At 39.7% G+C, this 243,793-nt stretch overlaps 12 protein-coding genes across 17 annotated transcripts; 5 read left to right on the top strand and 7 right to left on the bottom strand.

Annotated features, from left to right (window-relative positions):
• Window positions 1–31,070: 31,070 nt before the first annotated feature.
• Window positions 31,071–45,780, bottom strand: LOC307257225 (dual specificity protein phosphatase 19-like). The gene is made up of 5 exons (XM_080036393.1): window positions 45,625–45,780; window positions 44,924–45,181; window positions 40,801–40,847; window positions 39,056–39,208; window positions 31,071–34,334 (listed from the first exon to the last, which is right to left on the bottom strand). The coding sequence occupies exons 2-5, from the start codon at window positions 45,150–45,152 to the stop codon at window positions 34,152–34,154; spliced, it is 612 nt and encodes a 203-aa protein (XP_079892519.1). The 5' UTR covers window positions 45,153–45,181; window positions 45,625–45,780; the 3' UTR covers window positions 31,071–34,151.
• A 1,154-nt stretch (window positions 45,781–46,934) lies between these two features.
• Window positions 46,935–80,470, top strand: nckap1 (NCK-associated protein 1). Of its 4 annotated transcripts, none has more exons than XM_080037039.1 (32): window positions 46,935–47,213; window positions 53,540–53,557; window positions 57,910–58,020; window positions 60,564–60,650; window positions 60,743–60,799; window positions 61,527–61,669; window positions 62,045–62,135; window positions 62,699–62,836; window positions 62,962–63,010; window positions 63,152–63,308; window positions 63,488–63,544; window positions 63,969–64,065; window positions 64,659–64,765; window positions 64,881–65,013; window positions 65,673–65,754; window positions 65,866–65,924; window positions 66,146–66,291; window positions 66,409–66,544; window positions 66,887–67,006; window positions 67,645–67,784; window positions 68,218–68,349; window positions 69,163–69,381; window positions 71,097–71,227; window positions 71,846–71,943; window positions 72,264–72,357; window positions 72,472–72,554; window positions 72,991–73,071; window positions 73,978–74,071; window positions 74,584–74,700; window positions 75,853–75,962; window positions 76,088–76,177; window positions 78,076–80,470. In XM_080037039.1, exons 1-32 carry the CDS (start codon window positions 47,106–47,108, stop codon window positions 78,190–78,192), a joined length of 3,402 nt encoding a protein of 1,133 aa, XP_079893165.1. In that variant the 5' UTR covers window positions 46,935–47,105; the 3' UTR covers window positions 78,193–80,470. The 4 variants fall into 4 exon arrangements, with proteins under 4 accessions (XP_079893165.1, XP_079893166.1, XP_079893167.1 ...); XM_080037040.1 differs by having other exon boundaries at window positions 66,412–66,544; XM_080037041.1 differs by lacking the exon at window positions 53,540–53,557.
• A 1,569-nt stretch (window positions 80,471–82,039) lies between these two features.
• ppp1r1c (protein phosphatase 1, regulatory (inhibitor) subunit 1C) lies at window positions 82,040–97,102 on the bottom strand (the record flags this gene model as incomplete). Its single annotated transcript, XM_080036882.1, has 6 exons — window positions 96,955–97,102; window positions 93,855–93,912; window positions 91,870–91,907; window positions 90,458–90,512; window positions 87,083–87,309; window positions 82,040–82,198 (listed from the first exon to the last, which is right to left on the bottom strand). Exons 1-6 carry the CDS (start codon window positions 97,033–97,035, stop codon window positions 82,040–82,042), a joined length of 618 nt encoding a protein of 205 aa, XP_079893008.1. The 5' UTR covers window positions 97,036–97,102.
• A 2,878-nt stretch (window positions 97,103–99,980) lies between these two features.
• Window positions 99,981–101,932, bottom strand: LOC307257625 (uncharacterized protein; the record flags this gene model as incomplete). Its single annotated transcript, XM_080036884.1, has 2 exons — window positions 101,809–101,932; window positions 99,981–100,766 (listed from the first exon to the last, which is right to left on the bottom strand). The coding sequence occupies exons 1-2, from the start codon at window positions 101,902–101,904 to the stop codon at window positions 99,981–99,983; spliced, it is 882 nt and encodes a 293-aa protein (XP_079893010.1). The 5' UTR covers window positions 101,905–101,932.
• Window positions 101,933–102,856: 924 nt separating this feature from the next.
• plekha3 (pleckstrin homology domain containing, family A (phosphoinositide binding specific) member 3) lies at window positions 102,857–114,865 on the bottom strand. 2 transcript variants are annotated; one of them, XM_080036900.1, is made up of 9 exons: window positions 114,635–114,865; window positions 113,309–113,425; window positions 113,063–113,212; window positions 112,588–112,709; window positions 111,594–111,698; window positions 110,652–110,695; window positions 109,712–109,806; window positions 109,553–109,617; window positions 102,857–106,167 (listed from the first exon to the last, which is right to left on the bottom strand). In XM_080036900.1, exons 1-9 carry the CDS (start codon window positions 114,672–114,674, stop codon window positions 105,991–105,993), a joined length of 915 nt encoding a protein of 304 aa, XP_079893026.1. In that variant the 5' UTR covers window positions 114,675–114,865; the 3' UTR covers window positions 102,857–105,990. The 2 variants fall into 2 exon arrangements, with proteins under 2 accessions (XP_079893026.1, XP_079893027.1); XM_080036901.1 differs by lacking the exon at window positions 109,553–109,617.
• A 2,662-nt stretch (window positions 114,866–117,527) lies between these two features.
• LOC307257626 (kelch-like protein 10) lies at window positions 117,528–120,842 on the top strand (the record flags this gene model as incomplete). Its single annotated transcript, XM_080036885.1, has 5 exons — window positions 117,528–117,664; window positions 117,999–118,488; window positions 118,973–119,566; window positions 120,186–120,335; window positions 120,549–120,842. The coding sequence occupies 5 exons, from the start codon at window positions 117,528–117,530 to the stop codon at window positions 120,840–120,842; spliced, it is 1,665 nt and encodes a 554-aa protein (XP_079893011.1).
• Window positions 120,843–126,209: 5,367 nt separating this feature from the next.
• Window positions 126,210–150,201, bottom strand: pdxkb (pyridoxal (pyridoxine, vitamin B6) kinase b; the record flags this gene model as incomplete). The annotated part of the gene is made up of 11 exons (XM_080036635.1): window positions 126,210–126,325; window positions 126,512–126,578; window positions 128,072–128,208; window positions 128,316–128,427; window positions 128,531–128,576; window positions 129,507–129,592; window positions 130,217–130,251; window positions 134,186–134,269; window positions 134,749–134,853; window positions 140,923–140,977; window positions 150,121–150,201. 11 exons carry the CDS (start codon window positions 150,199–150,201, stop codon window positions 126,210–126,212), a joined length of 924 nt encoding a protein of 307 aa, XP_079892761.1.
• Window positions 150,202–157,186: 6,985 nt separating this feature from the next.
• Window positions 157,187–210,565, bottom strand: itsn1 (intersectin 1 (SH3 domain protein); the record flags this gene model as incomplete). The annotated part of the gene is made up of 47 exons (XM_080037195.1): window positions 210,420–210,565; window positions 203,895–203,953; window positions 202,324–202,416; window positions 201,722–201,785; window positions 201,443–201,603; window positions 200,093–200,251; window positions 197,640–197,718; window positions 196,821–196,921; window positions 196,663–196,726; window positions 196,420–196,557; window positions 194,547–194,635; window positions 193,937–194,076; window positions 193,555–193,677; window positions 192,664–192,813; window positions 192,119–192,259; window positions 191,430–191,517; window positions 190,882–191,021; window positions 188,664–188,747; window positions 183,288–183,427; window positions 182,725–182,990; window positions 179,849–180,198; window positions 179,154–179,168; window positions 178,054–178,298; window positions 177,378–177,552; window positions 177,199–177,285; window positions 176,797–176,945; window positions 176,399–176,478; window positions 176,138–176,310; window positions 176,001–176,046; window positions 174,774–174,895; window positions 173,253–173,376; window positions 172,581–172,775; window positions 164,191–164,312; window positions 163,918–164,024; window positions 163,394–163,495; window positions 163,180–163,261; window positions 162,416–162,514; window positions 162,186–162,269; window positions 162,026–162,109; window positions 161,606–161,737; window positions 160,832–160,912; window positions 159,993–160,114; window positions 158,863–158,945; window positions 158,670–158,753; window positions 158,089–158,153; window positions 157,459–157,567; window positions 157,187–157,335 (listed from the first exon to the last, which is right to left on the bottom strand). The coding sequence occupies exons 2-47, from the start codon at window positions 203,920–203,922 to the stop codon at window positions 157,187–157,189; spliced, it is 5,514 nt and encodes a 1,837-aa protein (XP_079893321.1). The 5' UTR covers window positions 203,923–203,953; window positions 210,420–210,565.
• A 1,025-nt stretch (window positions 210,566–211,590) lies between these two features.
• cryzl1 (crystallin, zeta (quinone reductase)-like 1) lies at window positions 211,591–216,686 on the top strand. Its single transcript, XM_080036202.1, has 12 exons — window positions 211,591–211,751; window positions 212,210–212,287; window positions 212,627–212,699; window positions 212,797–212,841; window positions 213,164–213,232; window positions 213,563–213,696; window positions 213,790–213,901; window positions 214,565–214,663; window positions 214,783–214,898; window positions 215,102–215,207; window positions 215,295–215,340; window positions 215,675–216,686. Exons 1-12 carry the CDS (start codon window positions 211,686–211,688, stop codon window positions 215,769–215,771), a joined length of 1,041 nt encoding a protein of 346 aa, XP_079892328.1. The 5' UTR covers window positions 211,591–211,685; the 3' UTR covers window positions 215,772–216,686.
• A 22-nt stretch (window positions 216,687–216,708) lies between these two features.
• On the bottom strand, window positions 216,709–224,337 carry setd4 (SET domain containing 4; the record flags this gene model as incomplete). Its single annotated transcript, XM_080036201.1, has 13 exons — window positions 224,235–224,337; window positions 223,034–223,127; window positions 222,839–222,934; window positions 222,373–222,410; window positions 220,299–220,387; window positions 219,374–219,610; window positions 218,861–218,920; window positions 218,323–218,452; window positions 217,998–218,172; window positions 217,535–217,613; window positions 217,278–217,358; window positions 216,992–217,115; window positions 216,709–216,888 (listed from the first exon to the last, which is right to left on the bottom strand). The coding sequence occupies exons 2-13, from the start codon at window positions 223,107–223,109 to the stop codon at window positions 216,709–216,711; spliced, it is 1,365 nt and encodes a 454-aa protein (XP_079892327.1). The 5' UTR covers window positions 223,110–223,127; window positions 224,235–224,337.
• A 20-nt stretch (window positions 224,338–224,357) lies between these two features.
• On the top strand, window positions 224,358–228,998 carry cbr1 (carbonyl reductase 1). Its single transcript, XM_080036206.1, has 7 exons — window positions 224,358–224,461; window positions 225,243–225,357; window positions 225,739–225,908; window positions 226,476–226,583; window positions 227,341–227,549; window positions 227,779–227,832; window positions 228,229–228,998. The coding sequence occupies exons 2-7, from the start codon at window positions 225,245–225,247 to the stop codon at window positions 228,400–228,402; spliced, it is 828 nt and encodes a 275-aa protein (XP_079892332.1). The 5' UTR covers window positions 224,358–224,461; window positions 225,243–225,244; the 3' UTR covers window positions 228,403–228,998.
• A 2,285-nt stretch (window positions 228,999–231,283) lies between these two features.
• Window positions 231,284–238,427, top strand: LOC307257078 (carbonyl reductase [NADPH] 1-like). Of its 2 annotated transcripts, none has more exons than XM_080036203.1 (7): window positions 231,284–231,374; window positions 232,491–232,605; window positions 233,467–233,636; window positions 234,385–234,492; window positions 235,200–235,408; window positions 235,636–235,689; window positions 236,165–238,427. In XM_080036203.1, exons 2-7 carry the CDS (start codon window positions 232,493–232,495, stop codon window positions 236,336–236,338), a joined length of 828 nt encoding a protein of 275 aa, XP_079892329.1. In that variant the 5' UTR covers window positions 231,284–231,374; window positions 232,491–232,492; the 3' UTR covers window positions 236,339–238,427. The 2 variants fall into 2 exon arrangements, with proteins under 2 accessions (XP_079892329.1, XP_079892330.1); XM_080036204.1 differs by having other exon boundaries at window positions 231,314–231,374; window positions 232,460–232,605.
• Window positions 238,428–243,793: the final 5,366 nt, after the last annotated feature.

A 243,793-nucleotide genomic window follows, 5' to 3' on the forward strand; every position in this document is an offset into this window, starting at 1 on the left:
CTGATTCTTGCATGTTGAATAGAACATAGAGGAAATTCACATTAGCGTATATTGCAGAATCTGTGCTGTTTAATTCAAGCTGATCTGACAATCCACACACTTTAGACAAGACTAAAGTGACCGTTTCTTTCGCAATTAAAAGCTGTGTTTCAAGATTTATTTTTTCAAAATACTCTGATGCACTCATCATCCCTAATGCGTAGTGAACTTTTCATGAATCTGGCCCTGAAGTCCCGGCAAATCTGCGGCAATGACATGAAAACGAGACGGGCATATTGACATTAATATTGCATCACTTTCAAGAGTGTTTGCCAAGCTTGTTTCATGAGCACAACCCACATATTCTGGCCAAACAGTCTAATCCTATGAATAAACATTGGTCAAATTAGACAAGAGACACACATGCACACACTCACAAATCACACTCACGCACCCCACATTCACACACCCATGCAAAGGAAACACACACACACACACACACACACACACTTGAGTGTTTACACGAGAACCCACATCACTAAGGCTTCAATGCAGGACTTATCTCTCACAAATATGTCAGTTATTTCATGTTGGAATGAGATTGTATTGCTCAAGCTGGATGAAAGGAAATACTTTTTTAGGCGAGAGGGTGAGAATCAGCTTTCCATCTGTAAATAAATGAGTGGTAAGGCTGCTCTAAAATCAGCCGGTGGGCCTGCTGTCCTATTACCCTCCACCTCCACTTTACAGTTAATATTATAAAACAGGAAATCAAAGAGAACTACATTGATTGAAGATGAAGATATAATGTATTTTAGTGGCTGCTTTGAGAAAAATGTTGTGATTATTCTCACCCCCCCCCCCCAAAAAAAACATATCAAGTGTGGTGGGTGAGGACCTTGGCACACTGTGGGAACTGCAGAGCCAAGTGGATGTACCACATGCACGCTTGTGTGTGTGTGTGTGTGTGTGTGTGTGTGTGTGTGTGTGTGTGTGTGTGTGTGTGTGTGTACGTGGCGTGTGTGCGAGCAATGTAGCAGGGAAGTATCTGCAGCCAGAGGGCCAGATGGAGACAAATGGATGATCTTTCAAGACAACAGCCCTCCAATTAACACAGAGACACACTCACAAATCACACTCACACACCCCACATTCACACACCCATGCAAAGGAAACAGACACACACATGCTCTCACACATTCCATACACACACACACACACACTTGCAGTCCAGCACAATCAGTATATACATATACACATAACTGTGTATGACGTTGGCCAGATCCTGTCAGAATAATCTTGCCTAATTTTCTCTTGCAGACATCGTCCTTATATGCAGAAACTACTGGTAAACAATTATTCTCCCTTAAAAGCCTTACACATCTCATAATAGGCAGAAACATGTAATCTTTGAAAAGTGAAATATATAGCCTATCTTGGGATAAAATGTAAGTGTTTAATAGTCTAGTTAAATAATCAAAACATTGTATTTGACTTTTTGGTAGGTCAAACCTTGTTCCAAAGAAAAGACGTGGTTCAATGTGTTGGATGGTTCGGACTTTGGGACCAATTACAGGAGGTTCTGGCTGGATATGGCCAGTTGCATAGAAAATGAGCCGCAGTAGCATATGGGGAGAAGAAGAGACTATTATTTGTTGAAATATAAAAAGAAAACTGGAAAGAAATCCTAAAAATACTGACACTTTCCAGGTTCAGACTTTTAGGTGTGAAAATCTGAGGCTGGAAGTCTATTTTAGTCACCACATGTAGGTATTCTAGAAAATAGTAGCGGACATAAAGTTAAGAATGAAGACAGTCCTGCAGACATGCCTTCAGTAAACACCTTAATGCACCACCATATGGCAGGCATAAGGCATCTCTCATACTGTATCTCTGTCTCTCTAATGTGAGGAATGAGCTGCTGATGAACTAGCCGTGGTGTCAGCATTGGGGCCGTGGTTTGTATGGATTTTTCTTGGAACTTGCTGGCGTGACCGGGAATAACGATTTTGGATGGCGGGCTTCAAGCGCAGGATCTAGACAGGTTAGTGCTGCATGTAGTTACACGGACCTGTCTTTAACCTCCAACCCCAATCCACCAGGACCTGCATAGCCCCATGCCTCCTCTTCGCACCTGCCTCCTCCTCCTCCTCACCCGAGCGGGCCTGAGTCCACGTCTGAAGTGAAGACAGCGTGACCTGCTAGAGGCTTAGTTTCATTTACTACCCCCTGCCCTTTACCGCCACATTTAATAAAGTGACTTTTTCTTGAACCTGAACTCTCCCTCATTGCATTCAGCCAGTCCATGTTCACCCCCAGCTGAGGTTGTAACACAAAATACACACTTCTATAGATGTGTACACATAAAGTACACACATAAAGTACACACACACACACACACACACACACACACACACACACAAACTCACATTCTAGGGGCAGATACACCAATCAGCCTATGACTCTGTATCAGAGTCAGACACACATCCACAGGCTTAGTTAGGATTAGACCACACAGCCACACACACACTCTGCAGATATCTGTACACACACAAACAGATGCTCTTTTTATACTCTCATCCTCTTTCAAACTGCCTCACACACACACACACACACACACACACACACACACACACACACACGCACACACACACGCACACACACACACACACACATAAAGGCAGAGGCACAGTGTTTCTCATTATCATGCATAGTGGTAGTGGTTGCATTGATTTCCACTCTGTCTTAAATTTAGCCCACACAACGTTTGTTTGTGTGTGTGCGTGTGTGTGTGTGTGTGTGTGTGTGTGTGTGTGTGTGTGTGTGTGTGTGTGTGTGTGTGTGTGTGTGTGTGTGTGGTCAGCTTGGCAGAGTTTCTCCAGGCTGAGTGAAGATTATGGCTCAGAGATTTTTCACTTCTCCTCTTTTTTCTCCTTCCCTGCTCTTTCACTCTTTCCCTCTACAACCCCCCCCCCCCCTCCAACCCTCCACTCTCACTCCTTCTCCAACTGTCTCTTTATTGCTGTTCACTCCATCAATCTTTGTCGTTCATCCTTGAAAAAAAAAGAAAAGTGCCGTAAAGGAATTTCTAAGAGGCAACTATGGGAGGAAGAGATGGAAATAAAAGTGATAGAAGGAGATGGAAGTGAACAGATAGAGAGAGGCCGATGAAGAAAACAGACAGGAGGAGGGATGGAGGGAGACAGGGGGAGGAAAAGAAAGGTGGGTAAATAATGAACAGACCAAGGAAAGAAAGGATAGAGAGGGGGGTGGAGGGGGGGGTCTCAGCTAAGATTGAAAATAATTTTGCAAAATCGGGAAGTGGGTGTCAGAGGAATCCTGTGGAAAGGATTGACGAGTGAAGCCGTGGAAAGCGCATTGTGGCTCCGCCTCGCTACGGCGCTTATAATATCTGACGTCCAGAGAAATGCAGCTGGAGGACTGAGCCTGTCCTCCTCCAGTCAGGAGAGAGGCTTGTTCAGCCGGCCCGAGATCTCTCAGGCATTACAGCTACATTATGGGATGTCTTAACCGCTGGCATTGCTCCATTCTAATTAACTACCTCGCAGCGTATATCTGGCTCCTCAGACATTTAGTTAATGGTTTGCAGCAAGGCATGAGCAATCCAATACTGCAATTAGAAAGGTTTACTAACTTCCTTCAGAAGGTACCTGCAACATAATTACTTAAAGCCTAAACCCATATTGGCATTTCTTTTTTTTATCACAGATTTAAGTAATGAATTTCTGAGTAGAATAAATGTAGTTAATCCAATAAATCACTTTCAGCTGAGCTGGCTCTGGGTTGTAAAACTCAAGGTACATAGTCAAGCATTTGCATGGTGAGAAAGTAATTAAATACAGGCCATGATGTGAAAACATTTTACATTTACACTTAGATCTAGAGAGTAATGTTTCCTACAAAAGGATCAAGATGATAGGTTATGCACATGTATGTTGTCTAAATCAGGGAGAAATGCAACAGATTCATATTTTCGTAAAAAAATTAAATCAGTTGACTATGTATTGTGCCTATCAGAGCCCGAAAAGTATACTGAGATACAAAGTTATAAGAAGTCCAGAGACCGAGCTATTTGAGAGAATTACTTTTTTGGTCAATTAACACATTCAAGTCAAGTCAACTTTATTGTCCATTTCTGCAATATGCCAGACAAACAGAGAAATTGAAAATGTGTTTCTCTCCGACCTCAGGTGCAAGAGGTACAAAGGATTAATTAGAAAATAATAATATATACAATAAATAAATTGAGTGGAAAAAGGGATAGTTCAACATTTGGGGGAAACTCTTTCTTTTCTAGGGTTAAATGAGAGGATCAATACCTCTCTTATGTCTGTGCATTAAGCATGAAGCCGTTACAGGGAGGTGATTAGCTGTTTAACTTAGCATCCCCCCAAATAACATCTTGTTCTTTTAGAGTTGTCTTTGTGACAGGACAAAACAAACAAGACCATATTAATTAGAGAGCTCTAAGTGTGTTGATAGAGGCATGTTTAACTTTAGAGGGAGCCAGAAAACAATGCTATAGCTAGACTATCAACTCTTTAGCTCCTTGCAGCACACACTCCACTAAGAATGGATTGAGTAGCTAATAGCTCCATGATTAGCATAGTACCCACACAGTAGCCTATCCACAAAGTATGCAGGTGCTAATACGCCCACATTCCGTTCTTTTGCATGAGTGAGCAGACCTCTCCCCAGACGGGACTGTTTTCAGGCAGCACGGCACACTTTTACACTTTTACACACGGGGCCACGGATGAGTCATGAAGACGATCGGCCAGGATTTGATGGGGATGAATGTTCTATAACCTGCTTCGCATCCACACAGGTCGGCTGTTACACACAGATCACTGGTTGGCTGACATGGTTTTTAATAAAGCAGCACTTATTGAATAAACCTTAGCCTTTTCTTTTTTCAATTACTTTTCTTTTTGGAAATCCTTTAGTACTCAACCCACTTCCCCCTGCCTGTAGATTTCACCCATAATGTAACTCAATATCAATTGTATGACTTTTAAAGCTCACAAGCTCTGAAAAGAGAGAGGGACAGAGGCTGAGAGGATTTCAGAGCGGTTTGTGTGCATTTCCCCCTTCGCGTGTACTCTGTGGATTGGACTGTATTTTTTTTTATTTGCACCGGTTTAGCGGATACAAAAGCGGTGGAATCCTTTAGTGGATCTGGCCCCAGGAGTGGAACATAAATTTCTCATCTAAGAATATCAATCTTCTGATAACAATCAGCCATGTCAGTTTAATTTTTTATCATGTTTGATATTGGTAAGTGACAATGGCGACCAATGGCATAACTTGTGTGTTGCACAAGGTAGGTATAGCAGTGAATGATCAAAACAAGTAGAAGAATGGAGATTTGTCCTAATCACACAACTCTGTTCTTTTTCATCCTTTCTTGGCCTTTTGAGCACAAGCTGCACTGCAAATACTGCAGAAGTCAAGCTCCCTGTTTGTTTTGGTTCAAGAACACACTATAATTGGCGTTCTTTCGGGGATTTTGAGGGGTTGTCTACCACCAGAACTCCTCTTGTTGTTCAGTATGGTGTCAGCTGTATTTACTCAATGGTCAGACACAAAGACGGACACATCTGCCAAAATTGGTGGAAACAATCTTCATGTGTGTAGTTTGAAGTTTTGAAGTTGGATACATGATTGGCTTGTGAACTTTGGGCCACAGATAAGGTAGGAAGTCAGAAAGTATTGATAAACACACTAACACATAGGCTGTTTTGGTCCTTTAAAATACAAAATAATGGCAGTGCTATGTTTCAACGTAGCAGTGGGTCTGTCAAAGATGTCTTCGGGCAAGAACCCGGCATCCGATGTTCAGGTAATCACTGTATGTGTTAGCTGCCATCAGTGTTTGAGTGACTCTGTGTGTCTGTTTGTGTGTGTGTGTGTGTGTGTGTGTGTGTGTGTGTGTGTGTGTGTGTGTGTGTGTGTGTGTGTGTGTGTGTGTGTGTGTGTGTGTGTGTGTGTGTGTGTGTGTGTGTGTGTGTGTGTGTGTGTGTGTGTGTGTGTGTGTGTGTGTGTGTGTGTGTGTGTGTGTGAATGGGAGAATGACAGGCAAAATTGTAAAGTGCTTTGGGAATAAAAGCGCCATATAAATGCAGTCCATTTACCAATACTGCTTTAACTGCTTTTTGTGCTGCAGGTTTGAGGGCAGTTTTATCACTGTCACACTATCGGTCCATTTATTTATTAAAGGCCTATACATCCAATCTCCTGTGGCTGTTTACTTGTATTATAATATGTTGTACTCTGCATGTAATTGCATTCCGCACCAGGAAAATTACACATTATACAGCACAGAACAGTTGAAATTGACAAATGCAAAGTACAACCTTGCCGTGCCCTATACTCAATCCCTCCCGTCTGCATTGGACATAACTAATTTTTCTCCCCTCACCTAATCCCCTATACATCTCTTTTTTATATTCTCTCGCCCTCTATTACTCATTTCCATTCCGCTACATCTTCCCTCTGTCGTGTCACTTTCCTGCTTGTGTTTCTCTCTCTCTCACTCTCTCTCTCTCTCTCTCTGGCTCTCCCTCCTTCTCATCCATCTCCCGCCTCTCCACCTCCCTCTTTACTCCCATCTCTCTGCCATCTTCATATCTATCTCTCTCTCTCTGTCAGGGGTAGAAGGCAGGCAGCGTATCATTTAGAGGAGATAGCTTTCGCAAGACATGCCGATGCACAGAAAATACACACACACACACACACACACACACCGTAAGTAAGCCCGGGCTATCCATTGTCTCCCTGTGTGACTCGTTTTTTTGTTGGTGGGCAAGCTGCTAAACTAGATGTTATGAAGTGCAACTGGTGCTCCGTTTGGGAGAGAGTAATGGAAAGAGTTGGAGATAGAGAAATAGAGGGGGAGAGAGGCTGAAGGAAAGTGGATAGAGAGAGTACGAGGCGGGGGAGATGGGAACAGGAATGAAACAGGCAAAAAAAAGCCAGGCGGGGGGGAAAAGCAATCCTGTTGGCGCTGATAGATTTCTGGGAGAACAATGTTATCTCTGTCTCTCTCAATACATGCACACACACATACACACTCAAATACACACAAACACACTCAGATTGAAGCACACCTTGTAATAGAGAGAGCTAACAAATCTTTGTGGAGAAGTACATGTATCCGCAACCCTTTATTTTACAACCCCCGAAAAAAATGCTCCAAAGGCGCTGTGGTAGACTTACAACAAAGACTTCGAAACCGTCCAGAAATAGAAACACACAGTCGAATTCTTTGCTGCATACAAATAGTGTGTGTGTGTGTGTGTGTGTGTGTGTGTGTGTGTGTGTGTGTGTGTGTGTGTGTGTGTGTGTGTGTGTGTGTGTGTGTGTGTGTGTGTGTAGTAGTGGCAGCAGCGGCATCTCAGCGTTGCTTTGTTTACCCTGCATGGGGGCATGCGGTGTGGAATAAGGTAAACCGAGGGAAGTCGGAAAATAACAGCGACAGATAATCTGAGACGGCTGATGTTAAAGCTGCGGTGACAGAGTGAAAGAATATTTATTTCTTATTTCTTATTTATTTGTTTATAATAAGTGTGCGACTGCTGGAGTTGACCACAAGGATTACTCCACTAGGCTACTCTGAACCTGTAAATCTTTTGGAATATCAAACACCCTGTTGGAAAGAAAAGCGGCTGTAATAAATGTTTGTAGATTGCTCCCTCATGGAGAACAGCAGCTGGGATTCGGTTACAATGGATGGATAGCTACAACGGATGAATAGCGGCCAAACCAAGAGGCAAACAATGCAACAGAATGTCAGAAGAAACGCCTCAAATACCTCATGCAGCATAATCAACTCCTCCACGGTTGATGTGTATATCATGTATACAATGGTTGATACAATGAATAACCAATTGTACATACTTCTTGTGGAAGCACATTTGAAGAAAGGGAGACACAGATGTAGGAAACCATGAGAAAACTACTACAGTAAGTTCACAATCGAACCCGAACACTTTTGTGCAACATAGCAGTTGGTGTTTGAAGTAATAACTATAAAGCACTCTCGCTAAAATGTAAAAGAAAATCTGGTCTAAACGGTTATTTTTATACTTTTAGGTGACTTACAAATGTTTTTTTCAGAGGAATTTCAATGATTTCAATGTGATCCTCCTGCCAACACATTCAATTATAGTCACTCAAAATGCTAATGTGCCGTTATATGTCTAAAGATACTGTATATGTCCCTCATCTCTTCTCACTTTGTAGCAAATTGAGCTCCGTTTTAACCTTCATGTCTAGACATTTTTGGCCCTGCAAATCACTAAAGCACATATGTTGGGTTAACCTGAGACTTCCAGTGACATGACAGCAGTCAGCAGGCTGCACTGAAGGAGCAACAAAGGCAGTGGAAATTTGGAGGTTTAAGACGGCATCTGATCTGTAGAGCAGACCACCAGACAGCAGGAAATGGAGATGCTTTTACACAATGCAACACAACCAATGGTTTGGCATTTTACACACAGCACAGACTGTCACAAAGTGTGTGAAACATTCAAGCGGTTCAGCCTGTGAGCCTGTGCACACTAACCAACATGGCGATTTGTGTTTTTCTTTTCTTTTTTTATAAATGTGGCCTTTTGTCAGTGTGAACCTGTCAAAATTTGATTAATTTTCCACAGCAAGCATGGCCTTTACACATTTACACAGACAGCTGGGCGCACGCACACACACACACACACACACACACACACACACACACACACAAACACACACACACACACACACACACACACTCAAGGATAGGCTCAGGCTTCCAATGTGTGACGCCAATTCATTTTGCCACAAGTGGTCCCAGATTGGATCTGGTCAGAGTCCCATTACTTATCACCTTGGCTGACCTTAAGCTGCCCCAACCCACCCCCAACACACACACACACACAAACACGCGTGTACGTGTACAAACAGACTGCAAAAACAGTGCACTCTATGTTAAGGCACAAGCACACACACACACACACACACACACACACACACACACACACACACACACACACACACACGCATACACATACACACAGGTAGTCTCACCAAGACACAGGTCAGGTCATCAGTAACAAGTGCAGACAGACAAACACACACACACGCACACACACACTGAGAGACAGACAAACACACACACAAAGCATTATTGATTGTGTGTAACGTTATCTAGATGGGATCATTCCTATTGATTTAGAAAAGAGGGGTCACTCTGATCAATGCTATCTGCTCGTCTGCTGTGTCATTAGAGCAGAGCCTGAGTGCCAAAATATCTGCCTATCTTTCTTTCCTCCTAGAGAGGCCACCGAGCAGGAGAAGGAATTACTTGTTTGATCCCTGGTATCAACAGCACCCGACACTGCCAACCCTCCCCCCCCCCACCTCCCTTCCCTAGAGCAAGGGCATCTTTATGTCATCTGTGTTTACGCTGTGCGCTCCGCTCCGAGGATTTGTACACACTGTTAGCTAACAACCGCTAAACAGAGATAACAGACAGTAGATCACATTTATTACCAAAGGAAGGGTCAGGTATATAGCCAGAGTGAGTGTCACTGAGCTGACAAGATGAGAAAACATTGACAAAGAGATGGTCTCAATGTTGGTAAAGTGCATTGTTTAAATAGAAAATGACAAAATGATTTGACTTTTTGTCTACCTGCCCACTGGCTGCAGATGAATATACAGTATATGCTAGAAGCGAAATCTTGTTAAAAAAAACATCTCTTATTGTTACTATCGTACCTTTACAAATAGTAATAGTTTACAAAAAAGTTCATTCTTTTTTTGGCATGTGAAATGCCGTTTTTTTATGCCTGAAATGACGTCTCATCTTTTCCATTGTATTTTGTGCTGCATCGCCGTGAAACTGATTTGAGACTTAATTATATTGCAGGCAGACCTCGGATTAAATTTTTTTTAAAGGCATCCACATACAGATGTTGAGATCTACAGATCAATCTTTTTAATTCCCTTTTACTGCAACGGTGTACAGAAAGTTAGATCTCAGTTTTTATCCCAAACCTTTGCCCAAGCCATTCTATTTTCTTCAACCTTTCTGAATATGTGAGCAGATTTTTTTTCTTCATTATTTGATAAGGACGATGTTAAAGTTTCCTTAAGATACATATATATTATTTACTGTCTGTCTGCATGCGTGTGTGTGTGTGTGTGTGTGTGTGTGTGTGTGTGTGTGTGTGTGTGTGTGTGTGTGTGTGTGTGCGCGCGCATGTGTGTGTGTGTGTGTGTGTGTGTCCCTCAGGCAGTCATGACCAGATGTGTCCCTTTTGCCCATCATGATGTTTTTGCATCACTGCTTTTTAAACTTCATGAAGTGCACACAGACACACACACACACACACACACACACACACACACACACACACACAAAGTCGACGATTAATACTCGGTGCCAGCCAGAGACTTCTTATGACTCAAACACTATATAAAAAAATGTAAATTAAATAAAAAGTCAACAAAATGTTATGACAAGTCTGGCGATTAAATGTAATTTAATTCATTCATACAATTAGTCAGAGTTTTCAGGGTCCAATCAGACATGACTGTAGTCATTTCAGCTGGATCACTGGTTCCTACTGCTGGTATTTACTGTGACGGGAAGGGGATGCCGCTCCTTGACCTCCAGGTGTCTTTAGTCTAATCTTCCTTTAAGTATCAACAACACAAATATGATTTATCTCATTTTCCTGTGGCTGTGAGGACACCAGGTTCACACAATGACAGGAATGAATGCGTTCACTGTTCACGCTTTATCTCTCTCTATCTATCTATCTATCTATCTATCCCTCTCCTACACACACACTTTGCACACAGACACTGCAGTCGCCTCCAGTCAAGCGTGTCTTATTAGCCTTCTGTTTGACTTCCTATTCGGCTTAGTGTGTGTGTGTGTGTGTGTGTGTGTGTGTGTGTGTGTGTGTGTGTGTGTGTGTGTGTGTGTGTGTGAGCGTGCGTGAGCGTGCGTGCGTGTGTGCATGTGTTTGCATGTGTGCCTCAGTGAGAGGGTGTGAGAGATCCAGATGGAGATGGGTTTATAATCAGGGGACAGTTGTTGTCTTTATTATTATTTCATCGTTGTTTTTACTGCTGAGTGAGAGTGGAGAGGAGGAAGGAAGGATAAGAGGAGAGGAGACAAGGGAACAAGAAAGGAGGATGAGAGGGAAGTCATAAGTAAAAAGGGGGGAGGAGAAGGAGAGCGAAGCAGAGAAGGGGTGGGGGGGAAGACAAATAGAAAGTATAGGGTTGCAAAGGTCTTGTTGAAACAAAGAGAGGAGAGAGAATAAACAGGGGAGAAAGGACTGAACAAATGATGAGGAGTGACAAATAAGGAAGAAAAGTGGGGAGAAGAGGAGAGGAGGGAGGTGATGGAGAGATGGAATGAAAGGTTGCAAATGAAGAGGAGGAGAGGGGGATGAAAGAGGATTGACAGAAAAGAAGACTCAAAGCAAGGCGCGGCAACAGGGCTTTAAAACAGGGAGATGAGATAAAGGAGTCAAAAGGAGCGGAGGAGAGAAAACAGGCTGAAGGAAGAGAGAAAGAGAAGATAAGAGCAGCAACAGAACGGAGAGCGGAGGATTGATGGAGGGAATAAAAGAGGAGGCGAAAGCAAGGTTTACACCCAAAATCTTCCATGCTTCATGTACTGTATGTGATGATTTATTCGCAAAGTTTGTTACAATTTCCCTCTGTTGCACTTGGCTTTTATTGACACACCGACTTTGCCACCTGAGCAAAGAGCAAAGTGTATAAACCTTTGGTGATATTTTGAGATGCCCATTTTTTGAGTTTTTTCAACGTGAAAATATGCTAAATGCACACAAAAACAGAAACAAAAACAGGTGGATGGAAATACATGTAATAAAAAGAAGAGGAGATATATAAGAGAAGGAGGAAAAGATGAACACAGCTCAAAATAAAATGTATTGTTAAGATAAGAGGAAAGGAAGAGGAAAAGAGAGCAGCGAAGAGAGGAAAAACAGCGACACCTGCAAACTTCTCAATGCGACAAACTTTCTGATTTTTTCAGCGTTTCTTTCTTACCATTTTCCATCTGTTTCCATGTCCTCTGTCACTTTCTATCTCCCTGACTCTGTATCTCTTTATCTCCCTGACTCTGTATCTCTTTATCTCTCTCTCTCTCTCTCTCTCCTCCGTCCCTCCCACCACATTTGCAGGGTTCATCTAAGTCGCGTTGACGCCCACATACCTCCAACAGGCTACCTCAGTTTCCATGGTAATCAAGTAGCGACCGTGCTACATAAATATATACTTAAAACATTCAGCACTCCACAACTCATTAAAAACATCTTAGGATTGAAGAAAAAAATCATCTCTCAGGGTGTTGTTTTTTCTTAAAGGGGCCAGCAACATTGTTGAATTTAAAAATGGGATCTAAGGTTTGTTAACACAGACAGGCACCGAGCGCGTGTGAACCTGTGAGGTCGTAAGGATGAAAAAAAAAGTGTGGAGCTGCTCCGTGGAGCGCAGCATATACACGATGGTGAAAATGTGACCCAGGGGGATTTTATGAGTACAAAAGAGCATTTTCTACTTTACGACTCATGAGAGAGCCTGAACAAAGCTCAAACAAAATCACTCTTCCACTCCAACTGTCTGTGAAGCGGTATGACATTAACCCTTTTCAAAAAACGTTTGTCATGCAGGGCTCCCAAAGTCCAAAGGAATAGTTCAGTATTTTTGAAGTTGTAGGGGTTGTATGAAGCATAGTAAGTTTGTTACCTTATGGACATTGTGATCAGCGAAGTCACGTAAATTAAGGAAAGATGTCAGTGTAGTGGAAGTCAGCACGGTAGGCTAGGCCTACTGAAAAAGTGTTTCTCACCAAATTAATATCTGTTCAATTGTACAGTAAATGTAAGATTCCTCACAGCTTAAGTTTGCTGACAGACAGCTCTATTCTTGCGACCGTAGATCGGCCATGTATTACTACGCCAACTTGCTCCGGTGCAGTGCAGTGTAGTCCAATGACTCCCGCCAATCAGTTCGACTGAGATCTGTAGCGGCTTTTTGAAGAGACACGAGAAAACCAAAATGAGTGATGATGAAAGAGACAAAATGCCATTCACTGTGGACAAAAGAGAACACCTTTATGAACCAGAGTATACAGAAGAAGAACGGTCTCTTGAATAAGCTGCGGTAGCTCTGAGTCAGCTGATTAGCAGACTGATACGCTGCAGTGCACCGGCGCGAGTTGTTACAGCTTATTATGTGTGTGTATGTTCCTGGAGTTATCTGTTTGTACTCATGGCTAAATTAATACATATCTACTGCTGTATTGGGAAGTAAAATGACTGTGTAGAGTTTCATGTAAGCTTAAGATTACTCTGTGAGCATTTAACCACAACAAACTCAACTTATCCGTTGGCTCGCTGTCAAAGCTGAATGGGAATTTTGACATATGCAGATTCTCTGGTTTCAGACACAGCTGGAGGATTTTAAGGAGCTGACATTAAATCCATGAAGATTTCTTGGAGCAGAAGCTTGTTGATTTTTTTTGCAATAACATGTTTTCCAAAAGTTGAACTACCATCACACAGCTCATTAAGTCTGGTTTTGGTTGATTTGCAAACGCTCAAAGATGTCTTGAATTTTTAAATATTACAGCTTTGCCTTATCTGATTTATTTGTTAATATAAACTCTACATGACATTTAACCCATCGAACATATGTTTGTTGTCAAGGTTATTCCTTCACACAACCACCACCAACACAGGCAGATCATCCTTCATTTGAATGAAGTGGAAAGAGTTGTATTTCATTCGGGTCAATGGGAGTTGTTGTTTTTTTACCTTGTTTGTGCCTCAATACTATACAAATGTATAAACTCTGTACACTGTATATATTTACCTTGCAACTGAAAAGCTGTTTGATAAATCTTGTGTTGATGGACATACAGGTGTTCGCCTCATATTGGATGCACATATCAAGACTGAATCTTAAATAAATTCCTTAAAGCTGTTGATTAGATGATGGTATAAGCATGAAAGAGAAGCGTGGATGTGCAGACATAAACGGTGTTTTAGGGACTTGAAACTTATATCCCACATGAACAAAAAACAACTTGTTGGTTCAGCCAATAGTCAGACTCCAGTCAGAAATCCACACAGACACACACAGACACAAACACACACACACACGTACTCTATCTCTCTCTTTGGAGCAGATGGCTCCACAGTCATAGCTGATGTTTCACACATCAATGAAGCACACCATGTACTACTGAACACACACACACACACACACACACGCAGATTGATAAACACACACATGCTAAGTAAGTAGCAACCACTGAACACACACAGAGAAGAAGCTTGCACGTGTTACTCACAACACACACATACACATGCAATATTGCACACACACACACACACACACACACACACACACACACACACACACACACACACACACATAAACATACACACTCTCTCTCTCTTGTTTTCTTTCTCTGACACACCAACACACACACACACACACACACACACACATAAACATACACACACTCTCTCTTCTTTTCTTTCTGACACACAAACACACACACACACACACACACACACACACACACATACAGGTTTCACAGCTGCAGTAGGTTACAGTGTAGTATTGTCTTGGGTGTTGTTAGGCCGAGCGAGTGAGAATATTGCACCATAACCCTGCGGCTCAAGGACATTATTGCTTTTACAAGACATTCAGCAGCACCTGTGGTTTTAATTGAAAACACTGAACACTAAACACAGACCTCTGATGAACGACAAATAAACCAAACCACAGTTAACTAGTCCCTTTCAAACAAAGCGCTATAGCTTCCACATCCGGCACAGGTTGCCTCAGAAACAAAAGAATAGCATTGAAAATATAACTGCAGAGAGAAAATCATAATGCTCCGAAGGAATTTCATGTCAAGGGTTTGTGCCAAGAAGGGCGTAGAAAATCAGAGTTATTTAACTCACTGGAAATCAATGTTTCTATAGCAACACAACTCTGGCCTCGCTGATATTGGGAAAGGTATGAAAAATTTCTTGACAGCTGGTGGTGGGCTATCATGAATTAATGTCACCGCGGAGTCACTGTGAACTACCTGAACATATTTTTTATTTTCTTTAATTAAACGCACATAAAAACACGTACAAACACAATGGAGAGCAGAGGAGGCACACACACTTCTTGAATGTTTTTATATGTGTTCTATATGACTTCGGACCACCCACTGCAGACTTGGCATGAGCTGTGTTGACACCATGAATAGTAACACAGGAAGAGAGACACCGGCAACGTGCCTGAATATATTTAGCACATTTAAGCAATTAAAGTATAGAAGAAAAAAAATATCTTGATTTGAGGTGTTAGAGGGTGATTTCAGCATGCAGCGTGAGCTCTGTTTGCTCTCTGTAGCGGCTAAATGCTCACCTGTCAAGCGACTAGAGATCTAATAGGCGTGTTCCTCTAATTAAAGATGTAGGCAATTAAAACTTTTTCCTAAAGGGTCAGTTCACTCAAATCAGAGAAAATGTCACAGGAAGATTAATAGGAAAGAAACTGTATCAGTCCCTTCAGTGAGTAAAAGAAAACTCGTCATTTCAGGCTCTGTGTTATTCTTGTAATATTATATTAACCCTCATCCTATTGACATATTTAACATACATGATGGACGCAAAGAATAAACTAGTGGACGAAACAATCATATAAAAATTAATTATTCTAAAGGTGTCAATGCATTAATTTGCATACTATATGAGATGATATATCTACTTTTCAGTTATACAAAATGCAGCTTTTACCCCAAATACGATCTGAATTAGCGTGTAAAGCCTATTTACCATCATTTGACTGTGACATCATTTAGTTTTCCGTCATTTAAGTAAAAAAGTATGTGTGATATTTATTTGGTGGAACCATTTTGTTTTTTTGCCTTCAAAATTACTTTTAATTAGGTCCCATGGCAAACATGAAGTCAATAAGTAGTCCCATCTATTCAAACTGTATCCCTTCCGCACACACATTTACCACTGTGTTAATTTTGTGAGGTGATGCTCTTCATATTAATGTCCAGCGTTTTAAACAGGCTTGTCAATGTGATTTAGAAAGTGTCAAGGATATGGTTATTGATTTTAATACCGTTATGAAAATAATGGTAAAATAATTGCTGCCTTGAACTGTTGGAAAAATACATTCAAACATTTATTTTTAAACTCTTGCATTAATATGATTTGTAGCTATGGGAGCTTTAGTTATCTAGTAGATGTCCTTTAAGTATATTAAGGGCAAGTGTTTGGTCAGGTTTTAGAAAACTTTATTCTGGTGATGAATTATTTTGTTCTTGCGCAAACATCTCCCCTTCATTTTCCATGCACAAAACATGTTATTGGAATTTTAAAGACTTGTAAGTTTCCTGCAATTTCATCATACATGCCTCCGCTAAAGAACTTGGGAGATAAAATTAGCCTCGGATGTATGAGAATCCAAGGTGACTGGTGATAGTCGTGTGTGGTTGTTGGCCAATTAAATCTCTTGATAACTTTCTATTCCTGGATGAGGTGACGAACACAGTCTAATGTGCGCCTTTGAAATCCCTCCGTTTTTCTTGCGTGGGTAATTAAAGAAGCAGTTATTTATGGTATTGTGTTTGCAGTGGAGACTTTGCCTTATGTTTTTTTTTGTTTGACACCTCTTTAACGAGTTTAAAACTCTAACTCGTTAAATGTGCTGAAACTGTTTCATTTTTTTGTCATCTATTCCGTGAAGCATAATAATTAATATGTTACAAGAGTGATTGGAAATCTATTTTTATTATTTTTTTTGCCACTCTTTAATGAGAAAATTGGGTTGAACTTTGAAGTATGTTTTAAAGTTGGAAAGAAACACTCGGTGGAAAATATCTCAACAAAAAAGAAGATATTTGAAACTGCATCAGTTGTGTCAGACTATGCCAAAATAAATGTTAATGTTGTAAATAAATTTGGGTTAGATATACAACCCTGTATATTTATGTTAAAAATGTGTGAAGTAAAAGTTAAATGATTGGATAGAGGAGAAGTGAGAAAGGGGTAGGGCTACATACAGTTAGTCTTTACTTACACCATCTCCTTTTTGGACACTGTTTGGATCTGTTTTTTTATCTGGATTTTTTAAGTTCAAAATACATCAATTAAATCATTCATTCATTGTCCAGAAGCCAAACGGTAAAAACCCAGCAAACAAGCAGATCCTGAAAATGTTGGAGTATAGCTAATGTTATTTAAAATTTAAGGTGAGATGCTGTAGGTGAATTGGGTAAAAAGTTTAACTTATAGATATCCTCATGAAACTTTGCCAGTTGATTACTTAGGCCTTATGTTTAAAAAAATAATTATACAATTATTTTCAGAAATGTTTGAAGAAAAATGCTAATTTTGCAATATCTAACTAACTAAGCATACATTTGCATCTCATTAAAAAAACTAGTTGTCGGTCTTAAAAATGCATTTTCGACATGGTTAAGTTAACACCTAAATGAACATTTCGGACCTTTTATTTATACCAGCATTAAATGAACATGGTATGAAGGTAAACTAGCCAAAAGTCTCAAAACCAGTACTTGTCTGACCTGTTTACCCTTCAATTGCTTTTAATCACAGTACCAGTTACAGTCGACAACGTTTGGCCTCTTTTAGCTGTTTCAATATCAAGTCAAGTCAATTTGATCTATGTCGCCCAAAATCACAAATTTTCCTCAATTGGCTTAACAACAACAGCCCAACACAACATCACAGTATGAATGAGTTAAGATGACACATATATGTAAACTGTGAAACATATGTGAAGAATATGGATCAAGGAGGACGCTGAGCTGGACCTCAGCCACACGACTTCCATTCCACTGAGAGCTGGAAGGATGACAGGTCACGACACACCAGGATCACTCCCTCATTTAAACTAAATGGCTTTAAATGGCTTTCATTGGGACAATGTCAATAAAAGTCCTCTATCTTTTAAGAAGCAGTCATTTGACCCAAACCATGATCTTTTCCAAACCATGGCCGTGCGTGTCATGAGGGGGGGCAAAAAACTAAATGCTTTTGTTGCATAAATTCCTTTGTGGTTCTCCTCTAGAGTGCCACCCTTTTCTCACAACTTTGTTTTCTACAGGGAATATGATGTGAGTGTGAGCAAAGCAGAAACATTTTCACGTATCATTGTGCTGTAGGTTAAATTTGAGTTAAAATTGTATGAGAATACACTCTACACGTGTTTGTGGAAGTGACCGCACACCAAGGATCTTTTATCAACCCTGACAGCAGGAGCTGACATGCTCCAGGCTTCATTATTTTTTCCTGACTACATGCTCATCTCCATTTATTCAAAACGAGATTACAAAATGCGATTTGGCAACATATTCCCAGTACTGCGGTAATCCCGGATTTAGGATTTGTCCCATTAATCATTTTAGTGTTATGCCATAGATATATTATGCATTTGTGTGATAGTGAAAAGGTGCAACATCTGCAAGCAAACACCCTCAGATTTGTTTTGCTGCGCACAGTTAAACAACACAAAAACCCATTTACAGTGGCAGAACTTCAGAGCTGCTGCCGCCCTATATTGTGTGCCTTCTACTTAATTATAGGCTAAGTCAGGTGCATTGTCGATTTACTGCAGCTCCAGTCACTCGCACAGACGTATAGTCCCGTCATTTCACCCAGATATGTCATCATAATTGATGATTTATGGCGGCCATTAAAAGTATTGATATAAGTTAAGGTGAAATATGATCCGGCAGTGATATCGCAAGAGGCAGAACACAGACAAGTGCAAACTGTGTTAAACTGATCACTCTATAACACCAATATATTTTATTTATATCAGCCCATGACTCAAAATCAAAGGAGGTTCAATTTCTTATATAATTTGGTTTATTTGAAATACTATGTAAATGCATTTCTTCTAAAAAAGGAGCAGCCTAGGTGTTTTCTGTGTAATGAGCCCATACTGTTAGCACTGCCCTTACACCATCTCCTGACGTCTCATCTGATGAGTCTCTTTGAAGCCCTGTAGGTGTTTTTTTGGTGTGTCTCTACAAGGACTCGCTGTAATTAAGTTGGCCCTGTAACGTTCGCTTAGAGTGAAAGGGGAACAAGGCACAAGGTTTGGTCAGATTTTAGATTATAAAAAAAGAAAGAAAAAAATAAGAAAAAAAGTAAAGTAAAGTAGCTTCTCTGACTCATCCGGTCTGCTCAGTATCTTCCCACACAGCTTCCGCACGGCACAGCACACAGGTTATTTCCTTTATTTCATTCACACTTTAATAAAAAAGCACTTAGGTATTCAATTTGTCTCCAACTTTTATTTCATCATATTAATTGGAATAGCGTTGTAAAGGGCAACATAAGCAGTTTTTCTTTCTGTTTCTAACAGCTCATTAAAATATATTGACGAATAGGAAGATCAGGTTTGAATCTTCCGCAAACAAATGTGCATATAACTGTGTGACATGTGTGTCTTTCTGGACATGTTTCAGAGAACCCTGCTGTTAAAGAGCATCATTAAGTGGCATGTCAAACTAAGGATATATGCTTAAGAGCCTCAACCATCGAACGCTTACAAGGCAGAAAAACAAAATGCCCAATGGGTTTAAGTGTGTACACAGAGGTAAAGGAGGTCTGATTGAAAGATGAGGAAAGCACGTCTCCAGCATCCCCCCACCATCTGCATCTTGCTGCCTCCCATACCAAGTCAATTAACCTAATGGAAGTGGCAATTAATTTACTCGGCAAACGCAATGATTAAGCACCTGCCAATCAAGCCAGTGGGAGTGGTTTAAACTAATGCTGATTTAAATGTTAATGGCTTCTCTTGGATGATGCAGAAAATAGAAAAAGGCATGCACGTCTGGATTAAGGGGGATTTATGTCGCTTAAACGGTCTGTTCATTTAAAGCTGCAGAATAAAATATACAGTCAGACTCGTGGGGAAAACTTTTCGGACTAAAAACACCTCATTTGTTGCTCGTCTGTATTAAAGTTCAGAAAGGAAGTAAACAAGACTTTACCTTGTTTCTTTGGCCGGTGGTTCCTATTGGTCCTCTGAACACCCCTTTGATGTTCCTCAGCTGTCCGTCACGCAGGTGGGTGGAACTGATCACAATGTAGTAGCACGCCATTGGACTTGAATTAGTTTCTTATACTGGCAACAAACAAAAAAAAGTCTTGAAAACCTGCTTTCTCTCCTTCTTCTTCCTCAACTCTCTACCGCTCTTCTCATTTCTCCACTCCTTTTCCTCCGGTTTATAAAGTAGAGGAGGGTTCCCCACCAACCCACCCACTCACACTCAACCCCTGCTGCTCGGATGAATTCTCTCTCTTCTCGAAGTTTTTCGCAGGTGACTCTTTTACTCTCTGCCTATCCTCTGCTCATCTCCCCTTCAGCTTTTGTCTCTGTTTAAATATTTCACTCTCTCTGCTCTCCCCCATCTCTCTCTCTCTATCTCTATCTCTTTCTCTTCCCGCTGTTATATTCCGTCTAAATGTTTTTTTTATTCTTCTCGTTGTCTTTTGAAAATCCCACTTGATCCCTTTCTCTCTCCTCTTTAAATATTTAAAGTCTTTTTGCTCTCCAGATGTTTTGATCCCGTCTTTCATTCATTAATCTTTCCTTGTCATTGACTCCCTCTCTCCCTCTCTCGTTCCCTCTCTCTCACTCTCCATCTCTTTCTTTGCTGAGTCGAACATTTCTTCCCGCCCCCCACCCCCCAGAAATCTCAGCAGCCGCTCATTGATCAGCCTTTGCAGTTCACTCTAACTATCTCCCGTCCGCTCTGCGCCTCTCTCAGCCTGTCTCCACTTCACAATCTCTTCCAACCCCGCTTTTGTTTTGCCTTCCCTCTTTGTCTCTCTCGCTCTCTCTCTAAGTGGAAGGGAGGGATACTCTCACTCTCTCTCCTTCTCCCGTTCTCTTTGGATTCTCTCTTTGTCTCTCTCTCCCTCTCTGCCTCCTTGTTAGTGAAAAGAAGAAAAAGAAGAAGTACTGAGTCTTCTCCTCCCTCTGTCAGAGCCGGTGTACAGGATTCCTCTCCTCTCTCTGCTGCGCTGCATGTGTTTCGCTCTCCTCTCCTCCTCTCTCTCTCTCTCTCTCTCTCTCTCTCTCTGCTGATCTCTTGCTCTGTGGCCAGCAGAGTGGTTTGCTCCTCAGTTACCCGCGGTTACCATCTGCCCTTTTTAACGCATGGAGTGCTGACGCTTGCTCTCTCTCTCTATCCCTCCCTCCCTCCCTCCCCCTCCCTCTCTCTTTCTCTATGCCTCTCTCCTCTTGCCGTCTTTCTTCTCGCTTTAATCATCTCCTTCTCTCCCTCCTTCTCTCTTTCTCTCGAGCCAAAGGAGACAAGCTCCACCTACTGGTTAGCAGAGGAAAGAGAGAGCGAGAGGGGCTGAAACAGCAGGAGGTAGCCTTTTATCCATCTTTACAGTGGAAACACACACCATTAGATAGGAACATAAGCATGGAGCCTGAGCGGTATTATTCCTGACAGTTATGTTAGTTTACCAATGCAACAGAATTGTCTGCACTCTGCATAAGCAAGATTCTATGTTTTGAAGTCAGTTTATCATTCTAACATAATTGTCTTCTGAGACCATCCTCACATGCTAAAATAAAATAACTGTTTGAGAATGTTTAAAGGTTATGTTGGCCCTCAGTCCGCATACACATCTGGTTTCAATCTAAGATTACCAAAGTGTATTGCACCGGAATCCATCTGTGAGGATGTGTGTGTGGGGGGGGGGGGGCATTCTGATCTTGGATGTCTATAATCGCTCGTCTTTAGTGTACGTATGATCTGTATTGAAATAAAGCATTTCTAACCGAGTCAAACGTCTGAAGAGTCTTTAACTTTAAGTAAAATCATCACCACAAGCCGGTAGTGATTTAGCGTCTTGCTCAAGGGCTGTGTGTCAGTTTGGAACCCTGGTTCTGGTTGTTTAGGGGTCTTTGACTGCAGGTAAACTAGGGCTGTACGGTATGGTCAAAAATGTATATCACGGTATAATTTGAAGCATAGACGGTAACGGTATTATATTACGGTAGGGGAAGGTGGGGTGATTTGTGCATTTTGGAAGTTGCAAAACCCCTTGTTTCTAGAAAACCGTGGAAGAAATTGGAAATGTGACCACATATTTAAGAAGAGCCATCCATTTGACTCATCCTGTAAAGAAGGGAGACACAAGGAATAAGATATAAGCACATTTAAGCTCAAAAAACTGTGTTTTGCCTTTCAAAGTAAAATTTCCATGATCAAGGTTTTTTGATTATTGTGTCTGAACAATTATAGACACGTTTGAAAACATTTGACACATGTTTTAGTGCTTTGGTATGCTACACTTTGAGTCTATATAGTTAGCACAATGTCAACCCTAAATTGCTGCATCATGCCTATTATCCAAAATTCTGGGGATGGGGTGATTTGTGCGCAAGGGCCTGGGTGAGTTATAAGTAAGTAAGTAAGTAAAATGTATTTATAAAAGCACATTTATGACAGTTTGCACTGTCCAAAGTGCTGTACATAGTGCATTCAGTAGGTAAACAATGAAGGTAAAATAACAATAACCAAAATAAAAGACGTAAAGCCCATACATCCACATAAACACAGATAGTAGTGCAGAGGTAAGTAAGTAGTGCAGAGGTTAATGGGGAGGAAACACCAGGGTGTACATATGGGTTTTGAGCCTTGATTTAAAGGCAGTAATGTAGGGGGAATCACATTTGTCAGGTGGCAGTTGGTTCCACAAGCACGGAGCAACTAGTGCAAAGTACATTTCTGAGAGTTGTGCCAGTGGCATGGCTGTATACGCTGGTCACCAAAAGAAAGTGATTGTCTACAGTAGCTCAGAAGAGAGTGACATCTCAATTCCACTTAACGACACCACTGATGAGAGTTCAGATGGCCAGAAAGATGATGATGGTGACTTTGTCATTGTGACACAATGACGCACAAATCACCCCACGTAGTGGGGTGATTTGTGCGTCAAGACAACTTTTTTTCCGAAAGTTATATTTCTTAAACAGTTTATTCCAGATCCAAAGTTTTTATTGCCAGGGATGCACAACATCCTGAAATATATGTACATATTTGAGTTGGAGACTTAACTGTCAAGGCCTCACTTTAAAATCACTTTGAGTAAAAAGTTGCACAAATCACCCCACCTTCCCCTATATTAATTTTTCTTTAAATTAATGCTTGTGAAGGGGTAAAAGCCTGTGCTCTTGTATTAATATGACATCTTACATTCCTTGTAAACTAAATACAATTTATGTTAACAAGTAGAGCACAGTAACACAACACAAAATAAATTATCCAAATTGTTCAAGATGTTTATGACCAATAGAAACCAAAAAGTGTTACACTTGCCCCCGGACTCCCCTACAGAGGGATTTAAACAACATTTGTTGTGCAATCTGCAATGTTTTGCTCTGTTTGTGAAGGGGAGGGGCTTTGTTTTTTATATGTAAAGCACTCTATGCTGACTTTTTTGTGTATGAAAATCACTCTAGTAAGTTTGATTTGACTATGACTGACTGGGAATGCTGATGATGCTCTGGTGGCTGCCTTTACTTTTACAATCGGGTTTCTCGTTCGATCATCTCTTTACCTTTCTTTTCAGTTTAAGCTCCCAGTGTGGTGTTTTTTTATAAAAGTAAAAGTTTTATATAAGTTTTCCAAAAACTTGCGGACATGAAAACCACAGCTTCCGCAAGTGGACAAGCTTCATTGCGAGTGCGCATTTCCTACCGGGCTATGAGTAACGAGCCTGGCCCTCTAGGTGCGCCCATGTGACACTCGCTTATGTTCGCAGTATGGCAAACTAATCGCTCTTTATGTCAAACCCTTTTTGAACGGCAATGCAATGCATTTCTTTTTGTGAATGACACAGGATCTAGCAGCATTGTCATGGATGCATTGGGCACGTGCAGACTGACGATGACATAGCGGCTGCCTGCATTCATTGTGTGGTAGCACATCATCACTACTTTATAACTGCTCTACCGGTTACACAGTAGCCCAAAATCCATAATGGTAGCGCAACTTCATACCGATGTACTTCCTATCCCGTTTATACCATACACCCCAAAGGTAAACACAATAGCACACAGGCTAAACTGCAGGATAAAACATTGGTGCACCTTTACTCACATTTTGACTTCTGAAACCACTCATATCTTTTTAATATACATACAGTAGTTGAACTTCCTATAGGGCCTATTATATTCATTGTATGAATGGAGAAATACTATACCTCCTTTGTTTGGATTGTGAAAGATAAATAAAAATAAATAGTTTAAAACACTATAGATGACATAATTACATTAATGATCTTGAAGATTTGATATGGACTTTGAGCTATCATCAGCCAACCACTAAATACACCAGACTGATTCCTGACTCCTCATCACAGTTGACTCCTCATCAATGCTTTATTTTGAACTGTCCCACATGTATACCTGTAAGCTATTGTCTTCAATGAATCCCCTATGACAACCCTCGGCTGTTGCATTTGGGCCCATCCTCACCAGACAAAGACATTCTACAATTTAAATCAAATGAATAAGTGATCTAACTTACTAATACATGGGCTGTATAAAAATATAGTCCACACAAAAGCTGTCACCTCTTCTTGGAGCTAGCAGGCTAACAGAAGCATTCAGTCTGATTGATTAAACAAGGAAAGGTAAACGCATGACTAGCATAGAAATGGATGGGGTTTAATATCTGTGTGTGCTGCATTCAAAGTCATTCAAACACATAACTTGTTTGTTCTCATATGTTGTAAAAAGCAACAGCCTTATTCTACACATTAAATAATTGTTTGTGTTTATATAGGCCTATTAAAGATTCTGTCCAATTTAAAGGTGCTGTAAGCGGAATGGTTCTTTTAGCTAACTTCCTGTCAGTTACTGCAGTTAGCAGTCCCCTCGCTCGTCCCTACTTCACCACATTAATGCACTGCGGTCTTCAAGCAGCAAGTTCTCTAGCATCATCTCATATCCATAAGTGTGATAAAACATGATAAAAACCATCAAAACAAACATTGGGAAGGATTTGTACCTGCTCCGCCATTGTAGGCGCATACACATTCACCCATCTGTTGCTCTGGCGTGCACCGTGAGACCATGGAGTGTATTTACTATATATGAGTGAGACGCGTGTTGGTTTGTAGAGTTCTCTCTTCTGATTGGATAAAAATTTTGGGATACTACAATAAGTTTATTTGCCGATTACATGCAAAGCAGCTGACTGAGAGATCGGCTTTATGAAACGCGCACATTATGTAAGTGATCACTGTATGAATAAAGAGCGATTTTACACTTATATTAACATAAATAAACCGCTTACTTCACCTTTAATATTTTCGATCTGCAGACAATGTGGCATCACTTCACAGTTACTAGAGGAGTTCAGTACATCTAGAAATTAGTCTTCTCACTTCAATAAACTTCACTTAATCTCTATTGTCTATATTGTCTATATTGTCTACTGACATGATCAGAAGCTTCTAGCAGAGGAGCTCCTCTCACTGGTGACTGAAAGCGCTGTCAGCTGTGACTGCACATCACTGTCTTGTAAAAAGCTCAATAAACGTCCACCAACGCCACAGAAACCAAGTCACGATGTGATAACTCTAAAGTACCACTCACCTGAAGACAGTCTTAAAGTAAATCATATTGCCATTGTGTAGCTCCTTGTAACTCTGTTCTTTAACGCCACTATTATAGAAATAAAGTGTATTGTTATTGAAGGTGCTCCGAGGAACTTTCAGCTTTTGTTCATTCTTGCACCCCCTTTGGACAAAAGCGGTAGTGTTTTACTATGCCAGCTATAGTTTCAGGCTGTGATCAAATTCACTGAATTGAACTGAACTGAATAAAAAAACAATATGCAGTGTTGCATAAAAAAAAATTTCAAACCAGAAAATTGATTTATAATTTCCACATTGACAAGGAACGCAAGGTAATGCTCACAACCTTCTAATGGACATCATCACATTACGATTCGCCACAGTGAGTCACAGAGAAAAACTTGGTACTTTGGATATAAGAGAGACTGCAAGTGAAATGGTGGCAAAGGCGGTCAGAGACATGAGGCAACATGTAGCGCTATATAAAAACAAATAACAGAACCTTTCAATCAGCTCTCTATGGGAGGTGGGTGAAGGGGAAGACTCTGCCTCTCAGCTGGGTGAGACAGAGCTGAGTTCACACAGAGAATCACACAACAATCAAGATGGTAAGACATAAAGGCATGTAAAACACTCTCCAGATCCCTAAACGAGAGAAGGCATCAAGTATTTCAGACTATAGTCTACTTTTCAGCTCCAAAAGCCAAAATGGATCACTCTTTATAAACCACAGGAAATGACAGTTTAGTCGAAGTGGAAGGTTTTCCACAAGGCCTTTGAGATGGAGCTCTATTAGCCTGTTATACAGATTAATACTTTGCTTTATGTATTTATTTCATTTCTCTCGAGTTGATCCTTTCAAAATTATAGTATATGTTTTCTTTTGGTATATTTTTTATTTGAGTATTCTTTTGGTCCCCCATTACTTTCATTAGTGGTGCCAATTTGTCTATGAAAAGTTCTCTCTGTAATCACAGGGTATATGTTATTTTCTCCAAACTCATTTTTAGGCCATCTCATTGTAATTGCTTTCTTTCCAGCTGTTAGTTATATCTGTTATAAATACATATTTTTCCTATTGTAAAACTGCAACTGGTTTCATCCCTATACTTGCTATCAGTGGATCTTTTTTTGTACTTTAAGGAGGGGAAAAACACAATTAAAAGATATAAATCTCTCCTGAAATCCAGCAAAGAGTTATCAACCCTTTTTTTCTCTTATTCTTCTATCAATCCTGCCTCAGTATATTTCTTTGTTGGAAGTGTTGATCCTTAGCCCTCCTCTTAACCAGAACAATCAATCGTGTATGTGTGGATGGCACTAGTGGCTAATTGGGATCCAAACGCATAAATGAAAAATAAATACAGTTCAGTTGTCTAGTATTTAAAAGGACCTACAGTGGAGCTTAACGATGCGTTTGCATTGGGGACATTTATTTATTCCCCGAATTGCCCACTTCGCTCACTTAAACTTTTCCCGTGAGTGACTCACAAAAAGTATGGATATTATTGTTTACCCCGCTCAAGTCTAAGCCGGCTGAGAAAAACATACTCATGAAAAACAAAGCAGATGAATTATGGATTTATGCCTTGTATAGACTTAATTAAATCACCCCAGGTGCTCGTGTCAGGTTAATAAAAATGTAAGCTCCATCTTATCGACTACCCAGAATTCAGAGTAACTGAGGCTAAAATCGGGCAAAGAAAAAACATGTTGTTGGGCAGAAACGTTGACCTTTACTCTGTAAATGGAAAAACAAGAAATAGTTTTCACAGCAAAAATACTTTTTTGTCATCGCTTTCAAATGGTTTGCTATGATGAAGGTCTTTTAGGCAAACTCATACAAAGGGGGAAGTGTGATAAGCGTTACAGACTGTGCATTTCGTTGTTTCATTTGGAGAAGTTCTTATTTTTGTTATGTGTGTTTTTTCTTGTGCGTTTTATTTTCCCTCAAGCACATCACTCTATGAATATGTTCTTCATTCGTCAATATGCCCAGCACTTCAAGCTTTCAAGTCACCACAAATTCATATGATCCAGATCCAGAAATACTACAGTTTCAAACTACAATAAAGAGAACCAATTTCAAATGAAAGCAATTCATTCATTTAAGTGTCTCACCTCACTGACATAGGCATGACGTGTGTAATACACATCATTATAAATACTCAATGAATAATATCAATATCTTGCTTTCGTTTTCAAGACAAAGTCTGGAAACTAATACATTTATTATCACCTGTGGCATATTACAGGATTTATATTTGTGTGTGCATTCATTTAACGCTGTTCTTTTAATTAGACATTAATGTGATATTCTCATGGATATAGTGTGATCACACCTAGTGATTGAATTATTTGGCATATTGTCCTCATGTATATAAATTACCAGATTCACAGATAATGTCTGACGTGCCATAACAACTCATCTGCTACAGAATTCTACTGGAAGAACACCATTTGTGTTTGAAAACAAGAAAGCAGTGAGTGTGTGTGTGTGTGTGTAGTGTGGAGTGCAGATTGTCATCCAACACCTGTAAAAAAAGAAAACGTGCATGTGCCTTCTGATGATGCACATTCCAGCTATCCAGCTAAACCTCATTAGGGGAAAGTGCACCTAATGACCTTTTGCCAGGAGACAACACTCAACGCCTCACTGCACAATCTACTGCAGCTCCAAACTCATTTGCAATTTGTACACAAGCATTAACTATAGGTTTATTTTACCAGAGAACATTGAGTTTTTTACTATTATATACTGCATTGTCCAGTAATGTCAGATAATCACAAAAGGTGCCTTTGGTGTCCCAGCAGAAACTACACACATTTTACTTTGATCCTGTGCCCAGTGAGCAGAATACTGCTCCACTACTTTTAAATTCTCATGCCAGACTTTTACTGCATGTAGAGAACTTAAGCCAAGTGCTGAGATTGCTTATTTTCCGGTGTGCCACTCAGCTCTCATTCTGTTATAAAACTAAACAAAATCCTTCCTTGGGTTTCTCACTGAATGACTCTGAATTACTACATTTGCATCCGTGTTGGCTTGTTAAAAGGATTTTCCTCAACAGGAAATTGTCAAAGCCCATCCCCCGGAGTCCCTCTCTGGTTTAGTGACCCAATACTGTTGTTGAGCTTTGAGCAAAATAAAGCACACAGTAAGAGGCTTATCTGATAAATTTCCCTCTACTTTGAGTCCCATGATCCAATACAGCAATAAGCTTAAACATCAGCTCCAATAGATTCATTTGAACAAATACAAATCTAAAATGTTGCTCCCTTTCCAATGCTCCTAGTGTACACTGTTTGTATGTATCACCCTGCTTTTATTTGTATAAATGTGTGCATTAATATTTTCCCTCGCATCCCATTATGTGCATCTATTATACATATTTTGTGTTTGTTTTTCTAATGCAGCAGCGGCGAGGTAATGGGGGTTGCCGGTGGATTATAAATCCTGTTTGGGAGGTTGGGGAGATAAGCAGGAAATCACTAAAATATGTAATAATATTGTGTTAAATTAATGCCTGGTTTATATAATAATATATTGCATACAGCCATTGGAACCAAATAACTGAAATAATGCTAATGTTGTCCGATTTATTATTATATATATATATTATTTATTTGCATATTCATGTGGAAGAAGACATACAGAATAAAATAAACATTGTAGATATTTGATTGCAGTTTCTAGGTGAGCAGATGATGAAGAGTGGATGGATTTTAGGTTTTAGAATGTGCGGACACTAGTGACAAATTAAAGGAATTGCGTCATAAAATGAAATTACATTACTTTAGATGGTAGGTACCATACATATGCCACATATAGATACTCATTACAAACATGTGCAGCAGTTACAGTTTTAATGCAAGAATATGTGCAAGTTGAAAATCTCCCATAGGTGTTCATTTGTGTTGAGATCTGCTGAGTGTGAAGGCCATAGCATAACTTCTCATAATGTTTCATTCTCATCAAAGCATTCAGCTAGTTCTCACGCCCAGAACATATAAGCATCTGTATGTAATTATTTCCCTTGAATTTGTCCCCCATCGGTATTAATCATATACTATTCTATATTTGCCAAGAGGAAAGGAGTTGATCCAATGTCAAATTTATTCTGGCAGCTTCACAATTCTGTGGATTTATGGACGGATAGTGGATAGATCAATAGATAGAAAGACAGATAGACAGATAGATCGATAGATAGACAGATAGTTTGATAGATAGATAGATATATAGATTCATAGATAGAGATAGATACATACAGTGGCTTGCAAAAGTATTCATACCCCTTGAAATGTACCACATTTTGTCACGTTACAACCACATACGTACAATTATTTTATTGGGATTTTATGTGATACACCAACACAAAGTGGCGCAACATTGTGAAGTGGAATGAAAATGAAACGTGGTTTTAATTTTTTTTTATAAATAAAAAACTGAAAAGTGTGGCGTGCAAAAGTATTCAACTTTCTTTTTTTTCACTGTGTCACGTTTGGTCTCATCTGACTATGCATGGCTTTTGGCAAGGGTTGGAGGAAGGTGCTCTGTTCAGATGAGATCAAAATTGAAGTTTTTGGCCTTAATGCAAAATGCAATGTGTGGTGGAAAACTAACACTGCACATCACCCTATACACACCATCCCCACCATGAAACATGGTGGTGGCAGCATCATGCTATGGGGATGCTTTTGTTCAGCAGGTAAAGGGAAGCTGGTTAGAGTTGATGGGAAGATGGATGGAGCCAAATACAGGGCATAAAACCTGTTTGAGTCTGCAAAAGATTTGAGACTGGATGTAGGTTCACTTTCCAGAAGGACAACTACCCTAAACATACAGCCAGATTTACAATGAAATTGTTTAAATCAAAGCATACGCATGTGTTAGAATGGCCCAGTCAAAGTCCAGACCTAAAAACAATTGAGAATATTGAGAAAGACTCGAACATTGCTGTTGACAGACACTCTCCATCCAATCTGATGCTGAATCTGTAGATCGAGCTATTTTGCAAAGAAGAATGTGCAATAAATATCAGTCTTTAGATGTGCAAAGCTGGTAGAGAAATACTCCAATAGATTTCCAGCTGTAATGGCAGCGATAGGTGGTTCTACAAAGCATTGACTCAGGGGGCTGAATACTTTTGCACGCCACACTTTTCAGTTTTTTATTTATAAAAAAAATTCAAAACCACGTTTAATTTTCATTCCACTTCACAATGATGCGTCACTTTGTGTTGGTGTATCACATGAAATCCCAATAAAATAAATGTACGTATGTGGTTGTAACGTGACAAAATTTAGAAAATTTCAAGGGGTATGAATACTTTTGCAAGCCACTGTAAATGGATACATACAGTAGATAGATAAGAGACTGTGAAGTGAACACTTCACATAATCAAATACATGTATATACAGTACAACACAACACTAACATTTACATATGTCTTACATGTGATAATTCATGTGATAATATGCCCTTTTCTAAATGCAGATGGCAAACATGAAGTCCAGGCAGACATTTTCAGATGAGGCACTTTATTCGTGTCGGTATTTAAAATGTTCTGAACTGTTATGTGTGTTTTTCTGAACAAAAAACAAAAGCCAATAGACCAGGAATCTCCACTTTGTACTGAGATGGTGGTTGGACCCCGACTCTGCAGATGGGACAGCTTGTGCCATACTGTGGGCCGTCACATCCAGACGGTAAAATGTCACAAAAATATCAGGGGAGACCCGGTTGGCCTCATAGCAGATACTCTTCAGTGGTACACCATGGAACAATACCAAAGAAAAGGCCAAACGCCCCTGCACTCAAGTGCTGACACACACACACACACACTGCATATTGTTGCATATTGGCAACTGGGTCAATATTTGATTTGCCTGTGTGCAAAGTTGTGTATTTATTGGACATTTGCGCACACATATTGGGAAAAACAAGCCATAGGCCCCAAATATTTCCGTTATTAACAGTGACAGAGTGCCCTGCTCTTTGCAATCAGTGCACGGCTTTAAAGGCCCGTTGAATAATCTATGACCTTCATAGGACCACGAGGAATTGAAAGCAATTTGGCAGAACTTATCTCCTCCTCCAAGTCGCTGGCACTTGACCAACCCTCCAAAAAAAAAACCTGCTTCTCTCCCGAGCGACAGCAGCCGGTAACTAACACAAACTAAAAAGCTGAATTTTTCAAGAACAGGGGGAAAAATATCTTTAATGAGTGCAAATATACAGCTCACACGTCTCTTTGGAAGAGGTTACTGATGTTTGAACTCTTCAAAAGACACATTAAATGCAAACTATTGGATCATTGTTAATGCTAAATGCTACTATTGTAAACAGTATACAGACTAATTATAAAGAGTATTTACTGCAGACTATAAACATCAGACCTGTATCGTATTTGGAGAAACATATGGAAGTGGATCAAATCAGAATTGGAAAAGATCAGTTTCCATGAGACTTGTTCTGTTCACACTGTCATGAAAAGCAACACCCACATCTGAGTCACACATGAGCAACAGATTTGAAATTGGTGCCACTTTTTCCTACTGTCTGAACTTAGCCAGAGTGTAGAGTAGATAGAATGTGAGTTATTCAGGGATAACTCGCAAGGGATGGAAAGATACACAAGATACTTTCATATTTGAATGTTTCAGTTCAGAACAAAGGGGCTGGCCTGACTGAACAATTGACACTATACCCCAAAACCAAATGCACCTAAAAGCTCCGACGGATTAATTAAAAAAATTGAGCCTCATAACTGACTTTTTAAAACCAGACAAATCCGAGCAGCAATATAAGTTATCACACTGTCCCTATTCTTTTTCATAACCAGAGTTAAACTATTGCCATCTTATGCTTCGGAGAAACTTTTTATGTCATTGTAATTTTGCAGATTACAGTATGTAACCCGGAGCATGTTTTATCTTTGATTTCCTCAGGTATAATTCACAAACTTGGACTAATTAAGTCCAGATAAGTGTTCAGAACATCTCCTTCTGCACAGACTGTATAATTAAGTCCATCACTGTGGACATCAATCAGTAACAATAATCATCACGTAAATGTTCTCAGCTGGGTGATCTATAAACACACATCCTTGGACATTTTTTACATTTTACCAGTTTACATTAGGAAGTGAATTATTTGTGTGCTATGAGTTTTTGCATCTCAGGTGCTCGTCCCATGGTGATTGCTGATTAGCATGTGAGCCAACTGGATTCTTCCTCATTATCTAACGAGCTAATTACAAGCTAATTATTTCAAGGGAGCAAGGTTAGCGCATCAACTTTGCAAAGTTGGTAAATTGATATAGACAATGCAGCAGTGAGAGTAATCATTTAATTGGAGTATCTGTTTGTGTATTGATAGAAGAAAGAAATCTCTGTGTGTCTTTAATAAGAAAACAATTAGCTGCAAAAAAGGGGCCAAAATGAACGGATCTGATTGGAATTCTGTTTCTCAACAAAGCTTTCACTACTGTGAAATGAAAGGCAGATGCACATACTGTACTACTAGCTGTATTCTTAGACACAGAGGGGTTAAGATGACAAACTCAACACATGTTAGTATACTGGGAAGGCGCAGGAACATATGGCACACATGAAACCAGACGGTATTTGTCACATGTATAAAAAATACCATACTGGATAGATGCTACAACAATCAACAACTTGACTATATGCATGAAAACTGATCAGCTCTCTCCACTTAGGAGGCTGTCTGGGATGGATGAAAGGTTTGATCTTGAAAGTATTCTGAAATAAACACATTATCAAACTCTTTATGTGTAGTATTTTTGCAACAAAGAAAAACAATGTTATTAGCGCATTTCATAAAATGCTGATCATACATTGACATTTTCATAATTTTGATAAACACATTATAAAAAAATGTAAAAATAGCAGGGGCGCCGTAAGTGGGTGAAAAGTTAGGAAGATTCTAAGGGCCCGTGACTGACAAGGGCCTTAAAAAATATTAATATAGTAACAACCTACGTCCTGGGTGGGGTCCAATGTTATACAGTATATTTTCATGGGGCTCAAAATAAAAACAAATGGCAGCGCCCCTGAAATAGTAATAGTTAATAGAGTTCTAAGTTTAAAAACTGTCTTGTTTTGGTTCAGTCCTACAGCTCTCATCAGTGCGATAACAAGCAGCATTCAACAGTTGTCGTCTAAAAACCAACTGTGCACTACATGCTTAACACCAAAGATCACTTAGTTAGCATTGAGCTGGTGAACATAGTGGATCATTTAGCAGCCAGAGAGCCAGATATTTCCCTTGGGAGTTAGCGGAGGTCAACGGGAGTGAATATTGAACTCAGTGTAACTGTTTACTAACACGTTCACCATATTGACTTAGGAGGTGATAATATGCCAGTGTTGTTTTTGTTTCCGTTGGGGGGGTGGGGGGGGGGGGGGGGAAATCAATCAATGCAGCTTTTAGGGTTTGTAGCTCTGTAGCTGTTTGTAGAAGCCAGGGTTTGGGCGGATGGAGGGCCTAGCCACCTTCACCTGGCTGTACGCATCATCAAATGTCAGCCACTCCCTCAACATAAGGTAGCCAATGACAATGGAGGAAGAGCGTGATACACCTGCGTTACAGTGGACCAGCACCACACCGTCCTATGGAAAGAGACACAGGAGAACAGTTTGGATCAACAGTTATATTTTTCTACTAATACCCAGGTTCTATCTGCAGAGCTCTTGAGAGGTGCTGCAACCCAAAAAACAGTTGATATTAATGAAAATACAAAGAAGAATGGAGACTCCGGCACTGTTTATCTAGCAAGAATACTTTATTTGGCACATTTCGGTGCTAGAAATATCCAGAAATATTTCAGTAGTTCCTCGTAGCACCTTTAAAGAAATTGTATTGTGCTCAAAATATAACATATAACAACTATCACCTATGTAATATTGGGGTTATTACACAAGCTACTGATATCTTAAAACATCAGCACACAAAACTGATATTGGCCGCGTTTCCCAGATTCGATCGTTCTTTGGGACCAAAGGGTCGAAAGAAGGGTTCGCCTAAGAAGGAGCGCTAAAATACGGGTGTTTCCCAGATGCCATCTTAAGTGCCTTCTTTGGAGAACGCGTAAGATGAAGCAAAAGGTTCTTAGTGGGAGCTGTCCACCGCGATGGTGCTGAAACTGAATAAATCGATGCCAGGCGAATCGATCACCCACCTCTTTATCAGCGCATAAGTCACACACAGTGCCCCGTGGTCTACCCCACACAGGTGGAATTAGGCTACGCATGTATTGTGTATGTGGGGGGGTGTGTGAGTGCGGGCGTGTGTGTGTGGCAACAAGTGTATCCAAGTAGTAATCAAGCCCATTAGCGCATACAACGTGGATATAGGCACACACATGTGAGAGTGGAAGAAAGCGGCAGCAAAAGAAACAAGCGGGCACCGTCGTTTACCGCGGAGGAGATGAGCGTCTTAGTGGACAAGGTCTGGCAGCACCGGGGAGTTTTATTCGGGGGAACTCGGGGCAAAAAGAACATCACGGTGAAGAACCGTGTTAGGCAGGCCATAGCCGAAAATATGTCCCCCTCTGCGTGACTGGCGTGCTGTGAGGAAGAAGTGGCAGGAGTTCCAGAACCAAACAAAAAGGAAGAGTGCGAAGGTTTCACTAATCAATCTCCCTTCGTTGCAGGTGATGCAGACGCCCAGTAAAGACAGCGCGGAGTAACCCCTCCCCCTTATGGTTTCAATAAACTATTTTGGTTTCTTTTCAACCATGTATTGTGTGGATAATTTTGCATTGAAATGAGGGTGTCAAATCTAGCAACAAAAAGTCCCAGACAATTTGTAATTTATCTAAGCGTAGGTTAATGACGTGTGCGTATTGTGCGCCCTTTCATCAGCATTCCAGTGCCAGACTTTCAGGTAAACCACCCAGACACTGCAGCAATAATCATAGTGTGCAGGACGTTACATGTAGCCTACATCTGCTGGTTCTGTTTATTTATTTCAGCCTTCAGGTCTGAGAGTTGATATGGATGGTGTGGTGGTTGTGGGTTTATGGTTTAGAGATCAGTGCTTGGTGACTGGTGGTAAAGGGGTAGGGGCTGGGGGTTGTTGGACCTCAGAAGAGGTTGATATGTTCCTAAAAACGCAGCGCAGCCAGGAGCTGCATCTCTGGGCTGAAGGGAAAATTGCAGCGGGTTGCTCTGGATGTGTGGAGACACCAGAGTGATCAGCCGTTGGATCTCCGCACGGGGCAGTACTTTGCCTGGACGGCCTGGTCTGATTGCACGCCCAGTGGGAAGAAGTGCCGACGCACGTATGCATTTATGTAAACCGTCTGGCTTCGCACACGGCGAGGCTGTTGGTTCGCAGCGAGAAGGTGTTGTATTGCAGCCATGGTTTCTCAAACGCGCGGACTTTGGCAACGCCTTTAGCAGGTGGAGCCGCTCTGGATGAGGTTCAGCTGAGTTCAATTAAATCTGTTTCCTTGATATCTGTGAAATGCCACAGGGTTGTTGATGTTTTTTTTGTATGTGTAGTAGTACTATAAACTCACATGTGTGTGGAAAACATAAACGTCTAATTCATTAAAAAAAAAATGTCTCTACTATTAGTCTATGTTTCTTGCACCAGTGGTCCGCATTGAGAATTGTTTTATTATTTCGAAAATTGGAGGAAATACATTTCCCTTACGTGGCATGATCACTGACGATTTGGTCGCTAAGAGGGTTGTAAGAGTGGGTCAGCTCCATCTTACACTTCCGTCTTAGTGAAAGAACTTCTTTCGCTAAGAACCTGAAGAATCTGGGAAACGCATTCTTCTTTCACAGCGTTCTTATGAGCGCTCCAAAGAAGTACTTAGCTCCAAAGAGGCTCTTAACGAATCTGGGAAACGCGGCCATTATCAATGTTGCCAGATATGCTGCCACTTATGTTAAGTGAGTACATGGATTAAACATGTTCTAATAAACAATTAACCTCAAGAAAGAAATCACAGCGTTAAGAGTCATTTCATTGAAATGTTTCTAGTGAATATCTGTAAGTTCTGACTTTCCAACATCTCTGAGGACAGCATTAGATAAAGCCTGTGGAGCAAGTTGAGACGGAATAAATCTGCATCTTAGGTTTGTGCGTGTGTGTGTGTGCGTGTGTCAAAATGTGTGATATAATTAATATTAATGTTGATGAAATTATTTTACTGCCTAGAGTGCCGGGCTGGAAAAGAATATTTTGAATTCCAGCCACATCTTTAGTTTAGACAATGCGTGCAGGCCCACGGCTCAGTTCTGAAGCTCGGCATATTGACACATTTGTCTCTTTTTTATTCAACACGGAGCCTTCGTTACACAACACAGTCTCTTCTCTGGCTGAAATGGAGGGGAGAGGGGACTATTCACATTTTACATTTTAGATGTAAATGTTAATCAGGACTCATTGAGGAACAAGAGATTAAAATTGAAAACACACATGCACAGTGCTGTAGTCTGCTGTAATTGACATGTCATCACAATTATCACTGCATTCATTTCAAACTATAACCCAATCAGACGCTTCCTCTGGGACCAGTGAAGCACATACAGAGCATACTTATGCTATTCCAATGATATCAGTCTTTTATAAGTGTCATTCAAAAGGGTTTCTCTGCTCTTTCATACAGTATTATTTGTGCTGGTGTCTGCAGTCACTATAGTTACAATCAGGTCTTGTCTACCTATTGGGAGGGGGGGGAAAAATACTTCTACAGAGTGAAAATCGCCTGAGCTGGATAATCCATCACAGCGAACATGGCGACTTAATTTGGTTTTGTCAGAGTTTCTTGTTTTGCTGTTATTTCATTGTGCTCCAGTTGAGTGTTTTCATATCAGTTCTCACATCACATTGTGTTCGGCTTACGGTCAATCTAATGAAACACACACACACACACACACACACACACACACACACACACACACACACACACACACACACACACACACACACACACACACACACACACACACACAAGCAGGAAGATTCAAGACTCTGCCAGGAAATAATCCCTTAAAAAGAACAACATGCAGCACGTAAATATGAATGAGGGGAAGGGAGCATAAGCAGCGAAACTTTGAACTTGGACAGGCTTTTAATAGGTGTTTTGACCGCCCTCCTCGCCTTTGTGTTGACTTACAGATAACTGACTGCTGCAGGTGTGTGTAAATGCATCACAGTCAGGTAGCAGAACAGCTGCGTGTGCACACTGACATGTTCAATTAGCCAGCAGATATAGAACATGGCATTTTTAGGCTACACAAGCCTCCTGCAAGAAACTAGATACCGGAATGGAAATTGATTCAGTGCATTCCTCGATGCACTGAATCAATTCAGTGCATCGAGTACTGAATTGATTCAGTACAACCATGAAACTGTGTGTGTTTGTCTGCATCTGTAGGTGGGGGATGATAACAAATATAAGTACAAATGTTAAAGTAAAATGTTAAGGTAATTGTTATTTACTCTAATGTTATGCTACTTTAATTAAAGGTTACTTTATAAAAGTACTCCTCTAAATTTCAGACGGAGATATTGATTGCTGTATTTATTAGATACTTACTGTAAAGTGGGCATGCAGTATTCAATATTATGCATTGTTGAACAATTAATTAAATTACCAAACAGTATAAGCAGTTGCTACAAATATTTTGATCTCAACAAACTGTACCATAAAAATGCTTTAAAAAAAAAGCAATAATCAATAATAACCTTTATAAACACTTCATAATGAAATAATTCAGACATTTTGGAAAAAAGATTGACCCCATTAAGATATTACCAACAGCTGGCTTACCTAGCTTAGCATAACATCTGGAAACAGCTGGCCAGGTCAGAAAGTCCACCTGCCAGCACCTTTAAATCTAACAGCATACAACCTCATCTCACTTGTTTAGTTTGGGTGAGGGGGTTATGTGCTGAACTATTACTTGTTCAGGACCAGTTTTCAACATCCAGAGGTTCTGCAGTTAAAATTAAGAAAAGAAAGTCAGCTGGCTTCATGCTCAATGCACAGCTAGCTTTACCTCTTGGCCAAAAAGCTAAATAATCCAACATTTCCCAAAATGTCAGACTTTTCTTTTTGAAGTAAAATCTAACAGATCTCGGGCGAGTAAAGGTGTATTTTATATTGAAGTGTTGCTACTTTATTCAAGTTTAAATGCTTCCTCTATTTCCCCTTGTGTGTGTGTGTGTGTGTGTGTGTGTGTGTGTGTGTGTGTGTGTGTGTGTGTGTGTGTGTGTGTGCATGTGTGTGTGTGTGTGTGTGTGTGTGTGTGTGTGTGTGTGTGTGTGTGTGTGTGTGTGAGAGAGAGAGTGCAAGCGTACAAGTGTATACCTTTTCTCGAACCTGATCTATGAAGGAGCTGCATTCCCCAAGATATGAAGTGATATCAGTGTCTGGGAGGTCCAGGATCTGGAGCGTCTTATAAACCAACTGATCTGGGAACAGGTTAGTGACTCCGTAGGCCACATTTAACACATGAGACACCTGACAGGGACGAAAGAGACATTAAAGTCCTCCAGTGAATGAACCATGAGCATTGACTTGTTTTAAAGGGCTGTTTTCCATTTGGCAGGAGAACATATTCTGTCAGCCATATTGATGACATGACGCTGCCTGAATGGGACTGACAGAGAGAGCCAGAGGGACAGAGAGAGAGAGAAAGGGAGAGAGGGAGAGACAGGGGTTGACAAAGAGGGGGAATACAAATGAACAGTGTGAGAGAGAGAGAGAGAGAGAGAGAGAGAGAGAGAGAGAGAGAGAGACAAAGGGCTATAGAGAAGAAGACAGATGGGTCCAATTCATTTTGAAGTAACTGTCTACTCTTACTTAAATTTAGTGTACCTCAGAGGGTTTAGCTCCTCCTCTTGTACTGTACGGATATGAACCCACTTGAACACTGCTTCTAACATCTTTAATATTCTGTTCATTTCTGGTGAAAAGACCAAAACCAGCGGAAAGAATTGATCCTAATTACAAGTATCGTCTGTGTATCCAAAGCCCCTATCACTTTCACACAGCCTTTATTTGATTACATTAGTACATTACTACATCACACACTGTACATTCTAGCCTGTCAAGCATTCTTAATTCAATTAAACATTTCTAATATCACACTTTCTTGCACAAGAGTCATGTAGCTATTGGTCAGTGAACCAAAAAAATCAGGATGTATTAAGTAACTTGGGTCCACCTTCTAAAATTAAAGTGAATGTCTGACTAACACAGTTGATACAGTTATGTGTGGCTCTTTGCTAAATATTTGATATAAATGATAAATCCAGCAGAGTGGCACATGCAGCAACGATTAAATGAAACTGCTGAGGTAACATTCTACCCAAAAAAAAGAGACAGATTTACTAGATTCGAAGGCGTCAAAAACATATCGGCACCAACACAGAACATCAGGAATCTAAATAATATACAAATAAATTAAACGTGTTCCAGTTTCTTACAAACAAGACGACACTCAAACTGAATTTAACAGTGCAAGTAGTTAACTCACTGTGCGTTGTGTATCTTAAAACAGAGGTTTGATTTCTCCACAAACTCAATGTTATGGACTTTTTTTTTATTGAGATTCTAGTTAATGATTATTAAATGCTGTGCTGTGTAAAAACACCTCCTTTTATATAAACTGTCCTCGGAGCAAACTGTCAAGTCTCCCGAGCTTTAATAGCTATCTTGGGAAAACCCTGGGCTGGTATGGTTATTAAGCAGTCAGGGTTTCAATCGCAGTAACTGGAAGTGAAGGTACTTGTAATCTCTTCAATATATCATCCGGAGACTGCACAGGCAGCAATATGCTCACTGCAATTGGGAGCAGCCACTGCAGAGAAAGAGAGAGTAGTCACATTTCTCTGGTGTGTAGAGACTTTACTGTAATCATTTACTCCCTCTGCTGAGCCAAAGTGCCACTGCACAAGCCGCGAAGCTACACCTCTGGCTATTGGCTGGTTTATGCAGAGCCCGCTGGAGAGCACAGCTGCATGGCCGCCTCTAATCTCATGTCACTTCACATGTGCTCACGACAAGGCAAGGGCACGCCCGCTCCTCTATCGATCCCCCTCTGTACTGACCTTATATCTCAGCAGGGTGTCAATGTCGTGGGCTGCATCCTGAGAGGCTGAAAAGGCAGAAACAACTTGATGAAGAGAAAGACAGTAGGGGCATGTCTCTGCTTATATAAAAAAACATTTATATTGTGCAAAAAGGCTTCCTGCAGGGTGACAACATTTAGTTGTGAAATGATAAAATGGGCTGCAGGTTCATATGTTATCCATATAATGATGATACATAATATATGTACAGTATACTGTATGTGTGTTTTTATATAATTCTGTGTGAATATATTTGAGTTTTAGACTGTTGGTTGAACAAAACAAGTTCTCTTTTCTTACATTTTATAGACGATAAATCCCTTAAAAACTAAAAACTAAAATAATCAAGTGATTAATAATGAAAATAGTCTTTACTCCTGTTAAACTATTCAAGGAACGACCTGTGACTTGGACAAGGAGAGCAAACTAGAGCAAATAAATACAGAGTCGTTAAAGAATACTGTAAATTCTGTTTGCTGTAAAACGTCAGCAGCAGAGAGCAAATGCTGCAGGATATCAGCGGCCGTATCACTTACTAGGAAAAAACATTCAGAGAGAAAACGCTTTGGGAGCAGCTGCAACCCTAAAGAGGGAAGATATAAAATGGCTTAAAGATACAGTAAAAAGTAAAAAAAGGCCAAGGAATCAGATGATTTGGACAGTAGGCTTAAAAACTGCTGAAATAAACGTTTTATTTTATCTACAGCTGCAGGGAAGAAAAAGTTTATGATTTTTAATGAAAAGTGCAAACAAAGGAATTCTCATGACAACAGTTTAAATGACTGACGCAGCAGAAGAAGAAGCAGGCCAAAGACCATTGGAGGAAATTAGACCATGCAGCAAAGCAAACCTGAAATAAACAACAGTCTCCTTCAAATCGTCAAACAGCAGGAGCTGGATAATTATGTGAAGGAGACATATGGGGCAGGAAACAGAATGTGGTGGCAGGGACTCCTCCGGATTTCCCGGAGTGGATGCTCTGCAGAAGCTCCCTGCATTCAAAGTAGGAGATATTTGCAGCAGCCAAAAGCCACTTTCCTGTAATGCCAAATTCATGGTGTTGAGAAGTAAATCTAAATCTAAAGGATGGGGTGTCTTTGGAAATAAGCCAGCTCCGACCCGTTCGCCTCATCAGTGTAAGAAGGAAAAGATTCAAAGTGACACATCTGTGAAAAGATGCATGAATGAATGCATGACCATGGGACCAAGCTTAATTCGATAAACAACAGAGGACAGATCTTATTCATCTTTGTTCTGTTGATGTAAAAGGTCTTCAAATTATACATTTAGAAAAAATAAAACTGTAGTTTACGGTATGTTGCTTGGTCATTTATACCTATAGCTTCTTCCTTTTCTTTTTTGACAGATGACATATTAAAGGTGCACCATGTAGTAGTTAACTTAGTTTACATAACATATTTACTCTACATGTATTTCTTAGTATTGAATAATTTTCATCATCATTATCAAGCATGTATTTGTAAACACAACTGTGGGCCCTGATGCTGTAGACAAGTACAGTGAAACAGTAACTTTTCAGGTAGTTTTTTAACTTCAAACTGCGTTCCAGGGATCCAATTTTCCTGTGAAGAAAGTGAGTTTATCCAGTTAGGAGAATATACCTAAGAAAATGTTCACTTCTCTGACCCCCAAAGTCAATAGTGCACCCTCAAAATAATTTTTGGGGTTTTCAGATAACTTTTTGATTTCACCTACTTAGCAGAAATAATAACTGTAAAAGTATTGTTATGAAGCTAAAAAATAAAGGTAAGCTTAACACAAGGGAAACAGCTAGCCTGGCTCTTGACAAAAATAATTCAGCATATATAACATTTTGTGTGTGTTTCAAAATGTGGTAATGAATCAATGTTCAACATTGTAATACATCTCTGTGTTAGCATAATTTTCATTGCATATACAATGATTACAGTAAAGTGTTACTAGATAATTAAAATAAATGTTGATGTTTTATGTTACCAGCAAATAGTGTAAAATGGTACTAGTAATCAATATTAATTAAAGAATACATAAACTGTAGTGTGGAAAGCATATACAGTATGCATACAAAAACAGTCCAGGGTTCTCTGGTTAATATAATGATGTCAGCACCTTTTACAAAGAAAATATAACATGGTAATTAGTATGTATGTTTCCCAATGTTTCCAGTCTTTCTGCTAAGATAAGCTAACATTTTCTTGGTAATAGCTTGATATCTCACAGAGAGATATGACAGGCGTATCAAAAAGTTCTTATAGTGTTGATGAGCTGATCCTTTAAAACAAGGCTATTTATTTCATATTTCATAAAATAAAAGGTTAACATGTAGGGGACGTAAACATGAGGGCCTGTCAATCGGTTTTATTTGGATTTGTGGTATCTGTACTGTAAGACTGCTCATATGAAAACTTTATAATCATGGGGATTTACCAAAGGATGGCAGTAGATTTATTATAAATTACTGAAATTACAGACACTGAAATCAATGTGGTAAGGAAAACTGAGGTTGCAGAAAGTATACAGAGAGGAACGTGATAGCACAGTTGTGACAAAAGCATGGCACACTGAAGGCTGCTTGCCAAGTTAGTGGTATAATGGCCTGAAACGCGCGTGTGTGTGTGTGTGTGTGTGTGTGTGTGTGTGTGTGTGTGTGTGTGTGTGTGTGTGTGTGTGTGTGTGTGTGTGTGTGTGTGTGTGTGTGTGTGTGTGTGTGTGTGTGAATCATAGGTGTGGACAAAGGAAAAGAAAAACAAAGACATCCTAAAGCGAACCTGATCCTGTTAGACGTCATATCGAGGAGGAGAACAGTTTGAATGCTATTAACAATGAACAATAGGGTCACCTCTATTGAGCCCCTAACAGATGTAATATTTTATCGATCCCGGCTGAGACATTCTCTCTTTGATTTGCTCTTGCAGTCGGGTCAAAGCACCGCGTCAGCTACAGAATGGAACGGCACCCCAGAGCTGTGAGGAGGGGACTCAATGTCAGGCCCAAGGACACTTCAGCAGCAGGGCCAATACATGCTGACATGTGAGGGTGTCAACCTGCATCCTCCAGGCTGACGGCTAGAGCACCATGTAGTCCCCGAGACACATTCAAAATTAATGACAATTGATTTATTCCTTATTAGGGATTTTATTTATTTATTATAGAGGAACAAAACCCTGACCTAATGCCTTTGTTGACTGGAATGCTGAAGTGACAGAGACACTGCTGTGACACTAAAACTGTTGGACAATTAAAAACCTCACAAGCTCCTGTGATAACCATTGAAACACTATAGTAGGATGTAATGTTATTCTAGAGCTGGAAGTAATGGAAGTATTCGCAGCAACTGTCGCAGAGGTTGGAATAGCAGCTGTTGTAGTAATAGGTTTTAATAAAAGCAGTAGCAGCCAGGAGTATAAAGCAACTATACTGTATGCTGTATTTGACCAGAGCAAATTCCATTTCCAGAAGCAAGCTTTTGAAAAAAAAGAAGCTCCACAAAGCTGATAAGTGAAACCTTGAGTTTAGAATATGTTATCATCCAATTATTGGAATTGTGTACTTTTTTTATACACCTGCATGTTAGACTTTCGGTCTTGCTTATCAGTGTCAGCAGTATTGGATTTAAGTTTAATCTTTTTTGTTTACTTGCAGTGTTTGGTATTTGCACTCCTACCTCAACAGATTTTCCGTGTTGTATTGCTTTACACCTACTCTTGAAAAAGTGAATAGAGAATAGCCCACAGTTATGCAATAATTGATTTTTTTGGCAGTGAAAGTGTGAGGGAATTTTATTTAAATCGTCATGACTAATGTTAATGTTACCAAAAACTTGGGAAAGGTACATTTAGATATGCATTTCCACTTAAAACGTATCTAAATCATAAGCTGATTATTCAAGTACTCTAGGAATACTATTTGTAGCACCAGGAAGCAGGACGTTAGTGCAATAGTTAGCAGGAGCAAATAGTTGCCTGAAAATAACAGTAACAAAAATAGCATGTGTTCATTTTAAGAGAACCTGTACTACTAATACATACAAAAGGTAAACAGTAATAAATAGTAACATACTGGTAGTAGTAGAAGTAGGGCTACATAAATGGGAGGCTATTACCGAGCAGCAGGAAGGGTCTAACGACACCAACTTGAAGGTCCAGGCTTTTATCTTCTACGTATCCACATCCACTTCCCTTCTCCAGCTCTTCCACCCGCTCCTCTCCTTCTCCTCCATCACTGGTCCTGGTCTCCAGCAACTTCCTGCCTGTCACCGTGGTCACACGTGTGCACTGTTTCTTCAGACCGCTTTTGGAGAAGCCCTGGATCTCCTGAGCCAGTGAATGCATCACAACAACAGGGTTTCACAAAAACTCAGCTGGGAAAAAACAAAGACAAAAACAAAGATATAATCAACTGTTTGCACCCTGTGGCGTCGAGGCAAATACACCACACCGTTTGTCACAGATGAGAGAAACTATCAACAAAGCCTACCAAATCAATCTTTTTCAGTAGAAAAGTTATTTCTAAGACTGATGTCCTTTCCCCACAGAGGGTACTTTGTCAGTAGATATTTACAGTGTGGTACACGGTTAAGACAGTCTGAAAGGCAAAACTAAAGTGTGGAAAACTTTACTTTTTGATGTAGCCTAGCCTAGGCCTATTTACTCTCAACAGCAAACCAATCATATATTAACCCATTCATCTTGAACTCAAAAGAGGGCATTAAGCCAGTATACATAGATGGCCTAATGACCGATAGGCTACAGAACAAAATCACGGAGCTAAGAGCTTTATCATTTCACTGCTTCATGCACCCACCTCCGTGGTCTAATCTAAATGTAGGCATATCCATTCTAGCTAAATTCGGCAACTATTTAGATAATCACTGATTTAATATGCCTAGATGTGACATTATTACAGCTAGAGAGTTGAATAGAGAAGAGAAATGTGTGAGTAACACAAATATAATGTCGCGGTAGAAGCAAAGGGTTTGGGTTGGACACTGAGCTGACAGCTGAAGTCGGAAGCTGCGTCAACAATGTGACGCGTTCAGGTGCTCACAGTGAAGTAATAAAAACGGGGATCACTGGAAACTCCGCTCAGGGTGTGGCTGACAATGCTGTAAACTTTAGTTGATTTATCAGTAAGTCCATCTATTTATCTGTCTATGGATAATTTAGACTTTAATACAGACAAACATTACTTTTAAACATATAGCCTATGTACTGACTTTAAATGCCAAGAAGCTAGTGGACGCTGGACATATTTTGGGCTATTATAGGCTACATTTCATTCATTCATCACAAAAAAAACAATAATAATAAAAAATAAACATAAGATTCAGTGATAAATTAGTCTGGCTTGACCACTTCAGCCAGCGTCTATTAAGCGCTGGCGTCGGCAAACAACGCTACGCCTCCATTGGCTGCTTCCCGGGGTTAGCCCCGCCGTAGATGATTGTGATTGGTTTAAAGAAATAAAAACAGGCCAGCCCAGTTTCCCCCCGAATAGACGGCTCTAAACGGAGTGCTTCCAGACCATACTACTTGCTGTAGTTTGGTCTGGCTTTGCGAGACTAGTGATAAATTAAAGCATGTTGAAAACAATGACATTTAGATAGATAGATAGATAGATAGATAGATAGATAGATAGATAGATAGATAGATAGATAGATAGATAGATAGATAGATAGATAGATAGATAGATAGATAGATAGATAGATAGATAGATAGATGGCTGCTGCAATTTTAAAACAATTAAAACAATATGCTCAAACATTTTGCTGTCTTTACTGAAATAATGTTTTCTCACTGTGCTCCTGCAACTTGGCATAACCTGAAGAGCAATTTGAAGCTGACATATGTGTAACCTTGGCTTAGGGTAATTAATATTTTAATTGTATCCTATTTCACTGCCAATTGTTCTTGTTTTAATTGCTTTTATTTTTAACTTCGAAAGTATTGCCATTGTATATTACACTCGGATTATTGAATCGTGTTAAATTGGAAGCTACTATTAACCAGGGTGACCTGAACGCAGCAGGAGCCAGCCTAGTTGTGAAAACCAGGACAGCTCCTCCTCCTTCATCCCTGTGACCGAAAAAAAAAAAAAAAAAAAACACAGGGAGACGGTGGGGTGGAGTACAGGAAGCTGCTGTCCACGAATATCTGAACATGGGCGAAATCTAAATAACGCCAGAAAAAATCACAGCTTCATTTTTAACGGACCGGAGTCTGTCGGCTGCGGAGATTTGTGATATATTTTTTTTTGTGGATTGAATTGGAGATTGAACACCGAAGATGTCTCGGGGAGTGATCCAGCCCAGCCAGCAGAAACTGGCAGAGAAACTCACCATCCTCAATGACAGAGGCATCGGGATGTTGACCCGTGTTTACAATATCAAAAAGGTTCGAACACACATGCAGATATATCCTCAAGAACACGTAGGGATGTGAACAAATGCATTTATAGGGATATTATCTGCACCCTGCGACCAAAACGGCTGTCAATATTAACATTAGGGACGGTATTCATGTTATACGTCAATGTTAGCTAGATTAAGTCACCCCTGCTATTATTTATAGTATCCACTGTTAATAGTGTGTTTAACACTGGTCAAAATGCGTTAATAGACACGTACGTTATCCCTAAATGCATCCATGGGAGCAGGCTATGGGCTAGCCACAAGCTATCGCGTTAGCTTGCGGTAAAGATGTTTTACGATGTAAGATGATTTCCGTCGGATTGAAGACATGTACGCAAATAATGGGAATAGACTAGAAAATGTATATTAACGACCCATCTACTACGAAGTGAAACGGTTCAATTAAGCTCCCGAGATGATATCGGCAAACCTTCTTTAGGCCTGCCCTTTATAGCTAGGGCTGGGTAATGGCGGCGGTTGCTAAGCTAAGCTAACCCGTCGGGCGTACAGTCTGGTCGGGCGTCGTCTCTGCTCCATTCACACGAAGCTTACCGTATCACCCACCAAGTCACTTACAACAACACCGCACCATGAAACTCACTATCATACTCAGCTCACAGTAATACAATGTTCAACACAACACTACATCCATAACTGAATGCCATAAAGCTCACCATAACACCCTACCACAACACACCTTACCACAGCACGAAGCCCACCACACAACATCTCCATAATCTCCATCACACCATACCATGAGCAGCCTCACCATAACACCTAACCAAAACACAAGTCACCACAGCATCACAACACAAGACTCTATATAACACGAGGCTCACCTTAAAGACACACATCAAAGCACACCAAAACACCACATCAAACTGACCAAAACGCCACACCACGAAGTAGACCTACAGGTAACACCACACCATACAGTTCAGCCTATCACCATACCATGAAGCTAATCGTATTAATACACTACTATGACCACAACACCACAGTAGAGATAGATGCATCAGTCGAATGATTAATCGGTCGGATAAATTGCATCTTGAGATAATTGGCATCGATCATATCTGCGAAAAAAATATAAACAAATAATGTCTGCAGACACTGCTAGAAGAAACGTCAAGTGTTTTTATGTTTTATTGTACAGTTAAAAAGACAGATGGGAAACTGCTAAAGAGTGTCAGGGCATGCAGCAAAGGGTCAAAGCTGGAGTCAAACAGGGCCGCTACTACAAATATTTACCTTGTATTTTTTTCAATTTTAATAATTAGGCTACAGACGGCTTGACATAAATCCATTAGTCCCTTATGGCAATATTTTACAGGGCAAACACCAGGGATGGCCAACTGCAATAGACAATGGACTACTTTTTTTTTTTTTCCAAATATTTTTCTGTGTCATTTTGTTTATAATTATTTATTATTATTAAATTGTTATCAAGTGCAAAAAAACAACAACATGATATAGGCGATTTGGCATTAGATATCGGCTATCAGCCGACCTGCACCCTAAATATCAGTATTGGCCATTGAAAAACCATTCCTGTCGACCACTACACTGCTCCACAGACACAGCTGCAGACTGGTGTTAAAAGTTCAAACTAATCAGTTGCACGTTTTACATAATTTAGTGTTTTTATTTTACATTTCACCTCCTGAACAATTATAAGAAATTAATTCCATTATTGTTTATTTGTTCTGTATCGATGATCAGGGAATAACTTCCTACAGACCTTTAAGAAGTCTTGAAAGGCATTCAATAGGGGAATCAAAAAAAGAGCCTTAATTGATATCAAATGTCTCAAATCATTAAATTAGGATTACAATTTTGTTAAACATTTTGTCTCACACTTCAATTTAACATGTCAGATTTATTAGTAGAATCTTTTTTATGATTTACTAATGCACTGCATGGTCTAATATGGCCACTTTGAGACGTAATTATTATTTTGGCATTGACGTGGTCTTACATCAAACTTTTCTTTAGTTGAATAAGACTTGATGATTGGTTTATCAGTTATTCTGCTAATCAGTTAATTAATAAATTAATTGATGGTTAACTAATGGTTTCTGCGCAGATTGATAACATTGGACATCTAATCCCCTCCCAGTAATATTGACCTTACATTTGCCCCTGCTCAGTTTTCTGCTCACACAGTGCAGCAGACACAGAAATGTAAAATGTAACACATGTATTAATGTCACTGACTCTTTAACTGTGTTGCTAAAGTATTTCACCAGTGGTTTGTGTGTGGGAGGAAAAGAGCAGTGGGTCTGTTTGTGTTAGGGATGCGTCTTTGTGCCTGTATGTGTGATGATGAATAAAAAAAGAGAGAGGGAGAGAAAGAGGTCAGTCATACACTAGTAAAGTTTTATAGTCCGTGCAGAATAGAGTAGATGCTAAACTGTCTGAAAGCCCATACTGTTTCCTATGTGTTGCCGTGTGTGCTGTTCCAAAGTAGTAGCAATTTGTTAGTGGTTTGAGTCTATTAATCAGCTGACAATTTGACTCTCAACTAAAATGTCTTAAAGTCGTAATCAGCAGAGAAAAAAACATAATAAAATAAAACTTTTTACTTAAAGGCCTACTTCACCGGTGGGAATATGAAGGTGTATTGAATTCTGAGATCCTATGTAGTATAAATGTGCAAAAAAAAATTTAATTGGTTCATCCTAGCCTGAGAAAAGGCAGAAAGAGTGTCTTATGGTCTCACTGTCTAACCCTACATTTTCTCTTACTGTGAGTCACAGTAAGAGAAATGTAGGGTTCATCCTAGCCTTTTCTCAGGCTAGGATGAACCAATTTCATTTTTTTTTGCACATTTATACTACATAGGATCTCAGAATTCAATACACCTTCATATTCCCACCGGTGAAGTAGGCCTTTAACATGTAAGCTCATCATCTGCATTTTTCTTCTTAGTAGAAGTTAGAAGACAGTAGCAGTCAGACAAGAATCACTTAGATTTTACTGCTGATTACCTCTCTTAGCACGCCCTTCCTTTCCTCCCTCCTTCCTTCCTTTTTAGTTCAGTCTGTCCCATCATCATCTTCATATCTATCCTGATCTGCCTCATCACCATAAGGCTTCAGAACATATCCACCCTCAAATGCTGTTCCAATTTTTTTTTGTTCCTTTATGTTCAATTTTTCTCTCTTTTTCTCTTTTTTTTCTTCTTTTTTTACATTGTGATGTTAGAAAACGTTCTACCATCCGGTAACTTCATCCCAAAGTTAGAAATGAAAGAAACAACACAGTAATCTGTGACACAGTCAGTGTGTGGTCCTTCTGGACTGATTCTGGGACTCTCAATAATAATTTAGACACCAATTTAATCTTTCTATTTGTGAAATGTCCACAGAGATTCCCTGCTGAAGTGCTCACAAATTCTTTATTATGTTTCTTAATAAAAACACAGGCCACAGACTTGGTTCTCTTGTTTCTACTTTTGGGAGGAGGATGTTTAATTCATGCTCACTAACTGTAATATTTTCATCTAAGATCGCTGCAAAGCTTTTTTTCCATTTTAAGCATATTATTCACTCATTACATTACACATACCGGCATCGACTAGCTGCATCTGAAAATCTATTCCTTAAACTTTCTGCATCAGTCACCTTAATTTATCTTGGCTGAATGGCATTTCAGTGTTTTGTTTGCTGTGCTTATCTTTCAGCAAATGGCCCTCCTAACATCACATTTTGTCTTGCTCACAGCGCTTACAGGGTATTGTCCTTAACATTGCTTTCACTTAGGTTACATCTGTTCTGAGTCCTAAGCCCGTTCACAATTCCGGTCCAAATATAGGTGGTAATTGATCAGTCAAAAAGCGGCATAATCCCTGTGAAATGTTTCTGAAATACCAGTAGTACTATTTACTGTAGCGTTGACTGTTTCCTCAGGATGGACACAACAACGTGAATACTGTACATTTTTTCAGCTCAGTGCAACAGAAAATTGTATAGCCTTATAAAAACTGTGTGACAGGAACGTTAATTGATGTTAAACCATGTTTATTTCAAAACTGAAGATTATTCTGCTTTCTTATGTCAGTTTTAAATGGTCTCAAAAGTAACATTAAGTGCAATATACAGAGTGTTTAGGGGCATTTCAGAACTTAAAATGCCTTTCCAACCAGTTTAATCTCCACTAATCGCTCGTATAGTTTTTTGGTTTAGTTTTCAACTGATGCAATGCTTTGTGTTAGATCAGGATTTTTCTTCCTCTACTGGCTATGTTGTGCCAACATTTCCTGCTGCTTCATGCTGACGAATTACTGTTGCTGTTTTCTGATCAACAAAATCGGCCCTCTCTCTGTTTCCAAGAATGCACTGGAAAGTGTAGCCTGATGTGCTTAGCTACCTGTGGTAGCTCAGAGGGGGCAGAAGCTGCAGTCCAATGTGAATAATTTACCTATTTTAAAAACAAATTAGGGGCACCCTGATTAATCCAGGCAGTTTTAACCACTCATTTTCTAATTTCTATGGCCTTCCATGAGCTTTTAATGGCGAATAGCCCAAGACCCCCATACATTCCTAATGGTCTGAATGCCATATGTGCCTGTGGCGGAAAATGTATTACACCTGAATTTTATAAGACTGTTGGCACATTTAATATTAGTATATATTCTATTTGGTCTGAAGAGTCAAAAGACTCAACTCTGTTCGAGTGACCTGTGTATCAAATGTGCAGTCGTGTCGTTGAGGGCAACCCCCTCCACGGCAAGACTACACATCTGTGGTTTAGATTGCAGCAGACTTCTACATGTGTGCTGCGGAATGAACTTTTCCTATCATCATCAGTGTAACGCATAAAATGCATACACATAAATACAAAATAATTTATATACGGTATGTAATACATGCTGCAACATTTAGTATGTATATTTAAAATGCACTTAGATATGTTGCAGAAACGGAGTAAATTAGTGTAATTTATTTTCCAAATTTGTATTTGAATGCGTTCATAAAAGAATAGGTGGGTAAACAATAATGACTGATTTGTTTCTGTTTTCCTTAACCGTACTTGTTTTTCCTTTTTCTTCTACTCAACAGATAAGAAAACCAACCAATTGAAAATATTCAGTTGTAGTATTTCTCTCAGTTCCCCAGAACCACAGCACTCAGGCTTTTTTCTTTACCCAACCTGCACTGACTTTAAGCCACATGTTCTCACAAGTCCTGCTTCCTCTAGTGCCATGCCATCACAGTTGTAATGGAACAGTTGTTTTCCCTCTTAAAGGAGCTCTATGCAGTTTCATGGAAGGGGGAATTTGTTTACTTTTTCAAAGCCTGCAGTTAGTTTATAAAACGTATTTTCTCTACATGAAATTCTTAGTATTGAATAATTCTATCATACATCAAAACAAAACTATCCTGAGGAACCTGGAACCAAAGGTAAATATGTTTGCTAGAATATGTTTGTAATCAAAACAGCGGTCCCTGCTGCTGTCTACAACAACAGTGAAACAGTAACTTTTCAGGAAGCTTTCTAACTTAAAACAGTGTTCCAGGGATCCAATTTTTCTGTAAGTAAAGTTTGTTGATTTAGATTTGAGAATACATCTTAGAAATATTTCACTTCTCTGACACACCCAAAGTTACATAGTGCACCTTTAAGCTAAAAGCCCTAGCCACAGCTGTAAGACAACTGGGTCTGGAAATAAGCGAGTCATGTTTCTACATGTCCCTATACGTCTGAAATGATACATTCAAACATGTATTGGAGCATCACCAGCAGTGAAGCCTCCAAGTGCCTCTGCAATCAGGGAAAACTGCACGGCCGGTTACTAAGCAACAGCCATGGAGCAGAAATATGGAGCTGATATTTCAGCCAGTGAAAAAAAAACTGCAGGGCCGAACTTTGTCTTCACTCACTTGTTCTGTAATAGACGGCAGCGCTGCTGACAGCCGGAGTGTCAGCCATATTACTTCTGCCCTTCCACACTCTTAAAATGGATGTGTCATTTTCAATGTGTCTGAGTGCGTAGTTAGGGATACTATACACCCTGTGTTACTCTGAAGACAGTGTGCGTTAAAAAAAAAGTGTTACTATGATAAAGTTGGCGCAGCATGTGTTGTTTTTTTGTGTGATGTCAGAATGGCTATCCCTAACTGAACTCTTGAGTTATGCAGAACACACCTGTATGAAAGCAGCTGTTTAAAACGTGTGTGTGTGTTTGTTTGCGAATGTGTGAGTGTTTAGACCATGGTGATCCAGCCGTTTGTCTGGGTGGGCTCTTTGTTTTGATTTTATTCTCTTCTTCTCTCCGTTCCAATGCTTCCCCCCTCTCCTATGCAGCAAGGACAAGTTTGGAAGGTTTGCAAAGTTTATCACCTTCCACTGATGAAACCCCACCTTCCTCCCCCTTCACCCTTCCTCAGATCCCTCCTCCTCTTCCTCCTTCCTCTTCCCACCTCCTCCTGGCTACCTGTACTGATCTGTTGGTCCTCTCCTTTGTGCCTCACTCCTCTTCCTGTTTTGAATCTGTAATGCTGAGTGTGTAAAGCTGAGCTCCCATCCACTGTGAGTTTAACCAACACACAATGGAAAACGCAGCATAATGTCACACATAGTATTTCCGTGCTTTGTTTTCTCTTACTAGTCTTCAAAGCAAAAATCCAAAAGTACATATTATCCATGTTAACAATTAACAGGCGGATAAGTCTTCACCTGATGAATAGTATTTCAATAAACCAATTGGCAGATGTAGTGATCCACAGAGTACTTGACACAGTGAGAGTGCAGCTGCAGTGTCAATCAAAGCCAATGCTAACGCGGACACTGTCCACTTTTATGTTCAGAAAATATGAAGAAACAATTTTCAAGAACCATAGGAAATACATTACATTATGTACATTAAAGCCAACAAATGTAAAAAGGTTGAGTGAAGATTAGCAGCAGACAGTGGGCCAGCTCTTAGAAGGTTGTAGTCCTCCTCTGTTTCTCTTTTCTAACCGCATGAAACGATTCATTCTTCAGAGCTCCTATTTTTTCTTTCTGCAGTAGTTAATCCCTTTCTTGTGTAAAAAAAACAAAAAACGAGATGGCTCACACACTTTGATGAATGATGGACAAACACTTATTCGTCTCAGCCATGATGACAAGTATGTATTTTGCGGTGGTTTACAGGGACTCACTTAAACGGTGCCATGGGGTGTTGGAATATTTCATTCAGTAATTAGCAGCTGTAATTAGTTTCCAGATGTAGCTTTTACCCTGGCCCCGGGCGATCTATTACATGCTCCCATGCCGTATGTTGTAGGAGACTTTTGAGGAGCTCAGCTGTTCATTTCTAACTGGGAGTGGAGGAATGATGGTGGAGGAGAGACTAAGGTCTATGCTGGTATCCAGGCAACAGCTCCCTTTACTTGTCCCCTGACCACGACTGATTTCTCAGCTTCTGCCCATGCCCGGTCCCTTCATTCACCATATCCATCCGTTCATCCATTTTACCATCAACCAACCCCCACCCAAACCCAGCCAGCCAGCTTATTTCACTAGCCACCACAATGGGCAATATCACGCCATGTAAATGACAAGAAACTATTAATGAATATGGAAGATTTTGTTCTGTGATGCTAATAAAACACAGTAGCCATTTATGTGCCTTACCTCTAAATGTAAAGCAGTGAATAATAGCTTAGTAAGTCGTTTTAGCTAAATCAATTGTTGAGACGCTGCAATGGTGTGGCTTTATCTGCACATATTAAGCTTGGTCTCTAGCATATACTATAATAGATTTTTAAGGAGATTTTTTGAGGTTTCGCATGTTTTAGCCCAGCAACTAATGTCTCACTTTCTGAACACTACTGCCAACCATTATCCAAAGTATAGGTGTTTTACATTGGATTTTAATCAATGTGTTGGTAACTGCTTTCATTTCTAAATCAAATTCATAAAACCGATGATGCAACGATAGCTTTTTGTTGCTTTCAAGTGCTTGTGGGAATTTCTGATATGCAAGGGCCACATCCACAAACTATATTTTCAGAAAATTGAAAGCAGAAAGAAATTTAGAATAAAGTAGTTTGTTAGTTTCTTTATTATATTATAAAAGGTTGCTGAATGATGTTGTGACCCACAAAGTCACAACACTTATAATCATTTGAATGCACCAACAAGTAAGTCAATAAATCAGTCAAGTTTATTTAAAGAGTATCTTTTTAGAGCAAGCATTGCAAAACACTTCCTAGAATAATAAATAATAGTTTACACATTCCAATTTAAAAGCTTCACAATGTTTACCAGCGAGAGCTGTTGTAGACACACAGCAGCAAAACAAAAAAACAAATTTTAGTTTGGAGTTTGGGCTAAAACATGAAAACCACCTGTTCAGTCCTTTCAGTCAGCATACCAATGTTATGGAGTAACCTGACAGTGTTTTTCACTCTGCAGTTGCCGGGCGTGAGTCAAAGGGTAAATACCTTGTAGTGGCCAATGTAGAGACTAGTCTGCTGTGTAGAGTGAGGTTAGTGGTGTGTTGTCTTTCAGAAGAGCACTGCGGTAGCAAAACAACAAGGCTAGTGCTTTTGCAATGGCATGGATTTCACAGTCACGTCTTGATTCCTTGTTTCTCATTTAAAAATGTTCAAGTTTTAAACTCAGTCTGCTTCTCACACACCTACACAGATTTTCTTTTGGCCATTAGCTGTTTAGCAAACTTCCAATGAGCATTGATGTCGGTTGGAAGTTGTTAATCTGGTAAGGTGTGAGAGAAGTGGACGCAAGGAAACAAGCTGAGACTCAAGGTCCAGTCAGTGTCTTTCATGGGAAATGAAATCATGTTGGTGTTGTGTGTATTTTCTATGTTGAATCCCCTCCCCAAGTGTCCTAGTATCTTGTGTTCAAGACCCTGCAGTAGGTGTGCTTCAGACCCGGCTCTAAAAGAGCTCAGTATGCCTGTTTCTGCTGTTTTTATTGAGTGAACTAGCTTCAGCTAACAGATTAAACAGACAAACTGAACTGGGTTTTGACTAGGTAGCTAGCATGATACATATTGCTGAGGCTTGCGGGATGGAATGTACTTTCTTTATTCCTGTCACTTGCACCAGTTTGCATCCCATGTTTAATGGGACCACACCACAACGTGTGACAACTCTGCAATTTTTGGTTAGTTTATGAAAGTGTTAAAGCAAATTAAAGGGCAGCAAAAGCAGAATCTCCACTTTTTAATACTCAGGTTGTCAGTTCCCTGCTGTGCCTATGTGAACTAGCATGTGTTGCTGTTTTTCTGTAGTTTCATTTTGTAATGGCGAATGCTGGAAACATTTCTGCGCCATGCAAACTGAAATCCAGGTTTATGGTTGTGGGGCTGTTTTAAGCCTGTTGGTTCAGTAGCTGTGACGTGTTAGTGCTGGTAGAAACATTCCATTGTATAGCATATTTATGTCTTGTATATTTCATTTAGGTAACTTTGTATTCCTTTTTAATGGCTTTTCTAAAATGTCTACTTTCTCAACTTAAAATTTAACCACGAGGGTCTGAATCCTGAGAACGATCAAAGACACCGACCTCTTCTAGGATTCTTCTTAAGTTTTGTTTGGCAGCCTACACTTTTTGACATTCACTGTATTTATGGCACATGCTTGCACCATATCTTCTTCACCATTCACTGGTTCACATAATGCATGCACACTGTTGCTTCCTGCCAGAGTCAGGGTATTAAATATACATTGTAGATGGGAATATTGATTAGAAATAATTAAAATATTGTAGCTCTGCCGAACATTTCACTCGCATAGGCGACAGGGAACATTATGAGGAAGGCCTTTCACTCTGCCACTTTCTCTCCGTCTCCTGCCTTCATTTTTTCTCTCCTGAGTCTTTCTCTCTTCTCTGTTTCATTCAGCCCCTTCTTCATTCTACCCGTCCATCACTCTTACTGTTATGCAGTGGTACTAACCAGTGATGTCTCAGCGACACCATTTGAAACTGAAACCCTCGCATTACCGTGGACTCTCTCAGTGGTTCTCATCATGTCTGTGTTGTGGATAACTTTTTGCAAAAGCATATTCCTGTCAGATCAAAATGAGACACTCTAAATCATAAGATGCTTAAGAACTGTCTTCAAAAAGATGGCATGTAAAAAGTTTTTGTATTTGAAATGTAATGGTCATTATCTAAGCTGAGTTGTCTGGTGTCCCCAGCATAGCACTTGAGAACCACTGATGAGTTCACGCTCAGTGTAAACAGTTGAACCTGGTTTATCCGAAACATGAAAATCACTGACTTCCAAACTCAAATCAGCAAAGTGGAAATATCCCCTTGCCCTGCTGATTTTTAAATATTTTGAAATCTCTGTGCATCTTTTTTAATGACAAATGAGACTGCACAAGTCACCTGCATCAAGTTTTATGGTTTCTGTAAACTTCATCACACATACAGTGGTGTCAGTAATTAATTCACCCCTTTTCATCAACACCCTCCCCACCCCCCCGGCCAGGATAAACCAGTTTGCACTGCAAGCACTTAATGTTTCCATGGTGATGAAGATGACCACTCATAACATGACTGACCACGAGGAAATACAATGTTAGAATCGTAGAAAAAAAATCAGTCAGAAATGGCAAAGACTAAAGAGCCTAGGTGTTTCAGTAGCAGCAGTGTACATGGCATATTTGTTTGATGTTTTCCTCCCCCTTACCTCTTATTCTCTTCTCCTGTTCCAGGCATGTGGCGATCCCAAGGCTAAGCCCTCCTACCTTGTCGATAAGAACTTGGAGTCTGCGGTTAAATTTATTGTCAGAAAGTTTCCCGCTGTGGAGACGCGGAATAATAACGTAAGTACGCCTGTATGTGATGCCCGCTTTGTGTTCTTATCATATCGCAAGGAAGAGAATAGGGATTTTGTTTTCATCATATTTACATGCAATGTCTTCACATTTTGAACGTGGATTGGAGAAAAAGTAATGGCAGCTACCAATGCTTATTATAATAATGTGTATAACTTATCCCAAGCCCCCATCATGTTTACAAAGTGACACATTAACATTCCTTTACTTACTCTGACTGAAGGAAATACTGAATTTATGGAAAACAAAGCAACACTTATCCACAAGTGTTGAATAATTTAATTTCATAAATAACTATGAATTCATTGATTTATAAAAATTTAAATCTTTACTTTTGTTGTAAATCAACAAAATGTTTATAATGTATATTTAAATCAACTAAATGTTTATTTACCGGTCAAATCATCACTAGTAGACAATGTAAAATTTGCCGGTAGTAGCGGAATTCTTAATCTAAGTTCAATTCGGTACAATAGTCTGTGTGCGTTTAGGCGTGTTTGTGTGTGCGCGGTTGTGTGTGAGAACTAAACTGAGTCATTGCTCATCAAATGTCTTTCAGTTTATCTGTTAGCTCATTTAGCAAATGTGTGTGTGTGTGTGTGAGAGAGAGCAAGAGAGAGAGAGAGAGAGAGAGAGTGTCTGTTTGTTTTCGTGTGTCTAGCTAACTGCTTTACTATGTATAACTGTGCAAAGACTGTCTTACGTTGTTTTCTGCTTTGTTTCCGTGTTTGTTTGTGATTTGCATGCTAATCTTGGCTTATTCCGGACTTGTGCTTTTTGGTAAGTTTTTGTATCTAAGTTTCTTTATTTTTGGTTCACGTATTTTAAGTTTTGTAATGTATTTTTTTTGTACCCGTTTTTAAAGCTGTTTTGGTGTGTGTTTTTGGTTTGCTCTGCTTTCTCTCCTCTGATTTTTTACTTTCCATCCATCAATCCACTGAGTGACTGTGTGGCTGGTTAACTACCTGGTTTGCCGGCTCTCTGACTGCTGATTGGTTAAATGGCTTGATGACCAACTGCCGGCTGACTGCCTGTACTAAGGAGTGTTAGTGACTGAATAGTCATTTGGTTGTGTCTGTCAGTTTACTGTAGTAATAGTCTCGACCATTTTCTCAGGTCCTCATGCCTGATGAAAGGCGTAATAAGGAAATTGGCTATTCCAAATGAGGCAGACGGGGCTGAAATCCCAGTAATGTCCTCTCCAAATTCTTTAAATATTTTTAAATAATGCTTCCAAATTGTCTATTTCTTGACTTTGGGTCGAGTAACAAAGGCTTCAGCCCCTTGGTGCAGCATCAGTGTCACACACTCTTCACACACTTGTCCTTTCTTACGATTTTCCGACTTTATCCCATACAGTCGCTCTGGTTTAAAACACATATAACTTAGAGGTGTGGGTAAATGTACATACAGTATGCTGTCATGTAAATAGAAGCTGCTTTTAACTATCTAAAGATAGAGCTTTCACATTCTTTTATACACCTATCACACCTTTAACAAGCTTAACTTGTTTCCAAATTTTGCTTTTTAAGACACATTGCATCCACAGCTTTAACTTTTTTCTAGCCACCAACAGGTACAGAAAATAAAAGGTTTGGGCGTTGTACACTGATTTGAATTTTCTCTCTTCTAACTAGAAACTCTTTCTAGAAAATTCAATCAAGATGCTAAATTAAGCGCTTTGATAGTCAGTCTTTACTTTGGTCAAACATTTTATTCTCTTTTATTTTGATAGTGTTTCCAAACATTAATAATACAACATAACTGAATAGTGTCACTGCATTATCCTACACATATACAGTATTAATGAGGGAGCTGCTGAATAGCAGGTGTCCAAACACATACTCAAGTGTAATAAATGTTCTACCAAAGTAAAAGGACTTCATAGACATTTAAGCGTGGTCGTCTTTTTCACATGTTTGCAACTGTGTTTCTCTCTGACAGAAAGGTTAGTTTTACTCTGTTCATTGATCATTTGATCCAGATATATTACAATATATTGATCCCCAAATTGTATCCCCATATTGATCCCCAAATTAATTTGATGGGTTAGAAAAACAGGTATGCAGATGATGTGCAGATTTATGTTTGTCATATATAGGGAACACCTTTCCCCCTATTGGTCTGACTCTGAACCCAGCCAAAGTTTATTTCTGACCCAGTGGTGTTTATTTATAATTCGTCCCATTATCTGTTGAGAGAAAAAGCTTTGTTTTGTAAGATCAGGTGCTATTATACCACTCATATGGTTTAATATTAAGCCTATAAATATAACCTCTACATCGACCTTTGTTTTGGACCACACTTTGTCTTTGTATTAAGAGTGATTTATCAGCAGTTGAAAACACATTTTAATGTCCATAGATTATAGACAAAAGGAAACACAGACTAAGTCACGACAAATTGTCTTTAGCGCTATAGTCAGAGTAAACAAGCTTTGCTGATATATGAAAGTCATATATTCTATTGAATACGAATGATTTCATAACCTTTTGGTAACTGTGTGCCCTATGTCGTGTTTACAGCAACAGCTGGCTCAGCTGCAAAAGGAAAAGTCTGAGATCCTGAAGAACCTGGCTCTCTACTATTTCACCTTTGTAGATGTCATGGAATTCAAGGTAGGAAAACACACACACATACTGACGGCTCACTGAACGATTTTAATGGGGCTGATTCTAATGGGTATTTTTCTGAACTCCTTTATTAACAGGACCATGTGTGTGAGCTGCTGAACACCATCGACGCCTGCCAGGTCTTCTTTGATATTGTAAGTGCCATAAACGAAACAAGACATTGACAAACACACTTTATTCGGTCTCTGTGAGATCAAAGGCTCAGCTCGGCTATAAATACCTCTTCATAAAGATAATTATGTTCAGTTTTGAATGACACTATCAGATACATGTACAAGGTTAACTATATGTTTGCAGCGGTGTTGAACTGGACTGACCTAAATTGAGAAATGAGTGCAGTGCAAAGCAACACTTCCACTCATTACAGCCCCAATAATAAACATTTGAGTTGAATTAACACCCGGTCATCTGTCATATAAAATGAAGAGGTTTGTAAAAAGCTGTATGTTTGTAGTAGTATTGACAATTGTTAAAAATGCATAGGACAACATAATGAATGTACATATGCAAGTGAAGTCATGAAGAAATTGTTATTGTAGAGTTGGTATGAAGTTTCTTATGTTGTTACTATAAGTAACACTTCTTTATTTTCCCTGCTTCCATACTGCTCTACCCGCCCTGACATGCTGCTGTCTGAATAATCCTACTGACCTTTTCTTTCAGCTCTTCTCTCTACACTCATTACATTCTCTTATACGTGATTGTTATAGAGCAATGTAAACAATAAACAACTGCTTGATATTGGCTCCATGTAACCCTTACTTAATGCTTATTGAATACTCATTCTAAGAGATATTTAATTGAATCATTAAAAAATATACCGTTTTATATCTTTGTTTGTTTTTTTCCGTTTCCGGTCAGACGGTGAATTTTGACCTGACCAAGAACTACCTGGACCTGGTGGTGACCTACACTACTCTGATGACTATACTGTCTCGCATAGAGGAGAGGAAAGCCATCATCGGGCTTTACAATTATGCCCACGAGATGACACATGGAGCCAGGTGGGTGAAACACACAAGTCATGGTTTCCATCTAAATAAAGTGAAATAGTGAGGAAAAAGAAAAATGCAGATGCCAGCTTCCTTCCACCTATTGTTATGAAATAGCACAGGTTGGTTTTTTTCAAGGTAAAGATTTGATTTATCCAGTTGGGTGCCATTCATATCATTGCAGAACAAAAAGGGTCCAATACATTTATGTCCTTTTGAACATCAAACTATGTAGAAAACATGACTGAAGTATGGCATTTCTTTAGTTTGTTTCACGTGTTGATTAGAGGAACACTACAGTCTCCTGATCCATCCATGTGCTAACAGTTCAGAAATCAGCGACGTCCATGCTCTCCGTTAATACAGTGGTTCTGTGTGTGTCAATAGTGACCGGGAGTACCCCAGGTTGGGCCAGATGATCGTGGATTACGAGAACCCTTTGAAGAAGATGATGGAGGAGTTTGTTCCACATGGAAAGGTAGAACATGTATTTATACTCAGTTGTTTTCTTCTTTGTGCAGTTTAAAATGAGTGCTCTTTTTCCTTATAAACCCTGACTCTCTCATTTAAATGGCAACGAGTGAACTTCTAAGGAATTACAATATGATTTTAAAATATGTGCAAAGTTATTTTTTTTTAATCGTCTTCTTTACCGAGGAACAGTTGCCCATAGCACCTATAATGTCGCTTCTAGATCAGTCGGATAGAGTCGATCAATTTCCTGTTCTGTAACCGTGAGCTGAAATATTAACTAAAGATAAAAATGTGTCAAAAAAAAATCTAGTCAACTCCACTGCAGCTGTGGATGTAGCTGCTAATAGTTTGCACATATTCTTGTTATAAGTGATGATCAGTTAATATTCAGTAAAGCTCCCTGTACGCTGATCGTTCCAATTAGTTGGCTTATGTCATTTTCACAACCTTGCATAAGACTTAAAAAAAAAAAAATCTTATACGTAATGATGTTCCTTTTATTACTTTTTTATTCTCTCCTTTTTTCTCTTCTCTTCTCTCCCTCCTGTCTCTCTCTCTCTCCTCCAGTCTCTGTCAGATGCTTTGATCAGTCTTCAGATGGTTTATCCCAGGAGGAATCTGTCCGCTGACCAGTGGAGGAACGCCCAGCTGCTCTCCCTCATCTCTGCCCCCTCCACCATGCTCAACCCTGCACAGTCCGACACTGTTAGTATGACCACGGCCGCATAGATAGATAGATGGATGGATGGATGGATGGATGGATAGATAGAAAGAAGTCATGTGTGAAGTCATGTCCTGATCACCTGATTGTATCTGTCCCTTTTTTATAGATGCCATGTGAATACCTGTCTCTGGACGCAATGGAGAAGTGGATAGTTTGTAAGTTCTGTAGTAAACAGATGCTCTTCTTTGACGCCCTTTTCATTTTAAAATGGTCGGCCATTCATCCCGATCACAGATGTTTCTTTTGGCTTGTGGTTTTGTACCTGCTTGATAAGTTCCCCTCTGTTCTGTCTCCAGTCGGTTTCATCCTGTGTCATGCGGTGCTGAACAGCGACGCGGCGGCATTGTCTTTGTGGAAGCTGGCTCTGCAGAGCTCCACCTGCCTCTGTCTGTTCAGGGACGAAGTCTTCCACATCCACAAGGCAGCAGAGGATCTGTTTGTTAACATCAGAGGGTAAGAGAGCATCAACATGTGAGGACACTGATGGCCACACAAACCCTCGCATTTGATCGTATAAGCCCATTTGCTTTACCAACAATGTCCAAATTATTATTATCTCAGACAACAGAAAGCCATATTACAGAATTGCTTTTTTTAACACATCCCTTCTTTCTGCTTTGTCTGTTTCCCAGGTACAACAAACGCATCAATGACATCAGAGAGTGCAAGGAACAGGCCATGTCTCACGCGTACGAACAGAATCTTTTTTTTACTAAATCCCTTCATCGGGAATCCCAACTGGAATTTTCAATCCAATCTTTTTTGCTTTTTTGTTGTTCAAACACTAAAAATATTTAACTTTTTATCATTTAGTTCCCCAGCCATATTTTCTGTTTTATTCATTTTCTGCTTCTTTTTCTTTTTTCTCTCTCTCTCCCTCTCCCTCGGGGAGTCTCTCACAGAAACATCCCCCTCCTTTCTACTCTTTATCCCTCATGCTTATCCCGTCTTCCCCTTTAATCTTCATTCTCATTCTTCCCCCCGTCACTGTCATCTACTTACTTTTGTCCTCTTTAAGGATTGTCCTGGAAATGTCAAAATACCATTAGATCAAGGTGTGTGTTTGTGTGCGCTGCGCTCTGACTTCCCTTCTGCCTATGTGTCTCTCTGCAGCGGCTCGATGCACAGAGAGAGACGCAAGTTCCTCCGATCGGCTCTGAAGGAGTTGGCTACTGTTTTAGCCGACCAGCCTGGACTGCTGGGTCCGAAGGTAATACAAAATACTATCTTAAACTGTAAAATGACACCTTAAATAAACCTAGGTCTGATTTTAGAAGGATTGGATTAACAGGACTCAGCCTGGATTAGTAAAAGCTAAGGTTGTGTCATAACAAATAAAAAATAGATTGTTAAATACCATCCTCGTAAAATACAGGGGGGGAAAGGTTATTAACATTATATATTCAAACTTGAAATATGCCTTTATTATGACTCGGCTCTCTTCTGTGGGAATGCGATCCTGTGCCGACTATTGGAATGGAATGGGGAAAATACAGTACCGTCTTAAAACACTACAATACCACCTTAAATAGTTCTTCGTAATTTCCTGAGCTTATTAGGACAGACAGATTTTTACCACCTATCAAAATGCCTAGTGTGTTTTTCTGTCCCGATGAAGATGTGATAAATGACAGAATTAAATTAACTAAGCCTGACTGACTGTAAGCAAATGTAGCTCAGAGACTGTGAGAATGTGTTTGGTGGTTACTGCTCTTGGTCATTTATCTTGGAGTAATTTATCTTTGGGAGTTTTTGACACTACCCTCTTTTCTCCATTAAATCCTCTCTCTCTCTGTGCCGTAGGCGTTATTTGTGTTCATGGCGTTGTCGTTTGCTCGCGACGAGATCATCTGGCTGCTTAGACACGCCGACAACATCCAGAAGAAAAGCACAGACGACTTCATAGACAAGTAAGCACACACACACACACACATGTCGGGACACACACACTTACACGGGTTTCTAGACATAGAAACAAGTGCATTTTTAACACAATCATGGTCTGTGTGTGTCTTTGTTTTGCAGACACATAGCAGAGTTGATCTTCTACATGGAGGAGCTCAGAGCTCACGTCAGGAAGTACGGCCCCGTCATGCAGCGGTACTACGTCCAGTACCTGTCTGGGTTTGATGCTGTGGTGCTGAATGAGTTGGTGCAGGTATGAACACATCAACACACTTAACATAGGGATGGGTGATAAAATAATAGCAAGAAGTATCTCTATATATAATTTTCTTGAACAGAAATGTTCTTAAAGTTCGATAAAATTAAACCACCCTTAGCCTACACCGTTGAGGGCGCTTATGCAGCTTTACCGCTAGTCGCCACCTGCCATTTAACACAAGAGTACACACATCCAATCATCAGGCAGAAAAAGAGTGGCGACTGGCTGATTGTGGCACAACACAAATCAATCCAGAAATAAATAATGATTTGACATTCATCCTAATAATTATCCTTATTGACTGATATAAGAATGTTTTTATTGTGATAACATTTTAATCCATATGGCCCAGGGTTACACTACAGTACACACACACACACACACACACACACACACACACACACACACACACACACACACACACACACACACACACACACACACACACACACACACTCAAACAAAACACAGGAGAGGGGGTACTGTGGTACTATTTTTCATTAGTGGTTCAAAGTCTACACACATGAACCTATATTCTGGGCTGCTGTGGAAAGCTGAATTTTAAAACTTGCTTTGAAAAAATGCATTTATTTATTATCTCACCCTGCATTTGTCTCTCTGACCAGTTTTCTATCTCGTCCTTCTCTTTATAGAACCTGTCTGTGTGTCCAGAGGATGAGTCTATAATCATGTCTTCATTTGTCAACACAATGACCTCTCTCAGTGTCAAACAAGGTATAGCATCACTTCCTAAGTAAATGGCCATATGTTGGTTGCCAGACGCTTGTGTGGTTTTCATTCAGGAAGCAGAGTTGTAATGATAATGACTTGTGTTTTGTGCTGCAGTTGAGGATGGAGAGGTGTTTGACTTCAGAGGCATGAGACTGGACTGGTTCAGGCTGCAGGTGTGTGCACACATCTAGTGCTCTATCTCTTTACACACATTTATGTAATGCTGGTTTCGATATGACTGAACACATGTTTCCTGTCTGTGATGTACACCTAATATTGTATATACTTGAATGGCACTACTGATTAATACGAAAATATCTCCTCTTTTCTAAGTTGAATGTGTATAGAACGATCTCATCCTTGTACTTTCTCCGACTTGCTTTTCTTCCTGTAGGCCTACACTAGTGTCTCTAAAGCCAGCCTTGGCATAGCCGATCACAAGGAGCTGGGTAAAATGATGAACACCATCATCTTCCACACAAAGATGGTGGACTCTCTGGTGGAGATGCTGGTGGAGACATCAGACCTTTCCATTTTCTGGTGAGACACAGACAATAACTTTATGTATTGTAATAATATGTAGGATAAAATGGAGAAAGTAAAACTGCTTCTTCTTCTAGCATTATAATACGTCCGCTCCTCCCTGTGTGTTTTAAGTAGCTTCTACAGCCGTGCATTTGAAAAGATGTTCCAGCAGTGTCTGGAGCTGCCATCCCAGAGCCGACACTCGGTCTGCTTCCCTCTGCTCTGCACACACTTCATGTCCTGCACACACGAGCTCTGCCCCGAGGAGGTAAATATATGTACAACAACACACACGTAGGCTGTCTTATATTCAAATATACACAGATACAAAAAAAAACAATATTTATGCACTAGAACATTTTGTATTGCTGTTAATCAGAACCTGTTCTATTGCCAGGTACGTTCTCACCTACAAGGAAGTTAATGTGGTGCACACAAGCAAACATGGACCTAACATACATTTAGCGAATATAATATAAGATATAAAAAGGCATCTTAAAGAATATAAATAGAATGTTTACAATTTACAAAATAATCTGAGATCTGTGCTATTTTCAATTTAAAGAAGAGGAGCTGTACAATTATGCAATTGTTTCACATTGTTTCACAGCGTCACCACATAGGGGATCGAAGCCTGTCGTTGTGTAACATGTTTTTGGATGAGATGGCCAAGCAGGCCAGAAACCTGATCACTGACATCTGCACTGAACAATGTACACTCAGCGACCAGGTACCAACTACACGGAAAACACACACACACGCACGCACGCGCATGCAGCCAATTTACAGGAATAGTTTGACATTTTGAGAAAATTCACTAATTCCTTTTCTTGCGGAGAGTTAGATGAGTGCAGACACTTCAGCTTGTTACCGGTCCCAACTGAGAAATATTCAGAGGCGGGCATTGATCAGATGTGAGAGTGGTATCGATCTCTCCCCTCATAACCCTACGCCAAAGAGCCAATGAGTGTGTTTTCCAAAATGTCAAAACTATTCCTACAAGAAACAAGAAACTTCAAAGTGTGCAAAGCTTTGACTTCTTATTCTATCAAACTTTCTGATGTCATAAGCCAGAAACATGTGGCCATTTATTGTTTATCCTTTACAAAGTATTACATACTGTCACATCAATGTTGCGAGTCCTTTGTTGATGCATGGTATTAAAAGCTTCTTAAATGTATCTTGCCAGTCCGATGGGTTCACTTCTTACTCAAAAAAAAAAGAAGAGAAAAGCTACTGTTTTGAGAAACATCAGCCCGGCGGCCATGCATAATCAATCTTTCTCCATCTCTCTTTCTCTCTGGGTTATCCTCCGCCTGTCTCTCTGTTTCTTTCTCTCTCTCCTTCTGCTTTTCTGTCTGACTCTAGCTGCTTCCTAAACACTGTGCCAAAACCATCAGCCAGGCCGTCAACAAGAAGAGCAAGAAGGCCACAGGGAAGAAGGGAGAGCCGGAGAGAGAGAAACCAGGAGTGGAGAGCATGAGGAAGAACAGACTACTGGTCACCAAGTGAGTTTTAAGAAGCTAGCAGAATTAACTTTTGATAGCATAAAATCCCTCTAGGCTGGGTTAGTAGTAAGTGATAACTATCCGCTCCTATATAAGTATATAGAAAAAAGACAAGATAATAACCTCGTTTTCATTTTTGGTTTGAATTCCCATATTTAATTTTTTTTCTTCAGCTGTTTATCTTCTTATAAATACGTTTTTGGTTTGTGTTTTCATTTTGTACAATGTCAGTGTCCCTATTATTTCCCTTATGTGTCAATGGTGAGGCATATCTATAAATATATATATTTTGTGTTGCTATATTTGTTTGCTCTACTGTATTTTGTTGCTGTACAGACCCAGTCTCCTTTCAGTTTATTAAAAGTTTCATTCTATCTTATTGGGTCCTTTTTAACCTTGTTGTTTTTCTGTTTTTGTTTTTTCTTCTCCTCAGTCTGGATAAACTCCACACAGCGTTATCTGAACTCTGCTTCTCCATCAACTATGTTCCCAACCTGGCGGTGTGGGAGCACACGTTCACACCCAGAGAATACCTTACCTCGCACCTGGAGATTCGATTCACCAAGTAAACACAAACACGCACTTGATAAAAACACAAAGGCTTACTGTTCAATCTTATTTTCTTTGTGTCCAAATTCAGAAACAAAACACAGATTTGCAGGCTTGTTTACTTTGTTTCGGTTTACATTTTAAAGGTGTTCCGAGGAACTTTTAGTTTGTTCATTCTTGCACACCCTTTGGACAAAAGCGGAAGTGTTCTTACTATGCCAGTTGTAGTTCCTGGATGAGCGTACCCATGACAAAGGCATCAAGAAAAATTATATAAAAATAGCATTCTTTGCACTGATGGTCTCCTTTGCTGGAACATGACAATTTTGATCATCAGAGGAAAAATTTGACTGTTTCAAAAATATTTAAAAGTTCCTCGTAGTACCTTTTTTATTTTAATTAATTACTCAACATCAAGCTTACAATTAATGGCAAAAACATAGATTTCTAAGTTCATCATTATTCCGGGCAGTGGCCAAGTCAGCAAAGGTCAGAGACAGTGCTTTAAACATCTTTTTAAGAGCAGAGGAAATGAGCACAAAAAGTGATTGGTAAGGGAATAAGAGCCCTACCAGAGGGGAAAAAAGAGAGGCTGTTAAATCTGCTCCTGTTAATGTCAAGAGAGTGTGAAAGAAGCGAGATGTATTTGAGTTGTTCACAATAATTAGAAATTCAGACTTGGTGCATTTTAATAAGATTTCATTCACATTTTGATGAGTCAGGTTTAAAATGTGCCTTTCCTGCATTTTTCCTCCATCTTTTTGTGCATGTTTTTTCTTCTTCTTTTTTTAATTGTAATCTCTGACTGTCTGTCTGCCGCTGTCTCTAGGTCTATAGTTGGTATGACCATGTACAACCAGGCTACCCAGGAGATAGCCAAGCCCAGTGAGCTGCTGACCAGCGTGCGGGCCTACATGACGGTGCTGCAGTCCATAGAGAACTACGTCACCATCGACATCACCCGGGTCTTCAACAACGTTCTCCTGCAGCAGACGCAGCACCTGGACAGCCACGGGGAGCCCACCATCACCAGTCTTTACACTAACTGGTACGTTTGTGATCCAGTCCTGTCAGTTTCAAAGTGCACTTGGCTGTTTCAGAGGAGGGGGGATTTGTTTACATTTGCAGGGCCTGCAGTAAGTTTACAAAAACATGCTTACTCTACATGTATTATTAGTAGGGCTGTCAAACGATTAAAATTGTTAACCAGATTAATCACACATCAATTCTGTGGATTAATCACGATTAATTTTACCATTCGAAATATGCCCGAAAAATTCGAATTTTCTCAGTATATTGTTGTATGAACGGAAAGATAAATGGCAGGAAGTGGATATCTACATTTAAAATTAGTATGTTTATTAATTGAAAATCCAAATGATGGTTTTAATACTGAAAATAAATTTAAATCAAACTAAAATATATAGGCCTACCTACCAAACCATAATTCAATTGGTCTGTCTCTTTACTATGTCTTTGGGCAAATAAAGGATTGGCTATAGAATGGCATTTATTTGGTGAATCTATAGGTTGTGCATTATTGAATACAACTTGATTACAGTCCGCGGTGTGTGCGCGTGCGTGAGTGCGTTTGTACGCGCGACCACGTCCTAGGGGACTGTTCATGTGTGCCAGGAAGCCGACTGCCGTTATGTTGATGTCTGATCACACACACCTCTGAAGACTGCAGACGTTTGTGTCCTCGCGGGCTCTGAACAGAGCAGACAATGTTTCTCCTCCTGTTGCTTCGACATTAACTGCCACCCGCGGCAGTTGATTTTATATATATATATATATATGCCCCCGACACAGACGTGACCGTTAGCAGTTTAAAACTTTAAAACACGGCACGAGCTAACATGCTGCTATGTTTGGCTGCGCGCAGCTACTGATCCTGGGTCAGTAGTGACTATAGTACAGAGCCGGTGGGATGTACGGGGCGGATCATTCTGCACATGCGTTAAATGCGTTAAAAAAATGAACGCCGATAATTCCAGAAATTAATCACCCTGCGTTAACGCGTTACTTTTGACAGCCCTAATTATTAGTATATTATATTCTATCATCATAAATCAAAACTAAATGATTTTGAGGCACTTGGAACCAAACTTAAGACAAAAATATGTTTTTAAACCAAACTGTGGGCCCTGCTGCTGTAAACAACTTCAGTGAAACAGTTACTTTTTTTGGAAGCTTTCTAACTTCAAACAGTGTTCCAGAGATCCAGTTTTCCTGCAAGGAAAGTTTGTTATTTAGTTCTTAGTAAATTGTCTCTTCTCTGGTCTCTGGTCAAGGTCACAGAGTGCACCTTTAACTTTAGTGTACAACTAAATATCAGACTTTATTTGGGCACGGAAACTGGAAGAATGTTCTTCATTACTGTAACTTTGTATTGTTTTTCTCTCTTTTTTGATTTGGGGGGCATAGTGTCAGGAGAGTAAGTTAGGACGCCCTGTTACTTACTCTCCTACTTCTCAGCAATCCAATGCCATTTAAAAAAAAAAAAGAAAAATACCTAATTATTTTAAGCAATCATTCACTGAGCTTAATGTTCTGATGAAGGGATTTGTTGTTAGCAGAGAAACCCCCTGCAGATGGATTAAAATCCCATTTAACAACATAATTACATATTTATCCCTGGAATCCACATGCGGTTTAAAAAAAATGCAATGTTCCTAATGTGGACTCAGCAGCATTGAAAGGGAGGATTAAAAGGTGTAGCAGATACTGATGAAGTCTCTTTGTGTGTGTGCGTGTGTGCAGGTACCTGGAGACGTTGCTGCGTCAGGTCAGTAACGGACACATCGCCTACTTCCCCGCCATGAAGGCCTTTGTCAACCTGCCCACAGAGAACGAACTGACTTTCAACGCAGAGGAATACTCCGACATCTCTGGTAGGAACACACACACACCCATCTGTCTCATGTGTAGGCGTGGTGGAAAAAATGTATGAATGTAAAAATCCCGATTCGTATCTCCTGCAATTTTAAATTGATTCATAATCTGCCAAAACCGTTTTTTTCTAAAGAAAATAACATTTTTAACACTTTTTTTTTCAGTTGTTATTATATGTACTTTGCTGCCACCGGTAATATTGACTTGCCTTAAAATCACATGCGTTGCAAGCTTCACATAAAAATAGACTTAAATGAAGATAATTAAGATATTGATTTTAATTTGCTTTCATGACATAATTTGCCATAACACCTCTTAACGCACAGTCAACTGGAGTAAATCCTGAAATCCTCTTTTAAACTGAATCCAGAAATCGGGAATCATTTTGAATCGAAAATCGCTTTTGAATTGAATCGTGACCCCAGGAATCAGAATCGAATCAAATCGAATTGTGGGACTCCAGAAGATTCTCAGCGCTACTCATGTGTATGCTTAAATATTGCTGATATCGGGACAAACATTTCTTGTGACTACTTTGTGTTATTGACAGATTCTCTTTTTTTTGCTAAAGAATGTGTTGAATTGTATTTCTTTATTGCTTTTTGTGTGTGTTTCAGAGATGCGTTCTCTGTCTGAGCTCTTGGGGCCGTACGGCATGAAGTTCCTCAGTGAGAGTCTGATGTGGCACATCTCGTCACAGGTTGCCGAGCTGAAGGTACATTCATACAAGTCATAGAGATGTACTGATAAATAATAATAAAAATAAATCCAACCTACTTTACCGCAGTGATAGAGTAAGTATTCAAATCCTGGTTTGAAATCTCTTAAATAGTTTATCAATATCAGCTATAATGTTTTTTTGTATTTGCATTGTAATCAATGCAAATACACAAAACATTATAACAAATATATGATAAATGAGACCTATACAAATCTTTGAAGGGTAATAGAAAAATAAAAGGATAATCCAACGGCTGCTTAATCATGAAATCAGAATCTTCTTAGACTAACTCATAACTGTTAACGGTGTCTCAGAAACTGGTGGTAGAAAACATGGAGGTGTTGACCCAGATGAGGACGAGCTTCGACAAACCAGAGCACATGGCTGCCCTCTTCAAGAAGCTCACCTGTAATTATACACACACACACAAATACACACTCACAAATACACATGGTTAGTACCAGTGTTGTCAGATTTAACAATTGAAGCTTCACTGACACATTTGATTTTCTGATTTTGTAGCTGTGGACAGTGTGTTGAAGAGAATGACCATCATTGGTGTCATCCTGTCCTTCCGCTCCCTGGCACAGGAGGCTCTGAGAGACGTAAGACAAACACACACACACACACACACACACACACACACACACACACACACACACACACACACACACACACACACAAACTTCTAAGATGTAATATTCACTTTCTCTGTTGTTGTTTGAATCATTATTAGACTGCAATTGATCACATGTGAGTACCAGGTAGACAAATTATGAAAAATAACTGTCTGACAGAAGATGTGGAATGGCTTTGTTGTGTACTTTTTAACAAACCCAATGAGCTGCCAAAACAGACAATACTTTTGATTGTCAAATTATTAACATTAACATTTGTTTATACAGATGGATTTCACAAGATTACTTTATGGACAGTTCGCGATCATTCATTGGATTTAATCATAGTTATCTATTAAAATGATGCTAAAATCTTGTATTTACTATCAAAATGAACTGGTCCTCTGTGTTGCTCGCTCTCCAGGTGTTATCCTGTCACATTCCATTCCTGGTCAGTTCAGTGGAGGATTTCAAGGACCACATTCCCAGAGAGACGGACATGAAGGTAAAAAAAAAAAAATACTTAAAAAGGCAAACAGAAATGAATTAACCTCGTAACCCATTAAGACCTGATGCAACGTATGCGTCTTTCTACCTTTAAAACCTGATGAGACGTCCGCAAGTTTTTACCTTTCAGACCTGACGAGTCCCATTAATCAGATGAAATCATTTTAAGAAACATGACCGATGAAATGTAACGTGATTCGCTAAAATACAAGTGTGGAATTGGGAGGAAAAAACACAGAAGGATTCACTGCTAATAAAGTTGACAGACGACCATAACAGGGGGAGCAACAAATAGGCTGAATACAGAATTATTGCCAATGGAACCGACGGGGCAAACAAATAAATTCAGTGATGCACAGTTTCAAATAAAAAAAAGTTTTTTTCATTTCATGTCTTTATCTGCTACAGAGGCGAAGACATTGTATAACTTGTCATGTATTTTTTATGATGTTTATTGATTTATTTCAAATCTACACGAAACTGGACATATTCTCCTATTGACTTGATTAGATACGTAAGAGCGTATGAATGTTATGACCCCCTGTAAAGGATATTGTTTCTAAGTGTAATTGCTGTAAAAGGAGATTTGAAGAATATTCAAAATAAAAAATAAGTATTTAAAAAAACACGAATTATAAGGCAAAGATAGTGATTTACAGGTTTTTTACAATGCCAAGGGTTTAAGCTTTTAAATGTTTTTCATTTCATGTCATCCATCTGCTACAGAGGCTGAGAGAAATATCATTAAGTAAACGTTGTTTTTCAGAAAAACCTCAGGGTTTGCGAGGTTGTTTTGAAACAATGCTCAGAGGGTGTTTTTTTTAGGCGGCCTTAGGCCTTAATGGGTGAACTGATTTCAGTGTTAATTTATCCTATTGTTTATGTTTTCTGTATGTTTTTCCAGGTGGCCATGAACGTCTACGAGCTGTCATCGGCAGCCGGTTTACCCTGTGAGATCGACCCAGCACTGGTAGTGGCTCTGTCCTCGCAGAAAAGTGGTGAGACAGACAGACAGACAGACATCTCCTAATGACATTGATCCCTTTACATTTATCTAGTGGAAATGTAACATCTCATGTCAAAATAAGCTCCTGGGTAATTTTCACCTTAAAGTCATATTAGGTCTAAATCTTACAAGGACCAATTGGCATTTCCATATCCACTGGGGTCCTCACTGTCACTTCAAATCAGCATATCTACAGAACAGATCAAGAAAACAAATGTATGAGTTTTGAAAATAAGAAAGTAATTGATGGGGACATTAAATCTTAAATAAAACTATTCACATCAAATGAAAGTTAACAAGATACTTTGTTGGCAATGTTATACCCGCACAATGTTTGAGGAATGCTTGTGTCAGTGGGTAAGGGTGTTTCCCTGTGGACTCAGGCCCCGCAGCAGACCCAGGTTCTCTGCATGTCTTCCCCTTTCTGCCCCATTTCACCTCTGTCTCTACACACTGTCAATAAAAAAAATATATGAAAAGATGAATTCTTGTGTCTGTGTGCAGAGAACATCAGCCCAGAAGAGGAGTATAAGATCGCCTGTCTGCTGATGGTGTTTGTGGCCGTTTCCTTGCCAACGCTGGCCAGCAACGTGATGTCACAGTACAGCCCCGCCATAGAAGGTAGGACACCATGCATCTGTATTATTTTATTTTTATTATGATGATATGTGCTCAATATTTTGTCACTTTAAACAAATCTGTGTTATTTGTAGAATTGGAGGAGAAAATGCTAAAAGAGTAGTTACAAAACAACAATGATAAAACCCAGTCAAACAGCAGTATGTCAATGCTGGAAAATGTATTATAACACATTGTAAAGATTTTATTTCTTCCCCCGTTTGCCCCCTAATGTGAATCTGTAATACCTTTTTTATTATGTAAATAATGGATGATATTAAGCCCTATGTTGTGGCAGAGTAGAGTTCAGAGGCTGCAAGCAGAAGCGGGATGAAATACTCTTTACTACATTGGGTGAAACATAATTTACTGCATCGAAGGCATGAGACTGTTGTGCATGTAAATGAGAAGGACCTTTGTGCCCTCAGATTGATTCGTTTGTGTGCACAGGAGCCATATCATCAACCGCGCTACGTACACTTTCGAAATGATTACCTTTTTAATACACTTTTATAGGTCAGCGTACCCAGTAGGAAATGTTAAACCTATTTGTTGCCTGCATTTCATTGAAAATATTTATTCAGTAATAAATAATAAATACACCTGATATCCAATGCAATGGAAGACACTGTCCTAGTTAAATGAGGCTTTTGAAAAAAAGTTAGCAAAGAGATTTCGTCACTCAAGGATGAATTATCAAGACATTGCCTCTTAACAACCATGAAATGAAAGGTGCCATTGTTAATAAGGCCCATTTGAAAGGGATAATGAGTTGTAATGGGCTCCGCCATTGTTAGTATGCAGACAGCATATTGGTTAGCGATTGGTTTTCCGACAGCACATCTGAGTAGATGGTGCCAGTGCAGCCACTTTGACTATTTTGTGAACTCAGAATTACATGCACACGTTTTGTATTTGCATACTTTTTATGCATCTCATATTCACACATAATGGCGGCCTGAAATACAGAAATGTAATTGCATTTTTCCCCTGCTGCTCTAGCTAGTTCTGAGTTCCATACGCTGGAGTCTGCTGTGAAAATCATACAAAGCCGCACTTGTCAGCAATTAAACTGAGTTAATTGATTTTTTTATCCTATACAGATGATGTCTTCATGTCATTTTACTAACAGTGTGTGTTTGCTGCCCCCTATAGGCCACTGCAACAATATCCACTGCCTCGCAAAGGCCATCAACCAGATCGCTGCTGCTCTCTTCACCATCCACAAGGGGAGCATAGAGGACCGCCTCAAAGAGTTCCTGGCTGTAAGATGAAACATTTTCCCATTTTACTGGCTTAAAATGAACTCAACATTTATATGGCAAAAAATATGTTCTGCATGAAGTCTATCTCTCTGACATGTTTTTGGTGTGTTTGTGCGTGTGTGCAGTTGGCTTCGTCCAGCCTGTTAAAGATCGGCCAGGAGACGGACAAGATGACGACGCGTAACAGAGAATCTGTCTACCTGCTGCTGGACATGGTGAGAGGAAAACACTAAGGGGACTTACTGTAGTTTGGTTCATTAGGCGCTCACATAGGCCCTCATTTATCAATTTTGCGTAGACCAGAAAAATGGGTGTACGTACATTTCCACGCAAATCTCGGCATTTATCAATATGGACGTGAGCGTAGGATACGCTCAAATCCCACGCCAGCTCTCAGCTCGTGTACGCAATTTTGTAAACAGCATGGACTCGCAGTGCAGGCTGTGCCGGGTAGCCGATGACTTTGTTGGACAATTATAAGAAGATAATACAAATGCAGTGTTTGCTCAGACCGAAATAAAGATATTAATCACTTAAAATTGTGCAGCTTATGGTGCGCAACTGAGTAGGAGCACTGATTCAATAGTGCACACACCGGCCACTTAGGAGCGCTGCATGGGACTGCGGCAGTTATCTCCGTCTGGAGCAGCTGGGGGGACACTGAGGCACGGGGGCTGCATTCATTCAAAATATTAGCCTAAGTATTAAATATGTAGTAGGCCTACACTGCTCTTTATGATACAAAAAAATACACGGCACAACATTCAGCTTAACATTTTATTTATTTGACGCACTTTGTAGATGTTAGTTCCTCTTTTAATGTGTCATTGATGCTAAAGCGAGCGATTAATTTCCACCGTTAACCGGCACGTTGTTCCTATCTGCTGGTGGAGCAGGACCGTGGGCGCTCTCACAGCTGATCGCTGCCGGGTCGGCTTGTGCAGCTGACGGCCGGGCTGACCACTCGTGCCAAGCGCATGCTGTCATACAAACGCAAAATGTGTTATTTTTAGTTTTTAAAACCCTTTTGAATAGTGCTATCTAAAAGGGCCAATACATTCTAATCATTCAAATCTCTGCAGACGTGTATTTATTTTATGGGGACCATTATCGGACAGTTGGTGCGTCTTTTTCTCCTCCACCACTTATATTATGCCCGCGGCCCCGCACCCCCAGTTGGTTGCATTTCAGAACAGCAACACGCTTTTTTTAGTGGCGATTTTGAGTCAACACCAACGCTGTTGACCGCAGCAGTTATTTCCTTCCTAACTGCTGCCTTCTGTCGTTCTTTGATGCTGCTTGTAGGCTAATGCTCCGAAATGAAACTCTTTTTTTTCTACTTTCGCTGTTATTCTGTCAATTTCTACTTCAGGGAAGTGCCGTATTGCGCATATCCATGTCGTAAAACCTCTGGGCGAGGCCTCTAAACTGAGAAAATATAGGGGCATGATACACTCGCCGCATTTATCAATATATGGCCTGGCGTACGCTGAGATTGGCGAGATACGCCTGTTTGATAAATCCCACGCGATACCTGGCGTAGGGAGGTATTTGCGCCAGAATCTGCACCAGTTTCCACGCAAAATTGATAAATGAGGGCCATAGAGCTCACAGAGAAATGACTGAAATATAAGCTATTATTACTATAATCCAGCAAATCAACCACAAGTCATGAAAAATGTCTTGTACAACAAGACCCATCTACAAAGGTGGTCTGGCTGGGGTATGTTTTAACCGAACCAAACAGGTTAGGTGTGAAAGCACCCTAAAGAGACTTCATGTTGAAATGTTACTTAACAGGGAATACTCCTCCACCACATTGAGCACTAGAGACCTTGCCTACTACGTAACGGAGGTCACTGCTGCACTTTTATTGGCTTCTGATTGGCCAACATGGCATAAGTGTCAGGGTTATACCGCCACCTGCTGGTTTGGCATGCTTTGGGCGTAGTCTCAATTGGGTTTTTGCCTTCTCGTGTAGACAGAAAGAAGAAATCCATGCTTGTGTGGACATGAATGTTCTTGCAAATGAAATATGGAAGAAAAAAAAGCCAGTTAAGATGATATACTTTCATTGTCTAACAGTCCATCTGTGTTGTGTTTTGTTTTTCAGATTGTGCAGGAGTCCCCCTTCCTGACCATGGACCTGCTGGAGTCCTGTTTCCCCTACGTCCTGCTGCGAAACGCCTACCACGCCGTATACAAACAGAGCATCAGTGCTAACGCATAGACTCACACTAAAGACAGCATACTGTCAGAACATACAATTAAACACTAAGCACATACACTGAATACAAACTAAACACACTAAACTAGGCCTACAATGCCTCCTTGTGACTTGTTGACACACTAAACGCGTGGTATTTAAGGCCCACACTAAAAACTGAACAAAATACTAAACGCCAAAAGAACTCACACAAAACGAAACACTCAACATTTCAGTGCACTAAAAAAATTGGACGAACATGAACAGACACAGAAACGCACACACACACATTCTCTAGCTGGATGAAGTTGGGGGATCAGTGTCTTTACTTTAATCATTGTACTTTTTCATGATGTTGCCAGGGACCGTTACCATAGCAACACATAATATACCATATCTTTGGTTGGTATAAAAGAACAAAAATATAAATATATAGTATATATATAGTTGACACTAAAATATTTTCTTTTCTTCTTTTCTTTTTTTCTTCCTGATGAAAGATTTGAGTTTTTTAGTGGCCAGCTGATGACTTCTACGTGGATTTGGATGCTTACTTTGGGAATGCTAATGATTCAGAAGTGATGTGTATTTTTTTCTTTTACCGTGGAGGGTGGGGTGAGGATTTTCTGTTTTGATAATGAAAGACATGTTGCTTGTTAATGTGAGTTTACACTTACACACACACTCACACACATACTGACGGACATCCTGCGCAGATATAAAACTACATACACACTCATCTAATAGTGACACACATTTGTATAACATGGTGATGTTTTCTTTCTTTTTCCAAGCTAGTGGTAACATGCAACTTTTTTGTGGGTAAAGATATAATATCTGTATTCTACTTTGATGTGAACTGAACTCGTCTGTTTTTTAATGTTTATGTTTTGTTATTTTTATGATGATGATGACGACAATGTTGATAACGATTTTGCCAAATGTGTTGACACTAAACATTGTGTATCAGGGCTTGGAAGTGGTGGAGTGTTTGGATATTAATTGGTGAAATTCCATTTTAAGTGTTTTGGACGATAGACGTTCCGGAAAACAAATCCTCCTGACTCTGAGGCAGCTCGGTTAAAAACGAAAGGGGTCAGAGAAGAAGTTTTACAGTGGGAACAAACTGCAAAATAAATAGATACAAAATATTGCTGCAGTAATACTACGGTAAAGGCATGGAGCAGCGGGGGAAAAAAACCTGCAAATATTTTTCACAGCTGCTGTTATTCAGTTCTCCTGATTCAGTAAAGGTCCAGTAGGTGCTACTCCTATTCGCCAGTAGAAATAAAGTCAGTGCAAAATGTAATTAATATTTTCTCTTGCAAAACTTTTCTCATAATATCCATCTTTATCAAGGGGGGAAATTCCGTTTTTCTGTGTCTTCATTTTTTATTTGCAGTCTTGAAGTGCTGGCAAAAAATGGCCCCTACTGAAGCAGCTGTGCTGGGATAGTGCCTTGCTCAAAAGGCATCTTAACAGCAGCTGACTAGTTTCCAACCATTAACAGATAAGTGTTTGAATAGGAGCAATTCAAGTCAATTTAACCAATTCCTCCATGGAGAACCAAGTCAATCTTAATTAATCTCAGACCTGTTAAGTCTATAAAAAGCTGGAGCGGCAATAAGACAAAAAAAACAATGTACATATATACTCTTGGTGATGTTTTCACTGCATTTGTAAGTTGCGGTCAATGGCACATCCGCCAGTGAACTTTCCATATGAGCTGTTACATTTTCACCATGGTTGAACGGGACCTCCAATCAGACTGATGGACGACTTTTACAAAGTGCTGTCTGAGTTTTTTTTTTTTTTTTTTTTTTTTTTCTTCTCTCAACTTAAGGCATAGCAAGGGCTACATATTGAGACACATACACAAACCATGCTCCCTTTATGCCAGCCCCTCTGCACATGTTTTACTAACACCAGGGATTTGTCTGAAGGCTAATGCTGCATACTATCGAGACTACATTTCACCCAGGACTGTTTTACAAAGTTTAAATCCAGAAGCAGTTGCAAATCGAAGACGCATTTTCCAGTATGTAGCAAGAACACACCACTTAAAAATCTAGTAAATGCCATGTCTGCACTTTACAGTAGATTACATGGTCTCTTTCTACTGTGTCTTTTAGTCAGTAGTATGCATTATAAGCATGAAAGAACAGATCCGTGGACCCATTCTGCCATTTGACGTGGACTGATTGCTGTTTTCTTTCTAACCTCTTTCTTTGTGTCTCTGATTCCACCGTGTAACTTAAAAATGACATGAATAAAATAAACTTTAGGGCTGTGTCAGACCTGAGCTGTTGGTGAGTGTGAAGCTGTTTTTTGCTCATGGACTCCACTGAGATGAGGTGAAGTCAGAAGAACCCGGGTAGTTGAATCCGGTTTCCAACCATAAGACTGCATTACAGTATTACATTTACTCACATTTCATCACTTAAAAGTCAACTGAACTATTCCAAAAGTAGCCTAATAGTAGGCCTAATTGTTGTGTTTTGTTGGTTTTCACATGGAATTAATCCTCAACACACTTTTAATTGATGGAAGCCCATTTTAAATAGTGCAATGTCTTTTGATAGCTTATACTAACTGAAATAAAAATAATATATTGATTTCTATAGAGTTTTCGTCCTACTGAATATGCTAAAGTTTGATTTTCCAAAAAAGAAAACACTGTAGGCTACCGCGTCAACTATTTATTTCACGTGTTGGTTTCCAAACAATCCCCAGTTCATGGCATCTGTAACAACATTTGTCCCATTATGTCTGAGGAAATTACAAAAACACAGCAGCCACCAGGGGGCACCCCAAGAAAACTAATACCATATTGTAAAAAGACAATCTTATATGCATACACAATCAATGTGGACACTTCTTGCCGTTATTGATATAGTAAGACAACGATAGAACTACAAATAGGCTTACAGAAAATCTAATTTATCCCCCCATCTGTTTTATTTAGAGTCAAAGCATGTGCTGGTAAATTGATGTCTTTGTCATATTGCTTAGAGAAAAAGATTACTTATTGTTAGGCGATAGGCCTATTCAAAATGGCTCCGAACTATCACCTCACATGAAATATTGTTGTCCTGAATCATGATGACTATGCTAAACCTGACTTATTTCTATAGGTGAGTTACATTATGAAAATGTACTAATTGAATGTAGAAGTTAAGTCAGTAAGCCTTTGTATTCATTGCCATTCATTTTGTTTGAGTTGGACTATAGTTCATCAACGGCAAATAGCTGTTTCAGCTAACTGCGCACCTAGCAAGCAGACATAATCTAAAATTATACTATTCAGATGTTTTTATACATTTTTAGTAAACTGCTATTTTAGGCAATTAACTAGCTTAAACTGTTCAAGCTAACTAGTTATCAGGTCTAGTAAACCTTTGCAAGTTAGCTCTTCTCAGCGTCTTTTCGATTTAGGCAACATTTCTTTACACTATCAGTAGGCCTAAGCACTGCTACTTGACCAAAACTAGACCACTACTTTAGACCAAATATAAACATTTTACTTATCAAGATTATTTTATTTTTTATTTTTTTACAGCTCTTAAAACAAGTTACTCTAATAAGAGACTTTCCCACCAACAGGTGTTAAAATGTTGTTGGCTGTTTGAAGTTCAACTGTTGTGAAGGCAATGAACTGTTACCAAGTTGCTACTTTTTTTATAAAGAGGGAAAAAACACTTCCCACCTTATTTATGAACAACACATGGGAAATGTAGCTAAATTCAAACTTTGGTGAACATGATACTCAGGGTTTAGACTACAGCAACACTTTTCTTTGCTGCCTCTCATTAAAACGTGAACTTCTGTGTCTCCATACACATACAGACAGTATCCTCTAATCGATATCTTGTCATGTGAAGGTCCTATACTCCAGATGGATGCCAGAGTGTGTGGGTTTGTCCCATGGTTTGTCCAGAACATCAAAGATGGCCGCCCCTTCTCCTGGTTCAGTCGTCCTGGGGGTTGGTTTCCTCCTCATCCTCCTCAGGTACAAAACCTTCCAGTTTACCTACACACAAACGTGACAGTATGTATGGTGGCTTTTTATCAAATTATCATAGACCTACAGGTGTAGCCTCAACAATTACATTACCTGCAGAGTCTAGATAAAGCAGATACACTGGTGGAAAGTAAATAAGAACATTTACTTCACCCCTTAAATTGCAACAAACTGTCAGGATGACTTACTCCTTATGCATGAAAGAAAGATAAACTATTTTTTTTTAAACACATTTCTGAATGGGTTTTTCAACTGAATTAATACGTTTAACAAACCAATGAATAGAATGATCAATTATGTAACAACTATATTATAAAATCCACTGTGATGGCTGATATGCAACTATACCATAAAAAAAGGTAAAAGAAAACACATAGTGATTGCTATGCATGAAAGGTTACAACTTGACATAGGCGTAGATTTAGGAGGGGACACGGGGGCGTGTGATCTCCCACAAGGAAAGTCTGACTCCCCTGAAACTTACTCCACGTATTAACATCAGTCATGCAAATATATACACCAATGGATTTGATTCTCGGATGAAGAGAAATCAATTTTGAGAGGGGGGGGTTTTAATAGCAAGCCAGTCCCTTTTGGGCCAATTTACATTGAATTCCAATTATTTTCTGTAGGGTTAGGGTTGGGCTAGGATTGCTACCTCCCACAAGGAAAGTCTGACGCTCATGAAACTTACTCCACTTATTAACATCAGTCATGCAAATATACCCACCAAAGGATTTGATTCTCTGACTAAGAGAAATAAATTTTGAGAGGGGAGGCTTTTCACAGCAAGCCAGTCCATTTTGGGGCAATTTACATTGAATTCCATTCATTTTCCGTAGGGTTAGGGTTGGGCTAGGGTTGCTATCTCCCACATGGAAAGTCCCCCAATTATAATGTCCCCCCCCCCCCCAATGTTAAAGCGAAACCTACGCCCTTGCAACTTGGGCTTTAATAATTTTGATTACTATATGTTTAGATACTGTTGTTTTTATCGTCTGATTATAATTATATTATAATAACGTCATTGTAAATGAGGGTCACCCCTCAATTGGTCTCTCGAGGATAAATAAAAGTTAAATGAAAATAATGTAGCTTAATATGTGACTATCAGCTGGAACACAAGTTATATTAATAATATAATAATATATAATATTAATAATAACTTGGTAGGCGACACGATCCATTTTGGCTAGCAAACTTTCCTTCATAAATGTTTGCTTGAATTGTGTGTGGTTCAGTGCGAAAATTAATGAAAACACCTTAAAATGTAAATTTATGAAAAATTAATAAAAACACCTTAAAACGTCATTACGCACAGGTTTTAATTTGCTTTGAAGCCTTCGAATGGAAACATTCTTTATTTTTTTGAAAGAATATTTTTTGGCTTTTTCAAGCTTTATTAGAAAGTACAGAGTTGAAATGGAGAGACAGAGAGAGAGGCGGGATGACCTGCAGTAAAGGTCTACGGGTCGGATTTGAACCTGCGACCACTGCAACAAATACGCACTCTATCCACTACAGTTATTTACTGAAGTGGAGCAGGACTTTAAAAAAAAAAAAAAAAACTAAGGAGCGGTTGCCAGTAAATTGTTAACAAAGTGTCTCTAAATCTTCCTTTTTACAACTGCACGTTTAACGCGGAAGATCAGTTCCTGCAGGACATCTCATCTGTTGACATGTAGCCTCTCAGGGTCAACATAACACACTCATTCATAAACACACATATCCATATCAGCTGATATGCAGTCAAGAGAAGATCCCCAAACAATGGGGTCATACATACGTATGTGAATAAAGCAGACATACAATGTCTTTATTACTGCACACAAAAAAAACACCATGCACCCTTTTACTTCTGTAATAATTAAAACCTCTGTAATGTTTTAATCTCTTAAAAGCTGTCCCAATGCTCCTTTCAATCTCTGCTGTGCTTACATGTTACACTTCTTCTTCAAAGCTAATTACTGCATTTACTTATATATACCACTTGCTTCTTTAAAATGTGTTCAAAAAACAGTGTTTAAGCATGAAAATACAGAAGCTTAAAAACATTCACTAAAGGATAAAGAACTCCCATACATACAGGGCAGTAAATGTTTTAATATAATACATCTTTATTCACAAGCAACACCTCACCAACATCACTACAGTAATGTAAATTTGGACTGATATACGTAACTTAAAGCTGTGTGTGTGGTGTGTGTGTGGTAACTTAATTGTGTGTGTGTGTGTGTGTGTGTGGTAACTTAATTGTATGTGTGTGTGTGTGTGTGTGTGTGTGTGTGTGTGTGTGTGTGTGTGTGTGTGTGTGTGTGTGTGTGTGAGTGTGTGTGTGTGTGCGTGTGTCAAGCACAGATAGCGCAAATCAACACATAGTATTTAAGTAGCAGTGTGTCAATGGAATCAGATGAACAGCAGTAAGTGAGGCAGAATAAGTTGGTTATGGAGAGGGGAAGAGATGAAAGTGAGCAAAGGCAGCTATCGGGAGATGGAGTCAGGACTGGACACTTCCTTTTTGTGGTCACATGACAGGTCTGAGAAATAGGGGGAGGGATGAGGGTCATGCAAAGACAAAAGAGGGAGAGACAGGTGAGTTAGTGTTGTTAGTAAAGAGATTAACACAACATAGAGTTATATATGGAAATGGAAATGTGGAGGGAATTATAAGTATCAGACTTTGTGTTTGTATCAGTGTAATTGTTGTGTTCAATTACTGTAAATAGTAAGTACAAAGGCTACATTTGCATAACCAGCCTTTTAAAGCTGCATTTTTTTCCTAATTTAATTATTATTTTATTATTTTGCCACCAGAGGCTCTACGGAGCCCCGGATTAGCCACAAAGAGAAAGAAAAGTATATTGAGGTCACGTTTTACTACATTATTTACTACTTAAGGCCTTTGCACACCGGGCGTGTTTTATTTGTGCGATTAATCCGTTAATTAACGAACGTATACAGAGTCAATACAAGCTTCCACCCCAGCGCCGTCATTTCGCATCGCAAATTTGCGTTTTTAATTTTTTCGAACTGAGTTCGATTTCTCTGGGACGTCGCTTCTTAAAGTGAGACCCGACAAAATTCACATTTCAAAACATTCGCTTTTACGTTGCGTTTATTCGCGTCGCGCCCGGTGTGCAAAGGCCTTTATTCTGCAAAATGCTTTTGCATGCGCACGAAATACAGTTTGTTCACACGTTTTTATACATTTTCGGCCAGGAGATACAAATTGTTAGGTTAATTTGTGTGCTCAAGATAAATGTAGGCTAGTAAAAGAGAACCAGCACAACAGACCGCCTTTCCACCTGAAACATTCAGCACCTACAGTACTTCAAATATGCTAGTTAAGATTATTATGAGCTTGCAAGTCTGTTTCTAAGGACATTGTCCGTTTTTTAAAACACACTTTTACTGAAGGAACATTTTCAGTGCAGGACTTTTTCTTGAGGCAGAGTATTCTACAGTGTGGTATTGGTACTTAATCTGAATACACTGGTTGGTTAGTTTATCAGGGTTTGGTGTGCAGGAAAAAATATGCTTGCAGAGGTAGATAAGAGCAGCTCAGGCATAAACATGAGCTCAGAGACCAGAGCTCCTGAAAGCTGAAAATTGTTCTATTTAACCAGGTTTATTTTTTAGAATTGATTCAATGTTAATAGAAAAAACTTTGGTTAGTGCAGTTTTGATTTGCTTATATGCTTATTTACTCATTCACTGTTTTTATTACGTTTTGACTAGATGTAAATCAATACTACTGTGTGTGTGTGTGTGTGTGTGTGTGTGTGTGTGTGTAAGGCCAACAGTATTATCCAAGTTACTTGATGTTTTTGCATTATTCTTGAATTTCTATGTGTTTTTATTCTTTTGTATCACATGGTTGAATGCTCTTATTGTACGTGGCTCTGGATTTGTGTATTTTTCTATGTATTTTTGTCTTCCATGTAATCACTCTACTTTAATTTCCCTACATCTGATCTCTAGTTTAAGCGTGAGTTTGTCAAAAATCTGAGAGCATAAAATTAGATGTAGGCCATGTCCACATGTATGTACACACATATATTTTTTTCTTTTTAAACGCATTATTCCCTCCTCAGTTTGAAGTAAAATTCCCAGTTAGGGCTGATTGATTCTTGCTTAAATGTGAGTCAGAATTTAATATATATCACGATTCTCTCACAATTCTTAGTAAGCAACAGCTTTAGAATACATAATAAAAATAAATAAAACTCAGCATCCAGCCTGTTTGGACAACCAACCGCTGTATTTAAATGCTTCTTGGTTAAATACATACATAAGCCCACAGTATCATGAATGATACATTAATAGCTTGTTTTACTTTACATTATTTAGCTAATTGTCATGGGATTGTTCCCAAGCAAAGAAGCGAACATTCAGGGAACTTCAGTGCATAATATGAGCAAGAGAAACGTCATCATTTAGAGATGAGATCGCATGGATATTTGAATCAAATCCCAATGTTCATACAATTAATTGTACAGCCCTAATTCCCATACATAAGGTGTTGAATATCCCTCAGTACACACGACAACACAAAAAACTATTTAAAAAATAGGCATAATAATGCCAGACCAGTAGGTGGTGATAATGTGTCTCCATAGAAGAACAGCGTCTTCTTGAACGAGGGTGGTGCATGCTCAGTAGATGTAGACAATAATTAGCATGTGCAAATTGTGGTCATGGTGCTCAAGAGTGACTCACAAGTTCTGGTTTCCCTGTCCCCACGAATACTTTGGCGGGTAAAACGCTACTGTTTTAATGTTCGGTTGGGATGTTTGCGAGGCAAAACTGCACAGAAAAAGATACTGTTACGAAAATACCCATATACGTGTGGACATGGCCTTATTTTGGAGTACTGCTGGCCAAAGTGTGTACGTTTTTCTTTCTAGAAAACAGTTTACCCCCTGAACTGTTGCTTTCTGCCAATCCTCTCTGCTGATTGGCTAACAGCAGACCCGCCTCATTCCCATTGGCTTCCTCAGGCCCATTGTGATTGGCCCACAGGGAAGTGGCATAGAGCTGCGCTGTGATTGGGCTCAGCTTGCCGTCTGTCTCACAGAGCCCCGCCTCCAGTAGGTGGTGCTCCACCCCCAGCTGAAGCTCTGAGGAAAGAAAAGCGCTAGTGGACAGATGCTTCAACTACAAATAAATATATGCAATCAATCTCAAATTAATTTTTCATTTAAAAAAATTTAACAGAACTTGAAAAATAGAAGACAAAAAAAATCAAACTAAAGATTAAGACAAATCTGTTTATATATTTTTATGTTTATAATATACAGTATCTTTTTTAGGGAATAAGGTTGCTGATTTTTACAACAGCTACTGCTATCAAACCGTTGTGATGTTGGGAGGAAAGGAAGACTATATGTTCCCAGCTATCACCAGAAAAATAGATGTAAACAAAAATGAGCCATAGATATGTTAACAATGTAATATTTTAAGGTATTATGTTGTTTTTTGTAGTGGTACTGAGTCTATACTCCACCCAGTTCCTCTTGGACCAGTTCCAAATTATGTTTGATTTGAAGATGCCTATCAAAATAGTGTGTCATGAGCTAGAAGAGACTAAATATTGACATAAATGTGAATTATGCTTCAAAAAATATAATTAAAAAGACTTTCAAGTTTAAACATAAGCATATTTTCATCTTCATCATTAAAAATCGTTATAAATTATTGAAGAATAAAAACAGCATAAACCCTAATCATATTAGCACATAGACATATTTTCCTGTCAATGCAAGCATTTGGTGCAGAGGCAGTTACTCATGAAGCTGTTAGCTAACTGGCCTACAAACAGACGCACACGCACGCACACACACACACACACACACACACACACACACACACACACACACACACACACACACACATGCATACACACTCAGACGGGATCAATAAATGAAAAGCTTTTACTGTCTCCACTTCCCGGAATGACTCAGTGCTGCACTCACTGTTAGAGAGACAGTGTATTTTTCCCTTATTTTCTTTTCCCCCTTAACTTCCACCTTTTCTTTTACAGACTCATTAAACCAGATTTCGCTGTCTTGTGTATGTATATTTCAACTCAAATATAAACTACAGAGACATATGAACATGGATTTGCAAAGTCAACCTCTCTATACTCTTGTTCCTAGAGACTGTAGCAGCACTGGGCCTTATAGCTCTCTGTAACAGTTTGATAAATTATTCAATGCAGGCGATGATAAGAAAAATGACAACAACAGAGAGGAAAGCTGCATCAGACAGGTGCTAATTGGACGTATGTGGATGAATGCTGCACTGTGGCAACACTTTATAATACAGCATGCCATTTACAATGTAATTTAGTTGAAAATAAATGAATAATAAATTACTTGTTGGATCCTACTGGTACGTGAATGTAAGAACATTGGAAGAAAATCAGACCATGAGGAACAATGAGTAACATTTTATAGGAAAGGAGAAATAAAAGATATTATTTTCTATGTAGGTGGATCATAAAGGTGAAGATGAGGAAGCCAGTAAATATTGTTTTATGTCTTATCATAAACCCCTGTAAGAGTACAGCAGGTATGCAAATACTATTATATTTTATATCAAATGTAGACTGCTCTACCTTTTCATTCCTTTTTCCAACCCAACATTTTCATACCCAGTGCTCTACAGAGTATTTTAACAATGATTTAGGGTATCATTTATAAATAATTTCCTTTTAAGTGACCCTATTCTTACTTCCTTATTCCCAGAAAGTCTTGTTTTCTTCCTCTGCACTTAGATTTGAGCAACAGTAGGAACCGGTAAATATGTTATCAGTACCTGATCCATACAAGGAACATACACCGTAAATCGTGTGCTGTATTGTAAATTATAATCATGTACTGTATAAAATATCCTCTTTAACTTCAAGTGAAGTAGCTATTGCTCCTCAAAATATTACTAATGAAATCACTAATGTAGAGACTATACATGTACAACTTGAATCCAACTTAAAAAACATGCATTGCGTGCATAATCAAAAAAGTAAACAAACACAGACTACTTATACTATACATGCATATACATAGATAAAGAGAGATTGACTTAATGTTGAAATAATTTACACAACAACTTTTTGTCTCACTGAAAATATAAACCCATTTACTTCTGATTAAAACCCTTACTGTTGTAAACATAATTAGTAAACAATAGCAAATTAAGGTAGTATTTCCACGGAAAACTGTACACAATTGCATTGATTATTACTAACGACTTCTACTGTCGAGAGAGAATCCTTGATTCTCAGAAACCTGAGAAATCTTCTTTATGTTAGGGGTAATCAAAGTGTTTGTAAAATATGAAAAATGAAGCCCTTGAAGCACCTTAAGCCCCAATCCATACACCAAACCATGAAACATAGCCCCCGCCCCTATCCCCGTCCCAGCTGAAACCACTAATCGGACATGAGCCTTGAGGACTAGCAAAAACAGATGTGGGAGTAAAACCAGAAATAGCTACAGAGAAAGGCAAACAATGTGTTAGAAAGCAAAACAAACAGAACTTCCATAGAAAGAAAAAAACAAACAAACGTATAGATGCCATGAAACCGAGGAGAGGCAAATGGAGAGTGGTGTGTGTATGCAGCTGCAACACAATCCCTAAAGACCAGGATAACGTCTTACTCAAGTGTGCTGTTCATTTATAGCTAAAACATACATCCTAACTGAATGAAAAGGGGTCTGTAAATAATTAAAGGACTGGTGATGTTGTTCAAAAACTCCCTTGTTCAAGTCTTTATGCTTAACAAAAAACATTTGTTTCATATGCAGCTTATGAAATAACGTGATCCAACAGTGTTCTGATTTTTGGCCAGGTCACACTTTAAATCAACTTTAAGGACAAATAAATCTTTTAGGGACAAATCCTGTCTGTTACTAATCAACCAGAATTAAGAAAGCGGTAGCATGAGAGAGTTGGAAAATATTATTTCCATATTTTATGCAAACATATCTTTGCTTTTATTTACAACCATTTAAATGATGAATAATAGCTATTGTTGAAACATTAGATTGCTGTGGGATTTGAGATGCACAAAATACTCTTCATTATCCTCTCCTTAAGGGAACAATTGATTTATTCGCTTCTTGCACTCAGCATCTTTTATACATATAATGCAATGTAAAAACTAAGCTACTGTCTGCACTAGATTTTCTAGTTTTGATGCCAACAAAACTAAAAACCTTTAAAGGAAACTGCTCTTTTTTAAGCCTGAAAATTGTCCTGTTTTACCTTTCATGGTGGGCGGGGTGTAGGTGCTCTGCTTTCTCTGAGAGGCATCAGACGCCTAAAGCACAAGAAGAAAAAGCAAACAGTCACGGAACAAGAACAGTAAGCCACAAGTTGTTGACTCATATGAAGACAATTTACTACTTACCAATGTTGCCACACACGACATGTGACATCATTATGTGCAGGTTTGTATTGGCCGTTGAATGGACACATACATTCTACGGCTTATTCGCATGAAAGCTTTTAGTGAACTTCAGATAATTTGATTGACAGTTGGATGGAAAAAAGTGATATCTCTGATTTAACTGTTTATATTTATGGGTTTGAGTAAAATTGACATTTTTGTTTTATATGTGTCCCAATGCCAATTCCAGACACATTTAGAGTGGTCTCTTGATTTTCTTCAGGAGTTGTAAATGCAATGGGTGTAAAGTATAATCCTGTTGCATTACAAATAAAAATAGAAGACAGGATCAACTTTGTTATCCTTTTTAATTGCATTATGGTGAAACAACATCAACTTTCCAGACAAGCCATAAAGCCTGAAATAATCAAATAATAGACAAAAATTTCAACAAAAACTAAAATTATTCTATTAGATTTGATACAAAACATCTATCTTTTTTGAAACATCAGGCATTTACGCTTAACAATCTTCTTTTTTGCTTTGTGAAAAATTTTGATTAGAAAAATGGTTTTGTCTATTTATCAATGTCCTCCTTAAATATCTATTATAAATTAGTTTATTTTCAAATATAATACTGTTACCTTCTGTATCATATTTGATACACACATTTCAAGCATGATTTCACTATTAAATAAGATACAACATTTTGTATAATAAGAAGTTGCTTCGATAAATACATATTGATATTAAAATATTAGTAACAATATATTCTTTTCTGTGACACTTTAATCATTAGTCAAAAGTCAAAACCTCCCCGCCAAAATCCTTATGTACAAATACACTGCCAGGCCCAAAAAATGTCACCACCTAGATTCAACTAAGCAAATAGGTACTGTAAGAGCCCTCTATTAGATAAACACTGCAGGGATTAATATGTTTCAGTTGGCAACAAGTTACTTAACCCTAACTGATGCAGTGAAAAACTACTTTTGTCTCAAACAAGACATATACTATGGCCGTGTGAAACTCTGTTTCAGTTATCTGCATCAAGCAAAGAAACTAAAGAGATTTCTGAAACTACTAAAATCTGATTAAAAACTGTCCAACGCTTGAACAATCATGGTGGGGGGGATCACTTAAACGTTTGGTGAAATCAAATAGTAAAAAATCTAAACTACAACACACGGCTATGTCTAATAGTGAAAGTACGAGCATTTATCAAAAATATTCTTCTATTCTCCACTTCTCCATGCATCTGTATAAACACCATTTACAGTATACAAACCTGTGACTCTCCGCTTGCGTTGTGTTGATCTCCAACATCTGCAGGATAGAGGCAACATTCAGTTATTTCTGTTTTTACTTCTATATCACTAGCTCACTTTTAAAACAGACATTTTTGCGGGTGTTGTGGGTGTTGGGCCTTGTGGTACTCTATATAATGTATGCATATGAAGTTTATCAGTAGCCAGTGTAGGAATGCATAGTAATTACAGTAACCAGTATTGTGCATAGCCTTCTTTACACCTGCAGATTGTTATGGACTCTCTGTTGTTCAGTGACTCAGTGACTACCAGCCAAGCTGCTGAGATTTCAGTCTTCAAGAAAACATTTAGTTTGGGAACAAATGTTTATTATATCTCTAGAGAACTACGACGACCAAAAGAGGTGACGGTGCAGTACAGTACAGATCTATAGATCACTCTCCTCTGTTACAGCCATAACGTTTTGGAACTCAGTACCAAGCAAGATAAGAGAGTGGCACAACTTTACTGGTTTTAAACTAAATGAAACAAAAACATCCTAATTGAGTTGAACATTTTGAATTAAGTTTCTCTTTTTGGGAACATGGGACTCTCCTCAAGCTCAATTGTTCCTACTGAAGACGTTAATTGGAGCAATAAAATCGACACATATAAACAAACACAAACATAGTTTAATTTCTAGACAACTATAATTAATTTCTCTGAACAGCTGGAAACAGCAGTTTAGGCAGATACAGTATTTATCAAACTTAAGGCAGTAATGCATTGGTTTGGGATTATTTTCTGCCTCAGATGAATCCTTATTTGGCGCTTTTTGTGAGTATTTGGATGCAGCAGGATGTTGGCCAAAGTCACAATAAACACAGCATACTGTGTGTGTTGATGGTAATTTAGAGACATGTCGTTCAGTGCAAACTGCCCTCCAGCTCCATGTGATTGTTTTGAATCTCAGCTGGGTAGAGTTTAAAAACACCAACTTTGAGCAGATGTTTGGGGCGAAATTGGTGGATGTATGCATGCATGCCTGGACGAATGTTGCAGTGAAGATGCTTTAGCAATACAGACTCTCTGTCTGTACTTCTCATAACTTCTTGGTCACAATGGCGGATCAGAACACACATTGGGAAGGTAAGAAATGCCAATCCACTGACTTCACAGTCAAACATTTTCAGTTTTGAAAGAAACTCTGGTCCAGAAGCTCCCACAATTACATTTACTGCTGCTAGAAACAACAAGGAATAACAACTGAATTCGGCCTACCACACAACTTTAAGAAAAAATCAGCAACTGCTAAAGAAACAATGCCAACCGTTATCTTTGAAAAATACTGAAATTAATTCCAGCTCCAACTCAAGACATAACTGATCTTGTTGTCACAATCTGATCTCTGTTCCAAGGCCATGAGTTTGTGGCCACTTCTTGTTTGTACAGCTGCCAGCTGCTTCACACTCTTAATAAGGACTCACTGTCATTGAAAGTAAATCAAGTATGAAAATGTCTGGAATTTGGTGCACAGATCAGCCAAGGAACACTTTTGATTTCTTACCTAAAATTGGGAATAAAGCCTGATCCATTTCAATGTTTCCACTCGTTCTTGCTGTGTTTCAAACCCACATTCTTAATTTCTGATTTATTTGATAAATTAAAGGCAAGAAAAAAACAGACTGAGCTGAACTGGGCTCACAGAATGGAATCTGGCCAATTATTCAATCAGTCAGTTCCTGTGTAGAGGGATTCATAAGAGCTGGCACACACACACACACACACACACACACACACACACACACACACACACACACACTTTAGGCATCCATCAGTGCAGTCTGAACACTGAGATCACTTACCGAGAGCTGGAGCGTAAATCTAATAAAGTTTCCATTATAGCTTCTGCTTTTCAGCTCTCCCCATCTCCCCCGTCCCCCCTCATTGTCTGCCTCTCTACTTCCCCCCTCTTCTCACTCTCTCTCTCTTTCTCTCTCTCTCTCGCTCTCTGTCTCTCTCTCACCTGTGCCAGGTTGTCTGTAGATCTGCAGAGTGGCAGGAGTTGGTCTTCTGCGACGGATCTGAGGTAAACACATACCAACATTTACTAAAACTTTCTCTCTGATCCATACAAGTTTGACAATTGTTGTCATTTTGACTATTTATAAACAGATCCTTCTCTGGAAACCTCTGATGCCAGACTCACCCATGTACTTTATCCAACATAATTTACTGTAGCTATTAGGCTGGTCCAACACCTGTGGTTGTTTTCATCCTCTTTCTGCAGTCTATTTATTTAATTGCCTTTTTCAGAGATTTTTTCTTCTTCTCTCTCTTAATAATCTATCAGTTGTACTATTTGTTTCTTCTGCTCACATATGTGACAATGCACTTTGAACACATTTTGAGTTGAATAGTGTAATTGGCCTTTAAAAACACAAAATCCAGCTCACCGTTCCAAATAACACCTAATTATCCAAATTTTTGGAATGTTAAAAATTAAGTTGAACACACTGCGTTTTCGTGTACAAGCATTTCATTGGCTGCCTGAGTAGTTCAGGGTTTGTTTTTGTAATTCCAAATGTCTCTTAAAATATATAAATATCCACTTATCTAGTATCTAAAAAGCACATCTACTCTAGCAAGTTGCATTAATCGCATGGCACATATTTACTATCGTCCTAACACCTCATTTCAACCACTCATACATTTTTTATTATTCTACCTCATTATTTTCAAATCTAGGCTGTAAAAAAGCACTTTGAATAGATTTCTTGTCCAACATTTACATGATTTAAAGACCCCATTTTTACCGAAGTACTTCCAAAGGTCGCTAGTCTAGCAAAAAAAGGACTACAATAATCAGTAAGTCGATGTGAAACATAGCTCTCTGACACTCAATGTAAATGTTTGCGATGGTGGATTGGAGACTTGGTTTACAAGATGGTATCTCATAAAAACAACACAGGGGCTCCCCAAACAGCAACGACGGGGCCCCTCATCTGTCACTGTTCATTACGAGCTCCCTTAGAAAATGAACAGCTTCCGGTTTTCCCATCGACTAAACATTTCAATAAAGATGTCAGCGAGGCAGAGACCAGCATCCAACACACAGAGCTGCTCTAACTCCCGGAATGAATGTGTGAAAGATCAGCCCCTGTTTCCTTTTACGGTCCGTGCAATTTGGTATCAGTTTAAGGAAAATGACGTCAGATACTCTTAATTCATCTGTAGTGTTTATATTAGACAGGTAGTCCTTTTTTCCCATTAAGCCTTTTAAGCACCCCCCAAGAGAGCAGGGGCCTGTTTCAGGTAGCTGGTTTTACATACTCTGGGTTTAACCCTGCGCTCTGAGTTGGTAAACTCAGAGCGCAGGGTTGATAAGCAACTCTGGGTTTTCGGTTTCAGAACAGTGGATCAGCGTTGGGTTAATCAACTCTGAGCGTGTTCACTCTGGGTGGAGCGTGTGCATAAAAGCCATCGTCAATGGATCGCTGATAACATGATTCACCATGGAAACAGAAGAAACAAATGATTGATCCTCCCACTTCTCCACTTCTCAAAAAAGAAAAAAAGAAATCTCCGCTCCTCCCACTAGAGTTAGAAATATTAACGAATGAGTTTATGGTAGCCTATGGAGAAGAATTAACGGGATATTGTCTCATAACTCTGATCTAATCTCCTCGGCAATTCAGAAAAAAACAGAGCAAACATTTTTTGTCAAGATAATCATTTCGCTTCCGTATGAGAAGCCATAGTCTATCTTAAAAAGTTACGCATATCAGCTGTAAAGTAATAAAGCTGGCGCGGCACAGCATTACTGACAGTGCCTAAAGCCTACTGTGCAGTAAACAGAACAGACTGTCGCTTCTTTTAAATGGGGAGTGAAATACATTAACGTCAAGACACATTAGGTGACAGTTTCCATTGAAGAGCCTGATTGATTTATTACCAGATCCATTTTCCTCAAGTGATCACAGTTTAAATTATTATATAATTTTTATATTCATATTAGGCTATTTAACGAGGCTTGTCTGTGACTTTAGGATCGCACAAGTGAACTACAACGATCGCGTGCAGCCGCAGCGTTACATGAATCCATCTGTTCAGTGGCACAGACGTTAAAAAACATACAATAGGCTACAAATAGGTTTATTAATCTGAATGTAGAGCATGTCACGATGTGTAAGGTGGCCGCCTATATGAACGGACCGAGGGCTGAGAACAAGGCTACTGATCAGATAAATGATTGGTCAAACGTAAAATCATCAGGAAATGATAAAAACATCCCGATGGAGATTTCTATAGAGTGATTTTGCTTCAAACTGTACAGGGACGCGTGTGACAGTGACACTCTTTCTTCAGTCGGAGCTGCAGCGTAAAGTGAAAACAAACTCAGGGTAGGTCTAACCACCTATCCAGCAGGTTAGACCCACGGCGTATGTTGCCGCAGTAACTGACTCTCGGTTGCACTGAACCTGCTACCTGAAACGGAAAACCCAGAGTTTCCACCAACTCAGAGCGAACAAACTCTGGGTTGCCTCAAAACCAGCTACCTGAAACAGGCCCCAGATGTGAACTTGCAATCCCCTGCAGATCGTCCATGACAGGAGTGAATTTAAAACCATTTATGTCACTCGACATCAATAATGACAAACTTGTAAACTTAACAAGGAAAAGTACCTTACTGAAAATATTTCAGGAAAGCATCATTAATCCTCACTGTATATGTTTTAAAGTATTAAAAAGTTTTATAGAGCATTTTAGTGCGGGTTTGTCCTTTAACATCTCCCAACAAGTTAAAATAATCCCTTTAAACTCTTCGCAAAGATAAATGAAAGCAAATCAGCTCGCAAAACGCACAACAAAAACTTAAATGTGTCACATGCATGGCCGCTCAAACATGACAAACCCATTGAATACACATGCTGTCACCCAGATACACAAACGGCAGTTTCATTGTACTGTCTTACGCACATATGCTGCTCTGCACCCACACACATAAAATTCCAGACAAGACTTAGACTCAAGACAAAGACTAAGATTTAGAGAAAGAAGCCCCATTCAGCCTCCACACACATTAGCCCAGGCTGTCCAACCCCCTCTTGCTCACATACACTCACATGTTCGGCGGCCTGTGGGTCCAGCTGTCCCTGCAGCGGAGGCACAGCAAACTGGATCTTCTTCGGACTACTGGGCTCCATTATTACTGACTGAGAGATAGAAAGAAAGACAGACAGACAGAGGGAGAGAGAGACAGAGAGAGAGAGAGAGAGAGTGTGTGTGTGTGTGTGTGTGTGTGTGTGTGTGTGTGTGTGTGTGTGTGTGTGTGTGTGTGTGTGTGTGTGTGTGTGTGTGTGTGTATGTTAAGGAGGGAGGGAGTAGAGAGGGAGGGACTGGTCTTCTCTCAGTCGATGGGATACATTATCCCTAATTGACAGACTTAAAGAGAGAAAGAATTGCAGCCTAGTCATTGGCATTGCAGTTTTCTTTTTTTATTATCATTATTTATTTATTTTTACAAAAAATATGTTCTGAAGTGCTATGAATCTTTTGCAGTAATGTTATACATGCGTTGTTTTCTTGTCTTTTTAAATATTGTGCTGATATTCTGCATTATAATAACCATAAAATGACATACGACGATGGTAATTCACAGCTTACACGTTCAGCTTTTACTATAGGTATGTGTTTGAGTACAACTAATGCTTTGTTTTATTCTATAAACTACTGACAACATTTATCCTCCATAACCAATATAGATATTGCCATTTAGAGCATTTCCATTAATTATGATTATGAAAATCACCCCTGGCTTTAATATTCCTCTGCAAAATATCTGTCCTGGACAGTAGCACATACAAATAGTTACACTTATATGTACAGTAGCACTTTGTACTTTGGCTTATTTAAAGCTAATGTACTTAAATGATACTGTTTTTTTGCTGAGTTTGAACCCTTATTGTGGAAGTTATTTGAAAGAACGCGTCAGCTTAATGAAATGTAATGTACATTATGCGCCAACCGATTGCAAGAGGAAAACTCAAAGGATCTTATACTGTATATGTCATGCCAATCAATGCAATAGTTGCCATGAAATGTCACCAAATACTCAGCTTGTAATGGATCACAGATAAAAGACTGAGTTGCAAAGCATGAAATCATTGTGTTGACAACTTCAATGTTTACTCCAAATACTGATCATTTTAACAACCTTATCCTCATTTAATCCATATACTTACAGTGGTGTTTTTCTATGTCGTCCGACTCGTCCCAACAACACAGCCCAACCTTTCTAAGAACAAGTTGAGCAAGAATCAAAGGGATTAAATTGGTCATATTTGATATATATTGCCTAGGTAACTGTTTCCTAAGTTAATATAGTATTTCCCAACATGAAGGTCTAAATGCTGTTTCAAAGACTTTATTGCTGTATTTATATTGCCTAAAAGCAGTCCAATGAGTGCAGTCAGCCTGCAAATGGAAGTGAGTTCATAAAGTCCCCTCCACATGGGCATTTTTTGACAAATGTAAACTTCCCTGGGGTTATTAAAAAGCTAAGTTTCCATATAAATGTCTTAGGAGATGACGCCAGTGTTAATAGTGGTTGCAAGTGCCCGGGGCTTGTTTAAATGTAACTTTATTTACAATCCAAATTTACCGTAATACACGCCTCTCAGGTCTCAAGTCTTACAATAAAGAAAACCCTAATTTACATGCTGACGTAGAAATGGACATGCACATGGAGTAATATTTCAAGATCAATGATAAACTATGTTTGCTTTCAATGACCATCATGTGATGGATGATGAAACACTCAATATCATCATTCTGACTGTAAGAATAAAAGACAGGCATGGGTTCGAACATTTCAAAGAAAACATAATTTGTTTTTTATTTCAATCTATGGGTTCATACTCAGATTTGTGAATGTGTATGAGTCTGCAAATGTTTATTTGTGTAACTAGAAAACATGTCTTTTCACATACAGTATTTGCAATTACTACGGTTGCAACAACACCCCCATACTACGTAATCAAATATCAGAAGTTGGAAAATAAATTAACGCAAAAAGTGTTTTTTTAAATAGTCCCAGCTTGACTCCCACACCAATACCATAACATCACTTTGACTTAAAATAAAGCAAACCAGTTCTTCCCTCATGGGTTTTTCATTCCAAATTTGTAATCTCTGCAAGTTTATGTTCAGAGGGAGGAAGAAAAGGTTGTGATGAGTTTCCGAAATATCATCCATTTCTTCAGCAAGTTTTGTTAAAGAGACCTGGGTTATTTAAAATGAATGAGGTGAATACAAGATTTTCAAGCTGTTCCTCTCTTTCTCTCAGTGTATCTGTCATGACCATTTGCATTTTCTACCCCTGCATCGTTTGCCACCAATTACATCAGTGTGCATGTATGTGTGTGTGAGAGTGTGTTGGCAGTCGTAATGGAAACGCTTCATCTGGAGAGACTTAGTGACTACTGTAGGTGGAACAAACCACACGCACATCATACAAAGAGCCTTTTGTTTCTCTCTATGAGGTTGGAGACTGTTGGTCCACCACTCATGAAGGTGACACTGCACTCTGTCGAATGTGACAGACAAGCACCAGCATTTTGGTTTAGGACTTGACGTTGGGTACAGGTGTTCGAGCTGCATTAAGAAATGTTTTTGTTGATATTGATTAATTATTAATGATTATGTGTGATGTGATCATTTAATACTTAACTCACTCTAAATCAATCAGAACAAGTTTGCAGCATAAAGGTGATTGTTTTTTAAATTTCGGATAGAGGATATGTTGGACAAACTGCTGCAGGGGAGCATATTTACAACAGGTATATACAAACTAACATTTGGACCTGTATTTACAGGCTTTGCTGATGCTTTACGGATTGTTCTCCAGCACTGGAGGCATCATAAAAACCTGTTGGATAAAGTAAAAGCACTGCAAATGTGTATGAATCTTTTTTAATAGTCCTCCTGTCAAAATGTAAAACTTATAAAACAATAGCTGCAGTGTCAGTTTTCACTTAGCATCTGTTAGTAGTACATCCAGGCTTCAGGGTCTTACATGGTTCTCAGTGGTGAAGTGAATGCTAACCCCCTGTTTCTGGTAAACACTGTGAAACACTGCAGGGCTGTTTACTCATCTGGGAAACTGTCCTCCACTGTAATGATGACTCTGGTAGGCCTGAGGAAAGGGCGCTTGGTAACAGCACCAGCACGTCTGTGGAGTGAGTGCATGCAGATGGGTCTGAGGTGCGTGTGGGAGCCTCTGGGACTGTAGGCCTAGCACAGGAAGTGTGTGCAGCGCTGGCAGTAACCTTTGACCTTGAGCAAATGGAGGAGCAAAGAGTTGAGACTGCTGCTGTTGCTGGTGTTGATGCGACCGCTGATGTGGCTGGTGTTGTTGCCGTCGGTACTTGTGTGACAGCTGGTGACGTTGCTGTAATGTGGTTGGAGTTTTGGTTGACCGCTGTTGCCACGTTACTGCTGTCTCCTGCCATGGAAACGGTTGCAGAGGTGACGCGTTGTGGATTCCTCCAGCAGTTTTCTCCTGGTCCCTCTCAGTGTGCTGCTGTTTGACGATGCAGAAAGCTTGGGCGCAGTCATCGTTGATTTGGGTTAACACCTGCAGGTTGAGGGTGGAGACGACTTTATGAGGGGTGAGAGAGGTCTCCGACGTCTCCTCTAGTCCGTCGCCATCTTTTCCTTCTGTTTCATGGATCTCCGAAGAAGCCTTACCAACGCTGCTTGAGCTGCTGCTGCTGCTGCTGGATTCTTCTTCTTCAGAGCCCCAGTCTTCCTCCTTTTCAGAGTTGCCTTCTTCTGAAGAACTGGACTCTCGGCCGTCCCCTCGCTTAGAGCACCTCTTCTGGCTGTAGCATGCGGCGCAGCGAGACAGACCCAGATACTCAGAGCCCGATCTGGACTGGACAGACATGGAGATGAAGACAGTTAGGCAGAGAGTTGATGCGTTTTCTTTCTACCGATTTGTAGTACCACTATTGCTTAGACACGCTGAATGAAACTGGGATCCATGTGATTTCCATCCATCGCCTTCTTAACATAGCACGGTTCTTTTTCTTGCAAATGTGTTAACATGGTTTCATTGATTTCGTTCATTTTCCAGACTCTTTTTTAACAACAGTTAACACAGATCCCATTGACTGGGTATTCATTTACTGTTAGTAAATGCTTAGTTAATGATGAATAAGCATCAGCGAAGCATTTATTACTGCTTAGTTAATGCTTAATAAGCCTTTACTAACCGTTATGCTTATTTAATAACTATGCATTAACTAATTATAAATAGCATTAACTAACAGTTAATTAATGTACCCTTATTGTGTGTTACATATTGTTGTGAGTGTTACCAAGGAGAACAGGTAGCATGCTCAATGTGTGTATGATTAAGACAAAGTCTGTTTCTATTCGACTTTGTGTCATTTTGCGTTTATCCATGCACCAACTTCTCCAACTCAGTTGTGTCGAGGCAATTGTAATTCCCTTGAGAGATGAACGAACACAACTTTTATTTATATACTGTATACTACACAGATGGCTGAGGAGTCTGACCAAGAAAATCTCTCCAGTCACAATCTGTCAGTTTACAGGATGTTTTGACCAGCACGAGGGCTCTTGGTTTTGTCGTTACCCCTTACAAAGTTCATCCTTAATCAATTACAACTAGCAACTGTCCTATTACCGCAATAAACAGTTCCTTATTACTCCTCTTAAACCACACCTAACAAACAGCTATTTATTGCTCCTGTTAACAACACCTCCAGTTACGGATACATTTAGAACTGAATATTTGATGAATATCTGCATGCAAATAGTTTCATAATAAATTACCATCACAAGTGGATCATAAAAACTTTTATTAATGCACCTTTCTGAGCTGCTCTGAAGCAATATTGTTACAGAATATATTTTTCTTTACTAAAACAGACGTGCTTTGAGAAAAATACCTTTAGTTTGTGATGTTGACTGTGTGTAAACAGGTTTTCAGTGGAGCCTCCAGAGTGTGACTGAAGTCCTCTAGACTGGACACTTCCTTCTCTCATTGTTTCCAATTCTTCACTACATTCGGTCCCTTCCACTGCAAAAACCATATCAGCAAGAACAAGTTAAACAGTCTTTTGAAGAAACTCATAAAAAGAAAAAAAGAGACTGCAATTAATGATTCTTTCCATTCTGGATTCATTTGCAGATTCTTTTCTCCATCAATCGGTCGATTCTTTGCTTTGAGCCCAAAGTGACACCTTCACAATGCTTGTTGTGTCCAAAGCTCAATATTATTACAAACATATTAAACTTCTTCATATCAATTAAGGGAAAAGTTGCAAATATTCACATTGAAAGCCGCAACCAGGATAGGCTTTCACAGGTAAAATGACAAAATCAAACAGTTGCCAGCAAATGTTCTATCAGTTACCTAAATGAGTTAACTCGTTGTTTCCAAAGTATAGTCTGTACTGTTGGTTAGTTTGATTAATGAAAAATCATTGTTTGTCATGGTTTGTGTGTAAACAATCGTATTGGTAACATAACTAAAGCTGTCAGTTTATTGTAATAGAGTTCAAATGAAAAGTAAAAGTGTTCAGTAGAAAACAAGTACTTACTCATTCTTCCAATTTCTCCTCCAGGATGCAGCATGACTCTCTGGTTGTAAATGTAAATGAGTGTTTTACACACCCAGCTGAGCAACTTGAACTTGTGAGAGTACACAGTGGGTCCCAATGAATTCAGGACAGTCAACACACCCTCTGTAAACACACAGAGGGGGACCGTCCTTCGAGGAACTGAGCAAAAAAAAAACTCTGGGATTGAGCAATTGATTTTTTTCTGTAAATGATTCGACACGTGTGCCTATAACCTCCCCTACACACACTATGACTCAATTAAATTCACTTCAGTTTAAAATGTTTTCTTTTATTTAGACAATGAAAAGTCTGATACAACCACACACATTACTTTGCGCAGAGACACTTAAGGCATGAAAATCTCTCCGCTGGTTTGTCCAAAAACTGAACAGAAAAAATAAATAAAGATATAATAAAGAAACTATGATTCAGTCATATATCAGCAGTTTAATTCAGGTATTTTTTTCTAATTTAAACAAGTAGCAGAATCATTAGCCTAGATCTCTCCAAAGGTAACACAATCCACCACCTTGAAATAAATCAACACTTTATGTCCCGTTTGCTAAATCTGAAACTAAATGTTTTTGGATTGATTCCCAAACAAATACGAGAGTGGTGTCATACTTCAACTATCTGCGAGAAAGCGAATAAAAGTTTTTCCCAAAATGTAGAACTATTCCTTTAAAGAGGAGAGTTTGTCCAAGATCAAAATTATAATGAGGTTAAATTATTTTAATGATACAATTTACAGAAAATGCTCACCTTAAATAGCTGATAATATGATTAACTATTTTCCCTGTTAAGTCTGTTGATTCTTTTTTTCACTGATTAATTTAGAACAGTTTTTACCGACCAAATCCATCTTCTAAATTAAATAATATTATAGGCAACACAGGAATATAAACAATCATTTAAAGATAAAATATAGACCACCATGCTGTTATAAATAATAATAAAAAGGGAATCACAGGTTATTTGACAAGAGCTAAAAACTGTGACAGTTTGATTACAGTCTGAACTCTTGTTCTTTTACAAACGAATAATGGCATTTGCACAAAAAAGTCTCCATGGCATTTAGAGAAAGTGAAGTGAAAATTCTGACAGTTTCAGCGTGTTCTTGGCAAATAACTGAACATACATTTTGGTAAAAGTGGACAAACTGTTACTGTTACACATGAAGCTGTTGCTTTTAAACATTAATATCAGCTTCACAATCATCATCACTGTTTTCCACCAAAGCACCTTTGTCACTGAAAGCCTCAGTACTAGCATAAAAAACATAAGAAACATACATCGTTTTGATCTCTAAAGTGCAAAACAGCCACACGTGCACACTGTAATATGTCTAGTGTATGCTCTATAAATAAGATAATTGAGTTAATTAATTTTTCAACTGACTCTTTTAATATATTTTTAAACTGTTTGGATTTTATTTCCCTTTTTTGAATTGGCAAGTTTTAAAAAAGTGTCTTAAAGGCAAATACAAATGTTTTATAGCATCAACTGTGTTTTATGGGAAAGGCTGATATTTGTGAGGTAAAGGTTCAGTCTTAAGGCCTTTGCACACCGGGCGTGTTTTTTTCGTGCGATTAATTTGCCTGTCAATAATAATTTCCGAACGTGTATAGAGTCAATATAAGCTTCCATATCAGCGACGGCTTTTATTTTTTCGAACAGAGTTAGATTTTTCGAAGACGTCGCTTCTGATAGGCAGACGCGTCAAAATTCCAAATAATTTGCTTTTTCGTTCCGTTTATTCGCGTTGTGCCTGGTGTGCAAAGGCCTTTACACTACAAAACCGCGCCTGCATTTGGATGAAAGTTCACATCCAGATTATTGACTATGTGTTTAGATGACGTCTTTTTGCTCGTGTTCAAACAGCAAGCGCGTCACAAGACAAATCATTTGTAAACTAGGGGAATTAGATTCACAAATTTCAGCTTAGTTTGCTGACAATTGCTTATATTTTTACCTTAAGATTGATTTCTCTTTTGGCAGGAGATTTTTCCTAAAAGACTAATATATTATATATTCCGAGCTGCCATGAGTGCAACTGTAGAGGCCATTTGAGAAACATCAAGCTGTTTACTTTGGCAGCTTGTCGGACAGCATTTAACACAGACCAAACACTTGAACTTCCATCCTCATCCAAGTTCATTCATTGAAGCACTTACTGACGGTGGCCCTGAGGGCTCAACACATACTGCAACAGAGAGCAAATGCAACGGCCGGAACAACATCAAATAAAAGGAAAAACATGCTCCACAGGTTGACAACACAACTATGTTTTACAAGACAAGAACAATTAATGAATGTGTTTCTTCATTTTTGTTTGGCTTTCCCAGTGCTTTTGAGCATTCAGGGCCACCGTACTTCTTTCTTCTCTGGGTCAAGTTTGGCTTGAATTCATCACTCAAGAAAAAGGAAACATTTAAAAGGCAGTACCTTGCACACATTCACACCTATCTGTAATTTAGAGACTCCATTTACCTGATCTGACAGCAACAAGAAGCAGGTGCAAACTCCTCAAGCAAAGAGCTGCAGATCAGAGTGGAGAATCTTTCTGTCTTTGTCATCCAGTTTAAAACACCAACTGCGCTGTTTAGACTAAGAACAGGTGGGGAAGAAGAATGATAATGGCACATTTAATGTAGATCATTACAGTGGTGCACACTTTGGCATCTGAAGCTCCTTCGGCTTATACTGTCAACCGAGGGAAGTGGCTTCAGGAAACTGCACAGACGCCTTTCATCAGTCTGGTTTCATCCTAGAACACAATAAGCCAACAGGAAGAGGGACGGAGATGCCTTCATGATTTCAGCAAAAAAGGTTCTTGGCTACTGTGAAGAACTGAAAATACTATACGATAGGATACTTTTCTTTTTCACAGTTGCAAGACTTCAACGTCTCTTCACAAACTCCATGTCCAGGTCAATATACAGCAGAGAACAATCGACGCCGGCGTCCAAACAGCTCATAAAAAGGAGACTTCACTGTTTATCCATATTGAAACTGGTCCAGGGAGCTGCCTGCAACAATCGCAGTTTAACTTTTCACTCACTTCGTTCACAGCTTCGGGTCACAAACCTCTTGAGCTCCAAGGCTACACATCATCACCAAAAGTGTGTGTAAATGTGGTGACCTACTGAAATATAGAAGGAAGAGACACGGCAGCATCCTCTCATGTCAGTGGGTTTAACATGTCCTATTCATCATGCTCACAATGTCTCAACTCTCGCAGTCCAGCTGTAAGACCTCCCTCATCATGCTGTGTTTTTTCCATCCCTCCAGTCCGTATGTACTGTGTGACTGAAACACTTATAAAGGGGACAATGAAGCAAGTGTCCAAAGTGCATGTGTTTGGCAATCAGTTCACGATCCCAGTAGAGGTCAAACAATGGTCCACTCGTCCTCAGTTTAACTGAAACGTCGACGTCAATAATCCTGACCGAATGTAGTCCCTGTCACTGGTATGGGTCCTGTCTGGTTCTGGAGCTCTCCTAGAGTTTAAGGAAGATTTTTGGACAGAGGTGTGGGTGTGTGTATGCGTGTGTGTGTGTGTGTGTGGTCTTCAGATGGACAGGTCAGTGTCTGTGTCAGTGGGCGTGGTCTTTGGGCTAGGACCTTGGCCTCCTCTCTCCTCAGGGATGGAGCACGAGTCCCCGTTGAGACCGGGTAGCGTGCCTGAAACACACACACACACACACACACACCAGACAGGGAGGAAATACACATATTAAAGCTGGAGTCAAAGATTCTGGTGAACGTTTGTTGTCAAAATTACTGTTTGTCAAAATCAGTAAATATATCCTCACCATCCATTACCTGTCCGTACTGTGTGCGCACTGAAAAGAAACCTGGTGTTAATACGCATCCTAGGCTCTGTAAACTGGTATGTAAATGTTACGCGCTCCCACCTTTTTGCTCCTCCCTCCTCTTCCCTCCTACACTCTCTCACTCTCAGGTGTTCTGGAGCTTGATTGGCAGCAGGTGCGCCTAATTAGGTGGGGCTTAAAGGCTTGGCCTGCGCCGGTCTCTCTCTCTCTCTCTCTCTCTCTCTCTCTCTGCCTGCCTGTCGGACCTGCTGCCGCTGACCTGCTGCGGCTGCTGATAGCCGCCTTAGTTTGTAGGTTTACTTATGGGGGGCTGCTAGACGGTGTTCTTTTTGTTTTCGTAGTTTTAGAGGGGCCGGGGTTATAGTTTAGCTGGAGGAAGACCTGGGCAATATAGCAGTCAACTGTGCTGCCCCAGGTTTTCCTCCCGTTTTCCTTTTTGTTTGCAGCCTCCTATGTTGAGTTGTGTTGTGGGATTATTTTGTAATAAATCACCTTATTACTTGGATTCATGGTTTCCTTTGGTTTATTTTCATGTTTACTGGCCGGCTAAACGAGCCTGGGGTGGCCGGCCGTAACATATGGGGGCTCGTCCGGGATCCGGAATCATCCGAATTTTGTTTAGAGCACGGGCAGTTGTTGTTTTAATGCTCTGCGCCGTGGATTTATTTTTGGTGGGCGGGAGTGCTGGGGTTGCTCCTGCGTTGCTGGCGTTGTAGTGTGTTTGCTGTTTGTTCTGTTTCGCTTCGTAAGTAAGACGGAAAAGAAGCTGATTAAGGATCAGCTGTGTGTTTTGCTATGGTTCAGCAGGGAGTGTTGGTGGAGCGGGGCGCGGCTGCCTCTCCTATGTCTAAAGGGGCGGGCTTTAACGAGCAGGTAAGATTGAGTGAGATAGCGCTAGAAATGCGTAGGTTAGAAGTCGAGTTAGAGATAAGGAAGTTAGAGGGGGAGAATATGCTGCGACTAAAGGAGATGGAGTTAAGAGTGGCTGTGCCGGAAAACACAGCAGTTATACAGCCAGCTGAGCTAGATGTTACCAAACACATTGATCATATTACCGAACACCTTGATCTTATTCCGGTTTTCTCCGAGGAGGAGGTAGACAAGTTCTTTGTTCTCTTTGAGCATGTCGCAAGTACTGTAAAGTGGCCTCGTAATTGGTGGGCGCTGGTGCTGCCGAGTGTACTCACTGGTCGGGCACAGGATGTTTGTGCGATGTTGTCCATTGACGATAGTCTTGATTTTGACAAAATTAAAGCTGCCGTGTTGAGAGCATACGGATACAAGTCTGTGTTTGAGAGAACGGTGTCACAAGAATGTCATGTTGAGAGCAATCATGGTGTCTTTGTCCAGTCGTGTAAAACCAGCACTGCTAGTGGGGCGGAGGGGAAGCACACCCGGGAGGGACCGGGCACGCGGGAACGTCCAGTGTGTTTCTATTGTAATAAACCGGGGCACATAGTCGCCAATTGTTATGCTTTACGGGGAGAAAAGAAACCTGCTGTGAAGTCAGTGGTTTGTGTGAACACTTCGAAACCTGTGGCGAAGGTGGCTCCTGAGAGTCTGGAGTCAGAGCTAGACAGTGATGCACCATTCTTGATGGGGGTCGCTGTGCCTTTAGAGCAAGTGGGGGAAGAAGTGCCGTTAATCATTCCGAGGGATACAGCTGAGAATCAGTCATTTATTTTAAGTGATGTCTTGCCTATATCTAGTGAGTCTGATGTGGAGTCCGGTGTCATTTTCCGGGGGTCTGAGACACAGTGCAGGGGCGCGCCAGGGAACCTTGAGTCAGATTTGGTCTCCGGTCCGGTGGCCGTTTGTCCCTATTTTCCGAGTGAAGGTGTGTCTCGTTGTTTGGGAAGTGAGTTAGCTGGTGGTAAGGGGTTGGTCAAGCCTGAAGTGACGGCCGTTCCTATGGTTGCAGGGTGTAACGCTAGGTTGGCTCGGGAAAATCCTGGGGGGGGTTTTGCAGGTGCGGTGACCAAACAGCAAGTAGTGAGCGTAGCTGCTACACCGTCCTCTGGCAAGGTGTCCATTGGGGAGGGTGGAGGAGTGAGTTGCGCTGTTTCGGCGGAGACGGGTCCTGGTCCGGTCGGTGTTAGGCCCGGTGAATTCTCCGAGGAGGGGTGTAAAGTGGTTGGTAAACCTGGCTGTGCCCGTGATGTGGCGCTGTCCAGTGCTGATACTGAGTTACCTGTTGGGGCGCTGTCTGGTGCTGGGGGTGCTGGCGGCGTGGTTGTGGTGGAGACTGGTAGTTCTCCAATTGAACGGCATGTCTGGAGTGTGAGCCTTAACAAGCGGGATCGTCTTGGGAGGGAGGTGGAGTATGGGCTAGAGCATGGGGTTGCTGGGCCTGGTTTGAGCTCGTGGAGCTCTCCCTGTCTTGTGGCTGACAGGGCTGATGGAACGGATTGTGGCTTCAGCGTTTTGCTGACTTTGGTCGGGCTACAAAGGACTGTTTTGGGAGGCTGGTGGGCCGAGGTGGGGTGCGGGACTGCTGTTGTCGCGCTTGTGTGTCAGGGCCTGCGATTGTTGTGTTTTTTTTGTCTGGGTTTTGTTTATGACAGGGGAAAAGTAAAATCCAGTTAAAAAAAAAACACTAACTTAGGTTGGGGGTGTTACGCGCTCCCACCTTTTTGCTCCTCCCTCCTCTTCCCTCCTACACTCTCTCACTCTCAGGTGTTCTGGAGCTTGATTGGCAGCAGGTGCGCCTAATTAGGTGGGGCTTAAAGGCTTGGCCTGCGCCGGTCTCTCTCTCTCTCTCTCTCTCTCTCTCTCTGCCTGCCTGTCGGACCTGCTGCCGCTGACCTGCTGCGGCTGCTGATAGCCGCCTTAGTTTGTAGGTTTACTTATGGGGGGCTGCTAGACGGTGTTCTTTTTGTTTTCGTAGTTTTAGAGGGGCCGGGGTTATAGTTTAGCTGGAGGAAGACCTGGGCAATATAGCAGTCAACTGTGCTGCCCCAGGTTTTCCTCCCGTTTTCCTTTTTGTTTGCAGCCTCCTATGTTGAGTTGTGTTGTGGGATTATTTTGTAATAAATCACCTTATTACTTGGATTCATGGTTTCCTTTGGTTTATTTTCATGTTTACTGGCCGGCTAAACGAGCCTGGGGTGGCCGGCCGTAACAGTAAACAAAAGCTAGTAACACGCTAGTAACAGAGCCTAGGCTGTGTATTAACACTGAGGTTTTTTCAGAGCAGAGCACACACAGTACGGACAGGACTCCTTTAAGCTTACCAGGTGGTTTGTTTTTTGTAAAGATGCATCACACAGACAGGACAGGAAGTCAAGGTTTGATATGCCTATCGAAAGAGCTCTAAGTTAACCTAATAAAGGAATATTTTTAAACTTTTCATTTAAGTTAAGCTTCTATGGACTGTTTTATGTCTTTCTTACGCTCAGTGTCATAAACGGAGCTGTCGGAGCACGTCCGGTTTCTACGCTGATTTGACCTCTGACCTCCACTCAGGTACTCCTTGAGCACACCTGACCTGAGGAACAAAAAAAAGAGAAGATGTTAGCTTAAATTTTAAAAAACGTTCTCGCCTCAGTCGATATTAGTGTGTAGAAAAGTTGACTTTTTAACATTTATAAAATACAGAGGACAATAAGTAATAGAAAACACAAAGACAGAGACATTACCAATGTGCATAATTCCAATTATATAATGATCTGGTCTTTAAAATCTGGTTTTGTAATATGCTACTTGTCGTTAGTATTTTTTAAGTTTGTGTGTGTGTGTGTGTTTTCTTATTGAAAAATGTTGCCCTACGAGCTTGTTTTGATGGATGTATGTAGAGATCAGGTGGTGTGAGTTTTGGAACTGAGATGAACATGGTACTGGTGGATATAGTTTTTTTTGTGTGTGTGTGTGTTTAGAGTTTTGAACATGTGGCTTCAAAACAACAATGCTGCCTCCTGGAGGCCATAGTTAATAAGAATTCTGATGTGTATGATTGTGGCAGCAGTAAACAGGTTGTGTTCTCTTGCAGGAGGCTGGGTCGAGAGAACAGCAGGACCGAGCGAGTGCTAAAGAGAGCGCAGACGGACTGTTTTCTATCATCCCAGCTCACTGGAGGATCTGTTGTGTGAGCTCAGAGACCATAACCCCAGACATTTTCATTCAACTTCTCCCCTCCTTCCATAATTTCCTCCCTGGCATCCTCACAATACTGTTCAGTAAATAAATTATTGAATTGTATTTTCTGAAGCACCTTATAACTAATTAAGTGTGTGTGTGTGTGTGTGTGTGTGTGTGTGTGTGTGTGTGTGTGTGTGTGTGTGTGTGTGTGTGTGTGTGTGTGTGTGTGTGTGTGTGTGTGTGTGTTTAACTCACCTGTCTAAGCTGTATGTTCCAGGGTGACTAATTGATCTCTTCATCTGGGCAGAAAGAAGAGAAGATTTCTTTAAGAACAACATTATTATTCATGTAGGACAGTCCACAGTCCTGCAGATGTATTGTTAGTTATTGTTGTTCATTGAAGACTGCAATTAAAAAAATATCTGCAGGCAGAAAATGCTCACTGATATAAAATGTGCTGAGCCACCTACAGTTCCACAATATTAAGTGTTTTCTGCCACAGAGCACAGAGAATACAATTATATTTACACTCAAAGCCAATTGACTAACGCCTCATTAACTTCCTCTTATAGTTCCTCTTATAGTTACACATCTGTTTTATTTGATTTCTTTTGGGACAGTAATGGGATTGTTTTCTCACATGTACCTCCACTTAGGCCTGCAGGCGTCAGGTGATTAATAGTAAGCAGAGCGTAACATAATGTATTGTGAGAAAAAAAATACAAAGAAATAACAAAAGAACAGAGACAATGTTTGCTGTGTGTGAAGAGTCTGGGAAATTTCCAGGTGTAAAATGTTTTTGCTCCAGGGTTGATTTAGTTATGAAAAAAAATATTTGGTCAACAACCTTTTTTTCATGACTAAAACGAGACGTTGATGAGGTAACAATAGATCTTTGATAAGGCAAGGCAAGGCAAGTTTATTTATATAGCACAATTCAAACACAAGGCCACTCAAAGTGCTTTACAGGGGCAAGATTAAAATACATAAAACACATTAGAAGACATTTAAAAGCGAATGAAAATAAGTAAAAAAACTATGATACTAAAAGTATTCTATCCCTGTTTTTATGTTCATTCCAATTTTATTAATGTTAACATCCATGACATTTCTATATAATAAAATAATTTCTTGTCATAATTTCTTGATTTATTATTATTTTATTACTTGAATTAGGCAGAGCCAGCGTGTAATTACCCTTTCAGGGGGTCTGAGGTCCGGAGTCAGACTCTGGTTGGCCAGGGTCATACACTCCTCCAGAGTCCTGATGAAAGTAGCACAAGTTGCACTGAGGAGAGACGCCTAGAGAGAAAGAGGGAGGGAAGTTACATTCTTTAGCTGCAACTGCCTTACTTGCACTTACATATATTCATATTAGAGATGCACTACCTTTCTTTGCCGATCTGTTTCCGATACCTGCCTTTGGATATCTGCTGAAACCTGTATCATGGATCAGATCTATCCCGTATCTTATTCATACCATACTTCTAGCTGTTTATTATACATTATACGTATATTACATTATTTATTTATTTATTATTCTTCCGGACAATTACACACAATACACAATTTTCTCTTTGCATATTCACACATATTACTTTGTGTTATCGTCCGAAGGGTGGCAGGAGAAGCCAAAGGCTTATCAGGTCCCGCCCCCACTGCCATAAGATTCAGATACACAGCTACTGATACAGTTAAAACATTTTTTTTTTTTTTTTTTAATAAGAAGATGCATTCCAATACACAGACAATTTTAGGTCTCCTTATTCATTGACAGTGTACACCATATATGCTTTCCATTTTCCTCTCTGCCTGTGACAATGCAGATAGTGATATGGCCTTGTCCATTTCTTCTCTAGTAGTCTAAACACATCTGCAAAAGTATTCAAAACAGTCAGTCTGTCTGCTGACCTCGGCTGCAGGCCCATAACATGCAGTGTATTTGCAAATTCTTCAGTCAGTGAATGAGTTTTTATTTTATTTTTTTAAGTAAATCAATGTTTGTATCCCCACAGATAAACATCTTCTTTTGTATCTATCTGTACATTACCACCAGAACCTTGACATTCATGCAAACTCTGTACTTCTGGTTAGATGCTAAACAGCATTTCACTATCTCAGTACTTGTACTTTTCAATGACAATAAAGCTAAATGTCAATGTCAGTTTTTGGTGAACAGCAGACGTTTTACCTCGGAGGTGGGCGGGGTCTCTGTGTCGTCGGCGTGCTGTGATTGGATGGTTTGGACCTGCTGGACGAGGAGGTCACAGTACAGACGAAGTTCAGACATCTTCGTCTTCAGACATTCAGGACCTGGCCACAGAAATGGACACACACACACACACAGAGTTGAAATAAGTTTTGTTTCTTTAAAACATGAAGTAAATCTACACTCTGTACAACTGTGTCTTATGTGATGTACTGTATAAGTAAATACTCAGCACAAGCTTCAATCAAACTGTTGTTTACGGTGCGCCCTTAGCTCAGTTGGTAGGGCGTCCCCCCCCCCGGGCCGGGCCCAGCAGCAGACCAGGGTTCGATTCCCGCCCGCGGTCATTCTCTGCATGTCGCTCCCCTCTCTGCCCCATTTCACCTCTGTCTCTCTCCACTGTCAATGAAGCATAAAAATGCCCCCCAAAAAAAAAAAAAAAGAAAATGTTGTTTACCTTTGTGTTTGTGGCTGTCCAGTGTTCCCGCTTTGGAAGAGCCCAGAGCCACCAGCCACATCTGTCTCTCTGCAGCGTTCACAGCTCGCACGTAGAAATGCTGCTCGCCGGGGATTATCAAATCCAGACGTGTTGGATCCGTCGGATGAACTGAAATATAAAATAGTAGCAGTGTTTGATGGAGATATTAAGATTTATGTGAAAAAATAAATGATCAGCCAGGTATAGGTTTAACAGCGGACTAACCTTTAATGTCACACACGGACATCTTGATGGATCCTTTGCTTCCTTTGCCCACGTCGTCCTCACTGTCATAGTAAGAGATGACTCCGTTCTCCAAGACGAACCATCGCGGCTGCCAGCCTGAAGATAGACAACAAATTCAAAACCTTAAGAACAAACCTGTTGTGTGGAAGTTTCACTGTTCAAACAATAAAAGTGCACATTTTCAACATGATTTAAAAATATATATTTTAATCTTAATTGCACAGTTTGATAGCTAAGAGGCAGACTGGAAACATGGAGCTTTAACCACTCGGCCAACAAGGAGCTACCATTAATTATTATTCACCGTTGTAGTACTGCATAGTATTTTGTTTGCATTAAATTGGGAATCACTGATTTTGACAAAATATGATTTTGAAAACAAGCGTTCTCAAGAATCACTGACAACTTTAATTGAAAATGTTGTGCAGATTATTTGGAGCAGACTGTTCACACAAATGTCACTCACAGTGGACAGACAGAGGGTTACCACACAGTTTATATTTTGTCCTCTCCAACTATTTATTTATAGCATGCTCTGCTGCCACTCTGGGTCATGTTTTATTTCTATAATAGGGTTTTACAGCTTAAGGAAATTTAGATTTAGAATGTTTTAAAGCCACTCAGAATTAAAAATAATAATAAAACTGCAGAGAAAAAACACAAATTAATTTGGGTTAGGGACATGCTTCTATTAAATAACATAGATCCAGTGAAAAGGTAAGATGATCTACATCAAATGTTGAAAAATATGTTTTTTATTTTGGTATGTCATTATTTTATTCAGGGTGAGGTCATTCAAACTTCAAAAGCAAAAGTAATGTTATTGTGCCATGCCTATTAACATGTACATTATTTTAAAAATAGATACCAATTATGGCCTTACTCACTAATTCAGGAATTGTTAAGGATCTGCAGGATTCCTGTATTAGGAGATACAGTAGCTTCATAGTATTTTGATACTATCAATACAATTTAAAATAGGCTATGGCCTACCATACAATTAACAATAATAATAATTGAAGGTTAAATATATGTTAAATTAATTAATACAGTGAAGTGACACTGAGCTCGTATAATGATAAACAGCAGCTCCTGTTAGCTCTAAAAGCAGAGAATATTTTCCGATTGAATATTATATTCTATAGGCCTATTTCAATTACCATTTAATTTAGCTTGTTAGCTCCAGTGTTCAGCACTGTTTACTAACATATACGACCAAAAGTAATGATTCAGGATCAGTTTCTAATGCTGGTTTAGAGAGACAGATCGATACAACATCTGTGCAAAGTCACAAAGACCCCTCACCTGTCATGTAATTCGTCCACTTGTACAGAATCCCCTCCATTTCTTCACGTTAGCTTCTCCCTATAGCTCGCGGGGCTAACTGAAGCTATCGCTCTGTGCCTCTCTTCTGCGCGTGACAGCGGGTTATAAAATAACCCTCATCACGAGCTTTTTTTAATTTTTAATGTTTGGACTGTTGAAGGTGTGTGAGAGCTGGACTGCAGTGGTGGCATGTTCATGTCATGATGAGGGTTTGTTTGGGACCTGCTAACGTGTAGGTAGCAGTCAGCTGATAGGACGAGAGAATGTCAACAAAACAGCAGCTTCTTTTACGGTAGGCTGCTGGGGCCATTTCAAAAAGCGATTACAAATATGATAACGTTCATACTAATTACAATGTATGCACTTTCAATTTGTTTAACAGTCTATGGTTCAAAACCGAACTATGATCTTAGCACCACCTTGGCTTAATATTCACAGCAATACAACTTGATGACGTTGTTTAAGGTCCACACAATGTCATGTTTGGGTGTAATGTAGGAATATCTTATAGCAACTTCTCATATTTCCTGCCTGTATTCTGGAAAAGTTATGTCCATTATAATGAACGGGTTACAGTAAGTAGGATGAGAACAATGGGAGATGAAGTATATGGACTCATTTTAGAGCATCAAGTGAGTTCATATTTTCTAGAAAAATAAAAATCTGTAGGCAGGGCCGGCGCTAGAATATAGGGGGACCTAAGCAGTATTTGGTGTGGGGGCCCATCTCTTTATAACGTAGAAATTAGCATACACAGATTTTTCAATCCATTAGTGCTATTATTTCTTCAGAGGAATTTGTAAATCTAATACTTTGTAGTGACAGTTAATTTACAAACTGGTTGAAACATCCACCATGCATCAGTAAAATACATGCAGTATGAAAACAATTAGAGCACTTTCTCAAAGCCACCTCCACCTTCATTGATTTCACTGTCAATGCTGCAAACTGTCAAATAATAACGTGTGAAGATACTTCTCCAAGTTTTACTTAAAGGAGCAGTAAGTGATATGGTCCTTTTAGCTAACTTCCTGTCAGTGACAGCAGTTAGCAGTCCTCTCCCTCATCCCTACGTCACCACCACATGAACGTTTAGCCGTCTTCTTCAGATAGTAGCCTCGTTTGAGATGTCGCCGTCTTGCTAAGACCTGCGGAATTATGACGCTCGTCTTGCTGAGCGCACAGCATTATGCTTAGACTTTTTGTCCGACTTGCACCTGCGGCTGGCTGCATGAAACTTTGAAGTCCCGCGGGATCAAGACGGACACAGGCACTGGAGCAAGTCGCTGCAGGTTCTCCCCACGGGCTGCGGGAGCGAAATGTTTGATGGGAAACGTCTTGCTGACAGGCGGTGCTGAGCGCTAATTGGGAGTTTAAACCCCGTGCCTTTGATGCGTTTCCCCAATTGGTTAGGCAAAAGTCTGACATCACCGCTCAAAATTAAATTACGACCCATTCTTTTTTATTTTTATTTATGTTTAATCATTAGGCCGACACAGTATGTGCATTTAAGCAGAAATATACTTAATCAGAGTTAAACCTCCACTGATCTGATGTTACACATCATAATAAAGTTCATCATATCCATCTCTACAATAATAATAAGGGATCTTTTATTAGACATTATTTAACTTTATTTAGGCCGATCATATTCGTTATGTAAAGGGAGAAATACTAAACCTCCTTTATTTGGATTTGTAAATGATTTTTTATCACTTAAAAGTAGGTTTTCTAGTAAAGTAACAAGAAAGATAAAGAGTGTGGGGAATGGGGATACATCTCGTTTCTTGTTTTGAAAAAGCCCCTCGCTTTTAAAGTGTTTACTCGTCTTTGTGTTGTGTTCTGCTTCTAATCGGTTGTAGCATGTGTTTCTAGTAGGCCTTCAAAATAAAACTAGAAAACAAACTGCATCCGCAACAAAAACGCTACTTCCTACGGCACATGCAAGTCGAGCCAACTCGGAGCTGTCCGGCTGCAGTCAGGCTTTTTCGTCACTCCCCCGACTGCACTCGGCTACTCTCGTCTACTTTCCAGACGAGCCGAAACTGGGGTCGAACGAGCCTAGTATCTTGATCGGGAGCAGCGAGTCATCGTTCACGGGCACAGAGACCCGCCTCTTTATAGTGCTCTGTCTCCTGATTGGATAAAACGAGCGGGATACTCAAACTTTTAACTGGCAATTACTGCAAAGCTGAATGACTGGGAGACCTGTGTTATGAACTGTGCATACTGTTGAAGTGATTGCTGTATGAATATGAATATAGAGTGATTTAACACATATTTTAACAAAAAAATATCACTTACTTCCCCTTTAACTTTCCTTCTTGTCTTGATCCTTCATTAAGTTCAACTTTTTTGTTTTTTTCAACACAGAATCCTGGGAGGGTTTGCATAGGAGACCGTCCTCCTAAACTGTCCAATTCACGTCTCTCATATTACTGTTTTCTCACTATTTGTTGGTGAAAATGGCACCAATGTCAATTTTTGTTTAGGGGGTTACATTTTTATTTAATTATTTTCCTTTTTCGTTCAACAAAAATATTTCGAGGGGGCCTTTAGCAACTACTTGTATCGCAAAATGGGCAGGGCTGGCTATTAAAACGTATCAACACAATGTTAAAAAGCCAAAAACAACAAAGCATTTTTTGAACAAGGTAACAAATAAAAGTACATTTTTGTTGAATGCATGATGTAAAGAACAGAATGTGACCATGAGAATTTGAAATTCATAATTTTCAAATAAAAACAATCTGGTAAAATCTGTCCAGCAGGTTAAAATACTTATGTTAATTACTAACTCAAAAAGTTAATATTGTCCTGTTTTTAAAGAGAAGGACCACATCAGAAAGAAAGCTTGAGTATCATTATAACGATGAGTGCCATGTTATGTAACTCGGTCTTTAAGGAGCTCCTTCTGGAGGGACATCTGTGCGACATCGCGATCAGAGTCCATGACGCAGAGTTTAAAGCCCACAGTATCGTCCTCTGTGGCTGCAGCTCATACTTCAGGTGAGCTGATCAACGTTGTTATGGTGGACTCAGTATTTAATTAATTTAATGATTTATGCACAATAATGCAGACCATTTAGGAGGTTTTAAAAGGACGCGGTATACTTTTTACATTACGGGTAATGTAGGCAGGTTTTGACAAGGAAAAATAATGGAATATAAAAGACAATATCTCTGCAGTCTGCAGTGTTGATTTTGCTAAAAAATAAGAAAAAAGATCAATCAGGCTATGTTCAACAAGGTGCAGGTTTGAGCAGAAATTGTAGAAGTACGAGTAAGGCAGAAACATGTTCCACTAGTTCCTTTGATTTTGTAATGTCTTCCGGCCCCACAGAGATCTCTTCTGCATGAAACGGTCCTCATCAGAGCCGCAGTTCTACAGTTTCCCCGAGGTAACACCCACTATAATGAGCCTGATTTTGGAATACGCCTACACTGGCTCTGTCGTGGTGACGGAGGGGAACGTGCTGGATCTGTTGGCAGGAGCAGATTCCTTCACGGTCAAGGGCATCATGCAGGTCTGCTGGAACTTCTTGGAGCAGCAGCTTTGCCTCAAGAACAGCGTTGACATGTGGATATTGGCGGACTTCCACAAATGTCCTGACATGAAGCAAAAGGCCTACCTCTACATCCTGGAACACTTTGAGGAGGTTGTGGAATCCTGTGTCAAGTTCCTGCAGCTTTCTGTGCAGCAGCTGTCGGATTTCATCGAAAAGGATCAGCTCAACGTGAGGCAGGAGAGCGCCGTGTTTGAGGCCATCCTCCGCTGGATCGACTACGCTCCTGAGGAACGCAGCGCTCACATGGCCACGCTGCTGAGCAAGGTATCTGAAGGCTGGACCTCAAGTTAGTTCTGCTCCAAGTACATTTACTTCATCTATTAAATCACAGAGTTCAGGTACACAGGTACTTGGATTATAAAAGACGCAAAGATTTTCATCAGGATTGTCTTATCCTTCTAGCATAAAAGTGACTACGAGGAACTTTCAGTTTTTGTTAATTCTAGTGGCCCCTTTGGACAAAAGTGGAAGTGTTTTTACGATTCCGGTGCCTGATGCCCTAAAGATGTTTTCTAGTGCGTTTGCTGTTACAGGTTGCTTATAATCATCAGAGGATTTTAATTTTGAATGTATTGAGAGTCACTATAAATCCTGAAGGCAGGAGCTCCTTCTGCAGGCTATGCCAGGAAACTTGAATTTGAGGAAGAGTCATAAGCATATTAACCATGTGGTACACGGAATGACAAATAACTTTAGGATTTCCTTGTAGATAAAAACCTCTTTCCATCTCTTTCTGGTTTCTGTCCAGGTGCGCCTGCTGTTAATGTCTAGTAAGTACCTGGTTGACACTGTGAGCAAGAATGCTCTGGTGAGGACGAGTCTGGCGTCCATGACCATGGTGATCAACGCCATGAAGACCCTGCGTGAGTCCAATTTGAAGAGACCTCTGACCCGCACACGCCTGCCCTCTGCTCTGCTATTGGCTATCGGGGGATGGGAAAACAATTCTCCAACCAACAGGATTGACTTATACAACGCTCGAACTGAACAATGGGTGAGGGTGAACCACAACGGCGAGGCTCTTCGAGCGTTTCACGGTTGCATTTTCCTTGATGGATTTGTCTATTGCATTGGAGGCTTTGACTCAGTTAACTACTTAAGCAGCGTACAGAAGTTTAACCTGGCCACCAAAACATGGCAAGAGGTTGGGTCAATGCACATAGCCCGATGCTATGTCACTGTGGTCACGCTAAACGGCTGCATATATGCCATAGGAGGCAGTGATGGACATGACAAACTTAACACTGCAGAACGATACCAGTCCGACACCAACCAGTGGACTCTGATCGCACCAATGCATGAGCACAGGGGCATCGCCAGCGCCGCAACTCTACATGGGAAGGTAGTTGGAAGAAAAACTTTAAAGGTCACCTATTAAGCAAAATTAACTTTTTCATGGTTTTTCAACATTAATATAGTTCCCAGGTGTGACTAGAGACTGCCAAAGCATGAGAATAAACAACCCTCTTTCTGTTTCTCCACATCCACCTTTCTGAAAACCTTTGGTCAAACACCCTGTTTAGGTGTGTTACCCCATAATGTCACAATAACACTACCCCCGGCTGTGATAAGCACACCCACAGATCACCTCAACCGGTTTCCAAACCGGCAATTACCGGTAGATTCAGGGCCAATCCGAGGAGACTGGGCGGTTTTCGGAAGGCAGGGCTTAAGAGACTTGCTCTAAAACAGACCATTTCAGAGAGTATAAAAAAGGAGAATCAACAATGGACACCAGGCTATGAAAACAGTTTTCAGTAGAGACCCAAATTACAATTTTGAACCTGAAAATGAGCATGTTATGCGACCTCCAATCCAAAACTTTCACCACTTATTCTTACACCAAATATTCTGATATTACACACTGCACCTTTAAGTTTTATAGCCACTTGGAGAAGCCAGCGATACAGTCACATATGACGCTGAAAATAACTGATGATATCATATTTCATTTTTCCTAGGTGTACGTTTTCGGTGGTTTTGATGGGGATGAGGTTCTGTCCTCTGCTGAGTGCTACAACCCTCACACCAACCAGTGGACGTTCATCGCCCCTATGGAATCAGGGTGTAGCGCAGCACAGGCTGTCGCCTACAAAGACCAAATCTATGTAGTAAGCAGAGCACAAAACATTGATGTAATCTCCAACACACAGAGTAGCCTACACCTTTACATTTTATAATGAAACAAAAACATTTTCACATTTTATTCACAGTGGCTAGTAAAACGTTTTTTTAATTGGGAGGGTTGAGCTTTTACGTGTAATAGAGTATTTTGTGGCATTAGTTCTTTTTCTCAGGTAAAACAATTATAATGTTCCTCATAGGTTGGTGGCTACAGAGGCGTCTGGCATCTGAACAGAGTCATCGCCTATGACCCAAAATCAAATCGATGGAACACGATGAATCCCATGATGCACCGTCGCAGCGGCTTTAGCATGGCAGTGTTGGAAGACCAGCTGTATGTGGCTGGAGGTTTCAACAGACACGGCACACTCCGTAATGTGGAGCGCTACGATGAAAAGGCCGACCAATGGCACGTTGTCAAGCACCTTGACACGCCCCGCAGCGGCTTCAGCTGCTGTGTGGTACAGCGCAACGCAGCCACGTATCTGTTATAATAATCATCTATCAACTTCTCCAAATAAAGAAATATTTTCTTACTTGTTGTGTTATTTGAGTGACTTTTGAGCCAATTTCAGTTATTTGAACTGCTAGCTTAACGTTAGCTTAGCTATGCTTTAACAAGTGAGTTGAAGATTAGAGGATATGATAATTGGTAGGGACTCTGTAGAAAGACTTAAATTGGTAGGGGTTTTGCTACTACTGCAGTACATGTTGGACTCAGTCACATGTTCTCAACCTTTCCAGAGGCCTCACACGGCAAAATATTTTATGGTTTTTACAAGGCAGAGTTTTGGGGTGTGTGTTGGGTACGTTGCCTTGTAATTCACGGCCTGACTATTGTGAAGTAGGCCTATGTCATTGAGTTCCCCCCCCCCCTCCCTAGTTAAATGCAAATGGAATCCTAACTAGTGAAAAGATTAGTTAGGGAAAACAAAATCTTGAATAATAATTTCTTCTTCAGAATCTTAAATTATCAAGAAGAAAAATGCGTCAAAAAAGTGTAAAAAAACAGTTACAGAAAATAAACACATGCACCTAAACAATTGCAAGAAATTAAATAGTAAAAAATTGGTCCAATTTTCATAATTCTTAATCTCTCTTTATTGCATTAGAACATACATTTCTCATATATATCTATATATATATTTTATAAATGTGAATTTGTACACTACAATCTTTTATTGTAACATGTTAGAAAATACTCGTAACGCTCCAAAAACATATCACTAAAAACAATTACCAAACAATGATTATTACATTTCCTCGTTTTGTTTTGGCCACCAAGAACAGAAGGACAAGATGATGGAGATGAAACTGTCGATCAAGGAGAGGAGGGGACCACGGCCGGAAACAGATGGTTGTTGCGTTTGTTTAGCGGCCGGTATTTTATAACCAATCAGACAAGGATGAGGGGGAGGGGCGGGGTCTTATCACAAGAGAAAGGAGGTGATAGGCTATATGAGAGTTGGGGGTAAAAGCGTGGACATTGGTGAGCAGTCGCACTGCTTGGTTATCGTTTGACCATCCAGGCTCAAATGTGTGATGTTAAATGAGACTCAATGTCTTTTGTTTAGGCTACTTTGTGGTTTGGGAAGTTTGACCTAAATTCAGCCTTAACGTGTAGAAATATTCTTTACATTAACATTGAATTTAACAAATACCTTTAATGTGAAAGGCTGAAAATCACCAAAACTGCAGCTCTGTTTCAGCTCTTTTGTCCTTTTAACTTGCTGAAGCTGAATATAAATTGTACGTAGCCAGTTTTAAACACTCCCTATCTCAGTGTTTCATCCAGATATGTATGAAGGCTAACAGTTTGCTGACCTTGTTGCTATAAGAACATCAATAGACTGAATTTAATCTTCATCTCACAAATTGATTACTCCATAATTAAGATACTTTCAAGCACCTAAACCATCTACGTGATGGCAAGTAAATAAGTGTCATCACTTCACATGAATAGATATCAAAAGAACAAATATGTTGGGTTGCTGTTAAATAAACATTGCAGGCCCAAAGGGAAACCATGTATTAGTTCATTATTTACCAACAATGTCCTTAATACAATTTTACTCAAAGTAACAGCCAGGTCTAACTGTTTATTGACAGCACTATCGGTAATTTGCTAATAATAGTTGACCAATTGAGGTTAACATTATGTTTAAGATGTTCCACTTTTGATAACTTTTGATTAAATGTTCCCCAGTCACCAATGTTACACATTGCTAACTTCATTGAGTCAATCCTAGGTCTGTAACTTTAATTTAAGAGAAAGATTCACGAAGAGCTGGTGCAACTCCATCCTGATGTTTAGCGGAGGAATCAGAAGTGGTATGGCTAAACAAGCCGAGAGCAACAGTTAGTGGATGATGAATTCACTGAAAGCATTATGGTTACAATTATTCATTTTTAACAGTTAAGCTGCGGGGGGGGAAACTAGCGTGGGAAAAGAGGCAGGGACAGTAATAATCTAGCAGAGGGATTTGAGGGGTGTTGGGGTACAGTATAACCAGTTTACGCACACAAACAAAAACACACATACACACAGCAAGGCTAAGGTTTAAAAACTAGCGATACACAACGACTGGATTTGCAGTGAGGCGGGTTGGCAGATGTATGTGCAGGTGGATGGGTGGAGGGGGAGGGAAAGAAGGAGGGGGTATGAGGCATCTCAGGAAACGTATTCAAAAAAACAAACTAATCCAGAACCAAAGCAATCCCTGTTTTGTTTAGCAGAAAGAGAAAAGAAGGTCCAACCCTGCGTAACATCACACAACTGATTGTCCTCTTGAACCTCCCTTCCCTCCTCATCTTCACTATTCCTGTCACAAACATTTTTCTTCACCTTCCTCCAACTCTCTTGTTGCCCACATATTTGTTAAGTTAGACTTCCAGGGATTTCCTCTTTCATTTCACATGCGCACACATACACACAAAACCCTGTGACCATATAAGGAAATGTATATATACACATAGACATGTACACACACCCTCTCTCACACACACAAACACACACACACAGCACAATAGATTGACACATTTTGACCCAATATTACAGCTGACTGGTTTGTTAGCAGGAAGCAGAGGATTGGATAGATAATTCACATGTTGAACATAGCACAGCTTAAAGCTGGGTGGCCAAGCGCATTATTGATATGACAATCAGTGGACAGTGGCACAATTTAACTGTACGAGTAAGAAAATCAATATCAACCATTGCTAGTTTTAAAAATGACTATTGTTTTCCTTTAGTCCAAGTGTTGTTTTCAGATATGCCTTAAGAATCCTGTGTAGATGCAGGAAAAAGGAAACTTTTAAAGGGCTTAAATGGTAAATTTAAGAAAATTAAAAGGCAAAACTTTTGAAAAATTGTTGCAATAATTTGTCAAGCTAAATTGCCAATTCCAGATTCTCAAAAAGGGAAGATTTGCTGATTTTCTCAGTTTGAAATATAGCAAATTGTTTGGGAAGAAAAGCAATTTGAACACAATTGTGACGCAAATCAAAACGCTTAATTGGCCGATGAAAATAATAATCAAATCACATTTACTGTACCAATAATTAGAAAATATCACTATTTGCATCTTTACAGAAAACATTTTCATATAACTAAACTGAAAATCTAAGCCATGTGTAATCTCATTTCCTTTCTCATTTCAGGTGCAATGAAGAACAGAAAATTGCAGTCTAAAAGTATATTTAAGACATCTCATTCCTCGCCCCTCCTCTTCCTCCCTCTCCTCCTCTCCCTCAGTGAGCAGTATTGTGGTGTTATGATGTGAGGTTCCTAAGGCAGTAATATCACAGTACAGTTCATTGAGAAACAACAGCAGTACATAATTACACTGGCCTGCCCAGAACCTTACATCCAGCTCAGGTGGGACACTGACGGCATCTGAAGATCTTTTCTCAAGCCTCTGTTTGTTTGGTTAGTTTACATTATGGCAGATTCCTATTCAAATAAGGAAGAACCAAGGGGGAGAATAAAAAGGATTCTGGTTGGAACTTAAAACGTTTAAAAAAAAAATCATAATATCATAATAATTCCTCTCCTGTCTGTGGTGCCCTGGTAGCTCAACGGGCTAAGGCACATGCCAAGTTCTCGTAACATCATTGGTTTGAAAACGGCTCATGACCACCGTCGCATGTCATGTTTCCCTATCACCTCTGTCCTATCACTCCACTGGGAAATACTCAATGTGATTTAGAATTGAACCGCATAGTTTTTGAAGGGCTGTGATCAAATCAAATAAGCCAGGGAACCTTGTAGAAGACACTATGACTGCTCCTGCTTCTACTACACTTTGAAATGTTGCCGAATGATTCATTATTCGATCATTATAATGCTTGAAAAGTCAAACCTTTGTTTGTTCTTCTTTTTTTACTGCTTCTCGAGGCCTCCAGTAAATTCAGTGGCACAGCTCTCAGATATAGGGTTCTGGGTCAGAGCTGAGCCGGGAACCGCCCGGCATTGATGTGGGTTGGTTCTGGCACTGAGAGATAGCCATTTTGTTTCTCTCCAACTGAGGAAGAAGGTTAAAAACCTGGCCAGGGAGGGCTCACACAGCTCAGGTTGTCTTCTTTTTTTCTTTACGTGGTGTAGAGATGAAAGGGCGTTACCTATGCACTATTACTATTAAGACAGTTACACTAACAAGTGACAACCGGCTGGAGCCTCCAGGGGTGCCAGAACCAGCCCAAATGTATCTGGTTTGGGTGATATTGTAGTGCTTGTGGTCTATAGTACAGTAGCATCAACACAATGGTCAAATAGACAAGATCCGATAGAGGATATCATACAGATGATCCAATACAGTTATAGTACAACATCTATACATCAACTATACATTGTGCGTTTTTTTTTCCTTTGTTTTATTTTCAAGGGAGTGTCAAGGGTTGGACTTGGTCACCATTACATCACTGCTGTAAGACAGGGGAGGGGGAAATATTGGTGGGAGAGCCATAGAGAAACAGAGTTTGATCTTTATAGTCTTGGAATGTTAGTCCTGCAAATCCTGCGACTTGGCATCTGGTGTGTAGGACCACCGTTAGAGTGCAAGTCGGTCAAAGTTTGCTATAAGAAAATAATAAGAAGCTGCCCAAGTCTGACTCGTGCTGATCACTGAAGGGGTTTTAAGGGTTTTCAAATGTCTTTTTTACCTCTACATATAGAATATCATTTAACACTTTACAATGAGGGTACATTAATTAATCATAGCATTAACTGAGCATTAATAAACCGTTAATAACTGCTAAGTTAATGCTTAGCTAAGCATTCGTTAAATAGACATGGCTAAATCTTAACCAAGCATTAACTAACAACTAACCATTGATTACAACGTATTATTAACAGTTAGTTAATGCTTAATAAGCATTTACAATGCATTAACTAACCATTTATAACATTAACTAATCATTAACTAACGGTTAATTAATGTACCTTATTATTAAGTGTTACAAAATGTAATGTGTTATTTTAGTGGATTTGTTTTATCAGCACAATTTTTGAGTGATATAGTGTTCTATAAATCACTCACAGGCCCTGTTACATGAGAGGCAGCAACAGGCCTCCACAGTCAAACCAGACCAAACACTCTGTTTATCCATGGCTTTGGTTTCCAAAGGGGATACAGGGTTAAGGGGTTTTGTTTACGGGGTTAGGACACTGAGGATTAAAGGGGTAACAGGTTTAAGGTGGAAAGACTTAAGGGTTTACAATACTAAGGGTTTTTGAGGAGTCTGGATGATGAGTCGTTGAAGTTTGTAAATGACAGTCAAGGTTTACAGTGATGAGAGATTTACCGAGATACAGGATTAGAGAGATTCATGTGTGTTAGAATGAGTCTTATGGGTTGGTGATGTTAGGATATGACCGTGGCCTTCGTAACTATAGCAGGGTCTTCTATGTCAGCTTTACTTTGAACCATCCTCAGCTCCAGCTGGGGCGGACTGGGCCTCCGACCAGGACCTGCCAACTCTGAGAGACAGAGGGGACAGGGTATGAGTGCAGAGACAAATAGGAAACCTGTATTTTAAAGCTACATTACGCAATTGTATTGTGTATAAAAATAGTTTGGACATACAGTACTGTGCCATTAATGCAAAGCAGGATTTGAGCCAAGTCAAAGCCTTGGGTATTGATAACAGGCTCTATGTTTCTTACCGTGAGCATACGAAATGGTCCTCTGGATAACATGGTGCATCACTGAAAACGTCTTCTCACAGGCCATCTGAGAGGGAGGCGAAAAGAGTGAAAATCATGTCATGATTAGGGATGTAACGATATGAAATTTTGAGTACGATACGATACTGCGATTGATATCACGATATCACGGTACGATATTAAGCGCGGAATTCATTTCTACCCCCTCAAATTAAATGGTGTAACGCTGATTTAAATAAAACATAAACACAAGAATAATTAAAATTTTTATATCGTATTATGAAGAAGAGATTTCTGAGAGATTTAAACAACTTCTCACCAAAACAAAGACACTGCTTCTCTACTGCCATTTTTAAAGAAGCTTTACACCTATATTTTTCAAACTGAAATAGGAATTTTAAATCTAAACTTAATTTAGTCACTTGTCTGTAACTGTAAAAGTATGTATAAAATAAAAAGGATTTAAATAGTGTGATAATTTCCCCATTTATTTATGTTTTATTTGCTTATCAACATTTTTACAAGCCATGTTTTACCTTAATAGGCCAACATTATGACAGGCACAATGAACTCTGTAAAATATTTATTCATGATTTTTATTTTAATTGCTGTCTCAAAATCAATGTGTTTGCAGTGCACTCCATTCCCCCCTCCCTTCCTCACACTTTCACAACGTCACCTACATTTGACCAAAGAAGTAGTGTCACCTAAGTTTGACATAGTAGGGATTCCATAGTATTGCGCAACATGCTGGTATAGCTTTTATATACTGTCTATGCTGAGTTCACGTGAAGTTGTGATGAACATATCAAGGATCTTTGGACTTAGGCTATTTCCTTCATCTGCCTTTCACGGAAGTTCGCCGACTTTACCGGGGATTTAACGCGCGGTCGCGGTGGATTCTATTCTATTCTTTTTTTTTTTTTTTTGTCTTATTTCATCACGTTCGCCTGGATTCATAATGATATAATTGACCCGCGAGCAACTTTCTCTTCAGTCTGGTAAGCTACTCTTTCGATCTTTTTCTCTATCTCTCCCTTTTCTCTTTCTCGCTCTTCTTCTTTGCTGCTGCTTGACTCAATGTTGTGAAGCTGCACGCGCTAGTGTAAACAACGGCCCACGTGAGACGTGACTGTTCAGTTTAAAGTTAGAAGTCATGTTTCAGTGATAAGATGTTGTGTCTATGTGTTATTGTTTGGTTTCCAATGTTGGTGTGGCCCATACAGTGTTAGATTGAGTGCTACGTTGCTCACGAGACTCTCCACAATGACGGAGCGCATTTACCATGCACGCTCGCCTGTAATACCGTGACGCGGTATAACAAGAAAAAACTTACGGTTGACATTCGTGGCCTTTTCATATTGCGAACGACCGTTTTGCGGTATATTGTTACATCCCTAGTCATGATGATGTTTTATGACTTGGCATATAAGAGCGTCATTGTCTTTAGGTAACTGGGGTAGAAAAAAACAGTAAATAACCATTTGTATTTCTAATGTTGCAATGACGTAAAGTACTTAGAAAAGCCACAGTGTGATTCAAATACTGATATGATTGTACCTTAAGGTCATTAGGGTAGTGGTGTGTCCACGCTAGCAGCATAGCAGCAAATAAATCTCCGGTTCCTACAAAGACGGCGTCCACCTTGGGAACTTCTAGTCGAACTCTCTGTGTTGTCCTGCTGCCGTCGGGACGAACTGAACAGCAAACACACAACATGTTGAAGGGTGATTTTGGGTTAACTACCCTCACAGATATGTACATAATAGACAAGCTTGTGAACACTAAGTCACATGTCACTCACGCTGGCGCTGGCTGCCCAGCGACACTAGGAAGCGGTCTCCCAGTCTGGAGGGCAGATCAGAGGAGGTGATGACCACTGTGTCGGGGCCCATAGTATGGAGAAGGTCCATAACCTGCAGACAGTCAGTGAGTGAAATACTGGGGCATCTATCATCAGAATGCTATGACAACTTATCCTGATAACCAAGAAGGATTATATAGCGAGTGAGTTATTACCTCTAAAGCATCTTTCTCTGTGCTGATGGTTTTCCCTGTCAATAATCTAAAAACACAAGCAAAGAGATCACCATTATGTCGACTGCACTGTAACCGGAACACTGGAAATCAAGATGTAAACACAGGAAAACCTAGAAATTCCCATTTAAGAAAGTCCTAAAGAAGACTCATTGTTGAAACCTTAAAAACACCTCATTCTACTTAGATTATTGATGCATACAAAAGCCACCAAGTCAAGTGAGTGTTTAGCAGATAAAAAAAACCTTCAATCTGATTCTGCAGGCATACGGGAACACCACTAGATGGAGCAACTAGACAGTGAAGCTGAAGCAAAAACAGTTCTATTTTAAAACTGTGGTTTAAATTTGACTTTTTTCAGAAATATAGGAAACAAATATGTTTCAAAAATGTGTTATGACTGTTCTAATATGTAATCCAAAAACTAACAAGACATGCTAATTCTAGCATTTATATAATAAATAATTGATAGACAAGACCGTGAAATCAAAATAAGTAAATCATTGCAAACCTATGTAGGTAGAATGGACGTGCATCTCTGAAATCCTTAAAAGCGCATTTAAAATTCAGTTAAAAGACTGTGTACTGATGCATCTGCTGTACTTCTATTTGATGTAACTGTACAGCCTTGAACAGCACAGTGACTGAACTTTGAACAAAGATGCCACAACAAAACATGTGTATGAAATATTTCCACACAGTATAAAGCAACGTAATCATAAAAGAGGTGAAACAGGATAGAGTGCAGATAAGTCATATTTTTGTTCAATTCTTCCATAGATTGAGAGCACGAAATAAAAGGTCTTAGATAACAGCATGAGTGGCATTACATAAAGATGGTGTTGGCTAATGCTTTGCTACTCACACAGCTATAAACTCACATGTGTAGAAATGATGAAACTAATAAGTTAAAATTACAGAAATGTTATGAGAAAAATGTGCAAATATTTGTACTCACTCAGCTTCAAACTGGTTCGGAGTTATAATGTCAGCAACAGGAACCACCTTGTTCTTATAGACCGGATAAAGATTCTGGGGAACGTACTGTGGAACGAGACACATAGGTTAGATCCTCATAACACAACCTCTACCCACATACAGGAATACACACACACACACACACACACACACTATATGCGCACACCGACAAATTAATTCTAAGTGAATTTGAAGCTTTTCTCTGATCATGGTTTTATATAGGGAGCGCTAAATGACAGAATATGATCCTAATCCCTAAACATGCATGTCTGTACAATGTTACACACACACACACACACACACACACACACACACACACACACACACACACACACACACACACACACACACACACACACACACACACACACACACACACACACACACACACACACACACACACACACACACACTCTCTCTCTCTCTCTCTCTCTGTGTATATAGTTCTGTCAGATCCCAATAATCCATCTGTCACTGAAAATTAGCCTTGTAACAAACCCCCACTACTCCCACTAAAAAAAAACACAAATATACATAATAAACACACACATATACAGATAAGAACGCACGCACACAGGGATGAACACTAAAACCCTCCCACACACGTTAAAGGCACATGTATCTAAAACCAAACAGATATAAACAGACACACACACAGACACACACACACAAAACTGCCACTTATCTCACCATGGATCCATGATCACCAAGGACGGGGTCACAAACTGAAATTACAAAAACACATTCAGAGTCAGACACCCAGCACAGACCTGTTAGCGATCACCACATTACATAAACACTGCAGTGATAGGAGGCATGACACTGGATTTGGTGGTTTAAACACCTCTAAGTCAGAATGTGAAGAGAGAAAAACCTCTGTTATTCTTTTGAAATGCCTCCTAAAAAGAGAAGAGAAAACAACTGTGCTTGTGTCTTTTGGAGGTTGTAATGTTTATTACACCTTGTAATATAAAAGTGCCAGAGAGAGTGACCAACATAATGCTTTTAACTATTACTACACCCATAGCAGTAGTGGAGATAAAATAGGTACTTATGTGCTCTCCCATGTAGGGATGGCTGTCATAATTTGGTGCAAAAGATGAGGACATGACATGATGAGATTCAAGAAATAACAAGTAAATTCCCTAAGCGGCTGAACACACTGAACTGCTTCAGATTTATAATAGGATTTATTATCTGTACATTTGTATGTTTTCATGAGGTTGCATGTGTGAATCGCAAATATAAAATGCAACTACGTATATTGCATGTTGCTGCATGTTGGTACATATGTAGTAAAGTGCGCTACACCTTTCCTTGTCAGCCATGCCTGGAGAGCATAGAATCACTAGTTATATTACATCAAATGTAAATAGCAGAATGACAATAAAAGGAATCTTTAACTTTGAGCTGACATCGGTAGCTTCATCATCATTAGGGAATGGTTAAGAATTTTAAAAAATGCTCTTACATTATAATGGTTTAACCTTGCATTACTATTAATAGCAGTGTCATTTGTCCAGGAGCTTTGCGATATTTTAGTACCGATCAGTCAAGAAGAACTGATACCAATATAGTCTTGGTTCTTGAATTGATATACCCATCCCTACTCACAAGACATTGTATAAGATGTTCACATCTCAGCAAGAAGCAACTTAATCGATTAATTGAGCCAGAGCACTGAAACATAATTGCCTTATACAGTTTATGGGGAAAATGGTAGCAAATAGTTGCTTATTTACTATCAGGCGGATACGGAGCACCATTAGCAGTGATTTGTAGGTGTGCACCTGGAGGGTACAATTCAATCTCCTTATTACTTCACTTTACTCTCTCCACAATACCTCCCAGGGGAAACATCTGGCTCTTTAGCTGCTAAATGCTCCACTATGTTCTCCAGCCAGTTGGTAACTCTGTCTGTCCGCTTAACGGCTCCAGCAGCAGAATCAAGATTATTAAGAGTGATGAGTGGACACTCCTGTATCTAAACAAGCTCCACCATCACACAGACTAAGGGTGTATTCACACTGGGAAAGTCCGCTAGTTCACTTGCTTTGGTCCAGACCAAATAGAGTTTAGATTTTTTTTGTTTGGTGTGGTCCACTTTCATATTGCCCCTTTTGCAAGTGAACCAGCATCACGAAGCAAAACCACACGTGATCTGAGGTCATTCATTCATTGGACAGACATTCTGGGGTGGAGAGAAGCAGGTAAAACGAAGTAAAAACTGCGAAATATATAACTGATACGATATGGGGTTAAAAATAATAAATAAATAAATAAATAGGCCAACATCTAGCCCAGTGGTTCTCAACCTTTTTTGAGCAAACGCCCCCCTAACCTTACCGAGATACTCTAGCGCCCCCCCCCCCCCCAAAAAAAAAACCACAAACACACACATACACACACAATTAAGAATATGTTTTGGCTACATCCTCTATCAACAATAAAACATATTTTCTGTGCTGTTTTGGTTTCTTATAAGAATTATTAAAAAAAAATCCCAATATGAGCCTGTTCTATGATAGGCAGATTTAACCCACTGTCAGGTGGCTGGTTGCATAAAAAGAAAAAACACTATCAGCATTGGTTGTAATCAGGGGTGTAAAGTAGCGAATTACATTTACTAATTACATTTACTACTTACATTTACTATTTAGGCTACTTGTAATTTTTTAAGTGATTTTTAAAACCTATACTTTTACTTTTACTTTGAGTATGTTTATTGTGAAGTATTGTACTTCGCTACATTTTATATCACTTGCGTTACTGAGTAAAAAAATAGATAGGGAAAGGAGAGAAAAGCAAAGAAATATCGCGGGGGGCTTTTATTTTTACGGCACAATACCGGAAACTAACACAGTGAATGATCGACAGGAGGAGTTAACACATTGCGACTACATGATAACAACAAACATTGCTTCCCTTTATCATTAAAACAAAATAATCCTAGTTAAACTATCATTGTACCGCACGTGAAGACGTGAAGGCTTTTAAATGCAGCAAACCTATCATCCAGCCGTGCGATCGGCCCCTCCCTCACCTGATAGTTTAGCTTTCAGTTTAACAGTGCAGAGTAGGATGGAGACGGTGCGTGTTGCCAAGGCTGCTGTACAGGGCTTCAGTGAGCCTCTCGCGGTGCACAACGTTTAGTATATCGTCCCTCTCCAACATATGAGGGTTGTGTCTTTAACATGGTTCTGCTTGTGTGTTAGTTAACTCCATGCTTTGGCTGATTACTCTGTTTTCTCCACCTCAGAGACAATAGTTAGTTTAAGTTTGAATCTCGCTGCGCTAGCATTAGCATTAGTAATATCAGTAAACGTCATTATACTAGTCTGTGATTGGCTGATTCCTCTGCCGCTAAGGCTTTGATTGGCTGGTTGTTCTGACTCAAAGACCTCTGATTGGCTGTCTGCAGAGCCTTCTCTTTTCTAAGGCTGTGACAGTCAGCAGACCGCAGAACATTGGAGAGAATAGTTAAAAAGAGGTTGAGGGGTTAGAAACATGAAAAGTTAAAATAGGCTGTTTATTTCAGGTAACCTATTTTTGCAGTCAAAAGATTTATAAGATTTTTAAGAAAGTTTAGAATATATTTATAAAAAAAAAAAAAAAAAAAAAAAAAAAAAAGAAGCTCTTCTGTCCCAGCCTGGTCCCAGCGCCCCCCTAGGTTGTACGAACGCCCCCCAGGGGGCGGTACCGCCCCCGTTGAGAAACCCTGATCTAGCCTATAAATAAAATTTAAAAAAACATCAAATTAGTGTTGTTTCATATGGTTATAATATGTAGGCCTGTGTCAATGTGTGGCTTAGCCTATACGATGTGAAACATAATATTTACTGTATTTTTGCTGCTGGACGCGCGGCTCGCGAGGAATAGGCTCAAGCTGACACAGCTGAATTAGCCGTGTGTCAGCTGGGTGTGAGTTCGGCGCGGCTCAGCTCCAAACTGACACAGGGGTAGTGTTGACGGTACCGTAACATGGGATGCAAAGTAAAAACACGCACTTCATACAAAGCGCAGCGTGAACCTGTTGTCACTGTGCGGGAGACGCTCCCCTCTCCTTCATCTGATCGCTGAACACATCAGCATGTTTACGCGTCCTGTCTATCAAATGTAATATATTCGCTCGGGGCTCCCGGTCAAACCACAACTAATCTTCCTAACAATGGCGACAACAACACTTTCCTATAATGTGAAGCTGACAGCGATTTATTAAAAAAGAAAAGGCACAGTGCTTCCTGCAATTGGGTCGGATCGAGTCCGGCCAAATTCACACCACAAACGAACTGCAGCAGAGTACGTTTTGAAGCGCATCGAGACCACCTCTTCAACTGGGTCTCGGAGCGTTTGTTTGGTCCGCCCCCGAGTGCGATTGCTGTATTCACACCTGTCTGAAAGATGCGCACCGAAGGCGGAAGTGCATCTGAGTTCGTTTCAACTGAACTAAACACGGCATGTGTGAATACACCCTAAATGGAAGGGATACTAATTATAGTAATACTAGTACTACCTTTAACCTTAACCAAAAGCTGTAAAAATGTGTAACCCTTTGAATGCATCACACAATGGATATCACTTCACTTTTACTTTATAATAAGTAATGTTGGAAACAGAAAATAGAATAACTTAAATATAAAACCATGTGGGGTTACTTACCATACACCAGGTTGGGGTTGGCTCTCTTTAGCTCCTGAACAATGTCAACTACCATCTCCAGGAAGGATGTGTCTCTGGTATACCCTGAATTCAACACAAACAAACACACACACACACATGAATGCAGCAATATATTTGATCATTTCACAAATCCATTAGCAATCGTACTGAATACGATATATCTTATTTATAGCTTCGTTTCACCACTACACTGTCACTAAAGATGATCTAATGCTCTTAAGATGACCGCTCTGCATGTCATGTGGCTGAAGCAGTATGGATGAAAATAGCCACAAAAGGTATACTTAGAATCACCTTAAACAGAACTGAACATGCAGGGTTAAGTGGTTAGACAGTGGTTATACAACTCACTGCAGTAAAACATTTGGATACACAAAAAATTCAAATGCTTTTAAACGGAGATGGAGAAGAAGACTGATGGGAACATTCATTCAGGATTCATTTAATATCATTTAACCTCAGGATGATTTCAAACAAATCTCAACAGGACACATCTACTTATCTACTTGACAAAGCTAGTTGTGTTATTTTTGGGAATTCACCTGTTAAAACATAGTCATAGTGGTGTACGTTGTTAAGTTTGATTCCTTCATAAAGAACGTGGAGCTCATCTGCTGTCAGCACCTGGCCTTTCCAATGTGAATAACCTGCAGACACAAGAGGAGAGGAGTTATTGTGCTTGCTAAGTGGCTGACTCCAATCCTTTGCAATGCATTTTTTATTCTAGTGGTACATGAACAAAAATACTGTCTATGTGCCCATATAAATCTGCTGACATGCACATTCTTTTTTGTCCTTTTTGCCTTGTAGACAGTGGAAGAGCTATAGAGTAGACAGGAAATGTAGGGTGAGAGAGGGGAAATTGGCCTGCAACAAAAGGTCATGGTTGATTCGAAATCTTGACGAAGGCACATCACACATTGAAACTCTTGTGTCTTAATGTTTTACATACAACATATACAGTAGGCCGAAAATGGGATTAGAATATCACTTACACATGATATGCATCAATAATAACACTATTAGTTATCATAGTGATTCATAAGGGCTCATTTTCTGTGTGTGCTTAACATATTTTGTCTCATTCACCCATTCAGATACACACTCTTACACCGATATCAGCGGCTACATTGCCCAGGGACACATGGCAGGAGATCGAACCACCAACCCTGCAATCAGTGATCGACTGCTCTACCTGCTTAGCCACAGCTGCCCCGGTAAGATAACTGGTGTTTGCCTCAATGACCTTCAGCACCTGTGTGAAGTGAGGGCCATCTTAAAAGACTGTTGTTATGGACCCTGAACTTCCTTTATACACTGAGTTTCAGATACTTCCATCAAGGCGGAGGTTTAGTCTCCCTAAAAGCAGCACAAACAGATACTGATTGTATTTTATACCCTCTGTTCTGGAAGTGTGTCTGTGTAAATAATTAGGATCTTTGTCCGTGTATGAAGCATTGCATGCATTTGTGTTGACTACTGTCTTCAAAGCAAATTGCTCCACGGAGACTTTAAAGTTATACTCTAATCTACTCTACTTCTCTACTCTATGTACCAACAAAAGACAAGGTGGTTCTTGGATAAAAGCTGGACTTGTAAAAAAAGGAAACCTTTTGGATCGCGGCTAAAACCAAAGAAAACAAGCAATTGGTGAACCAGGGAAGTAAACGGACACAGACACACAAACAGCCAGAGGACAGGAGGAAGGCCTAGGGGTCCGGGGTCTGCTAAAAAACACACTGACATTGTGTGTGTAATGATATATGTCTATGGGTGTGTGTATTTATACATCCGGGTATGCATATATGTGCTTAGTACTCCATGTACCGATGTGGATTCTCATGTATGTGAGGAGAATGTGGATGGAAGCGTGCATTGGTGCACGTCTGTCTGCGTATGACATGTTTGCTGCAGGCCGATGATGTCGCAGCTTCAGGTGAGTCACAGCCAGATCACGTGGTGGGGGTTCTGGTTGCTAAGCAACAAGCCGGGAGAAAGCCAAAGGGGCTATGAAAGAGAGATGAGCAGTCAGAATGCTGTGTGTGTGTGTATGTGTGTGTGTGTGCGCGTGATTAAGAATGAAGGCAGGCCTACAGATAAGAGCTGCTTCTGTCGTCATCATTCGCTGCTGTCGCAATTCACAGCGCCTGCTGCTGTTTACGGCTGCGTCCCGTCGCTCTCCCCCTCTCCACACCCTCCGTCTTTCTCCCCATCATCCGCCGTCTGTCTCTGATTCTCTCTTTTCTTCTCTATTCACCTTCTCTTTCTCTCTGGCCATCTCAGGATGAACACGTCTTCTTCAATATGTCACACCAAATTACACACTCTCCTCCAAGAAATTGCAAATGTTACTTTCCAATACGCAATATCTGATTAAGCTGAGCCTCAGACATGTTGATGTTAAGGTAACTGAAACAAATGCTATTTAAACCACTAATGTGAGGAATTATTTTCCCATTTCTCAATCATGAGCTCAGCTATATCACAGTCTACTCTGTACGACAGGAGTAGAATAATTGTAAGTAGTTGACAGCTAGGGTAATTTAATTTGTTTAACCTGGTTCAACCTTTGCTGGAATGCAATTTAACACCATCTGGAAAGCACTGCATCGGACAATAAAAAACATTCTAACACACACAGGTCCGGTACTTTGTAATGTTACAGCTGTGTCTTTTTACAGTTGACTTGAAGATCATGTTGACAAAAAGATAACCATAAGATGCCGTGCAAACTACAGGTGACAAAACACCTGATGAGTCCTCAAATCCATGGATTATTTTCTCAAACGGAGATTTCTGGATGGTTTCCGCATCTATCCAGTAACAGAAACAGTGTCCCCCCTAACAAAGCAGCCCGTTGCATTTTTAACACTGAGCTGTTTTTGGTCTAAGGTTTGAACACCTCGTACTCTCTCCTCGCCCGCACCGCTCCCAAATCTTCTAAGCAATCTCTCTTCTGCTCCATATAGTCACCTACGCCTTGTTTACATACTGAGAAGCCCATCTGTGCTAGTTTGTGGATGCACGCTATGCCCTTTCCTACCGGTATGAAGAGCCTTGTGTAAGAGTGTCGCGTCAACATTCTCCCTGCTAGTTTGCGTTTGATTCTAAAATAATGAGAGCAAAAGGCACACAAGAGTGTCAAGTGATTAGTTTAGTTTATCTTCTTGCTGCCCGCGGAGGCAGGCTACATGTTCCCCTTAGGTAGCGGTGCTGAAGCTAAGCTAACCCGGATGAGCGCCCGATGCCCCTAACTTCCTCAAAAATGCATGCAAAGTTAAAGGGACGGTTTATGTCGCCTTATATTGAGTGGGTGAGTGAGGCGAATCGCTAAAAATGTAACATTTTTAATTATTCCTTTAAGGGAACCATACCTGCTTGGCTAAGTCTCTTAGCAAATGTAAATCAGAGTATGTTATTCGTCGCTGCATGCTAAAGGCATTCGACCACACAACACCAATTACCCTATAGAAAATCTACAATCAAGTTCAACCTTAGTCTGCAACATCCCAATTGCTTTCGTTCATTGCATAAGCTCAACATCAGCCATAAACAATGAAATGATCAAAGCAGTTTCTAACTTGGCTGGTTTCACACAACCAAAACATCCGTCAGACCAAATGAAAAACTAGATGATCCCCGACACACGAGTGCATCAAAGTCATCCACTATTTACCACCAATACAACCAAGAAATCTCTCTATCACAGTTCACAAATGTATCTCTTTATGTTGGTAGCAGGGAACAGGCTGTTTTGTCTCTTAAATTAAACCAGGCAGAAAAATATAAAAGTGGGTAATGTGATGCGATAGCAGATGGGATAACTAATTCACCAGCCACAAAATGTATTGTGAACTTCGACATAATGTTCTAATCCTGTGGGGAATGCTGAGTCTGGATAACTGCTTGTCTATTGTCTTTACTGTGAAGCAACAGGCAACAGCTGGGCAGATGTGTTTGTTTTCTCAGTGCTCAGCTGATTCATTCTTCAAAGCCAAGTTTGCATGAATAACATGAGCTGAGAAACCATCCGTCAGTGCAAGGCTCAGAGCACATTACTCATTCATTCATGGGACTGGAAATTAGATCAAAATATTACAAGTAAAATTTGACACCAAAGGATGACGCAGACACACGATCTGGGCCAATCTGTAACACGTTTCTTCAAAATCTCATTATGGCTGTTCCAAGTATGCCCTTTAAAATGCTATATTTTAATTGGTTTTTCACAACATCACTCACCGATCTTTAATCAGAGCATTGCAGAACCTTCATTAGGCCAATGTGCATATTCCTGTGAGAAATTCAACACCTAAACTCTATCAATAATGCAAACTAAAGTTGCGGCAATACGAGAACATACAGTCATATGAAAAAGTTTGGGAACCCCTCTCAGCCGGCATTATAATTGACTCTGCTTTCACAAAAAAAATATAAAAGTGGTATGTCTTTAATTTACCAGGAACAGCTAAGTACTGGGATGTTTTCCAAACAAAGATTTTTTGAAATCAGTATTTGGTTGTATGAAATAAAATAAAATGTGAAAAACTGGCTGTGCAAAAATGTGGGTACCCTTGTGGTTTTGTTGATTTTAATGCCTGTAACAGCATGTAAAACTGATGACTTTAAACACAAAGTTGGTTGGATTATGTTGTTAAGCCTTGAACCTCATAGAAATGTCTGTTTAATCATGAGAAAATGTATTTTAGGTGCCTAAATGCAAGTTGCACTTCTCTTTGACTCTCTGCTGAAGTGAGACATAATGGGATCATCAAAACAGCTCCCAAAAGATCTGAAAAATAAAGATTGTTCATTGTCATGGTTTAGGGGAAGGCTACAAGAAGCTTTCCCAAAGGTTTCAATTGTCAATTTCGACTGTAGGGAACGTTGTCAGGAAATGGAAGGACACAGGCACAGTGGCAGTTAAACCCAGGCATGGCAGACCAAGAAAAAAACAGGAGCGGCATAGGTGGAGGATTGTGAGAATGGTTGCACGCAACCCACAGATCACCTCCAAAGACCTGCAAGAACATCTGGCTGCAGATTGTGTATCTGTACATCGTTCAACAATTCAGCGCAATTTGCACCAAAACATCTGCTTTTTATAAAGACCAAATAACTTAATTTTTGTCTCATCAGTCCAAAGCATTTTCTTCCAATATGAATCTGGCTTGTCTAAATGAGCTTTTGCATACTCCATGCAACTGTATCTGTGGCGTGGGCGCAGAAAGGGCTTCCTTCTCATCACCTGGCCATACAGATGTTTTGGTGCAAATTGCACTGATTTGTTGAACCATGTACAGATACACAATCTGCAGCCAGATGTTCTTGCAGGTCTTTGGAGATGATCTTTGGGTTGTGTGCAACCATTCTCACAATCCGCCGCATATGCCGCTCTTGTACTTTTCTTGGTCTGCTAGACCTGGGTTTAACTGCAACTGTGCCTGTGTCCTTCCATTCCCTGACAACGTTCCTTACAGTAGAAATTGACAATTGAAACCTTTGGGAAAGCTTCTTGTAGCCTTCCCCTAAACCATGATAATGAATAATCTTTGTTTTTAAGATCTTTTGGGAGCAGTTTTGATGATCCCATTATGTCTCACTTCAGCAGAGAGTCAAAGAGAAGTGCAACTTGCATTTAGGCACCTAAAATACATTTTCTCATGATTAAACAGACATTTCTATGAGGTTCAAGGCTTAACAACATAATCCAACCAACTTTGTGTTTAAAGTCATCAGTGTTACATGCTGTTACAGGCATTAAAATCAACAAAACCACAAGGGTACCCATATTTTTGCACAGCCAGTTTTTCACATTTTATTTTATTTCATACAACCAAATACTGCTTTTCAAAAAATCTTTGTTTGGAAAACATCCAAGTACTTAGCTGTTCCTGGTAAATTAAAGACATACCACTTTTATATTTTTTTTTGTGAAAGCAGAGTCAATTATAATGCCGGCTGAGAGGGGTTCCCAAACTTTTTCATATGATTGTATCTCTGATAATAGCAACAAATCATCATCATATAGTTTTGAATTAAATAACCATACTTTACAATTTGTACAAGCGGAAAATCTTTCTGTGAGAGGTGGAACTTGAGATTTCAGAATACTATAAGCACACATTTGATCATTTACCATGTGTTATGTGATTTTTGTCAGCAGTGTACAGACAGAACAATAAAAAACAAGAGGCCCATTTGTTATACAATATAGTGTATTCTATTATTAGGATGTAAGGGATTCATGTAAGGTCAAATTCAATGGAGCAGAAACTAATATGCTATGGATCAAAAACCCAAGAGATCATATCTTGATGTGTAAAATATGTGTAGGGCCCCACTGCCCCTTGAATTGTTATTTTACGAGCACAGAAATGGCATGACTGCTTCAAGCTTGTTCAAAGTGGGGCCAGCAGCATCCGAGATGTCCCAACAGCGACTGACAAGAGAAAGCCCGTGTAAATGTATTGAATACAGTACTATGTATTTATGTAATGGCAGTTTTCCCCCCTACAGCCCTGGTGTCACACACTCATTGACCTCATCCCCAAAAAAAATGACTAATTCCGCTATCCACACTGACCTGATGACAACAGTCTCTTTAACTCACACCAAAACTTAAATCACAATACCAGAGGCAACGGTTGACTCATAAACACCCACAGACACACGCACAGGCTCAGAAAAAAAATACGCTTCTTCATCAGTCTTACCTGTATGGTTGGAGAACTGGACAGAGTTGATTGAGTCCACCTCAAACCCTAAAACCTGGAGACAGAAAGAGAGAGAGAGAGAGAGAGAGAGAGAGAGAGAGAGAGACAGACAGACAGACAGACAAACAGACAGACAGACATATTAGGTGTCAGGGGAGATGAGGACTGGAGTACCGTAACTTGCTATAACTTAAGTATAGCAGTCCAGTAGTGTAACCAAAGCAGGACAAGAATGCCTCCACCTGATTGGTCATTGAACTCGTAATAACAGAAACACTGTTAACACAACACTGACTAAAACATGTTAGCATACTGATGTTTGAACTGGTAACACATCCAACAAACATGGAGCATCATTCGCATTCATTTGCAGTTGTATCCGCGTCCACCCGATGCGTCTAAGTCCAATATTCACTCTTCTTTTCTGTTTTTGGTCTGTTAGCCACTGAATGCTACACTATGTTCACCAGCTGGCCTCTATCCTTCAGGTCTATGGGCAAGTAGTTTGCAGTCAGTTGCCAAGTATTTTCACAAATGGAGTTTGTCCTGATATTTTTGTACATATTCCTCTAATTTTAAATAGAAAATATTTATATTATTTGACTTACTTTTTCTGATGTTATCTGTATTTTATGTTAATTGTAGGCACAATAAGACCAAGGCAAATTCCTTGTATGTATTAACTTATTTGACAATAAAACTGATACTGTTTTGTTGGTGCATGTACAAGAGTAAAATGCAAGTACTGCAAAGATCAAGAATATAAATAGAAACATTTACAATAAACAAATATAATAGAATGAAATATAAGTACAATTTGTGCAGGAGTGTGTGTCTGAAATGAGTTTCTAATGATAATGAACGCACACGTGGCCATCCCTAGAATATTATTCATTACATTAATGGGTGTTGCTATAAAATCATTGAATCAAAAACTGTTTATTGTATTGTTTATTATTGTGTGTTTAACTGTTATGGAAAAGAGACAATACTCGATTTGACAGACTGATGTGTGAGGTAAAAAACACCCCATTACGTTTACCTGGAAGCTATCACAGAAAATAACATTTTGCAACAGCTACAAAAAACAACTCTTGCTTTCCTTCCCTCTGTTTCTTTCTTAACAGATTTAAGAGAGAGTGAGAAAAACCCACATGACAGTGTAGATATTAGCTTTGACCTTGGCTGAACTTGATGCTCCAGCCATTGCTATGAACCTAGAGGAAATATTAAGTGTGCAAATAGGTTTTCAAAAAGGTGAAAATGCTGTGCTTTTTATATTCAATGTGAGGAGTTCAGGGTATATGCTGAGCTCTCAGTGGCGTGAAAATGCAAAACGGGACAATTTCTACTGGAAATACTATTTTCTAAAATACAATTCCGTAAGAATATATTCCTGCTAGAGACAGTGTGACGGGGGATATTCCATCTAGTTCTTTTCTTTACGATACTTATCCAAAAAAATAAATCCACATTTACCATTCGCCTCAGGTCGATCAGAAGCCCAGTAACTGGTAGGAAAGTTCTGTGCTTTGAAAATAAGTTCCCAGTATAAAATTAAATGGTAGCACGTTTGTACTCAATTGCTAGTCTGGTCCTACCAGACCATCGTACTTCATTTCAAGTACAGAAGGTCTGGAATTGCTAAATTGACAAACGTTAACTCACTTGAAGGCTGGTGTCTGTTGAAGTTTAAAACTATTGTCTCTGCCCAGTGCCACTCTGGATCTGCCAACCAATCGCATAACGTTTGGTCGTGACGTATGTCATTCACCGGCTTCTGAGCCACTCCCTCTGTTCGCTGATTGGACCGGCAAAAATATGTCCGGAGAACACCTAAGAATATAACGCAGCCCCAGGCTGACTACTGAAGGGAAATGAAAATTGAGCGGAAGTAGGTAGGCAGGCGGTGCCAGGCTACTCAATTGCCGGTTTATCTTGTAAATCTAGGTGCAAGTAATGCAGGCTAAACCACCATATCAAAATACCCTGCAGAAAATCCTACTTCATGACTTCCAAGTTGATTCTTTTACAGTTGAACATGGACTTTGCAGTTGATTTCGAAAGGCCTTTTAAGGTCATTTTAAATGCTGTATGTTGTGGTGCTGTTTCATTGTATTGTATTACACCAGCTTTAAAAGAAATGGAGGTGGACAACATTTTAGAAATATGGTAAGTATGACGCAACTATTGCATCCAAAAATGACCATAAAATTAAATCAACACCGTCAACAAAAAACTTTAAACAGTTATCATTGTGAGACTTATTGAAGGACTTTTGTATTGCATTTGCTTTAGCAGAATGTACTTATTTGTGACAAACGTACTGCACAGATGGCTTATTTAGTGTGATCGTAAAATGTAATATGTCAGGGTGATAGACGAGATAATTTGGTCCGAACAATCTCTCCCAGCTACTTCATATTGACTTGCAGTTAAATTCAGAATTGATGTTGAGGTTTTGGTGTTCAAAGCTTGTTCTGTGTTTATAGAGACAGGACCCTTTCACAGAGGAACGACCTGTCTGTTACAAGTGCCTCTGGCTTAGCAAGCAGCAGGACGCTTAGTATGTATGGCTAAGAAGAATATGTTATTCAGGTCACATCCTTTCTCACTCTATTCATGAGCCTCAAGTCAGTGACACAGATAGACTGTTTACAATGCTGCTGAGTGGAAAAGCCTAGTCTGACACTCATGAGCCGATTTTAACAACATTATAACGAGTAAACATTTAGCCTTTTTTTGAGGAAACATTTTCTTTAATTAATGTGTCACAGTACAGGCTGATCACGTCCGAGTCGACACAAAGGCTATATTTACTGCATCGTGACTTCACTCGCAGAGTCCCTATACGCTTTGGGTTAACTCCTGCACTGTTAATGTTTGATAGTGTGTGTTTCCATGTGTGCATGTACCATTTTGTTCCTGCACCAGCACACAAATAGGACATTGTATGTTCAACATTGACTAGTGAGTTTAATATGTATTTGTACTACACAAATGATTTTCAATTATTTATTTATTACAGCCTAGCCACGAGTTCTTTAAGTCTGGCCCAAGGCACAGTGTTGCTTTTAGCTAAATGCTAATGTTAGCATACATTGCATACATTGATCATGTTGATGTTTAGCAGCTATAATGTTTACCAGGTACGCAATCTTAGTTTAGCATGTTTGCATGATTACAATTTGTTAAACATAACTTCACAAGTACAGCTGAGGCTGATTGGAATGCCATTTGTTTTCTTGTTGTCTATTTGCTCATAAAACGAAGCAATGGACAAATTGACAATCTGGGAACCATTAATGTCTGGCTGTACAAAATGTAAGACTAACCAGTTCAGTAGCTGCTGATGTTTCAGTCTGGACCAAAGTGGTTGACCAGACAACTGAGCAGATGACATTGCCATCGCTAAAAATAATCCACCAGCATCCAAATTGAGAAAGACATGAAAAAAGCAAAAAGCATGCTTCATTTATTAATTAATAAATTACTAATAATTTCAGCCCTAGCAACAAGAATAAGTGTAATTACAATAAGTAGAAATATGCATTTAATACAGACTGAGTTGTCAGTTGAAAGTTGTATGTTATGATCTTGGTCAAATAGGTTGAAGCAGGCGTGTGTATTTTGTTTAATTATTTATTTGCATTAAAATCATAGAGATGCAATCTCAGGACAAGAGGGTAGTGTCATCATGAGCAACTGCAGAACCATGAAGTGTCCTTAAGCAAAACACTAAATCCTGGACACTGATCTGCAATTCAGAGAAGCAAACAGAAATGGTCACTTTGGGAATAGATAACTGATCCCATTGATACTAACCAAACTGACTGACTGCCAATGTTCAAAATGGAAAAAATGCAACTTGATTTGTTGCACATCTAAAAAATGTATTAATCCACAGACACATAAGTCTCCATTTTGGTGTCTATGTGAAAGCTGAATCTACCCAGTCTAGCTTTAAGCAAGGCATCCTCTCTATCTTCAGTGATGTCACAAGGAGGAATCCTGTGGCAGCCAATCGGCAGCCTGCTTCCTCATATCGCCTGCTGCTGACGAATCTGAGATTCTCCATCCCGTCAGCAGAGAGAGAGAGAGAGACAGACAGAGAGAGAGAGAGCGAAAGCGAGAGCGAGAGAGAGAGAGAGAGAGAGAGAGAGAGAGGGATGCCCTGTACGCTGGCTGACATCATCATCATCACCACCACCGCCGCCATCATCTTAACAGCATGTGAATCATGGGAGAGCAGCTCCCCCGCTGACCTTGGGGCTTTCTGTTTGTTGTGTAAACTGACTGGATCTGACTCTGACTGTACAGTTATAATAATATATACAGTGCTGCAAGTTTATGAACCCCTTGAGCATTTTGGGATTTTATTGCGTTTAACCATTATTGATTCATTTTGATCAATACCTGTATTTTTTATATGAAATAACAGACGTTTGTTTATCAATTCAAAATGTTTCTTTTCCAGAAATAAATTGTTAAAAGAGATTAAACATATTATTTGCCAACTGTTGTATGTGCAAAAGTTTGTGAACCCTGAGCTGAATTGCTTAAATCGAGCAGGTAAAAACATTCAAGTGGGCCAAACTGATTGATGAAATAGACCAATGTAATGAGAGATCTTTAGGGAAGAAATTGGGTGGCACAAGGTAAAACAGAGATAAAACCAAGTCAGTTTAGGCTCACCAAAGTGAACCCATACAGGTCGGACATGCCAAAAGGGGAAAGAAATCTCACAGGATCTCAGGAATAGAGTTTTGATGTTGCACATTTGTCTGGGGACAGCTATAAATTCATATAAAAAAATCATCTACAAATGGAGAGCTTTAAGAGTGACTTAACATCTGCCTAGAAGTGGACTTCCTTCAAAAATCTCCTCAAGCGCCACAAGAAAAGTGATTTTTCTGTTAAAAGCCAACCCAAACATTACATCTGGAGATTTGCAGACCATTTGCCACCACCATTATTCACTTGGTAGAAGGTTCTCTTGGTGGTAGGCAGAGTTGTATTTTTGCCCAAACATGGTGGTTTTGGTTATGACCAAACAGTTAAATTTTGGACTAATCTGTCCACAGAATAATTCTTCAGGTATCTCCAGGTGCTCTCTGGCAAAGTTGTGACAAGCAGTTTTGTTCTTTTTTGAGAGCAGAGGCTTCTTCATCAACCCTCCCTTGAAAGCCATGTTGACTGAGTTTTCTCCTTATTGTGGAACCATGCACATCTGTCCCAGATGCTGCAAGAGAGGTCTGCAAATCTCCAGATGTAATGTTTGGGTTGGCTTTTAACTGAAAAATCTATTTTTTGTGGTGCTTGTGGATATTTTTGAAGGAAGTCCACTTCTAGGCAGATTTTCAGTCACTCTTAAAGCTCTCCATTTGTAGATGATCTGCCTCACGGTGGACCGCTCAAACTTTTTTTTTTTCTTAATTTATAGCTGTCCCCAGACAAATGTGCAGCATCACAACTCTATTCCTTAGATCCACTGAGATTGTTTTCCCTTTTAGCATGTCTGACCTGTATGGGTTCACTTTGGGGAGCCTAAACTGACCTGGTTTGATCTCCGTTTTATCTAGTGCCGCCCAATTTCTTCCCTAAAGATCTCTCACTACATTGGTCGATTTCATCACTCAATTTGGCCCATCTGATTGTGTTTACCTGCTCGATTTAAGCAATGCAGCTCAGGGTTCACAAACTTTTGCACTTACAAAGGTTGTCAAATAATTTGTTTTATCTGTTTTAACAATTGATTTCCGGAAGAGAAAAATGTTGAATGGATCTGTTATTCATATAAAAAAACTGGTATTTATAAAAATGTATTAATAATGGTTAAAATAAATAAAATTCCAAAAGGCTCAAGGGGTTCACAAACTTTCAAGCAGCACTGTATATGTAATATTCCTCTTTAACGTCACATTCAATAAAGGCATGGTGCCTGCTGGGGTTGTTGTCACCTTAGATATATCTATCAAGTTATGAGACGCTTTAGCGCAAATTACAATGTAAAACAAGGCCAAATTCAACAATGCAATATTTGACAGTGAACGCAACCTAAAGGCATTCTGCATGATTGGTTTAATGTTTCACATGCAGGCACCCTTCTAAAAAGACTGTAAGAAGCTTTATTTGGATAAATTATATAAAAAGGTTGTTTAAAGATGTCCTGAAAAGAATTGGTACAGACAGACACTGGCTTAAGTGGCAATGTGAGGTGACTGGATATTTTTGTTACTCTTTTTTTTTGCACTAAGGCTATGGTGCAGGACATACAAGTATTTAATTGTTTTATTGTATTTTTTTATTTAAAAAAGGGACAATGTGTAATCATAATAATGGTAACATGGTCCACACCAAATGACCCCTGAAGATCAATTAAGTGTTATCCCATGAATAAAAGCATATGGAATCACCACATTGGGAAATATATATTGGGCACTAGTGTTTTCAAAAAGCCACATTCGTCAATTAGTTATGTTGACATTGAACTATGGCTGACTCTGACTAAACTGTTGTTTTACTGAATGTACTGATCATTGTAAGCTTTAGTAGGCTTACACTGGTCAACATCATTTGAACATTAGCCCTGGTAAAAAACAGGGCTTAATCAGCCGTAGTAATTTCTGCGCTGCATCCTGGTGACATGCACCAAAGCCCAGCAGCCATTAGGATAACTGCAAAATACATCCTAGGGCAAAGCAGCCAGGCTAAAAATAGACTGTGCACTTCTAACAACAAGTGACTGTCTTTCATGGGAAGATGGGACGTGAACTGCACTAGCCTCACCATCACCACAAACAGTCACCACTACTGCTTCTGCAGGTGGAAAATATGAAACTATAACAATCGCTGCAGCATCACTGTGTGGCAATTATAGACACAGAGCAATCACTTAATATCTTACCCGTCAAACATTTAGCCATCATAAAGGGAAATTACAATCACTTTCATGCCCGGGAGGAGCCCATAACCTCTGTGTCCTTTCACATAATATTACATCAATGCCTTGTTTTGAACACATCTGCTGTTGTTTTTCACCCCTTTATTCTGGCAGGTCTTGTAAAGCACCCAGGACGTCACTAAAGAAAACAAGACATGTTGAGACACTCAAAGGCAGCACTCGACAGTTCTTCGTCTGTTGGTATTTGAAAATAGACTAGACTGTGTTAATAAGGTTAATTTAATACACACCTTTTCCTTCAGATGACCTTCTAATTGCGTAAATAATAATGTACAAAAGAGGCACCCTGATAATATGATATAATGACTTATATCTTACTTATACATAAAAAAACATGAAAATGACAATCAATTTTCTTAACCTCTGTTGGCTACTATAGAGAAAGACTTTGGATAACTGGTTGGAACAGCAGTGATCAGGTTTTAGGTATTTATTTTAAATTAAAAAAGAAAATGTATGTCTGTGTGAGATTCATTATCTCACTAGTTACTTTTTTGATTCTGCAAATGTAAATTGCAATAGCCATTCCGCACAATTAATCTGTGTCAACGATTTGTGCAATTATTCTAATAAAAAACAGTTACAATCTGGTTTCGGAAACCAGGAGAACATATCTTTTTCCACCCAAATATGTGTAGGTGTATCAGAATACAATGCAGCAAATAGCTGTATTGATTGATTTGTCCATCCTGTAGTATTGGCTTGCAGGTTGTCACAGCAGGAGTCCGGGTTTGTGTCCATCGAGATGTTCCCGCACATCATGGCCACTAGGGCTGTTTACCTGCTTGTATGGCAACCCAAGGCACAGACACAGTGGTGGTGACTGGTTTACACATTTTCCTGCGACCCCTAGATTATCATTAGCTAGAGGATCTGCACAGATGACTATTTATCTGTGTAACAGTTATGTTCATCCCAGTAAGGGTAATTTGATTAACAGCTCCATTTACAGAGCCTGGGCTGTGTATTAAAGGTGTATTCCCAATTTCGTTGTATGGGTGACTGTACAGTGACAATAAAGACTATCTTATCTTATCTTAAGTGAGCGATATATTTATGTTAATATACATGTTAAATTGCTCTATATTCATACAGTGATCACTTATATAGTGTGCGCGTTTCATACCTTCGATCTCTCAGTCACCCGCTCTGCATGTAATCGGCAAATAAAAATTTTTGGGGATTCCGAAAGTGGTATCCAATCAGAAGAGAGAACGCTACAAACCGGCACCCGTCTCACTGCCGGTGCACCCGCAGAGCGACAGATGGGTGAATGTCTATGCACCTACAATGGCGGAGCAGGTAAACATCCTTCCCAATGTCTGTTTTGATGGTTTTTAATCATGCTTTATCACACTTATTGATCTGAAATGATGCTAGATAACTTGCTGCTTGAAGACCGCAGTGCATTAATGTGGTGACGTAGGGACGACGGAGGGGACTGCTGACTGCACTCACTGACAGGAAGTTAGCTAAAAGAACCATTCCGCTTACAGCACCTTTAACAAAATTTTTTCAGTGCACACAGACATATAGCAGATCAATAGGTTTCACTGATTTTGACATAAGTGACTGAGAACAATCATTATCCAGAATCACTGACTTTAGGTGGATTTAAGGTATTTTTAAAAGGCACTCTGAATTTTAAGGCACATTTTACACACACAAAAAGTTGCTTCAAATGCTGTTTAATGAAGCATGTCATTTTATTTCAGGTCATTTAAAATACACAACTAAATAGCAAACAATAGGTTCATAATAACCTGTCACTATATTGGGTCATGCCATGCTGATCAGTGTGACTTTTGATCAAGGCATTTTAATAGGGTCCCAATTAAGGCCTTATTTTTAGATTAACTAATTAAATGCCTTTAACGAGTTTGACAGAATGATTTAAAACATTTTCATTTCTATTTTTAGATTCACTATAGGCCTATTCAATGCCCCTTCCCTTCCCGACTTGTAAAGGATATGCAGGAACCACGTAGGCTAAATGGAAAGGGGACACTGAATGTGCTCGGCACCTGGCGTCATGATTAATGCTTGACATCCATGTGACATTTGGGCTACTGTTATTCAGGGGGGTTCTCACGACTTAGCCCAATTAGCGGGTATCATTAAAGAATAATGGACATTTAGGCCTGACATCAGTGGGTTCGGTGTTGAGAGGAACCAAGCGTGTCAAGACAGGGTCGGTAGTTGTCCGATAATGGATGCATGCGAGTTGTATTTACCTGTAACGGGAAAGAAGCGCTCTTGTTGCCCACATATCCCCGGACTACGTGGCTCTGTATGGACAGGACGCGGCACTCCATGGCGGCTCCCGGTCAGCCGAGGAGAGATGCAGATAATCCGTTACTTCAACGATTAATTAGCACGTCCACGCATGACAACACGGAAAAAATACAGGAAAATTTAAAAAATACAACGACGATGCCGCCAGTCAAGAGATGCAATGTTAGCTCACGAGCTAACCAGCTGTGTGTCACAGGCAGGATGGCAGTGTGTGTGAGCGCGTGTTGTGGTTGTAACGGCTGATGTGCGGCTAGAGGGAGAGAGAGAGAGAGCGCGCGTGCAATCGATGCACACACACAATATGACAAGCACACACGCGCGTAAAATAACGGTTTAGCAAAGACCGTCAAAGGTGTTTTAGAGTTAGGCTATTGTTACCCAACTGAAAGTAAAAATAATAAAAAGGCAGTGTCACGAGCTGACTAGACAACCGAGATCGTGTGCAGCCACACATTGAAGGGCAAACACACACAAGTGTATACATCCACGCGCGCGCTGGTTTTATACGCAGGCGATCTTCGTGACAGCCTAAACCGGATGACGTCAGCGCATCCTGATTATGATCTCAACCTGATCTCAACACAGCTGGAAATGAATAAAATGTGAATTAGCTTAACAGTTACATTGATATTGCTTGCTTCATTTGTAGCCTACTATCATCCTGTAACTGCCCTCCATGTTTTCTGGGATTGTGTATGTAGCCATACAATTTTGGTGTGATGTCCTTTATTATTAGAAAATGGTTTACATTATTGTATTAAGTCTACTCATGTGTATTTTCCCCTGGCAGATTAAATTAAACCAAAAATAATACAAAAGAATAGCCTATTTTATTTTATTTTTCAGGATGTAGTTTGGCATGTCGCACAGTTTTATCCCCCCATGTGTGCATTTGTGTGTCTGGTTGTGACTCACATCATCTCTCATCACAGAGTCGTGACTGAGGGTGGGATTTGACTCGGCAAAGACTGACTCTGTCACTGCACACAGCACAGCCGGCAGTGATGGAGAGAGACAATGTGCATGTACTGGACAAATATAGCCTGCAGATGCAGGTAAGCGAGAGAAGGAGGGAGAGAGTGCTGAGACACAGAAGCAGACAGAGGTAGACAGAGATAAATGGAGCTAAATTGGAAGTGGTTGACCTGACATCGCCACCTGCCGTTCATTCAGATCGACTGCTGTGTGTTATGCTTTCTTTTTTGATTTCACGTATACTGAACATCAGAATATAACACAGTGCTTACAAAGCCAGGGATACATGATCCCTTATTTCCATGCTCATTCCTCCTCCTCTAACTCTGTCTGATAAAAATGAGGAGGAGGTAGGCTAATGGAGGACAAGGCAAAAGGCAAAGAGGATAAGGACATGCAAATAGTAGGAGGCATGACTCATGGATCATTTGGTGGCATGGTCCATTTAAGGCTCTAAAGAGAAAACACCACAAGTATTACTGTAAGCCTATATTTGGGAATATATTAAGTTATATTTTATATGACTGATTTAATTTGAAAGAGTCTACATCAGTGCAAATGCCTATAAGTAGAGCTGAAACATCATGTTCCTGATGTAAAAATAGTACAATTTATAATCTCCATAAACAATTGGATTATTAGCTGCAATGCATTGCCAAGGTAGATGGAGCAATATGTCATTGAGAGGTTTGGCGCATCGCCGCATCCTTACTGAAATAATACAGTACAGTACTAATTCAAGAATGAATTCATCAATCCGATTCCTTAGCTAAACCGATCCAAAGTAACCCAATCAATCAGACATGATGGGCTTCTTCGGCACACTCTGGCTTGACTTTTAATAAGAACACCAATCCTATTTGATATCATCCATGATATGATCCAATCCATGAATTTACAAAATGTCCCTCATGCTTCCAGTCCTTCCAGTCTATGCTATAAGCTATAATGTTATCTCTAAACTGAGACTCAAGAGTGACTCTGAAGTCAGAGCTGTATCCTCCACCATCTTGTCCTAATGTCTCTTGACCACCAGTCCAAACTTTCCATCCAAAAGATTCACTCTTACAACCTCTTAAACAATCTGGCCTTCTGTTGCCCCTGTTAGGCAAATAACGATTTCTCTTCCATCAGTGTCACCTTCAGTCAGAGACAGACACTGGATCGTCAGAGCACCAGTCGACTCTTCAGGCATCACCCCATCCTCTACCTATTGCCATGCATCCTCATATCTTCAACATGAAATTCAGCTTTTTTTCTCCTGTTGCCCCAGTTTATGGTCAGCAATTAAAGTGTCAGTTGGCTCCCTCAAACCAAACACTGAAATAATGGATGTTGCGCAGCGTCGGTGGCTTCAAAGATAGAATTTGGTGTTACAATTTCATCTTCTGTTGTGGTCGCTACTTCCATCTTTTTATTTTCTTTTGCAAGTACTTCAGCTTCTTTCTCAAATGGATTCTTTGATTCTGGCGTATACTTCAATTTCATGACCCCTTGCAGACCATCACAATTACAAGAGTTATTGTGGCTTCTGTTTCGTCCCCATCTCCTCCATTTGCTCCTGCAGGTGGATCAGAGGCTGGACTAGTATGTTACTGTCAGCACTGCAGGAACATAACAGAGAAACTCTTTCACAAACTTTCTCCCTTCAACTCTTGAAGATATTCACACAGTCCCAAAAAACTGTAGTTAAAATGTCACTGTCATCTTCACTAGAATACCCAAACCCAGCTCTTTCTGGGGATACACTGCCACCTGCTGTTTTTCACAGGAAAGACAATTCCTGGAACCATGTTTTCACTTACGTCTTTTTTGTTTTAATGTGTTTAACGTGTCCAGGATTTTTTTAAGAAACGTAAAATCTTGAAGCACAACAAAGTAAAAGAAATGGATTTTGTTTTCTGTGATATTAATTTAATCATCTCGCGACAACACAACGTTTATTTTGATGGTAATACCCATTGAGGTATGCTGTATTTTCTGTGTGAGCATTTGGCTCAAACCAAACGTTTTGCCGAATAAACTAACGATAAAGACACTGCAGTCTTGGTCCAACTGAAGTTTATTTCTGAACATTGAATTACAACAACGTACATCATCTTCTACAGTGATAATTAACAGCAGGCTGTCTCTATAGCCCCCATTAGCGCTCATATATTAACTCTCAGATAGCAGTAGTATTATACACAACCTTGAAGGTAGACAGTAAGAACAGGTTCAAACTGGAATGGATTAGTTTCAGTACAGTGTGGAGACTAGGAGGAGGCGGGTACTGGAGAACAGTACCAGGAAGTCAGACAAATTCTTCTTCATTCGTTATCATCATCATCATCATCATCATCATCATCATCATTATTAGCCTCAGTCTGGAAGAAACACAAACATTCATTCACTGCTGAAACTGGCTGAGCCTTGCTGACTTCTGATTGGACAGTGGCTGGTCGCTAAGGTAACTATTGGTTGTCTTGTGGATAATTCAATAACTGTGGCGTTAAATTAAAATTACTAAAAGACATTTACTGACTTGCCAAGTGGCTAGCTAACTAACATATTTACAACTGCTAAGCAAACTTGCTAATGCAGTGGCCATTTTGAATACTCAGGTTTGTGAAAGAAGATAAATGCTGCCTTTAAAGTAACTCCTGAGTCTGTGTTTTTCCAACAAAGGGAATAGAGTGAATGATATGCTCCAAAATAAAAATGTTATCTTATATTTGAAGAAAACAGCTGTTCACCTCTACTGTTTTAAAAACTGTGTCACAACTACAGGCTTTAATTTGGCACCTTCTAATGAATAAGCTCACACGACGACCAAATGTGAGCAGTTGTATGAAAGAAAATATGAAATAAATAAGAAACTAACAAAAGGAATTACTTCACTATTGGGACCTATAGTGAGCTGCAGTCCAGACTTAAACAGGCTATAGCTAACTTTAAGATGACATTAGAGTTGAAAATGGCTTTAATGTCAATCTGAACCTTTATGTAGGCCTATGCAAAACATCGCTTTAAAAGGACGAGACTGATGATATTTTATTTCTTCTTTTCAAAAGATCACACAAGGTTCAACAGCTCTGGCCGCAGTATTGCAATCAGGCATATACCCCACCTACCAAGTAAAGGTACTTGCATAGTGGAAACCAATAGGTCCATTATCAAACGCAAGCCAGATCTAATGATACCATTCCTTATCAAATTGTACTGTACCAAAACAAACTGTACTGTACTGCTCAGTGAAGATTAGCTTTACATTATCTCTGTATTGCATATCATAAAGCAATCTGCATCATGCCTACAACGAGGGGAAATAAAAAGAACAATGTTCAAGTCCCTAATATATACGTTGTGATAATATATTGCCAACAAATTTATTTTGTTACTACTAATTACTAGCCTATTTTGTCAAAAGTTCCAATTACACTTAAATTTTCTCAATTGATATGTTAGGCTTGAAAGGGATAAAAGTGCCCAGTTTTTTCAGGGGAAAATAAAGAATATGTTTTTATTCATCACCAAGTTTCCTACCCTGACTGTTCAAAATAGCCACTGTGCGACACCAGTAAGGTTGCGTCCTGCTCAGCTCTAATATCAGCAACAGTGTGTGTGTTTTCAAAGTGCTGGGAGTGCCAACGCACAGTAAATTAATTTCTACACCTTGTTCCTTTAAAACACATGTACGCATGTAGTACCTAGCAAGTTTCCCAGGGGTGAGAGGGGGACTTTCCAGCTGTGGGCTTCCCTGATTCATTCAGGGTTTTCCTCCCCTGCTTAGCGACGGCCACTGCAACAGCTCCAAACGGCAGCAACATACCAAGAGAGGTTAAGATGTGTGTCAAAAATCACCCTAAAACTACAACCCCCATGTTCATCCAACATAAAAAAAGACAAATTAAGACATCCTTATTTTACAGTAAACCTCGATTTCAATTAAACGTCATACCTGTTCCTTATGGGTCCCTCTGATTCAGCCATATCAGCTTTATTATAATCAATGCCTGTAAAAGGGACATCTTGCCCTCATATCTGTAGTTTTTTTTACACTGGACACTTGCCATAAATGGGGGGGTAAAATCTTTCTATAGTTGGAGTTTATTAGCATCGTGAGCATTTTCTCATTAACCCTGTACATATTTAGCAATTTCTGAGATGATGTGGCAAGTGTCCAGTAAAGTTCGAAACAAACAAAAAAAGATTAAAATGGCAAAGTCCCTTTACATGCAGTACCTCGAAGCTGAAAGACTAAAGAGCTCATTTTAAGATTCAGAGAGAGAGAGAGTGTTGTAAGACCTATGTAAGTTTGACACACACACACACACACACACACACACACACACACACACGCGCACACACACACACACAAACACGCACAGGGTTCTGGTTGAAGGAGAGCTGGGATTGTCACTAGCGTGTCTGTGAAAACAGTAAAGACCCAGCTGATCTCCAAGACAAGGAATTGGTCTGGGATAAAACTAAACCAGATTGGACTAAAATGGACCATACAGCATACAGAAGAGGGACAGAGTAGACTGGACTGGACTTTGGCTCAAATATAGCTTACCTTTTTTTAACAGAACCTGAATAATTTTGGCTATAGATTGTATATTAATCCTAGACAACTGATATGAAGCATGACTTTGTAACAGTGTTAAAAAATATGCTATGCAAATACATAAATATAAATGTAAATGCAATGCAGGATCCAGTTTATATTGTATGATAGACTATAGTGGAGTTTGTTGGGGTCAATCAAGGTGGAACCAAAAGTGAGCAAGTTTTCGTTGACTCACTTGTTAAACAGGCCGTTTTCACAGTCTTATTAAACCTATTTACGGGCTGGTCCACAAAACCATTCTAGTCTGTATGTTCAGGTCATATCTCTATGACAACACTGAGGGGGGTGAATTTTTTTCTAGCAGGCTAGTTTTTATTCTTTTGAAGGTTAAAATTAGGGCTGTCAAACGATTAAAATTTTTAATCAGATTAATCACAGGATTCTGTGGATTAATCACGATTAATTTTACCATTCGAAATATGCACGAAAAATTCGAATTTTCTCTGTATATGATCGGAAAGATAAAGGACAGAAGGTGGATATGTACATTTAAAATTTGTATTTTCATTAATTAAAAATCAAAATTATGGTTTTAATACTGAAAATAAATTTAAATCAAACTAAAATACCTACCACACCATAATTCAATTGGTCTGTCTCTTTACTATGTCATAGGGCAAATATAGGCTATATAATGGCATTTATTTTGTGAATCTATAGGTTGTGCATTCTTGAATACAACACGGCAAGGGCTAACATGCTGCTATGTTTGGCTGCGCGCAGCTACTGATCCTGGGTCAGCCATAACGTAGAGTGACTGTAGTACAGAGCCGGTGGGATGCACGGGCGGATCATTCTGCACATGCGTTAATTGCGATTAAAAAAATGTACGCGTTAATTCCAGAAATGAATCACCCTGCGTTAACGCGATAATTTTGACAGCCCTAGTTAAAATGTATGAATAATTAGGGGCGCGATCTCTTGAGTGACAGCTATCCGCCCATTGTCCCTCACTTCGCCTAGGAGGTATACATCAGCTAGATGGGTGTATCTCCCTCCCCCCGACGTCACATCGATGCCCTTTTTTGTCAAAGGGAGTGAGGAGTAAAATATGACAAGATTGCGACGAGCATAAGCCAGGAGAATTGGATGCAGTAGGAATAACTGAGGTCCATTACATACATCCATTTTACATACTATCTATGGGGTCAATAGAGGTCTGAAGCTCTTCATAATCGTTTGTTTTTTTTCATTCTCAGATGATAATAATTGATACATCACTAATTATGTTTTTGGAGAAATAAGTTTACATTTTGCTTCGATGGTTGTTCCTTCCCCTAGTTTATTTTTAGGATCTCCGGGGACCCCAATCAAGACCAGTCCAGCCTAATCCAGCCCAACTGTCAGGTCCAAATCAATTATCTTGGTTTCTTTTCAGATCCAGTCAAGTCCAGTACGGTACGGTACAGTCCAGGTGTTTACGGTTCTTCAAACAGCTGTAGGTCCAGCCTGACGACGATCTCTCCTGTGGGAACCTCGTGGAGCAGCAACCGCTTCGTGATTGGTCCTTTAGAGCCCTGGTCCTTCTTTATTTCAGCCAACCGGATCTCTGTCCTACCCAGGAAGTCTGGAGGAGGAGTGGGGGAGAAAGTCAAAGAATGAGATGAAAAGATCAAATGAAGCCATTCATCTCTTACTGCAGACCAGGTGATCTGAAGACACGTTAATAATCATGTGCGTGTTTACTTACCGTCAGGTGAGAACTGGTCTCGTTCAAACACAGTGACACAGAGGACGTCCTGTTCAAGGTCCTTTATAAAAAACTGACAATTGGAGTTCCACTTGGGATTCAACGTGTCCTACACAGAGAAAACAGAAATAGAATTTTAATAGCCTAGTTATTTCTATAGATCTTTTTATTCTGACTAAATAATTTATCAGCGTGCATCATTAGTTCATCAAAAAGGCAACATACTTGGATCAATACCGCAACGTGTAACATTACTTTATAATTTATAAAACAGGCTTTTCATAATGACTTAGAGCATCCTCTGTTCACAGTAGGCTTTTAACAGTCTCACCGTCTAAAATAAAATTGTGACAAATGGCTTAAATATACGGACAGCAGCTGCGACTGAAACGTTCGGAGGATTCCCATTGAATCTTTACACTATATTTTCACTTATAAGTCTAAGGAAATTAAAGAAAAAATAAGAGAACAATTATAAACCCTTGGAAACGTCAACGCCCAAGGACACCTTACAAAACACAATAAAAGCTAAAAAAAAATTAAAAAGTACATTCAAAGTCAATAATATTGATATCAATATTAATTGATCATCATTAATGCAACTATGTAGATAAAAGACCACAGTCCTACCTGTAGTGTTTTTGTGATATGGCACTGTGAACCCATGGTGACTTCACAGTATGGGTTACTTTTACCTGGAAACAAACAAAGACAAACAGGAATTGTATCTCCTGAGGACGACACTGTTTGTATACCCACTGGTTGGTTATTCACAGATGGATAACCAACTGTTTGTCGATGCTGGTTTTTAAATTAGACACTTTAAGGTAAATAAACATATTTTTTAGGAGGAAAAAAACAATCCCTAAAACTGCACCACACATCCTTGTACAGCTCTTTTTCGATATTTTACATGTTTTAAAAAAAATTTTAGATTCTTTATCGTACATTTTTAAATTGTATATGAATAATTTTTTACTTTTGCAGTACTTTAATTAAATATTATTTTCTCTCAGTATGTTTATTATTATGCACCATATACCAAAGCAAAAACGGTAGCTATACAGTATAAAACATTTGAAGTAAATAAGACTGTGATGCTGGTGATTTTTTAAGTGAAGATATTGACAGTTCATAATCAAATGAATGAAATTCAAAGTGTGGTCCTTTCTCTCTATTTCAAACTTCATTTAAAAGGATTGTGTTCATACCATGGGAGCGACAGGGTTTGAGCTCGATTCCCTCCACGATGTTGACCATCAGTCTGCCTATCCCCGTAGCCCTCTGAGAACGCACTGAAACACAGTTGAAACCGCTCGTGTTATTGTCAACCAAGCTGTGATCGTGGTAGATCAGTTTGACTGTTTAAATGTTCAGGATGGAGGAAAGAACAGTTAGAGGTACCAAGATATGCTTTCTCTCTCTTCTTCTTCTCCGTCTCAATGAAGAGTTCGGAAGCTGCCTTAATTTTGTGAACCCACGCCGTCCTGCACAAACACAGACACACACACACACACACACACACACACACACATAAAAAAGCACACTAAGTACACACTGAGCCCAGAGGAAAAACATTCACCAGCAATTAAACTGATTCAGCATTGGTGTCCAAAAACGACAAAACTAAGATATAGAAATGTTGTATAAAACTCATTGATGTGGTAAAATGTAACTCGATACATTTTCTCAATTAAAGCTGGGGTATATGATTTTTTTTTTAAATATATTTTTTGGCATTTTTTCATGCTTTTATTGATAGTTTGAAGAGACAGAGGTGAAATGGGGCAGAGAGGGGAGTGACATGCAGAGAACGACCGCGGGCGGGAATCGAACCTGGGTCTGCTGCTGGGCCCGGCCCAGGGGGGGACGCCCTACCAACTGAGCTAAGGGCGCCCCCAGGGTATATGATTTCTGATTGGTCAAAGTTAACATGAGCTGTACACTTTGACCAATCAGAGCAAGGCTTAGATTCTCTGTTCTTATTGGCTGTTGGGACTGTCCATTCACTTTGGCACAACTTTGTTGGTGTAGAGCGTGTCAGGTAGGGACCATGGGGGAGGGACCAAAGAGAACAAGTCGAGCGGTTAAGGTATTTGGATTTGAATCTCTATCCCTCCCCAAATCCTCCACCCCAGCTTTAATGCCCTTAATTATACATTTTAGTTACTTGTTTGAGTATTTTCTTATTTATTTTTTTAACTTTATACTTTCGCTCCCCTACAGAGGCAAATATTTAACTTTTTATGCCATTTGTATGACAGTTTTAGTTACTCCACAGATTACAATATGGCATAGCGTCCCTGTACACTGTAACTCCACAATATAGCTCAATATCATACTGAGCTAAATAATCTATTTAAAACTCTCAGGGATCAGCTGGAAAATGTGAAATACAGATTACTGCAGCAGGACTTTTCATCCAGAAACATGACAGGAATGTTCGCTGCAACATGATGACATTTCGCTGATAATACCTTAACTTGACTTGAGTAAAGGGTCTGCAGAGTTCTCCTACATTGGTTTTTCATTACCTTTCATTGATGCTCTCAGCTCTGAGTGTGTAAACTCTGTCTATGTGAGAGATGTGGAACAGGGGTTCGTCTCCTGACGGGTCCGTCGGCAGCTTCACCAAAACTTCATTGAGGAAGATTGGCTGCAAAGAGAGCAGAGAGATAGTTAGTGTGAGTCATGCAGGGTGCTAAGATACATTCACTGTAGGTCTGCTCAAAATGAGTTTCCCTGCAAACGCAGTCGGCACCAAGCTACAATATCTGCGGGTTTCCCAAAGCCAAGTCTAACAAAAAAATATTTGGTTAAACCTAATTAGCAAATTTGACAACAATCTTTTTCTAATTAAATATTGGCATTGCAATTCTAAAGTAATGGATGCAAACTTTGACAGGTAAAAGAGACATTTACTGTCAAGCAATATAATGCTATGTTTAATGAATGAGAAAGATTAAGAAAAAACATGCTCATTATTAGTCATTATTAGAAATATAATTACAGATAAAGACAAGCATAATGGGAATTAATTTAATTTATATTGGTAATTTCATAATTTAAACTGTAATTTAAGGTACACACTGGTTTTATACAACTTTACTAGTTTCACATGGAAGCCTCGTTGTGCTTTCGCATGAGCAAAAATAAAGTTTTATTGATGACTCATTGATATTAATTAAAAAGTCGCATGTTTTCACGGTGGAATTTAAGTCTTCAATAAAAACAGAAGAAGGAAACCTCTTTCTTTACGGGTGCTTGAGAGGGAGGTACACTTATACTGTAACGTGTGTGTGTGTGTGTGTGTGTGTGTGTGTGTGTGTGTGTGTGTGTGTGTGCGCGTGTGTAGGTGTGTGTGTGTTCTCACCGTTTTGTACATGCGATACTGCAGGTGTGTTTTGGAGGAGAAGACTTTGTCTGATCCTGAAAAGCCCAGAGGTTTGGTCACCTGGGAGACAGACAAAGAGGAAAGGTTTAAACCTTTTATATACTATCTATGGTTTAAACGCACAAAGTGAACCTTGGACAGTGCAAAGGAAACACACACAATCAACCAGCGCTGGAATAAGTATTCTGATTTCTTACTATTCATAACAATCTACAAACACTCAATAACAAATTGAAGGGCTGCATTTAAACGTTTTACTTTTGATTTCAGATGTATTATAAGCAGTGTGTACTTGATTAATCAAAAGAAAAATAACTTGTTTTGCAAAAAATAGACCCCATCAGTGATTTATTATCATATGACATTATCAGGGACTTAGCAATAAACTCTGGGGCCCATGCATAACTAGTCTCTGTGGGCCCCATTGCTCCCACATTTTTTGTATTTTGTGTGACAAATAATAGAGCCTACATCTGTTCACATGAATCTGTAGTGTGTTCATGTTAAAAAGTAATAATAATCATTTAGTTATATGGGGTTAGGGCTGCACAGCTTGAATTTACCCCACCTATCAATCCTCCTTCATTAACCTATTGTAACCTGAACTAACTAAACTATAGGGTTAAATTATGTTTGCGTTTTTTTACCTTTCTTTTGAAATAATTGAGTTAGGGTCCTGGGTAGTCAGTTCCCCCCACTATGAAGCCTATGGTTATTATTAGTGTAATACTGATACTGAATACTGAAACTCACCTGAGTCAGCAAAAGGAAGTCGTTGAACAGGAAGCCGTAGAGCTCCTTGCTGCTCTTGGCTTTGAACAACTTCCCGCTGTGGAGGAACTTCCTGGGACCCAGACAGTTGGTGACGGAGTTAAACACCAGTTGCTGAAGGACAAAGATCGATATTTTAGAGAGCACAATGTCAAACATGATAATACATAACAATCACAAGTTAGTAACAGCATTACAAATATGATAAATTAATGTAAAAAAGATTACTAATGTTGTTGCGGTTGCTCTAATAAACTGGGAAGTAAGGATTAGAGCAGATTTACCCACCCAACCCAGCTTGTCAATTAAACATACTTTAGATGTAAATGTGAAGTATTTCCATACTTAGCTTTTTATGTTATGTGTAAGTGTGAGTGTGTGTGTGTGAGTGTGTGTGCTTACCTCAGACAGGCCTTCACACTGGACGTGAGCCTGAATCCACTCCAGACGATCTGAGTTTTCCTTCTCTCTGACGCCCTCATTCACCTGAAAACACATGTATGTTTTTGTTAAGTGCCCAAAAAGGACATTAGTGTGTGTGTGTGTGTGTGTGTGTGTTCACCTGAGAGCACAGCTCCTCTGCTTTCTCCAGAGCAGCTTTCAGATGGCTGTTATCTGGATGTGACTCTGGAGTATTTTCAATGATCTATAATCAATAAACGAACGGTCAGAAAAAAAATTCATGGAAACAGAATCGAAAAGAACACCCTAGGGTTTGAATGTTGAAGTTATTTAAAATGCCCCCCCCCCCCCCCCCGATCGTGAGTTTGATATGATGTAAGTCATACGTACATTCTTGATGATGAGCGGGTAGCGTGTGACTCTCTGCATGGGTTTGAGCAGGAAGCTAGACAGAGGCATCCCCTTACACCCGGGATCCATGGCTAACCTCTAAAAAAATAGACAGACAACATCAGAAAAACGGCTGATCAGATTTCGCCTTCATAATGTTACTGCTAGTTAAAGGTGCTCCGAGGAACTTTCAGAGTGTGTTAATTCTTGCACCCCCTTTGGACAAAAGCGGTAGTGTTTTTAATACGCCAGCTGTTGTTTCCGGGTGAGCGTACCCATGACAAAGGCATTAAGAAAAAACTACATAAATAAACTAAAAGCATTCTTTGCACTGATGGTCTTGTTTGCTGTTACGTGCAATTCATGATCTTCATAGGAAAAATTTGACTGTTTCAAAAATATTAAAACGTTCCTCGTAGCACCTTTAAAGGAATAGTTCAAAGTTTTTTATTTTGAGCTTGTTGATTCACTCTTGGGTTCAAGAAAAGGCGACATAAACCATTCCTTGAGCTGTGCGTGAATTATTGGAGGACACAAGAGCCAAGGTCGCTCTTCGCTAATTAGCTAATCACAAATACTGGTAGTCAATGGGAAGTATTAGCCTGCATGAGAAGTATACAAAAAGCTGGACTAGAGTTAACCCTATCCCTATACAGCCTAAAGTCAAAGTCAAATAATGTTTGAAATATCTTTCAGTGTTACAGCGCTGGGTGTTTGATCAATAAATGTGTTACTGTCCCATTATAAAGCTTTGTATTTGATACCTTTAGGAAGTCTTTGATCTCAGGGTTGTCGTCCGTTTTCTGCTGAATCAGCGTGGCTCCGTTAAGCTGACACGAACAGAATCTGTACACACAAAATGAAACCACAAAATGGAAATATAAAACATTAAAAACAAAAAAATAACCTGTGGTGCTGGGTAAAGAAAGAAAGAAAAAGACTTGTTAAAGGTGGGGTTAAAAAGACGACAGACAGAACCTGATATAGGGCTGCATGTGAGGCAGCTGGTTGGTCAGGATGTCACCAATCATCTTCACCGGCATCCGATCGCCTGACATCTTCTTCCTCACTCTCAGAGCCCTGATGGAGGGGAGAAGTTGGTCAGCTGTGTCATAACAAGGTAAACTCTGGACTCTGTGTGGATATTTAAAGGTGCACTATGGGTAACTTTGGGTGTGTCAGAGAAGTGAAACATGGTGATATGAGCAGTGTTTACATCCAAATAAGTTAATTTCAAATGTTACAACAAAATCTTGGTGACTTTTATGGGAATAAAAAAAAAAGTTCACTGGTATATTTCCAGCAATAAGCATTTATTTTAAGCAGCTGAACTTTGCCAATGTTATCTTTACAATTTTAAATAAGAGCCAATGATGGTTTATGCTTTTAACTGTGTATCAGATGCAAATGTATTGTGGTAATGACAAAACTAAATCCGCTGTTTGCCTGTGTGTGCATTAGTGTATTCAATGCTGACATGTGTGTGTGTTTTTTGTCTTTACTTGAGCAGTTTGATGTTGCACATGATGAGCTCCTTCCAGTTCACAAAGATCATCGCCACCTCCTTCTCTGTCAGCAGCTCGCACTCCAACAGAGGTTTGTGGAAGACCTAAACACACAAGAATTTGCAAATTGACAAAGTGTATTTAAAGGGAAACACATTTCCTTTTCAGACCTCCTAAGTGCTAAATACTGTGTGTATATGTGTGTGTGTGTGTGTGTGTGTGTGTGTGTGTGCATGTGTAATGTGTGTATGAAGCCACTATTACGTCTACCTCTGTGACGAGTTGCAGGTCATTGACGTAGTTCTCTTCAGTGACAATTAGCTCGTGGATGTATCCCTGCCTCTTCCTCTCCATGGGGCTCAACATGTCCAGTAGATGAAGGTCAGCGCACCCTGAGGTATAAACGCCACACACATAGCTGTCAATTAAACATCCTGACACACACACACACACACACACTAGAACCTGTATTAATACATTACTAGCATAATACATACCTGAGGTCAACAAACCTGGGGGGACTAAACCGTGTCACACTTTGGAGGGTTGTGTGAGTCAAAAGTTTGTCTGTTGAAACTTTTGTAGGGCTACTTCAGATCTCGAGAATATGTGCGCAAGATGTTGTTTGTGTAAGTGAGAGATTTAAGAGAAATGTCATTGGTTCATTTTATTTTCTTTAACATTAACCTAAATAAGGAAGCATCCTTATGTGTCAGGAGGTAAGAATGCAACTGCAAAGTAGGTTATGAAGACATGTATGACTTGTGTTGCAGAGTACAAAAGAAGAACAAATATATACTTCGATGCTGCTGCAGTGATGTTTAAAAGACATTTACTGGATGATATGTCCTTTTGGGACAAAGTTAAAATCAAGGAAGATTTATTTGTGCTAAAATAAAGCTGCATTTATCTGTTCACCACTCGGAGGGCAGAAGTATGGAAGCCAATATCTGCCATGCTCAGGAATTGTTTTGGATTCCAAAGACACCAAAAACCAAGCTTATTTCCACACTTTACTCACACTATTAGATACTCTTTTGATAATGAGTTAAATTGTGATCTTGAGATAAGGGAAGAGTTGAAAATGAGCTTTGTTATCGGATAACGGAATCTAAATACATTTTCGGGCACGGTCATTCTCGGCTTTTGTACATTAGTAAAGAGCCCGGAGTGGCCATAGAGAGAAAAATATACATTCAAGCCACATTTTACTACATTGAGCATCTGAAACGCTACTTTGTGTGCACAAGACAGTTTGTTCCCACATTTAATTCATTTGTGGGCAAGATACAACTCGTTTGGTTAAGTTGTACACTCAAGATAAGTGTCAGCAGCTATAAAAAGAGAACCAGCAGACTTGCAAGCTAAAATAAACTTAACTTACTGATTTTAAGTAGAAAGGCTGGTCAGTTGTGCTGGTTCTCTTTCTATAGGGTACACTTATCTTGAGCACAAAAATTAACCTAATGAGTTGTATTTTGTGGACACAATTTGAGTATAATGTGGGAACAAACTTTATCTTGTGTGAAAGCATTGGCATTTTGAGTGCTGCGTGACATAGTAAAACATGGTCTCAATAAACTTTGTTTTTTCTCTCTATGGCCACTCCAGGGTTCTGTACAGGAGACCTTTATTCAGCCCTTATAAATTATTGCCTCTTAACATTTCATTTATTTGGCCTTTCAGGCTGAAAACAGCTGCAGAGTCATTGCTATTTTTCTCTGGGGGTTTGTCACTGCAGGCGACAACGTTTAGATTAAAAAGCCATTTGATTTGGTCTGAATATCTTGATTACTGCTCACATGTGCCAAATTGCACAACTCTTCCCCCTTAAAGAAAATACATTTGAATATTTTTTTATTACATTTCTATTGTAATTTTTCTATTTCCTTGTCTATGTTTTAGTGTTTGCATGTAAACTTACTAACTAATGCAGCTTCAAGTGAAATGACTCACTATTAATAAACTTAACATATAACAAGGTGATAACTTATTTTGTAAAAGTAATAATTTTTTTGGAAAAACTCAACAGGCCCATAACATAAAAAAATGTATTTGCAAATGCCAGTTCATCAGGAAGCTTCCATTGTACTATTGTGTGTGTGTGTGTGCGCGAGAGAGAGTAACGAGGCCAGTCAACTGCAGTCTGTCTCAGAGTGTTTAATCATCAGGACCATCAGATTCACCGCTTCAATAAAAACCTCTGGACATTTTTGCTAACGACGCTATGCTAACATTCTGTACATTTCATTCATTAATTCAAGTATCCTTTTCATTCCTTTGTGTATCCATCTTACCACCTGTGTCCATAAAAATTGCTCATTCATGCTTTATTTTTCTCACACACTCACTCACTCATCCATCCATCCATGCACGCTCGGACACCAAGTGCAGACTGGTTACATTTGGCCAGGCTGTTAAACCATTCGTTCATTCATCAGAGTTGCTATTTATATCAATAAGAAGCACCAACCATTACCATTTCATTAGAGTAAGTATAGATCATACAGGGCTTTGATTTAATTATTTCATTGTTTTACTAAACAACCCACACTAGACCAGAGTCATGCATCAGAGCAGAGGTGATCCAAGTATGTGTTCCGTTTAAAATGGTAAAAAAAATGTTTTGTTAAAAGTGTTTAGCTTTATGTGCAACTTCCACCGGCAGCAGCGCGAGTCCCCAAATGATTTCAACTTAATGCTAACAGGAACACGGACATGGCTGCAGGTGGGAGTGTTAGCGTGCAGTGACAGACCTGGATGCATTATTAAGAAGTGTGATATGGACTCATAGATAGTATGTATGGACTCAGCGGGTGTGGGGTGTGGGGCGTGGCTCTGGTCTAGGTAGGTCTTACCTACAATACTCACTCTGACTGCGAGGAGTCTCCACCATCGGTTCCAAAACAAGATTTAATATTATAAGATCTATCTGTTTAAAAAAACCTTTTTGTATGTTCAAAACAAGCAGGTTATTTACCCCCATATAGGCCTCCGGCCTTATGTTTGTTTAAGGAACCGATGGTCTTTGACTCATCGCCCAATCAGAGACCTTCCCCTTCAATACTGACACACTGAGGAGCCAATGGGATCCAAGCAGGTTAATAATAATAATAATAATAATAATAACAATAATAATAATAATCATAATAACAATAATACCAACAACAGTAACAACTCTATTGCTTGCTGTATAAAAAAGTTGCGTAGTTTCAATAATCGTTTCATCTTTTGTGTTTCTCAGGGTAAACATTATAAATCACAATACTGTCATCTGGATAAACAAAAACAATACAAATCTGTTATGGCAACCACTACAATACTAGGCTGTTGCTATGGGAAAATACCGAAGGGCGCCTCTGTTAATGTGGGAAACGGAAAAGATGCACCGGGGGTAAACAGCAGCCTGGTAACTGGTAATATACAGTATATATAAGCAAGGCTGTGTGTCTGTTTCTCTACCTCAACACAGACCTGGTGAATCTGTAATATATTATATAAAATGTGATATTCAATGGTTTTAGGACTTGGAACAGCGCTGTAGAGTTGTTGTTCTTCTATTGAAGCTAATCACATTTCGTGGGGAACAAACTGAGCTAAATGTTTGATCAGAGGCACAGGAAACTGAGCTGTAAGCTGAAAGAATAATATAGCTGGATGTAGAATACAGCCACTAACTCAAGATGAGCTCTGTGCCTCTGTGCAGATTTTTTTAGTGCGAGAAATTTCACAGATCACTGTCCCTTCCTTAATATCCCGTAGGGGTGAAATGATTGTGCACGGTAGGTATTCAGTGCAGATGGGAAGCAGAACTTTACATTTCTGTGTGTGTGTGTGCATGACGTTTGGTGACAATTAACTACAACACTTTTCAAAAAAGGTGCATCACAGTGTGGAGAAATCAAGGAGGTAAGGCTTAGATTACCTTTAAAAAAATATAATTTTTTGATGGTGAAATTGAGCCACAACTAAAAACAGCGGAACTTTTAAAAAGGAGAATAAACTTGCTTGCTTTTCTTACCGAGTGGGAGATGGAAAAAATAAATCAACTACTGATGCTCACTAATAAAGACTTTGGATGTTGTTTGTTTTGCAGAGACAAAGAATGTCCAACAGGATGCTGGCTTTGCGCTGCTTCAGTTTGAGCTCTGGACGGAAAAAAATCAAATCATTTTAAAATGCTTCCAGTTTCATGCTATGCTAAGCTAATGACCACATACATGAGAGTGGAATTAATTTTCCCATTGACTCTCAGAATGAAAAGTGAATAAGTGCGTTTTTCCCAAAATATTATTTAAGCTGGAATGATTCAAGGATCTGACAACAGCTATGAGCAGTTTTTGTTGTTGTTCTATGGCAAATCGTTTCACCCCTACATATTTAGTACCAAACGTGTGTGTGTGTGTGTGCCATTGTCCTGGTCTAACCCTCAACAGCGTGTGACAGCGTCCCATCATCATAGCAACAGACAAACAACAAAACATTTAAACAAAAATAAACAACAACAGAACATGAAACGGATAGTTAATACATATTTAGGATGTTAAACTACGGATAAAACCATTTTCACTGCGTCCGTGTGAGTGTGTGTATGTGAATGTGTGTGTGTTTAAGGTCACGTGCATACTCCAAAATCTCTGTGCCTGTTGCGTTTTGTTTATGAAAGTAATTTGGTTAGCTCCCTTCTATGTCTTCCTTGCCTCCTTTCCTAGCAGAAAAAACCAACAGGAGGAGAAACTGACAGACTAACTGGAAAACTATAGAAGGGAGCAGCATCCTGGGGGTGAATCTGGGATGCTTAAACTGTTGTGGAACGCATCTCAATAATGCCTCATTTCCTCTCCCTTACATTACTTCATTACCTTTTGAAGAAGGTAGGAAAATGGGGATCAAAAGAGGAGGAGAGATGGCTCTTTGAGGGAAGAGTAGTATGGCCACAGCACAGAAAAAACATTAGAGGAGCAAGTTTTTTTCTTTTTTTTTTAAATACAAGGACGAGAATAAACTTGAGAGTACAAGTCTGCAGTAACGTTGGAGAGATATTGACAGATTGTCGGTATCAATTACTCATAAGCAAAACAGTAATACACACACCCGATGCATATTATTAAGACGAAAGCGAGTTATTCATCCCGGAAGTGCGAATCAGTCAACATCTTTCCAACCTTACACCAGTCCCGAATTGTCAAGTCTATTATAGACTTTTTTCTCAAAGTGTGTATAGTGCAAAATAAATTCCTCATCTCATATTGTTTCTTTCCCGTGGCTCTAAAACCCTTCCGTAGTCTTTGACAATGAGGTGAGGACAGGAGACTGGTCCTCCAGTAGATAGTGGGTCTTTCTGTGAAGCTGTTGGAGGGGAGGGGGTTAGTGAGGGGATTGGATACAGCCAGTGCTTTGTACTGACAGGGTGAATGAAGCTGCTGAACCAATGGGAGCTGAGGTTAAAAAAAGTAAAAATACAATAATAAAAAAAGAAACAATAATTAAATGAAAAAAAACAGGAGGGAGGGGGCGGGGGAATGAGCTGAGCTATACATTGTAATGACAGGATCTCCCATAAAGCCACAAAATGACCCACTATCCACTTGAACCACGCTATTGGATCGGATACACTGTAACCATGCTAGACTAAGATTAGCTTCATCAGAAACTCCGTTTGCGTTACACACAGTCAAGTCTCAGAGCTTCAACTCCGAAAATCTGTTGTGGACTTTTACTAAAGGCTCCTGCTCTTCCCTACGTGAAGTAATCATAATAAAGTTTAGATTAGTACTGTGTAGTCTGCAAATATAAGGTTTTTTTTTGTCAACAAAAGCCTGTAATTCAAGGGTTCACTGCAATGGAGATATTGAAATGGAGTGAAGTGCCAGATTTGATTTGAGAGGAATTTCAGGCATGTCATGTGTATCGCAGACAAAAATATTATAATTCTTGAAAACTACGCAATATAAGATAAAAGACAAACCGAACACACAGATGAAAAACCTTGGCCACTCAGCAATTACCGTTTGTGATTACTAGACGTAGGAAAGAGCAGGAGCCTTTAGTAAGTGGACTAGTTTAGGAGCCTTTAGTTAGTTTAGTCCACAGCAGATTTTCAGAGGTGAAACTATGAGACACCGCTGTGTAACGCAAGCAAAGTCTCCGATGAGGCTAGGTTAGGATGTGTGTGTTGTGTGTGAGGAGGTGTTGCAAATGTGTGTGTGTGTGATCCAGTAAAAACATGTTCATCAGTCCAATCTGAGAGAAAAGGAGCTCAATAGTCTCGTCTCCTCTCCTTCTTTCTCCTCCTTTATTCCTCTCCTCCTCCTCTCAACACCGTCCGACCGACAGAACAGAAAGAGAAGAAGACCAGGGAGATAATGGAGGAGGAGGGAAGAAGAAAAGAGGCAAAGGAAGAGGAGTCGTGACTAATTGATCTCCCTCCGTTTGGAGCCAGAGCATTAGATAAACAGAGTTTGGCCAAGTCCAGTCAGAGCCTTGCATTGACAGAGTTCTCGCCACCACTGGGCGTTTAAACGTTACAGTCTGTCTGTATGTCTGTCACTCTCTCTCTCTCTCTCTGGCTTCTATTGGTGGAGAGTCGCCATTTCCGGGTCATGTGACCTCTTGCTGCTGTCCCATTGGTTGAGTGGCCTAGTGGGTCTCTTTGAGGGCTTTGAGGAGAGGGGGGTTCTGGGTAATGATATGATCCTAGAGAGAGGACGACAACAACAACATCAACAAAAACAACTAAACAAAACAACAACAACAACAAAAACCAATCGGGTGCTAGGTGGGTGGAGCGTGCAGCAAGACAGAGTGTGGAGGTGCGGTCTAATCTAGCATAGAAATAGAGGACCTAGAGCGAGCATCCCGACAGCAGAGCTTCTACATACAGTTAATGTGCTTACTGACTTATTTAATTAAATTAATAAATGAACAGAGTGTATATGTATATATTTAGACTATAGACCAGTTGATTTTTGGGGCTGATACTATGATACAATTTGGGATGTTGTTGGAAAATCTGAGCTGCTTTTCTATCTACATACAAAAGAAATAAACTACATTTTTGGTAATAAAAACTTAAAATGAACTATTCCTTTTTTTCTTTTCATAACATGTTAGTCAGATATGTACGAAACAATTTATAGTTGACAAAGTATCCTGTCAGTGTTCTTTTGTGGCTACAATAAGTAATAAAACTTTTCAAATTGCACAGCTGTAATTTTTTGTTTTCCTTCTTGCTGGCATATATTTAAATACTGTTTTACCTGATGAGCAAATATCAACCGATACAGTTGCAGTAAAAAACAATGTTTACACAAAAAAAAACTCTGAATACAACCAATCAATACAATACAATCATTTAAGTGCTATTTACTCATTTGCATATAACAAAATGTCACAAGTAGACCTATACTTACTTAACATATAAGCTACATACACTAATATTTAACAGGTAGGCATGAGTGTTGTCCAGACGAAATTGGTCATGGTGACAAATTTTGATTTGATATAATGTATATAAAATATACGTTTTAAATTACACAGCTATTTGCCTTCATAGCCAGCCAATCTTTAAGTTCTATTTAATTAAAAATGCAATCAAATTTTGAAATACCTAATTTACTAGGATCAATGACTTGCATGTCAATTGTTTATCTTAAACCTTCAATAAGGAAAACATGCATTTCAAATTTCATAATGATCGATTAATTATTAAATAATTCACTATTGTGTAGATTCAGTTTAGATTAAAGAAATTAATTATATTTCAATATCAATGCATTACAGGCATCGCCAATATTTATAAAAAGAAATGTATTTATTTGTGAGGGCTCTACATTTAATATCACGGTGAGTTTGTTTATTTGTTAGCCAATGATGCCATAGCTGAAATCAGGACCCCAATAAATAGATTCATGTTTTGTATTTCCTTATTCAATGGTTACGTGTCAGTGTCATGCATTGCATTAAACTCATCAAACATGTAAATCAATTTCCCTTGTTATTTTTTCATTATAAATAGTTTTTAATGATTAGTTTGGCTCTTAGTATGATTCAACTTAAACATAAAAGACAATAATGATATTTCTAACAGTCAGGCCTTCTTTCATCAGGAGCTCATATGTTTATCTGTATTCATCATGTTGTACAAATAGACATTTAGGCTCATTAGTGATAAACATCAGCCTTGTGTCTCAGTGCTCAACTCTAGAAACTCTAATTCTATGGTGGATCATGCTGAGGGGACACATGCAGGAAGAGGGGGAAACACTTGTCGACTAATATGCGCAAAAATACACACACATGCATGCACACACACACGCCACACAAACACACACAAACACCACCCAGAGGTGTTGCATGACTGGGAGGTTATCAAAGAGGCCCAAAGGAGTGTCAAAGGTGAAAGAAACCAATCCGGGGGTCAAACACTGAGAGAGGGACAGCATCTCCACACCTGGCTCTGGGGTGTGTGTGTGTGTGTGTGTGTGTGTGTGTGTGTGTGTGTGTGTGTGTGTTCGGAAGAGAGAGAGTCTTTCACTGTGTGTGAGAGTTGTACTACTCTGTATTCACATTGAGAGTGTATTAATATTAACGTTTTAGTATGTTTTTTTGTGTGATTCAAGTGAGATTAAATGTGTGTTTGTGTGTTTTTGAGTACTCACACTGCGTGCTCGGGTCGGTATCCGTGGTAAGTTTGACGTAGTTGCTTGGAAACAGACCCTCCCTCCCGTTGAGCTCCCCTTTCCACCAATCACAGTCGTCCTTGTTGATGACTGTGATCACCTGACCCTTCTGGAAGGCCAGCTCGTCGTCGTTCTGGGCGATGTAGTCATACATGCCGATCACCTGACACACCGCTGCAGGACCAGGGACAGACATGGCAGACAGGATGTCAACTATTTGAACTTTACAGTCACATGTGGCAGAAACAGACACAGTGTCCTCTTTGATAATGAGCTCATTAAGAATGTTTTCCTTCTCTAGTGTCCAGATATCTTTATATTCACATGAGTTGATATAGGGCATTTATTTGTGTTCATTTTAAGGAATTAAGTGACTAAACGACATTGAACTAAATACACTGTTTAATCACTTACTAATGGACTTGCTATATGACCATAACTTTTATCTCAAAAATGGAAAAAACATTGTGTACTCATTTAAGTACATTAACTGCCTTGCATGTTATCTTTTATTGTTTGTTGTTGTGCCTTTTTTAATTTTATATTTTTACTTCCAATAAGGCAGTTCTCCTGTGCATCTAATCTAACTATACATTTATTTAGCTGTTCCTGCAACCTGTGGACATATCCATCGTAGCTGTGTGAGTATACCTGTGCTGGCAGGGGCCAGTTTAGGAGGGGTGGGCTCTGTGGGCGTTGTCTTGCTGGTGCTGGGACTGAGCAGCTTCACATAGTTGGCTGGAAACCAGCCTATCTGGCGCTTTTTCCCCCGGGCCTGAACCAATCAGAACACATTGTGTTAATGACATCAATTGCATACATAGTCTGTATATGCTCACATTAAGCAAACATAACCTTACGCTTTATTCCCAGAAGTAAATATGACATGAAGTACAGAGATAAATATATGCTTGTATGGACAAATAATCCCAATCAAAGTTAAATTTAACATATTATTATTATTATTATTATTATTATTATTATTATAAGCTTAATTTAACCAGGAGAAACCCATAGAGATTTTAAATCTCTTTTTCAAGGGAGACGTGGCCTACCCAGACAGCAGCATAATGAATACATACTGCAAAATACACAAAACACAGCAGGACAAAATAAATAAAATAAAAAGAAAGCAAAAGCATTCAAGGGATCCGTTTCGTAACCGGGACAACTGGAAAAAAAAAGTATTAGATATTAGAAAAAAATAATTAAAGCCACTACGCGTAACATGGCACGTTGGCGGCCCCTTTGGACAAAAGTGGTAGTATTTTTACGACGCAAGCTGTCGTGAAGCTGTTTTCTAGCTTGTGCCGGGCGTGCGAGATTCAAATGATCAGGAAGCAATATAGTGCATGTCCGTGTGTTGAAAGTGTGAGGGCACCGGACTCTTTTCGGCTCCGTGAGAGTGGTTAGTGACACAGCATCAACTAATGCCAGTAAGTGCTACACACACCTGATTGCAATGAGTTGATGCAGTGTCACCTCTCACGGAGCTGAAAGATTACGTGTCCTCACAGAAAGCGAATGAACGAGAGACGGCAGTTAGTATGGATCACGATGAGGTAATGTGTTTATGTTGTTGTAAATAATGACTATTTCAGATGAATAATGGTCATCTGATGATGCTGGTGAGGCAAAGTAAACTTTGTTTTAGTAGGCTACCGCTCATTCATTTAGGAGTAAACACTGCAGTCTAGGTTCGCTCCCGTGAAATTGTGTATACGTTGCTTGCTTGGCAATGCCCTCCCGCCGGCCTATCTCTCCCTTTTAGCTTTTCTTCATTGCATTTTCTTTTTTTTCTTTGATGGTTCAGCAGCCCCGTTATCCGTCATTATGACGACAAAAACTGTCTCAAACATGGCTCCCGCTCCCCTTCCCTCACCTGGAGGGATAGGCTTCTCAAATCGTGTGGCTGCGCCACACTGAAATCTGCGACCAATACGGATATGTGACCATAGAGCATGCACGCCTGAGCCGAAAATCGGACTAGTTGTGCAACCAGACCAAATGCAGTAATACAAACTATATAAAAACGTCTTTCTTTGCACTGATGGTCTCGTTTGCTGTTAAAGGTAATTTATGATTATGAGAGGAAACATGAGGCTGTTTAAAAGATATTTAAATGTTACTCTGAGCTGCTTTAAAGATCATTTTGCACTTGTACTAGTGTACCTGGAGCTCCCCCTCCCACCAGCCCCCTGGGTTCTTTTTTCTGATGAGGATGAGCTGTCCTGGCGCTAACGTCAGCTGCTCTGCTCCTGTGGCACTGTAGGGGGCGATCACCTGAGCGATCTCTGATAGAGAGACAGACAGGAAGAAGAAGACAATGCCATTAGAAATAGTTCTGGGCTGTGTTCTGAAACCCATACTAACGTCCTCCCTCCTACATACTCAACATCTATATACTACATACTGTCTACTCAAAGATCGATTGTGTATGCGAGGTGCGTCGAAACGTTCACACTGAAGTATACTCAAGCAATAAATAATTTCTTCTTCTTCTTATAAGATTCAGGCCGTTTTAGGCGCTGTGTAGCTTATTACCGCCCTCCAAAAGGTTAGATATTGAACTAGATTTTTTACATACAGTCCTGTGGTTATCATCTGTGTTTTAGACCTCTTGCTTTATAATCTTTAAGAACACTCATCACGTTTTGTGGCGACTCAGTAATGAAACTGAAAGTAGATATAATATCGCTAAAAAATTAAAACATGCGGTCAAAACAGCATCCAAATGAGCTAAAATCCTAAATACAACAGTAACATGGCAAACAAATTTTTAGGTAAGCTCTAATTGATTATTCAATCATTTTTTCACCCGTTTACATGTGTTGAGGCGGAGGACGAGGATCCCTCCGACAATCTCTGTCCGGCTCATCTGACAGCACTCACTTAGTAACTCTAATGTTGTTAGGTATTTATCTTCATCTCTTATCTTTTGTAAGAGTTTATGAATGACTGCACGTACAGTTGTCAGATCGCGGACACCAAACAATGCCGTTGCCTAGCAACTTGCTCAAAAATATTTCATTTTCCTGTGCAGGTAGAATTGACCCAGTGCATTGTGGAGCGGTTGAGTAGGAAAAGTAACCTGTCGATCCATACACAAAATCTTCCCGGAAGTTAGTACTCATCCGGGCAATTCTTGCATACCCAAACTCGCATACCCAAACCGTCACATACTCGGATTGAAGTCAAAATGAGTATGAGTAGGACGTTAGTATGGCTTTCCGAACACAGCCCTGGTCCTGGACATCTGTAGTATGTGGAGGTTTAATATTTCATAAATTCAGCCAGGTTCGAGTGTTGATGCTGCTTCTCTACACTGTCTAGAAAAAGTGCAGTATTGACAAGGCTATAAAAGCTGTAATGATATTAGAGAGGAAACTGAAGGCTCACCTGGTTTCTTTCCCAGGCTGCCCGTCTTCCCTGCTGGTCCCAAGCACTAAAAAACAAAGTTTAAATAACAATCATTACAAATATTTCATTTGTTGTGATACTTCCCTGACAGTTCTTTTCGCTGGTCCTTATCTCACCTCTGAGGCAGAGTCTCGTGGTTTGACATAATTGGAGGGGAAAACTCCCGTCTTGCCCCCGACCATTCCTGTCCACCAATCCCCTTCTTTCCTGGTCACCATGACGACATCTCCCTGCTGGAAACTCAGGTCCCCCTGTTCACTGCTCTCATAGGTATACATCGCCACGTACTCTGCATTTGGACACGAGGACAACAGTCAATGAAAAATATCCAACTCATTTTTACCAGACAATTCACTGTTCCATGTTTGCCATGTTACCTTCTCCTGAATCAGAGGGTTTTGTTGGGGAAGGGGAGGGGCGTTTTCCATTGGGCGGGCTCTCTGACACTCCAGACTCACTAGAAGAGACAATTAAGAAAGAATAAATCTCTACAAATCTCAGTTTAGAAATAAAGTATGTTTCTATTAGTTTCACAACTTCTGATAGAATTTTTTTTAAATGGCACAGAAGAGCCCAAGATTCCAAGCCAATGTAATAAACAACTATAACAATCTTCCTCGGTATGATGACTCAAATCACTAATTATTATAACTGTAACATGATAATAGAAACATCTAAGAAGTTCTATCTGCAGTATTTCCACATGGAAAGGCTTACTGTAAACATTGAAAAGTAAAGAAGAATTTACCCACTTTAATGTAATATTTTAACCTACCTATTGTTTTTGCTGCGTGCTACGGGCCCAGGAGGGGCCGACATGGTGGCAGAGATGAGCTTGACGTAACTTTTGGGGAACCAGCCTCTCTGTCCTGACTGCAGTTCACCTAACCACCACATGTCCTGCTGCTCCAACACTGTTATTATCTGCAGTAACAAGAAAAACAAACACCATTAAGTTCTTATCAATTTAACAAATGATCACACTTAAGAAACATTTGGCCAGCACCAAAATGAAAACCAATAAAAAGCAAAGAAAATACATGTGTTGTAATTAAAACCAAAACACACATGTGCCCAATTTAAACTGAAGAGATGCAGACTGATTGAGCAAGATAAATGAGTCAATAATCCAAACAGAGAAATGTACAGTATCTATATAGGGGGATGCTGCATTTACCTCATTTTTGTTGAAGTTGAGGTGGTTGTCCTTCTTTGCTCTCCATGGATACAAGGCCTGAGCCTGAAGACCCTCCACTTTCTCCCCCTGACAAAACAGAGAATAATTATCAGATCATACAACTCATGTACAAACTGAAAATCATGGATCCACTTAAGTTTTTTCTGCATTGTTCCTACCTGTCCCAGCACAGGAGAAGGGGAGGAGCCCGTCGTCATGGTCGCTGGTGTGAAGGCGGAGCGTTGCCGTAGCTGCGCTGAGGGAACACTAAGCGAAGGATTCTGATTGGCTGTGGAGGTGGGCCACGCGTCCCATCCCTCGCTGTCCGATTGGTTGGCGCTGTTGGACGGCCAACTGGAAATAGGTGCACACATACGTAGCATTTTAGTAGAAGGACTATGGGTATGTGGTTGGAAATATTGTGTTTGAAAGAAATGAACATTAAATAACAGAAAGAACTTGATGTAGAAGCAGCGCTCCAAAAAAATATTTCAACAGAAAGAAATAATCTTGTAACTGATTTCAATTTTGCTAATCTTTTTCTAGTAGAGATCCAAGTGCTAAACAAAAATTTAAATGAGCACAATATGTGTCCAACATGATATTCTTTTCAACAATTCTGCATTGCCCGTTTGGGACGTGCCTTTGCCGCCTACTGGATTGTGATGTGCGTTTAGATGCGCTAGTGTTAAGGTAGCAGCGTACTCCTTTAGGCAGGGATTTCTACAAAGCTTCAGATCCAAACGTTTTCTTTTAGAGTATGGTACCACTACATTCAATACGTCAGTTTCCAATATTCTGCATTCAATATGAACAACATGTGATAAAGTATTGACACCAGAAAGAAGGACGCACGTGGTGTTGAAGTCGGCCCAGTTACTGTTGGCGGAGGACGCAGAGGAGGAGGGGTGTCCGGGTGCTGGGGGAGGCGTTGTCATTGGCTGCTGGGCTGAAGTGGGCGTGGCCGAGGCTGTTGCACGCAGGCTGATTGGCGCTTCGCTGTCGGGTATCCGTTCTGCGTAATTGGCCGGGAACCAACCAGTGCGCCCCCTGAGTTCACCCCCTAGCCAACCGGGTTCACCCGTTTGGGATTCATCCACCTATAAAAGTGCAAAGGGGCGGGATTAAGATATAGTCGAAAACACACACACAAGCACATATGGGGGACACCAGTTCATAGAAATGTGTGTGTTTTGAGATTCATGTTAAAATAGAGTAACTGGGTAAACCACATGTCTACAGCAGTAGTAGCAGCAGCAGGTCAAGCTGAATTCCAGGAAGTCGAGTTACCAAATTAGTAGATAATCAAGTGAGACGAATGACATACAGTTCATAACGTGACGTTTGTAAATGTTGTGCTCTGGTTCCAATCACTGTCTTGTTTCCATGGGCCAGTTCAATTACATGTGTAACTCAATAATCTTACTTCTATAAATAACCTCATTTGAAAACATGGCTTACAATTACAAATTAACAAATATATTTCCTGTCTTGAAATTATTTTAGTTCTCCGTGTTGCTGTCCATTTCATATTTGTTGTCAAAATTGCCATGGGTAAATGTTAATGTTTTTTTCTTAAATATGAGCCTGTCAACAATGGGGAGTGACTGGTAGGTTGTGGGATTGAGTGATGTAATGTAAAACATATAAAAACTGCCAGCTGGGCCATCTTATCTTAGCTTCGTCCATTACGGTAACACAAAATGTAATGTAACATAGCACAGCTTTACATATACACATTAAGCATATCCACAACTTTTAATATTAACTGTAAAAACAAAACAAGCAGAACATTTAAATATCTGATTAAGATGATTAAGCCAAACACATTCAACCACTGGCAAATGAATGAACATGGAGATGATATGGGATGAACCACAGACATCAAGAGCTTAAATGATGCTGGCTTGTGATTGGTGGAGGCACAACACTGGGGGGTAGGGGCAATAACTTACCCATTCCCCCTTCACCTTCAGTTTGCACAGCAGAGGAGAGAGGAAATGGTTAATACACACACACACACACACACACACACACACACACACACACACACACACACACACACACACACACACACACACACACACACACACACACACACACACACACACACACACACACAGAGCTAACAAACACACTTCAGAGGGTAAAGTCCAAGACAAAAACAGACACATACAGTACATAACGCTTTAAAGGTGAATTAAGCTATATTTTGTTGTTATTATATGTGTTAAATCACTCTATATTTTTAAGCAATAACTTAAAAAGTATGCCTAGTTCATAACACAGTCATTCAGCTTTGCAGAAATTGCCAGTTAAATTTTGAGTTTTTATCCAATCAGGAGACAGAGTGCTATAAAAGAGGCGGGTCTCTATTCCCGTGAACGATGACTCGCTGCTCTCCATCGCGGCACTATCTGTCAAAGACGGCTGCGCGTTCATGTGGTGGTGACGTAGGGACAAGGGAGGGGACTGCTAACTGCAGTCACTGACAGGAAGTTATACCTTAAAGGACCATATCACTTACTTCTCCTTTAACACAAATACACACAAAATATAATAGAGGAAATACAGTATCTGTTCATACAACATGAAAACACACCTAGAACTGCAGGCTTCTATGCTTAAAGTGTGTGTGGTGACTACGTACCATGATGACATCTCCCGGGGCGATACTGATCTCATCATGGCTGCGAGCATCAAAGGGATAAACAGCTCTGTAGTAGACCACCTTCACCGACTGCTGCTGCTGGTCAAAGGCATGGACTGGAGCCTTCTGGTCGAAAGCATGGACTGGAGCCTTCTGGTCGAAAGCATTCAATGGTGGCTTCTGGTCGAAAGCATTCAATGGTGGCTTCTGGTCGAAAGCATTCAATGGTGGCTTCTGGTCGAAAGCATTCAATGGTGGCTTCTGGTCGAAAGCATTCACTGATGGCTTCTGGTCGAAAGCATTCACTGATGGCTTCTGGTCGAACAGACTGGGTACAGGAGCCTTCTCCACTGTGAATAAACAGAGAAAATAGAAATATGATAAACAGCCACCATTGCCGTCTTATAGAATCCTCCACATGTCTGCCGCTTGGCCAAGACAAATGATGCTTTTTGTTGAAGCAGGCTTTGTTTTTTTTAATGTCCAAAACCTTATAGTTCATAATGATGTATCAGTAACTGATATATTCTGGAGAGGTTTCCATGCTTTAGAATCTAAATTCAGAATTAGGTTCAGGAAGTTTAAAGGAAATTTAAAGGATGGCATACCTGGTGGGATCAAGAAAACAATTTCTAAAATCCTCTTTAAAGCCACTACGAGTAACTTTGTCCGTTGGCGGCCCCTTTGGACAAAAGCAGTAGTATTTTTACGACGCCAGCAGTCGTGAAGCTGTTTTCTATCTCTTGCCGGGCGTGCAAGATTCAAATGATCAGGAAGCAATATAGTGCATGTCCGTGTGTTGAAAGTGTGAGGGCACCGGACTCCTTTCGGCTCCGTGAGAGTGGTTAGTGACACAGCATCAACTAATGCCAGTAAGTGCTACACACACCTGATTGCAATGAGTTGATGCAGTGTCACCTAACTACTCTCTCTCACGGAGCTGAAAGATTCCGTGTCCTCACAGAAAGCGAATGGAGGAGAGACGGCAGTTAGTATGGATCACGATGAGGTAATGTGTTTATGTTGTTGTAAATAATGACTATTTCAGATGAATAATGGTCATCTGATGATGGTGAAGCAAAGTAAACTTTGTTTTAGTAGGCTACCGCTCATTCATTTAGGAGTAAACACTGCAGTCTAGTTCGCTCCCATGAAATTGTGTATACGTTGCTTGGCAACGCCCTCCCGCCCGTCTACTAGGGGTGGGAAAAATAATCGATTTTCCGATTAATCTTTTTATCTTTTTTTACTAGTGTTTAATATTAGTATTTCCTGCGCCACTGCGCATGCACACCACACAAGTGTGAGTTGTTAAAAGTGGCGACAAAAGGGCAGAGAGCAGCAAACCCATATGACCTGCACTGGCTTTATGTCTGTTTACGTTTTTGTATGAGAGCTGAATTCCAAGCCATACTTTTTGCAAAATGTGTTGAAATTACATAGAAAATAATAGAATAGAAATCCTATAGAAACATAATTTACAAGAGTAGAAAGAAAATTAAACTGAATCGGTTTAGTTTTTACATACCTCCATATTGTGTTGAAAGCTGCATTGATTATTGCACTGGTCATAGAAAGTCATATTTGTGACAGGAAAAGCTTTTTCTCTAATACAATATTAGAGAAGGTAATTCATCTGTTCATTGTATTTAATGATCATCACAAAAGTAGAAAGTGATTAGCAAACTCTGAGTAGCAAACTCAGATGTGTATATAAATATATTTTTGAAAATCACACAGGTATGTACGTAAAAAGAAAATTGCATCGAGATGCATTGAGAATCGATTTTGAATCGAATCGTTGACCTCGGAATCGAATCGAATCGTGAGGTGCCAAGAGATTCCCACCCCTACCGACTACCACTCTCCCATTTAGCTTTTCTTCATTGCATTTTCTTTTTTTTCTTTAATGGTTCAGCCCCGTTATCAGTCATTATGACGACAAATAACTGTCTCAAACAAGGCTCCCGCTTCCCTTCCCTCACCTGGAGGGATAGGCTTCTCAAATCGCGTTGCTGCACCACACTGAAATCTGCGACCAATACGGATATGTGACCATAGAGCCTGCACGCGTGAACCGAAAATCGGACTGGGTGTGCGACCAGACCAAACGCAGTAATAAAAACTATATAAAAACTTATTTATTTGCACTGATGGTCTCGTTTGCTGTTAAAGGTAATTTATGATTATCAGAGGAAACATGAGGCTGTTTAAAATATATTTAAATGTTACTCGTAGCCGCTTTAATATGCTGTGGTTGAATTTACAGTACATAGCCATTTTTTCTGTATGTTGTCGTGTAACAATGATATTGTTTAATTAACAAATGATGGCCTAGATGCAGAGTTTTATGCCATTTATTATATTTATTGTATGATGTAGAGGCCAGGTAAAATATTCCATGCACTCACCAGTGCACCAATGCCTACTATAATCACTTTGTCTCTTTATGTCACTACACCCTGAAGAAGGCTCAAGCCCACACACAAGCATTGCTGTATTAATGAATTAAAGTCCGATTTATATTTCAGAAACAAACCTTAAGTGCCATTTTTGTTTTGGTCTTAACTCTTACTTTTAGCGTTAAGCGTCTTTGAGTGACCTCCAAAAAGGCGCTATATAAAACCTATCAATTATTATTATTATTACCCACACACCAATCATGTGCTCCAAGTAGTGATGCAGAAACTTTACTTTGAATTCCTACCAGGTGGCTCTCAATGTGTTGAAAGCATCAAGGGTCGTCAAACTCTGCTAGGAACACTAGAATGAAGTCATGATGCCACATTACGGAACCTCCATTTAATAAAAAAAAGGGGATTAAACACACCACCAGACACAAATCCCTGCTTGTGGGATCTTGGTTTTACACACACCTGTTGAGGCCCATGGGTCTGGCGGCTGGCTGAAGAGCTTGTTGAGTTTCTCCTGCATGTCCTTCTTGCCCCGTCCCTCGTCTTCCTTCTCCTCTAACGACCCGGCTCCACTAAGGCCATCTTCCTCCTCCTCCAGCGCCCTCCTCTTCCTCTCCTCCTCCTCCTGGGTCACTCTGTTCAGCCAGGCGTGGGGGGCAGAGAGGGAGGAGGGGCTCGGAGCTGCGGGGGCTTCATCCCGCCAGGCCACGCTGTCCTCTGAGGATAACCTGTGGGACAAAAGGGCATTATTTCGAGGCACCTGGAACAAAACGTAAGACTAGAATATATTTGTAAACAAAACTGAGGTCCCTGCTGTTGTAAACGACAATGGTGAAAGAGTCACCTTTAAAGGTAACTTTCTAACTTCAAAAATGTGTTCCAGGGATCCAATTTTCCTTTAAGGAAAGCTTGTTTATTCAGTTATGAGAATCTACCTTGGAAAATGATCACTTCTCTGAGACACCCAAAGTTACATATTGCACCTTTAACGTTATACCTTTTACATAGGTATTCTTCAGTCTCACCTGTTCTCTTGCAGCTCCGCAGACTTTCTCTCGACCGGGGTGTGCATGTGAGAGTGTGGTGTGTGTATCAGTGTGTGAACGTCTCCTTCCAGCTCCTTCTGTTTCTGTCTCTGCTGTCGGCAGTGGATTTCCCGCAGCTCCTGCAAAGCATCATGGGATAAAGGAAGGAACAGCGGTGAGGAGGAAGTGGGGTAAGAGGGCTGGTTTGCTACGGGTTACCATCGACAACAAACGAGAACAACAACGACAGCGGCAGCAGCGGTAGCAGCAGTACGTATTAGTCAGGTGATCAAAGCAAGCTCCGCCCCTTCAACTGTGTCACTGCCAAGCCCCAACCTCAGCGATTTTTACCAGCATCCAATAAGGAAGTGACCACAACTGTAGGAACCGGAAGTGCCACTAGGGGGGTGGTACCAAGACTGAGCCATTTTTCTTTGACTAACTTGTTAGACAGGCCGTTTTCAAAGTCTTATTGAACTTTTTCGGACCACGCTAGTTTCTATTTTATCAGAGGTTAAAATGTATTGGGGCGATCTCTTGAGTGACAGCTCTCCTCCCGTTGTCCCTCACTTTGCCTCGGAGGTATACGTCAGCTATCTCCCTCCCCCTCACAAAATGGCGACACGCACAAACCAGGGTTATTGGATGCCGTGTGAATAACTGAGGTCAGCCCGGATGCTACATCCATATTATTTACTATCTATGAATTTAAGACCAGGCTGACGAGCAGCTCATTGTTAATATGACCCCATTGCAGCGGACAAGGCTGTCTAATAGTGCACATACAACATCTAATGTGTGTCTGGACTTATCCATGTGATGTGGTCATTCGTGATTATGGCATTTTAAAGGAAACTGACATGACTTAACAGCAAACTATCAAGAAAGGAGCACATCCAGTTCCCTTTGAGTTGGCAATCCAATTTCACACTTGCTCATTGATTTTGGATGAAGATGGTTCTATGTGATGAATGAGTTAGCCGAAAAGAAGACAAAAAACAATTGATGATAAAACCCCTATTGTGATCCATTGGCAGGTTTGCCACTAATACTACGCCTTCAACTGAAACACATATCCCCCTTCACTGTCACCGTACCTGCAATTGCTGTGGTATGACTACTAGACTTCAGAATTGTTTTTAATTATTTTATTTTTTTCACTTTGTTCAATCACAACACTTCTCCCAGCTCTCTACATTCGTGTTCAATGTTTCTCTCTCTTGACTGTGGATTTCTCCCATTGTGACTCTTGAGCTGGTGGAGACACTCAAAACAGACATGCAGCCACAGTCAACTAGAGTTTGATCACAGTATCTTTTTCAACAGCACCTTCGACGGCAGTTATGCATTGAATGTCCATGTCTCATAAGGAGCAGATCAAATTGTTCATTTGTCTTGGTATGTCTAGCAGACCAAAGTAAATCCCACGTATATAGAGTAATACTCCGATACCGTATCCGGGGGTATAATATCAATGGTATTCCTGTAATAACTGTCATGAAAAAACGGGCTGTGTAATGTGCGCATGTTTATAATGAATGCCTTAAGAGAGTGTGTCTGTGTCCAGCAGCAGCCCCAATCCCTGTATTTGAAGATGCTATTAAAGTGATGACAAAAAAACCTGTATTTTGTCAGCCTAATTTCTCAAATAAAGAACAAGAATCAAAACAGGACTTAGTATTTGATTCAAGTAAAGTGTCAAGTGATGCGCTCATACCCGCTCGTCACATGATTCTTCTCAGAAGAAATAAAAGATGTCAAAGATAAACAAAATAAATAGACATTACCCGACGGTTATAATGTGTACCATGGTATAATTTTGGTAAGCTTTAAAGGTATCAAATATTGGATACCAACACTACTCAGGTTTGAGGATCGTTGGAAATAAAAATCATACATAAAACTTTTTGTAAGATGGAAGGGGATGTCTACGGTGATCCCCCTGATAGCCCAACTCACTGCAATTTAAGAAAACACATGCAAACTAGGGAAAAATGTGACGTCTTTGTCAACACATGCCCAGCATTTGGGGAAAAAATTTAATAAATAAAGAAACCCAACTATACAGTGGTGTTTGATTTTTTTTTCTCCATGGGATTATTTGGTTGTGTTTTCTCTATTTACTGTGTTATAGAGATGTTTCCATCTTGTCTATTTGCATATGCTTTCTTAAGTTAAGGGGCCACTGTAGATTTCACTAGGTGGATGGTGGGAGGTGGGCAATGACCCAGCCGAGACTCATGGCGGCGGGGCGGAGCTTGCACAAGACACAGTATGAATGTGGGAGGGGTTAGATATATGGACAGGAAAAGCAGGGAGGAGCTAGGGGGAGTCATGGGATGAGGTGGCAGTTCTGTGTAGTCATGACAACCAGCTGTGCCATTAGAACACACTCTGTTACTATAACAACACAAGGCAGCTGTCATGTTTCAGCCAAACAACCAACGTGAGGAAACCTTCAGGAACGGGCAAACCAATCGGATAGAAGAGGCTGACGGAGGAGAAAAACTACAACTCTGAAAACTACAAATCACCTAGAACAGGAAGTATAGGACATGAGACAATGCAGCATGCCGAGTATACACTCCTACACTCCTACACACACACAAACACACACACACACACACACACACACACACACACACACACACACACACACACACACACACACAGCTTACTACTCAGTCTAGTTTATTAGCTTAATAGCATCTAATAACTTATATTTGTCTGGCTGAAACACCATCTGGTAGCAAACAGGCAGTAGCATTACAGTACATTCTAGTTATCTAGTAAAGTAGCATAGCATAGCGACAGCATAGAGTCACCTAATCTAGTTTACCTGCTAATTTAGCGAGACCGCTAGTTTAGCATAACGACTGTACAGCATTAGCTATGGGAGCATAGCTAGCCAGCTGGCTGAAAAAGTGAACTGACACCAGCTTGGCAAAGAAAAGACTAGAGAGACAAGAGAGAGGATATACAGGGGCTGGGTTTTTGTGCTGGACCTTTATAACGTGGTCTAGCCGTGCCAGACACACCCTGACGGCTGACACACACTCCTGTAGCTGTCCCTGCTCTTGGCACTGAAACAGACATATACATATACATACTGTCAAGCCCGAAATGATTCAAACCCCTGGCAAAATTTTACTGAACGTTACTTTTATTCAACCAGCAAACTTTTTCTTGATTGGAAATGACAGAGGCATCTCCCAGAATAAAATAAGATTATGTACAAGAGGCATCATTGTGGAAAAGAAAATGTTTTCAGTTTTTATTTACATTAAAACAAAAAGTGGCATGTCCAAAATTATTCATACCCTGCTCAGTAATCAATAGAAAAAGCCTTTATTGGCTATTACAGCAATCAAACACTTCCTATAATTGCTTGCCAACTTTTTGCATGTCTCCACACAGGTATTTTTGCCCATTCATCTTTAGCGATGAGCTCCAACTCTTTCAGGTTGGAAGACCCTCCATGCCATCACCCTCATCTTTAGCTCCCTCCACTTATTCTCAATTGGATTCAAGTCAGGACTCTGTCTGGGCCACTGTAAAACGTTTATTTGTTTGTCCGTTAACCATTTCTTCACCACTCTTGCTGTTTGCTTTTTCTATTGATTATTGAGAGAATAATTTTGGACATGCCAAAATGTCACAATGTTTTTGTTCAAATGTAACTAAAAGATGAACTTTTGTTCCCCCCCACAATAATGCCTCTTTTACATTGTCTTATTATCTTCTGGGAGAAGCCTGTGTCATTTCCAACCAAGAAAAAACTTTGAAAAAAAAGTAACTTTAAGTCATAATTTGCCAGGGGTATGAATAATTTCGGGCTTGACTGTACACACACATACACACACACACAATATCAGCCAGTCTACAGACGCAGAGACACACACTCACAGACAAGTTAATGATTCCGTCCACATTACGCAGTTCCAATTATTATTTGTCAGCAGTTTTTCTGTAGGCCTATGTAGCAAGTAATTTGGATCTCTTTGAAATGAGATGGTAACATTCAAGACCTCTTAAAAGTGAACTTTGTTATAATACCATCTCATAATACACTGTGTAACATAATATCATATTAGACACAACAGCAGTAAGGTTATTTTGGGTACGTTTAATTGTTAAGTGCAGTGTTGTCCATTCAGCTGTCATTTTTTTGTACATCAATTTAACATCTTAAAACAACCAAAGTATGCTTGTTTGTATTTGCGTTCAGTATCTAAATTCATTTCAAACTGCTCTCCAAGTAGTTGAATAAATAGTGTGATTATTTTTCTGATAGAGATTAGAAAAAAGTGCAGTACTCATGACTCATGCAAGGAGAGGCTCCTGTGACTCACTGAGATGACTAGTGTGTTATAAAAACAAGCTGATAGCAACTGCACAGTTTCCAGTTTATTTAGTTCAGAGAGCAATACAACTAACAGATTGACCTTGATGCATTTGATACTAAATAATACTTGGGTTTGTAGATTAGTGACATATTCTGGTCACCACCTTATCTCCTTGCTTCACGTCAATTAGTTAGAATTGTAAAGAAACAAATCAGAGAAATGAATACCTCTGGCATATGGCAGCTTGGTTCCTTTCCTTTGTTTTTTCTGAGTCCTTATTTGGTTTTATGAGTCACGATTTAATGTTCACCTAGTCTAATATCACTGCACAATATCTTTGACAAATAACTGTGCAATGTTTTTCTGTTATTTATATTTTAGGTACATGTTTACTTTTTTTTATTTTTTTTATTGTCTGTTACTTTACTATACACGTTATTTCTTTATACATTCATTTATTTACTTTATTTGTATGTTACTTATTTTACAATACATCTGTTTACTTATTTTATTATGACTTTTACTCTGCTTCATTGTCCCTTTTGCTACGGTAACACTGTACATTTCCACGATGTGGGAAGAATAAAAGAAAATCTCAGGTTATAGATGCTGAGTTAAAACTTTTTTTATATTGCAAAAACAAGCACACCCGAATCAGTGCACGAGTGTGTGAGTAACAGGCTTTTCAGTAGTCAAACCACTCGCAGCTTGACAGAAACAATCAAGCTTCAACTGGCTGCAATACATCTATCTGCCTGATGGAGGCATCACCGTGAACAAACACACGTTAAAACCATAGATAGTGTACAAAAGGTTAAAACATGTTAGCCATCTAAAGTGAAAATACAACACGTTTGCAAGTTAGTAGTTTGATGAGAGGGTTCACTATGTTTAACTAATAATTATTTCTCAAATATTCTGCCAAATCACAGTGCAGGTCTAGTTCTGCCATTAGAGGCATTGTGTTGATCACATTATGTATTTCCCAATTGCAGTACCACCCCAGTCCAGCAGTGGCAGTGTGCTCTACCTGTCTCCCTCTCTGTTCCTCCTGAAGCTGGCGTCGAAGGGCTTCTATCCTGGCACAGTGGTTGGCATAGAACTCACACAGAGACTGGGCATGGGCAAGGGAGCCAAAAAGGCCAGTGTAGGAGATAAAAATGGAAGGAGTAGAAAAATATAGAAGGAAGGGTTTATTATGTGGATTAAACAAATAATATAAAAGGAAGAAAATGAAAGAAATACAGGGTGAAGAAGCAGGAAACAGGAGGAGGAGGAGGAGGATAACGACAGCGAGTAGAATCGGGATAACAAGGGAGAAGCCAGCAGTGTGACGAGAGAGAGAGAGGAAGTGATGTAGAAAGGAAGGTGGACGGCAGGAAAGTCAAACATGGTTCACTGAGTGGTCTATGCCTCTGTTAAGTAAAGAATGGCACGGCTTTTGACATGACAGCACATGACTATGGAAGAAACACTGGTATCCAACACGCTCTGGTTTTGTTTGAAGCTCAAGGCCTTTCGCACATCACTCTGTTATGTTGAATATAATGAATAAGACTGAGGACCAACTACAATACATAAGCAATTAGAAAATGTCATTTGTTGTGGTCTGTGTTATCTCTTCTATCCACCCTTCCCCCTCTTCCTTCTCGCCGGAACAGACCCCAGGACTAATTCAGCTGTCCTTCAACCATTAACATGAAATCCCTCTCTGTGGTAACTTGTTGGTGAAAGCTGAATGAAGCAGATGTCTAGGTAACCACTCAGTGTTCCTGTGCACGGTAACAGTTAGCTCTCTAAAACAAACAGTAATCTGCCTTAATACACACAATAACAACAACGTAAGGACACATATAAGACATTCAGACATAATTATGAAAACCTTAAACACTATATGAGTATGAGGTTATGAGGGAAGGGAAAATACAGCTACAGTCACAAATCCCATCCAAAGTATTCAACATGGACAATGTTTAATTTAGCAAAACAATACCTGGGTTAGAAGGAGGATAATGAGTTAAATGGCTGCTACATACATTTATTGTAATTTCATCACTACACCTATTCAAAGTCAGTATTAATAAGCTGATTAGCAGGAGCCACTACAGCTAAAATTGTGCTACCTTTCATCAGATTGATAGCCTGGAAATCCAGACCTGCCGCTGGCAAATTAAATTTGCTGCGTCTGTTGGTCATGTTACCCTCCATCGAAGCTCATTAAATATGTCTAGAAATCCTGAGCTACCAATGCTTCTTTCTGATATGGGCGGGCCAGAGCCCTATGTATGGTGCTCTGGGGCGGACGCAAACAGATGACGACAGTGCTGTGCATGCGCCGCCGAAGCCGTGATAGGAAACACCAGAGATGGCTGTGGATATGTTGTTTGAGTTTGAGATGGCTTTGGCCTCGACACTTAACAATTTGGAAGATAGCACTCAAATCTTTCATTAGCAAGTAAGAGGAATGTTCTGTTTTGCCGACCGACCACGCCAAGAGTTTAATTTAACAGTTAATCCCGCTGTTCGCTAAACAAACGGGGCTTAATACATCACCTTGTTCATTGCACTGATTGGTTGTAGTGCTATCCAACTGCGTGCAGTGGCATTTGAAATGCACGAGTAGGAGCTGCCCCTTGAGTTGGGAAGGTCTATTGATCGTGGCCAGACCCTCAATCGTTCAAGACATGGGTCTGGATTTCCAGGCTACCAGATTGAGGCAATGTTGTAGGATGTAGGATGAAGTGTTAAAATTTTATTTATTTTTTTGTACTTTTTGTGTACGTTCATAAGTCAAGGCCCTTCAATGATAAAAACATGACAAAGTGGAATATGTCGCTCACATAGGAGTTCCATTTTCGCCTAGAAACAAGCTACTACCCTCCAACTTGCATGCACTTGCCGAGAGCGATTGGTCTGATTATGTTTTATTTCATGCTTTCCTCCCGATAAAAAAACATAACATAAACAACTTGATACCACGATTAAAAAATTCAGGTGGAATCACTTTTTTCTAATTTCATTTTGTACTTTCATTAGCACCTGTTTTTAAAATGAACATATGTACATGAAGTTCATGAACATATATAATTGAGCACATATGTATCTAATTGTACTCTGCTAAGTTAGTTTGTTAACTATTTTTTAATAATGTAGTTAATTGACTACGTACTTAACTTCATATTCAAAATATATAGCGCTGACATTTCCCTTGTGTCCTGAATGAACGTGTTAGTGAAGTAGCGGTTTACCTTGAGCTGCGTGTTAAAAGCATCTATTTCCAGAAGTTTGGCCCTTGTTTCTCTCTCCACAGCATCCAGCTGTTCTCTGAGCTGCTGTCTGCTGCTCTCCTTCTGCTCCACGGCCTTCTGCAGCGACGACAGACTGTCACCTACGTACAAAGAGGATAGGTTCATTAGCCAAAGACCCACTCAAGTCAAATGATGTCAAATGTATTAAAAAAAAATAGTGATTGAATAAATAAATCTACAATACATTGTGGTAAGCAGAGAGTCAGTTAGCCAGTACCCCTGTTTGCTCCGGACTTTATTATACAGTGTGTCTCAGATGTTTCTCAGAAGAATGAACTAATCAAGACCTTAGAAGAACATGACTGCTTTGAGATGGACAACCACACATTAAATGTACGTCATGCCTTCAAATTAAATCTAAATATTAAAAACAAACATTGGAGTTGGCATTATTGTAGGCAGGTACATTCAAATAATCCAATCCAATCAAGAATACTCTGATGGAAAGATGTATACGTTTGAGTGTGTTTATTGTATGTTGTACTCACGATGCAGACTGTTCTGTTGAACATGGTTCAGCTGGTCGTTGAGACACTGTTTATCAGGAATTAGCCTCCCCAACCACTGCTGGGAATCCTGCAGACAACCATCAAGGAAACATTTAAGCTATTTTGCGTAGCTTTTTCATATACAGTAAATTAATTTTGGTTACATTCAAGCCATTACTAAATGAGTTAACACAAAGCTGATTAAGCCTATAACACACTCTCTGTATTTCTCAGTATGACAGTGTCTACAAACTGGTCTCACCCCCCGACACGGTCACAAAGCTAAAGAAGCGGCCACAAAATGCTTCAGTTGTTAATTCTACTGCTAAGAAAAAACCTTGACGTACAGCAGAAGGTATAAAATACATGCCAGGTCACGGAAGGCTCACGTCATGTATATGTGACAACAGCGTTGTTGTTATTCCTCAGAATCCCTTATGGGGGTGACAGACGTTATGCACTATAGCTTTAACATTCGCACATATTCATTAAGCAATTAACTTAATTTCCATACTTATTTACCACATACAAGGTTATTCAAAATCCTAGATCACAACCGTTTCTGAGAATGGGTCTCCCTCGTTCATGAATGACTCCGACTATAAAGGATGTAGCAGAAATGACTGATACCCATCAGCCTGACAAATGTGTGTTTATTTGCTGATGGTTTTACATTTGTTTTTGCGTACCTGCAGCTGCTGTTGTAGCAGGGTGATTTCAGCGATGCGTGTTTCTCTGTCCTGATTGGTCTGCTCCACCTCCCTCCGCTGAGCCGACAGACGATACCGAACATCCTTCAGTTTGCCCTCCAGCTGGTTCTTCTTATCATTCTGGAAAAGAGAAGATGGAAAGCAATATATACAATCACGTGGCTGCTGATGTACAAAGTATTAGCTTACACAAAGTATTATGCTGACTATATGCTGTTCTGTTCTAACAGTTGGCATTAGCAGATTGCTTTTGATTCATGATTTTGGTACAAATGATGTTAATTCAACATATTTTGAGATTGCCCCTATAGGTTGAAACCTGGGTACTGCATTTGAATTTTTCTAAACCGTCAACCTCACCGCTGTCACAAAAATTGACTCGCTTTGAAGTCTTTCATCAGTCTACGTTGACTGAGTAATTACCAAGTTGCAAGCTTTCCAAAACGTGGCTCCCTTTGTTTGAAATGCCCTATATTCTCTGTTGTCTGTGTGTTTCAGGTGTGGGTGAGTATATGTTTAATCACCAGAGCTTCCAGTTCAAACTCCAGGGTCTTCTTCCTGGCTTTGAGCAGCACTATGCTCTCCTGCTCTCGGTTCCTTTGAGTCAGAAGCTCCTGGCGACGCTGTCTCTCCCACTCCAACTGACGCTGACGCTCCATTTCCCGCTTAGCAGTCTGGATGGACGAAGAGACACACACACAACCACACACACACACACACACACACACACACACACACACACACACACACACACACACACACACACACACACACACACACACACACACACACACACACACACACACACACACACACACAAACGAGAAAGTTAAGTTAAAAAAACTAATGATAACAGACTTTTTATCTAGAGTGTCTTTCAAATCCGAAATTACAATGTTTTTCACAAAGATAATACTCTACAAAATGTGTGTGTAAGGATAGAAATGTTTTAAAAATATCTTAAAATCTATCATTCACACAAGTATAAAAGGCATCATAGAGAGATAAATGAAATAGAAAAGAACACAAAAGATAAACACCATAAAAATGCCACTCTTTACAGGTGGTTTTTAAAAGCATTTTCAAATGGTGGCACTGACTCAGCTGCTCTGGAATCTGTATTACAGCTCATAGAACTGCAAGTACATTTCAAACATATGCAAGACTGGTTAATACCACATCATTTATATTCATACATTACACTCTTCATTATACACAATGAGCCATCTGCTGTAGGAGTGTCAGTTCGACTGTTTACTGTGATAGTTTAGATGTAAAGGTGATGAGCCATGAAAAAAGACTTCCAAGTTGTCTGCAGCAGATTTAATTACCAGTGTGCAGCGGTTAAACGTCAACTCAAACCATAACTCATGAATTCAAATGCAGAGGGTCATCATTTCCCTCCTCCTTCTCACCTCTCTCCTCTCTATCTCTTTGCGCCTCTCCTCTTCCCTGTGCCTCTCCAGCTCTCTCTGTCTCTCCAGTTGTTTTTCTAGTTCGTGCTGCCGTCTCCTCTCCTGCTCCATACGCTCACGCTCCTAAAAACACAAGCAAAACTAAAATCAGCACCAAAATCATACTACTCAATGATTTGGTGTGGCTCACTCCAATGTAATTTCCTCCTAGTTTTTAACACTCTTGAGAAGATATAATTAGGCATAGGCTATTGTGGTTACAGTGAAAGCACTCTGGCTTATATCAATGCAAATATTTAATAGTCTTGTATACAAGAAATAATGAATGACCCAATTTGAATCCAGTGTGAGAAATCCTCATAGTAAGTCAATGTCGTTTTACCTTCCTGTCTTGCTCCTCCCTCTCCAGTGCAGCAAGCCTCTCCTGCTCTTTCCTCTGCAGCTCCTGCAGAGCCTGACGTCTCTTCTCCAGCTCCAGGTTTCCTCGCTCAAAGTTCTCCCGCTTCTTATCCTCAAATGTCACTGTGGTCAAACAAAAAAGTTAATGTAAACAACATACAATTATATTGATTGAATAATAAATCAAGCTGGTTTTGTTTTGTTTTAACATTCTTGAAATTGTAATATGTGAGGGAACAAAACATTTCTAAAGTGGTGTCATGTTTCTAAGACTTTCTTAAGCACTAAAGATAAAAAAATCGCAAGACACCCACTATTCTGCTTCATTTTAAACTGCCAGACAGTTTTTTTTGTTCTGTTTTGTGGGCCAGTTAATCACAAGAAGAAGCAAAATAGTTTAATCCTATGTAGGTAGCTGACGGGTCACGGAAACAATAATGGCAAGTCTCTGATAAACCTGAATACTGTTTGCAGTTGTTGAAGCCAATTGGTCCATTATAAAATCACAGTGTGGTTTAGAAGCCACCACAGCTGACGGCAGGTCTGGTCCCAGTTAGACCAGTGGTATGAATGTATTGTTCAGGACTAATCACCTGGTAGTTTCTGGCTGCTCTCCGGCTCCTCCTCCAGCTCCTCCTGGACGCTCTTCTGGTCCGACTGAACACTGTCACTTCGCCCACGCCTTTAAGACACACACACACACACACACACACACACACACACACACACACACACACACACACACACACACACACACACACACACACACACACACACACACACACACACACACACACACACACACACACACACACACACACACACACACACACACACACACACACACACACAGTTCAAACATACTGTCAGTATCGTCACAAGACACATTTGGGGAACAACATTTGATACCTCTATTCATGTTCACAATATATAAACTAACGGATAAAAAACAATTTTGTACTCATCATGTCTAAAATGTTTCTTTGTAAAACACGAAAAAACAAAAAACTGGTTGTTGGCCCCTATTTTAAGCAACATTTTGTCACATATCAAATGCATTTACTGTACTTAAAGGCACTACGAGTAAGTCGGCACGTTGGCGACACCTTTGAACAAAAGCGGTAGTATTATTACGACGCCAGCTGTCGTGAAGCTGTTTGCTTGCTCGTGCAGGGCTGCAAGATTCAAATAATCAGGAAGCAATATGGTGCGTGTCCGTGTGTGGACTCATTTCGGCTCGGTGAGAGTGGTGGTGACACAGCATCTACTAATGCCAGTAAGTGCTAAACACTCCTGATTGCAATGAGTTGATGCATTGTCACCTCTCACGGAGCTGAACGAGTCTTTAGTAGGCTACCGCTCATTCATTTAGGAGTAAACACTGCAGTCTAGGTTCACTCCGTGAAATTGTGTAGGCCTATACGTTGCTTGGCAACGCCCTCCCACCCGCCTATCACTCTCCCTTTTTTGCTTTTCTTCATTGCATTTTCTTTTTTTGCTTTGATGGTTCAGCCCCGTTATCAATTATGACGACAAATAACTGTCTCAAACAAGGCTCCCGCTCCCCTTCTAGGGTGACCAGATCGCATTTCCATTACTTTTCACACGTCCCGCAAATTGAGACGTTGTCCCGCATTGTTATTGAAAGTGAGCCCCCCTTTTTAAATGCGTGTTTTATAATCTGGTAGCCTATATATCCGATAGCTGTGTGGAGACAGCAGTCTGTGAGTGTGCGTCTCTCCGTTTGTCTCTGTGTGTGTGTATCGCACTGTCGGGGGGCTGCTGGGCTCAGTGGCTCTGTGAAGGTGCTGCCTGCTTCGGCATTTCCTTTCTGTTACTTCAAAATAAAAGCCAACTCACGTTTGTCAAGTGAAATGATTATGTGAAGCCAGTGAAATGCTTTTAATGTGAAGCCGCAGCCTTAACTCTATTTGTTTAACAGTAGCTAACTTAACTGCTGCGCGCTGATCTAAAGATAGTGTTTTTTAATATAGAAAGCCGTGTCTCTGGCATTACTGGTGGTGACACGAGTTTATTTTGCTAAAGAAAACGGCACTTTGTCCCGCACAAACGTAGTCTTTGTCCCACATCTGGTGAATTGGGATCTGGTCTCCCTATCCCCTTCCCTCACCTGGAGCCATAGGCTTCTCAAATCGCGTTCCTGCGCCACACTGAAATCTGCGACCAATGCGGATATGTGACCATAGAGCATGCACGCGTGAACCGAAAATCGGACTGGGTGTACGACCAGATCAAATGCAGTAATAAAAACTATATAAAAACGTCTTTCTTTGCACTGATGGACTTGTTTGCTGTTAAAGGTAATTTATGATTATGAGAGGAAACATGAGGCTGTTTAAAAGATATTTAAAAGTTACTCGTTGCCGCTTTAATTACTAATGGCAACTCTTGTATAACTCACGTCTAACATACTGCTGTCGGTAACTATATATTTACAATATTTACCTAAAAGTTGGTGGGAGGTAATCTGGCGGTAACACAGGTGGCAGCGGTAACCCAGACATAGCCATGTCTATGAGGTGCATGGCTAAGATGAACTCCTCAGCTGTCAGCTTTCCATCCTGGTCGATATCTGAGAGACTCCTAAAGATGAGACACATTTCATGGATTAAGGCTGTATGCCTTCAAAGTGTGTGCACTCCCATTTTGATAAGAGATGAAAAGGTTGAGTTTCATAGTACTACTGACCATATTGTAGCAAGCTGGCCCTGAGGAAGACTGGACTGCATCAGGATAGTGCGAGCCTGGGGACCTGGAACACATATTAAACAACAATTTAACAAATGCAATACAAGAATATTATCACAAAACATGACGTGCGTGCGTGTGTGTGTGTGTGTGTGTACCTGTGAGGTGTCCACTCATCATCTTGTCATGGGAGTTAAAAAGCTGTCTGTACTTCAGCCTGGAGGACTGAGGAACGGCCCAATCAGGGGGCGGCAGAACACTGGGATGAGAAGGTAAAGAAGGTAAAGGAAAAAATATGAAGATATATTGATGGATGTACATTCAAAAATGCCCATCAGTTCATTGAGACCTTTAAAGGTGTGAACACACTGCACACCGCCGCGCGAATGGGCGGCCGGCGGCGAGTGGTTCACGTGGCGCGGCCGCCGCAGGAGTTGAAAATATTGAACTTTTTGCCGCCGGCCGCGCCGCGATAGCCAATCAGCGTTGAGCTCCTCCCGACATCACTCCCTTCGGGACGACGGACAGAGGAAATTAAGATGGATGAAAACACAATAGTCACAGTTTGCTCCCTTAAGTTCAGAATAGCCTCTGTGTCTGTTGCCTGCTGTGTACAGCTATCAGTTTTGCTGTATGAACCAAGTTAGCACCGGTAAGCTTGGGTAAAGCACCATCAGCACAGCAGACTGGTGCTCTCAGGGCCGGTTAGCACGAGCGCCAGCATATCCCCAGAGTAGGAGAAGGCTACTCTGGTCGGGCGGCAGACACAATATGACCCAATATGATCACGCGGCGCGGAACCTGCGATTCGCGCGGCCAATCGCCGTGCCGCGGAGTGCAGTGTGTTCGTACCTTAAGTGTCCAACTATGAAAAACAATTCTCCTCGTCTTATCGGAATCTCGGATTGTTATCATACAAAATACCGTAGTGCAAACATTTCTGTTATGTGGCATACTTTTGTGAATATGTGGCTTACCTAGCAACATCCAAGGACGGGGCTTTCTGCAACTTGGCACTGGAACGATTAAACGAAGAAGACTTGTTGACGGAGGGAGCTGGGGGAGACAGAGGAAATATTGACATATTGAATATCTTGAAGTGAGGCAGTGATCACATTCAACACATTTAAACATTGAATATCAAAGCTGCAACACCTGCTTGGGGTCAGATTCGTTATCTCTTCTAAAAAAAATTGTAAACTTTGCTACACATCAGTGATCTCTCTTAGATGAAATACTTATATACAATCGTTATATGGACATAAAAACAGCAGCTGACTGTGTAAACTGTAAATATGAATGTGAATACCATCTATCTATAAATCTATCTATAAAGCAAGAAACGTCTGTCTGTCTGTGTGTGTGTCTGTCTGTGGCTGGCATATCTCTCTGAGTTTTAGTCAGATCGGCATGAGCTTCCGGATATTGCTTGCGCACAGCCCGAAGGTGTGCATCCTTCATTGTGAAGTTTTTAGAAGTACGAAGGTGTGCATCCTTCATCCTTCATTGTGAAGTTTTTAGAAGTACGTGCGCACACTGAAGGCCACAGTGAGCACAGTGAGAACGGAGCATGAAGTAATCTCCGAATAAACCCCGCCTCCCTCTAACGAGCAGGACACACAGCAGAGAGACACAGCCTATTGTTACTTCCTCAACAACTCCTCACATGCTCCACCTGTCCGCTTTAGTGGTAAAGACTGCACTTTACGCTATTTTCACTGTAATAATACAGCACGGTCTCGGATGCTTCCACAAAATGTTTTATATCCGTTTAAAAGCTAAACCGAAAGCCCGAGCGCGCCCACAAGTCCCACACACACACACACACAGCTGACTGCTCCTGACACGTTAACGTTAATTGACAGTTATCCAAACTCTGTCTTATCTTTCAAAAACCTAACAGTAATAGTAATGGGGTTGACAATGTTGTCATGGCGTGCAGCATAGACTTCTTTTATACACAGTGCAGCCATTTACTATATAAGCAACTGATTGTAAGTTTGAGTGCATTGTGCAGTATGGATGGCAGTTTGCAGGGTACCATAATATTAGATTGTATAGGTAACACTTGTACAGCTCCATTCTTCTTTAGGCTTCAACACTTAATTAATTAACACATTTTGTGTTTCATTTCACTTAACAAAACACATGGAATTATGCCTCGTTTCCACCGAGTAGAGCGGGTCGGGTCGGAGCGGTTCGGTCCGGGTAGTTTGGCTTTTCATTTGCCAAAAGTTAGGTAGGGTACGGTTTAAGCGCACCTAACCGCTCTGAGCCGCTCCCGATCTCAGTACTCCTCCGTAGGGGTACTAGCGGCCTGAAAGCGGGCCGAAAATGCATGAGAAGGCGGAGCTACACACTGCCGTCATTTGATTGGTCGAAAGAATCATTTCCGCCATGTGTAGATCTCGGCAAGAGTGAAGAGAGTCTTGTGTTTTGGCGGAAATGTGAGCACAGCTCTGTTTATTGTGTGGTGTTTTTCCTCGTCAATAAATTAATCAGTTGGTTACACTGTGTCCCATAGTCACGTAGCTGCTGCAGCCAGCACTGTTCGCTCACTGTCTCTATGAGTTGCGCCGAGCGGTCTCTGTGTGTTTACGCCATAGATAGTAGTAAAATACACGCTCACAACAACACGGGGGGAATACATAAAGAAGCGGCTGGTTTGAATCATCTCCGCCGTTTGTAGTCACCTCGGCTAGAGTGAAGAGAGTTTTGGCGAAAATGTGAGCGCGGCACTGTTTATTGTGTGGTGTTTTTCCTCGTCATTAAATGAATCAGTTGGCTACACTGTGTCCCACTGCTACGATGTCACGTAGCTGCCGCAGCCAGTGCTGTTCGCTCACTGTCTCTATCAGTTGCACCGAGCCGTCTCTGTGCTCACAACACGGGGGGAATAAATAAAGAAGCGGCTGGTTTGACCAAGCAAAAACAAGAGACCGCTGGCTTGACCACAGTTGTTCCCACAGCCCGATAGTTTGACCCACATTCTGGCGTCGGCTATCGCAGTCCAGCCTAAACCCCGCCCTACCAGTAAGGGTAGGGTCGGCGGTGGAAACAACACCGAGATTCTTAAAAGTGAGCTGTCCCGCTCTGAGCCGCTCCGATCCGACCCGCTCTACTCGGTGGAAACGAGGCATTAGTTTGTGGTTATCTTTACACAATACACTAGGAATGTCGCCCTACTCTATAGCCAACTTCTACAAAGTAAGTTACTGATAATAACCTTCAACGGTGTAAAATTAGCCATCAATGATAGCAGCCAAATGTACTGTCTAATACATTTCTTTGTTTACCTGCTTCCTACGGGCACTGCACTAGTGTTGTAAATAGGAGCTTAGAAAATAAGACTTTAACCCAAATCCAAAATTGCTACGGATTGGATCCCAACAACAACATTTCCACACACAGTGATCCTGCGGTGTGTTACCTGGGAGGGGGAAGCCTGCTATTGGCTGCAGAATGGCTGTGGGCGGAGCTCCGTTGGCGATTGGCTGAGGGAGAGGAGGCGGGGCAGAGGAGACCAGAGGTGGAGACACTCCGACAGGGAGAGGAGGGACGCCCGGGAGAGGACCCAATGGGGGCAGGCCTAGAGAAAAAACACATACACAAAGTAGATATTAGACATGGGAGAACCACCATCAATATTTCTCCCACAAACCCATATACTATTATACAATGTTGAAATTATTTTAAAAAGGTGCTCCAAGGAACTTTCAGTTTTTGTTCATTCTTGCATCCCCTTTGGACAAAAGCGGTAGTGTTTTTACTAGCTGTGGTTCCTGGGTGAGCGTACCCAATGACAAAGAAAAATTACATTAAGAACAACTATATAAAAGTAGCATTATTTGCACTGATGGTTTTGTTTGCTGTTAAATGTAATTTATGATCATCAGAGGATAAATGTGACTGTTTGAGAAATATTTAAAAGTTCCTGGTAGCACCTTTAAACTAAATTTGACATAATAAATGTATAACAGTATATGGGGTGTGGGAGCCAAACTGCAAGCTGAAGAACAGCAACATTATGACTCTTTACGGTGTTTGCATTCTAACTTTATTGATCGGCCTTCAAGGTGCAGTAGAAAGACAGAGAGAGTGAGCAACACACCTCATCCTTTAATGACCTTTGGAAGAAAAGACTGACATCATCCATATCAAATACACCTGCAGTGTTACCAGTACACAGTTTTATCAAGGCAAAAAGACGTCAAGAACCCTTGAGGAAAAGCAGTTGTCACATGAGCCCATAGCAAAGGATTCCAGCTGTGTTATTACCTTCAACTGTGAGCAGAGTTTCATCCGAATTAAAGCTGGAGTCAGAGATTCTGGAGAATGCTTGTTGTCAAAAGACCTTTTTGTCAAAATCAATGATATCTCTTCACAATCTGCTAACTCTCCGAACTGTGTTAATACACAGACTAGGCTCTGTAAACTGCTATGTAAACAAAGGGGGGCCACCATAGCTAGCAACATGACCATTTACAGGGCCTAGGCTGGGTATTAACACCAGATTTTTCACCGTGCACACACAGTACGGACATGTAGCAGATTTTAAGAAGATAGCCTATTTACTTATTTTGATAAAAAAATCATTTTGACATCAAACATTCTCCAGAATCGCTGACCGAGCAGCATTTCATCACCACGGGAAAAAAATGTAAATTCCAATCAGTGCTAAATGAATGGTCATACAACCTATAACAACCTAAATGTTGCATGTGGGGCAAATGTTTTGGACAATTGATGTTATTAATTATATTGTGTGTTGTTTTCTTACCAAAGCCGGTCTGTTGGGGTAAAGGCAGTGGGGGTTGTTTCATACAGAGGGGAAGCGCAGGGGGCAGAGGGTGACCTTGGAGTTTGAGTTTGATGAGTTTCATGGCGATGGAGAACTCGTGCATGTCCATACGACCATCACTGTTCATATCGGCCAGAGCCCTTTGAAAAGGAGCACAGAGAGAAAGTTCAAAGAGTTAATCAAACGCTTTCAGACTTCAAATAAATGAACTAACTAACTAACTAACTTCAACACTAAACAGAGACTAACTTGACTCACCAGATTTGGGCCAGGATGGGAGGAGGCAGCCCTGACTGAAGAAAGAAGTTCCTTGCTTGGTCACCTTGACACACGAACAGAAGCACATTGTGAGATCACATGGGGAAAATAATCCCATCTAAAATACATCAACATAGGCTCTTATCTTAAACTCCAAGGACACTGGCAGTGTTATAACATGATTCTTTATCTCTCGGCTCGAGTCAATGCAACGATATAAACGATGCCATTGGGTCCATTAATCCAAAATTGCTTTTAAATCCAATAAATGATGAATGAGCAACAATTTTGATAATTCAAGTCACAAGCAAATAATACAGTGGTTCCAGCTACTTCACAGGGGATTTTCTTTAAGAAGGTACACAAATGCAAAACAAGCAATGGAAATATGTAATACATTGTAATTGGCATTATTCACTGCATTCTCATGTGTTATAACCTAAAAACGCCTGCTGGATTAAATAAAGAGTATAAAAAAAATCAAAGAAGTGTGGTCCTCTATTTACAATGTCCATTCCTAATGTCCTCATCTGACCTTACCCGTAAACTATAAGGGTACCTATAGGGGGTGGAGATGAGATATGAGAGAGAGGGGCGGTTACCTGTGATGTAACCTCCGGCAGTTGGAGAGAGGCTGAGAAACTGCTGATCATGTTTGGCTCTCTCATCCAACGAGATCACAAACACATCTGGACCTAACCCACAAAAACACACACACAGTGGGAGAAAGGGGAGGCATGCGAAGAATGTGTCAGTCATGACTTTCAGTTCCTATAGTGACACTTCAGACTGGGAGTCAACGCAGAGACTGATGACCAAAGACAAATAATGACAGGATGAGTGTCCTGTCTTTTGTTTTCTGTGTCTAATCATCCATAAGTCTATGTGAGTGGTTTGTCAATAAGGTGATCCCATGAGAAAAACACTTCCGCCGGTCAGTGGCATTTCTCAATAATGAACCAGACTTCTTCCTCTGCTTTACATATTATATTCCCATTTCCCCATTGATGTATTCTTCTTGACCAATTAAATTAGATTCTGAGGGAGTTGGAAACATAACTAATCGGAGCAATGGTTCCCTTTCTTAGTTTCAACGGAACACTCCTTCTTGTACCATTTACTGGCAGTGTTAGTAAATCATGGTGACTCATTTTAAACAGTTGCTGCTGACAAAGACATACTTTTCTTTCACTCTTTTTACTGAACTATTGTTGGAAAGAGACATATGTTGTCTTCACGCACAAGGACTGGATCTTCAAGCCACAATGTTCTTTAACAACAGCTATTAGCAATAAAGTTTTTAATTTGTACTTCCTATGTCAAATACTCAATATTAGGGTTGGGCGGTAATACAATTAATGCCATATCCCAGGACATATAATATACCAGGGGTGTCCAAACTGCGGCCCGCTTTTTATTTATTTATTATAATGTAATATGGCCCTTTGAATATTTTTTTTTATTTATTTTTTATTTCTTTCTTAGTTAACCCACTAGTGCAGGGGTGTCAAAACTTTTAATCTTTTAATTTTTAAATAATTTAAATGCACTCATTATATTAGAGAAATATGTCCCATAAAAGAAAAAGAGCACCAAGCCCATCCCAGAGGTCCCTGCATAATATTGTATTTTAAATTAATATTATTATGGAAAATCCATGTGTCCTTCTCCAATTGCTTCTAATTCATCTGACACAGTGTCTCAATTTTTTTTTTCATACAAAATTCTTCAGATTTAGCCTCTTAATTTCCCTCTCAAAGTGCACCAGATTCATGCATTTCACTTTAAAAACTTTAAAAAATCTCCTGGGGGGGCATACCCCCGTACCCCTCTTGGAGGGGCGGGATCTCGGCTGGATACTATTTTCACCCTGCTGGACATTGGACACAAAAGCAGAAAACACTGGGTGTATCAATGGTATTTAACAAGAGGGGGAATGTATCTGTTTAATGTGCAAGTAAAGTGTTGCCGTGAAGAAGGATTACAATTTACGAAGACACTATGAAACTAAACATCAGAGCAGCTACATGTCCTGATAAATGTGTTATTTTTGCAAAGTGGCCCGGCCCTTCGTAGATTTTTCTGTATGTGGCCCTCAGTGAAAAAAGTTTGGACAGCCCTGTAATATACCTTCATACTGTATCTTTAATGCAAGTTACACATAGGTACTGACCTGTGAATGTGGTGGGGAACTGCGCCATGGTTCACTCGGGCTTCTGCACTACACAATACCTGTAACGACACATTAAAAAACATATATTAAATGTTTATTATCTATCTCAGCTCACCTCGTTGAGTAGGTTATTGCTCGATAATGCAGTGCAGCAATATAATACATTATTCAGTTATATAACCAATTAAATTTTCACTGATGAGCCGCAAAAATACTTTCAAGCCAGGTGGAAGCCTTTTTTGAAGTTCAGCAATCCATCCAGATGTTCAACAGCATATTAAAAAGGAGCAAATGACATTTGATCACCAGCCAAAGGTGCTCATACAGTGAATAAACTCAATCTGGAGTTCATGTTGGACTTTGCTGCTGAAGTAGTGAATACATATTTGGTCTCTGGCCCAGTGAGCCATTAAGGTTCTGATGCACCGATATAATGCACACACAAAGAAAAAACACAAAGCACATACACTCAAAAGTTATCAATAAGTGATGAAGCATTGTTTTAAATGCATCATTTTGAATAAGTCTCTATGAAAAGGTGCTGTAGATAGAACTCTGTTCTGGCTGGTCTGGGGACTGCATGTCAACAGGGGCAGTAAACCTTTTATTTATGCAGGGCATGCTGCCTGAGCATACTTACACTCTGCATACTACTCATTTTTACACACATTCTCACTTGGGAGCTGTCCTCACGGAATACTGTTTTTATATTATTTATTTATTTTACAATTGCCTGTAAAAAGGTCTTAATTCTGGGAATAAAACTGGACACCTATTACTAAAGACACCTAAAAAACAACAAGGACTTTATGTTTTTCAGAGGATGTGTTTGTCAGAACACATTTAGTGTTTGTTGGAAGACACCTCTATTTCGACAGGAAACCTGCACCCACCAAAGAAGTAAGAACGGTATGAAAGTTACTGCAAACTCAGCGCTGTGGTTAAACAAATCTCAGAAGTTCGACAACTATTTAGCTTTTTTTAAAGAATTTATCTTGTTGTGAACATGCAATTCATCTTTCAAATCATGTAAGATTTTAATTAGATTAATGAATTACATTAATCTAACTGTACCCTAACCCTCAACAACGGTGTGTGTGTGTGTGTGTGTGTGTGTGTGTGTGTGTGTGTGTGTGTGTGTGTGTGTGTGTGTGTGTGTGTGTGTGTGTGTCAGCACTCTGACATAGTAGAGGTATGTTAATCAGATCCAGACCTGCCTCCCTCCCCTAACAACTCCGTGGCCAGCAGACAACCTGTAATAATAATAAACTGACACACATTGCAACAGACAAGGACTAAGTTGTGAGAGAGTGCACGTAAGGGTGACTGCCTTTTTTCCCCTATAGTGTGATTTATCGATTTTCTAAGAAGTGATGATATACCTAGTTTAAAGGGTCAGCTCACCCAAATCACAAAGAGCATCATTCAGCCCGAGAGTTATCTTTTTCACAATGTTACACATACTCAGACACTGTTGTGGAGAGTTTCTGCTGCGAGTGTTTCTTCAGCAGAGACTTGTCCTTGGTCTATCGCAGTGCGTAAGAGTGTGTGTGTGTGTGTGTGTGTGTGTGTGTGTGTGTGTGTGTGTGTGTGTGTGTGTGTGTGTGTGTGTGTATGTGTGTCATTATCATCAGAGCGGGAGGACAAAGTAACCAGCTTAACTAGGTCAGACGAACAAAGCCCACCCTGCACAAACACACTTTCATGGCTGCCACTGAGAAGATATTAAAGCAGTTGAGCAACTACGTGATTTTTCTGTTTGCTCATAACTAGGGTTAGGAGGAGCGGCAAACTGCTGGTTAACTACATTCAACTTTTCTTGTATTATTTCAGCAACCACCAACACACACCATGATAGTTTCAAAAAGCTGAGTTTGGATAACATGATCTGAACTGACAACAAAGAGAGGACCACAAAATACAAGAGTTCATGGCACTATATAAGGTTCATATTTAGTGTTTGTTTTCATCTATTCTTGAGCAGAATTTAAATCAATGAGGTGAATTGCAGCTGAGAGCAGAGCACAGTGTTATCCTTCAGGGAAGTTACAGGAAGCGGAACAACACTTTCTCATGGTGCCAAAAATCTAGCTAAACCTCAGGTTAAAAAAAAAACACATTCAGCAAATAAGCTGCTTGTGAATCGAAGTGACTTTTGTTTACCTGAGCCTGTTTACCAAAATACTTTTAGACCAAAGAAAACCCACTGCAAGAATAATGTCACCCTGTGTGACCCCGGCAGAAATGTAGCCACCGAAGCCAAGAAACATTTCAGCGTAAAAAGAGATTTTGAAATCATGTTACTAACAGAATTCACCAGGGCACTCCCTATCACATATTTTGCATTTTCTCATTGACTGACCAATTGCCATAGTGGAAAATGGCTATCATCATGCAAGAAATACTGTATTAGAAATCCAGCAGCAAACTTAATTTAAAACTGTAGGAAAAAAAGTCAACTGTCTATGAAATTGTAGCCGAATCCATTTCCTTTGTGTGTACATGATGGTTTTCTGCTCTGTGGGATTAGTCTGCATAATGATAACAGCGATGGGATGTCACTGGTCTGTTGTCAAGACTTGTGGCAGATGCCAGTTTAAGCCCCTCACACACACACACACTCTAATGGCAGCTTCACAACATGATACAGATTAGGGTTCAGAGTCTCTTCTCCCTTTGTCCCTCCCCCTCAGTTTCCTGTAGACCCCCCCTCCAACATTCCCCTTTTCTCCCATCTTCCATGAGTGAATTTGGGACACATCAACAGACGGGTTTGTCCCAATGATGGACACTTGAAGGACAGAAGTGATGTAGTGCATGTTGCAATTCACAAGTTAGTTGTTCCCAATCCTCAAGTGGTCCGGTCTACTTCTGTATACAGAGTTACTTATGTGTATCAGTAAACATTCTGTAGTATACATCAAGTAATTAGTGCACACTGCAGCATGTAAACTGTACAATCACAAGCACACTCCTCCTGCCCGCGCATTCATTTAAAATGTTAAAGGAAGTGAGACAATTATGATGATTCTTATTCATCTGCAGTGCCCCATTTCTCTGGACTGTTTTTTCAAAGGCAACACAAAAAAAATGTAGTTCTTCTTTCTTTCTTCTCTTCTTTTGTGCTGACCAAAACTCTCAATCCTCAAGCCGCTGATCCCCATTGTTTAAATTTGAAGGAGAGAAAAACAACAATGACAGTCAAATGCATAATTGACTGATGTAAAAGTGTGAAGATTTATTTAGTTTTAACTATTTAAAATCATTGTTAATTAAAAATTAAATAAATATAAAAATGTTCTCTTGTACATTCTTAGCATTTAAAAAAATAATAAAAATTATTAATGGATTAATTTTTGAAAAAATTATAAAAAGATGATAGTTAAGAACACTGATTGCATCTTGTGTGGATGATTAAACAATGACAGTGTTGGTTGTAATGTTAATAACTACCGCCTCTTCAGCACTCTCACACTCATACGTACTCCCACATACACACAGACACCACATGCATTTGCATTTAACACACACACACACACACTCTGCTTCAAACACACACATAAACACAATCAACAGTCTCCCTCTTTCTCTCACACTTACACACTAAAGAAACACTGGCTCTCAACACACCCTTTGACACTGACCCTAAACTCTTTGTCTCTCTCTCCATCGAAAAACACATTCTTATCACACTGATGTCAAATGGTGAGGGACCTGAGAAGTGACAGACCCCAACCCCCCCCCCCCCCCATCCCCCCCTCCACACACACACACACACACACACACACACACACACACACACACACACACACACACACACACACACACACACACACACACACACACACACACACACACACACACACACACACACACACACACACACACACACACACACACACACACACACACACACACACACACACACACACACACACACACACGTCTGCAGTCTCTCCATCAGCTCCTCCTGTATCACTCCATCCCTCTGCTGTCCCTTCCGCACCAACATGCTTGCCAGCCTCCATAGATAACTAATGTGAGCACTGTCACAATGTAAAAATAGCCAGGCAAAGCCAAATTGAAACGCAGCACTGGGAAACTCTACGGTCATGATAAAGTCATTTCCTTGCTCAATCTACGAGGAAAATGTCAACAGTACACAACATAAATTCCAAATGACAACATTTTCTTTCACCTTAAACAGGTTTTGCTGTGGTAATGTTTTCCGTTCATGAGGAAGGTAGACAAATAAAATGCTTGTGAACTAAACAGTCATGTCTGGTCACAGAACCAAAAGCAGCCCCACCCGTTTGTTCACGATCCAAGAACTTTATTCGTCACACACACACACACACGCACACGCGCACGCGCGCACACACACACACACACACACACACACGCAGGAATTGCAGTGGAGTGGAAGAGGCAATGCTGACAGGAGAGTGCAATAGAATAAAGTAAGATTCAGAGAGCGATAGCAATAATAGCAATAAAAGGATTTAAAAAATATATGAATAGTTTTCATTGGCAAAAGTGTGTAATATAAATGAAAAAAGGTATCAATAATGAATTTCATTAAAATGTTTAACTCTTTTTTTAATGTGTTTGTCTCAAACAAATGCAACAGTGTTAAAACAAAGCTGGCTCCCAACATATCAGAAGCAACATTCAGAAGGGTTATCCACTTCTCTTATACAATCCTTCATATGATGAAAATAACCGTGTCCAAAGACACTTGAAAAGTATGACCCTTCTTCTGCTGTGTGTATCTGAAATAAAGGATTTATCATGACCAACTCTCCATTCACGTCATTATTAAAGCAACAGTGCAAACTTCTACTGTCACTCCCTGATCATTACATGTTAATGAAAGTCAGATTTCACTGACACTTTCCTCTGCCAGACTTTTGACCGGCCTTGGCAAGAGGACAGTGTTGAGCACAGAGATGGAAGCAAACAGACAGTAAACACAACGATAAGTCTGCCTGAAACTAATGTTTCATTTTGCAGTTCGAGTTGTACAAGCTCGGGGCCACGTTTTGTCTGACTTACAGGTCCTAAACACCAATATATTCCATTCAACATTATATAAAACACAGAAAAGCAGGAAATATTCACATTTGAAATGCTTCAATCACAATAAACGTCCTTCTTGAATAAACACATGTTAATAATGATCGATTATTAAAATTGTTGCAGATGAATTTTCCGCCTATCGCATTATCAATGAACAGCTTCCACTTCTAATATAGATAAACCCTTTATAGAACAAACTTGCAGTGCTGCGGTGTAAAAACAACACTACATTTTGCCAATATCATGCAAAGCAGCTGCTATTATGTGTGGGTGTGTCATCCACTGGAGGCCCTTGAGAGAAAACACATTGTGTATTGGTAAGACTCGCCTTGTGTCTGAAAGATGAGTATTGAGTACTACACACAATATAATCATGATATTAAATAGACTTGCCTTCAATGCCTTGCCTTCATTTCTTTGAATTCAAAACAGCAAAGATAGGAATCAAACCGCCAATCAGCAAACGCTGAAGTTACACATCCCCTAATGAGTCGTGCTCATTTCTCTGGAAACAGGAAAGTACTGTTTCTCAATCCATCCTCACTTCAGCACAATTCCAAATGACTCACCTATGAGTAGTTAGAGCACATTGACCCAAAAACCCAAGGCATTTTAAGCTTTCAAACACACCAAAAAAAAAAAAAAAAAGTATGCTAGACAATTAAGACATGCAAATTGCCACCCTGAGACTGTCTAGAACATAACACTGTCTTGTTATTATTTACAAAGCTATGCTTGATGAGATCTACCATCTTATCTCTTTTAAATTGTGAAAGATGGGACACCGTAGTACTATACCACCCATGCACACTGAACTGGGAAACACTGCATGCAGGTACCACGCTCCACACAGCTGGAATAAAGCTACAGGACTCAATTAGACTATGTGTCTTATTTGCCCTCATATAAATAATAGAAGGAAATGGACTATGACTTTTGCTTATTATTATTTCCAACTGAAACAATACAATTGCATTTCAGGGTGAATAAGGTCAATATCTATGTACTGTATCTGTCATGTTACATCTATATGCAGGGCACCATTGTAAATGACAGCTCTGTCTATCTATCTTTGTATCTAAGTATATATGTATCCATCTATCATTTCATCTGCAAGCTAAGGTTAACTATAGGTAACAACAGCCGATGTTAATGTCAGGTCACAGGATGCAGGGCAGATGATTTAACATTAGCATACAGGCTAACTGTTAGTAGCCGTTGGATGGCATCGCCTATTCATTGCATGTCGTCCTGGTATTGTCACACGGGATTATATAAAACAACCCCTACACAGGTTAATATCACAGTTAGAGGTTGTCATAAACAGGCTTAACCGGATTAAAATGACCAACAACCCGCGCTAACGTATAGATGTGTGTGAAAGCTGCTAGCGAGCAGGCTAACCAGTGATAAGCTAACTCACACCTTACTCCACTCTGCGCTTACCTCATAGTTCACTCTCCATCACAGAATACCGGATAAAGCAGCTCCTTGCGTGTTTATGTGATCAAACAATGTGGTATCCTCTTCTACAAAATGTACTATTTTATCACCAAAGCCCCCCCTTTGCTTTCCGGCGATTCTCCTGTGGTTCAGAAATCCCGACCGACTGAGGGACAGCTGGAAAATGGGGTAACGCCATTCAAGTATCGCGAGATGTCGTGGTAGCTATATGGATATTGGTGCAATCTCGCGTGAATTTACAGACCGTATGCTCGCCGATCATAACAGAGACGCTGTGTAATTAAAAAATTGGTCGCGCCTTTTTCTCGTTATTATTATTAGGTTATATATTTTTTGCAATGTTTAACATTCAAGATGGAAATTTGCTACAGTAAACTCTCATTTTAATGCGCTCAAGAAATAAACGGAAAGTAAAACTTTAAAAAATGTGAGACTGTGCTCCCAATTCAATGTTATTACTAAAATGTATAGGCCCAACCTGGCAAGGATCTCATATTTTATCCTTTCTTTTTTCCCTATTATTTATTTCTAGGTTTACCCCTTTTGTTGGTCTATTTTTATAATATACAAATGTATAATTTATAAACACTTAAACTGACCTTTGCATATGTTTAAAGTATAGTGTGTGTGGTAAATAATAATAATAATAATAATAATAATAATAATAATAATAATAATAATAATAATAATAATAATAATAATAATAATAATAATAATAATAATAATAATGATAATAATTTCTAAATGTGGAAACAAAAGGGTAAAGAATATGCGTAGAGACAGAGTGCAATATGTAAATCATGTAAATTCACACATTTAAAAAAAATCATTCATAATCTTGAACCCCCTAGAAAATCACAAAGAAAGCTTCAAAATAGACTACTGCTTTAACCCTGGCTACATCATGGTATCACTTGAATACCCTTGCAGGTCATTAAGGACCAAACGTTCTCTAAAATGATATCAGAGGTAAGTCTGCACTTGTCTGTGATTAACACATGTTTGAACAGTTGAATGAGGGCTCGTTTAACTTTTTTGTTTACTTTACGATTTCAGCGAATGTGACGTACCTCTAAAATCCAGTAGTAGGCGGTGTATTTTGACAGCGCAAGAAAGAAAAAAATGTAAATAGAAGAAGAAAAGATCAGCTGACCCAGGCTAGTCAGTTTAGCAGCAACAGCAAATCATCATTAGTACAATAAGTAAATATATGCCTCTTTGCACACAGTAAGTTAAAAGTGTAAAAGTATGAAAGGTTTATACTGCAGAGCTGGTGTGAGCGATGCGGAGCCCAGGTTCGTTATTCAGGAAACGGTGAGTTTGTGTTGCTGGATGCAGGTGACCTATGCTGCTGCTGCTAAATAAAACCTGCCATTAAAATCATAATAATACAAAGAGTACAAAAAATACTTTCCGAGCAGGGAAAGAAAGGGGAGTGTGCAGGCTAATCTTTGCATGTCTGAAATAGTGGCTCAACCTACATACTGCAGCGGAGTAGTTATTATAGGCTACTACAGCCTTGTAAATATTGGTAAGATTTGTAATGTAAATACAATATTATACATTGCTATTTCCTATACACCTAGATTAGATTGAAAAGCCATCAGTGCTTATTTAGTAGCAATGATTATTTTAGTGGCCAATGGTGTGTATGTCCTATAGCCTATGCCTTACAATCTGATTTTGTTTCTGACTGTATGGGTCTCCCTGATACAACACAAAATGTTTTTAAGCATTTTCTTCTCTGAGTCTTTCTGTTGGTTTCTCTACAGTCTCTCCCAGAGGAGTTAGGCAGCCACCAGGTCAGAGTTCAGGTGAAAGCCTGTGGACTCAGCCCACTTGACCTCAAGGTACTGAAATCAACCATGTAATGTCAAAATGAACTGTTTGCATGGCCGCTTCCCATATTAAAAAGTTATCTTACGGTGAAGCAACATTTTTAACTTTTTGAATTGTATTGCTTATATTGAAGAGTCACTGATTAGTAAATAAAAAAAAACATAAACAGTCCTAATTAGAGTTGTTAAACCTCCCTTAGATGTGTGCACTCTTTACAAAGAATATTGAATATATTACATTTGTAATTCATTATAAATACTGTAACTGTCACAACATTGAATGAGAAATAAGTAAATCACAAATGAGCCCTTGTCTGACTGTACTGATCAGTGGTGTCTCCTGTGCTCCAGCTGCTTGGTGAGGTGGGGATCCAGAGAGACTTAATGCCTGTTGGCAGAGAGGTAGCTGGGGTCGTCCTGCAAGGTTGTACAAATGATTGTTTCTAAATGAATACATGTGATTAGTAGTGATTGCCTTCATGGATCTTTGTAAGTAACAGTTTACTTTTTTTTTCCTGCAGTGGGCCAGAAGGTCTCTTTCTTCCAGCCAGAGGATGAGGTTGTTGGTAGGACATTTGAATTAATCTGGTTTATTCACATCAATCTTATTGAGTGTTAACATTATCCCTCTTCAGATTATTGTATCGAGAGAACACTTTCAAAATATTTTTGTGATTTCCAGCTATAAATCATTATTAGATACTATTCTAGTAAAACAGTAAAACCTCACCCAAAGACTCAATAATGGGACATAATGAGTTAACATTTCACCACGATTTTTTGCATCTTATATAATAACATATAACAGGGTCCATATAGTCCCAACTCATAACATAGTATGCACTGTATATAGTAAGAAAACGGTGTTTCAACCTTTTACCTTTCCAGGTATTCTGCCCCTGGACTCTCCCTGCTCCGGACTCTGTGATGTCATCGACATAGATGAACATTATTTAGGTAACACACTTTATACATACATACAAGTCAAAGTCTTTTATTGTCAGTTCTGATATATGCAAGACACACACTCACTCACTCACTCACTCACTCACTCACTCACTCACTCACTCACTCACTCACTCACTCACTCACTCACTCACTCACTCACTCACTCACTCACTCACTCACTCACTCACTCACTCACACACACACACACACACACACACACACACACACACACACACACACACACACACACACACATCTAGAAATTGTGAGGTCATCAAAGCATAATGAAACCTTTAATACAAATTTAATAAGCAAGTGTGTTTATGTTGTGTTTTTCAGTTCAGAAACCAGAGAAGCTCAGCTCGGTGTGTGTCGCGGGAGCTCTGCGCGACGCCCTCTGTGCTTACACCGCTCTTCACACACACGCTCGCATCTCAGCAGGACACACACTCCTAGTCATGGATGGAGCCAGTGTATGAAAAAAACATCTTGTAACTGCAGTATTCATCTAGGGTGGTTTTAGTAAATTATAGTATTTCTTAGAGTTCCCATCTTCTCTCCTCCAGTCTTTTGGCCTCATGTGCATCCAGTTGGCTTGTTACCACGGAGTGAAGGTTCTGACCACGTCACACTCGCCGGAAAAACACACCTTTCTGGAGCAGCTTCGGCCCAGCGTAGGTATGTACAGCTCCATGTTTGTAGTCCACTGTCCAAAGCCTTTCTCGATTATCAACACTGTCTATAAAATTTCAAACCAGATCTTCACGGAGTGTCAAAAATCACAGCTGTTGTCTTCCGATCATTTAATTTATTTTTCTTGCTCTTTCATCCTTTCTTTCATCATCACTTCTTCTTCTGTTCTTTCTTCTCCTGCCGTTCATGTTTTCCTCAGGTGTTCAGGATCCTTTAGTAGGTGAGATTTCTTTACTTTCTGTCTTTCTCACTGACCCACATGCATGCTTTCCCCCTGGTATTTTCATTCCTGCAGTAAAACAAAAGACATTGGATCAATTCATATAAGCTGTAGGTTTGTCATCTCTCAATTCCAGCCCCGTCAGCCAAGATGATTCCAGTGTAAACAGTGTATTTTCTCATTCAAAGTTGTACAGGGAGATTGAATTAGAAAAAATTGAGAATCTTTTGTCCAAAACCTGCTGCCACCATGTGGGTAAATCATGAAATTGCAACTTCAATGAGCTTCCAATGACATATTCTTTGGCAGGTAGGAGATGATTTGCAAACTGGCCTTGAGACTGGTATTCAGTCATCTTATTTTATCAATGTATTATTTAATTGAGTCATGCTATTGTGTCCCTCGCTGCTGTGTCTTTGTGTGTAAAGTCAAGGTTATTCCAGTGTATGACAACTCATCAGACCTGCTGCCAGTGGTTTTGGAGGAGACAGGAGGACTGGGAGTGGATATAGTCATAGACTCTGGAGGTAAACACATACAGTACATGTGTATGATTGTAAAGATTAGCCCAGATTATTGACAATTTAGGAACTACGTATACTTCATCGTAACACATAATTTTTTTGATGCGTCACTCTGTGCGCAGTGCGTCTGCAAGAAGAGGTGAGTTCAGAGGAGACCAAGCTCCTCCCACACAAACATGACCTCATCAGCGTGCTCGGGGTGGGCGGGCACTGGGTCACCTCCCACAAAGACCTGCAGGTGAGTCAGCAGTCAGACATACAGATAACTTCATGTTATTATTATATAATACATCTGCTTCTTAAATCCACAGTCAGAAAGAAACTGAATACATATTAAAGCTGACAATATACTATCATAATGTTGTATACCAAGGTTGAGATTGAAGGTATACTTGCTCAGTCTGCATGTTTTCTGATGTTTTTGTATTCTCTCACACACAGTTGGATCCTCCAGATTGCAGATTGCTCTACCTCAGATCAGCCTCTGTGACTTTCCTCAACCAAGAAGTGTGGACGGCTTCATCGGCTCAGCAGGGAAGATACCTGCGTATCCTGTTTCTCACAATGTGAAATCTAAAACACATGCACACACACCATCACTTTCACACACTCTCTCCTTAACAGCTTGCGTCAGATATTCTGAAGGACATTGTGGAGAAGATGTCAGCAGGTATACTCAGGTAACTCATACACATTCAAACAACACTCTGTTGGTTCGTAAAGGTCAGTTATAAAACCTTTGTTTATCCAATGGGTAGATGCTGGTCATGCTCATAATATTGAATATAAATTAAGTTTCAATGATTGACAAATATCAGATTGAGTCATTCAGAAAACTGATGAACAGGTGAAAATTAAATCTGATCAGAGTCGATATTTTAACCTGTCAAAAAACATGAAATATACATTTAAATTGAGCATTGAATGACGGAAGTACTAAGTACAGTAAACAGACTATTATAACTTGTAATGAAACCCAATGAGCTTTGTCTGTCTGTTCGGTTTCCTTTCCAGACCTCAGCCAGAGGAGGCGGTCCCTCTCTATGAAGCTACAGTTGCCATGGAGACTGTCCAGCGTCAACAGAAGAAAAAAGCTGTTGTTAAACTCTGACCAATATACTACAACTTGGGGACCTAAACGATAACAAATGGTGATCCCACAGACAGACATCATGAAAGTTTACTCGGCTCACTCCATCTGCTTGAATGCAGGAAGCTTCTGTTGCTTTAACCAAACAGCCACTTTCTTTTCTTCAAACACCCTTGACCACATTTTTACACAGATTTAGAGTATCTAACTTCTGATTTCATGTGGTTTTCATGCTACCTTCCAGTCTACATTCCACAATGAAGCCCCTCTTGTCATTATCTGTAACTTCATGTTTCAGTAAGAATCAATAAAGCCTCATTTGACTCAATAAATACACATTTTATAAAAGAGGATAAATTGGTGATTTTCTACAGCAAAGTGTAATCCAAATGACAATACAAACAGCAACTGAAATTTCTTTGGCTGTAATAAAATGTGTTGTGAAATATCCAGGGTTCCCACATCTTCTTAAATTCTTTCCAGGCCCAATTCCCCTTAAATTCAAGGACCCAATGAGGCATAGGTTGAGACACGGATCTGGGTTGATTACTGTTCCAACACTGAGAACAAGCAGCTTTAAAGAAGCTCATGCTCATAATAGACAACCGTCATTCAACTTCTGTCATTCATGCTGAACATGACTGTCATTCTTTCCAGGCAGGAATCAAGAATGCACACAATGGGAAACACGTGCAAACAGCTTTAAAAAGGCTTTTTACTAATGTTAAGTTTAAAAAAAATAATGAATTAAAACTTCCTTTTCTGGTCTTGCACAAAAATGTAAATTCAGGCACTGTCAATGTCCCATGTCTATTTTATATATATATTAAAAAAAAATTGAAGCCCAGATTGTTATTATTCACTGCTGTCTCTGTCAGCCGTACTACTGGAGCATGGAGACTGTCCAGCATCACCAGTTCCGCAAAAAAACATTGCTTCTTGTAGAACCAATCAGACGTCAGCTCACGGTGTCAACATCTGGTTGGCATGTTAACAGTTCATCTGGTTGTTGTATCGGTGAGCCGTCGACGGACTCGAGGCAACTTCCCAGGATGCAACTCTCCTCCTGTCGCAGTGACCTGACCACGTCCAGCTGCTCTCTGACCGACTCGTCACACTGCTGGAGGAGGTGGGAGATCTGAGAACACAGTATATGATTCATTCATGAATGAATTGAATCAGGTCATGTGTTGCATCGCTGGAAATGAGTTTGATACAGAGTTGCTGGCATGTGTACACACCTTATCCAGAGCTGTGTTTGTGTCTTGTAGCAGTCGCTGGCAGAGAGTCTTCACTGTCTGCATGCTCCAGTCTTCTCTGTCTTTACTCACAGCCTGACCGAGCAACACCGCCCTCCAGTGGGGGCTGGACATAAAACAATCTTTTAATGTACATGTCTATCCATGTTGAATGATAAACTGACAATACCAAGGATGTAATGAAAATACAGTAGAATAGGCAAGTGTAACTTATACAGATACAAATTAATGTGTGTGTGTGTGTGTGTGTGTGTGTGTGTGGTCTTACTACAGTGTTTGTGGCAGGGACAACAGTCTGAGCGCCGTCATTAGCCTCCAACTGGGACCTTCACTAGACAAAGTTAGATTTCTGACAGGGAGGAAGAGAAAGATAAAGGAGAAGAAAAAGCTGGAGTGATATTGTGGTGAAACTAGTGACAAATCCTTTAACATCACTCCTCGTTCCTATATAACTAAACTACTACTACTACTTCTAATACTAATGATGATAATAATGAAATACTGCAAATAAAATGAAAGACTTACTGAAGGAAATCATTATCTCTGAGGAACTTCATCTTCTGATCCAAACTCCTGTCCCCTTTTAAAATCGCACAGAGGAGATCTGACGGACAAGGGGAAATATAAAAGTACAAACTACAAATTATAAAGGGTACTTGAAAGAAATGACATGTACATTTTTAAGGTATGGTGGTTTTTGTAATACTATTCAAAGTATGCATTTTAAAATATTGCAATACCTTATTGTAATGCTTCAATTAAATGTTTCAAATTGATTCAAATAAATACATACACTGTACATGCATACTTGTTATTCAGCAAACAAATAATTGCTTATTTTCACTTTCATACTGTAAATAACTCCACAGTGACATCAACCTTCATAATGAACTGTAATCAAGACAATAATTATTTTTCCTGCAAAGATGACCGACATAAATGTGATGCCTTCAGGTAAATCTGGAGCAGCTTCACATCTGTAGTTCACCTGTGTCCACATAGACCACACTGTGGGGGTTGCTGGGGGCGACAAATCCATACTCTAACATCAGGCGCTGGTTGTCATGCGAACCGTAGTTAATGAACGCCTGCTGGTGGCAGAGCGTCCCGGAGACACTCTTGATTTCATAACATCTTGTCACGTCGTTGAAACCTGCTTCAACCTGAAAAAAAAGAAAACATTCAATGACGAGAGCTGTCAAGAAGTCAATTTAGGAAGCAGAACAGGTCATACATTATTTACATGAATGAAATACACACTCAGTTATCACAACATAGTATCTACTGTAGTGTTTATGTGCTGAGGTTTTTACCTGAACGTCAGGGCGGTGATTGAGCAGGTCCAGAAAGGGGGCTAAAGCGTACACATCCTCTCCAAACAGGAAGATGTTGGGTGGTTGGGACATGAAGACAGAGCGGGTGTTTACACTGCACCACGCCCACCTGGAGAAGGAGGGCAACACCTTAATAACTGGAACGATGAATAGCTGTCTCCAAACATTTCCATTGCCATGAACTTGAATAGTAGTCATTGTTTCATGCAGTAATGTGTTCCTAGAAAAGTTACAAATGTATATTTTAAGTTACATCTTGAAAAACTTGCACAGTGGTCCATATGACGGAATGTGTTTTCATGCATTGATTATGATGACCTAACTCAGGATTTCCATCCCCTTTTAGCACAATTCTTTTTTTTTAACTTTTATTACATTTTACATTTTTCAAGGAGTTTTCCTCCTGTCCGCTCAGATAGACAAGTCTGTGTGTGTGTGTGTGTGTGTGTGTGTGTGTGTGTGTGTGTGTGTGTGTGTGTGTGTGTGTGTGTGTGTGTGTGTGTGTGTGTGTGTGTACCTCAATGTTTCATATGTGAACACCTCCTCCACGGGCTGACTCAGGACTGGCCGCAGGGATCTAGGAAAATAATCAATCGGTTCATAAGTAATGTTTCACATTAGGGTGTCTGATGGTGTCACTTAGATGATTACTGGAATTTATATAGCAGGGTGCTGCTGGCCAACTATCTGAGTTCAGTATTCTGACCATTTCAACATGTGGCGATGTGGATTGAATTGAATCAACTCTGAACTCCTTCTTTTGGTTATGTCCTTCAAAAAATGATATGTAGCCTATATTGACATGTATTTCAAGCACCAGATTTATAGTTGCATGTTGAATTAAGGGAAGAAATGTTGCAAAATAACAGCGTCAGGGAGCATAAAAGACTAGGACCCATTGTGCAGAAAATCTTGAATCAGATGTTGCACACTATGCAAGTAAACTTTGCCCTGCTACTTCTACTGTGGACACACCCTGATAAAGTGACCTAGACCACCTGCTCCAGTGTCGTGTGTGCGTGGGGCTCACCTGTAAAAATCTTGATTATTGGAGTGGATTTCTCGGACCGCATCTCTCTGCTCTGAAGCCCGCCTCCGCACACTGGTAGGCAGGAGAGCTATGACATCATCAGTGAAGTAGGCAGGGCAAGTGTAGGTGATGGGAAGCGCGTTAGTGTAGGGGAACCAATCAGAGGCCTCTCCTCTATGCCGCTCACACACCAGGAAGACACAGAGCGCAAGCAGTGGAGAGATACGGGACTTCCAGCTGTGGAGACAAAATAATGACAGTTTCGGTCAAAAATACTTTTATCTTTTACATTACTAGGCTACATACCACAGCTGCCCTTAAAAAGTATACTTTTCATTCAGAATGCATACATTTTGGAAATACTACATTACAGTTCATCATGTTAGCAAACCTTACCCAGTTTAACACCAACAATATCCATCCAATACAGCAAAAAAATAATATACAGTGTATTTATAGACTAGAAGTTCAATTATGGGTTGATGTATTACACAAATACAGTGTTAAATATCAAATATAATATATTGATAATAATACCTTGATGTTTTTGAAATGTAACTGAAAAACCTTGTAATTAGGCGAAAGTTCCTCTGTTAAATGCATGATGTAATATAAATCTTTGTCAAACCAGTTTAATCGTTTAAATCTTGCAACAGGGTGTAAGGTCATAGCCTAGTCACCTTGCACTGCACGTATGACAGTGCACTTTTCTCCTTTTTTTCTCCCACCTTTTGTTTTGTTATATTATTAATACATATCCCATACATAATAATACTTATTGTATAAGTTATGTAAAAAAAGTATCCATGATTTTTTCGACCTAAAAAATATTGTCAATATCTGGATAAGATGATAGTTGCATATTCTCATATTTTAAATTGTTTCACTTGTGTTTGAATGTGTGTGTGTGTGTGTGTGTGTTTACCTCTTGATATAATGTCCAAGGTAGCTTTCCAGAACAGTTGAGGTTGTAATGAGACAGGACTGTGGCAGAGAAATGACCAGCTGGCCAGGCTGACAAAAAGAAAGATAGTAATACTTGAAAACCACACAAAAATGTAACAAATTATTATTTTTGTAATCATCACACAAAAAACCAACTGGTTGACTTGATGCGTCTGATTTTTATCATGCTCTTTTAAAATCTAATTTCATCTTTAATATTCCTTATTTTAAGTTGTGTATACAGTCCCCTCCATAAGTACCGGAACGGTGAGGCCAATTCCCTTATTTTTGCTGTAGACTGGAAACATATGGGTTTGACACCAAAAGATGAATATGAGACAATAGCTCAACATTTCAGCTTACATTTCCAGGTATTCACATCTGGATCCGATACACAACTGAGAAGATATCATTATTTGAAAAGGAACACCACATTTTTAGGCGAGCAGAAGTATTGGAACAGATAGACTTTAAATAAATTAAAGTGAATAAAACGTACTATTTGTCACAAATCCTTTGCTTGCAATAACCGCATCAAGCCTGTGACCCATTGACATCACCAAACTTTTGCATTCTTCTTTTGTGATGCTTTTACAGGCTTTCACCGCAGCCTTATTCAGTTGCTGTTTGTGTTAGGGGGTTACTCCCTTAAGTCTCCTCTTTAGCAGGTAAAATGCATGCTCTATAGCGTTTAAGTCTGGTGATTGACTTAGCCAGTCTAAAACCTTCCACTTCTTGCCCCTGATTAACTCCGTTGTTGTGTTTTGGGTCATTATCTTGCTGCATGATGAAGGATCTTCCAATCAGTTTGGTTGCATCTTTCCTTAAATTGTCAGACAAAATGTTTCTGTAAACTTCTGAGTTCATTTAGCTGTTGCCATCATGTGTTACATCATCAATGAAGAATAATGAGCCCGTCCCAGAAGAAGCCATGCAAGCCCAAGCCATGACATTGCCTCCACCGTGTTTCACAGATGAGCCTGTATGTTTGGGATCATGAGTAGATCCTTTCTTTCTCCAAACTTTAGCCTTTCCATCACTTTGGTAAAGGTTCTTCTTGACAACAACACAGTTACACATGATGGCAGCAGCTAAATGAACTTAGAAGTCTACAGAAACATTCGGTCTGCCAATTTAAAGAAAGATGCAACCAAACTGATTGGAAGATGCTCCATCATGCAGCAAGATAATGATCCAAAAAAACTGCAAAAACAACAAGACTGGCCAAGTCAATCTCCAGACTTAAACGCTATAGAGCATGCATTTTACCTGCTAAAGAGGAGAGTGAAGAGAGTAACCCCCCAAAACAAACAGCAACTGAATAAGGCTGCGGTGAAAGCCTGGAAAAGCACCACAAAAGAAGAACGCATTTGTTTTGTGATGTCAATGGGTCACAGGCTTGATGCAGTTATTGCAAGCTAAGTATTTGCGACAAAATATTACGGTTTATTCACTTTAATTTATTTAAAGTCTATCTGTTCCAATAATTTTGCTTGCCTAAAAATGTTGTGTTCCTTTTCAAAAAATTATATCTTCTCAGTTGTGTATCAGATCCAGATGTGAATACCTGGAAATGAAAGCTGAAATGTTGAGCTATTGTCTCATATTCATCTTTTGGTGTCAAACCCAAATGTTTCCAGTCTACAGCAAAAATAAAGGAATTGGCCTCACTGTTCCGATACTTATGGAGGGGACTGTATGTACATATTTTAACACCTTTTGTATATACTTAACCCTGAATTGTGGGTTTCTATTCCATTAAAACTTGTATTTGATTTGAGCACAGTAAAGCAGTGTGCCACACCAACATTTTACTGCACATACTGTATTAGCGTGTGACAAATACAGTATTTTTAATAATTAGAAAACTTGTAAGTGTACTCAACCTTCTGTAGTATCATGCATATAGTTATAGATGTATGTACAGAGGTTCGTCATAGGATTTATTCACACAGAAAAATATAAAATAACTTGTTAAATTAAGTAAATGTATTAATGCTGTAATTATGGTAAGTAATAACTTGGATTCGACTGTTACATGGTAGTAAACTTACCTTTATGGTCTTCAGAGCTTGAAGTCCTCTGCCTGTGTCTGGATTACGAGGGTCAACAAACACACCCACAAACGTAAACTTTAGAGAGTCTGTACGATACTTCGATTCATCAATCAGATTATTTCAAATTACAGTGTTCTGTTATTTTCTGCATCCAGCAGATGGATGCTCTGTGATCTGCCAAGTGTGGGAAATAATTCCTGTCACATTTAAAGAAACTGAAAGTGGTATAAATAAATATCACACTGCAATCCAAAGTCATGGAGACTTTTGGATTGTGTGATATGTAGACCCACATTCAGTTTCTTTGAAGATCTTGTGCAGACCCTGGTGCAGATGGTACCAAATCAAAACATCTGACAGCCACACACTCAATCTATGAACAAACCTATTAAGGCAAATACATCTATCACATGGGAGCCCTGAGGTTGAGCAGGTAGAAAGGTGTCCTACTGTGGAGTCGTACCAGTGAAGAGCGCTGGCTGCAGCAGCGTTGAGGTGAATCCCCGTTGGTGGAGAAACTTCATCAGCCTCACGTACTGCGGCTGGTGACACAGAGACACTGAAGGAAACAGAGAGAAACAAAATGGTGATGGTAGCAATCACAGGGGAGAGAGAACTGTTAACAGCAACTATAACACAGGAGTCAATGAGTTTGTACCTGACTGGAAGCCACTGTCTTGTTTCTGCTTCCTCTTCCTCGCAGCTCGTCCAGCTCGACGGCTGCGACCCCTCATGATCCCACCAGATGTCACCTTGTCCACACATTCATACAACACACATTATTAGGCCTATACAACCTTCATGAAGGCAGTATGTATATCATGTATGTTGCATTAGATTACTCCTAGCTGTAAATAATACACTATTACTGTAATAAACTAGAAACTGGCAAAACCCTTTGTGCAAAATTTTTATGTATGAAAAGTTCTTTATGAATGACGTTTGATTGATTAATTGCTAGATAGAAACAAGGTAACAATGCAGTTTATTTTTTCATGCTTATTCTGCTTAAACATTTAATTATAAACAAACATACATCTGTAGCTAAATAACTAAAGTGTATAAGTCATTTGTATTTAATGACAATGAGTATGGTAAAAACATGCAAAATGTGGCAAACCTTACCCAGTTTAACACCAACAATATCCATCCAATACCGCAAAGTAATAATTTACAGTGCATTTATAGACTAAGTTAAATTATGGGTTGATGTATTACACAAATACAGTGTTAAATATCAAATATAATATATTGATAATAATACCTCGATGTTTTTGGTAACTGAAAAACGTTTGTAACTAGGCAAAAGTTCATCTGTTAAATGCACGATATAATAGGCTATTTAACTCTCGGTATAACCTCATGTGAGTTAAATAAGGTTAGTCACACACCCTTAGAACAGATAATAGACATTCCGCATAAATCCTTGTCAAACCAGTTTAATCTTTTGAATTTTGCAACAGGGTGTAAGGTCATAGCCTAGTCACCGTGCGCTGCAAGTATGACTTTGCACTTTTATCCTTTTTTTCTCCCACCTTTTGTTTTGTTATATATTATTAATACGTAACATATCCAATTCATAATACTGCTTATTTGTATTAGTTGTGTAAACAATGTATCCATGATTTCAACCTAAACATTGATTTGTGATTTCACAATTGAAAGCTTTTTATGTAATCAAATATATCATGACTTTATATTATGTCATTGTTATGATCATAAGACACAGTGGCACAATAATTTCCCTTTTTGAATGTCTTATATTCAAGATCCAAGATTCACTCGATTGTTATTCAGACCATGCAGTTGAGAAAACTAGAAGTGTTAAACACCAAATGTAATATATTGATATAATATACCTCGATGTTATTCGCATCTGTGTGAAATTTTGATCAAGCACAGCAGTTCCGTCTAGTCGAGATGCGAGATCCCAAACCAACGTGGTTACCACTTTTGTTTTTCCGGGTATGCGCACATAAGCTGCGCCGTAAACCTCCAGTTTTCCTCCTTTTCGTTTTCAGCTAAGGACGCGTGCACTTTCTCTCTGCAGCTTCACCCAACAACACCTCCTCAACACTAGCTCCAGGTAAGTCCATTTTACCTACCACTTCATTAGTAAGCTGCTCACTAAGATGGAAATAGGTTGTTTTAGCATTTACATATTCAATTCATAATAGCCTACTACTTTGTATTACTTGTGTAAAACATGTATCCATGATTTCAACCTAAAGATTTACCATTTTTGTTATTTCACAATTGAAAGCCTTTTATGTAATCAATAAATATATATGATGATTTTATATTATATCATATATCATTGTTATTATCATAAGACACAGTGGAACATTCATTTCCCTTTTTGAATGTCTCATATTCAAGATCCAAGATTCACTTGATTGTTATTCAGACCATGCAGTTGAGAAAACTATAAAAACTGTCGAAGCACAGCATTAATAAGTTTACTATACAAATTACTTTAAACAGGTATCTGGGAGCCCTATGTATTGCACACACTTTAGTAGGACATTTTAACTGAAATTGCACACACCTGCATATCTGAATCAATAAGAGTGAAATAAAATCAGTGTAAAAGTATATGTTTTTATAATCAATGCTTGTTGTAATCATTAGCTTCATAATTGCAGTTATGTTACTATTATTAAATAGATATAGTTTAAAGAACAGCATTGACTGCTATGTCTCTTTGAAACTGTCATCATGACTCAGCAAAATGATCTTAAATCTCCTCCTTGTTCCTGGCTGATAACATGACTCAGGGTGTATTATTACAGTCTGCCTTCATGTAACAGGTTCATCACTGTGGTTATAATATGTAAGTTCTTACACTGATGTGTCTCTGTGGACAGACATGGCTACCAAGGTTGCAGTGGTAACGGGCAGCAACAAAGGCATCGGTCTGTCCATCGTCAAAGCGCTCTGCAAGGATTTCCAAGGAGACGTTTACCTCACCGCCAGAGACGTGTAAGTTGTTCACCTGGTAACACCTGCACCGGGCTTCAAAATATTAGAATATCATTTCACAATTCTATGACCAATGGAAATGTACAATGATTACACTATTGTTGTATGTCATTATTTATTGGAAAGGAAGAATTTTTTTTCTAAGCTCCACAGTTATTATCACGGCAATGTTTCAACCTGCAAGAGAAACCTTCATGTGATCAAAAAACAAGCCATGTACAAGAACCAAACATTACAATTTAACCTTCGAGATCCATCTCTTTGCTAACTTTTTTTAATCACTGTGTTTAAAGTGGTTTATTAAAAGATGTAAAAAAATGTTTTACCTCTTTTTAACTTGTTGTTTAAAATTGGCTTAAATTCTGTTTGCTCTTGTGGCAGCGGTCGCGGTCAGGAGGTGGTGAAGGCTCTGGCCTCAGAGGGAGTGAACCCCCAGTTTCATCAGCTGGACATCAACGACGTGAACAGCATCACCACGGCTGCTGCTTTCTTTAAGGAGAAGTATGGAGGGGTGGACGTCCTCGTCAATAATGCTGGGATAGCATTCAAAGGTAGGATGCAAAACCATGTTAGCAAACAGTTGGTGTACACACTACCACTCAGGCATATAGGATACTAGTAAAAAACTGGCAACAACAGCATCAATATTCAGTCCGATACCAGGAATAGCGTTGAAATTATTCTGTCAGTTTTATCATTTGAGCCATAATTTGTGATATCATTGTGATTATTAAACGTAGTAGTATTAGTATTAGTATTTATTTATTACAATTATACATCACATTTTTATAATAAGAATAATAATATGCTCAGTCATATAAATTATAATAATAACAATGCCTCCAAGACATTTAACCAACTGAAAAGGATTAAGTGAGTAATGAAAAAGCTCCAACTGCAGCCACAGCTGTGTTTGAGGGAGGAATCACAGGATTCAACAACAAATGCAGGCGTTGGAAAAGCAGCACTCAACTTGATGTTTTTCAGTCACTCACAATATAAACTGCTAAGGTTTTTATTTGGAGTCAATTATTATTGCTTTGAGACGAGACAAGATATGGCATAACATATTGCTTCCTACGATAACGTCTTGTCCTTTCTTTCCTGACTGTGTTTAGCTGCAGACACAGCTCCGTTTGCGGTGCAGGCAGAGGTGACCCTCCAGACAAACTTCTTTGCCACCAGAGACATGTTGACTCACTTCATGCCACTCATCAAAGCTGGAGGTGAGAACACACAAACTGGGCCCAGTCGACAGTCTGCCGCCGCCGCTTAATGAACAGCTCAGTGCACACAACGTATTTACACTTTTAAGAAAATTGGCAGTCTAATTTAATCAAATGTATTCAAATGTCATGTTTTACTAGCTCTTCCCCAATGTTGGCACATTATAAACATTAGATTTCATTGGAAATGTTTTCTTTTTATTTGCTTTGTTTTCATGATGGTCAGAATTAGCAAAGACAAAGATTCAATCAATAATATTAATAAACATGATATTAAATAAAATACACATTATTTGTACAACACCGTTCACACAAGAAATGCAGCTCAAAGTGCTTTACAATGAGTGAATGACATTACAGTCAGTGATTCACATTAAAATAGACATACAGTGAACAGTTGATAATGATAGTAAAACATAGGATCAAATAGAAATACAAAGTGCTTATTGTTGCAAAGAAACCAAACCATTTAAAAAATCAACTAAATATATCCTTAATGTCTAAAAGGTGACTTGGGGACTTAAATACACAAAGAGCTTTAAAACATCTTCTGTGTGTTTCTTTGTTTGTGTGTGTGTGTGTGTGTGTGTGTGTGTGTGTGTGTGTGTGTGTGTGCGCGCATGTGTGTTCATGGCTAGGCTACCTCTTTGTTTTGAATTAAATTGTTTGAAACAGTTAAACCGAGCAGTGATGGACATAAACCTCGACCCAAAATTAAATAATGTATTAATAAATGTGTGTGTGTGTTTGTTTTAAGGTCGTGTGGTGAACATCTCCAGCTTCGTGGGCTCCAGTACCTTGAAGCAGTGCAGCCCGGCTCTGCAGCAGCGTTTCCGCAGTGAGGACATCACTGAGGAGGAGCTGGTGGGAATGATGGAGAGATTCGTCAACCTGGCAAAGAAGGGCGAGCACAAGGCGGACGGCTGGCCTGAGTCTGCCTATGGAATGTCCAAGACTGGATTAACAGTACAACAAATCACTCTGTCTCCTGATTATAAAATATTATCTGTGGAGATTAGGAAATTAGGAACAAATTTGCAGTAATTAAAGCGTAGAGAAAAGCATGGGAAAATGTGTTGAGATACTCTTTATCAGTCCATCTAAGAGACAGAATATTTAATTTGACTCCTTATACCATATTTGCTTACATAGAGAATTGATTATTAATGTGTGTCCGTCTCTGTGTCTTCTTTAGACCCTGTCCATGATCTTGGCTCGTCGTGTGTCCAAGGAGAGACCGAAGGATGGGGTACATAGTCACTGAAATATATTTGTATTGTGTAAAATTGTGTTAAGATACTCTTCTTACTTGCTCTCTGCCTAGCTTTTATTTTTTGCTACTTTCTCCTTGGTTCCAACTACAAAATATTTACATTTCCGAAACCACTAATGACAAATATATCGTTCATTATATAGTGTATCTACTTTGTACTGCCTACTTATGACAGGATTGTTAGAGTCCCTGGTTTCTCAGTGCTGGAAGCTGTTTGTGTTTTTTCTACTGTTAATGGGTATTTGTATACTAACCCACAACGTCAACATGACCCAAAAAGTAAATAATTGTAGGTTTATTAACGTTTTTGTTCCAGTGAAAGCCTCACTGCTTATATATGATTCCTGTTGCTTTGATTATTATTTTTGACAGATCTTGCTGAACGCCTGCTGTCCGGGCTGGGTGCGCACTGACATGGCCGGTCCCAAAGCCCCCAAGTCACCAGAAGAGGGCGCTGTGACTCCAGTCTATCTGGCCCTGCTGCCGCCCGGAGCCACAGACCCTCACGGGAAGTTTGTGTCTGATAAAGAAGTTCAGCCGTGGTGAATAAAAGGTCCTGCGTGTGTGTGTGTGTGTGTGTGAGAGAGAGAGTGATGTTTTTACACTAAAGCCAAGAACCTGTCAGAAAATTCATAAAAAAATGTATTTATTTTCCAAAAAGAAACAAGTCCTCCATTTGAATGAACTGACAAAAGCATTATGTATTTGAGAAACACACATGAACCACCTTTACCCAGCAAATAATTACTTTACACTACTCAGGTAGGTTCATGTCTGCCCCTTAGTTTGAATTCGTCTGAGTTAAGCACTTAAACATTAAACCCAAAATAATTCAAATTAATTAGTGTGTGTGTGTGTTTGTTTGTGTGTGTGAGACAACAATAATCATGTACAATCTGCATATCTGCTGGCTAACAACTAATATTTTGATAAAACTCCATTTTCACTTCGCCTTTCGAAGTATAAAATATTTGTATACTTTTTTATTTTTTTACAAGTAAAAGAAAGAAAAAGCCTTAAGTGGATGAAACTTATGTTGTAAAAACAAAGAAAACATTCCGGTCATCAACAAAAAGGCTTCTCTAAATCAGGACTATCAATGTTCTTTCATGTCTAACAAGAATAAATTTACTTCAAAATCCGAGATACTTTGTCAAAGTGTTTATTAAGAAGGATAGAGTTAGAGAAGGGGCCATACACAAACATACAAGGGCCAAAATTACATCTTAAACATTTTGTTTGTTAAACATTTACACATTTTGAAATAGATTTTTTATAATGTATTAATTAAAGGCACTACGAGTAAGATGGCACGTTGGCGTCCCCTTTGGACAAAAGCGGTAGTATTTTTACGACGCCCGCTGTCGCAAATGCTCGTGCCAGGCGCGTGAGCGTGGACTGAGAAGGGCGCAATATAGTGCATGTTCGTGTGTTGAAAGTGTGAGGACTCTTTTCGGCTCCGTGAGAGTGGTTTTGACACTGCATCAACTAATGCCAGTCAGTACACACACCTGCTTGCAATGAGTTGATTCAGCAGCGTCACCTAACTACTCTCTCTCTCACGGAGCTGTGTCCTCACAGAAAGCGAATGAATGAGAGACGGCAGTTAGTAGACTATGGATCACGATGAGGTAATGTGTTTGTGTTGTTGATGTAAATAATGACTATTTCAGATAATGGTTATCTGATGATGGTGAAGCAAAGCAAACTTTGTGTTAGTACCAACCGCTCATTCATTTAGCAGTCTAGTTTCGCTCTCGTGAAATTGTATACACGTTGCTTGGCAACGTCCTCCCGCCCGCCTATCACTCACGCTCCCTTTTCGCTTTTCTTCATTGCATTCTCTTTTTTTTCTTTGATGGTTCAGCCCCGTTATCAGTCATTTATGACGACAAATAACTGTCTCAAACAAGGCTCCCGCTCCCCTTCCCTCACCTGGAGGGATAGGCTTCTCAAATCGCGTTGCAGCGCCACACTGAAATCTGCAACCAATACGGATATGTGACCATAGAGCCTGCACGAGCGAACCGAAAATCGGACTGGGTGTGCGACCAGACCAAAAGCAGTAATAAAAACTATATAAAAACGTCTTTCTTTGCACTGATGGTCTCGTTTGCTGTTAAAGGTAATTTATGATTATCAGAGGAAACATGAGGTTGTTTAAAAGATATTTAAATGTTACTCGTATCCGCTTTAAATTGTTAGACATAAAGTGATGATTATATTAGATGTACAGCAGGAAGCTTGAGCTGCTGTGATGCATTCTGGGATACGACCAGGATAAGAAATCAGAGGAAAGACCAAGACAAAATCAATTTCTTGCAGTGTTATATGTAGACCCACATTCAGTTTCTTTAAATATCTTGTGCAGACCCTGGTGCAGATGGTACCAAATCAAAACATCTGACAGCCACACACTCAATGTGTGAACAAACCTATTAAGGCAAATACATCTATCACATGGGAGCCCTGAGGTTGAGCAGGTAGAAAGGTGTCCTACTGTGGAGTCGTACCAGTGAAGAGCGCCGGCTGCAGCAGCGTTGAGGTGAATCCCCGTTGGTGGAGAAACTTCATCAGCCTCACGTACTGCGGCTGGTGACACAGAGACACTGAAGGAAACAGAGAGAAACAAAATGGTGATGGTAGAGAGAGAGAGATGTTTATAGCAGCAACAACACAGGAGTCAATGAGTTTGTACCTGTGCCACTGTCTTGTTTCTGCTTCCTCTTCCTTGCAGCTCGACAGCTGCAACCCCTCATGACCCCACCAGGACCTATGTCACCTTGTCCACAGATTCATACAACATATTATTATCTGACCTACATGAAAGCAGTATTTATATCATGTCTGTTGAATTAGATTAATACTAGCTGTACATAATAGTAACTAGTAACTGGTGAGGCCCTTTGTGCAACATTTGTATGTATTAAACAGTTCTATATGAAGTTTGATTGATTCATTGATTGATGGAGACACTGGTAACAATGCAGTTTCTTTTTCATGCTTCTTCTGCTTACCCATTTAAGTATAAACAAACATACATCTGTAGCTAAATAACTAAAGTTTACAAGTCATCTGTATTAAATGAGTAAAAACATGCAAAATGTCAAACATGTGGCAAACCTTACCCAGTGTTTAACACCAAAAATACCCATCCAATACCGCAAAATAATAGTATAGTTTATTTACAGACTAAGTTAAATTATGGGTTGATTTATTACACGAATACAGTGTTTAACACCAAATATAATATATTGATAATAATACCTCGATGTTATTCGCATCTGTGTGAAATCTTAATCAAGCACAGCGGTTCAGTCCAGTCTCACTCACTCACACAGGACCTTTTATTCACCAAGAAGATCCACAAACCCACGTGATTACCTTTGTTTTTCCGGGTATGCGCATATATGCTGCGCCGCAAACCTCCAGTTTTCCTCCTTTTCGTTTTCAACGAAGCGCGTGCACTTTTCTCTCTGCAGCTTCACCCAACAGCACCACCTCAACTCCAGCTCCAGGTAAGTCCATTTTACCTACCACTTCATAAGATGCTCGCTAAGAAGAACATGGGTTATTTGAGCATTTACATTAGTATTAAAATAGCTTGGTCTAATCATTCAAGTGTGCTCGCGCAGGCCAGTCTTTGTTATGTAACTGAAAAACGTCTGTGATTAGGCAAAAGTTCCTCTTTTAAATGCATGATATACTATACAATTTAACTCTCGGTTTTACCTAATGTGAGTTAAATAAGGTTAGTCACACACCCTAACAGTAGACATTCTGCATAACAACTTGTCAAACTAGGTTAATCTATTAAAGTTTGCAACAGGGTGTAAGGTCATAGCTTACTACTCACCGTGCGCTGCAAGTATGACTGTGTGCTTTTCTCCTTTTTTTCTCCCACATTTTATTTAGTTATATTATTAATACATATCCAATACATAATAATACTTATTTTAAGTTATGTACAAAATATCCATGATTTCAACCTACAAATGTACCATTTATGTTATTTCACAATTTAAAGCTCTTTATGTAATCAATACATATATCATGATTTATATTACATCATATATCATTGTTATTATCACAAGACACAGTGTCTAATGAATTTCCCTTTTTGAATGTATTATATTCAAGATCCAAGATTCACTCGATTGTTATTCAGACCATGCAGTTGAGAAAACTATAAAAACTGTCAAAGGACAGCATAAATAAATTTATTATTTAAATATACTTTAAACAGGTATCTGGGAGCCCTTTGTATTGCACACACTGACTGTAGGACATTTTTACTGAAATTGCACACACCTGAATAAATAAAAGGGACATAAAATCAGTGTAAAAGTCTGTTTTTATAATCAATGCTTGTTTTTGTTATCATTGGCTTCATACTTGCAGTTATGTTATTATTATTAAATAGATATAGTTTAAAGAACAGCATTGACTGCTCTGTCTCTTTGAAACTGTCATCATGACTCAGCATAATGATCTTATATCTCCTCCTTGTTCCTGACTGATAACATGACTCAGGGTTTATTATTATATAAATTATATTTTTGTGTAACATGTTAATAAATTCCAATGTTGATTTAATATGTACGTTATTACACTTGATGTGTCTCTGTGGACAGACATGGCTACCAAGGTTGCAGTGGTAACGGGCAGCAACAAAGGCATCGGTCTGGCCATCGTCAAAGCGTTCTGCAAGGATTTCCAAGGAGACGTTTACCTCACCGCCAGAGACGTGTAAGTTGTTCACCTGGTAACACCTGCACCAGGCTTCAAAATATTAGAATATAATTTCACTATTTTACCCTAATTTACCAATGGAAATTTACAACAATTACTCCAGTGTTGTATGTCATTATTTATTGGAAAAAGGAGATTTTTTTTCTAAGCTCCACAGTTATTATCAGGGTATTCTGGCTAACCGGATATAGACAACTACTATAGTGCTCCCGGCAAATGGAGCCGGGAGCGTTGTGAAACCCCTCCCCTTCCCCACTGTAGTCTACCGGTTATGCTCAGTTCAGAAGGGGAGACAACAGAAAGTGCGAGCCTGTGTTTGATACGGTTTGGAACTATTCAGCTCATAATGTTGCTGCAGATACGCAGCACGCATGTGTGTCTTTAATGGTTTTGGGTCAGCATCAAATTGCGCTATTTTGAAAGGAGGCGTTGCGGCTTCATGGGTTTAGCGCCACCCAAGACGATTGTGATTGGTTTAAAGACACAAAAACAGGCCAGCCCAGTTTTCCCCTTGTATAGTAGAAACTAAACAGCTTGGATCCAGACCATACTACTTGCTGTAGTTTGGTCTGGCTTTGCGAGACTATTATCAGGGCAACATTTCAACCTGGAAGACAAGCCTTCATGTGATCAAAAAACAAGCTATGTACAAGAACCAAAAATGACAATTCAACCATCGAGATCCATCTCCTTGCTTCTTTTTTAACCACTGTGGTCATAGTGGTTTATTTTTAAAATGTATTAATAATGTTTAATGCAACTTATTATAACATGTTATCCTTTTGTAATAATTCATTTTAATTTGTTTAAAATTTATTTATTTAAAATTGGCTTAAATTCTGTTTGCTCTTGTGGCAGTGGTCGCGGTCAAGAAGCGGTGAAGGCTCTGGCCTCAGAGGGAGTGAACCCCCAGTTTCATCAGCTGGACATCAACGACGTGAACAGCATCACCACGGCTGCTGCTTTCTTTAAGGAGAAGTATGGAGGGGTGGACGTCCTCGTCAATAATGCTGGGATAGCATTCAAAGGTAGGATACAAAACCATGTTAGCAAACAGTTGGTGTACACACTACCACTCAGGCATATAGGATACTAGTAAAAAACTGGCAACAACAGCATCAATATTCAGTCCGATACCAGGATTACCATTGAAATTATACTGTCAGTTTTATGGAAATGTCATTTTGATTATTAGTAGTAGTAGTATTTATCTATTACAATTACACATCACATTTTTCCATCATAAAAGGAAGAAAATATATAGATTTTTTTTCAACAATACATTCAAATGGTACTCACCAATGCCTCAAATATTTAATTCAAAATCTTCTTTTACGTATAAAATCAAGGTTTGAACTAGTTGTTTTTATTAATAATAAGAATAAACATATGCTCAGTTATATAAATAATTAAAATGCCTCTGAGACTTTTAACCAAATGAAAAGGGTTTAGTGAATAATGAAAAAGCTCCAACTGCAGCCACAGTTGTGTTTGAGGGAGGAATCACAGGATTCAACAACAAATGCAGGCGTTGGAAAAGCAGCACTCAACTCGATGCATTTCAGTCACTCACACTATTAACTGCAAAGCATTAGTGGTGCTCCTAATAAGTGCACTTCATTATGAAATACATTAATTGAGTAAAACCCCAATTTGCAAATTGGGGTTTTAAGGAATTCTTTATAGTATTATTATTGGCACAAGATATGGCATAACATATTACTGTCAACAATAACGTCTTGTCCTTTCTTTCCCTCTCTCTGTGGCTGTGTTCAGTGGCAGACACAGCTCCGTTTGCGGTGCAGGCAGAGGTGACCCTCCAGACAAACTTCTTTGCCACCAGAGACATGTTGACTCACTTCATGCCACTCATCAAAGCTGGAGGTGAGAACACACAAACTGGGCCCAGTCGACAGTCTGCTGCCGCCGCTTAATGAACAGCTCAGTGCACACAACGTATTTACAGTTGAAAAATGTCTAATTTATTGAAAATTATTCAAATGTCATGTTTTACTAGTTCCTGCCCAACGTTGGCACATTCAAAAACATTATAATTAATTGGAATTTTTGTATTTTTTTTGTTTTGTTTTCATGATGGCGAGTATTAGCAACTAATATTTATAAAAATGATATGAATTAAAATATACATTATTTGTAGAACACCTTTCACACAAGAAATGCAGCTCAAAGTGCTTTACAATGAGTCAATGACATTACAGTCAGTAATTCACATTAAAATAGACATACAGTGAACAGTTGATAATGATAGTAAAAAATAGGATCAAATAGATTAGAAATATAAAGTGCTTATTGTTGCAAAGAAACCAAACCATTTAAAAAATCAACTAAATATATCCTTAAAAATGAGGTGCCACTAGAGAAAGGCTTGGTTAAAAAGATCTGTATTTAATTGCCGTTTAAACCTTTCAACATAGCCGGCCTCTAATATATTTGGGAATGCTATTGCACCATTTGGGAATATGACTGAAAAATGCTGCCTCTCCAATTCTCCATTTAATATTTTATGACATTTCTAAAAGGTGACTTGCTCTGACTGAGAAACATAAAGAGCTTTAAACATCTTGTTTTAGGTCGCGTAGTGAATGTCTCCAGTTTCGTTGGCTCCCGTACTTTGAACCAGTGCAGCCCGGCTCAGCAGCAGCGTTTCCGCAGTAAGGACATCACTGAGGAGGAGCTGGTGGGAATGATGGAGAGATTCGTCAACCTGGCAAAGAAGGGCGAGCACAAGGCGGACGGCTGGCCTGAGTCTGCCTACGGAATGTCCAAGACTGGATTAACGGTACGACAAATCACTCTGTCTCCTGATTATAAAATATTATCTGTGGAGATTAGGAAATTAGGAACAAATTTGCAGTAATTAAAGTGTAGAGAAAAGCATGGGAAAATGTGTTGAGATACTCTTTATCAGTCCATTTAAGAGACAGAATATTTAATTTGACTCCTTATACCATATTTGCTTACATAGAGAATTGATTATGTATTTGTGTCCGTGTGTATCTTCTTTAGACCCTGTCCATGATCCTGGCTCGTCGTCTGTCTGCAGAGAGACCAAATGATGGGGTACTGAAATATATTTTTTTATGTGTGAAATGGTGTTACAATACTTTTCTCACTTGCTCTCTGCCTAGCTGTCATTTTTGCTACTTTGTCATACTTTCTACTTCTTGGTTCCAACTACAAAATATTTACATTTCTAAAACAACTCAAACTGCCTTCTGCTCCCCACAAAGTTAACTCGATCCTAACAGTAATTCAACATGACTGAAATCTCATCTATTTTTTTACTATCTCCTCCTACATGGCTGGTGACATATTTGACATAGTTTATTATGACAGGGTTGTTAAGAGTCCCTCAGTACTGGAAGCAGTGGGTGTTTTTTCTACTGTTAATGGGTATTTTTATACTAACCCACAACGTCAACATGACCCAAACAGTAACTTATTGTAGGTTTATTTTCAGTTTAACGTTTTTGTTCCAGTGAAAGCCTCACTGCTTATATATGATTCCTGTTGCTTTGATTATTATTTTTGACAGATCTTGCTGAACGCCTGCTGTCCGGGCTGGGTGCGCACTGACATGGCCGGTCCCAAAGCCCCCAAGTCACCAGAAGAGGGCGCTGTGACTCCAGTCTATCTGGCCCTGCTGCCGCCCGGAGCCACAGACCCTCACGGGAAGTTTGTGTCTGATAAAGAAGTTCAGCCATGGTGAATAAAAGGTCCTGCGTGTGTGTGTGTGTGTGTGAGAGAGAGAGTGATGTTTTTACACTAAAGCCAAGAACCTGTCAGAAAATTCATAAAAAAATAGATTTATTTTCCAAAAAGAAACAAGTCCACCATTTGAATGAACTGACAAAAGCATTTGAGAAACACACATGAACCACAACAACCCAGCGAAGAATTACTTTACACTACTCAGGTTCATGGCTGCCCTTAGTTTGAATTCTTCACAGTTAAAGGTACAACGAGTAAGTCGGCACGTTGGCGACACCTTTGAACAAAAGCGGTAGTATTTTTACGACGCCAGCTGTCGTGAAGCTGTTTTCTAGCTCGTGCAGGGCCTCAAGATTCAAATAATCAGGAAGCAATATAGTGCGTGTCCGTGTGTTGAAAGTGTGAGGGCACCGGACTCTTTTCGGCTCGGTGAGAGTGGTTAGTGACACAGCATCAACTACACCTGACCTGATTGCAATGAGTTGATCCATTGTCACCTCTCACGGAGCTGAACGAGTATGTGTCCCCAGTCCCCACACAAAGCGAATGAACGAGAGACGGCAGTTAGTTATGGATCACGATGAGGTAATGTGTTTATGTTGTTGTAAATAATGACTATTTCAGATGAATAATGGTCATCTGATGATGCTGGTGAGGCAAAGTAAACTTTGTTTTAGTAGGCTACCGCTCATTCATTTAGGAGTAAACACTGCAGTCTAGGTTCGCTGCGTGAAATTGTGTATACGTTGCTTGGCAACGCCCTCCCGCCCGCCTATCACTCTCCCTTTGAGCTTTTCTTCATTGCATTTTATTTTTTTTTCTTTGATGGTTCAGCCCCGTTATCAGTCATTATGACGACAAATAACTGTCTCAAACAAGGCTCCCGCTCCCCTTCTAGGATGACCAGATCGCATTTCCATTACTTTTCACACGTCCCGCAAATTGAGACGTTGTCCCGCATTGTTATTGAAAGTGAGCCCCCCTTTTTAAATGCGTGTTTTATAATCTGGCATTTATCCGATAGCTGTCAGGAGACAGCAGTCTCCGTTTGTCTGTGTGTGTGTATCGGGCTGCTGGGCTCAGTGGCTCTGTGAAGGTGCTGCCTGCAGTGCTTCAACGTTCACTTTCCTGTTACTTCAAAATAAAAGCCAACTCACGTTTGTCAAGTGAAATGCTAATGTGAAGCCAGTGAAATGCTTTTAATGTGAAGCCGCAGCCTTAATGCTCTATTTGTTTAACAGTAGCTAACTTAACTGCTGCACGCTGATCTAAAGATAGTGTTTTTTTAATTTAGAAAGCCGTGTCTCTGGCATTACCGGTGGTGACACGAGTTTATTTTGCTAAAAAAACGGCACTTTGTCCCGCATTGTCCCGCACAAACGTAGTCTTTGTCCCACATCTGGTGAATTGGGATCTGGTCTCCCGCTCCCCTTCCCTCACCTGGAGTGATAGGCTTTTCAATTCACGTTCCTGCGCCACACTGAAATCTGCGACCAATACGGATATGTGACCATAGAGCATGCACGCGTGAACCGAAAATCGGACTGGGTGTACGACCAGATCAAATGCAGTAATAAAAACTATATAAAAACGTCTTTCTTTGCACTGATGGTCTCGTTTGCTGTTAAAGGTAATTTATGATTATCAGAGGAAAAATTAGGCTGTTTAAAAGATATTTAAATGTTACTCGTTGCCGCTTTAAGCAGTTAAACATTAAACCCAAAATAATTCAAATGCATTATTGTGTGCGTGTGTGTGTGTGTGTGTGTGTGTGTGTGTGTGTGTGTGTGTGTGTGTGTGTGTGTGTGTGTGTGTGTGTGTGAGAGACAACAATAATCATGTATAATCTGCATACCTTCTGGCTAACTGCTAACGTTTTTGATAAAACTCCATTTTCACTTCGCCTTTCGAAGTATAAAACCTTTGTATACCTTTTTTTTCTTTTTTTTTTACAAGTAAATGAAACAAAATGCCTTAACTGGATGAAACTTATGTTGTTCAAACAAAGAAAGCATTCCTTACATCAACAAAAATGCTTCTCTTAATCAGGACTATCAATTTTCAATAAATCGATTCCGAAAAATTGAGATACTTTGTCAAAGTGTTTATTAAGAAGGATATAGTTAGGGAATGGCCATACACAAACATGCATGGGCCTAAACGACATCTTAAATACATATTTTTAAGTAGATTTTTTATATGTATAAATTGATAGACATAAAGTGATGGATATATTGGATATACAGCAGGAAGCTTAAGCTGCTGTGATGCATTCTGGGATATTACATGGATAAGAAATCAGTGGAAAGACCAAGACAAAATCAATTTCTACATTCTGGTTAACCTCAATTAATAGGAGTTAATCCAACCTGTTCTGCTGGCAAACATATAGTGAAATGTAGTGACACCTGGTGGTCAAGGTGGGCGTTCCATAATAAAACATTCCATTTCCTATTCCTATTCCTATTACCTATCACATTTGTTCAGTTTCCATTAGCACACTACAGATATATAGGTCAAGACTAATGTAGGTTGCAGTATAACGTCTAACAATGTAGGAAGCACCTAGTCATTGCAATTTTATGGACACATTTATGATAGGAGATATAACGACGCCCTCACACAGTGACAGATAAATGAAAGGCTCTCTGGAGAACTATTAACAGAGAACATATGACTCAAATATTTACTGTTATTTATGGGCATCATGTGTGTTTGTGTGGTTTACAGGCTGATAAAGCTGAAAAATGGGCAAAATAAACACAGACAGCCACCCCTGCTGCTTCTACTGAACAAGGAAACACAATAAACATTTCTTTGCTTCTTTTTAACCACATTGTTCTGCATAGTAGCCCTTATAAAAAGGTAAATAAATGTGTAAAATCTACTCCATGTCCTGTTTTTGCAATTTATTGTCAAACATGTGCCTCCTGCTTTGTTTCATTGTCTGTTAAGTGTCATACCTTAGGATCGTATTATGTACAGTACAAACATCATCCTAATTTGAAGAAAACAAAAGGTGAAACATTCTGAAAAACTTTTTTAGTCACTTCTTATAATTTCACCTATGATTTTAGACATTTTGGGAAAAGCTACACACAAAAATCTGTAAAATATTGACAATATCAAAACATTTCAAATTGTATTTATTAATTTAACCATTAAATTATATGGATATATTGTTACTTTTCTCCCTAGATTACGATCTACCTTTTGCTTCAAAGCCTCCTTCATTTCAATTAATGTCTGAAAACGTCTCTATAATACCGAACGTATGTTTTATTCATTTTGGCCTCCAAATCCTCATTAATATTAACAAGGATTTGACCTTGGTGTCCTCAAGTGCAGCTGCAGCCGAATGCTTTTATTATTATTTTTTCCTATTCCATTATAATGAAAAGGTTTTTGATTTGTTGAATGTACAGTGTATGTTAACCTGGATTTGCATACTTTTCTCCACTCCCTGGATTAAACATCCACATGCCCAGAGCACTTTTTGACAAGCCAAGTGCAAAGAAGGTCTGAGCAGAAAATCTAATTCAATTGTTTTTTTGTTTGTTCCTGAGAGCATACTGTAATTCATTGCTGTATCTCTTGTGCTTCTGTCTGTTTTAAGTCTTTGAGTCAGTACCACAGTGGACTGTGATTGTGGGAGTTGCAGTCCTGTCAGATTAGAGTGAAACCATGATTATGTTTGTAGACTAAACTAATCCACTCAGCGGGACAGATAGAGAGATGATGATTCTCAAATCCCTGCCGTCCGCCAAGGGAAACCCCATTACACACATACACACACACACACACACACACTTTGGTGTGTGACCATGATTATCCTCGGGTCAACACGGTCATATCTGCTGCATGAGCATTCTAATTACTTTATTGATCCTGCAGTGGCGAATTCCCTTAGAGCTGCAACCCAACAAGTGTTGCAATTCATATAACTGATAATAAAGAATATAAAGTGGCAGCACATATATGGGACGTATGGATCATAGATTACTATAAGAATCCTTCATCAAATATTTATTCATGTTTATAACTGCAGTTGATGGACAGACATTTGCCACTGTCTTAGTACAAATTAAGAAACTCGAGAATGGACATACTAACATTAGTCATTACGTAACGTTAGTCATTATTAAAGTTATAAATGCTGGTATAAGTCATTAATGTGGTCATACATTTCTCAAATGATTTCCTATAAACCCCTGATAAACATTGGCTTATCAGAAAGATGTATCTCAGGAAGGCATTAAGTCCTATTCATTGGCTGCAGATTACACTCAATAATTGCTCTAACTTTTTAGATAAGCCTTTAGGAGCGGCGCGCTGTCGTCCTCTTTGAATCAGTTCTCATGGCTGCATGTGAGGACACAGCCATGAACACTAATCCCAAAAATCACAAGGATCTTGTCACAAATAATAAGACTTAAGCTTCTTAACAATTTTTTAAATTCTTTTAATTGATGCTTTTGTTCCTTGCAGTTTGGGATTCATGCACAGGGTAAACCCATTGAAACTGTTTAGATCTAGGGAAAGAGAGTTTCCTCCTATTCTATAAAAGTGTTCGCATATAAATTGGTGCGATGTCCAGGTAGTTGGTGTCAAACTGTGAATGTTATGTTAGATTTTGTCCCGTAAGAAAGCTATAAAGTAAAAATTTCTGTGATTTTATTATGATTCACCACTGTTGCAGGAATAAGTTACAGTGTGTTGTGAAATCTGCAAAATTGTCACCTGTAACAGCTTTGTCGGTGTGAGGAAGCTTTCCTGGCCAGGGCAAAACAAAGTTTGAAGTTTGGTCCCATGCTGTTGTTGCAAAAGCATCGATTTAATTGATATGAAGTAGGACCTGTTATGACATTTTCCTTTTTTTCTAAGATTATTTTCGAAATTTTTATGCTTTATTAGACAGCTTAAGAGAGACAGAGATGAAATGGGGCATAGAGGGGAATGGGGCATTTTGCATTAAGGCCAAAAACTTCAATTTTGATCTCATCTGAACAGAGCACCTTCCTCCAACCCTTGCCAAATGCCATGCATAGTCAGATGAGACCAAACGTGAAGTTTTTGGCCTGAATGCAAAATGCAATGTGTGGCGGAAACTAACACTACAAACCACCCTATACACACCATCACCACAGTGAAACATGGTGGTGGCAGCATCATGCTATGGGGATGGTTTCTTCAGCAGGTACAGGGAAGCTGGTTAGAGTTGATGGGAAGATAGATGGAGCCAAATACAGGGCAGAAAACCTGCAAAAGTCTGCAAAAGACTTGAGACTGGGGCAGAGGTTCACCTTCCAGAAGGAAAACTACCCTAAACATACAACCAGATCTACTATGAAATGGTTTAAATCAAAGTCATGTGTTAGAATGGCCCAGTCAAAGTCTAGACCTAAAAACAATTGAGAATATTGAGAAAGACTTGAAAATTGCTGTTGACAGACACTCTCCATCCAATCTGCTGCTGAATCTGAACCTTGAGCTATTTTGCAAAGAAGAATGGACAACATACAGTATCTCACAAAAGTGAGTACACCCCTCACATTTCTTCAAATATTTCATTATATCTTTCCATGGGACAACACTGAATAAATGACACTTTGATACAATGTAAAGTAGTCAGTGTACAGCTTGTATAACAGTGTAAATTTACTGTCCCCTCAAAATAACTCGACACACAGCCATTAATGTCTAAACTGCTGGCAACAAAAGTGAGTACACCCCTTAGAAAAAATTTACAAATTGGGCCCAAAGTGTAAATATTTTGTTTTGCCACCGTTATTTTCCAGCACTACCTTAACCCTCTTGGGCATGTAGTTCACTAGAGCTTCACAGGTTGCAACTGGAACCCTCTTCTACCCATTCATGACGACATCAAGGAGCTGGTGGATATTAGAGTCCTTGCGCTCCTCCATCTCCCGTTTTAGGATGGCCCAAAGATGCTCAATAGGGTTTAAGTCTGGAGACATGCTTGGCCAGGCCATAACCTTTACCCTCAGCTTTTTTAGCAAGCCACTGGTCATCTTGGAGGTGTGTTTGGGGTCGTTATCATGTTGCAATACCACTCTGCGGCCCAGTTTACGAAGGTTGAGTGCACATGGTCAGCGTCGTACACAGAGGTTGGCTTTGGAAAATAGACGTATGAGTGCTGCCAGCATTGCTGAAGGGCTTGAAGGGGTGGGGGGGTCAACCTGTCAGTGCTCAGACCATACGCCGCACTCTGCATCATACTGGTCTGCATGGCTGTTGTCCCAGAAGGAAGCCTATTCTAAAGATGATGCACAAGAAACCCCACAAAAAGTTTGCTGAAGACAAACAGACTACGGACATGGATTACTGCAACCATGTCCTGTGGTCTGATGAGACCAAAATACATTTATTTGGTTCAGATGGTGTTAAGAGTGTGGAGCGGCAACCAGGTGAGGAGTACAAAGACAAGTGTGTCTTGCCTAGAGTCAAGCATGGTGGTTGGAGTGTCATGGTCTGGGGCTGCATGAGTGCTGTCAGCACTGGGGATCTACAGTTCATTGAATTCTAACATGTACTGTGACATACTGAAGCAGAGCATGATCCCCTCCCTTCATAAACTGGGCCGCAGGGCAGTACTGCAACATGATAACGACCCCAAACACCCCTCCGAACGACCACTGGCTTGCTAAAGAAGCTGAGGGTAAAGGTTATGGACTGGCCAAGCATGTCTCCAGTCTTAAACCCTATTGAGCATCTTTGGGGCATCCTCAAACGAGAGATGGAGGAGCGCAAGGTCTCTAATATCCACTAGCTCCTTGATGTCGTCATGAATGGGTAGAAAAGGGTTCCAGTTGCAACCTGTGAAGCTCTAGTGAACTACATGCCCAAGAGGGTTAAGGCAGTGCTAGAAAATAATGGTGGCAAAACAAAATATTGACACTTTGGGCCCAATTTGGACATTTTTTCTTAGGGGTGTACTCACTTTTGTTGCCAGCAGTTTATACATTAATGGCTGTGTGTCGAGTTATTTTGAGGGGACAGTACATTTACACTGTTATACAAGCTGTACACTGACTACTTGACATTGTATCAAAGTGTCATTTATTCAGTGTTGTCGCATGGAAAGATATAATGAAATATTTGAAGAAATGTTAGGGGTGTACTCACTTTTGTGAGATACTGTATATCAGTCTGTAGATGTGCAAAGCTGGTAACGAAATACTCCAATAGATTTGCAGCTGTAATGGCAGCGATAGGTGGTTATACAAAGCATTGACTCAGGGGGCTGAATACTTTTGCACGCCACACTTTTCAGTTTTTTATTTATAAAAAACAAATTAAAACCATGTTTAATTTTCATTCCACTTCACAATGTTGCACCACTTTGTGTTGGTGTATCACATAAAATCCCAATAAAATAAATGTACGTATGTGGTTGTAATGTGACAAAATATGGAACATTTCAAGGGGTATG

The sequence above is a fragment of the Ammodytes marinus genome (genome assembly GCF_949987685.1).
Source record: "Ammodytes marinus genome assembly, chromosome: 11".
NCBI classification, from domain to species: Eukaryota; Metazoa; Chordata; class Actinopteri; order Uranoscopiformes; family Ammodytidae; genus Ammodytes; species Ammodytes marinus.

Excerpts from the sequence above, each read along its gene's own strand:
- LOC307257078 (XM_080036203.1), top strand. The coding sequence starts at position 232,493 with ATGGCTACCAAGGTTGCAGTGGTAACGGGCAGCAACAAAGGCATCGGT. Across the intron at positions 233,637-234,384 it reads TGCTGGGATAGCATTCAAAG|TGGCAGACACAGCTCCGTTT; the intron begins GTAGGATACAAA and ends GGCTGTGTTCAG. Across the intron at positions 234,493-235,199 it reads GCCACTCATCAAAGCTGGAG|GTCGCGTAGTGAATGTCTCC; the intron begins GTGAGAACACAC and ends ATCTTGTTTTAG.
- cryzl1 (XM_080036202.1), top strand. The coding sequence starts at position 211,686 with ATGAAAGGTTTATACTGCAGAGCTGGTGTGAGCGATGCGGAGCCCAGG. Across the intron at positions 213,697-213,789 it reads TAGTCATGGATGGAGCCAGT|TCTTTTGGCCTCATGTGCAT; the intron begins GTATGAAAAAAA and ends TCTCTCCTCCAG. Across the intron at positions 215,341-215,674 it reads ATGTCAGCAGGTATACTCAG|ACCTCAGCCAGAGGAGGCGG; the intron begins GTAACTCATACA and ends TTTCCTTTCCAG.
- plekha3 (XM_080036900.1), bottom strand. The coding sequence starts at position 114,674 with ATGGAGGGGATTCTGTACAAGTGGACGAATTACATGACAG. Across the intron at positions 111,699-112,587 it reads AGACCCCGCCCACCTCCGAG|GCGTCTCTCCTCAGTGCAAC; the intron begins GTAAAACGTCTG and ends CTTTCTCTCTAG. Across the intron at positions 109,807-110,651 it reads GGAACATACAGCTTAGACAG|GTCAGGTGTGCTCAAGGAGT; the intron begins GTGAGTTAAACA and ends TTTGTTCCTCAG.
- cbr1 (XM_080036206.1), top strand. The coding sequence starts at position 225,245 with ATGGCTACCAAGGTTGCAGTGGTAACGGGCAGCAACAAAGGCATCGGT. Across the intron at positions 227,550-227,778 it reads TGTCCAAGACTGGATTAACA|ACCCTGTCCATGATCTTGGC; the intron begins GTACAACAAATC and ends TGTCTTCTTTAG. Across the intron at positions 227,833-228,228 it reads AGGAGAGACCGAAGGATGGG|ATCTTGCTGAACGCCTGCTG; the intron begins GTACATAGTCAC and ends TATTTTTGACAG.
- nckap1 (XM_080037039.1), top strand. The coding sequence starts at position 47,106 with ATGTCTCGGGGAGTGATCCAGCCCAGCCAGCAGAAACTGGCAGAGAAA. Across the intron at positions 63,011-63,151 it reads AATGGAGAAGTGGATAGTTT|TCGGTTTCATCCTGTGTCAT; the intron begins GTAAGTTCTGTA and ends TTCTGTCTCCAG. Across the intron at positions 66,545-66,886 it reads ACGAGCTCTGCCCCGAGGAG|CGTCACCACATAGGGGATCG; the intron begins GTAAATATATGT and ends ATTGTTTCACAG.
- LOC307257225 (XM_080036393.1), bottom strand. The coding sequence starts at position 45,152 with ATGCATTCACTGGCTCAGGAGATCCAGGGCTTCTCCAAAAGCGGTCTG. Across the intron at positions 40,848-44,923 it reads TAGACCCTTCCTGCTGCTCG|CCTCTCAGGATGCAGCCCAC; the intron begins GTAATAGCCTCC and ends CTGCCTTTTCAG. Across the intron at positions 39,209-40,800 it reads ACACCCTGCTGAGATATAAG|GTGTCTCATGTGTTAAATGT; the intron begins GTCAGTACAGAG and ends CGTCCCTGTCAG.